The 288,358-nt window shown below is 36.9% G+C and overlaps 2 protein-coding genes and 1 pseudogene across 4 annotated transcripts; 2 read left to right on the top strand and 1 right to left on the bottom strand.

The window, feature by feature from the left end:
- Nucleotides 1–19,188: 19,188 nt before the first annotated feature.
- On the top strand, nt 19,189–20,358 carry PRPS1L1 (phosphoribosyl pyrophosphate synthetase 1 like 1). The gene is given in 5 exon segments (XM_022590055.2): nt 19,189–19,362; nt 19,364–19,494; nt 19,497–19,593; nt 19,595–19,857; nt 19,860–20,358. Coding segments are annotated over 5 exon segments (942 nt in total). The 5' UTR covers nt 19,189–19,216; the 3' UTR covers nt 20,165–20,358.
- Nucleotides 20,359–78,587: 58,229 nt separating this feature from the next.
- Nucleotides 78,588–219,738, top strand: SNX13 (sorting nexin 13). Of its 3 annotated transcripts, none has more exons than XM_022587589.3 (26): nt 78,588–79,261; nt 118,439–118,551; nt 122,659–122,761; nt 125,324–125,413; nt 126,468–126,589; nt 142,334–142,455; nt 142,545–142,646; nt 144,086–144,174; nt 148,505–148,588; nt 151,924–152,062; nt 152,469–152,557; nt 156,080–156,179; nt 157,057–157,250; nt 163,050–163,154; nt 163,768–163,900; nt 168,643–168,680; nt 172,840–172,909; nt 176,975–177,114; nt 186,586–186,693; nt 188,608–188,718; nt 201,199–201,360; nt 202,809–202,880; nt 205,456–205,601; nt 205,857–205,925; nt 207,835–207,947; nt 216,232–219,738. In XM_022587589.3, exons 1-26 carry the CDS (start codon nt 78,662–78,664, stop codon nt 216,477–216,479), a joined length of 3,462 nt encoding a protein of 1,153 aa, XP_022443297.2. In that variant the 5' UTR covers nt 78,588–78,661; the 3' UTR covers nt 216,480–219,738. The 3 variants fall into 3 exon arrangements, with proteins under 3 accessions (XP_022443297.2, XP_022443290.2, XP_089773819.1); XM_022587582.3 differs by having other exon boundaries at nt 78,647–79,261; nt 176,942–177,114; XM_089917693.1 differs by lacking the exon at nt 78,588–79,261 and adding an exon at nt 79,271–99,596 and having other exon boundaries at nt 176,942–177,114.
- On the bottom strand, nt 127,679–129,513 carry LOC115801719 (phosphoglycerate mutase 1-like; annotated as a pseudogene).
- Nucleotides 219,739–288,358: the final 68,620 nt, after the last annotated feature.

Below are 288,358 nucleotides of genomic sequence, written 5' to 3'. Positions count from 1 at the left end.
GGAAAAAGCATGTTGGTTTCAGAGACCTTCCTCTGATAAGTGAGTTAATAATGTTAGAATACACAGTGAGCACGGAGGAATGACAGAAGGTGGATTAGGCAGGGAAAAAAACACAAAAAGCTTCCTAGTTTTGCTTGATATGAAGGTCTTGTTTCCAGAAAATAAAAGTTTCATTTAAGGGAATTCTATGGTTATAACTGAGGTCCTAAGCTGAAGTTGCCAAATGAAAAATGTGGCACCCAGGCAAAAATGGTATGTTCATTCATCAACCATTTATTGAGTACTGTAATCCACCAGAAACTGTGCTTGGCACTGGGGATACAAAAGTGGGTAAGATACTCTCCTATTTGGGATTCTCTACTGTAATTGATATTGAGGTGGACTCTCCATCATCCATCCCAGCACTCCCGCTTGGTGTAATAGCGATGTAACTTTAAGGACTGGCCCCAGTAACTAGGCTGTAAAGATTTTTCAAGTCAAATATAATAATTCTATCTCCCTCTCAACTGATAGGTTCAGGAAACCAGATTTAAGCCGATCAGGATTTTAAAATGTCCTTCAGATTACTCTTGTCCATAGGTGGACTCATAATCCAATCCAGTCTCTTAAAAAGAGACTGATAGATGCATTGATTAATATTCCACTTTATTCCAGAAAGAATTTGAGGCAGCCTGCGAATATGCACACAAAATAGCAGAATAAAGATTAAACAGATGAAGAATTGAGAATAAGGGGAATAAAAGAATAATGGACAGCTACTAAAAGAAACAGATTTGATCCTTAACGTTCCTAGGAGAAAAAGCAAAGAAGAAAACATGAATAGTTATAAGAATTGCCAGTTCCATGAAAGAAAACAGTAACAACAATAATAATAACAGCTTACACTTTTTAAGTACTTACGTTCCAGGCACTGCTCTAAGCACTTACAATATATTAATTCATTTAATCTATAGAACAACTCTATAAAGTGGGTAAAATTTTTATCCCCACCTTTGAAATGAGAGAAAGTGAGGACCAAAGAAGTTAAATACATTATCAAAGGCTTAACTCTAATAAGTGACAGAGGTAAGAAAAAGTCAAAAACAAATGGAGGGCTCAGAGGAAGCACTGTATTTTATTTTATTTTATTTTATTTTTTTTGCGGTACACGGGCCTCTCACTGTTGTGGCCTCTCCCGTTGCAGAGCACAGGCTCCGGACGCGCAGGCTCAGCAGTCATGGCGGCATGTGGGATCTTCCCAGACCGGGACACGAACCCGTGTCCCCTGCATCAGCAGGCGGACTCTCAACCACTGCGCCACCAGGGAAGCCCAAGCACTGTATTTTTAATGCATTGTCAGAGAGAAATCTGTCTCATGGGTCCTTATAAAGGTAGATTTTTGAATTATAATAGTTAATATAATAACAATTATTTTGGTGGTGAAATAATGCAGAAAATTCCTTAGCAGACAAATAAGGTTTTTAAAAGTATAGGGAAAAGTCCTTGAAGATTAAGATTTAGAAGTAAAATATGGATACTCGGAAAGATCTTTGTATTCCCTCTCAGTGGTTATGATCCTTTTCTCTGCCAGATGAGTAAGGTTTCAAGTTTCAAAAATATAGGCTTAAGCTGATTGCAAAATGAATCTTTAATTGGGGTCTGGAAAACCTACTCTCCTAGCAACTATCTTTCAAAAAAAAATGTAATTCTAATTTGCTATTTGAGGTTTCCAGTAGAATGACTGTTTTGAGCAATAGTAATTTCTGTATTCTTTCTTATAATAAATCAAAAGGAAAAAACACCTTTAAAGCCTCAGATATTTTCACAACACAATCATCTTACATGTATTTCCCTTATCATCAACTTTTTGGATTGTTTTCCACCTGGACAATGATTCTGATATTAAAATCATGGATAAATCTCTGGTGATTTATTAGCAGGCATGTGGCCCAGACAGACATGGCCTTTTGGTAGTAACCCCTCTCTACACCTGAGTCACTTGGTTCCCCCCAGGCTGTCCTCTTCTCCTTTTCATTAAAAGCCATTATCGAGAAAGGATCTGAGAAACCCGCTTCCACTGAGGCTAAATACAGGTAAGGCTTAATACACATCTACTTTACTTACATTTTAATCCAGCAAAGAACCTGAAGGATCCAGTCACTGAATGTAGGAATTATCTGAAGCTAGGGAGATCCAGCCTCTTAAAGAATACTACAAGCTGAGAGAGGGGAATAAGGAAGCTCTCTTATTTTTGCGAAAGAATTTCAAAGTTACAAAAAAGAGAAAGTCAAACTTGCTTTTCAAGACCAGTGCAATTCAATGTCTTATCCACAGATCAGTACAGTTCTATGAACTCTTTGCTTTCAGTTTATGACAAGTATAGACTCCGAGAATGAAAATTTGAGAGAACTAATTTTAGAGCAGTTTGACAGAATTATTTTATGTCTATTGCAACATAGTTTTAAAAATTGGATTTGTACTTTTTAACATATTGTTTTTCTAGTAATTCATTTTCATTGTATTTTACAAAAGAATTGGTCTGCAGTGGATTGGATATTAGTTTAAGAATCACTATACTATAATATAAATAATTTTGTATTAATGGTATATTCTGTCATATTTTGTTCTAACACAAACAAATGGTACCAGGTGACAGAGGTTTTAAAATACTTTATGGAAGAAGTCTTTTATCCATTGATTTAACTCTTGTATGTGTGAATTAGGAAAAGATTTCCACTATTTGTATAACCAAATGTATATCTAGGAATCAATATCTGAGAAACACTCTAATTAGGTAATAAAATACTAGATAGAAGATAAAGCAATTTTCCAGAAGTTATTAGAGAGTAACCAAGGAAGAGATCTCTAGGTACAGGGGCTGTTACATTTTTGGCAAATGGCTGATAATGGAGGAAAGATTAATAGAATCATAAAAAAATTAGAAATCATAGAATCCTATTTCTTGTCGATAAATGAGCTCAGAATAAGGAAGAGATTGTTGGAACTAAAAAGATGAACTGGTGGGTGAGAACTGCAGTTCCCATTATATACACAGTTTACATGTATAAATATATCCTTGTTGCTATTTTATAATATCCAGAATCACATAATATTAGAGCAAAAAGAAGCTACCACTATCATATAATACAGCTTCGAATTTACATCTAAGACAACCAAAGACTTAAGAGGTTAAGTGAACATGCCTGAAATTGCCCAGTACTTAAAGAAGGAAGATCAGGAAGAATAGAATTCAAGTATTCTGCCTCCCATTTCAGTAATTTCATGTGGTACCATGTTGGGAGAGACTTTTAAGTAAGCTACCATATTAATTCCTTAGGAAAAGTCTTCTACTTGGAACCTAAAGTAGTATATTTCACAAGAATGAAGCTTTGTTTTTCTTATGTAAATCAATGAAAATATAAGATTTATTTAACAAACTAAATGATTAACCATAATGGTAGGACCAGAGGAATTTTGCCAAGTAGAGACAATGTATCTGGGTGAATGATACAATTTATAAAAATTAGAGAAATTCAGGGTTAGAATAAACCTTAACTAATCTGTATACACTGACTGGAACAACCTAGCCTACCCACAGGAAGAATGGCAATCAATCCAAACCCAAAATTTCTATGTCTTTCGACTTGTAAACTGTGCTGACTTATAAAAACATATTACTTCCTTAGTACTTCTATAATCCAGGTACCAATCTACCGCTTTATTTAAATGCCTCATAATAAACACTGTGAAGAAGGTATTATTATTAATCTCATTTTAGAGATGGCATAATTGAAGAGAAGTCAAGTAAGTTGTACATGTAAACATTGCTCATATGAGATCAGACTTCGATATGCTTATATACCCCTCATTCATATCTATTATACCATATTGTGATCTAGTAAGTCGTCAAGGTGACATCATAGGCAGCCATAAGGGCCCTGGAGTCAGACAAGCCTGGGTTCGAATCCAGCCTTTACTGCATACTAACTGTGTGACTTTGGGAAAGTTACTTAACCTCCCCGTGCTTGCCATTTCTTTCCTATAAAATGGAAGTGGGGCTATGGTGAAGAATTCTAAGTATTCAGCTTATAGTAAGTACTCAATAAATGCTAACTACTATTACCAAGGGCCAAGGAGTCAACTCAAGCTAAAGTAGGCCTCTTGGTTATCCTGGGCACAGCAAAATCAACTTACTAACTCTACTATCCCTAATCTCCCTGTCTGTAAGCCCTCTATCTGGTGGGAGGAAGGCAATCCAGCTTCTGTAGTATTTCTCAAAGAAGTCGTATATTTCTCCTGCTGAGGTAAACAGGCTCAGGCACCTTCCCATGCCAGAACTTGCTTGGAGCTATCAGCCTTCCAGGGGTTATTAGTATAACTTTTTAAACAGAAAAAGGGAAATATTTGAAGATGGTAATGAAATTGTAAAATTGTAAACCAAATCAATAGTCACTATAAGAAACTCTGAATATCATACTTCTAAAAAAGAAATGTATTGTTTAAAGCAGTGGTTCTCAAAAGTAGCTGGACATTAGTCTGAAAAGATCTCAGAGTTTGGGTTAAAGTTAAGGTGACACAGAATTACATCAGGATCTCTGGGGATGGAACTGAGTTATCAGGTTTTTTTGGGGGGGGGTAATCTCCCCAGAGGATTCTAATGTGCAACCAAGGTTGAGAATCTCTGATTTAATGCTACCAAGTAAAAAAAATTTCTTAAGGTTGAGTCTGGAAATCTGTATTTTCAGAAAACAACCCAGATAATGCTGATGACTGACCATATTGGGAATCACTGGCTTAGGACACGTTAACGTCCCAATAAAATAGCTGAGAGCCTTTATTTATAGTTACAAAGTCTAAAGAAACATTGCCAGTGGAGCTTTCAGACAAAAAATAGTTGGTAATAGTTTGGATTCCAGATCACAAAATTGGAAACAGATTCTTAAGATCTCATTATTTACTAACCAATAGACAACATAGGTTAGTAAATAATATTTAAAGTTGGAGGTTTAAGGTGAAATTTAAATATCTATTTCCTGCTTCCATTATACTTAAACCATAACCTTTAACACTGAGCCAACATAATTTGTCTTATCCTACCAGGAATTATTTCCATAGGCAAACTGTATGAAACTCAGCCGTTTTAATACAGAAGAGACAGCACAAAAATCACTGCTATGTAGCAACCAAGCAAAAACAGTGCTGATTTATGAAACTTCACAGACTCAGAAATAGAAACAAAGCACTAAATATTCATGAAATCCCATACAGTGCCTGCACATAAGTTACATCTCAGTGATCTGTAACTTAGTTATAGGCAAAAAATAATAATCTGAGCACATTCAAACATATGGAACCTTTCAAGTGTTAAGTTTCACTAAATTTTGGTCTTATTTTATTTTGAGTCATAAATAAACTATGAACATGCTGTAAATGGTTGGCCATAATCTAAACCTCCCAAAGAAAAGTAAACAAAGATTTCATCAGAAAAACAAGAGAGCAACTATGGAAAGAAGGATTTAATGAAAATCTTCTCTGATTGCAGTGTTTTTAGAAAGTGGTAGAAGCTCTTTAAAGACACAAAGACACAACTGAAAGAAGCAAGTAAAATTCTGTCATTCAACAAGGCAACATCATAAACCTATCATGCAAACATAATTAAAGTAAGAAAACAATCTGTGTCATGTACTCTTTGAATTAATCATAAATTCAAGATATAATCTGATAGTTAATACAATAATCAAGGAAATCTTAAATTTCAATGAGTTACCTTGCCAATTTTGGTTCCAGTTTCATAATGTAATTATCCCAATTTTATTTAACTATACCAATGACAGATGCAAACTTCAAATACAAACAGTATGCCTATATTCCATGTTTAAAGTGGAAAAATCAAAAGCATACCACTGGTAAAATCTAACAATTCAACCCAAAATCTGTTTGTTTATTTATTTCAGATATATTATCTTTTTTAAAGAAATATAATTTAATTAATTGCTAAAAATTCATTCTTTTTATCCACTTTGCACCCTGTATTTTTCTTCTTCAGTGTGTGATAAACCATAATTAACCCCAAGTAGCTCTGGAACATAGTGCTGTTCTTTAACAACTGTTAACAAACAAACAAACAAACAAAAACTTCTTTAATTAGAAAAAATTTACAATCAAGATATACACTTCTGTGTGTGCGTGTGAAGGGAGGCTGTTTGTTTTCAAATGGGCTTAGTTTACCTGTGATACAAATAAATGCTCAGAGATAATGTACCACCTCCACTGAAATGCTTTTGTTCTTAAAAAAGCAAGTGGGATACTGCGATGCATAAATAGTAGTTAAGCATTAGGAATGTGAGGTGACACATCCAGAATAAAACTATAAATAAATAAAACATGGGTCAGACCCACGTGAGCACAAATTGTTTAGATTCAGAGATTCAAGAAAGAGATGTACAGAGCAGTAAAAAGGATCAAAGGATTTAAAAACAAAACCTATAATAAAAGTCTTGACAAAATGAGATTATTCAGCAAAGGAATTCTTTAATAATGGTTCTCAAGTATGTGAAGAGGATGGTATCAGCTGCTCTCCATCTTTACTGAGGAATGAATAAGTAAGAATAAGATTAATTCTCAGGAGAGCAGACTTAAGTGAGATATAAGAGAATATCTCAAATCAGTTATGTTTTAAAAAGAGCAAATCATTCAAAGGATCTGTGGGATTTCCTTCCCTGGAGATATGTATAAGTAAGGTATATATTCTTGTTCAAAATGTTTCAGTGATGTCTTGCTGGGAGGAATAGTCTACTATCACTGAAACTCAGGATAGGAAGATCATGTTTCCCAATCACCATTTATTGCTTTCAAATATTCTAAAAATGGAGACTTACTATATAGTTATAAGAATTACACATTGAAATATTTAAAAGATTTTATGATCTATAGTTAAAATATGCTTAATCCCTGTTAGATAAACTACGGAAAATGAGAAACCATCCTCTTTTAGTTAACCAATAATTTTCTACATGGCCTTATGACTAAACTTTTTTTAAAGAGACCTTACTCTATCCTTATATCTGGAGAAAACTTGCTATCATCAGGACGCATTAAGCTGTCAGTGTCTTCCCAACTCTCACCTGACAGAGGAGTACTTGGGTAAAGGCTCACTCTAGTTCAAGAAGTCAGATGGAACCAAGCTCTCTATGTAACGAACAGGCATACCTTCAGCATGTGACCCTCTCATTACAGCTCTCTCTAATCCCATGGGAGAGATAATAATTTGCTGGCTCTACTACACTGTTATCACCCCTCCAGGAGGAAGATATATGGCAAGTGAAAGAAGAACCTGGAGCAGGTCTCCAGTAGACCAATCCTGCTATCATTTTTCAAAGTTTTCACTGCTTGTCTGTATTCTGTACACGTAAATAGCTAACATTTATAAAGTGTATATTTACATGTGACATACATATAACATATAAAGTACTGTTACTGATGGTTCATATTTGTTCTACTTATTTAATCCTCACAATCCTGAAAGGTTGGTACTATTATTGTCATCCTTTTAACAGATGAGGAAACCTTGGCAAAGACAAGTTAAGTAATTTGTCCAAAGCCACTGAGATATTAAGCTATTGAGCCAGGATTCAAATGCAAACAGTTTGGCACCAGAGTCTGTGTGCAAATCCATAACATCAAACATCCATCCCCTCTGCTGCTGGATTAAACATACAGAAAATAAGAAATCAGCTATTTCTATTCTACTCCTTATACTTGGAAACATCATTAGTCACTAATTTTCTAGGCACCAAACACAGCACAGAACTCTCCAAAGTTAGTGAAAATAAAATATTGCTTTAAATTATTTATACATAATTTTCAAAAAATAAAATAATATCTCATTGTCATAAATTCATTTATCCACTGGCAAAACCTCTTTTCTTATGTCTACAAAAGGAAGGAAACAGATTGACACTAATAAGCTGTTTCTTGTTTTTCACTGTAGTGTATTTGAAAAGAGAGCTCATGAATTGAATTGATAAGAAGTAAATTAACATATAAGGATATGAAGCAGAATGTATTTACACAAAAAGTAACTGTTGGTGAAGTAAACTGCTAAAGTCAACAACAATCACAAGTAATATTTTTAAAGACAAATTACTAGAAGGTCGTACACAGAATATACATTCATTATATATATTTAGTCTCTCTTATCATTGACCTTAAGTTTATCATAAATATAAGAATAACCTTGATTTCAAAGGTCCTAGCAGACATGGGAAAACCAGGTTGGAACTGTAAATACCATGGTGCAAGCACACTCTAGCTAATTCAAAAAATGAGCCCCGTCTCTGAATGTCCCACAGTGAGCTACTTCTGACAATTTCTCAGGTTTCCAGTTTCTACTTCTGCTAAATAGCCTGCAGGCTTGTCCAGTCCAGTCTCTTTATCAGCCACCATGGCACAATCTCTGCTACCACTAGCCTTCCTAACATGGCTTCTCCACAGGGACAAGTGTGCTCTGCCTGTTCCAACTGCTGCTCGCTGCCTGCACCATTCTGCCCTCAGGGAGGGAATACGAGCAAAGGCTCATCCTATATTCTGGATACAAGAGCTAAGACTAGCTCTAATTATCTTAGGTTTCAGTTTTATAGACTTCATGGGTCAAGGGTAATGCAAGTTAAGGCCCAGGGCCTGCCCAAGGTGAGGAGTCTCATAGGAGACTTTCTACTCATTAAATTGGGACCCCAAAGCTCTCTATCTTCAGAATAATGGTGAATCAGAAGTAAACCTGCCTCCATGGTCTATAGGAGGGTGGGATGGTTTGTTGGTGAGCACAGCAGACAGCAGAGAAAAACAGTGTAAGAAACAGGGGTAAAAGGGTTGGAAGGTGTGGACTCCTGAGAAGTTGTGACCTTAGGCTACCCTTACATAGTTCTGCAGCCTGAGGTTATATCACGTTGACAGTCCAGGGAAACTTAACGTAGTCGCAGACTAATAGCAACTCCATATAGGAGTCAGAAGCAAATTCTCTCTGGAAGAAAAACTTTCATTCTAGACTTCAAAGAATTTCCTCAAATAAGATTTCATATGCTATAATGGTACATATGCCATAATGGTACATAGCTAAGCATAAACAAGCACAAAAGAAAAAAGCCAGCATGAGCAAGAGAAATAGACAGCAGATACAGATTCCAAAAACTTCAGACATTGAAATTACCAAATGCATCTTATAAAACAGCCATTATACTACGTTTTTAAAAATAGTCTGAAATAAGAACAAGTTTGAAGATGCGTTCAGAGAGCAATGAACTCTAAAAACTGCCCCAGTAGAACTTTCAAAGGACTAAACAAAATGTCTTCAAATGAAAAATGCAATAATGAAAATTAAAAACTGTAGTTACACACACCTATTAGAATGGCCAAAATCCAGAACACTGACAACACCAAATGCTGGTGAGAATGTGGAGCAACAGGAACTTTCATACATTGCTGATAGGAATACAAAATGGTACAGCCACTCTGGAAAACAGTTTGGCGATTTTCTTACAAAACTAAATATACTCTTACTATACGATCCAGAAATCACACTCCTTGATATTTACCCAAAGGAGCTGAAAATTTATGCCCACACAAAAACCTCCACACGGATGTTTATAGCAGTCTTATTCATAATTGCCAAAACTTAGAAGCAACCAAGATATCCTTCAGTAGGTGAATAGATACATAAACTGTAGTACATCCAGACAATGGAATACTATTCAGTGCTAAAAATAAGTGAGCTATCAAACCATGAAAAGACATGAAGGAAACTTAAATGCATATTACTAAGTGAAAGAAGTCAATCTGAAAAGGCTACATATTGTATGATTCCAAAAATATGACATTCTGGAAAAGGCAAACTATGGAGCCAATAAAAATCAGTGGTTGCCAGAGGTGAGGGAGGGGAGGAGAGATGAGTAGGCAGAGCACAGAAGACTTTTATGGTAGTGAAAATATTCTGTATGATACTATAATGATGGATGTATATCATTATACATTTGTCCAAACCTATGGAATGTAGAACAGTATGAATGAACCCTAAGGTAAGCCATGAACTTTGGGTAATTATGATGTGTCAAGGTAGGTTCATCCTTGGTAAAAAGAAAAATGTACCATTCTGGTGAGCGATGTGGATAATAAGGGAGGCTATACCTGTGTGGGGCAGGGGGGTACATGGGAAATCTCTGTACCTTCCTCTCAATTTGTTGTAAAGTTGAACTGCTCTAAAAAAAAATAAAGTTGTTTAAAAAACCCTCAGTAGGGACTTCCCTGATGGCACAGTGGTTAAGAATCTGTCTGCCAATGCAGGGGACACGGGTTTGATCCCTGGTCCGGGAAGATCCCACATGCTGTGGAGCATCTAAGCCTGTGTGCCACAACTACTGAGCTTGTGCTCTAGAGCCCGCGAGCCACATCTACTGAGCCCACGTGCCACAACTACTGAAGCCTGTGTGCCTAGAGCCTGTGCTCCACAACAAAGAGAAGCCACCACAATGAGAAGCCTGCACACTGCAATGAAGAGTAGCCCCTGCTCACTATAACTAGAGAATGCTCGCGTGCAGAAACGAAGACCCAATGCAGCCAAAAAACAAAAAAACCAAAAAGGCAGTGGGGAGTTGTCTCCATTAGTCTTTAAATAAATAAATAAATAAATAACCCTCAATAAACTGGTCTTATAGCATAATAGACACATATGAAAAGAGAACGAGTAAGCTAGAAGATAGGTGCGAAGAAGAGAGGCAGAATACAACACACACACACACATTTTTTAAAGGAAACTGAAAGTGTGTGTATGTATACAGCACTTAACCACTCAAGAGTACATATTCTTCCCAGCACACATGGACTACTTACGAAAAGTGACCATAAAAAAAGTTTCAGCAAATTTCAAAGGGCTTAAATCACACAAAGTATGTTTTCTGTCTTCAGTACAATTAAACTAGAAACTAAAAGCAACACCAACAAGATATCTAGATGTTCCCTATACATCTGTTATTTAAGAAATAAACTAAATGGTCCCTGAAACAAAGAAATCATCATCAAAACTGGAAAATAGTTTTACCTGAATACCAACCGAAATACCATAAAAATATTACATATAAATCTTAAGTTAAAACAGTACTTAGAAGAAAAATGTATACCTTTGAATATTAATAAATAATAAGCTAAGCATATATCTCAAGAATTTTAAAAAAGAACAGCAAAATAAACACAAAGAAAGGATGAAAGGACATAATTAAAGATAATCTTAAAGTCAACAAAGTTTGAAATAAGCAGCCAGTGAGGGTGCATCAACAATTTCAACCATTAGTTATTTTGGAAAAGACTGATAAAATGAATAGGCTTCTGGTGAAACTGATCAAAAGAAAAAAATAGTTCCAAAAATCTAACCCAGAAATGACGAAGGGAATCATATTAAAGATGCTGCAGATACAAAAAACATAATAAAAGGATACTGTGGGAAGCACTGTCAGTAAAATTTGAAAATTTAGATAAAGTAGGAAATTTTGTAGAAAAATAAAACAACAAAACTGACAAAAAAATGGAAATCTGAATATAACCAATAATCTATAACCTAAATGTAACTGATAACCATTAGCAAAATCGAATAAGTAGTCAAATATCTTCTGGTCCAGTTCCACTTAATGTCATAATTTCTACAACTTTTCCATAGGATAGAAAAAGATGAAATGCTCTCCAACTCATACATAGCTAGTATAATCTTGTTTTCTTAACCTAATAAGTACAGACAAAGGATTATGGGCCAAATTCTCTCATAAAGATACATGAAAACATTCTAAATAAAATATTACCCAACTGAATCAAGTAATACATAAAAAGGACAATATATCATGATTAAATTGGGTTGATCCCATGAATGAGGTCTGTTTAGCATTAGAAAAGAAATCATTGTAATTTACCATATTAAGAGGATAACCAAGAAAAATCATATTATAATCATGAAAGATGCAGAAAAAAAGCACTTGACATAATCCAAGTCCCTTTCTTGATCAAAAAAAAAAAAAAAGAAGAAGAAACTTTCAACAAACTAATAATAGGAAACAGCCTTATAGAGTATATCCTGATAAAATACAACACACAAACATCATACATAATGGTAAAATATTAAAAGTTTTCCCTTTTCAGATTAGAAATAAGTGAAGAATGGCCACTGTCACCATTTCTAGTCAACCTGACATTAGAGGTCCTAACCAGCATCACAAGGCAAGAAGGGGGAAAAGTATAAGAAATAGATCAAAGAGCCATATTGTCATTTATTTCCAGATGATATATGGCTTATATAGAAACTTTTAAAATCCACAAATGACTTTTAAGAATGGACACAAAATTTAAACTATGAACTATATTACTGTGTAACAGAAAATACAATTTCCAGTAGATATCATTTAAGTCATATAAAAATGAAGTGCCTGGAAAAATGTAAAAATGTAGACCTGAGAAAAGATTTCTATGGAAAAATTACAGGAACTTATTGTCATTTTAAAGAGTAATTTAAAAGAGAAATAGCATGTCCATGGATTTGCAAACTTAATATTATAATGTCAATTTTCCCTAATTGATTTACAGATTTAATGTAATTCCAATCAAAATCCCAACAAAATTCTAAAATGTATGTGGGAGTACATGGGAACAAAAATAGCCAAAATACCCTTGAGGAAGAACAATATGTAGTCCATAGGGGTCTACTCATTCTATCATATATTTAAATAGAGAAATTCTTTTGTTTTTACTTATTTTGTTTTGTTTCGTTTTGTTTATAAACTGATATACAGACCTTCCTCAACTTACGATGTGGTTACATCCCTATAAACCCACTGTAAGTTGAAAATATCATTAAGTCAAAGATGCATTTAATGACCTAACCTACCAAGCATCACAGCTTAGCCTAGCCTACTTTAAATGTGCTCAGAACACTTACATTAGTCTATGGGCAAAATTATTTAACACAAAGTCTCTCATGTAATTTACTGAATATTGTACTGAAAGTGAAAAATTGAACAGCTGTATCGGTAGAAATTTGTTGTAAGTGCATATCTCATGGCTGACAGGGAGCTGCAGCTGCTGCCCCTGCCCAGCATCACGAGAGAGTACTGTACCACATATTGTTAGCCCAGGAAAAGATAAAAATTTGAAGTTCAGTTTCTAATTAATGCATATTGCTTTTGCACCATGGTAAAGTTGAAAAATTGTTAGTTGAACCAGCGTAAGTTGGAGAGTCTGTACAATGGTTTCCTCCCAAAAGGCAACATCAAATCAAGTCAGCAAGTATTCAACCTGTACAATACTTGGTATCATCATGGAGAGACAAGTGGTTTTCAGAGTTTGACAAAAAGATCCTTCTCAGTGATGAACACTGTAAGAGACTCAAGGAGGGAGGAGAAATGGGATAATAAATAGGAGAGCCTCTTAGTTTCAATCAATTCTTAGTGTGCTAATAGGTAGAAATTAATTTTTAGATGTTCACATATCTAATGGATTTTTAAAACTCCCCAAATAACAAGAATTCACATCTTACACATATTTGTCAAAGTATTTCTGTAACATAATACAGGTATTTTAAGTTGAAGGATATATGTGTACTGTTCATAAAGAATTATGTGATATTCGAAAGCACTATTCATATGTAGAAAAGAACATGAAAGGATCGAGAAGCCAAATAAAATATGCAAAATTACAAGGGCTAGTGAAATGAGTAGAAGCAAAATAAATCAACTATTACCTTTTATTTTCCCAAAATAAATAAATGTTAATGATGCATACCAGTGGTTCTCAGAAGTGTGGACACCAGAATGGCAGCATCAGCATTACCTGGTGTCTTGTAAGAAACATGAAGTCTGAGTTTCCGCCCTGGACCTACTGATCAGTAACTCTGGGGATGAGGCTCAGGAATCTATATCTCACACTCCCTACTGGTGATCCTGCTGCCCTTGAATCTTACTATAATTTTTTTTTTTTTTTTGGCATGCAGGGATTGAGTCTACGCCCCCTGTAGTGGAGGTGCAGAGTCTTAACCACTGGACCACCAGGGAAGTCCCCTGCTGCCCTTGAAGTTGGAGAATCACTGAACCATTTCAAACCACGCTGCACTCTTTTTTTCTTATGTGAATGGACAACTGGGTTTAATGTTTATTATGAAGATTAAATAAATTATCATAATGGAAGAGAAAAAATAAAAAGTACTTAAAATAGGTTTAAATAGCATAAATGGAGCTTGCATTTTGTCAAAATGTAATTAACATGAGTATCTTTTTACTAATTTCATGAAACTAATATTCTACATGAGAAGGGAAAGATCCATACCTGCTTTAAAATACTTAAAAATATTTCACATAAATATTAGGGAGATATTTTCTTATTTGCAATTTACTAGTTATGGAACCTCTCCATACATTGCCTTATCTGTCATTACAATTATGTATTATTCAGCACACCTAACCTCATTATTATTCCAAGACTATTATTTCATACTAAGATTTTTAAGTTCATTAGAATTTTTTTTTTAATTCCAAAGTGTGTTTCAAAAATACCGTCATGAGTCTAACATAATACTCAAAATTAAAGTCGCATTTCTGAGTAACAAAATTTTGTCTTTTTCTCCTATTTGTTTCACTCATATTTATTTACCTAATCACCATCTTCACATCTATTGTATAAAATGACAGATTTCCAACTAAAAACTCAGTAAATAAACACGGTAGTCAACTTAAATTGTAAACAATCACAAAACAAACTTTAAAGCATTTCTACCAATGTAAAGCTCTGTGGGAAACTGTCTTCTCAAAGTATTATAGATGATTATTATGAACAAAATAAATGAGGTAAGGTAATGTTACAATAATGATCTGGAACTCTGAGTCAAATGAGGAGGATTAAAGGCACAAAGAAATTCTTCCTAATAAACAAGCAGATAACAGCTGGAAAGAAAAACATGTTCCTTTTGGAAATTAACTGCCATACATTCTCAAACTACACAAAGCTGCCATAAAGGACATCTAAATCTGTCCTTGTTTGTAACATGTGTTGTGACAAGATTTGACAGTTTATCAAAGACCTGTAATTGTCACCTAAACATCTAGCATTTTGTCAACTGCAAGCGTGTTTAGTGAAAGCATTTATTTTACTTATAATACAACAACTATTTTTCTCCACTTTCTGAAAGAACCGACTGACTTTCTTTTCTCCTTAGTTGATCAAGCTACATCAGGGCTCTCTTTGAATTATTTATGTTGGAATCGTGAAGGGTAAAAGAATAATCGGTAAAGCAAGAAACTATTCCCAAGGTAATAGACATATTCTGGGTATTGACTCAAAAGACCTTCAAAATACAACCATTCTCACAGATCTGTAGAGATGACATTTAAATATGCTTGCCTTGGGAAGGAGAAAGATAAGGCATTTTCTCTGTACCACAATTTTTGTTTCCAGAGTAATTTATTAACAACATCTTAAATAGAGAGAATGTGTTGTTCAATGGGCATCATTCCTACCTATAACCTTTGTCAGAAACAGTCAATGATAAGATAGATGTCTTTCTCAACCTACAGAGGCTAAAACAAACAGGAGCTAAATCCCCTTACAATAGACCCATGTAACAGAAATATCAGAGTAATAAAGATATTTCCATGACACTGCTAATCATTCATTTCTTTCTGGAAATAATTCTTAAAAGCAAAAGAATTTTCCAGTCTCAGCTTTGGAGTTTTGTTCCTTGTTGTAGTTGTTCGACAAAAGAGTAAAATTTTGTGCAACAATTTCTACATAACGTTTTGATTTTTTCCTTCATTCTGATAAACCTCAAAGAAAAGGCCTAGACATGGTACAGTGAGAAAAGCCCTATTTGGAAATTCAGGGATTCTGCGTTCTAATCCATATTCTACCTCTAATTAGCTGTTAGATCCCAGGCAACTTGCTTTGTTTCTCTGGGCCTCGGTTCCCTGTCTGTGAATTAGGATGCTAGACCGGGTGGTTTCTAAGGTCATTTCCATCTTTAACATTTTATGATTCTAGACAAATCCCTGAAACTGTGAGGTGTTGCAACAGCCAGAGCATGGATCAAAAATGGCAGCAACACAAAAATTTCTCCTGCTTAACACCTCAAGGAAAACGAAAGCAACTATCGGTTTTTAAAGTTTACATTAGCGTTCACTCCAATTTAGTAATAATAAGTCGATTTAAAAACCTGTTTTGTTTTTCTTTAAAAACTGAAAAATGTGTGACACATTTAGAACACTAAGAATCATTTTAATTGAAGCTGCAAGTACTTTTTAGTGTTGCTAAATTAAGACAGAATTTTCTTTAGAAATCACTGTATGTAGTCTTGGCTGAAGATGAGAATTATATAGTATAGGTGGGTCTGTTGATTTTATAATAGGAAAGAACATGAATGAAGAGTTGTGGACTGAAATGAGCCTGCATATACGGTCAACCATGAAGAGTTTGAACTGAAGAGAAAAGCATGTTGATGTCTCCAGAGATGTGGTTGGATCAGCAGCAGGACATTTTGATTTAGCCTTTTTGACATAGCTGTTTTTATGTTTTATAATAAGCACATTTCATATATAAAAACACTGTTTTCTAGCAATGTGTTTCACAGAAATTGCCAAATCTTATCCATTTCTGTTGCCTCCCCCCATTCCTTACCTCATTCCTGATCTTATCCTATCCATGAACCAAACCCAGCAGGGAAGCTCAAAAGTGGGGTGTGAAGATACATTCAACAAATTATTTAGTAATTTCAAAATATTATAAAATGATGATTTGGTTTTAGGCTAAATAAAAATATCCCAGAACCAAATGTTAAACACACAATTAGTAGGATAAAACTTTATGATCTCTATCTGATGTTTCCACTATTTTTATGACACAGTTTATTGTTGAAATTCCTGGTATGTATGAGCTCTTCCACTTCTTAGCCCTTACTCCAACCCCCAATGCATTTGGAAACTGTGTACTTAAAATTTCCTAAAAAAGACATATATATTTTGTTAGTCTTTTTTAAATTATAAAAGTAATGAAAGTTCAATACTACATTAATAGATGTCAATAAATTGTGACATATTCATCCCCAAGTACAACCAACCTACTCCCCTCTGCAAAGGTAATCATAATAAAAAGGACTTCCTTAATGATTTGATGCTTTGACTATTACTTAATTTTAAACACATAAATATCATACTATGCATATTTTTGTGAATGATTTTTTTACATTTAAAAATATCTTGGATCACCTCACACTGGTCAGAATGGCCATCATCAAAAAATCTACAAACAATAAATGCTGGAGAGGGTGTGGAGAAAAGGGAACCCTCTTACACTGTTGGTGGGAATATAGCTTGATACAGCCACTATGGAGAACAGTATGGAGGTTCCTTAGAAAACTAAAAATAGAACTACCATATGACCCAGCAATCCCACTACTGGGCATATACCCAAGAACCATAATTCAAAAAGAAACATGCACCCCAATGTCCACTGCAGCACTATTTACAGTAGCCAGGTCATGGAAGCAACCTAAGTGTCCATCAACAGAGGAATGGATAAAGAAGATGTGGTACATATATACAATGGAATATTACTCAGTCATAAAAAGGAATGAAATTGTGTCATTTGCAGAGACGTGGATGGACCTAGAGACTGTCATACAGAGTGAAGTAAGTCAGAAAGAGAAAAACAAATATCGTATATTAACGCATATATGTGGAATCTAGACAAATGGTATAGATGATCTTATTTGCAAAGCAGAAATAGAGACACAGATGTAGAGAACAAACCTATGGACGCCAAGGGGGAAGGGGGAGGAGGTGGAATGAATTGGGAGATTGAGATTGACATATATACACTACTATGTATAAAATAGGTAACTAATGAGAACCTACTGTACAGCAAAGGGAGGTCTACCCAGTACTCTCTGGTGACCTAAATGGTAAAGAAATCCAAAAAAGAGGGGATATATGTATATGATTCACTTTGCTGTACAGCAGAAATTGACACAGCAGTGTAAAGCAACTATACTCCAATAAAAAAATAAATAAAATTTTTAAATGAAAAGAAGTAAATAAAATATTTTGGAGACACTTCCATATGACTTCTTCCATATGACTACTGTGGTCTCTTTAATGGCTGCCTGTGTATGTACAATACATTATCTGATAATTTAGCTATTGACAGACATTTTTGGTTTCCATATTTTGCTTTTATAAGCAATTCTAGAGAGGTTACTATTTGTCATTCATCATCTTATACCCTGTAAATGGGGCAACACCTGACACAGAACACCTCGGGAAATATTGACTAAATGGATTAATACAGCAAAAAATACTGTTATCAATATACTTTGTGAATCTTTCTATTGAGTAGATTCCTAGAAGACACATTGAGCCGTATGTTATGTACTCAATTTCCCTTGCAAAATCTACACACTTACACTTTCCATTAGACTAGAAGGAGTTATCTATTTTATAATTTTGGCTTACCTGGTATGTGAAAATGAATGTCAATTTCTTGATTTGTAGCATTTTTTCATACGTTTGCTCCTACTTATCTTTTTCTCACCCAGTTGGAAGAACTCTGGGCACGTTTTCCACATTTCCTCCAGTCCAGAACTTTCCTTTCAAAGCTACGTGTTTTGCCTTGTAGAAATTTTACATTTTTACGTATTCAGATTTAAGCTGCCCTTGGAAACTAATACAAGCACTAATAGAGGAGGAAAAAAAAATCCATGAACTGAAAAAAGATTTGGTTTTTTTTTTTTTTTTTTTTTTGCGGTACGCGTGCCTCTCACTGTTGTGGCCTCTTCCGCCGCAGAGCACAGGTTGCGGACGCGCAGGCTCAGCGGCCATGGCTCACGGGCTCAGCCGCTCCGCGGCATGTGGGATCTTCCCGGACCGAGGCACGAACCCGTGTCCCCTACATCGGCAGGCGGACTCTCAACCACTGCACTACTAGGGAAGCCCAAGATTTGATTCTTTAGTTTAGAAGCGTGAACTGGGTGCCAAGAAGGAATTTTTTTTTTGAAGACCCAGAAGGCAGTTTAGACCGGCGCACATCCGGAAGAGACCGGAACAGCTGAGTAACAACCGGAGCTCTCGCACCTGTCTAGGAGCTGGAATAGTCTGTGGTCTGACCTCTGTTCCTTTCTCAACTGCCGGGGTGATCACCGGGCATAGAGAGCCTAGGGCAGTTGACCAAAATGCCAAATATCAAAATCTTCAGCGGCAGCTCCCGCCAGGACTTATCCCAGAAAACTGCCGACCGATTGGGCCAGGAGCTGGGCAAGGTGGTGACTAAGAAATTCAGCAACCAGGAGAACTGCGTGGAAATAGGCGAGAGTGTGAGGGGATGTCCACATATTGCAGAGTGCTTGTGGCGAAATCAACGACAATCGAATGGAGCTTTTGTTCATGATTAATGCCTGCAAGATTGCTCCAACCAGCCGAGTTACTGCAGTCATCCCGTGCTTCCCCTGTGCCCGCAGGATAAGGAGGATAAGAGCCGAGCCGCAATCTCCGCCAAACTTGTTGTAAATACGCTGTCTATAGCAGGTGCAGATCATATCATCACGATGGACAAACGCTTCTCAAATTCAGGGCTTTTTTGATATCCCAGTAGACAATTTGTATGCAGATCCAGCTGTCCTGAAGTGGATAAAGGAGAATATCTCTGAGTGGAGGAACGGCACGATTGTCTCTCCAGATGCTGGTGGAGCTAAGAGAGTGACCTCCGTTGCAGAAAGACTGAATGTGGACTTTGCCTTGATTCACAAAGAACCGAAGAAGGCCAATGAAGTGGACCGAATGGTACTAGTGGGATATGTGAAGGATTGTGTGGCTATCCTGTGGATGACATGGCTGACCCTTGTGATACAATCTGCCATGCAGCTGACAAACTTTTCTCAGCTGGAGCCACCAGAGTTTATGTGATCTTGACTCACGGAATCTTTTCTGGCCCGGCCATTACTCACATCAACAGTGCAGGCTTTGAAGCAGTAGTAGTCACCAATACCATACCTTAGGAGGATAAGGTGAAGCATTGCTCCAAAATACAGGTGATCAACATCTCCATGATCCTTGCCGAAGCCATCAGAAGAACTCACAATGGGGAATCTGTCTCCTACCTGTTCAGCCATGTCCCATTGTGATAGAATAACGTTGGGGTTGTTGTATTTTAAATAAAATAAGATAAAATAAAAATATACCCTGACCGTTGGTTTCCCTTGGTGTTTGATGAAAAGTTCGGCAGAAGACCCTGTTTGTTCCAGCGTGGCTTTCTACATCCCACATCATGTATATTAGATGCTTATTGTAGATTGGAGAAAGACAGATTAAGAATAATTGCTGGAATATCCTATCTGGGTTGTCTCATCCTGGTTTCTTTGATGATTTTGTGAGCCTTGCAGCTGTAACTACAGTTCACCTGCTGACTTCAGACTTTGAAGGTGTTGTGTGGAGTTGTATGAAATTAATTGGGGAAACTTAGACTACTTTATATGTGAATGCTTCAGGGTTCACTTTGTTCAGAACAACTAAAAATGCAACCAACCCAATCCACCACCACCACATCTCAATCCCACCAACCCCCTCTTATTCCCTGTATTCCCCTCCCCTCTTCCCCATTTGTCACAAGTTCTCCAAGATCCATGCTAAATTAATCAAGAGTCCTGTGCAACCCAAACCTAGTTCACGTGGTTGCTGAGCCATCTGCAAGGCAAGAGCAGCAGCTTTCAGCTTGAACAGCCATTGGGTAGGATTATGAGAAAAGGCTGCAAAGTGTAGCAAATGCTTCACGAGAGGAAGAAGATAAATCTGTCACCATCTGTTTGGAGATTACATGTTTTGGATTCTCCAGTGTACCTGTTCTTTTTGATTTAGTTTTACTTCTAACCATCTTGACATTTTCCTGGTCAAACATCCTGTTGGATCCAAATTATCAGCGTACCAGTCTTCTGGAAAGCAAATCCACTTCCTGCTATATAGTCTCTAAAATTTTCATCAGATGTTTTTGCTGTAGCTTAATCTTAGCCTGCTACCGCCATGGTAGTAGATTTTAGGTGGTGTTGTAGTACCTTTTGATTAAGCATTTCATTTTAATCTTTCTTCCTTGCCTCTCAGATGACTTCAGATTTATATTTTAAAACTTACGTTATTGTCTCTTGTAGGGAAAACCAATAAAAAGTCTGCATGTATGTGAGAAAAAGTCCACATTAAGATATATCCTGAAATTTCTGATTTCCAAGAAAATTCAGACAGGCCCTAAAAGTTTCTGAAAGGTAAAGTGTAAGATAGTTCTAAAGAAATAATATTCAGTTGCTGTCAGAATTCTCATTTGATCTCTCAGGTAATAAGCAAAATGGAACAATATTTTTGCAGTTCTAAAGGAATATTCCTTTTAACTTAAATTTGTGTGCTTAGCCAAACTATTATTTAAGTTTGAGGACAAAATTAAGGCATTTTTATATATTAAAAGACTCAGAAATTTTACCACCATGAATGCTTCCTGAAAGTATCACTTGAGGATACTGAAAACAACAAGTATGTACAACTAGGAGGAACACATGGAATGAAAGAGATAATGGTGAGCAAAGAAAGAAGTGAAACTGATAAAATTTTTTGTGAAATTATTATGAATATTATCACAATTATTAAGATAAAATTCACATAAAAATTGAGCCACAATGTAAAGCAAATTATTTTAAAATCTGTAATAAAATAGTTTAAAATATTTTTAATTTAAAATAGTTTTTTTTCCTAAGTATCTTCATATACATGTTCATCAATCAGATAACAGTGATGCTTATAATGGGCTTCTTAATGTCAGTTGTCATTTATCAATATCTAGCTCCTTGATGATCTTAACTTTCTGCTTTCTTGACTATATCCTGGAAAGCACTTCCAGCCTCCTTAAAACTTCCACTTTAAGCACCATTATAACATTATAACCTTGTTTATATGAAGCATATCCAATGTTACTTTTACACATACAAGCAGTCATTTTGGACAAACTGTTCTCAGAATACAAAATAGATGAAAGAGGCCATACCATAGTAAATACCACATACTGCAGAATATATTCACCCCATGGTTAGCAAAGTAGCAGTTTCCATAGCTGAAAGCGATAGTGTGCTTATGCTTATTGACCAAAAACTGTTTTAAACACTGAACAGTATTCCATACCAGCTCATATATATGATAAAACTGGCATATCATGTCATTGGATAAATAATGCACTGATCAGTCAATGATGCTGGATAACTGACTACTAATTGGGGCAGCATTTTTTTTTTGTTTTTTGTTTTTGTCTTTAAATGATGCACAAAAATAAATTCCAGAAGGAATGGTTATAAGGAACAAAACTGTAAAACACTGGAAGAAAATGTGGAATAACTTTTGTACTCTTGTAATAGAGAATTTTAAAAAATTTATATAAGATGAGATTGAGGCATGACTTCTAGGATTCTACAGGCAGGAAATAGGCTGATAGAGCTACTCAGTTGCAGACTTGTGCTACTCTTTGTGAAAAATAAAGAATGACTCTAAGGGCAGAGATGACAAGAGTGGTACAGAGGTCAGAAGGTTCATTGAGCGAGGGCTAGAGGCTGACTGAGCCTCTGCTGTGAACCCAGAGGCTGATGGAGCCACTGTCGCAGGCCCAGAGGCTGGAGCTGTGGACCCAGCAAGTGGAGCATCAAGCCACAGAGAATTACTCCCAGTCCTTAAAACCTAAAGAAATTTGCCCTGCTGGATTTCATACTTTCTTGGGATGTGCAACCCCTTTGTTCCTTTAAATTTCTCTATTTGGGAATGAGAGTGTATATCCCATGCCTGTCCCACCATTGTATTTTAGAAGCAGATAACTGCTTCACCAGTCCCCATATGGAGAAAAGTTTTGTTCCAGGATGGTTTATACTCAGAGTTTCACTCGTCTCTGATTCAGATAATTTAATAATGAGATTTATGACTTTTGAGTTGATATTTTGATGAGATTTTGAACTTAGGGTTGAGACTTTGGTGGAATGTTGGGATGCGGTAAATGTGCTTTGTATGGATGTGGGACAGATGTGAACTTGGCAGGGGCTAGAGAGCAGACTGTAGTGAGTTGAATAGAGGCCCGCCTCACGAAAGACATATCCATGTCATAGCCACCTGATCCTTATTTGGATAAGGTGTCCTTATTGAGATAAAGGGTCTTTGTAGGTGTAATTAGGTTTAGGTTTTCCAGATGAGATCATCCTGGATTTAGGGTGGGCCTTAAAAACAATGACAGGTGTCCCTATAAGTGAAAAGCAGAGGGAGATTTGAGAGAGAGACACAGAGGAGAAAGTGACATGAAGATGGAGGCAGATATTGGAGTGATGCATCTACAAGCCAAGGATTGTCAAGGATTACAGCAGCCACCAGGGGCTAAGGGAGAGGCATCGAACAAATTCTCCCTCAGAACCTCCAGAAAGGGCCAGGTCTACTGACACCTTCCTTGATTTCAGGCTTTTGTCCTACAGAACTACGACAGAATAAATTTCTGTCATTTTAAGCCATCCAGTTTGTGATAATTTGTTACTGGAGCTGTAGGAAACTAATACAGTGTTTATACCAGGAAATGGAGTGCTGCTGTAACAAGTACCTAAAAATGTGGAAGTGGCTTTGGAATTAAGTATTGGGAATAGGCTTGGAAGACGTTTATTTTAATGTATTTTTTATTTTTAGAAAGTTAAACAGAAGATAGATTTCAAACTTATGTTGTGTTTGGATGGTCTATACAAACTTCAAGGTGAAGATGGCATCATTCTCTATGACATTCTGGATTTGCTGCAGGTGTTCTTCTATCTAAATGGAGCATTTTGCAGTGCAGCTTGGGGTGCAATCATTAGTTACTTTATGAGAAAATTGATTTCTGTGGGTAACATAGTAACACGGTGCAGCTCAGCATCCATGAATTTAGAGAATATAACGTGGTAATCTATGGAATGCTTATTGAGCGAGGCAGAAAATTCTAATCTTGGTAAGCCACTGGATCTATCGCCTTTCCCTTTAAACATGATAAAATGACTTTCAAAATAACATTCTTCAAATTTATGAGGTGGTATGTCTCCTACACTATAAAATACATTTAAATTATGATGTTAAGTCATCATTTTATGCTAGAACGGGACTGTCTTTGGACTTAGCACTGCCTATGATTTTTGGCTAGGTTCCTGAAAGGCTTAGAAGAATTTTGAGGTGCATGATAATAAAAGTCTAGATGACTTTGAAGAGACTGTTGGTAGAAATAGAGACATGAAAGGAGATTCTAGGCAAAGCTCAGAAGGATGTGAAGAGGATGATGTAACTCACAGATCCAATCTACCAGCTCAGCAGAAGGCAGGAATGGAAATAGTTATCCAGGAAGGATTGGTGAGGTACCCTCTTATCTCATTGTGGGGACCCCATGACGGCACAAAATCAAAGGGTACAGAGACAGGAGAAAATAAATGAGTGCTGTCATTGGGAGCTATTATTCAACATACTACACTGCATCTTTTCCCTTCTCTGTTTATCTTTTTTTGGATCCCCTATTAGATGGGTATTTTATTTTCTGGATGTATCTTCCCTATCTTATAACTTCCTCATATTTTTCATCATTTTATTCTTTGTCACTGGGTTGGTGGTTAATTCTTTAATTTGATCCTCCAGTTAATTCAGTCTTCAGTTAATTCTATTAGTAATTAATTTTATTATTCATCCCATCTATTGAATTTCCTTTCAATATCAAGCAACCCTACTTTTAATTTTCGCATACTCCTTTTGTTTTTGACAGCTTCCTCTCTTTTTTTATGGTTGATATCATTGACATTATTTTTCATTTTATGGAATACAATATCTCGATTCTCTTTGTAGATTTTAATTATATTTAACTTTTAATTCTACTTCCCAGTATTAGCTGTTTTATTGAGCACATACAGTAGTGGAGAGAAAGAAGTATAGCAGGGGGCCTTTCCTTTGTGATGGATATTTTGACTTCTGGCTGCAAAGATTTCCTAGCTATTGGGGTGACCATAACTTACTTTGGATACTGCACTTTTCAAGCCTAAAAGCCCACATGAAGTTATCCCCTCTCGCTTTTAAGAACCGAACTCACAAATTGTCTCTTGAGGCAAAATTCTGAAGTCTACTGGTCTAAAAGTTGGAGACAGTCACAACCATTCCACTGCTCTTTAATGTTTTAATTTAATTCAATAAATTGCTCATAGACCCTTCCCTTTCTCAATACCCAATAACCCTTTGAGAGTTTTTCTAGAAATTTGCTACACAACTTCCTTTTGGGGGATTATTTTATCTCTATGAACGTCCAGCTCTTCAGTTCTATTGGGAAAGAGCCGGCAATTGGTTTGTTGGCAATTGGTTTCCATATACTTTATATTAACTGGGAATTGTTTACTTTTCTGGTCTTCTGATGGTTTCCCTTCAGACTAAGTAAATATTTATTTGTTTTTATTGACCTCCCTCATTCTCCTTGATCTTTCTAAAAACCATTACAAAATTTATAACTATTTTCTTATCAAGGTGCCTTCTTCACTTGACTTTTTTTTGTTTTTTTTTGTTTTTTGCGGTACGCGGGCCTCTCACTGTTGTGGCCTCTCCCGCTGTGGAGCACAGGCTCTGGACGCGCAGGCTCAGCGGCCGTGGCCCACAGGCCCAGCCGCCCCGTGGCATGTGGGACCCTCCTGGACCGGGGCAGGAACCCGTGTCCCCTGCATCGGCAGGCGGACTCTCAACCACTGTGCCACCAGGGAAGCCCCTTCACTTGACTTTTTATAACACTATAGTACAGGGACTTTCCTCCCAACTCTTGGCTCTTGTCAGACTTCTTCCCCTCCATCCCGCTGATACAGCTCGTTTCAGCCGCTGTGGGCAAATCAGAAGGGTTGAGGCCTCTTCATACACTAATGTCTAAGGTAAGCACTTGCTTACCCTAATATCATCCTTCAGATTCCCTCTGTACTTCTGCCAGACTTATTCCTAAAATATTACTTTCATAACTTTAATCCCATAATCAAGTTTCTATTTTTTTTCATTATATACAGAAAAATCCACCCTTCGTTTTCATGTGTAGCCATCAAAATCTGGTCCACTACTCCCAATGTAAACTTTCCACTTCATTCGTATTGATCTATTCATTGCCCCAGAAAATACCTGCAAATCTCTGCCGTAATTCCTCTATACAATTCAACTCACCTCCAGTAGCCTCGCTATTATCCTCCACGCGACTAAATCTTACCTTTCTTCAAGGCCTATTTCTTTTACAAACATCTCAATATCTGATCTCTTTCTCTCTCCCGTAAATTCCTATTGTGTGCGGCATTCTCTACAATGTTGCCTTCTCTTGTGAGATTAACTTAGGTCATCATTAAGGACTGGGAATATTTCATATATTCTTTGTGCCTTTATGACGCTTCCTATAATGTTTAATACTAAGCAGTCAGATATTATGCTTCAGTTGATTTTTCAAAATTGATATAAATCTTACCTAATGGTGGGTAAGCCTAAAAATGTCTAAGTAAGTGTCTTAAATACCAACCTAAAGATTTTTATTTATTTAAAAAGCAATAGGGAACTATTGTAGCTTTTTCGATATGTTTTCTGTAGATGACTGTTGCAGTGAAAATAGTACTTTCTGAAAAGAATGTCTCAGCATTGTGCAAACTGAACTGGACTAGAACGCCTATGCAACTGGGAGACCAAATGAGTCCAGGTGGGTTCCATTTTGAGAAATTAGGCCAACGTAATATTTTTTTAGATTTATAGTAAACAAAGAAGCCCTCATTTTCCTAATCCCTAATGCACACGTGGGTTGTTTACTGGAATTCATTCTGAGTATAATTTCTAAACGTAACACTGACAGTATCTCTTATCAGATGACATGATTAATGATGTTTTCTTCAGAGTGGCTTCAGTTAGTGTTTAGTAAGATGCTTCCCAAATCCTAATTCTATTTCAAAGATACAGTCAAATGATTAGACTTATGAGCACCCTGCAAGAATCAGAAAAGATAAGGCAGTGATCGGTTTTAAATAATACATTTTACCCAAATTTAATTATTTTGCAACCAGTGACTCTATTCTCTGTTTTTATACTTGTCATTGTTTCCTTCTTTTCTAGGAAAACCATTACTTTCTTTACCCTGATTTCACTGCAGATGCTATGCAATGACTGGCATAACTCATTGCTGAGAGCAAAGAAAGAGCTAGGATCCTCTGTTTTACAAAATTAAAGAGTTTGGTTATCAGCTAGGCAATGAATCTGCTTCACAGATTTAAAACTGTGCTTTTGGGGCTTCCCTGGTGGCGCAGTGGTTGGGGGTCCGCCTGCCGATGCGGAGGACACGGGTTTGTGCCCCGGTCCAGGAAGATCCCACATGCCGCGGAGCGGCTGGGCCCGTGAGCCATGGCCACTGGGCCTGCGTGTCCGGGGCCTGTGCTCCGCGGCGGGAGAGGCCACAACGGTGAGAGGCCCGCGTACCGCAAAACAAACAAAAACTCTTCCTTCTCTTTGCTTGCCATTTGGCTTGTTCACTTAACAGCTCTACCACTTAAGAGAGGATTAAAAGGACACCGGCCCTGGGAAGGTCTCCAGGAATGACATACCATGCAGGGGACCAGCAAGGGCGAAGACTTTGAGGTGGGAGCCTGCACGTATTAGAGCAACAGAAAGAAGACCAGTCTGGCTGGAGTAGCACGGGCAAGAGGGAAAGCAGAATGAGATTAAGTCAGTAAGTTGGGCAGAGCCAGATAAAGTAGGTAAGTTATCACCTGCTCTGAATTTCTCTGATCACCAGTCACCATCAAATTGATCTATTGTTTGCCCCTGGCCTGTAAGTACTCAAATCTTTACTGGGAAGATTATGTCTTAAATTATTACTGCTGAATAATGCAATGTTTGTCTTTCACAGGGGCTTTCTGAATGCAAAAGCAACTCAAGTATTCCTAAACTTGCCAGATGATAAAATTCCTGACTTCCCACTTTTAACCTCCTGAATCTCCAGGGAGGCCTGGAAAACAATATTTTCAAACAATCTAGATGATTCTTATGATGATGCAAGCTTAGGAAATACTAAGTCCTCAAAGTGAAATTAATAGAGAGAATTTTGAGTGTGGAAGGCAATTTTGAGCAGTAGCCTCCCAAATTACATACTACTTTATTAATACTTGTGGCAGTTCTAGGCAATACATGGTACATGAGTTGCCATTTTCCTCTCCCATGACCATGGCCTTCATCTCTAATGGATCCCAAGGCTCCTTCCTGCTGACTCGAGACATAACTTCAGATTTCTTCTCCATGCAGGGATCCAGGCAGCCCTACCAATTGATAAGAACTGACATAGAAGATGAAACTTACATGACATCCCTTTTGTAGGGTTATTTCTAGACCAGGGAGACTTCTCAGGTGATTTTTACTTTGAGCAATATTGAATTATTACATAGAAAAAGGTATTTTTTGGGGAGAGTGATCTGTAGGGATAATTTTGTTTTATTGGCTCAGAAATATATATTGATATAGACTTCATAGCTTCAGTATCTGAAAAAAAATGGATTTTGACATTTCTTTCATAACAGTTTATGTATACAGACATATTTCTGGAGCACGGGGCAGTGAAAATAAAAATTAGCTTTAGAATTAGATAGACCTGAATTTCCATTCCTGGGTGTACTGCTTACCAGCTATGTTACCACCCAGTTAGTATATGTCTTTGAATCTCTGATTCCTCATCTCCATAATGGAGACAAAATATCTCACACAATTGTTGTGATTCAAGATGAACATGTGTGAAACAGCTAGAACAGTTTTGGTCACATGGTGTGTACATGAAATAAAGCCTAGATTTCCTCCTTTCCTTCGCTTGAAACAGAAATCTCCCTCTATTAATAGACTCGCTTAGGAGACTGTTTCCTGTGTTCCTCTATTTGGTAACAGAATTTGGATAGTATAATGTGGAAATTTTAAGAAATACTCTAAAATGTTATTTATTCAAAGTTTGATAGCTCACATGTATTCAAACAAGCAAAATCCTCAATTAACCCTTTTTTGTGTTTAGGTGTATACCCTAGACTTGTAAGGAAACCATGGAATAACAGTCCCTCAGAATTAAATGGGACCCTCAACATATTTAGTAAAACATACTGAATTCCTACAGGCAAATGATGAAAAAATAAGCTCAAATTGGTGCCTCATTTACAAAAATGTAGCCCTGGAGCTAATAAAGAATTGTCTAGAAATACTTTCAGTGTTTTCAGGAAAGAGTAATGACTGTGAGGTCTATGCAATCTCCAATTATTGAAGTAATATTAAATTGTGTTCATTATACTACCATAAGTCAGGAAAGTTAAGCTAACCTAAGAAAAATAAATAGAAGAGTTTATGTTCCGAAAAATTTCTGCATAGCTTAAGTAATCAGAAATCTAAATGAATCAGAATACAATCTCTGAACATGATAGTTATTCAAAATTTTACTGAAGTTGAATGTAAATACCTTTCAAGTTTTTCCAACTTCTCTGCTTCCTTTGCCCCTCAAGCATGTATACTTCTTCAAAACATAGATCACTAGGTTAAAATATTAAGAAGTTAAATTATTGACTCTTACTACCTGTATTATTGCGTCAGTTCCTAGGGTCAACCCTTATTTTGTCTCCCACCTCTCCTTCCTCAGCTACTCTCACAGGGATTTGCTAGTTTCTGAACTAATCCTAAAAACTCAGGATCAACAGCTTTGAATCTGTAACCTGGTGTAGGCCTAGAATTGATCACAGTGATGCAACAGGCACCCACAGTTGTTGGCCTTCCACATGTCCTCTGTTTTCCTTTTACCATCAACATAGCTCAGCCCAAGGTCTGCTATATGAGGACCAACCCTCAGGCCTTGGCACTCCTTGGGTTGGCAAACTCTGACATTCTTCCTGTGTTAGCCATTAGATCAGGATTTTCCTTTCATTATCTCTCCTCTCCATATTCTATCAGCTCTGTGCCCTGGTTCTTATTTGGACTAGGGCCCTATACTGCACCCCAGGTGATGTCAAGGCCCTAGAAGTGTGCTGGCTCTAGTGTCTGCATCCTTTCCTGAGGAGAAGGCTGGAATGATTTTTCCCACACCTGCTGCATTATCACATCTGGTCAACTCTCTTGCACCATCGCCTAGATTTCCCATCACTGTGCTCTGCCTATCACATCAACTCTTATGATTCTGGCAGTTGCCAGTATCATGCCTAAGCATGTCTCTTGGATTCCATGCTTTTGAAGCCCCCTCCTAACCCCACTGAGGCTACTCTCCCACTTTCCATACCCTTACCTCTGCCCCAGTGAATAAGCAGCTTGCCACCTAGTCGTGGCCTTGAACTGCTCCTTGATGATGTCCCCATGTGCTTTTTTTTTTTTTTGCGGTACGCGGACCTGTCACAGTTGTGGCCTCTCCCGTTGCGGAGCACAGGCTCCGGACGCGCAGGCTCACGGGCCCAGCCGCTCCGCGGCATGTGGGATCTTCCCGGACCGGGGCACGAACCCACATCCCCTGCATCGGCAGGCGGAGTCTCAACCACTGCACCACCAAGGAAGCCCTCCCCATGTGCTTTTTAACAAGGCCCACCTAAGTTGCATCTACTTGTTCCCCTGCCACTAATCTTTACCTATATCTTTACCTTCATAATGCTGACATATTAGTCTTCAAAGACATCTTTCTAATGTCATCATTCTGATGTTCAGAAGCTCTATTGCCTGTCGCATTTAACAAATTCTTCTTTTGGCTTTTAGGAACCTCCCAGGATCCCTCCAAATTTCTCGGTAATTCCCGAGAGTCAGCTATGACCTGCTCACTGGCCAAGTCCTTTGCTTATGCTGTTGGTCCCACATAGACTGCCCTCCTTTTTTCCTTTCTGCGTGCCTCGGTCCTAGTCATTGCTCAAAGACAAGCTCAAGAAGAAATCCCAGCACAAAGTCTTTCCTGATCCCTCCAGCTTTTTACATTAACCCAGTTTTCAACAATTTAGCACTTAATTCTTTCCTGTTTGCTTCATATATTTCATTAGTCCTGATTTTCCTAAGAAGTTTGGAAGGATTCTGTAAGAAATGACAATTGTATCCCCTACAGTGTTTAGGACAGTAATAGGAGGCATGAAATAGACTGATAAAACAAGTTCATTTGGTTTAAAAAGTACCCTTATGCAAATCTTTCATTTCCATTGAAAACACACTGGTCGCTAAGCTGAGTATTGATTTGGTTATCTCTGATATAGTGATTCAATTATGTGATGCTTTCCTCTGTCTAAGCCATCTAAGTATCAGAGAAAACATAAGGTGACTCTGCCTGTGTAAAGAAGAAACAGGTGTTATAATTGTGGAAACCTGTCTGGAAAGGTAACTGGGATGGTATCTGACTCAGCTGAGTTGAAAGGCCTGGGAATAACTGTTCCCTAATTGTCTCACTCGGAGAGAACTCCTAGGATATTTATTTGAAACAGGGCAAAGGACTGAGGAAAGGTGGAGGAGGATGAACTATGCTCCCAGGAAGAAAGAGAGAGAAAGAAAAAGAGAGGAGAAGGGGTGGAGAAGAATGATTATAAATATAAAGATTACTCTTCTATGAACCAGTTAACAGTTTAACCAGAAAAGACACGGTAGGAGACCCACGCCTAGTGACACTGACCTGGCTTATAAACAGTGGGGTGCTGGTAAAGGTTTAACAACCAGCTCTCTGGAAAACGAAAGTCCTGACTGGTACTGATTGCATGTTTTCATGGAATAAATACTCCTACTGCCAAATTCAAGCTACCAATCTGCCCGCACTGAACACAAAATTGGGAAGAATGTGCGTAATCAGGTCCAGTGGGCAGGAAGGAGCTGGCTCCAGCACACCCTTGCATATAAGTTTAGGACAGTCACTATGAGAACTTTCTGAAATTAACTTGAGGGCTTGTAAGTTCTCTCGTATTATTCAGTCTCCTGAGGTGGCAGGGAGTGAACCCCTTATTGAAAAGGGCCTAAATGCTTTTATTAAAATAAGACCAGTGAAATAGTATTCTGAAAAGACTAAGTTCTAATGTTCAAATAATCTTTGGAGGCAAGCAACCCAATGCTGCAGAATATATAGAAACACTTCCCATCAATTTTTCTGTTCTTAAAATAACCTGTTTCATAACTGATAATATTCTTTCATATAGCAATCTTGAGCAGACCTTTAAAGTTTACTGTGAGCCTCGTTGGCCCTAACCATTGTTTTCAGGGAAGGCCTAAAAGGACCAAGGTCTTGGTCCCTACCTCAGTATCATAAAAAATCTTTTCTTTTGATAGAGGCTCTAGCAGATTCTTATGAGAAGAATTTGTTGTGGTTTTTTTTTCTCAGTAGTAACCTGTCTTAGTTCGGACTGTTATAACAACATACTATAGACTGGGTGGCTTAAACAGCAAACATTTATTTTTCACAGTTCTGGAGGCTGGAAAGTCCAAGATCAAGGAGCTGGCCTATTTGATGTCTGATGAGAGCATGCTTTCTGCTTTGCAGCCTTCTTGCTGCATCCTCATGACATGGAGAGAGATTTTGTGTCTCCTCTTCTTTTTATAAGGACATTGATCCCATCATGAGGGTCCCACCCTCATGTCCTAATCTAAGCCTAATTGCCTCCCAAAGGCCCATCACACTGGGGATTAGGACTTCAACATATTAGTCTGGGAGGGACAGACATTCAATCCATAGCACAGTCATTTTCATATAATCAGTAAAAACAGAGGATGAAGGGCTGTGGCCAGGACTGAGGGTAGGAGGAAGGGTAAACTAGAGCAGAAAGCCTGATGGAGAGATCAGCTTAACTGAAAAAAAAATATTTTCTTCCACTTGGGCCAATGGGGGCAATAACCTAGCTATAGTAGCTGTAGAAATGTAAAGGTAAGAAACCGTTTACGAATTAGTTGACCAAAACGTAAGTAATCTGATCTAGCTAAAAAGTGACAAAAATAAATTGGTATTAGAGCGATCTGTACAAAATAAGTTTGGGCAACTTTGATTTATTTAAATGAATAAAAACAAAATGTTAATTTATGGACATAATTCGGTAGGCTAATTAGTCACGCAGCACAGCATTGCCCTTTGACAGTTTATTCCCATCAGCAGAATTAATCACAGCAGAGCAGATGTAGTGGGGACAGTCCAAGGTTAAAACAAATGATACAAAATAATGAACTGGAGTACAAGATGATAACCTGGAGAAAGTAGTGATTTATTATTCTGCCAGAGCCGTCTGTGGATTGTGTAACCACTTTATGCAAGCCTGTCTCCCTTTTAACCAGATATCTCTGATTGTAGTGATCTTCTCTGCATTCATTTTATCTGCCTGTGTAATGGTAATGTAACTGTGATAAGAGCCAGTTAGTTTTGCACCATTGAGAAGAACAACGAAATGTGACTTAAGAAAACAAAGATAAAATTAACTGTCTAAATGAGACTACAAGGCAATCTCATCTTTACTATTTTCTTATAGGGTTAGAGCGCCATATGTTCAGCATCATAAACTGGAGGACAACTGTAAGGATACTTGAGTTGGTTCAAAGACATGCTGTACTGAACACGATTCTTCCAGAGTTACATTAACCAGTAATTTAATGCTAACTTTCCACAGGACTTGAGATCTATATCTACGGATTGCATTACCGACAAACACAAACGTCAGGGTAGCACTATGGGGAACCAAATCCCTTTTAAACTCTTTTTGGGATTTTGGTTATGAAATAAAATGAGCAAGAGAGTCTTCAGTTAAATATCATCTGGCTTGATTATACCATCACCATTGTTTCCTTGTTGCTTCAGTATATCCGGGAAATTTTCAGTGTGTCTATTGCAGAAATGTTGCTAAAAGGAAAAACTTTTGGAGTTAAACTTTTGCATGTCTTTTGTGTTTATTCACTTATGATTCTGGTAAGAAATAGATGCAAAACAAATAATGGCTCAGTAATACAAACCTGTTGTATTCTTCAGATCTCATTTATTTATCATAAAAATAACAAATTTCAGTCTTGATAAAGGTTGTATTTTTGAGGGTTAGAAAAATTGTTAATGAAAAAGTGCATTTCTTAAGCCAAGAAACTGGCACACATAGATCAATGGAACAGACCAGAGAGCCCAGAAATAAACCCACACTTTTATGGTCAATTAATCTACAATGAAGGAGGCAAGAATATACAATGGAGAAAGGACAGTCTCTTCAATAAACAGTGTTGGGAAAACTGGACAGCCACACGCAAAAGAATTAAACTAGACTACTTCTTTCATCACACACACAAATTAACCCAAAATTGGTTAAGGACAGAAGTAAGACCTGAACCCATAAAACTCTTAGAAGAAAATGTAGGTGGTAAGCTCCTTGACATCAGTCTTGGCAATGATTTTTTTGAATCTGACTCCTAAAGCAAAGGGAACAAAAGCAAAAATAAACAAGTGGGACTACATCAAACTAAAAAGCTTCTGCACAGCAAAGGAAATCATCAATGAAATGAAAAGGCAACCTACGGAATGGAAGAAAACATTCGCAAATTGTATATCTGATAAGGGGTTAATATTCAAAATATATAAAGAACTCATACACCTCAATATAAAAAATTTTTTTATTAAAAAATTGGCAGGGGCTTCCCTGGTGGCACAGTGGTTGAGAGTCCTCCTGCCGATGCAGGGGACACGGGTTCGTACCCCGGTCGGGAAGATCCCACATGCCGTGGAGCGGCTGGGCCCGTGGGCCAATGCCACTGAACCTGCACGTCCGGAGCCTGTGCTCCGCAACGGGAGAGGCCACAACAGTGAGAGGCCCACATATCGCAAAAAATAATAATAAAAAAAAGGCAGAGGATCTGAACGCACATTTTTCCAGAGAGGACATACAGATATCCAATAGGTGCATGAAAAAATGCTCAATATTGCTAATCATCAGGGAAATGCAAATCAAAACCACATTGAGATGTCACCTCACACCTGTTAGAGTGACTATTAGCAAAAAGACAAGAACTAAGAAGTGTTGGCAAGGATGTGGAGAAAAGAGAACCCTTGTGCACTGTTGGTGGGAATGTAAATTGGTGCATCCACTAAGGAAAACAGTATGAAAGTCATTCAAAAAATTAGAAATGGAACTACCGTATGATCCAGCAGTTCCACTCTGGGTATTTATCTGAAGAAAATGAAAACATAAATTCAAAAATATATATGTACTCCATGTTCATTGCAGCATTATTTACAAAAGCCAAGCTATGGAAACAACCTAAGTGTCCATCAGTGGATAAAGAAAATGGTACACACACACACTGGAATACTATTCAGCCTTAAAAAAGAATGAAATTTTACCACTTCCGAAAACATGAATAGACCTTGAGGACATTATGCTAAGTGAAATAAATCAGACAGAAAGACAAATACTGTATGATATCACTTATATGTGGAATCTATAAAACAAAACAAACAAACAAACAAATAAAACAAAAACCCCAAGCTGATAGATACAGAGAACAGATTGGTGGGTATCAGAGGTGGGCAAAATGGGTGAAGGGAATCAAAGGTACAAACTTCAAGTTATAAAATAAATGTCATGAAGATTAATGTACAGCATGGTGACTATACTTAATAATATTGTATCACATATTTGAAAATTGAGTGAATCTAAAAAACCCTCCTTACAAAAAAAAGAAAAAAAATTGCAACTATGTATGGTGGTGAATGGTAACTAGACTTATTGTGATCATCTCACAAAATATACAAATATCGAATCATTGTGTTGTGCTCCTGAAACTAATCTAATATGTCAATTATATCTTGATTTAATAATACATTAAAAATAAACTGGCACTAAAAAAGTTTTAAATGATCGAATTATTTAACTTTATAAAGAATCTGTATGGCTAAACAACAATGAAAAGCAAACAGTCTTGAATATATGCACAACATATATGAGAAAGGATCTACAGCTTTAGTATGCAAAGAGAAATAAAAAATCAGAGAAAAGATGATCACCTCAGAGAAAAATGAACAAAAACAGGAATGAATAATTCACAGAAGGAAAAAAAGGGCAAAATAAACTGAGAATGGGGTGGAATTCAAGCTTCCTAGTAATGCAAGAAATAAAATTAAAATAAAACAGTTTTTTTTACTTCCAAATAGAAAAAACTAATAATTAAATACTCAGTATTAGCTGGAATAGGCAAAGGTATTAATACTTACATTGTTGGCAAAAGTATAAGTTTGTAAATTTTTTTGAGGGCAGTTTGGGTATGTTTATGCTTTTTGATTCAATAATTCCAGTAGTAGGAATTTATCCTAAGAAAGTAACCACAGCTGCGCTAAAAAATTTTGCTAAGAGGACGGTCTTGTTAGTGTTGCTTAAAGTAGTGAAAACTTAACAACAATCTTAAAATATATCTATTGAGAAAATATTTATTAAATAAGTTATAGTGCCTCCATTCAAGGACTCTCTGCAACAATTACAGCCATGGTTCCCAAACTTGTCTGCAATTCAGAGCTATCCGAAGATATTTTAAAAATTCCAAAGCCTGGGTCACTTTTTAAAAATCATAATTTCTGAGAATGAGACACAGGCATCATTATTTTTTTAAGCTCCCAAATTGCAATGTGCAATGTTGTTTGGAAACTATTGCATTAAGGTGATATCAAAAAAAATTATTGCCATGAAGAATGTTTATAATATATTGCTTTGTCAAAAAAAATCAACATGCAAAATAGTGTTATTGAGGGTATAGCAGTATTCTTAAACTGGTGTTCTATGTGCAAGGTGGATCATCTTACTGAAGGGACAGTTTCAAGCCTTTGATGACATACTCCACTTTTACCAAATCTGACTAGGCAGCCAGTCTGCGAGCTGGCCAGAAGCTCAGGGTGGCTTGGCATCAAAATCTCTGACCGAGCAGAAATAAGATGGGTCAATCAGAATCCTGCTCTGAGGAAATTGCAGTTGTGAATTTTGAAGGAATCAGGCAGTGAGATTGAAGCTGAAAGGATGTACAAAGAAAGGTCTTGAGGCAGAGAAGGGACCAAGAGAAAACTAAAGTAATAAAGAAGCAGACAGCATTAGTTAGCAAAAGCTGTGAAGAAGTCAAAGAGAGACTGATGGGTGAGCAAGAGACTGGAGGGAGAGACAAGTTTGAAAAGATGTGCAAAATAAGGAAAGACCAACAGAGTATCTGAAATGTGGCATTAGTGCAGGTCCACAAACCCTTGCTTGGATTGTTGGAATTTCCTCTTTCTGAGTAACCATCTTAAAAACAACTGTTTTAATATTAATCACTTGTCAGTACATTTAGGCAAATGTTTTAGTGTTAAAGACCTAGTACACCAATGATGTTCAGCCCAAGGTTCAGTATCTTTGGGGATATTTGAAGGCGCTCTGTATGGAACACAAGTGTTGACAGTAAGTGTTAAGAAAATCAATTTCCAGATCGTTTTTTAAAATAAATTTTTTCTTAAAAGTGAGAATGTGGCTATGGTCAAAATATCATGTCTACTTTCCTTCTCTAGCTTCACTTTCCCTAATGCCTTTTTCCACTTTACAAAAAAAAAAAAAGCATACCTCTTGCCCATTCTGAATTTATGAAGGTTGCATTTCCCCAGATTGTATAAAGATTATGGGGTGCCAAACAAAGGACAGTTCAAAATTTTGGTGTCTGTGAAGCCTCCTTTAATCAAGACACTGTTTGGGCCTCTGTGACATTTTTAAAAAAAATGATTACAAGAAGGAGGTAGTGAAATATATATATATATATATATATATATTTTTTTTTTTTTTACTTCCTATGATTATCTCAAGCTTGGGTGATAAAACAATGGTGGAGGTAAGTTAATGGGTTTCAGAGTTTTTTAGCATATACTCAGACTCATAGGATATATATTTTCATTAACATTTCTTAAAATATTATTGCTATTGTAAATTTATATTTGTCTTTTCTTTGGGTGGGTCTCCTGTTCACCATCACATTTCAACCACTTCTCTATTTATTTTTTCATTCCTGCCACATACTTACTCAATTTAGACTAACTTAGAGGAGATGTGCTGTGGATTCTATCATAAATAATGCACTTAGAAACAATAATGAAAAAACTTTATGTAAGCCGTACACTTATAACTGAACATTTAGTTAATTTCCACTAGAACTTCTCTCATTTTAGAAATAGGGCATCCTTACCTATGGATATGACCTTTATTGCAGAAAAAAAACTGCATCAATTTAATTAGAAATGTATTTCTGGGATTTCCCTGGTGGCACAGTGGTTAAGAATCTGCCTGCCAATGCAGGGGACACAGGTTCGAGCCCTGGTCCGAGAAGATCCCACATGCTGCAGAGCAACTAAGGCCGTGCGCCACAACTACTGAGCCTGTGCTGTACAGCCCGTGAGCCACAACTACTGAGCTTGCGTGCCACAACTACTGAAGCCCACATGCCAGAGCCCGTGCTCTGTAACAAGAAAAGCCACCGCAGTGAGAAGCCAGCGCACCGCAACGAAGTCCCAACGCAATCAAAAATAAATAAATAAATAAATATTTTAAAAAGAAATGTATTTCTGATAAAATCTTACTTTAATGTTTAATAGTAAATTATGAAAAGTGCAATGCATTTAGCTATCTTTGATCAATCATTTAATACTAAATATAAATATAACTCAATCCAAAAGAACTTCTAACAGATGGTAATAGACAATAAGTAAATTTTCAAATGTCATTTTATATGTATATTTTGCTTCAGAGAGGTATAAAAATGTAATCAATAAATCTTTTCAGAACATAAATATTTCAAAAATAAAAATAGATTTTATATTAGGATAAATCAGTGAGGTAAATGTAATGGGAATATAAGAAGGAAAAGGAACAATGTATACTTTCTGACAAAATCATCTTGTTGATGTATTTTTCAAATGTACAGTTGTGGCACCAAATCACTATGATATTATATTCCATTAGCTATACTAAAGAGCTCCTAACAGTTTTAATTTAAAATGTTAATTTTTAATATTATGGACATGGCACATTTGGTAACTATTAAACCCATGATTTAAAATGTAAATATTGACTTAGAATGAACAATTGGGCATCTAAATTTTTCAAAACAGTTTTAGGAAATAATAAAACAAAAACAATTAAAGATTCATTTATGGGACACTATATTTAGTCTTTAATATTTTCATACCATTGTAAATGGGCTTATTGAAGACATGGGAAAACATTCAAAATATATTGCTTACTAAGTGACAGTCATAATATGATACACTGCACTTTTTAAAATCTAGAAAATGTTAAAAATTTAACACTATTGTCAATATTAGCAAATTATGACTATTATTTAAAAATGTTCATCTGATTATATACTAATATTAAATACTAAAATATTAATGGTATATCTGAGTGGTGGAATTATGAGTGATTTTTATTTTCATTTTGTTTATCTCTTTTTCTAGTTTATACATGAGCACATATTATTTACATTGTAACAAAAATTTATTTAAAATAAAACAGTAATGTGTATTCTTTGATCTGGACATCAACAGCTTTTCTAAGCAAAAACAATAACAACAAAAACAAAAATCCCTGCAGAATTAAACCTTTTAATAGTAATTCTGAAGGTTTAGCTCTGACAAATGCTAAAATAAAACCTTGCTTCTTAACCCTAAATTCAGCTGTCTTTATCCAGGATTCTCAGGATATTTATTCTGAACAAGGAGTGCAGAATCAGACCCCCTAATAGCAACGGTACTACATCACAAAAAATATGCTGCATAAGTCTTTGTAAAAAGGCCAATCAGCAGAAAACATATTCTATAAAGGCACCTCCTGCATAGTCCTGAATTATAACTTAACTGAAAAATATAGAAACTAAAGAACCCAGAAATAGTAGTCAACTTATATTCTACATTAAGTGTGAATTATTATTCTTCAAGGAGTTCTGAGGCTGTTCAGCGTGTATTAAATCTTGAACAAGTTACAGGATTTTGGAACTGAAAAGTAATTAGTTTGTAAAACTGGCTTAAGCATTTCCATCTGCACACATATAATTTTGATTAATTTTCTTTCTAGTTATGTGGTGAGGCATAGCAATGTATTTTGACATTGAGCTCTTATCCACATTTAGAGGACTGAAAGGTCATTATCCTTTCACTCTCTGTAAAGATATTTCTTGATAATAATAGACTGTACAAAAATAGTACCAGGTGATACTTGGCTCCCAGTCAGATGGAGCTCTGCTTTGTCTACAACAACAATTTTCAAAGGACTCAGTTCTACAAATACTTGACTGAACACTTTGGTTTTGTTAGTTTCATCTTGCATATTTTGGAAATACCCTGACTAGAGGCTATCCTGATAAGCCTATGTCAATATACATCTCTTTCCTCAACTCCACAATTTCTCCTTAACCTAAAATGTAGAAAACAAAGTTTTACAGGGAAAGTAAATAATTATAATAAGCAATGTTCTAATAAAATAAAATATTCTAATAAGGAAAGATGGAATTTTACTTAATCTAGCTCAGTGGGTTAATGAAATAGAACTTTGAATACCAAATGGGATATTAAGGCAAGACCATCATGTCTTGAACCTACATGTATTTCAAATGTACAGGTTATGACATTCTGTGGGTTATATCTAAGCACTTAAGGAAGAGAGCACTTGAATTTCATGTACAGGTAGGAGATATTACTCCCCTAGAAGTGGGACTTTGATTGAAATAGAAGCAGCTTAAAATAAACAGTGATGAACAATTCTAATGCCCTTTGATTTGAAATGAGGCCTCATAGAGAGGAGAAACTGTACTAAGTTTGAACTGCCCACCAAACAAATTCTCATCCGCAAAAAAATCTATTTTTCATTTTAATATGTGATTTATTTGCCTAAAGTATTGCTATTACTTATTCATACACAAAATTCTTCATAAAAGCAGATTTTTGTGCTAGATTTTGCTATCTCTTCTATGGTTCTCCATCATGCTCTCACCCTAAAATTATTCACACAGTACCCCCCAAAGCTTTCTTAGTTTATTTAGAGATCGACAGTGACTACTATAATTCCACAGTTACTTCTGATGAGGTGTTAGGAACAATAGACTTGAACACCAGAATTTGAACCCCAATGCTAATACTGACTGGATGCTTGACATTCGGCAAGTTACGTAAACATCCAAACATTTGTTTCATCATCATTTAAGAGGAAATGGTAATATCCACCTCACGTTGGTGCAAGGAGTAAATGAGGTAATGTAGGAAAAGATCTACCATTGTTTCTAATACATAATATTTCCTCAAGAAGTGTTCTGTTGCACTGTATCTTACTGTACCACCTATTAGGTTACATTTATTCAAAATTAGCCACGGGAGAATTTCTGCAGCACTAATGCTAAAATACCAGTACCTATATGAAAAGAATATTCTCATCAAAAGTCCATTGGATTCGGTCAGAAATATGTCTAGGACTTTCCTGGTGGTGCAGTGGTTAAGAATCTGTCTGCCAATTCAGAGGACATGGGTTTGAGTCCTGGTCCGGGAATATACCGCATGCCACGGAGCAACTAAGCCCGTGCACCACAACTACTGAGCCTGCGCTCTAGAGCCTATGAGCCACAACTACTGAGCCCGCATGCCACAACTACTGAAGCCCACATGCCTAGAGCCTGTGCTCCATAACAAGAGAAGCCACTGCAATGAGAAGCCCGTGCACCGCAACGAAGAGTAGCCCCTGCTTGCCGCAACTAGAGAAAGCCCACGTGCAGCAACGAAGACAAACACAGTCAAAAATAAATTAATTTTTAAAAATAGTGTGAGTTAATGTTTAAAAAAAAAGAGAAATATATCTATATTAAACTGAATTCCAGGCCGCAATTGGTTTGATCATGCTCTGTATTAACCTTCACATGCTCCAATGTACTTACCTTATTGGTGCATTTGTTTAATGGATGTCCTTAATAATTCTGTCAATGTCAATGCTATTTATTCTAAACTTTTTCATTGCCTTTGGACTTCAGTTAGCACAGAGTTGTTACATTAAAAATTAGAGTATAAAGCTTAAGAACTTAAGAGTTAAACAAATGTGGTTTGATTTGGCTAAAAGTCCAAAAGCAAACGGTGAAAAAGGAATCTGCAGCTATGGATAGATTTACTTCTAGTAAGATCGAATTATTGAAGGTTTACTGCAAGGGAAAATGTATTAATAAAAATCTTCCTGCAAATGTAGGATTAGCCACAAAGCAATTAATGAAAAGCTGTGTCACTCATTCACATGTGAAGAAAGTATTAAATAGTCATTTCAATGCTGTTGTGACCTTTGTTTCCCTGGGCAATGACAACTTTGGAAGCAATCAAAGCTTAGTCAATAATCACGTTAGTACTTGGGTCTAGTTGCCGTATAGAATTTTTCCTGGGATTCCAAATTCTCTTTTCCTTGTGGGGCTATTAAAAAAATATTAAAAGTACTAGTCAGTTATCCCATGAAATGCTACTCTGGAAACTTCCATGGATATGTTAAAAGGTCAAGTTAATTAGAATAAAAAGAAACAACTACTTGTTTTCTTCATCAACTTCTATCTGTTGTTTAGAAATCATAATTACAACATACATTCACTGATAAAAAGCACAGACATAACAGTAAACAAAAGGGAGATTTACAATCTATTTTCCTACTGGAAAGGTTCTAGCTCAATTCCCCTGTAACTGGAACACTGAGTAGACAAAAGCTCAGTGTAGTAAAATCTCTACTTATGCAATTCAGCATCACCATGGAAACATCTCCCCCTCAGTGAAATAATGAGATGGTAATGAAAACAGCTGCCACATAACGAACCTAGGCACAAGCAGAGGCCGAGTTCCTCATGCCAAAAAGTGAGTGACAGGAGGGTCGACTAGATGGGGGTGGGATGAGCAAGGAGTAAGAAGAAAGCCATCAGTGGGTATTGTGGGAAAGGGCAGGAATAACTGCATAAAATTCTAATATTGAAGCTCTCAGATTTTGAGTTTTGCAAATTTTGGTACCGAGTTTGTTGCATTCCCATTGCAGAGACAACGGGGCATACAACTTGAGTTTTGATTATCTGAGTTCAACCTAACGTTTTACACATTTAACACTTCAAACTCAAATATGTAGCTTGACCGTTCAGGGTTCTATATTTTACTGGGTCCTAAGGAACATGTGTAAAATGGGAACAACATCAGGATACCAGGAAGACAGTTGCATTTTGGGGGCATGAAAGGATATGATGTCATCACTTAGAGCACTCCCAAGTGAATAGAAATTACACTTGCCTCCTCTGAGGTAATCTGGGCCCACAGATATCAAGATTATGAACAGAAATAGGTTGGAACTAATTATATACATATGTATATGAATCACTTTCTGTACACCTGAAACTAACACAGCATTGTAAATCAATTATACTTCAATAAAAAATTAAAAATAATTTAAAAAAAAATTTTTTTTAAAAGAATATCCTGTTGAGAAGTACGCAGAGCCGCCTAGTGGTTAAAATGCACTGTTCTGGAATCAGAAAGGAAATGATTTGAACTCTGGCTCTTTCATATACTAACTGTGACCAGGAGCAAATGTCTCTAATTCTAGATTTCTTCACCTGTAAGATGAGGTCAATAATAGTACCTGTCACTATGTGGTTGTGAAAATTAAATGAGGTAATGCTTGTAGAACACCAATCACAATGAATGTTCAATAAATATTAGCTATTATTTGTTTTATTACAAGTAAATGGGCTGACAGATTATCAGCGCTTTGGGGAGAATGTATATCAACACATTACATTTTTAAAAGGATTTTCATACAGTATTAAAAGACCAACTGAGATTGGGTGGCCTACATTTGGAATGGCCCCATTCTATACACTTAGGCAATATTTTGTAACCATGCTTTGCAGGGTGGATATAACAGGAAAGAAAAAAAAAAGAGAGAAATCATACAATTGATACAGAGTTGAAAATTTGCAGGAAGGGTTGGCCAAAGAAGCTTTAAAGTGCTGGTGAGAGATCTGCATGCACTGTGAGGTACATTGTCTAAAGAGAAGCAAGAGTCATGGTCAGATAAAGGTGAAGACGTTAAGAGAATGCAGATGTCCTTGAAGTTGAAGGCAGGTACAGAGGAAGCGAGAATGAGCCGTCTAAATAGTGAGGAAACAAAGTGGTTGGTGAGCATGGAGAGCAGTGACTCATGAGAGTTCCCTGTCCATGGGGAGTGTGCCTTTGAAGGCAGGTAGGGCTGGTTGAGAGTCCAAAATACAGTCAGCAAAACCCACATCACAAGGTCAACATTCCAGCTGCACCTGACCAGCCCAGCTTATGTGTACTGCCTGTCTCCTACTCCGCTGGAATTTGACTGCCTTTCTCAGATGGTTCAGGGTACTTCTTGACCACCCAGTATCGAACTCTATTCTCTCTCCCATTATTGGGTCCCCATGAGTAAGGGGTGTCCTCTCTTGGGATCCTGCCCAAGCCATTGCTCTGCCTCCAGGTGCTGGTCAAACCCTTCCTTTCAGATCCCCGTGTAGCCTGGGATTGTTCTTGATTAATAGCATTTCCACCCATGAGCCTTTCTGCTTTCCCCTGCCTCAGCCTGGCTGCTGAAGTGCTCCTAGCTGCTTCAAGAGATCACCGTCAGTGGCTGGTGTAATGTCTCCTCCCTCTGCCTGGCCTTGGTTGAGGTAGAAGAAAGAATGCTAAAGCTTTCACCCTTACCTACATCAATCAGAAAAACTCTGCTGGTGACAGATGGACGATGAGAGACACTCACCATTAGATAACGTATCACTTTGGTAGTTAGCTGTATTTAGTAGATTTAAAATGTGCAGTCATTACTCACATGTACAGAAATGATGGGGAGCATCTCGTATTTTTGCCATTTCAATGTCTTTAAAATTCAATGTCCTTGAGGCAGGTAGTAAAAAAAAAAAAAAAAAGTTTCCCTTCTCTTCCTCCTCCTATTCAGTCTCCCCTTCTCTCCCCTAAGTGAACTAAGTTCGCTGGGGACTTACGTATCAGCCTTGTGTATCTATGTGTTGAGGGTGAGGAGAGGGAATTGCTGGTCCAAAGCTGTGGGCTGGTTAGCTGTCCCTTGTCCCACCTGGCCTTCAGGCATCATGACCTGACATGTGCTGTGGTCTGGCTGCCCTTACTGGGCCTTTGGGTATTGCGAGCTGGTGTTTGCGGCTGATATCTGAGATATGGTGCTGATATGGTGCCTGGTCACAAGATCTCATGCATTTGGAGTTTTTCTCATCCTAATTTCAGGCCTTTTCCGGTCCTCCAGGTTTCTCAGCTCTACTATATACCTCTGTTCTATAGCTCTTCTGTTTTCCTCTCCCACGCTGGAATGTGTGTTCCCCTCAGAGACCTCCAGTCTCTGCTGCCCAGACCCCTCCTCCAGCCACAGACGGACATCAAAGTCCTAGAGCACTGAGGTTCCTGCAGAGCTTCTCGAAAGGGCCTGCGTTCTTCTTCACTCTTTTCCTTGAATTCCTTCTAAACCTATTTGGGTTTTCTAGGTAAGGTAGGATCTAAATTTTTGTCATGCGCCTCTCATCTTCTTCTGGACAGCTAGCTGAAATTTTATCATTTTTCATAGTGGTGAGAAAAATGACCTAACATTAAATAGTAAATTCCTTCCATTTTAGGATTTGCAGTATAAATCAGATTTTCAAACCATAAATTGTCACTCATAAATAGGTTATAAAATAAATGTATTTTTCTTAAAAATTAAATAGAATCAAACTGAATAGAAAATACTACTCTATCACATAATAAGAGTAACTATTGTTTTGTAAAACTCCTGGTTTACTTCTGTGTGTGTTTGTGTGTGTTGTATATTGGATACATATTTAGTTCTGTGAGTTACTATCAAAAAAAAAATTGACACACTCTGGTATAAACTAGTTTCAGCTCTCCAGACTCTGACTTTTGGGAACCTAAAATATTTGTCTCCTTCTAATTGTTTGGCTCTAGCAAATCAAATTGCTTTACTCTACTATTTGTCTTTGCTATAAATTTTCAGAAATAAGTATTAGTGCTTTATTCCAGATTCGATCACATCTTCCTCTGAGACAATGAATAGCACTGGGTAAGATGCTTTTGACAAGAAGAAAAGTAAGAAACCTGGGACTAAAATCTTCATGTATTTTCCTATTAAATGGTCTCAGAATACGTACCAACAATGAACTCCCCAAATAGGTGAAAATAGAAGGATTTACACAGTTCTGTATAAAAGAGACCATGATCCTTTTATGCAATAACTATATCTAACATTTGCTGAACATCTAACATGTGCCAGAGATGGGAACACAGAGATAGATGAGAAATTTCTGCTCACATCCTACCTGGGTAGACAGACATAAATAATTAACAATTCAGTAAATGCTAGTAATGTAATTCAGTGCAAAGAGCTAAAGGTCCATAGAGAAAGAATGTCAAATTTCAGAATGGCTACTCCATTTAAACTCTGAAGATAAATAAATGTTTCCCAGGCAAAGAATGGAAGGAAGGGTACTCCAGGCAGGAGGAATAGCAAACATGGGAAAAGTCCCGAATGCACAGTGCATGTTCAGAGTGACTGGACAGAAGGTACAAGGCACGAATGTAATGAGATGAGGCTGAACACATAGCTTGAGGAAAGACTGAAAAATGGGAGGTTCATCACCCAGTCCTGGCAATCGTATGCATGATTAATTTTACTGTTATGCGCCATGCTTAGAAATTTGTACTTTTGTAGGCAGATGGAAGCCAGGAAGTTTTAAACAAATGTGTGATGCTTCAATGTATTTTATAAAGATAAGTTCTGTGGAGAAATACTGCAATGTGAAAAAGAAAATTGGTAGAATCAAAAAGAACAAGGTGGGGCTCCCCTGGTGGTGCAGTTGTTAAGAATCCGCCTGCCAATGCGGGAGACATGGGTTCAAGCCCTGGTCCGGGAAGATCCCACATGCCACAGAGCAACTAAGCCCGTGCACCACAACTACTGAGCCTGTGCCCTAGAGCCTTCGAGCCACAGCTACTGAAGCCCGCGAGCCTAGAGCCCGTGCTCCGCAACAACAAAAGCCACTGCAATGAGAAGCCCGTGCACAGCAACGAAGACCCAACACAGCCATAAATAAATAAATAAATAAATAAAAGAACAAGGTGACCAAACTGCAGGTAGGGATTAAGGGAGCCAAGAGCATTCCCAATTCTCCCAGCTTAGGTAAATGTGTAGATGGTGATAGCGGTACCTGAGATGCAGCCAATAAGAGAAGGAGCTAACTTGAGAAACATGGGATCATAAGTGCAGTTGGGCATAAAAATAGAACTAGGGGAGGAAACTATAATCAACAGTATAAGGGAATTTAGTGAGCTTCCAGGGAGGGAGGACTGACAAGAGAATGTGTGTCAATCATAAAGACATTCCTTCTCATGTGTTTGATGAGATATTTTGGCTGTATCAGAATGAGGCAGAATGCACCTCTCACCTTCTGCGGTGGCCCATACTGTCTGTGGAGTGTGTTTTTCCCAAGGCCGTTCTTGCCTTTTGAGATGGACCTCATTCTGTCTATGGAATGTGTATCCCTCCTTATCCACTTCCTAAGTATCACTTTGTCTCTCACTGAATTCTTTCTGCAATGAGACTTAAAGAACCTGAGCTTCATTAAGTCCTGAGACTAGTTAGACCAATTCCCGCTCAGCATCAACACTGTGTGGACACCTCCTATACCATTCCTTTGCGACAACTTTTCTGGCACTAACACCTGGTCGGGCAACTACCTTGGAAGGGATAGCATCTAAAATCGCCAGCTTTAATGACCACAGTAGATGGAATATATAAGGTTTGCATCCATGTAAAGCTGACAGAGAAGATTCTTCTCAACATTTCTGCTGACTGGCTCAATAGAGTTATGGTCCTTCCCTCAGACGTCACCTACTGCCTAATCGCCGTGGACCTACTCCATGCCTTTCTGTTGGGCAGCAGGGCACCTTGTGTCCCGAAGGTGCAGAGCCTCTTTGTGTTAGATGAAAACAGCTACCCTCTGCAACAGGATTTCTCCCTCCTGGAGAAAAAGCCCTCATATGATCTTTGTGAGAAGACCCAAATTTGACTGAAAACTTCAACAATAAGAGAAAAGTCTAAGATTACAAGAGCAATGTAGTTAGTCAATAGGTTTATGAACGCTTAGATCCTTGTATCTTGGAGGCTTTATTTTTCCCAGTTTATAAACCAAGATCCACCGCTCAGAACCTTGAATATCAGGCTGTTTGCTGACTGAGTGCCACACATGTTTCTTCATCTAGTGCAATTCATTTTAAACTCTAAGGCTTTATTTATCTATCTTTCTCAACTCGATAGCAAACGATTCTGATTCAACTCAGTATATACATGATTACCTCTTTACGAAAAGAAACACTGTATTGCCCCCAAATTATAGGTCTGTGAGTTTAACAGATTTTTCTCCTCAACCATGAACTGATTTCTTTCTTGATTAAAAAACAAGTCTGTGGTTCTCAGACTTTACTAGGAACTAGAGTTAAGGCACAGGAAGCAACTGCAAGAGGAGCTGAAGAGGCTGTTATAAAGTAGCTTCACTAAACCTCCCAAACTCCCTAGGAAAATGTGGCCATTATGGAATTGGTTGCGTACCAAATTCCTAGCAGGGTTTTTACAGTTCCTTCTTTATAAGAAGTAAATACTATTTAAACTTTTTATAATACTTACAAGTCTAACTTCGTAGTATAACATTGGCCCAAATGGACAAGTATGTTATATTAAACCATAACATTTCTAAATAATTTTTATCAAAACAATATCACTTTTCCTTGTGATTATTAATGGGAATCCTGGTTTTTAACTGAGTACATGGTCACCCAGAACAAAGACTACATTTCTTAGCTGCCCAGGTAGCTAGGTATGGGTACTAAATATGTTCTATTAAATGGGATAGAAGTGGAAGTGATGAGCGCAACTTTGTAGATGTAATTAAGTGAAGGATTCTGCGACAAGATCATCCTGGATTTAGGGTGGGCCCTGAGTCCAATGACAGTGTCCTTATAAGAGAAAGGCAGAGGGACATTTGAGACCCAGAGACACACAGGGGAGATGGCAATGTGAAGAGAGAGCAGAGCTTGGAGCTATGCAGCCCCAAGCCAAGGAACACCTGGAACCATCAGAAGCTTGAAAAGGCAAGGAAGGATTCCCCAGTAGGAACTTTGGAAGGAGAACAGCCCTGTTCACACCTTGATTTCAAATTTCTGGCCTCCAAAACTGTAAGAGAATATGTCTTTTGTTTTAAATCACCACTTTTCTAGCAATTTATTTCACCAGCCTTAGGAAACTAATACAAATGGTAGGCATTCTTCTTTTCCTTCCCCTTTCCTGCTGACTGGTAATAAAAGCTGCAACCCCCAAAGCAACATGGTACCATGAAGGAGCCTTGGAAATGGAAGGAGAGCACAGCAGAGTAAACTTGCAGCCATGGTTCATTGTTGCAACTGACCAAGTCTCGAATTCTTAAAATGGATAAGAAATATCTTCCTTAAAGCACTGCTGCTTTGAGTTTTCTTGTTACTCACATTTCAACCTAATGCTGACCACAACCTCTTATATGATGCTTATTTTGTGTGGTCATCTTCCTGAGAGCCAACCTGATATGGGATTCATCTCTATATTCATTTTAGATGTTGATATTTGCACCTTACATAGTATGGCCACTCAAGTATTTGTTGAATGGATGGATGGATTTGATTTTAAATCTTCCTGTCAGTTTACAGAAGGTTAAGTTTCTGAACTTAATCAAAATGCAATAAGTCCCAAATTTTAACAATAAAGTCTACTCTAAAAGGAAGTCAAGGGAAATTAAAAGGAAGTCAAGGGAAATTAGGAGATTGTAGCCATTTATGAGGGAATGTAAGAGAGAGAGGTACAACTTATTTTTAAGTTCCCGTAGTTTTTTAGTTTCTACTCCCCTCTTCTTCCTGTTCTTGCCCAAATGAAAGGTCCTTTTCTCACAATAATGTGTCTGTGTGTTGTTAAGAAATGTTTTAAACCTTCATGTAAAACACAATAGAAATTTCTAGAGGCCTAAATAATGACCCATAGAAAAAGAACTAGAAAGTGAAATCCAACAGTCTTCTACCAAAATCACAATCTAAGAATGAAGCTAGGGACATCAAATTATAAAGTATGTGGGGAGAACTTTTATAGGGATATATCTTCACTTCTCCAAAGCCAACATCTTCCATTGATGAGGGTGGGAAGTGGGAGGGGTAAATTTAAGAAAACTTCATATCTGACTAGCTGTTAGTGACAGTGACACAACTTGTCACTGGCCTCAGAGCGAAAGAACAAGGAGAGTGATTCACATTTCTTCTTCTTTTAAGTTATAATTGACAATCCCAATGTTTCCAATAATCAGGAAATAGTCCTGATTTGTAAATTTACTTGTGTCTATACAGGTAGTTGGAGTAGAGCAACGACAATAAGCTTGCCAATAATGACATTCAAATTTGGTGTTAACACAAGTCTAATGCATGTGATTTTCAGATTCCTATTGTCCAAATGTTCAGAGTGATCGCTTTTCATTTCACTTCCCTGCATTTAAATATCACTTTGGTTCTCAATGTGCCATAGTCAGGTGTGCACATTAAAATAAAATTGACTCCATATATTTAAACTCAGTATTCAATGTCACTTGTAGTAATGGATTCAATAAAAGAATTGATGACTAGTATCCCTATGTCTTACTCTTATGTATGCATGCATTCATTCAATATTTATATATATAAGGTACTCTTCCTGATTCCAGGATTACAAGGTTAAAACAAATACGAATTTGTCTTTCAAAAAGTTTATACTTCTCATGGATGAATGAAGTGGAGATTAATAGTTGTCCCCTATATCATCCTCTCTTTCTCTTCTAGTAATATAACCTCTATTTTTTTTTAATTAGGCATGTGGCCATGTGGAATAAAGGCTGCCTTTTCAGCTGACCTGGTTGCTAGATGTGGACATGTGATTCAATCCTGGTATGGGTATGTGGAAATGAGACTGACATTCCAGTTTCAGGTATGGAAGGGTATTGGTGGGAAATAGACCTGGAAGGGTAGCTGGGAGCCAGACAGTGTATGGGCTTGAATACCACCCTAAAAAGTTTAGGCTTTGCTCAACAGGCAATGGGGAGTCAACAAAAGCTTTTGTATATGATCAGTACTCTTCTTTGGAAATATTATTGAGAGGTCATATAATTATGGACCATATTCAGCCCTTGATAGCGAGAATACCTGGTGATGCTAGGATAGTCCTTTCCAAACTTTTTCACATAAGGGTATACATAGAAGTAATATCTGTAGAGCACCCTGGGTTAAATGGATGAGGCTGCATACGCTGAGGGCAGCTGCCTCCATACAGAGCTGCTCCAGGCCCCACCTGGGAGCCCTGACACCTTCAAGGAGCAATATGACAGCATACTTATTATCTATTCCCTTTGTGCTATTGCAGTTAGGAAGCTCTGCCACAGGGATGTTTTATTTAGACATATTTATGTGAATGATTTAGAAATGGAACCTGAGTGACATAAAGGATTACATTCTATTATTAGGGTCAGTGTCTTTGATTTCTATATAAACCCTGAAGAGTGTCATTCAATAAGATGGGAGTGCAAATGATGATGATATTTCAATGCATATATATCTCTCCATCCACAGAGATTATAACTATATGTGCATATATATATATCTATATACGCACATACATAGAGACATATACATATATAAAGGAGAAATGCAGAAACCCAATTTTACCAAATATAATTTTATATTCATTTTTATAAACAATTAGACACATTTTGGAAATTGTTCATTTTCTCACTTCAGTGACTAATATTCTCACCCCCTACGCCCATGCCATATGGCTTTTTCCTATGTTCCTTTTACTTGTGGGAGAGTATGGAGACAGCGCTTGGCCCAGGGGAGCTAAAGGCATGCAACTTCATAAATAAGAACTCTTTGTGAGGTTGTCACATTGACCAGTCTCTTTGAGATTCTAGTTGATACACTTTATTAATTTAAAAAAGGATTAGTAAAAATAAGAATAACTAATATGCACGGAATGTCTGGTGCCAGTTACTGTGTACAAACATAATCTTACTTTATGCTCGAGACAATGCTGTCAAGTAGGTACTGTTACTATCCCCACTTTAAAGGAAATCTAATTTTAGGACAATTTAAATCCTTATCCGTTCTTCTCTTGCTGGGACTAAAAAATGAAAGGACTACGAACTGTAGCAAGTTATTTGGGTGGCAAATGCCTGGAGGTATTCTGCATAACCCATTGTTAGGGTCCTTATGAATGTATAAAACAAAACAAAACACCTCACATGCAGTGGCTTAGGGAAAACAGTTTTTAATCGGGCAGTCTGAGTATTTTGGTCTTTGATGACCCAAATAAACTCTAGCTTTAGCTATTTCCATCAATGAGATGCAAAGAGAAACACAGATATGAGTCATCTTCCTTTTTATGGTGTATTTTTCCTTCACCTAAATTAATATCATTTAAAAAATCTCAGAAAATTCAGTGTCTCGGACATCCTTTATATTTCTGAAAATTAGTGTATCCATGAAAAAATTATTCATCCTAAATTCTCTTCTGCGTGATACAAACACAACGTTGACACAGAATGATTGCCATGATTTGAGGATAATATTCCTCAAAAAAAATTAGTGAAAACGTTCATCTTTATTCTTTTTTGTTTCATCGCATCAACTTAATGAAACCAAGAATGGCAAGATACACGCAAAGCCTGCATCTCAAGCCATGATTTTATTCCTAAAATCAAATCTATTTTTAACAGCTACTGAGAGCCAGGGACTAATTTTTACACAAAATTATGCATACATGAAAAACTGTGAATGAATCTACTGCTTGTTAAAGAACATAAGTAAGTGATGGAGTAAACTGCCACCTAGAGTTGAATTTTAATTCAGTTCAAAATACAATATAAAAATGATTCTAACAATCTGAGATTGTATAATGCCTTAATATTTACGCGTACACAGCAGTCCTTTACTTCCAAAACTTAATGTCTCTGTATATTTGGAAGCTATTCTGAAAAATGTAGTATTTTTATGAGGAAAATATAAGTCTACTAGAAGTAAAACATGTTGATTTTTATTGGCTATAGTTATAAAAAATGAGTCTTTGGGAAAATATACTTAATGTATTAACATATGTATGTGCTCCAAAAAAGTCAAATTATTTAGGATGCCTTATGTCATAAATTCCTAGAACAAAAATATATTCAGCCCAACTCTTTCATTCAAAACGTATTTGATGTCTTTGCTTCACTTACAGCCACAATGGGGGGGTCAAAGGCTTCTACTGTACATCAGGATCCCTGTCAAAATCTGAGTGAACTATTCAGATTTATATATGACAGTTATCTGTTCTAAGGTCTGAAAAGCTGAATTTTCACCTCCTTAACTAGGTTGTTCTAAAATCATACCCTTCTCAGAAACCCTGAAATTAATACAGTAGCTATAATACAACCCAGCCAGCTTAATAAATGGTGAACAGCTCATTCTCATTCTAAATTTGCACCTACCCACAAGTGTGAAAAGGATTCCTAGGTCTTAACCACTCATATGCAGCATGGATCAAGCTGTAATTCTGTGTGTGTGTCATACTGTGAGTATGGATTTTCTGGGGCAGGCAGAGAATGTCTATGACATGAGGGTTTAGAAGTAAGGCGTGTAGCTGTGCGCCTGCACAATTCTATGACTGTATGTTTATCACCAAACTACCTTTACTTTTCAAACCTGGCCATGTACCTGATTTATCTTTAAGTCTCTTAAAGATAAATTTTTATTTTATTTTCCCCACCCACTTTCCCAGCCCAGATATATTATCCTCATTCTTTTCCATAAAGCTCTCTTTCAACAATCCTTTCCCCCTCATTTCCATTATTCTCTTTGTGACCTCCGTGGCCCAATCCCCTGAGGGTGTATTTGTGCTTGATCCTGTCTATTTTTCATAACTTTCTTCCATCTCCTCTGAGTTCTCCGTAGGTGTCCTTGCATCTCTTACATCTTCCCCTAGGAAGTTCTTGCCTTTGCTGCTTCTACAATCAGCCAGAAAGGAGGTTTCCTCCTCACTCCCTAGCAATTTCTGTATTGTTAAATTTTATTTTATTTCTCAGTATTTGATATTTCCACTTTATTCTTTTGGTTCAACTTGCCTAGAAGTCTCTCCGCACTTTCTCTTTTCTTTCTTCTCCCCCTTCCATTAAGCCTTTTCTGTCTGTTGTAGAAGATATCAATCCTCAATCTTCACTGCCCTCTAGGTTTCTAGCCCTGTGTCCAACCATAACATTAGTGTCTGGCTATTTATGTTGAAATATCTTACAACATGAATTGAACGCTCCCTGTGTGAAAGGCATTATTCTCTGTGCTTTGCAATATTTATTACTTCTTGTTTTAAAAAGCCTCCATGAACTAGGTTTTATTACTGTCCCCAATTAGCAGATAAGGAAACTTATGCATGAAAAATTTAAGTAATTGGCCCAAAGGAACACAGGTAGTAAGTAGTAAAGCTGGAATTTGAACATCACAAGGTTAGGCTCCAGAGTCCATAGACTAGTCACTAGGCTCCACTGCTTCCATGCCTCAGCACTTCTCTTAACTTTTCTTCCTAATTAGTTCTACTGCGCACTAGTGTTGAATCTCAAAAGATGTCAGATAACCTAGATTTAGGTTGCTTTGAGAAGAGGCTGGGAAACTCACCTCACCTCAGACTATTGCAATAAAAATGCACCAAGGGTTCAGGCAGCACTACTGTAAATAGAGAAATGGTAGGAAGGATTTAGAATCAGACAGACGGGGATTTGATTCTAGGATCTACCACCAGTGTGACTTCGCGTGGTTGTTTGACTTTTCTAGTTCCTCTTCTGTGGAATGGAAATAGGTATCTGTCTCTAGCCTATGTTATGGTTTGAATACAAAGTTAACGCTCTCTCTTTTTCCTTCCCCTTTCTACTCCCAATCGTGTCTCTTCCAATCCAATACTGTGCTTTTGCTGGCTGCTATCTGAACTGATAAACGGCTGGAGGCCCAGACCCTGTCTTTTCCCTCTCTAATCTTCCCTAATTGTTCACTCTTGTAATTTTTGACTCTTGTCAACATCTGCTAAATGAAAGGCTACTTTTTAAATAAAACTTGCTAGGGCTTCCCTGGTGGCGCAGTGGTTGGGAGTCCACCTGCCGATGCAGGGGACACGGGTTCGTGCCCCGGCCGGGAGGATCCCACATGCCGCGGAGCGGCTGGGCCCGTGGGCCATGGCCGCTGGACCTGCGCGTCCGGAGCCTGTGCTCCGCGACGGGAGAGGCCGCAGCGGTGAGAGGCCCGCATACTGCAAAAACAAAAACAAGAACGAAAACAAAAAAACTTGCTAGAAGTAATAAGTAAACCCCTAGAGAGCAAAGGATATTTTCTATAGGAAATAAGTGATAAATGGGAAAACTGCATGTCAATGCAGAGTGATTGGAAGAATTTCCATAGTTCTCATAAAATCATATCATCGAGACACCTATTCAGTCTACATAATGGGAAAGTTAGGCAAATCTACACATGTATTTTAACATGTATCAATTAGTATACACGGTATATAAATATATGATATGAGTCATATTTTTAAGGAGATATTAGATGAGATAATTCAAATCAAATTGTTACTGACTCTTTCAAGTCGGGGCCTAACAAGGGTCCACCTGCCCGATGTCGCTGGAGCCAATAGAATGAGACCGAGCTCAGTTCAGAAGCAAAGGGAAATTATTCTTTGATCAGAGAATGGAGACGTGTGAGCTCCAGCCCTAGAGCACACGCTCTCCCAACAGGCCATGGGTGGAGCTACTTTATAGGGTCTCACAGCGAGGGAGGAGAGGGAGAAGGGTTCTCCTGGGTCCCCGGCACTGTGCTAATCCCTCCAGATTGCAATGCCGGGTGCAGTGTCACTGTGCACGGCCCGCCGCCTGCGTCTTCAATCGAGGTGTCGTGGGCAGCTCTTCTGCAGGTGGCCTGCAGAGCTGAGGTGTCAGGTGCAGCGGTTCTGCGCCAGGACCTCTAATACTTTGCGGTAGGTGCAAGGTCTCTGCACACGGCCCCCTATTGGTAAGTGAAACCAGACTTTGCACAAAAGAAGAGGATAGACCTTATCACCTAGATCCCATCTTATTTTTCCAGGACCCCAGTGGGCTTCGCTGGTAACAAAATGCGAGGCGCAGAGTAAGTGCTCAGTAAATATGAGCTATTGTTTTCATTACCGTCCTATGAATCTATCATTTGACTCTTCAAAACCTGACTAATGTTCTATGCAAGTAAAAACAATAGGACATGCCCACTTGAGAAGCAGACACAACTCTGCTCTCATAGCTGTATCTTTTCAGATTGGTGTAATAGACTATACAACTCACACACCACCAGTTGTAATTTATTTGTGTTTTGATCTATATTAGGTTTTTTAAAAATGCTATAGAATGAATAGGGCTCTCAGAGTATATCCTGTAATGGGGAACTTTACCCAATATCAATATTGCTTAATAAATATGTATCTCAGATTGTTTGTGTACATCAATATATTTGAGAACAATGAAAATACACTATAGAAGTGTGCATGGGGACTTCCCTGGCTGTCCAGTGGTTAAAACTCTGCGCTTCCAATGTAGGGGGTGCAGGTTCAATCCCTGGTCGGGAAACTAAGATCCCACATGCCACGTGGTGCAGCCAAAGAAGAAAAGTGCATGTTCTAGGTGCTTAGAACCAAAAATATTTTTCTAGGGGATTATTTTCGTGTGCATTATTGCCTAACATCATATCCTAGTCCGGGCAAAGAAGAAACCTGGGGGTTTGTCAGGTCAGTAAAATGGACCTATGGCAAAGTTTCTGGTTCTGTCTGAATTCTAGGAAGTGGCATCAAATATGGGCAGAAAATTCAGGAGCAGTTGTGCACAAAAAAGTGCATACTCACAATTGTTCCTGAGGAAAAGAATCAGAAATCTCTTATGATCTTGAGAGCTCTTGAATTGGAAAATAGATGGAGCAACTAAGTATGATCAACGAAAGTGATCAGTGAAAAGATGAATTCAAATTAACTTTTCCATATAGGTTGCCTTCTAAAATAACTATTTTTATTAATCCAGGTCACAAATACAAAAGTTTTGCCCCAAGTATGGTAATACCTTAAAGGTATTGTTCTGCCCATGAGATCAATAGTGAAACTGTGGGTAGCATGAAAAGATATAAAGAAACAGACTTCAGAGCCACATGAGTACTCAGGAATAATGCTGAAGCCATGAGCTATCAAGGTTACTGAGTGGCCCTGGCCACATTAGTAAACTCTCCGGGCCTGCATTTCCTCATCTGTAAGACAGAGATAGTAATAAACCTATGGCATAAGGTTGTCTAGAGAATTTTAAAAGATAATACATGGAAAAGCACTTTGAACAGTTCCAGAACACAGAATTTGCTTATTAGATATTAGTTATCCTCATCCTCATTCTCATTCTCATAAACATCACCATCATTTGTACTTAAATTTAAAAATGGACCATCTGTGTACATATTCCCTGGAAGCCCCTACCAATGATGGTCACTTTGTAAATGTTCCCATCTTAAAATTTTTCACATCTGCTGTAACGCGTTTCAACTTTGTCATGGAATCATCATACCTTTTCTATTTTCTTTAGCCTGAGGTCATGGAAGTAGAAAGGCATGGCAGTAGAAAGTCCTTTAGTGTCAGTGGAAGGGAAGCAACAATTATTTTCTTCTTTACATTTATTCCAGTCTAAAGATTTAAAAATCATGCTGCCTTTTATCAAGACATCTCCCAAGGAAATTGTACTAGTTCTTCATGTGTGAGAAGTGCTTGGTATTTTCAAAGCAACTTCCAATATTAATTAAACAACATCCTTATGAAGCAGGTCAGTAAGTACCTTTATCTTTCAGAGTAGGTAAACAGGATATAGTGAGGTAAAGTAGTGATTTGCCTTAGGTCATGAACTAGCTCATCATTTGAATTGACTTCCTGTGTCAGTTAACTGGTCTGTGATTCAACCTGATAGGCCAAGCTACAAGAAACAAAATATCAAAATGCTAATTTGCATATTGTTATACTTTGTGAGTCATCGGTGTATCCTGTTCCGTGCCTCATGAATCTGAGCGTTGCATCTCTTATTCTCATTACCTGAGGTGACCTTCTTTCCCTAGTCTCCTTATTTTTCTAGCTAATTTCTACTCATGTTTTGTAACTTAACTTGTATATAACCTCCTCTAAGAAGGCTTCCCTAACTTACTGTCTGATTTAGAGTCTCCTATTCGTTGTTCATATAGCACTCTGGATCCCACACTGTATCTCTATTATGGTACTAACTATACTCTACTGTAACAATGGGCTTTCTGAGGGGAAAAATAATTATTCTGTCTTTATATTCTCAAGCACAATACCTAGCAGATGGTATTTGCTCAACAAATATTTTTGAATGAAGAATGTATAAATGATATGTGTATTAGTCAGGATAGGAGAGGATATGCCATAATAACAAACTCAGCCTAAGTTTATTCCTCACTTAGTAGAAATGTCCAGTGCAGATCAGAAGGAGGATCTGCCCCAATGACTCAGGGATACAGACTGACAAAACTCCACCACCTTGTGGTGCTGCATTGTCTGAAGCAGGTAGACTTCTAGGTTGCCAAGACAAGAGAATAAAATGCTGGAAGGTTACACCCTGGAAATTAAACTCACCTGTGATAGTAATTTCCACTGTAACACTATTGGCCAGAAGTACTCACATAGTACCTAAGGTACACAGACAGTGTCTTTCTTTCCTTGGCGTGTCCCCTTAAATCCCTAGTCTGTGTGCATTCAATGACCAGCACCCATGGGTTCTTCTTCAGCGGCCTGCCTCTGAGCTACTGGAACTCCTTTGCACAGAGAGCCAGAAGTGCTTGGCTTTCACAAGGACATACACCCCCAGTGGCTGTTTATGAATGACTGTCTTGTGCAGGAATACAAGCTCAACTCTCTTTCCTCAGCTTAGGACAACTCAGAGGTATCACTTACCCTCTAGAATTCTCCTGTGGGATCATGCTAAAGCCTGCCCTCTATGGGACTTTTGCCTTAGCTTATACTATTGTTTGACTTTATTTCATTCCTTGTTTTGCTTCCCTCACTTCCTTATCAGTCTCTCTGGAGGATATTTTCTTAATCCATCTTTAAAAAAAAATCTATTTATTTATTTATTGGCTGAATTGGGTCTTCGTTGCTGCGTGCGGGCTTTCTCTAGATGCAGCGAGCGGGGGCTATTCTTCGTTGCGGTGTGTGGGCTTCTCATTGCGGTGGCTTCTCCTGTTGCAGAGCACAGGCTCTAGGCACACAGGCTTCAGTAGTTGCAGCATGTGGGCTCAGTAGTTGTGGCTCGCAGGCTCTAGAGAGCAGGCTCAGTAGTTGTGGCGCACGGGCTCACACATTCTTGTCTTAGAGGCTGCATCTAGGGAGCTCAAGATATGAGAATGCCACCTAACAAAAAGGTGGGCAGAGAAGTGTAATGCATGATGTTTCCAGAAAGAACTGATATAGGTGAGCATTGTAATGTCTACCATAGCATAATGAAAAGCAATTTGGTGATTAAACTAGGGGTCAAATGACTTGGGTTTAGCCAACCAACTCTATCAACAAGGACTGGACATGGAGAAGGAAGACAGGATTTCATGGAGGAAGGGTCACTGAGAAAAGTGACTTCTCCATTGGGTAAGATGCTGAGGAAGCCAGGCCAGTAGTTCAAATTGCAAAGTTGAAAGAACCCCTGGGCTTGGTTCTAACAGGAGCCATTATTTGAGGTGAGCAAATTGTGCAGTAATAATAGGAATCATCGGCAATACAAGGAGTCCATGACACATCAAGGTAATAAGCAGTACTTACAGGGAAATGTAAATACTGGAAGAAGTCAGTTTGATGGTTCTGGGTTATTATTTCATAGCTGGTCCTCAGTCAGTGACTTATAGTATGGGAATTTGGGGAACAGGATGTGACATTTTTTGTAGGAAGATGGTGGTAAATTCTATGCAGGGTCTATGGCTATTAGAGAAGCAGGCTAGAGGCTCCAGTCTTAGTGGAATGCCAGGTTGGAAAGCAAAGGCAGAACCCCAGGTATTTGAAGTGAGCAGCACTGTGAGCGGTAGAAGCAGCCTGCACTTGGAGACACATCTGCCCCAGTGCATGGACACTCTAAGATAGTGGTCCTGCAGTTGCAGGATTCACCATTGACCCCTCTGCCTGATTTTCCCTGTTCTTGTGAGGATAGGCTCACCCTCCCGTTGACTAGAGATTCCATCAGAAATAAAGGCTATGAGGTCAAATATTTTCTCTTAATGCATCTGGATTATGAGTCATAGTTAGAAAAGTTTTCCATATAACAGAGTTTTAAATAAATTTCCCTTGTTTTTCTCTAGTATGTATATGATTTAATATTTTACATTTAGCTATCTGGTGAGTTTTCCTTTTTGTATGGGTGAGGTATGCATATAAATTTATCTTTCTAAAATTCTATCTAATATTCTCATACAACTTTTTAAAGTCCATCATTTCTCCTAGAGATTTAAACTGCCACCTTTGTCATTTACTAAATTCCATATGTAGTTGGAGCTATTTCTGGACACGGTATTCCGTTGTTCCATTGGTCTCTCTATTCATGCATCTACTCCCCACATTTTCAACTATAGAGGCTTTATAGTATGTTTTGTATCACATAGGGCTAGTCCTCCCTCAGATTGTCTATATTTAGAGTTTCCCTAGCTATCCTTGCATGTTTATTTTTCCATATGAACTTTAGAATCACCCATTTTCATCAAACAAACTTCAGGGAATTTTTACTGGGACAACATTAAATTCACATATTAACGTGGAGAGAATTTATATCTTTATAATGCTGAGTTTTCCTGTTGAAAAACAAGGGATGTCTTTCCATCTCTCTAGGTCTACTTTCTGAGCCGAAGAATATTTTAAAGTTTTCCTGAAACACTTTTTGTTAAGATTATATCTAATTATTTATATTTTGGATGTTATTATAAATATTTTTTCTTTAGTTATATATTTTAAGTGGTTACTTTTCTATCTGTGAAAGCTATTGATTTTATATGCTAATTTAACACCTGCTCCCTTATTAAAAGTTTTTTTTTTCTTATTTGTGTTACTCTTAGCATTGATTCTCTTCTGTGTTCTAGGTGTACAAATACGTTATATGTCATTAGATATAGTTTTGCTCTTTCTTTCTTGATTCTTAAGCTTCTGCTTATTCTCTCTTGTATGATTGAAACTGGCACCTGTGATCCAAGTTTAACGGTAGTGGAGCTAATAGGCATCCTTGCTTTGTTTCTGACTTTGGTGGTAATGCTTCTAGTGGTTTTCTGTATATTCAGCATGTTATGGAAAGGTGTACCAATTAGAGCTTTTTAAACATATCTAGGGGAAATTCCACGGAGGTCCAGTGGTGAGAACTCCCCTCTCTCACTGCCCGAGGGCATGAGTTGGGGAACTAAGATCCCGCAAGCAGTGCTGCACGGTCAAAAATAAAAATAAAAAATAAACTTCATACATATTGATGTTTAAAAATAAACATATCTAGGACTGTGTATGGATTGGGGCCTAAGCATCTGTTTTATAAAAAGCTTTGAAAGTGATTTTAATATAGTACGAACTCTAACTTGAGTACCTTGAGTATATGTTCCCTAAGGATATATGATATCAGTTAAGTAAATTAATCAAACATTTGAATCACTCTTTGTGTAGAACCCGTGAGAACAAAGACTAAGCCTGTCTTTCCTTCCAGGAGCTCAATTTAGCAGAAGAGAAAGACCTACAAACTAATGATTGCATATAATATAATTATTACATTGTAGAAAGTGTTTCGTTACTTGTATCTTTGCAGAAAGTTGGCTTTACCGAAATACTTACTCTTAAATTTTACAAAATTGTGTCCTATAATACTATCTGTTAATCTCTGCTTTTAAAAATTATTCAAAATTGGCCTTCATCAGTAGTCACTAACTGAAAATGTTATGATGGTGTCCTACAGAAATTCTAAATTTCCTATCTTATTTCCCCCTCCCCCCTCGTGTTATTTTCAAATTGTAGATGAATTGATTATGACAAACAGTCTACCTCATTTGTCAGTTCCTGGTGTTTTCATAATTATTTTATCATCAAAGACCACTCAGTTGTCTATTAAACAAAATTATGTAAATAATTGTTTTTGAAAGCAAAGGAATTCTCTTATATTTGTTAATAGATTTATACTAACATGTTAAATATTGTGTACTGATCCCAAATCAACTCTGAGACCCATATTTTCCCTCTCAGTGCCTTTTGACTTCATTCTTTTAAAATTTCTCAACCACTTTCAAATTTGGGGAGAGTAGAAAAGATGGTCCTAATGCTTGGGGTGGGGGATAGAAGTGGAACTTTTGGAAAAAGGAGATGAAATTTTAAACTTAAAATTTTAAACAAAATTTTAAACTTAAAATTAGACATGGTGAAGTAAACTTTGGGCCTCCTATGTACTTTGGCTTGAATTGTTGCAACATTTGTATGTCTTTCTCCTCCCTTGCAGGTTCTCTCTCTATCTCTTGGGTCAGAGGTGCTTTCAGTTTGAGAGTTACTCGTGAATTAGAAAAGGTAAAGAAGTCAGGGTATGGTATAAAAGAGAAGGCACCAGGATGGCTACTTAGGACTAATTCTAGATGCTGTATTTCAGGAGATACTTAATGATTTTTTTTCTAGCTTCCTGATCCCTGTTTATTAAAGTGAGGGACCTAGGGCAGAGGCTCTTTTCAGAAACAAAGGTTATTCATTTGGCTAGGCTGTTATCTTACGGGAACAAGCTTGCAAATGAGAAATAGGAAAAAGAAGAAACCCAGTAGAGAACAATCCCCCAGGCCTCTACTAGGAGTCCCGTCTGCTATGAAAGGTGCTTCATTACTTGTCCTTCTTCTAGAAATGTCAATATTAGTGGCATCAGCGATTGGTTTTTGCTATTTAGTATTATCAGCTTTTTATATGTAGGAGGAAAACTTATGCAGATATCTAAGTAACTTGTAGGAAGTAGAAAATGGTGCTTAATCATTACTCTTCTGAAATATAACATTAACTTCTTAAATGTTTGAAACACTGTTCATAATTTCTTTTTTGATAGTTTCTGTACACTTCACGGGGTAAGTGTATTAAGCATATCGATAAACTGTGCATATCACCTGCTTGTAGTTTTCACCCAGATAGTAGGAAAATATCCTAACTCGTAGTCAGTGCTGTGTGTAGGCCAGTGTGTATTGTTTTTTTGTTTTTCTGGGGTTTTTTTGCAGTACGCGGGCCTCCCACTGCTGTGGCCTCTCCCGTTGCGGAGCACAGGCTCCGCACGCGCAGGTTCAGTGGCCATGGCTCACGGGCCCAACCGCTCCGCGGCATGTGGGATCTTCCCGGACCGGGGCACGAACCCTGCATCGGCAGGCGGACTCTCAACCACTGCGCCACCAGGGAAGCCCTGTGTATTGTTTTTTATACTCCTCAATATCTATAAAGTCTTTATTGTGAGGAATTGCCACATGGTTCTGTTGATTATTTATTTTGCCTCTTTAGACTCTATTTGCAGGTTACATAGAATAATGACTTAAATAGGTGTCAAGCTCAGTTTACAGGATATTTTTAGTTTGGGGCAAGTTACCACTTTTGATGTCAGTGTAAGGCATCTTATGGAAGAAATGAATAATATCGATAAGTAGATAATGAAGAATAAGGAACTACATATTTCTTCTCCCAAACCAATTTTTTGCATGTAAGTTTTTCTTCTTAGAGTTGAACACCTAGAGCCATGTTAACTTGCACTTCTATTATGATGAACTATCATGAAAATCTGAGTTCTGTAGTCAGAAACATCCAGGGGTCAATTTCTTACTCTTATTGTACCAAGCCTTATTAAAGGATGGTAAAATATTGTTTCTGTTTGGTGATCAAGGCCTTCATAGTATTCTGTGTCATGCTTATCTATCAATCTATTTGTACATGTTTGGATTAACATTATAGCCAATAGCATGAGAAGTACTTATGAAGACAATTATAGACTCCAAGGCAGTTATAAACTCTAGCCTTAAAGGTTGGACTAACCCAACTACCCATTAAATAGGTATAACCTACTGTAACCTTAGAACTAAGTTTAGAATTCTTTTTCTGTGCATTGATTAATCATTCTCAACTTAATAGTTTATGTGATTTAAAGAAGCAACACTAAATTTCAACTAAGAGTAAAGTTTAAATGTAGTCATTTTTTTCTTAAAATGGTCCATTTAACTTGATAGCTTTAGCTCTTAAGCTCTCATTACTAGACTAGATATCTTAGTCTAGTTGTATTCGTATAAGCCTTAAACATTGTTTATTCACTTCTGTCTTGACGGGATATTTATAATGCTGTCTATTGGCTTTGATGACAAAGCGTTTTTATTTTTTAGAAATTTAAATGTATCACATTTTAATTTTCAAACCAAATTTATTTTCAAAGACATTTTGACTATATTACTTTATTGTGTCTGTTATATTTTAAATACGATTTAAATAATTTCTTTTTAGTGCAATAGGTACAATCAACCAATACTCTTACAGAGGCTAACAAAATACTGCTTCAGTTAGGTGAGCGGTACCTGCACAGCCTTCTATGTCATGCTTATCCAAGCAATAAATTACTTTTCTTAGACAAAAATCATCCTCGGAAATTGCTTTAGCTTTTGCTGAAGTGAAGGGATTGAATGCCTAGTACTGGGAACACTTTATTTTGCTTTTTATCGAATACAGTTATTTTCCACTTGAGAACTAACATCACAAGACAACAAGATGGGTTTCTTACCTTTTACTGTTTTCTTATTCATATTGAACCCAGTTTTAATTTGCCCCAATAAAGATATTTCCTGCCCTATAACTTAATCTCCTTAACCTCTTAACCTAGAAAATAATCTTAAAACAACTGATATGTATTTATCCAATTTGGATTTAATGCCTGATATTACTTCCTTGAAAGTTATTTCTAAAGGTGGATAAATGTCATTTTTAAAGCTTTGATAGAATATAGATACTGGCTTCTTATCAGATGTTCATCTTCCTTGAAGTTTCGTAAAAGTCAAATGAATAACAAGTGTCTCCCACTTTAGTCTCTCTTGAGCACTATGCTCACAATATCACACATATACAAATAGGCTAGTATGTGAAGAATGTAACAACAAGGAAGGAATTAAGTGAAAATTAAGTGCCTTTGGGATTTAAGACTCTTAGGAGGCCTTAAAATCTAGGTTAAAAACATCAGACAAAGACAAACTCAAATTCATACTCAGGTGAATGTAATCACCTCTAGGTTGGTGTAGTATATATGCTGAGCAAGTTTTGACACAGAAAGATATAGGCTTAGTTTATTTCAATTCACATTAACTTAAGTAAGCTTTTGTGGGTTTATAGATCTTTTTGTGAATCTGAGGATTCTATTCTATCTATGAACCCTATTCTCAGGGGGGGAAATGCACTTACACACAAACACACAAAACCTTGCATACAATTTCAGGCAGTTTACAGACTTGCTGAAGTCTGTCCATTAACTGCATAGGGATTTGTATTAGTCAGGGCTCTATAATTGCAAGTGATAGAAAACCAGCTCATATTATCTTAAGGCAAAGATAAAGGTATTGGGCCATGTAGCTGGGAAGATATTGAAATAACTCAAAGAAATGGCTATAGGAAGCAATGCCTATAGGGTGAACTGGATCTGGGAACTCAGGATCACCAGGACATACTCTATCTGCACTCCTTGAAGTGCAGATATTTCTGCTTGTCTCTACTTCTCTTGGCATGTTAATCTCATTTTCTCCTGTTGCAGGAATGCCTTCTTCATGTGGCTGAGAACATACCTGCCAGCAGATCCAGCTTGGCAACCCCAGGAAGAACAGCGCTCCTGAGCAGCCAGGTATCAAAACCAGAGAAGGACTTTATCATTCAAGTCATAACCAATCAAATGTGAGACTGGAGGAGAGGGGAGTAAGCTGGCAACTGATTAATAAACTGAGGCTGTGTGAAGGGGGTCAGAGTGTAAGTGCTAGACAGTAGTGAGCTTGTACACTGGCTCTCTGGAAAACATGCATGCATATATTAAAAGATGCATATAAACTTATTGCACGTTTTATTGATATAAAGAATGAGCGGCACACAACTTATTAAAAATGATACAGTGTTCAAGACTTTTATTATTTGAATATAGCCAGTTGATTCTCGTTTGATGCTTCTGCTGATTTTTGCTGTTCTTGTATCCTGGCTAAACTGTGGTGGCAATTGACAAGTGTTTGACGAACAAGAATATTGGCTGATTTTCTTTTTCATTAACTAGTAAAATGCCAGAACTTCACTCATTTGTCAGTTGTGTGAACGATTTCTTTGCTGAATTGGATAATAATTTTTGAATAGTGGAAGGATAGTTCCTCAATTTTTTTGTGTGTTATTCACAATGTAATAGCTAGTCACGACACTTTTAAAGTTTAATATGCATTATTAACATGTTCTCAAGCACTTCCTTAACTCTAGAAAATCAGCAAAACAATAATTCGTCTTGACTTGTAATAATTGCCAATTTCCATGGTGTAAATACTCCCACCACAGCCTATTTTAAGCTACTAATAGGACATCAGTAAACAAAGAGTTGGGAAGAAATGAGAACTAGCACACTATTCTGTAGTATTTTCATCATACTCTAAGCATAAATAACCTCAAAACACAGATAATAATAAAAAGTAGTAAAATAATTAGGAAGTGAAGATTTTTGAGTACTTATTATGTTTGTTTTATAGATAATGTATTTAATTATAAGTTTATATACTTTAATTTTTAATAATTACTGTATCTAAAAATTAACTAGTAAAATTCTAAGAATTTTAACAATTCCCCGAGTTCATGAGTCAGTCTGAACCAGCTCCAGAACACCACTAGTGATGGTTTGCATGATTACTATGAAGAAATGGCAGTTAAGAAATAATAACTTGGGCTTCCCTGGTGGTGCAGTGGTTGAGAGTCCGCCTGCCGATGCAGGGGACACGGGTTCGTGCCCCGCTCTGGGAAGATCCCACATGCCGCAGAGTGGCTGGGCCCGTGAGCCATGGCCACTGAGCCTGGGCGTCCGGAGCCTGTGCTCCACAACGGGAGAGGCCACAGCAGTGGGAGGCCCGCATAGCACAAAAAAAAAAAAAAAAGAAAGAAATAATAACTTGAAGTTATCGTAAAATAGAGAGCCGACATGTAACATCAAGATTCTGCCATGGCATCTCTAAATCTCTAGATTTATCTAAAACAGTATACTAAGTAAATATAGCTAGGTGGGTATCCAGCATTAGATACATTCAAATTTCAATGGCTTTACTTTATAGTTTGACAAGTTTTAGATTATTCACTATTTGGGATTTTTCAAATCCATTTTCTCTTTTTATTAGTGCAAGTGATTGACAGGTTATTTTATCACATTTGCAAAAAGTGTAAATTCCATAAGCTTTATATTTTACTTAAAAAAGGAAGCAAAAGCAGAATCTCTGAAAGCCTTTTCTGCTCCTTCACTGATGTGTGTGATTAAAATCTGACTTCTATTTCTTCACATTATAAACTCTTATCAGAATCTCACACTCTTAATAATTTTCTAAAATACTAGACAAAGTGGGACAATGAACGCTAGGAAAATGCTGTTTATCTCAGATATAATGCTGTCTTTTAGTGAGTATGCTTTGGCCAAGAAATAGGAATAAAGGAAAATAACAGTGAGAAACACTTTCGATATTTTACTATACTTTTATGTATTTAGCATTGACTATAGAGGTGTCTACTTGTTGGCTTTCTGGTGACTCAAACCCTCATGTGCTTTAATCAGTAAAAGAAGTGGATAAATGAGAATAATTACTAAATAAATTAAGTTCGAAACTGGATAGTAATTGTGTCATTTAGTAATTATTTTGTCCTTGATGTTGTATATAGACTTGTTGCTTTTAAATGTTGCACAGTTGTAAAACCTTATTGGTTTCCTCAGTGTACATTTAACATTTTAGTGTCTTTATTTCTAAAGATAAGCAAAGCGAAAAAACCCCATACAATTATGTGAAATATACCAAACGTGTTTCTGAGGAATTGGTTAAAAAGAAAAGGGATAATGAATGAGACTAATACATAGGGAAAGATTATCTGCAGCTTAGGAGAAAAATCACCAGAAATGACTGAAAATAAATTTACATTAGTAGTCTGTGATGTCAAAAATGGGAGGCTTTGCAAACCACCTGGACTTAACTTCTCATAAATGTCGATGTGCTTCAGCAAAATAGGCCTGCTGATGAAGTTACAACCTCTACTTTGTGGTTTGCTCTTTCTGGTGTTTACAAATCACAGGGTCATCTCTCTCTGCTCTAATGGGGCTCAGAGGCAGCTTATGACCATGGTCATGAAGGATACTTTAGGGACTAGGGACTGGCCTAAGGAGAAAGAGGAAGAGTTGATTAATGATGGAGTCGTCAATGTCAGAAGCAGGTGAGGAGAGGGAGATGTAATTCGTCTGGAAAAACACAAAACCATAAGCCTCTGAGGGAGAAAAGTGAAGGAGAACAGACCCGACACAGCTAAAGTCTGGCACCTCACTTGGAAAGGAAGGCAGAATGAAAGAAACAGACCATATACCCTTGGCTTATAGTACAGGTATGGCATAGGCAGAGGTCAATAGGCCTGAGGCAGACATATGAAAATCATATTGCTGTTAATGATAAAGAGGCCTCGAGCGCGCTCTGTAAGATAATAATGAACGTGGAATGCATGGTAATCAATAAGAAAAATTCAATAAATATGTGAGATTAGCATTTTACAACCAGGAGAGGTAAAGCGTGTTTACATTAGAGAAGAACTATGGTTAGATTTGACAAATTAACAGAAGAAATCGGGTAAAATGCTATTGGGCTCATACCCTTGTCTCTTCTTATATGAGAGGGAGGAAAAAGTGAGTAAACTGGAAAAACAAGTCATCGTTAGATAAATGATAGTTTATTCCAAGAGATCCTCAAGAGACCTGGACTGTAAAAAGCAGGAAATGCTTGGGAAAAGAGACAGGTTTTTATTGGCCATTCGAAGGGTATCCTAGATCTGAGGCTGAGCTTGGCGGAGGTATCGTGGGAAAAAACGAGATAAGTTTCAAGTCAGAAAGTTGAAATAGATTTGCTGTTTATTAGCAGAAGACTCAGGCAAATTAAATAACCTTCTGAGCCATAATTTCCTCATTTTAGAAATGGGGCTAACACTGCTTACCATGAGGTTTAAAGATAAGGTACGGAATGCACCTGGCACAGAGGAGGTGTTTAAAAACATTAGTTCCCTTGTTCCCAGGTGAACTGTTCAGTGTGGGAGACTTTGGCTGCATACTTGGGCAGTGGCTATTAGAACTCTCGGGGAAGGCTCTCAGGATTTTCAGAGCAACTGGTCCTTGATTCTGGTTCATGCCTGTCTATTACTCACTCTTTTTTCTATTCCATTAACTTCCCTGGTTTTCTTTTCTGAGAAGACTGGATGGAACAGGGTCTTCAGTTCATCCGCCTCTCCCAGAAATCTCTGGGAGCCGTCTCTGTGTGCCCATGTGTGTGTGTTGGTGTATGTGCGTGTGCGCGCACGCCTGTGTGTGTGTTTGTCTGTCTAATATGTAACACCCAGGCCGTAACTTTTAAAATGGTTCTCCTTAAAAAAAATTTGGAACTGGGCTTCCTGGTGGCGCAGTGGTTGAGAGTCCGCCTGCCGATGCAGGGGACACAGGTTCGTGCCCCGGTCCGGGAAGATCCCACGTGCCGCGGAGCAGCTGGGCCCGTGAGCCATGGCCGCTGAGCCTGTGCGTCCGGAGCCTGTGGTCCGCAACGGGAGAGGCCACGGCAGTGAGAGGCCCGCGTACCGCAAAAAAAAAAAAAAAAAAAGTGGAACTATTGAGGATCTACTTAAGTAATATCACTTAAAACAGTCCCCTCATTTGCAGGGGGTGGGAAGGGTGCGAGGAGGGGGGCATTTCTCAGGTTAGACACTTCCTACTGTCAGTAAGTAGAGTGAGAGAGGGTTTTAACACCGTAACAACAACCCAAGATAATAAAAGAATTTGTCACTTGTGCAAAGTCCGAAGATTTTCTTTTTGGATCTGGTGGGCAGATTCTCCTGTGTGGTTCCTTCCAACTCAAGTCTCTATTATCTAGCGTAGCATCCAAGGTCACCTTGGAAGGTGGAAAGAGAAGAAGATTGCTACATTCCATTGAGCTAGTTACTGGACCCCACCTAGACAGGCAGGATTTGTAATCTCCCTCAATGCCCAGGAGGAAAATGAAGTGACTAGGCCAAGGCAACATCATCATGCCACAGAATGATTTAGAGAGATATAGTGAAATATTCCCTCTTTCCCAAAAGCCAGTGGCTCATAGATTAACAATTTACTTCTAAAGACAAAAAATGCAATTTGGAAGATGGAAACTCAATTACATTTTTCACAGCATAGAGTTTCAGTGTAACCAAAATTTCTGGCATAAACATAAAGTATAAACTTGATGAATTACCGAGAGATACAGCTTCAAACAAAACAAAAGTCCTTGTTTAAGAAATCAGTTTTTCACAGAGTACTACAATACAATTAAGATGGTGATAATATAGAATTTAATTTCAAGTTAAGACAATTACATTTAAAAAATAATTCTGTAATTCTTACCTTAAGCTGAGGATAGCCAGAATGGATGTATATTTTTTTAATGCAGTTTTAAGCATGAAAGTAAATATACCAAAGTAATATTTTGTTCAAATTTGCTTGCCTGTGATATTTCCCCTTTCAGTTTCCTGCCCTAAATAGTGCAAACAGTAATACATAAAGATGAAGAGGAAGATGCCTTGTATTTTAATTATATGATCATAAGATTTGAAAGGAAAGTCAGATCTCATCTATTTCTTATTCTCCTCCCCCTTTGAGACTAAATTATATCAGACAAAAATGCGAAGATGATAATCTCTTTGTACCTTTTAACCATTAGAGATTGAGTGATAACAGGTGTTTCAATAAGAATTCCATAACCCTGTGATCTTTAAAAATTGAATAGTTAGCTCATTTAAGGTTTAGTGAATAAAGTAATGTGTAAACAAATGAGCAAATTCCATGATTCTATTAAAGGATACTCTGGTAAATAGCCAATCATATGCTTTTACCCAGAAGGCAGACATTTCACTTACAGAAACAAGTTAAAAAAAGGGGGGATTCCTTCATTCATCCTTCTGCCACTCCTACTGATAAAAACAAACATCTTCCATTCAAAGCAGAACATTTAGCTCTCAGTTAGCAACAGAAAGTACACTTCCCCAGCAACAGGAAAACCCAAAAAGGACATCTATTTTTAAAGATAAGATGTGAAACCCTCAGCATTTTGCTGATTAAGTGAACATGATAAATCTTATCTATCCAAAATAGGTGAATGTCCTATAGATTTCAAGAATAGTGTGATTTTAGGTGCTTTTTATTTGATTATTTGCTTTGTTTTTTATACACCAGAACTCTTCCTGACATTTCTGCTGATTTCTCTGTTCATGGATATTTGCAGACATGGCTGTTCCAAGGTAGGAGGTGTCTCATTTTAAGTGGAAAGGTGGTAATTCAAGGAGTTCATTACTACAAACAGTTCACAGCAGCCTCTGCTTGGTAGCAAGGTTTATGAAAAAGGTGATGATGAATATGCTTGTTGAAGGAAAGTGATAGGAAAACTTGCTATCATAAGTACCACAGTTTTAAAATTGAAAGAAACCTTAGAGAGCATTTGATCTTGAGCCGCAGTGCATTGCCCAATGCTTCAAGCAACAACTGACTGTATTCATGTACACAGTATATTCATGTTAATCTAATTATATGTTTCAAGCTCTTAACTTTACAGAAAAAGACAGTGAAGCTCAAAAAATGATGAATTTCCACTTTCAAGGTTTAATCCTATTTAATAGCAAACACAGGACCACAATGCAAATCTTCTCAGGCTTCTACTCTTCTCATTCCATGGCCAATATTATGGGGCATGTGTCTAATACCTCTTCCATTCAATTGTATGTACATCTATTACAGTTATTTTTGTTTTTCTTAATTTGTTTTAATTTTTTAAAGGTTTTTTTTTATGTAGACCATTTTTAAAGTCCTTATTGAATTTGTTACAATATTGCTTCTGTTTTATGTTTTGTTTTTTTGTCCGCGAGGCATGTGGGATCTTAGCTCCCCAACCAGGGATCGAACTCGCACCCCCTGCATTGGAAGTCGAAGTCTTAACCACAGGACCTCCAGGGAAGTGCCTATTACGGTTATTTTTAAATTTAAAAATTTTATTGAAAACAGAAAGATTACCATATATGCAAGGGTGAAGGCAGGTCTCATTAACTTTATGCCAATTAATGTAATATGTAACCATTTAAAAACACTGGTAACTCAGAACAATCTTTTTTTTTTTTACCTTAGTTATTAAGCTAGTAAAGTAGGAAGCAATATAATAGCAGTCTTTGATTTCACCCTTACTCTGTAAAAATGGAACTAGCTGAGGTAAGCCTTAAATAAGTGGACATACTAGGTTCTGTCTGTGAGTACTGATTCCTCTTCTCATTTCCTCCTTTGGCTGAAGGCAGAAACAGAAGGTCAAAGGCCAGTCACTATTCTTATGATTCACAGAAGAAAGTGGGGACAGGATCACTGAAAAATTTTAGTTTTTAAAGTTAACTGATTTAATATACTTGAAAACACAATATATACACACATATAATTCTGAAATATATAACTATACAGTGTATATATATACATACATGTATGTATATATTAATTTTTTCATTAAATATTTTCTCTACTACTAGTTGTGCAACTAGGACAAAAAATGTAACTCTCCGGCTTCCCTGGTGGCACAGTGGTTGAGAGTCCGCCTGCTGAGGCAGGGGACACGGGTTCGTGCCCCGGTCCGGGAAGATCCCACATGCCGCGGAGTGGCTGGGCCCGTGAGCCATGGCCGCTGAGCCTGCGCGTCCAGAGCCTGTGCTCCGCAATGGGAGAGGCCACAACAGTGAGAGGACCGCGTACCGCAAAAAAAAAAAAAAAAATTTAACTCTCTGGGGCCCAATTTCTTCATTTGTAAAATGGGAATAATAACAGTTCCTATATTCTCGGGTTGTTGTGAAGCACTTAGAACAGAGCCTGGCACATGGTAAGAATTTAATATCAGGTATTATAGAGGATTATATGTCTAATATATCTAATATTATATATGTATATAATATAGATGTATATATATTTATGATATCTCTATATCCAAGTGTGGTTTCTTCTATAAAATCATTAGTTGTTTGGGTCTGTGCATAAAAATGTAAAAGTAATTTCACTATGCGTTTTTCTTTATGTTTTAGGGCTGTGAAACTATTCTGTATGATGTGACATTATGCGTTTGTCAGAAATCAGCACAAAGAGTGAAACTTAAGGTATGCGAAATTAAAAATTCAAATTATTTAGGAGGTTGGGGGAATCTCAAGAAAGAAAGTAGACTGCAACAAGAGAATCTAACTATATCACCAATATAAGAAATGACCTCACTGAAGAGGGTGGGAGGAAAGGTACTGAACTAAGCAACTTTGGAAATGACTGAAGTTTGTAAGACTAAAGATAAAAGAAACTGCACCTAGAGACTGTACTCTAATTGATTTCACAAGGGGTTATGGGCTAACAATTCTGATACAGCTATACATGCATACTGGAATTGAACAAGTAAATAAATGGATGGCTGATAGTAGGAATCAGGTTTCTCACTGCTGGAGTGAAAATTTACAGATAAGTCAAGGAAGGAGGCTAGAATGATCCTTCTGGTAATGCGTTAGAGTTGTAGACATCACTATGAATTTGTGTTTAGTTTAATATAGGTACAGATGGTTCCATACAGAAATATATATAGATAGGTGTATATATATAGGTTAGTGTACATGCATATATTTCCTTGTTTTCTTAACTGCAAGGGCTGAAAAGAAAGGGCACCACCAGTAGCAAAGAACACATCTAGTTTTTAGATGTGTTCCTAGTTTCTAGAAACCAAGAACAGATCTTGATTTCTAATATCATTCTCCAGTAAAGGAACCAAAGTTCCTTAGAGAAACGGCTGATTCTAGGACAGAGGTATGACAAGCCTGAAGTATCTTGTAGTATGAGAAATTAAGGAAGTACTCAAAAACAAAAACAAAAAACCATCCCACATTGATGGGATTATATTAAAAGGACATAGGACAACTGAAAGAGCTCCCAGTGGCCAAAGCTGAGGCAATTTGAACAACCAAATAAAACAGTATTGGGTTTAACCCAAAGTATAAAATAAATATCTATGAGTACATACGCATATAAAGAAATGATTGAATCAATAAAAAATGGAGAAGAGACAAGTCACCTATGCAAAATAATTTGAAATAATTTATGTAGATCTATACTCAAAGAGGAGGAGGTGACTGAGGTCAGCTTCAAGATCTTGTTGATAGCATGTATCCTTGATAGGTGATCCTGGGAATGTTACTAAACTCACGTCCTGGAGGGTAATAAGATCTACTGTGATGGTCTTTTTCAATTGTTCAATATATGCGAAATGCTTCCCACAGCACCTGGCCCATATATTGAAAAATAGTATTCAAAATTGAGAATTAACTGTTTGAAAAGTGCTGATTTTTATGGTGTAAAAATACTTGTTTTAAAAACTATTGACTGGGGCTGTCAGTGATCTAGTAAAATCTCTGAAATACACTACAGACTCTACATATTTGTAATATGGTCCTTTCTATTGAGATCTTGGTACCATTGTGGACTTGTGAATATTATTATTTTATGGCTGCATCTGCTGTTAGCAAAACTTCACCTTATTACTGCTTCTCTCTTAGTCTTGAGTTGCCTCAGTATTTCCTCAAAAAATACTGTGTAAGAAAAAAGCACCTGCGGAGCTATTTGAAGCTAGACTTCAGAACACTCTTTTTTTTTTTTTTTTTTTTTTTTTTTTATAAATGGAATCATGCATCACATGTGAACTTCTATGTCTGGCTTCCTTTACTTAGCATCGGGTTTTCACAGGTCACCGTGAGTTGGAGATATTTTTAAATTTATTTATTTATGGCTGTGTTGGGTCTTCGTTTCTGTGCAAGGGCTTTCTCTAGTTGTGGCAAGCGGAGGCCACTCTTCATCGCGGTGCGCGGGCCTCTCACTATCGCGGCCTCTCTTGTTGCGGAGCACAGGCTCCAGACGCGCAGGCTCAGCAATTGTGGCTCACGGGCCCAGTTGCTCCACAGCATGTGGGATCTTCCCAGACCAGGGCTCGAACCTGTGTCCCCTGCATTGGCAGGCAGATTCTCAACCACCGCACCACCAGGGAAGCCCCAGAACACTCTTAAATGCCTTGTAATTTCTGCTTTACTGTTGTCATACTAAAGCTGTAAGAATCAGGATATCCTGCTGCTGTCTGTTCTTAGAATGTGTCTTCTCTGTTGCCAATGCATTATTTTAATACTGATTCACTGGCTGTGATATTGGACCTTGTTAATGAATGTATGGTACTATTTAATGCTCAGTACGGGTGGTAGGTGACACTGATGACATTGCATTATGAAGAAACTGGAGTTAATAATATGTTTTAAGAAACCAAAAGATTAAATGTGACAACTGTTTGATAGATGCAATTTGCTTGGGAGATTGATGCTATACTTTTACAGTTTCTCAAAAAGGATTATAGTCAACATGTGACAACCTGAATATGTAGATGAATTTTTTTTCTTTGCTTTAAAATTAAAAAATTAGGCAAATTGGATATTCGGAATTGTCGCTCGGAGGTTTGGAAATCACTGGCAGTGGCCTGTTTAAAAGCATCACACACTTGATTTTTGCCTCTGACCTCTTTTTGTCATCCTTTCCTGTGTTAGACTGGACACTGCTTGTTGAGGAATCAAACCTTTTGCAATAACAACCACAGATGTATCCTTATCATGTGTTTCTTAAGATGGATGGTTTTGTTTTGTTTCAAATTTCTGATTAATAGCCAAAGAAGGTGGCATCTCAGGTCAGCCTGTCCCAGGTTTCCTCTGTAACAACTGATAGGATGTTTTTAAGACCACGTGGTATGAAACTGTAATCTGTGCCAAATTAGATGCTTACTCTTTTTTTTTGAAGCTAGCTGCTTCTATAACCATTCTCTTTCCCAACTTCCATAAATCTCTGAAATGACATACCTTATTTACTTTGTTGCTTCCCTTGCTAGCAAATTAACTTTGACTCATGCCAATGTATATATACATAAGAAAGCTTTTCTTTTTTTTTGCGGTACGTGGGTCTCTCACTGTTGTGGCCTCTCCCGTTGCGGAGCACAGGCTCCGGACGCGCAGGCTCAGCGGCCATGGCTCACGGGCCCAGCCGCTCCGCGGCATGTGGGATCTTCCCGGACCGGGGCACCGTGTCCCCTGCATCGGCAGGGGGACTCTCAACCACTGCGCCACCACGGAAGCCCAAGAAAGCTTTTCTTCTAAACATATTTTATCTTTATTATCCCCCCATCCCATTATCACCATTGAAAATATCAGCAGTAATATAAGCTTAAGGGAAAGGCTCAGCTTACTATTCTGTCATAAACTTCTCTCTGGCATTCTAGTGACAGTAAAAGTAATTCCCCCATTAATTGCAAGATAAGAACACACAATGGTCAATTGAAAAAAAAAATTCTTTCAACACAAAGGATTTTGTTTTCATTTTTAATTAGGCCTTTTCCTTGGGAGTCTTTTAGGAGGACACTGGGGGAGGGGCAACATTTTAAAAGGATGGTCAGAATAGGCTTCCTTGAAAAAGGTGGTATTTGAGCAAAGATGGAACAGAAGTGAGAGATCTAGCCATGCAGGTACCTGGTGGAAAGATCCTTCCAGATAAATATTCAGCGCAAAGGCCCCAGTGCTAGAGGATGCCTTGCTGTTATAGGAGCAGTGCTTAGCAGAAATGAGGTCAGAGAGGTGGATGTGGGGTGGGACTGGGGAGGCTAGATAACATAAGGTTTTTTAGGTCACAGAAAGAACTCTGGCTGAGAAAACTTGGAGCTAATGATTTTGGCTTGCTCCTAGGTCTACGGACAAACTTCTAAATGTTAAAAGCATAGCCATGTCATATTACAGGTTGGTACAAACCTCAAGTTGTGCCTACACTTAATTTATCACCTTTAAAATAAGTGAAAATGCCTTCCTTCTGGAATGGGAAAAACATGTGAAAAGAAAATTAAATACTCAGGCCAGACACCTAAATTACAGTTTTAATTTACTAGTTGGTATCTTAAATATTAATGAGCCTCCTCTGTTTTCTTATTTATAGGTTGGAACAGTTATCTTTTTCCAGGTTCCTTGTTGTCTCTAGTATCTCTTTGTTTCCTTAATATCTTAGGCCAGAGAGTATTTTCCAATCTTATTTTCTATTCATGGCTATTCTTTCAATCCCTGTAACACATTTTATTCTGTTACAGAGGTCAGAATTTTGCTGGCCCAGTAATATGAAAATTATGTATTAGATGTAGATTAAAACAACAGCAAAATTACTTTGCCTCACTTAGTTGAATTGAGTAAAATCAGGATTTATCTTGAATTTCTACCTGGCTACCTAAATGAATCATTCTCTTTCCTTGATAAGGACACAACAGAGGTAACACAAAGTTTCTAATGCCTTAATGTTTTGAGAATATAAGAGTAATGTATTAGGTAAATTTCATTTTACACAACAGTACTATTGTTAAGGGAAGGGGGGACTCAGGTTAAGGGGAAGGAACTTCTTTCCCAAATGCCTCTGTAACCCCTTAAAAGAGGTGTATGGATTCTGCGTGTCAAATTTGAAAATTTACTTGTCAATTTCCTTGGAAACTGGTTTCTAACATACAACAGGGTAACTCACTTTGACAGCAGGTTCAGGTAAATTACTTTCATTACAATTCAGGTAGAAGTGACTGCCTTCAGTTTCACACACTGTAACTCGCCTAGTGGCAGGTTCAGAACGGTGTCAGTAACAGGGGCTTCTACGCACCCTGCGTTCCAGAGTTCAGTCCCATTTAAGTTAGGACTATTGACAATGACACGTGCTGAAATTTGTTCACCATGATACACACACACACACACACAAACACACACGCACACACTGTATCAAGAAGCCAGTGAAGTTGTACAGACCGCAGTTAAAAAGTAAAATTGGCTTTACATTTTTTAGAGGTCTCTTAGGAAGAGCAAAACCAAGCCCTTATTGTTATACAGGTGCTGGCCAAACACCGAATCAGCGACACTCTGCTACGACCGGGGTAAAGCTGATATGCCTGTATCACTTCTACTACCTGTCGCGCACCCCAGAAGAGAACTCGCTGAGGACTGGTAAGGACAAAGGAAAGTTTCTGTCAAAGTTCAGAAGGAAAGAGGGGCTGAGGAGGGAGCACTTTCAGCTCATATTTAAGCGCCAGACAGTGGAGAAAGCCGAACATCCCCCTCCTGCTCTTGGGTCGCCGCGGGGCCGGAGATATGCGAGAGGGAAGTTTTTCTAGTGGACATCTGCCGCCTTGTCCCCGAGACGCGCGAGGTCCGCAGCGCCATCTATGGAAGCCTCGGCCTCTGCCCATCTCGCTGTACCCCAGGGCCGACCGACCCCGGCGCGCGGCGGAGGATCAGCGGCCGCCGCGGACGCGCGCGCGAACTCCCGGGCCGGCATCGCGCTGGGGCCTCTTTGCCCTCCCAGCGGTCCCAAGTCGGCCTCTGCGCCCTGCCCCAGGGCCCTTTCAGCTGGCGCCGATTGGGTCTCCGGCCACCCGCCTCCACTTCCCCTCGCGCCGGCGCTATGGCGACGGTCACGAGACGCCGGCTGCCCCTGCGCCCGCCAATGGGAGCGCACGTCGCGGGGAGACGCGGACGTCGCTCTTCCAAGATGGCGGCGCGTCCGTCGAGAGCTGCCGGGCCGGGGGGAAGCCAGCGAAGCCGAGTAAAGCCACCGCCCGGGAGAGGACTGAAGGAGCTGTTGCCGCCGTTGGCGGCGGCTCAGGCAGTTTTCGCTGCTGTTACGGCTGTTGCCATGCGGCGAGGCTAGGGAGGAGCTCCCTTCCCCGGGGTGTAATAATGTTAACAGAGGTAAGCGGCGACGGCGGCCAGTGTTTACCTGTGAAATGGGGAAGGGGCCGGCGCCTGCCGGTCGGATAACATTATTTCCGCCGCCTGCGGGCTCGACCCTTGGTAGCGGGCCCCGGGGCCCGAGCAGAGCGGGGATCCTACAAGTGCCCCCTGAAGAGGAGCTGTGCTGACTCAACAGTCCCGCCACCTCCGGCTGCCTGTGCCTCTTCTTTCGCAGTTGCCACTTGCTCGTCGCCCCTGGCACTGGTCTCCCTCCTGCCGTCGCTGCCTCCTAACTCGCCGCTCCCTTCGTGGCGTCCCCTTACACGCTGGTCTGTGGCAGTGTCGGTCTCTCCGCGTTGCTGCTGGTTCCTGTTCCCCTACGGTTTTCCCGAGGTCTCTCTCTTCGCGGGCCCCTGGCCTCCAGGGCCCTCCACCTCCAAGCTCGGTCAGCATCCTGGGTTTGTCACTCGGCCAGACCGGTTTGTTTCCCACCCCCTACCTTGACTGCTTCGTGAAGAGGACCTCTTTTTCTCAGGGGGATACTTAGATAGCCCAGTTACATCACCTCCCTCTCCCACACCCTGTCACCTTTAGCTTAAATCGTAGGAATCTGAAAGTTGAGTTTAGCATCTATCCTCTTGATTTGCTTAAGACTTCCTTGGTACTCTCAGTGGAACAGTTTTTTCCCTTGATTCTGAAATGGAAGTAGGGCAACTATGACTAGCCAATCAATTTCCCTTTTCTAGTGCTTGATGACCATTGCAAAAAGCAGACTTTTTGAAGAAGTAGAGTTTGCCTTTACTAGCAGTACTTTAAGGGGAAGAACGAAATTGTTGTAAGTAGGTACTTGACCTAAGTTAACAGTTATGTACTGTGGTATATGTTAGTGTGGGTGTCATTGAAGATAAATTCTGAAGCTTGTGGATTTGAGGAAATATCTTAGAAGCTATACTCACTTTAAGTCCTGTGAAGCTTCCAATGTCAGCTGTCACGGACTAGTTTGGGCATCTTTGTGGGCTGAACTAAGGATAGCAAACAATTTTAATGGGCAATGAGAAGTATTCTTACTTGGGCTAACGAGACATAAAAATGTTTGTAGATGAGTGGCTTTTGTTGTGTGAAAATGTGATAATAAAGGACTTGCCTTTCCAGCCTTATTAACTCTGAGGAACTTCATACTTTGGTATTTGTACTTAATAATCTGCACACAGCCTGGTGTAGGAGGGCCTGGTAAATACTTATTGGTTGATTTTTAACTCATGAACTACTTATTTCTAGTAGTTTGTAGTTCACTTTATATTTCTGAATTCTACAGATTATTTTTTTCATTCCTGTAGTTAATTTTATTCCCATGGTTAATTTTATTCACAGAGATTATGGTATATCATAAGCTCTGTTGTCATTAGCAGTATTAGGTTAAAAAAAAAAAGGCAAGTAGCAGAAGTTCTATTTTTACCTTTAGTGTGATATTTTGTTGGGAATAATTAGCCTTATAATAAATTTTCAGTGATGTTGCTAATGTACAGTATTTTATGAGATAATCTTTTGGTTAAATTTGGCTTAGGTTAGCAGCGTTTGAAGAGTTGTACTGCTTTCACATGAACTCAGTGCTTGCTAGTAAAATGAGAGTCTTGATTTGGAAAGGCTGAACTTTCTAAGCTTCTGTATTTTATTTTATTTTATTTTTTGGCTGTGCCACGTGGCTTGTGGGATGTCAATTCCCTGACCAGGGATTGAACCCGGGCCACGGCAGTGAAAGCCGTGGAATCCTAACCGCTAGGCCACCAGGGAACTCCCTGAAGCTTATGTATTTTAAAATAATTTCATCTTTCAGTGAAATATTTTAAACAGTAAGTCAGTGATAGTAGTTAGATGCGCTTTATTGCTCTGTGTGTGTGTGTGCACGCGTGTGTGTGCGCGTGTGCGCAGCTTTTAAGTGGAAGAGCCGGGATTCCAACCTGGGCAGTCTCTGCTGAGTTTATCGTTAACCACTACACTGGATTACCTCTCCAAAGTAAGGCCCACATTAAATGGTACTTGGATCTCATCTGTGGTTGTGAGTAGTCATTTTATAGATGAGAAAACTGAAGCCCAGAGACTTATCCAAGGCCAAACAATTATTAGAAGCAAAGGTAAAACTAGAATCCCATCTCCTGACTCTCAGTATAGAACTCTGACCATTTTCCTCTCTATGAATAGTTTTCGGCTCTCTTGAGAGATTTTATTTTATTTATTTATTTTAATTTATCTTTTATTTATTTATTTTTGGCTGCATTGGGTCTTCGTTGCCGCGCGCAGGCTTTCTCTAGTTGCGGAGAGTGGGGGCTACTCTTTGTTGCGGTGCGCAGGCTTCTCATTGTGGCTTCTGTTGCGGAGCACGGGCTCTAGAGTGCAGGCTCAGTAGTTGTGGCACATGGGCTCAGTAGTTGTGGTTTGCGAGCTCTAGAGCGCAGGCTCAGTAGTTGCGGCGCACGGGCTTAGTTGCTCTGTGGCATGTGGGATCTTCCTGGACCAGGGCTTGAACCCGTGGCCCCTTGCATTGGCAGGCGATTCTTAACCACTGCGCCACCAGGGAAGCCCCACCCACTCTTTTTTTTAAATAGGAGTGAACTTCCACATATCAGACTTAGGGTATAGGATGCTTACCTCAGAACTTGTTTCAATTAATCTGAATTTTCACAACATTCAAATATAATGAAATATTTATTAGTGAATTTTCATTACACACACTTTAAAAAGCTACTGGGGTTATTATTTCTGAGCATGTATTATTACAGAGAACTAAAGTTAATAGAAGATGTAGGAAAATATGCTGAATTTGCACCACTACTGTGGCATACTCTAGAGATTGTGCATAAAAACCAGTTACCAGCCTGTTGACACTTGTGCTTTTAAAAATAGTGAATAAAAATCGTACTTATTTAAACTTAGTAGTTGTTTGGGTTGTGTGTAAATGTGGAGCATTAGTAAATGTTACATAAAAATTGTAGTTGTGCTAAGTTATTTCCATCTAGATTTATTGATTTTTTAATATATTAACACTCATTCTTGATTTTGTGGTTAACAAATATGGTACAGATGGGTAAGGCATAAACTGCTGCACTTTTAGAGGTCCCAGGATAATAATTAAGGGAGTACAATTTTGTAGTTCAAATAAGTTTGGAAGATTTGCCTAACGGAACTTAAAAAGGACTTCTTATAGCTTTTGATAGGTGATTTGCTGTCAAAGAATGTGTTAGAACTTGTGTCAGATTGCTTAGAGACTGTGATGGTTAATTTTATGTGTCAACTTGATTGGCCTTGGGGTGCCACATTAAACATTATTTCTGGGTACCACCGTGATGGTGCAGCTGGATGAGGATGAGATTAGGATTTGAATTGGTGGACTTGTTAAAGTAGATTGCTCTCCCCAGTGTGGGTGGGCACCATCCAATCTCTTGAGGGCCTGAGTAGAACAATAGGAAGAAAGAATTTTCCCTTTTTTCTGCATCACTGTTTGAGCTGGGACATTTCATTTCATCTTCTCCTGCCCTTGGACTGGGATTTATACCATCAGATCCCCAGATTCTCAGGCCTTTGGATTGAATTACACCACTGGCTTTCCTGGCTCTCCAGCTTGCAGACAGCAGATGGTGGGACTTCTCAGCTTCCATAATCTTGTGAGCCAGTCCCTCATAATAAATCTCCTTAAAAAAATTTCCTATTCGTTCTGTTTCTCTGGATAACCCTGACGAATACAGATACTTACAGAGTTTCTTGTATTTCACTTTGGGAAATCCTGAGATGTGATGAGTTGTGCATTAAGGGAGAGTCTTTGGACTTTCAGAGCTCTTTTTAAAGACACACACACACACTCTTGCCCATAGTAAGTGCTTAAGAAAAAATTATGACTTGATTTTGTTGGTTAATACATTAGTTAAGAGAAATACTCTTGGGGTGGGTTACTCCTTAAATGACATGAGCTATTTCTTTAATTATTAGTTAATGACATTATAAAGGCTACTAACCAGAACAAGAAGCATAGGCCCATTGCTATTCAAAGGATGTTAAGAGGTGGGAAAGAGATTTTATAAGGGAAGTAGAAGGACATTACTGTCTAGAATGAGGCTGGCTTGCCAGTCTACATCTTTTGACAAGCCAAGTTGAGTATTGCCAACCATTTCTCAAGAATTCTAAAGGGCCTTTGTTTTATTTTCCCCCCACTGATTCCAGACTTTCAGAGAGCTTATAAATAAACTATATTTGTTTAGTATTTATTTTCATTATATTTCCTTATTCTAGCACGCATATACCGTTTTTTCATCACTTCTGATTATTAACTAGCTAGCTGGTTGACAGAATTGCAAACAAAAGCAAATGTGTGATTTTTTAGTTAAACTCTACAACTTTATATTAGATAAATGTAGGTCTTCCATTTGGCATTTCAGAATATTAAAATAGAGGTTTTAGATTTCCATAACCATCCTTGGGAGTCCTAGGTAGGGAGATACTAGTGTTCAGATGGATTGTTCCAAAGTTTGTTGACCAGTGTTTCATAGAAATTGATAAAAGTTTCTTAACTAGTCCACTGTGTTTAAAAGTTTTGCCTTAATTGCTACAAGTTTTTAAAATTACTTTTATTTATTTGAGGAAATACGGAATTAAAGTACAGATGTTTGTAGTTTTAAAGGTACAAGGCATTGGTTTGTGAATCATAAGGCCACTGCAAAGTGTATGGGTTTACATTTCTGTGTGTAGTAACTACCAGCACATGTATACACTTTTACAGATTATAAAGGGTGCTTTATCTCTTAATTTAATCACGTTGTTAGATGTGCTCATGCTTATGTTTAGTGTCATTTCTAGTTTAACTGTGGAATAAAGAGTATTGTCTAGAGTAAAGAGAGAAAAAAAGGGGTATGCGAGGATGTTTGAAGTAGATCGTTTTAGGTGGATCAGGTAAGCTCTGTTAGCTGAGTAATAATGGAAAAGGAGGGAGCATGAGCTTCTGGAAGAGGAAGAAAACAGGTTCTATCATCGTTAAGAGTTTCCAATGCTGGCTACTCACTAATTAGCCATTTGGTGGCAAAACTAAGTGACTTTATGGCATTCCTGAGTGAGGTTCTCAGGGTATGGTTTTTTAAATTGTGTTTTGAAATTCTGCGGTTTCACAGACCATCAAGTGCTCCCTCAGTTGATGGAACTCTAACATTGACTTTCTGAGTCGAGTTTAATTTTCATATTACAATGCCTTATATATTTGTGAGGAGAGGGAACTTTGAATTAAAGCAAGTGGACAGCTCTGTTTTATCATGTTAAAAAATGGTTGAAACTTGAGTAATAGGTTGAAGTCATGGTGATGCATACTTTGTCTGTCAGCTACCACAATAGTGAGGTTACACGAATATGACCTATATGTTAGGCATTTCTAAGGATGAGTCTTAACTTCACCACTTATTTATGATGTGACATTGGGGAAGTTGTTTGAACTTTCTGACCCTTAGTTTCCTTCTTTGTGAAATTGGGATAATAATAGCACCTTCCTAGCTACTCTCACATTGTTATGAAGATCAAATAAAATGATAGAGAGTAAAATTCTTTGTAAACTGTCAATCATTATACAAATATTAGTGGTTAATACATCAGTTTTGTTCTCTATATGTCTTGCACTAATATGAATTCAGGTTATAGGCTCCATAGCTTTATGGCTCACTAGCTTTTCAGTGGATCCCAGGAGAAAGAGGGTGTCCCCTGGCCATTGGTGCAGTTACAGAGAGGCAGGGACTAGATTAAAAGAAGGGAAAGGAAAAAAAATAGACTGAGAGCATGTCTTGCCGAGTAATAATAAGGATAGCTTCTTGTGTGGTTGGTAAATTGATTCCAGAGAATTTCTGAAAGGGCAGTTTCAAAAAATATTTTGCAAAAGGTTACTTATTTGAGGGTTAGTAGTCATTTGTGTATACACAGTGTGAAATATTCGTGGGAAAAGAAATCCTTTATTTTTAGTCAACCCTGGTAAATTATTAAAATCCTGGTAGATTCTTAAGAAATAAATTAATAAGTTCTTAATTCTTAATTGTTTAATACAATTTTTATAAGGCTTTGGTTGTAACTTGTACTAATGGAGATTAATTTTTGTGGATCACTTTGTTCACCAAACATAAATACCCCTACTCTGTGGTAGGCACATGCTAAGTTCTGGTGCTGCAGTTGTGTCTGACCTGAAACCTGCCCTCAGAAAATTCACTATCAGAGCTAACTGGTGCCACTTTGGCCATCATTCAGCTGAAGCTTTGAGGTCTTTTGTCAGAATAAAACAAATTACGTAATTAAAAGGTGAAAAATTAAGAGGAATAAAAGGTTGGAGAATGTAATTAAAAGGTAATTACTTGCATTTGCTTTAGTTAACTCCAGGTAAAACTACCAGTTTGGATGACATGGCTGCTCTAAAATGAGCTGCTTCTTACAACTGAAGAGTCAGCCCATTTCTACTGTCTCTATTCGCTCCAAGCTAATTCACAGTGAGAAGTGGAAAAAAACCCACAAGAGAACAGAGGAGCAAAAAAAAAAAAAAAAAAGTGAATTTGTCTTTTGTTTTGTTTTTATGAAAAGACTCTTTATATCTCCTTAAGAGGTCTACCAGATTTTACTGAAAGACGTAGCTGAATTCCATTACCTTGGTAAAAGTAGTACTTGGTCCCTACCCCGTATGTGACATATTCGTGTAAACTCCTGAATGTGCGGCTTACCATTGTATTCCCAGTGCCTGGAAGAGAGAGACTCACGCTTAGTCCTCACTAAATATCTGTCAATAAAAGAATGTTGAATATTCCCTCCAGCAAAATGAAAGTAAAATTGAAAAATCACTAAGACAAAAATCGTCTTTGATAAACTTAAACTATCACATTAATTACCCTTCAAGGATTGGTTATTATCTCTGTCCATTAGGCTTTTTAAAATAGTACACTGTGGTTGAATACTGTTTGGGATCACAAAACACGCACACAAAAGTTAGACCAAAAAAAAAAAAAAAGGTGAACATTAAGCATTTAGTTAGAATGTAATTCTGTTTTAATTTTTCCTACAGAGAAGAATCTGATTAGATTGATGTTATTTTCATGTAACAAATCATAAATGCAAGAACAACTTGGATTTTATTTTGTGTTTCTTACTACTTACTTTTTATGATTTCATTTGTATTCCTGAACTAGATAAACCTAAAGCTTTGTTTATAATAGTACAGTAATGCAGATTTTTGTGGTGCTTTGTTGAGTGTTTCGTGTTTGTATGACCTTTAATGTTGTCTCGAAGTTGCAAGTAAGAGTAAAAATTTAGTCGTGAATTTCAAAAAGTTGGAAATTTGGGGGGTACCTTTTCTAGGAGGGCAGCTGCTACCACGATCTCTTACCTAAAATACCTCTCAATGTCACTCTTAGAGCATTGTTAGATCATTTCACCCATCTATAATTCCACTGTATATTCAGAAATAATATGTACCAGAAAAGTTCAATAAAATAATTCTGCAGCTGGTTTAATGATCTTTCAGTTAGTGCCAGAGGCTCATATACAATCAACTGGAATAATTCACCATTGTTAGATTACTGCACTGTTTTCTCCAATTTCCTGAGGGACCTTTTAATTCTGATGCAGCTGTGAAATTCCTATGGTGAATCCCGTTTTGCTTTTGACCTTAGCCCTGCATTATTGGAGAGTCCTTGAATGTTACTCTATTTAAACCTGAATTGGTTTTGCTCTTGGAACCCTGGAGCTATCTTTAGCCTGGCTGTGGTTTGGCAGGTGAGCGAGTCTGTGATTCTTTGTATTGTGACATCTTTTATTTTCAGGCCAGAGTTGTGTGACAACAGGATATGTATGGAGAATGGCTCTTGGATTCACGATCATTTGAGGCTTGGAAGTTATAAAACTGAAGTTGTACAGTTTTAATGGAAGAGTTAAGTCTGAAATAAAATTTCACCTCAGTTTAGTTATTACATAGATTTTGGGAAATAATGGTCTGATTTTAAGATACTATGATATTATGTATTATCTAATGTTTCTCCAAGTCGTAATATTGTACTTTAGAATTTGTTCTTGATTTCTCTTCCTGAGATTATTTGAGGTGGCATTTTTTCTTCCTTAGAACTTTCCTCAGGGTGTTTAATCAGATCACAACTGTTAGTATAACTAGCTACTTTAATGTCCAGTGTTAATTACTAACGTCATATGCTTTTTCTTGAGTACTACCTAAGTGCTCAACACTCAAACCGTTGCAATAGTCTAATCCTGGTAAGAGTTAGCAGAATAAGAGGAAGTGGTCTAGAGGGAGGTTGGCGACAACTTGAAAGGTGGAACACAACAAAGGTACAGAAAAAGAAACTGAAATAATGGACTTTACAAATAGTGGGTGTGTTGATTATATAAAAATTTTAGAAAAATCAATTAGACTTAAGAATATTTTATAATTTATAAAAGCTCTACCAGTTAATGTCTGATAGCTCAGAATATTCAATCAAATAATGGGCACTAATGCAAAATTTATAGAACTCCAGAAGTTAGTGAGATTGCCTTTGTACTGGGACTCAGAGTGTTAATCATCTCTCTCTCTCTCTTCTCTCTCTCTCCCCCCAACCCTGCCACATATATGTCTTCTAATCACAAATTGGACATTCTTAGTTTCTGAAGAAGAGTGTATGCTTTTGGTTAAGACTGGCCGTTGGTGTCAGATTATTTGGATTTGAATCTGTTTTGTCACTTCAGAGTATTTTGACCTTAGAAAGTTATTAACCTTTTTGAGCCTCAGTTTTTTCATCTGTGTAACTTTTAAATTAATGATACCCTATAGGGTTGTTCTAAGTATTAAGTGAAATAACATGTTAAGTACTGCACACAGTATTTCCCACAATAAAACTCAAGAAATAACTAGATTTTAATTATTGTTTCCTCAGAAGTAAATAACAAGTGGTTTATTTTTTATAACTTAGAATGTGTTTGAAGTTGTTTTTTGTATTTTGTCTTTGTTTTATTGAGGAAGTTTTAAAATGTAAAATTAAACAAAATAATCCCCTTTGATGCAGATGATCTAATTCTTCCCTTTCTCAGTTTTTATTAACTTTCTAAATTATGTATTGCACTAAGAGCTAGATCTAGACTAAATATCAGGAGGAAATCAAGAGAGGTGACACTTGTATACTGTGGTCATAACTAGAACTTTTGACTGAACAATAATTTCTTCTGCCCACTAAAGCTTTTACAGTAGATGAAGTGAAAGGGAAAAGTTGTAGTGTAATCTCACATTATGCTTTAAAAAGATGCCAGTGTTGTGTAGTTTTCTGCTACGGGAAGTACTAAGGTTCTTGTCAATTTGATAAAGTTTTATGTAAAGTAGCTCGGAATTTATTTAAGCTTTTCTCTTGAATTGTTCCTTTCTTTGGGAATAGAAAGATGAGGAATGTTAAAATCCTTTGTTTAAAAAAATTATGTAGTTAGCTTGATTGTTATTAGTATACTGTGTAGTAGGTTAAGAAAAAGACTTAGGGCTAAGTTATTACAAATAAGATTTGTACTTATACATCTAAATATGGGTATTAAGAATGTAAATTCAGTTCCTTTATTCAGGAGCTGCTTATCTGCATTCATGTAATAGTACAATACATTGTTATATTCAAAGAGTGGAGTGTTGGGCTTCCCTGGTGGCGCAGTGGTTGAGAGTCCGCCTGCTGATGCAGGGGACGCGGGTTCGTGACCCGGTCCGGGAAGATCCCACATGCTGCGGAGCGGCTGGGCCTATGAGCCATGGCCGCTGAGCCTGCGCGTCCGGAGCCTGTGCTCCGCGACGGGATAGGCCACAAGAGTGAGAGGCCCGCGTACCGCAAAAAAAAAAAAAAAAAAAAAGAGTGGAGTGTTCATGTGATAATAACATTTTAGTTAGCTGAAGATTATACCATCAAGGTCCTTTGTGGGTGAATCTGTGTCTGTCTCTATTTTCCTTACTATACTTATTTTTTCCCCCTTGTTGCTGTTGCTTTGTGGATGTGTTGATTTTTTCCCTCACCTCTTTTATTATTCTCCTCTATGTCTGTAGGCGTGCTTGCTTTCTCAGTTTTTTCCCCTAACCTTCACCCTTTCCTTCCCCCACTTCCAGCAAATTAAAGAGGCCACAATAATTTAACTTTTATTTTTTAAGTTATACTGCACTTAATGGGTTTAAAAATACTTTCCATTGCTTAAAAATTTAAAAGGCGAATGTATACAACAATTTATGTATATTTTTAAATAATACAGTTCAGTATAATTTCGTTTTGTGATTGTATACCTCTTGTCTGAATTTATCTTGATTAAAAAGCCTCATAATCTCTGAGTTAACAGAGAACAATGTTGAGCTTTATTTTTTATTGTGAATTAAGAGCATCTTATAGTACTTTCAGGGTCATTGTTTTGATGTGTACAGCCTTCAGGAACATGAAGGAAATTTGTTTGAACCTGTACCAAGTCTAGAATATACCAGATTCTTAAGGGGTACCAAGGACTAAGATATTAGTGTCAGTTTAGTTACTTCAGGTTTTTCTGATAAATTGAATTTTTTTTTTTTTTTTTTTTTGTGGTACGCGGGCCTCTCACTGTTGTGGCCTCTCCCGTTGCGGAGCACGCGCAGGCTCAGCGGCCATGGCTCATGGGCCCAGCCGCTCCGTGGCATATGGGATCTTCCCGGACCGGGGCACGAACCCACGTCCCCTGCGAACCCACGTCCCCTGCATTGGCAGGTGGACTCTCAACCACTGCACCACCAGGGAAGCCCAATAAATTGAATTTTTAAATCTTAATAAATCACTTTTATTTGATTCCTTAGATATATGTGCAGAATTTTGCCCATCCCCTCCATATCCTTTTTTTAAAAAAGTCTACTTGAGAGTCGGTGTAGAATAATGGTTCAGGACATGCTTGAATTTTATTTTATTTATTTTTTTATTTTTCGGTATGCGGGCCTCTCACTGTTGCGGCCTCTCCTGTTGCGGAGCACAGGCTCTGGACGCGCAGGCTCAGCAGCCGTGGCTCACGGGCCCAGCCGCTCCGCGGCATGTGGGATCTTCCCAGACCGGGGCACAAACCCGCATCCCCTGCATTGACAGGCGGACTCTCAACCACTGCGCCACCAGGGAAGCCCTATTTTTTTTTATTTTAAAAATTTATTTATTTATTTTTGTCTGCGTTGGGTCTTTGTTGCTGTGCATGGGCTTTCTCTAGTTGTGGCAAGTGGGGGCTGCTCTTCGTTGCGGTGCGCGGGTTTCTCATTGTGGTGGCTTCTCTTGTTGCAGAGCACGGGCTCTAGGCGCGTGGGCTTCAGTAGCTGTGGCACTTGGGCTCAGTAGTTGTGGCTCGCAGACTCTAGAGCTCAGGCTCAGTAGTTGTGGCGCATGGGCTTAGTTGCTCCATGGCATGTGGGATCTTCCCGGATCAGGGCTTGAATCCATGTCCCCTGCAATGGCAGGTGGACTCTTAATCACTGTGCCACCAGGGAAGCCCTGTGCTTAAATTTTAAATCAAGTTCAGTTCATGGTCCACTTCTGTGACTTCGCTGTTTCCTCATCTATAGAATAGAGTTAGTAATATAACTTATGTCATAGGGTTGTGAGAATTAGAAATCTATATAAACTGGTTAGCAAAGCACTAAACAGTTAAAATACATCATGGCTCCTACTGTTTCAGAGGATGCTCCTTTTCATAAGAAGAAAGGGAGAGGTAGGAGATTGGTGACAGTTCAGTGCTAGGCTGTGCTTTGAACATTTAACTCTGTTTACTGTAGTTTCCCCTTGTATTATATATTATGGGGAAAAGCAGAAGTTGAATTGTCAATATTGGGACTATTATTCTTGTATTGTTACAGTCTTATATGAATGAGGCGAAGGGGGGCCACTTATGAATATGGCCTGTTTTATCTTGCATTGCACTATTTAACTGCCGTAGTAAAAGTTTTGTGTACTGTGGTAGAGAACACTTTGGTAAATTACAGTCTTCTAATGTATCAACTAAATTCATTCTTTCTGATTCACTTTTGTAAAAGGAGCTTAAGGTGAATTGCTGTGTGACTGAGTTTATTTTTCAGTATGAGGTAATGATAGAGAATGACCTTGGTGTTTGAAGTTTTTTTTTTTAAATTATTTTTGGCTGCATTGGGTCTTCCTTGTTGCACGTGGGCTTTCTGTAGTTGCATAGATTGGGGACTACTCTTAGCTGTGGTGCGTGGGCTTCTCATTACGGCGGCTTCTCTTGTTGCAGAGCGCGGGCTCTAGGCGCACGGGCTTCAGTAGCTGTGGCACGTGGGCTCAGTAGTTGTGGCTCGTGGGCTGAGCGCAGGTTCAGTAGTTGTGGCGCACAGGCTTAGTTGCTCCGTGGCATGTGAGTTCTTCCTGGACCAGGGCTCGAACCCGTGTCCCCTGCATTGGCAGGCAGATTCTTAACCACTGCGCCACCAGGGAAGCCCCTGAAGATCTTTATGTACTTACTGTAATGTGGCTCAAATAGAGTGGGTAGGCTGTAGACAAATTATTGGGTTAGAAATGCCAAGTGCAATACTGTATTATTTCAAAATAATACATTTTATTTTAGTAGTGTTAAAGTGACAGAATCTAAAGAGAACAAGATATTTATGGAACAGGAGGAGAATTATTGAGAAACCTGGGCATTCAACATTTTAATTTCCTTTTGATGTTTTCTTTCTGGCCTTGAAAAATATAGTGGAATAAAGCTCCCTTCCTCACTAAAATATTCCCGTAGTAGTTTCAAGAAATGTAATGAATTAGAACTCTGTTATTCAGAAAGAGAGCTTTTTAAAGGAATGATTTAAGTGTAATTTAAAAAATCATTTTTTGTTGTTAAATGTCTTAGAAGAAATACAAGTTTTAGTGTGTTTAATTATTTCTAAGAATATGATTAAAATTACTAGCAACATAATTTTCATCCGTTTCAAAATTCTCACAAACTGTTGGTGGAAATCTAGTTTTTCTTTTCTTTATCCATATACATTGACCTAGGTACAGGAATAGCATAACCTGTATTATCCCTCACAGGCATGTGGGATCTTCCTGGACCAGGGCTCGAACCCGTGTCCCCTGCATTGGCAGGCGGACTCTTAACCACTGCACCACCAGGGAAGTCCCTCCTCCTCTTTCTCATCCTCTTTCTCCTCTTCACTGTTGTGGATGATTATCTTGTGCATTAGGATGCTGTGTGTAGGATGCACACAGCAAAATCCTTAGCCTCTGTGATACCCACCCCCCATTTTGATAACCTGCTCCATACATTGCTAAATGTTTCCTGGGGAAATAATTGCCCTTGGCTGAGAACCACTGCAGTAAAGATAGTGCCTTTTCTGCACTTTATCTTTTTAGATACTTATTTCTAGAATTGTTTTTATCTCGAATCTGTTTTGTTCCATTGATCTGTGTGTCTGGACTTTAGCCTCTTTTGCTTATTTATTTTACTTCTCTTTGCTGTTTAGTAAGTAGTAATTTAAAAAACAGCTTTATTGACATGTAATTTATATACCATTCATGAATACAGTTCAGTGGCTCTTAGTATGTTCACAGAGTTGTGCATCTGTTGCCACAGTAAGTTGTAGAACTCATTACCCTCAAACAGAAAAACCCTTTACCCTTTAGCTGTCACTCCCAAATCTTCCCTGCTTTGAACCCCAGGCTATCATCACTAGTCTGTCTCTATGGATTTGCCTGTTACAGACACTTTACATAAATGGAATCATACAGTGTGTGGTCTTTGTGACTGGCTTCTTGCACTTAACATGTTTTCAAGTTTCATATATATTGTAACATGCATCAGTATTTCAAATTTCTTTTTATTGCCTAGTAATCCATTGTATAGAAACACCACATTTTGTGTATTCTTTCATTTATCTATGGATATCGGGTTATTTTCACTTTTGGGCTATTATCAATAATGCTGCTATGAACACTTGTGTACACGTTTTTGTATGGACATGTTTTCATTTCTCTAGGGTATATACTAAGAATGGAACTGCTGAATCATATGGTAACTCTATGTTTAACCTTTTGAGGAACTGTAAATTGTTTTCAGAAGTACTGCACTATTTTTATTCCCACCAGCAATATAGGAGGCTTCTAATTTCTCTGCATCCTCAAGAATATTTGTTATAATCTGTCTTTTTGATTATAGCCATCTGGTGGGTGAGAAGTGATATCTTGTAGTGTATTTGATTTGCATTTCCCTAATGTCTAATAATGTTGAACATTTTTTCATATGCTTTTTATGACCACTTATATTATCTTCTTTGGAGAAATGTGTACTCAAATCTTGTGCTCATTTTAAAATTAGATTATTTCTTAGTCAGTTTTTATTTATTTATTTAATTTGTTTTTATATACTTTTGGCTGTGTTGGGTCTTTGTTGCTGCGCGCAGGCTTTCTCTCTTTACAGAGAGCGGGGGCTACTCTTCATTGTGGTTCGCGGGTTTCTCATCGTGGTGGCTTCTTTTGTTGCGGAGCATGGGCTCTAGGAGCATGGGCTCTAGGCGCGTGGGCTTCTGTAATTGCAGCACACGGGCTCAGTAGTTGTGGTGCGCGGGCTCAGTAGTTGTGACGCACAGGCTTAGCTGCTCTGCAGCATGTGGGATCCTCCCATACCAGGGATCGAACCTGTGTTCCCTGCGTTGGCAGGCGGACTCCCAGCTACTGCGCCACCAGGGAAGTCCTTCTTAGTTTTAACAGTTCTTTGTATATTCCAGGTAGAAGTTCATTATTAGGTATATGATTTACAAATATTTTTTCTCATTCTGTGGGTTGGCTTTTCATTTTCTTGAGGGTATCATTTGCAGCACAGCATTTAAAAATTTTGACATAGTCCAATTTATTTTTCTTTTGTTGACTGTGCTTTTTGTGTCAAAAATATTTAAATTTCGTAATATATTTTCTGTAATTAGCTTCAGGAAATGGTATCAAGGATCACATAAACAAGACAAACTAAATACATAAAAATAGAGCTGAAATTAAGCCATTATAGTTTTCCCCAACTTGAATTTTGAAAAAATAATTTTTTTCTTAAATTTTATTATCATATTTAGATATGTGTGTGTGTGTTGATAGAAGACTTTACTGAGAATTTGAGGGTGGTGAGGCATTTGGTTTACATTGTAGCAGTGCTAGGTAATTAAAAACCACTCTGCTCTGTAGTGGAGTAGCTAGCTACAGTAACCTAAAATTTTGCAGTGTTCCAATCCTCAGTTGCCATGCTTTGAGTGTTTTCATGGTTAACCGCACCCCCTAGAGGAGGAGGAATCCTCCAAAAGCAGAGACTGTTTATTTCTAGTCCTGCCCTCTCTCTCTGTCTGTAATAATCTGTTTACCTTCTCCTGAATTCCTGGCTCTATTATTTCATGATTATTGGTGTGCTTATCCATTATTTTTTCTCCCGGCACATTCTGAGTCTCTGGGTCTTGACTTTGCAGATCCCTAACTAGGCCGGCTTATTCTTTCAGCAACACTACATGTCCAGGAATCACAGCTCAGTCATGATATTCTTGAGGATCATCTCTGATTATGGTCCCGCTGCCTCTTCATAGTCACTTGCAGCAATGTGTCTGCTCTCATCATCTCCACCTTCTTTTATATTTATTAACGTTTTAAAAATTTTATTTACTACTTAATTAAACTTTGACAATATACAAATACATATCTGTTTTTTAAGATTTTCCAGTTCATTTTAAAGGTTATGTGTTTTAAGCTATTCCCTCGTTATTACCATAATTTGACCAATTGTTTTGTCTCACTTTCTCAAACAAGATGTTTCATGTTTTTCACTTGCTGGAGTACAGATTTTATGACAGCCTTTATGATCTTTGCTTGATAGAAATAAACATCCATAATAGTGTATTCACTTAAACATTTTAAATGACTGTTAATTGAATGTAAATAAAATGAGTTAAGGATATGCTGTGTCTTTTGTAGGAAAAGTGGTATGTGTAATCTAAAAAGAATAAAGTATTATTTGCAATATATATTTTTTAAAAAGTTCATGCTGCTTGAAGAGTAAACCAGTGCAGAAGTATATTTAGTAAGAAGTGAAAGTATTTGCTTTTTCTGTTTTAAAAGCAGTCTGGGTACATACTTCTATACCTTTCTTTATATTTAATACACATGAGAGAAAATTTTCATTAAGTTAAAAAAATTACTCTTAAAAGTGGTGCTATAAATTATCTTTTCCCACTTTTATAAGTTTCTCAAGTGTTTATCTAATTTTTCCAGTAGTGTTTATTGTTACACTTTATACTCCTGTCTTCTCCCCTTCCCTCTGCCATATAGATAGGTGCTCACTGAATTGATTTGACACAGAAACAAAGGGCAAGTGAAATTGAAGTATTAAGATGCCAATTAATGATAAGAAAGGAAGGTAATCTGGTGAAGATTATCACTAGGAAAAAATATTGATGTGTATATCACATTGATTTAGATGATTACTGAGAAGATCTGTGGATTCGATATATACTTATTCAGAGTATACTGGATGTGCCAGATGTTATACTTGTCAACAGGAATACATCAATGAATAAAGCATATACATTTTATGATCTCATGAGACTTAGGTATATGGTATATACAGGAAAATAAATAGACAGTGCCAACGTAATGTGATAAATGAAGATATTGGCAAGGGAGTGGTTGAAATGGTGAACTGTGGAGTCCAGTCTAGATAGGGAAGTGAATGCAGAAGTGGGCTAAGTAAGGAGAAAGTAGAATTAAGTGTCTGCAATTCTGAATGATAACGAAAAATAGATGCAGTAGGTTTAACTAATTTAGAAGTGGAAGATTGTGATCAGAGAGTAAGATAGTTAATTTTCACATTTCCCATTCAGAGAAGACAGGGTGATGAAGTCTGGAGTGTGGTCTTAAAGTGGCTAAAATGGACTTGCAGTGAATGTCGGTGGAGGTGAAATGCTTATGATATTAAAAGTAGAGTGTTGGGAGTTCCCTGTTGTTCTCGTGGTTAGGATTGGGCGCTTTCACTGCTGTGGCCCGGGTTCAATTCCTTGTTGGGGAACTGAGATCCCACAAGCTGCACGGCGTGGCCAAAAAAAAGAAAGAAAAAGAATGTTGGGTGGATGCATGTTGAAATAATTCAAGGTTATGTAGTACTTAGGACAGAAGCATGTCAAGAGTTTTGAGTGGATGATTAGGAGTGCCTTGGGGAGCAGTGGTTTGCACCTGTGACTGCATTTTGGAATCACCTGGGGAACTTTATAAACTACTAATGCTCTTACCCTAACTTTGCTGCACATTGGAAATTCTAATGGCTAGCTCCCATCCTCAGCTATTCAGATTTAATTTGTATGGGGTGTAACCTGGGCAGTGGGGCTTTAAAATGCCCCTGGAAATTCTAATGTGCAGCAATTGCACAGTGGCAGGGTTTTGGTTTTTTTGTTTTTTGTTTTTTTATGGGAAACTGGCTGGGAGTTACGGTTAGGAACATGGCCCTGCATCATGAAGTTGGAGTACATGATAAATGAAAGAATAAGCAACCTTTGAGAGTGAGGCAGGAGAAGCAGCTTTTACTTAAAGCAAACAGTGAAATTGTTGGTGATATAGATCCGTTTATTTTTACCCTGGAGCAGAGTAAACCTAGAGGGAGGTTTTGGGAGGAAGGTAAGCAGTGGGAGGTTGGATAAAGGGGGAAAAAACAAGAACAGTACAGTGGTTAGAGTCCAGGAGAGGACTGATAACTGTAATAAATTTATCTTTTGGTAGTGACCAAAGATAACAGGGCATAGTGGGTTCATAATGAATCTGGAAAATACATTCCACAGTCCCATGGTGGATGAAAGTTGGGAATTGGGTGAGTGGCTCTCAGGAGTCAGTTTAAGACCTGGGGTTGAACTTAATAGGAAGTCCTAGCTTTGTATTCTTCTCTTTGTTAAGGGGTTTGGATTGGTTGCCTAAGATCCATGGAGAGGCCCAGAGTTTCATGCTGCTGTTCCACAGGCTCCTAGGTGAGTGGTTACGGGCCTGGTCTCTTTTGTCCTGACACTGGCAGGAGGAGGCTCTGGAGTGTCAAGGCTTGGTTAGGTCTGCAGAGCATAGCTCTTCTCACTCCAGCGTGCTTGCTTGTGTGAGTTTGACACTTTGCTGTACCTAACAATGGCAAAGCCTTTGCTATTTCTTTACTTTTGCACTTGATGCTTTTCAGGAACAATTTTAATTGCCCAATTCCAGATTTTTTTCAACATTGAAGAAATGGTATAGACTTAGAAACAGTGAAAAGGGACCTTGTATATTATTTACGCAAACTTCCCTTATTTATACATTAGAATTTTATGCATAGAGAATTGAAGTCAGTTTCACAAAGAAACCGTTCACCCTAGATTAAAGTATAAACTATATATGAGACTAGAAATTTATAATTGTTACACTGATTCAGATTTGTTGTCAGAATAAATTGGTTTACTGCAACTCATTTGATTAATTTGACATGTAACTTGATTTTTTTGCATTGTTAAACTTGGAAGATGAGAACATCAGATATCACTGTCAGTGGAGTGCAGAAAATTTATATTTCTTTTAAATTAAAGAAAGCGTTTTAAAGTATAATACTTGCAGAGTTCAAGAGCTACCCTAGTTATGCAAATGAACTGTGGAATTACTTTTGAATGATGAGTTCATTCAAAAACATTATCAAAAATTTTTAATAGATTTTTGGTCAGAATAGGGTAAGTAGTAAATTTGGTAATAGCCTGATGTAGAAATAAGAAAATTGTATGCTTAGTGGAAAATATACTTTTGCATAATTACAGTATATCATGTCAACAAGTAATTTAAACCCATATGCCCTTACTGAGCAAAATATATGTCCATGATTAAAGCTTTTGTACTTTTTTTTTTTTTTGGTGGTACACGGGCCTCTCACTGTTGTGGCCTCTCCCGCTGTGGAGCACAGGCTCTGGACGCGCAGGCTCAGTGGCCATGGCTCACGGGCCAGCTGCTCCGCGGCATGTGGGATCTTCCCGGACCGGGGCACGAACCCGTGTCCCCTGCATCGGCAGGCGGACTCTCAACCACTGTGCCATCAGGGAAGCCCAAAGCTTTTGTACTTTTTAAAATTAGATGATTTTGTATACAGTGACTTTATTTCACATGTGTTTGAATTATGAAAGTAAAAGTAACTTTTTGAGGTTGTGACACCAAGCATATGATACCTATGATGGGTCATAGGGATTTAGGTTACATCAAAAGGATGCTCTTAACGCTGGGTTGTGACATGTATTTTTTTATATGTATCTTTTGTATTCATAGTTTTCAGATGTGCTTATTAGCAAGATGAAAACTGAGGAGCAATTATGCTAAATGGTGCTTGATTTCCTTTTCTCTTTTTGGATTGCATTAATTGATTTACCTATGTTTAGGTGGGTATGAATGGCTCTCATTTTTCTAGAAGTCAGTTGATATTTATTAAAAAACTCTGCACAGCTAGTCAGTTGTCTCAGTCATTTGTGGGGACATTTCATAGTTTAGTTTTGCCAATACAGATTTAGACTATTCATAGGAATGTTAATAAGATTTTTCTTTGGCTGTGGCAGCTGACATCATTTGGCTTAAATTTTCTAGGCCAAAATTATTTCTGCTATACTGTATGGTGGTAAATTCTGATAACTCAGCTTAACATTTATTATGTTAGAGTATATATCCAAAGCTGCTTCCTGAGGAAAATTTTGGCTTGCTTATGTGGCTTTAGTCTGCTAACTTGTAGAAGTAGCGTCGTGAGAACACTAGTTAGGCTCTTTAATTTTTATGGTTTACCTTATTTTTAGGTGTATATAGATTAACTCTAAATCGGAATATAGACTACCCACATTCAGTGACTGCAGATTATATGATTCTCAGCACCTCTCAAAGCCTGAAAGAATTGATATTAGGGGAAAATGCCTGAGAGTTATTTAATCCAGTCTTTCTTTTAGATTCTCAAATTTCATCTATTTATTTGTTTATTTATAATTGTGGTTAGATTCTCTAATTTGTATCCTTGGATATAGCTTGACTACTAGAAAATTACAATCTTAGAACACATTAGTTTTACTTCTTGCAGAGTTGCCTTCATTGACGTGCCTTTTAATGTTTATGTCCACTTTCTTTAAAGTCATTAGGAGAAGCAATTTTGTTAAACTTTCTAATGACTTTCGTGTAAAACTTGCTGAGAACATTAACCAGTACTTCATGCTTTGTTTTTCAGATATATTCCTATATGATACAATTCTTTAAAAATTCAGAGCTGCAGATATAGAGCATCAGTTAATGAGAGGAAGCTTGGATATCATCTGTTCCCAACGCGTTTACAGATGAAGAAATTGAGGCTCAGAGAGGTCAGCTATAAGTGGCTGGCCTACAACCTGGGTGTAGAAATTGTGTCTTCTAACAACTGACCCAGTTTTTTTTTAAGTTTTCAAAACATTGAGGTGAAATTGAAATTAACATAACATAAAGTTACCGTTTTATAAGTGAACAATTTATTGGCATTTAGTACAATCACAAAGTTGTGTAGCCACCACCTCTATATAGTTTCAGAACATTTTAATCACCCCGAATTACACTTGCTCCCCATTTTATTCTCGTCCCAGCCGTTGACAGCCACCTTTCTGCATTCTGTCTGTATGAATTTATCTTTTCTGGGTATTTCATATAAATGGAATCATACAGTATTTGACCATTTGTGCCTAGCTTCTTTCACTTAGCATAATGTGCTATCCGTGTTGTAGCATATATCAGTACTGCCTCATTCCTTTTTATGATTGTATAATAAATACTCTATTGTAAGTAGAGACCACAATTTGTTTATCCATTCATTCATTAGTGGACATTTGGGCTATTTTTATCTTTTGGCTATTGTGAATAGTGCTGCTGTGAACATGTATGTATATGTATTTGAGTTTTTAGGCTTTTTGGATATATACCTAGGAGTGAAATTTCTTGGTCATATGGTAATTGTATGTTTCAATTTTTGATTAACTGTCAAACCATTTTACACAGTGGCTGTACCATTTTACATAACCCCAGTTTTGTTTATTTGTTTCCCTTCTACTCTCCTATGTAAGATCATGGTGACTTGAAAAAGAAAATGAGCCAAAGATCAGTTTTTTGTTGTTGTTGTTTTTTTAGGATATCAACTCTTATTTAGTACATTTTATACAGTAGATTTTTCAAACGGGTTTGTTTATCTTTGTTCCAGTGGTTTATTTGTTTATTGAATATGATTTTGCTTTGTTCATGTCATTCAAACTGAAGTGAAGTTGTGCTCCTTCATTTCTTTTCTCTCACTATATTTATGTTCATAGAACCCAGAGAACGGTTTTAGAGGTCTAAGTAAATGTAAATCTCCCTACTGTGCAAGATAAAATGAAAATAATGAAAAAGAAAAAATAGGGGAAAACAGTAACACAAATAGTCTTGGGAACCTTCAAGAAGTTATTTATAGGTTTTAACTGACTTTAGTGCAGGTCACATTTCTTTGTCTTCTACTTTTGCCAAGGGTTTGGGAATTGTTTTTTGAGTCACTTTACATTTGGGGGCCATCCTATCACTGTAACATCTTTATGAAAATAGTGCCTTGTGTTATACTTGATAAATGGATACTGTAGAAAATTTAAAGTAAATCGTTTAAGATAGGTTAAATAGTCATCAGATATCTGAGGTTTTTTAGATAAGGCTAATTTTGATTTAGTTTGGACTAAATAATGACCTTCTGACATTATTGAAGTCTGCCTATTTCTTTCAATATTTCATTTTTTAATTTTTTTATCATAAAATGACCCTCACTAAATTATGTTTGCCAAGAAAGAAAAAAATGTTAAGAAGCTAATGTCAGCTCTGGAAGATCTAATTGAGTTTTTCTGTTAACAGAGAAAACAGAGTATAAACTTACATCTTTAGTACTGAGGAAAGAATCTGAAGGTCATTATTTTTATTTCTTTAGTTTTAGAAGATAGAGACCTACTAAAAGGTACATAGAATGCATTTAGCTTTTTGAAAAGTGTTAGGTATGGTAGACTTTTTTTTTTTTAAGGATGTAAGGCACAGAGGAATTCTGGAATAATCCCTTAGTCGACAAGAATTTTATTATAAGGTAGTGGTGAAATCAGTGAAAGAAGAGCCTTATTAGATAGCCAGACTTCACAATACAACAGAAACGGCTGCCTTGCATGGTTTCAGATAGATTGAGATGTAGACTGGAGTTACGGATACAACACATATCTGGCCACCATAAGGTCATGTACAATATATATAATACAGATCTAGCTACGTGGGTAACCTGTGACACTCCTAGCATTAGGCTTTTGTAAGTGCCTGTGCTGGTGCTGTGCCATCCTGACTGACTCTGTTTACTGCCTCACTGCTGCTTTTATTCCCATCACCATCAACTGACAGCCCCAAGAGAAGACTTTATTGGCCAGATCAGAGTCACCATTTACTCTGGGTTACCTATATTATTTGATAGAGCTATTTTGTCAGGCTGTCTAACAGACCAGTAAACCAGCCTTAGAAATCCACCCTTGTAACTGTGGCCCAGTGTGGTGGGAGTCATTCTTATAATTCAGAGCATGGTGATCTGTACTTAAGGAGTCCCTCAGAAGATGGTTTAAACCATAGTAGGTAGGCATTTTTAAGAAGTCCAAGAAGGGAGGCAGTGTAGTAGATGAATACTTTGTCCTGAACGGCAGTTTCGTATTTTCACATAGATACTACATTTTTCTTCGGGTACTGCTTTTTGGATTTCTGGTAGCCTTAGTGATGATCTCAATAGAAAAATAATTTATTACATATAATCCAGTTAAGCGTTTTAGGAAAGAGCCCTTTTATACTCCAAGTTTACATTCTTCTTGCAGTTACAGAAATTTACGAAAGACTTCCAGAGTTGCTCTGAGTATATCTTTGAATTTGTTGTATATACACATACACACACCCCTCATACTATCATCTCAAGTTAATTTTTAAGCCATTTAAGTATATATAAGAAGTCTATAATCCACTTCCTTTTAGAAGTGAGTAAACAAAGGTTGAGAGACATTTTGATTGCTCAGGTTCACATGATCTTTGAGCAGAGCTAGGAGTAGAAACCAGCTAGGATTAGAATTCTTAACTACTTTTTTTTTTTGCGGTACGCGGTCCTCTCACTGTTGTAGCCTCTACCGTTGCGGAGCACAGGCTCTGGACGCGCAGGCTCAGCGGCCATGGCTCACGGGCCCAGCCGCTCCGTGGCATGTGGGATCTTCCCGGACCGGGGCACGAACCTGTGTCCCTTGCATCGGCAGGCGGACTCTCAACCACTGTGCCACCAGGGAAGCCCGTGTCATTTTTTTTAGATGACTGTGTAGTAATCAATTCTGATTCTATGTATTAGTAGTCCTGAGGATTCCCTTGAAAATAACTTGTGTCACTATATCCATTTGCTTGCTGTCTGTCTTCACTTGAGATCTGTATGTATCTTTGCTCGGAACATGTCCCATACTGAACTTCACTTCTTCATCCACAAAGCAAAACAACAAACTTACCATCCCCCAGCCTTCTTTCTTGTATCTTGTTTGGAGTGACTAGTTGTTCAGCCAGATACTACTCAAGCTTAAAGAGCTGTGATGATGGCTCTTTGTCATGCCCCATGCAATTTATTGATCTATTGGTCGGTCATCTCGATATCTCTCCACTATGCAGACATGTGTTCATCCCTACTACTTCTGACCTGTTTCTGGCTTTTAGATAGTATGACTGTAATTGCTTTTCATAGGTTTTCCTGCCTATTTCAAATCTTGCACATAATTGATAGAATGGTTTAACTTGAACATTCCATAAGCTTCTCACAATCTACCTTTTAAAAACAACCTTCAGTGCCTTCCCCATGGGACCCTCTTTCTTGCTTCAATGCCCACTCCTGTTGTCTTCTCTTTATCAGTTGCCCTCTTCTTCACCTGGCTGAGTCCTGTTATCCTCTGAAATTAATCTTAGGTGTTACCTTTTTCAGGATGCTTCCTCTGATTTGCCGCCCCTCCTCCCCTTCGGGCTGGGTCAGATTACCTGCTCCTTCTTTTTAGAGCCTTGTAATAGCTGATGCATGTCTATCATTTTTCTTACTGTATTGTTGTATAATTTTATATGTAATTCTGTTCTTCCACAAGATTGTGAGCTTCTTGAGGCCCAGAACAATCCTTTATTGCAGAGCCTGGCTATAGGGGGCACAAGCTAGACTTTAATAAATGTTTGACCAATGAATGAAAGAAGTTTCTAGTTTAGAAAAAGCAGATATTCATAAATAATTACTATAGAACTTTAAATAGTGCAGTGGAGGCAGAGAATGCAAGGACTGAACATTCTATCTGGGAAGAGGGAGAGGTGCCTATGAGGGAAGACTCGCTTTATGGAGGGTATAAATTTGATCTGGTTCTTGAAGGGAACTTGATAGAGATTTTGCTAGAGAGGAAAGGTGATCCATCCTAGAGAACAAAAGCAAGAGAACAGGTCCTACTCAAGAAAAAGCCAGGTATTTCAGACTCTTTTTTTCAAAAGTCATTTTGGCAGTGAGGAGGATGTAACAGAGGAGAGGCAGGAATTGTAGTCTTGCAGGCTGTAATGAAGGTCTTGTATAAGGCTTTGGTGGTGAGGGGGGCCCCAAAAGATATTTAAGATGTAAAATATAACTAACTAGTTGGATGTGGGAGTTCTAAGAGGACAGACAGTTCAAGGTAACTCTTACGACTTCTCTTTTCAGTGATTGGATAGGCAGTGATGCCTCCTTTTAATTAATTAATTTTTGAATACATCTCTATTGTAGTATACTTGCTTCACAATACTGTATTAGCTTCTGTTGTACAACAAAGTGCATCAGCCATCTGCATACATATATCCCCATATCCCCTCCCTCTTGAGCCTCCCTCCCACCCTCCATATCCCAGCCCTCTAGGTGGTCACAAAGCACCAAGCTGATCTCCCTGTGCTATGTGGCTGCTTCCCATTAGCTATCTATCTTACATTTGGTAGTGTATATATGTCGATGCTACTCTTAGCAGCTTCCGCCTGCCCATCCTGTGTCCTCAAGTCCATTCTCTATGTCGACGTCTCCTCCTTTTAATTTAAATGAGGGAATATAGGAAATTGGGGTATGGAATGAATTTAATTTTAGACATGATGAGTTTGAGGTACCCATGAGAAATTCAGGCAGAAGCGTTCAGTATGCTGTTGAATATAAGTGTTAGAAATTCAGGAGGTATATCTGGGCTGGAGGCACAGTTTTGGAAGTCATGGTACGTATGAGGTAGTTAAAAGTGGTAGATTAGAAAACAAAATTACTCAGGGATTGCATATATAGTAAGACTGTAGGAGAGTGAAAACAGAATCCTGGGCGTTGCAGGCTTTCTTCTGCTTAAAGATAATCTGGTATACTTGCAAAGCAGTAGAAAATTTTTTGATCTCTTTAATTTCCTTTTATTCTTTCCCACTTTAACAGATTTCAGAAATTTCCCCTTTGCAGCCCCTATTTGTTCCTTCCATTCTTTACTCCACTGGATTCTTCTTGAGGCTATTAGTTTATTCCTCTTTGAAGTGTCTGTTGTCAGACTAAACTAGGGAAAAGGAAACGCTTAATGTGAATTCACATCCCTTCATGAAATGGGGATATGTATTTCTAACTTTACTTCCACTAAGAAATAGGTTGTCTGCCATTTTTTAAACATATTACTTTCTTGGTTTATCTTTTGTTTTTTCCCTTCTGATAGTAACATAGATACAGATAAATATTTTGCTTCTTTCATTAAAACAACTGTAAAGTTACGGTGATAAATCACATCTTGGACTCACATCTGGTACACCTTATAGCAAATTTTGGGACTGTGGCACTACCGAGGAGTTTGTGGCTCATTTTCATGGGGATTGTTGCCACTCAGCTTCATTCCATTATTGCCTTGCAGGGAGGTGATTCCACTGATGCCAGATTTTTCTGTTTTTCAAGAAAAGTCAGAAATCCTGATTTTTATGTGATTTTTAAAAAATGTTTATTGAATTAAAAAAATACTATGCTGGCAGTTTTTGATCCCTTTCTCAAACCTTAAATTCTTTGTAACAAAGACCAACCATCATCACCTACTGAGATGTTTGAGGTGTGTTTGGTTCTATTGCATACTAGGGTAAGAGAGGAAACTTGACTTGGAAGCCTCAGAAGACTGTAGTGGAAAAGGAGACAGGCTCAATCTCTTGATTTGGACGATTGAGTAATAAAGGGTCATGAAATCAGATGGGCTGACTCCCATCCCATCTGCAGTAAGTATTCTGGTAATGAATCCTCCCTATCTTCAGTTCCTTATTTGCTGACGTTTTGATCCTGGGCACCATGATCAGTGACTTGAAACTGGAGTGTTTAGTTAGGGAGGATATTTTTCTATTATTTTATCATGCATATTTAAGTACAAAATTAAACACATACACCCACCCCCATCCCCACACCCAGCTTTGGTGTTTTGCCACCAGAATGTAACCCACGTGAATAATAATGTTTCTGTCACTTGGTGGGTTTCAAGTTCTGAACACCTGATTTACTCACTGTACTCAAAGTATAATTTGTTAGGGCTTACTGTATTTATTTTTGTTGAGTCAAAGAATTTTTATAGAAAATATCCTCATTCCATAGGAAAATCAGGGAGATATGTTGGAACTGACCTTTGGATTTTCTATTTGTTCTCCATGGGAGGGAAAAGTAATGATTCCTGCAAGTGGAACTTACATAGTTTTGAGTGCACATGTTCCCTTTTAGGAACAGCTTTCCCTTGTAATTAAATTCCATTTGTTTAAAAATTAGATCTCACAAGTAAAAATTATATTTAAAAAACTGTGCCACAAAATGTTAGAATGTTAGACCACACTAGAGTAGATTATGAGAGGAATTCATACACTAGGTATCCTGAATAAAGACAGTGTGATTTTCTTTGGGAGGAGGGGAGTCTAGGTGGAGGTAGTTGAAGTATGTGCTAATGTATTATGTCAACTAAAATTCTGATCCTCAATTTTCCTTAATTACATTATACATATTTTGTGTATGTTTATTGTTTCTCTTAAGGTTTTCTGTATCAGAGATGTTGACCTCTTGTTTCCTGTCCTAAGATAAGAGATTATGAAATCTATGAAATGAATCTAGTTAATTTATTTTTTAAAGGACACATTTTTAAAAAAAATTTATTTTATTAAAAAAAATTTTTGCCTGCATTGGGTCTTCGTTGCTGCACGCGGGCTTTCTCTAGTTGCAGAGAGCGGGGGCTACTCTTTGTTGCGGTGTGTGGGCTTCTCATTGCGGTGGCTTCTCTTGTTGCGGAGCAGGGGCTCTAGGTTTGTGGGCTTCAGTAGTTGTGGCACACGGACTCCGTAGTTGTGGCTCGTGGGCTCTAGAGCATAGGCTCAGTAGTTGTGGTGCACCGGCTTAGTTGCTCCATGGCATGTGGGATCTTCCTGGACCAGGGCTCGAACCCGTGTCCCCTGCATTGGCAGGTGGATTCTTAACCACTGTGCCACCAGGGAAGCCCCTAAATAGTTAATTTTAACATTATGTAAAAATAGGTTTCTTTACATTTTTATAAAGTTGAATGAATTTTGAGCAGTTTGACGATTGAGTTTCATACTTTTGTGCATTGATAATGACTATGTATCAGTTTATTATAATTCATGACTGGTGCTGTCTTGTTACCATTCTCTCCTGTTGTAAAATCATCTTGTATTTGTGATTATATGTAGTTTTTTTAAAGACTTTTTTAAAAGAGCAGTTTTAGATTTATAACAAAATTAAAAGGAAAGTACAAAGTACAGAGAAGGTTCTAATTTTAATGAAGTCCAGCTTATCAATTATTTTTTTCATGGATTATGTCTGGTGTTATATCTAAAAATGCATCACCATACCCAAAGTTGTCTAGGTTTTCTCCTAAGTTTTCTTCTGGAGTTTTATGTTTTACATTTAGGTCTGTGTCCATTTTGAGTTAATTTTTGTGAAAGGTATAAGATCTGTGTCTTAGATTAATTTTTTTCTTTGTGGATGTCTGTGACAGCACCATTTGTTGAAAAGATTGTATTTGGTTATGTGTAGTTTTTGGAAACTTCAATAGTGCATTTGTCTCTCACAACTTACTTTGTTGCCATTTATAAATGGAATCTTTAAATATATTTACACATAAAAGTATAAATAGCCTTGAGCATTGGGCTTAGACGCTTAGTAAACAAATGATATTCTCTGTCCTACTTTTGCATGAAAGATTACTTCCCCTGTGGCACACTCTTATGTAGCGTTAGCAGTTGTGAATCTTTGTTCACTTGGAATTTTTATTTTTGGAAATTACCAAAACTTTAGTAAATCAAGTGAGTAATTAATTTCGGGTAATACCATTTTGATGGAAAGAAGTGGGTAACTGAAAAGAAAAGAGATTGATTTTTCTTGTTCAACTGCAAAACTGCCTTTGGAAACCAATTTTAAAGGAATGTCAATACTGTTTAAGCTCTGGAGGATTTATCTTTTTTGTATTCCCAAACACTTCGTAACTTTTTATTATGGCACTTACCACATTTGTGTTATCATTACATGTGTATTTTACCTTTTTAGTTTATGAACGTTTTGAGGGCAGAAACTGCCTGATTCATCTTTGTATAACTAAAGTCCAATACATGGTTATCTAATTATTATAGGATCAGCGTAACCCCTCCAAATAATTATTTTGAAAGGCAGTAATTCTTATATAAAATAAATACATAACCCACACATAAAATAGGATATTAAAAGTCATTACTCACAGTAGTTCCATATTTAAAAGAATCTTTTTCTTAATTGAATAGCCAAGTTTATATTGCTCTACTGTCAACTAATCACAGGAAATTTTTAATCCCAGTTTAATCTCTTGGCTGTGAACATGTAGCATGTTTGTGCACTGTTTATTTCCTGCATTGGTTCCTTAAGAAATGCAAGTACATTTACTATGTAAGTGAATTTTGTGATTATTGTGTGTGTTTTAAAAAATGTTTTTAGTGAAAAATTTTGAACATTACAAGTAGGATTAGTATAATGAACTTCCTCTGTCACGCCCAGCTTAGACATTTACCAGCTCATGGCTAATTATATTTTGTCTATATCCTTTTTCACTTTTCCTCTACTGTCCACTTGCAGAATTATTTTGAAGCATATTTGAGATACATGATTTCATCTTTAAATATTTCATCATGCATCTCTAAAACATAAGGGTTCTTTTTGCTGTAACATAATAGCTGGCACCATTCATTATTTAAGCTAAAAGTTAAGCAGTAACTTGTTAATGTCATTAAATATTCAGAAGATATTTAGAATTACCCAGTTTCTCTTCCTTCTTTCTCTCCTCATTCTTCTTCTTTTTCCACTGTATTTTTGTTAAAATCAAGTTGAATAAGTTCTACATATTGCAGTTTTAACCCACAGGTTCTCCTCAACCTTCCTCTTCCCTCTTTCTCTTTTTTTTTTCCCTTTGCCCTTTATTTGTTGAAGGAATTGGGTCTTTTGCCCTTTAGTGTTTCTCACAGTCTGAATTTTGCTAAGTTCATCTCCCTGATGTATTGTAACATTTTCTCAGTCTCCTGCTTTTCCTCAGTCAGATTCAGGTTCGAGTCCCCCAACCCCACCTCCACAAAACTTTTTGATAGATGGCGGTGTGTATTTTTATTTCAAGAGGCATGTAATGTCTGGTTCATATTCTCTCTTTCATCCTCTCTCTCTCTCCCCTCCTCTCTCCATCCCTTCCTCGCACGTGTTAGACTGGTAGATCCCTAACTATGTTAGGGATTGCAATATGGCAATATTCTGTCATTTCTTCTTCTTATATGGATTTTTTCCTTAAAGAGAAACTGATTTTTCATCAACTCTCTGCCTGATTCATCTTTGTATAACTGATAAATGCCTAATTCTCTACCACTTTTCAAAAAGAGCTGGTTCTTTAGAACCCTTCAAAGGTGATCAATGAAATTTAAAAATCTTTCTATGATTTCATGAACTCAAATATTTGAAATGCTCCAATACATTGCAGTTGTTAGTGTTACTGATTCCATCTTTAGCCAGGTGAAGCCTCTTCAGGTTGTCTGCTGAGTTTTGACATATTCTTAGTAATCTTTGGTAGCTTTTTGGTATGGCAAAGTGTTCCAGGCCCATCTTAAACTCAGTTCCTGCTCCAGACTTGGAATCAGCCATTCCTCCAATAGCCCTAGTTCGTTTTACTGGAACTATCAACACTATTTTTTACCGAAGCAATGATTCATAGTAAAATTACTATATTGCTTTCTCTGTGTGGTTATTCCAACATTGTTAGTATATTGAGTTAGATTTTTAAATTTCACTTTGCTTTTGAAATTTAGAGATTGCTTTTGAAATTCTTTTTATATGTAAAATATTTATACTGGTACAAAGTCAGATTTACAGAGCAAGGTATTTTCAGTGTCCAATTCTTATCCCTGTCCCCTCTACCCCATTTTCTCCATTCCTTAAAGATCGTCATTTAAAAAAATTTCTGTATATTCTTATATTTAAAAAAAATAAGCAAATGTTTATAAATTTATAACTCTCACCCTCCCTTTCTTAGATGAATGATAGCTATACATGCTTTCCTCTACTGGTATGTAATTGAATTAAAAAAATAATCAGGGTAAGTATGCTGATACAAAAAAATTTGTTCAAAATGCCCAGGATTGGTATTTTTTTTCTGATATCTTGATGGATTCTTTTAGTTCACATAATTAGAAATTTAGCTGTTTTATTCTTTAGTAGCTTTAAAAATTTTGCTTTAATCAGTTATTTTTAAGGGAATACTTTCCCTTTTTGTATGTTATCTATATATACATGTATACATACATGTATACATACAAATTCCTAAACAGTTTGTTTAGGAATGAGACTGATGTATATGTAAATTAAAAATAGACATATGTCAAATGGAAACATAATGAAAATAATCTATTTTATTTCTTTTTTTTTAAACATCTTTATTGGAGTATAATTGCTTTACAATGGTGTGTTAGTTTCTGCTTTATAACAAAGTGAATCAGCTATACATATACATATATCCCCATATCCCCTCCCTCTTGCGTCTCCCTCCCATCCTCCCTATCCCCTCCCTCTAGGTTAAACGTTTGTTTTAAAAAGTCTTTACTATGATTTTTTGCAGTTTTTTTCATTATTATTATTTTAATTTTAGTTTATTTTTTATTTATTTTTGGCTGGGCTGGGTCTTCGTTGCTGTGCGCGGGCTTTTAGTTGTGGAGAGCAGGGGCTACTCTGTTGCGGTGCGCGGGCTTCTCATTGCGGTGGCTTCTCTTGCTGCGGAGCACTGGCTCTAGGTGTGCGGGCTTCAGTAGTTGCATCATACGGGCTTGGTAGTTGTGGCTCATGGGCTCTAGAGCGCAGGCTCAGTAGTTGTGGCAGTTGGGCTTAGTTGCTCTGCGGCACGTGGGATCTTCCGAGACCAGGGATCGAACCTGTGTCCCCTGCATTGGCAGGCAGATTCTTATCCACTGTGTCACCAGGGAAGTCCTGCAGTTATTTATTATTAAGGCACAAAAACATTATGTATAACTATAAAAATACAGCTTCTAAAAAGCACCTTTGATTAATTTATTTCAGCTTTGTGTATCTACTGGACCTTTAATTGGAAATTCAGGAAACCTTGTTAACATGGTTTTGAAGTTGGAGGCGTTGAGTCTACTAGAAGCCTGTCAGGACTGTTCTTTGCTATACTGCTCCATCCACATTTTAAATACTTGTATTATTCTTTATAAGGGAAAGCACTCAGTAAATACAGTCCTTTGTTTTTTCAGTACTGTAATTTCTTTTAGACTCTAATTCCAGTGATCCCCAATGTATGGGCTGTGGGCTGGGGAGGGGTTGTGCAGCCTAACTTAGTTTGTATCCTGAAAAAACAAGTGCATATGAATGTACCTGCTGTTGTTTCAGACTGTATAGTTATTTTGTAATTGATGGTATCTAGTTTAAAAAACACTGAAATAATTGTAGCTTTTTTTGTTTCCTTGTATTTTCTTCATCATTGGATGCTCGGGGTCCTAATTATGTAGTAGTGTATGATCTTTTATAACTACTGCTCTAATATAATATTGAAGGGTTTGTTAAAGTAGTTACCTACATATGTGTACGTAATTAATTCTTGAAAAAATATAAAAGTTGAACAATAGATTTCTGTTTTAAGGGAGAGGGTTCTGTTACCAAAGAACTAAAAATACATGGGGCTGGTGTATATGTGTGTATATAACCTAATTATTCTGGGCACCCCTAGTTGGGAGAGAGAGGATAATCTCCACAGGTAGCCAGTGGCCATTATCTTTGCCAGCTGGGCAGTTAGCCATCTTGGAGACAAGACCCTCTATCCCTCCTGGCTCAACAGCTGGATTGAAAATGTGCACCATATCATGCTAGTCTTTAATCATCCTCACAAGGATATACTAGGTATCTTAAATACACGTGAGTGGAAGAGGATCTTTACTTCCGTGTCCCAGGAGTATGAAAAGAGGGGTTTTGGGACCAACTTAGCTAAATGTACTAATGATCCCTGTGTGGCTGCCTCTTCGTGGCTGCCTCCCTGAAAGGGAAGTTGTGATGTAGGCTGATGTAGGTTATGTTGAGACAGTCAAAAGTATGTTATTTCTGTACATCAGTCCTATGGGAGAAAAAGGACCAAGCTCTTGGGAGATTTTTTTTTTTTTGGAGGTTGGGGGCTTGGTGAGGGTTGTGCTGGTAGGAATGTATAACTCTGCCTAAAGTCCTAAGGTGGGAGTGAGGGGCAGGACTTCAATTTAGCGTTCTTTTCTTTTTCCCTTTCCCTTCCCCTTTTCCTTTTCTTGCCCTTTCCCCTTTTCTCTCTTTTCTCCCCTACCTTCTCTTTCCATTCCCTCCCTTATTTAATTTCTCTAGTTAGTAAATTAATTAATTAGTTCTGTATTTAGTGAGCAGCTTCTTTGTAGCAGGCCTTGGTTAAATTATTATGTAATGTTGAATGAGCCAAAGTTCTGTGTCAGGAGCACATTCTACTGAAATTACTTGGAGAAGAACTTCCAATTTATTATAGGTGGAATAAGGTGGAAGGAAAACAATCTATAGTTTCAATAAAGCGACTCTTCTTATGGGTACTTGTTTTTGTTGTTGAATTCTTTTATATAATTTCTGTGATCCAGGTTGGCACTGAAGTAATATCAGCTTTAAGATTCTCAGCCCTATCTGGCTGCCGTATGCCATGTAATGTGTTGAGACATATCAGGTGAATATAACTGAGAGTGGCTGACTCACTCTAGTAAGACTCTTATGAGAGTCCAAGGTCCGTTCTCTGGGAGCTCTGACAGTCTGTTCTTCATGTGATCTATTAATATATAAAATAGGTGTTTGCACTTAGCCCCACTCTCCACACGTAGCCGGGAGAGTCTATGCCTAGCTCTGCATCCAAGTTGCTTAATCAAGTCTGCTTTAGATAGACTTGACTTGAGGGATGGTCTCACAGCTCAGCTTCTTCATTGCGCTAGTGTGAGTTCTGGATCAAAGAGTGGTTAGTGATTTTGCAGTGGTTACATAGAACATTAGTGGCAAACTGGAACCTGTAATTTCTGATTCTGTGTTTTTAGTACTGTATTCTGCTACCTTTCCTATCATATTGGGGTGTCCAAAAAGTGCCTTCGGTTTTTTAAGTAAAAAGGCACATTTTTCATTTTCACCAAGAACTTTATTGAACAGCATATTCACCCTTTTGTTCCACTATGTTCTGCCATTTTCCAGGCAACTTCATAATTCCGTCTTCCCAAAACTTTTTATCTTTTTGAGCAAAGAACTGTTCCAGGTGCCTTTTACAGTCTTCCAGAGAATTGAAATTTTTTCCATTAAGAGAATTTTGTAAAGATCTAAATAAATGGAAATCTGAAGGGGCAGATGAATCAGAACTTCCCAGCCAAGCCCTAACAGTTTTTGCCTGGTCATCAGAGAAACATGCAGTCTTGCGTTTATCCTCATGGAAGTTTATGCGTTTTCTGTTGACTAATTCTGGATGCTTTTCGTCAAATGGTGCTTTCAGGTGGTCTAACTGGGAGCAGTAGTTGTTGGAATTAATCGTTTGGTTTTCTGGAAGGAGCTCATAATAGAGGACTCCCTTCCACTCCCTCCATATACACAACATCGTCTTCTTTGGATGAAGATCCGGCCTTTAGTGTGGTTGTTGGTGGTTCATTTCGCTTGCCCCACGATCTGTTCTGTTCCACATTATTGTACAGTATCCACTTTTCATCGCCCGTCACAATTTGTTTTAAAAACGGAACGTTTTCATTACGTTCAAGTAGAGAATCACATACAGAAATACGGTTAGAAGTTTTCTTTCACTTAACTTATGTGGCACCCAAACATCAAAGCAATTAACGTAACCAAGCTGGTGCAAATGATTTTCAGCGCTTGATTTGGGTATGTTGAGTGTGCCGGCTATCTCCCACATGGTATAATGTTGATTGTTCTCAATTAATGTCTTGATCACTGTCCACTTCAACTAGTCTACCCAACCATGGAGCCTTGTCCAGCGAGAAATCTCCAGCACGAAACTGTGCAAACCACTTTTGACCCAGTCAGTCAGTCACAGCACTTTCTCCATACACTGCACAAATCTTTATTTGCGTTTCAGTTGTGTTTTTACCTTTCTTGAAATAATAAAACATAATATGCCGGAAATGTTGCTTTTTTTCTTCCATCTTCAGTATTAAAATGGCTACACAAAAATTCACCAATTTTTGTAAGTATTTTTTTAAAATGCATGCTGATAGGACAGCTGTCACATACAATCTAACAAAATTGTTTCAAATGAAGTTAAAGACAGCTAAGTGCTACTGGAGCCGTCTTACGGAAAAAACTGAACAAACCTTTTGGCCAGCCCAATAAAAGTCTGTGATGAGGATGAAATAAGATAAATGGTAGTATGAATTGATAGGCATAAAATACCACAATGTAAATTATTTCCATTTGCTTTCTACTATCAGGAGGCATTTAAGATTTTTTACATTGTCACGTCTCGATTTTAAGCATCTTGGCAGCAGGAGTCATTTTTTATGTCTGTGTGTCCCTCTGCTCAAGGCCAAACTGATACATATAAGAACCAGGGCATGCTAATAAAATTGATACCCTTTGAAACTGAAATTATTTTCATTATTTATAGATAAACTGATTGTCTAATAAAAATTATACTTTATGTACTTGATACTCAAACCAGGAATTTATAACATTCATTACAAGTAGTGTTCTGACTAATTTCTTGAGAGGCATATTAAGCTGATGAATATTTAAATAAAAGAAAGCACTCATTTATGATTTTAACATTTTTTTCTTATTGTGAGTTTTAATTTCAGGCAGTTGTCAGCTGACAAATTTTAAGGTTCATTAAGGAGTCAGGATTTGAATAGGATCAAATCCCACTCTCATACTGTGTGACCTTGGGCCATTTTTTAAAAAACTTCTCTGTATTTTAGTTTCTATGTTGTTAAACTAGGGATAATAATAACGATTAAGCTAAAATCGACCACTAGACCATGGGCTTATTTACTCCCCAAAAAACCACGTAATGTAGGTGAGGAAATGAAGGCGTGGAGTGGTTACACAGCTAATAAATAGTAAACGTGAGATTTGCACTCAGATAGTTAAACTCCAGGGTTCATATTTTTTGAGCACTATGCTGTATTACCTTCTTGATTACTTCATAAGTTGTTCTGAGGAGTAAATGAGATAGGTATGTAGAATACTTGGTACAATATTGATTTTCAGAGGTTTTGGGTTCTGGAATTGTAAGGTTTTGTGGACCTAGAGGCTAATTTAGGAGAATTATAAATATATAATTGTCGTTAGTTCTGAACAGTTTTGGTAGCTTATTAGAAATAAAAGTATCACAGACCCCACCCCAGATATAATGGATCAGAATCTGCATTTTAAGAACCTGCATTTAAGATTCTTAAAGTCTGAGAAGTACTGCAGTAGATGATCACGAAGATTTCTTCCATCTCACAGTTGGTGTGTCGGTGATTTTAGGGAACCAGACACATGAATATTTCAGTGTTGATTGTTGTGTTTGGAGAAGAAAATAGTAACATATCAAGTATTATTTTAATGTAAATCACTGTGAAGTGGATTTATTTATATTTTTTGGCTTCCGTTCTGAATTTGTAAAAAGTTTCTGATGTAGTGCAAAATTTTTGTAAATTTTATCATCCTGTATCGTCTTAGGAAATAATTAGAACTCAAAAATTTTAAATGGTTTTAGATCAAATGTTCTTCTTAATCTCACCAGTTAAGATTATAATATTAGCCAAATATGTAAATGGGAACACTAAATATAACATGAAACTTTCTCAATTTTGGACAATTCTCTATTCTGATATTTCATTGAATAGTTTAACATTTGAAGTTAAATATTATGAGATTAACCACAAAACAAATGAGCACCTGACTTGCTTGATTAGAAATGTTTAATTTTATTAGTCCCTGGAATATAGAAATTCCTCTCAAACTTAATTAAGGAAAGGTTCTTCTCCATAGATTTTTTTGTTTTTTCATGTGACGGTAATGTCTGTTTTGTTCACTGTTAAATCACTAGCATCTGGCACGTAGCTCTTCCCAAATATTTGTTGAATGAATAAGAGTTTGTTTTTTGATGATTTTTGCTGCCATTTTCAAATGAGTAAGAAGAGACTTGTAAGATTCTGAAAATTTGAGCTTTTAGACAATTGAGCATCTCCCCGTGTTAAATAATTGAGTTCATAATCTTTGCCACATTATATAATTGTGATTCTTTTTTGAAAGTTTATTATTATTTTTTTTTGCGGTACGCGGGCCTCTCTCTGTTGTGGCCTCTCCCGTTGCGGAGCACAGGCTCCAGATGCGCAGGCTCAGCGACCATGGCTCACGGGCCCAGCCGCTCCGCGGCATGTGAGATCTTCCCGCACTGGGGCACGAACCCGTGTCTCCTGCATCGGCAGGCGGACTCTCAACCACTGCACCACCAGGGAAGCCCTGAAAATTTAATTTTTAAATTTCTTTAATTGATATAGTCATACAGTTGGAGCCATAACACATTTATACAGTTTAGAGCAAACACCTGGTTAAAAAATATAGAACATTTGAGTATTGAGTATTTGAGACGCCCCCTGTGTATTGTCCTCCAGTTGCATGCTCCCTTCTTTCCTTTATCTCCAGAGATAGCCATTTTGCTTGGTTTCATTGTTCAAACCTCTGAATAGATCCTTAAACAGTAAGTTGTTTAGCTATGAAAAATGGTGAGCAAGCATAAATATAACTTTGTAAAGAAAGAGTAATATTGCTAATATTAGGTCAAGTATCATTGAAGAAGGTAGGCTGGATAAAGTATCTGGGTCATAGTCTGGTCTGAGCTTTCCTGAGAGTTTGTAAGAACTCTTTTCAGGAAAGTCAGTGGAAAAGGTTTTGAATGAATCTTGGGAAATCACATCTGTTTTTTATAGTTGGCCATCTGGCAGTACTATAGTGTGGATCAGGTCCCGGATGTTCAGCAGAACTATTGTCAGAGGGACTGAAATGTTCTGTACTTTATTCTAAACCGCCATGGTCTACTTTCAGCTCTTGGAAAGAAGTCAGGGGAGACCACTTCATAGGTGGAATAGTATCCCCAGCTGATTCAAGGAGGAGATCATGAAGGCAGGGTAGAAACATCAGTAGGCATTCTGTCCTCTGGTTAAAAAGATGTGGCCAGGATGAGGAAAAAAGGTAATAAAAATACAAATGAACAAGAGTTGTGAAGGCCTTATATAGAAGAAATTTAAAAAAACCCTTCACTGAGGGACATAGAAGATATGAATAAATGGAAAAATATTATTTGGGGGTAGGAAGACTATTATAAATTTTCCATATATCTTATCTAAGATTTCTGTTCATGTGTCACTTAATCATTGAAAGCTTCTTAGATCAACCACATGCAATTGTTTTATTTTTTTCTATAGCATTTATCCCCATCTGATATATATTTACTTATTTATATGTCTTTTTTCCTCTTCTGGAATGTAAACTTACGAAGGTATGTAAATTCATGAGGGTGTGCTTGTTGTTCTTCCCTTACTAAAATGTAGATTTATGAGGGTATACTTTATTCCTTGTGATATCCCAAGCACTTTGAACTTACAGCACATAGGAAGCAGTCAATGACTGGTGAATGAATGAATGAATGAATGAATAAATAAGTAAAACTGTGCTTTCTCTCATAGTCCTTAGCACTTATTGTCTATTCCATAGTTTTTTTGTCATTAATTTTGTTCAGTTTAGCATCTTATAATGCTTTCTATTATTTTCTTTTGGTTCAGTGTCTAATTGTTTCATTCCTGTAAGACATTCTTCTCTGGGCTTCTTGATGGCAGGAGTGGGACAAATGCATCCTTTGTATACCTCACAGTACAAGGCAAATGGATATAGGAACTTGTTGAACTGAATACATTTATTTATTTCATAATGACTTAAATTGCTAAAATCCAGTTTGCCTTCAACAAAAGGAGTATTTTTAATAGATAATACAGTATAATTCTAAGCGAAATAGGGAAACAGGATGGAGAATTTTTAGAGATGTTTTGTTGAACTCGTGGTAAATTTTGGTAATGGGAAGTTGGAAGTTGTGCAGTTATAATTTTACAAATTTCTGCAAATAATTTGAGTAAATAAAAATATAATTTTTAGTGAGACATGGATTTTTTACCTTGAAATTTTAATTTTTAGAAAGTCTCATGCTGTAGTTTTAAGATGAAATATAAACAAGTACAATCTGTTGTCTACTTAAGCTTTCATAAATGCTTTTGCATATATAAATGTATAAATGTTTTTATTATAAATACTTTTCATGTCATTCAACAATTTATGTAATTTGTTCATTTATATTGCCAATAGATTGTTTTTTAAAATCGTTGCTGATATGCTATAAATTTGTTTCTACATATAGATTTTGTATATTGTTTCTGGGAGATAAATTTCCAAGAATGTACTTAACACTTTCAAAAGTAAATATTTTTAAAATTACTGAAACAATACCATGAATGCTTAAAAGGAGAAACATAAACTATGTAAAAGTTTTGTTGGTTCTTTTCTAGTTCCTATGGAAAATTATTTATTAATTAAAAAGATTTTTTTCCTGCTTTATTTCAGACCAGTCTGTCCATATGGGGATGGGGAAGCCTTGGCATTGTCCTTTCTCTAATAACGTTTGGACCCTTTGTAATATTTTATTTGGCATTTTATATCCTCTGCTTTGTGGGTGGGTAAGTATTCTCAATGATAATTTTATAATTCATGTCATGTTCAGTTGTTCAAAATGGAAACAAATGACTATGAGACCTCAATAAGAAAAAAAAATGATCATGAGAAATGGCAGTATGATTTATTTGTGAATGCTATTTTTGCAAATTGTTTTTACCAGAGTTAAAAATAGTAAAATTAAGATAACTATAGAAATAAAAACGATGATGGTTATGATTTGTACCAGCAATATGGGTCATCATCTTCAAAAATAAATATCAATTTCTGATGATATAAACTTTTTTGTGTAACTTGAAAAGTTTTTTAAGATTTTTTTATTCCTTTTGGTGTTATTTCCCCTTTAAGGTTGAAATTTCCTTATCTATTATAATAATAAGATAAATAAGTTAAATTGAGATGACACATCAAGTTTTACAGACTAGAAGATACTGACTGTTTCATTGATTAGACTTCAGACACTAATGTTAATTATTATGTTAATGTTAATTATTGTGTTAATTATTTCCCTTAGTGAATGCTGTCATTTTGTTCTAGAAAATTCCAACAAACACCTGATTTTGCCATTTTTCTCTTCATGGTTATTTGGTTTACAGTGTTTATGCTTTACCTTGAGTTGATAAAACTTTACAGGAGAGGTTTCAGTCATGATTTAGTATAGCTTCCTATGTAGAATGTTTGGTATCAGATATGAATTATATGTAAGAAAATGTATAAACAAGAGAGATGCTTGCTACTTAGGTACTCTGAACAAGGTAGTTTAGCTGAAATGAGCATTTTGTTGTTAATGTGTGTATGTATATATATGTGTATTTGTATATGTATAATACATTTATGTAATTATTTGTGCAGTGAATACCTATGAGTTCTTTCAGAAAAATCTTTTGAGACCCCAAATATTTGGAGGAATTGTTTGAGCCTATAGGTTTAGAGGACTTAGCTGAATTGAATAGCATATATAAACTGTGGCCTGAGAGAGACTGAAGGGATGGCTTCTGAATATATATACCACCTGTCACATTTTTCAGGTTATGAGTTTGAAAATCATGTGTAACCATTTTATAGGGAGGTCACCCACTGATTGTTGGACAAGTGAGAATTAATTTAACTGGGAAGCTACATCGAGGACTATTCATAAAACTGTATTTTATATTAGATTTAATATTTTCCTTATAATTGCTTGGATATGGTATTGTATACTGAGACAATTAAGAAATAAGCCATAGGAATCAGATAAATGGAGTTCTGAATATCTTTATTGATTATAAAGATGATTGAAGACTTACAGATCTGCAGCCATTTGGGCTTCCTAAATTACATTCTTTAGTCACAAATCAAGGCCAGAGCTGCATGCTTGCACCACTCCCCCACAAGGTCATGGCTGCTTTTATTGATTGGAAGGGAAATTGAGATGTTTCTCTCACAAAGGAAAGATTTCTTTTATTTCACTAATTGAATAAGCCTTTGGCAAAAGTGAGGAAGGATTTCAGAATATTTTACAATACTTCAGAAAGGGAAGAAATTGCAGCGTTATAGATGAAGGTAGAGGGGTGAGAATCCTTTCTCTTAGACTCAACTGCTCCATATAAAATTTGGGAAAGGGAAAAGGGTCACGAGTCCATTCATTTCGAAGTCCCAGGAACCTTTGTTGTTCCCTTTTTGAGTCTGCTAATTTATTAAGGAATAATTTCAAGAAAGTTTTTGGATATTTGTAAAGTTCTGTGAATTTTTTTAGATAAGTTGGGATATTGGTAGGTGTGGGAGGGCCACTATAAACTCTTTAGATAATATTAAGTCACATGGAAGGATCTGAAATTCCAAGTTCATGTTATGTCATAAATTGATTTGATATTCTGTTCCAGACTACTGATGTCAGGAAATATAGTGCCACAGTAAGGGGACTTCAATTTATATACTAACAAGCATCCAGAATCTTCTCAGAGGATTAGTTAATTAAGCATTCCCAGGTTACTCAGTTACAGTCAGTGAGTATCACAATTGCTGAGTCAAAAATCTTTCTAATTTTGGCTCTAATTATGAAGAATGATTGTCTTTTCTTTAATGTAGCTTTATTTATATAGTTTAGTGCCTTATGAATTTTAAGAGCAAAAATAGGCTTTTATATATCAATCTTAAATAAAGTAGTTACATTACATATAACTAAAAATCATTTCTTAGTTTTAGTGTTTTTTTGTTTTTGTTGTGTAAGTTTTAAAGATTTGTTTTTGTTCTTTTTCCTAGTTAAAATGCAAGTCAGAGAGGAATTAATACATTTTCTTATGGAAACTATCTTTTTTTTTTTTGGCTAGTAAAACTTAAGTTTTTGAGTTCTGCAGTTTACCTGTATACAGTGTTGATAATGTATATGTTTTGCTTATAGTCAATGGTAATCCCTTATTTTCTAAAATAAAGAAACCCTTTGGAAAGAAAACCACTCAGAAGTTTTTGGTTTTTGTGTTTTTGAATTTTGGTGGGTTTTTTTTTTCTGGTTATTTTGGGATACCTTCAGTACTGATATGAGTTATTTAATGGCATTCCCGTTATGTTTGTTTGGTTATGCAATCATTTGTAGCACCTGTTTTTACTTAAACCTCAAGGCTGAAGCTATTAATTAGGTTCTTTCTAAGATCATACTATTCCTTAGCTTACCTTCCTACTGTCACACTGTGGGCAAAGGTGAACGTTTTATCAGTTTATTTTATGATAATGTTTTTAGAAATGCATTGTTAACTTAATATCAGCATTTTATTGTGTCTAAATATGCTTACAGCTAGGTAAAACTGAAATACAAGGCCAACCTGATTCTTAGTAATAATGTCAGATACAACACAGATATGTGAAATTTACTGATAATTCTGAGGCCAGCCTTTTAAAAAAGAAACAAACAGAATTGATGACATGAGTTGATTTGACTTTATCTGTTTCTCCAACCTCCTCCTTGCTTATGTGGTGCCTGTACTGAAGAGTGGTGAAATGGCAGATAGCCACAAAAAGCAGAGGACCTTGAGAATCTTCCTTTCAATAGCTAAGGCTGACTGTTTAATTTTTTACTGTTCCTTTCTTGTCACTGCACCCTTCCTTCCTTCCTTCTGTCCGTCCGTCCATGTTGGGTCTTCGTTGCTGCACATGGGCTTTCTCTAGTTGTGGCGAGCGGGGACTACTCTTCGTTGCAGTGCGTGGGCTTCTCATTGCAGTAGCTTCTTTTGTTGCGGAGCACGGGCTCTAGGGCACACGGGCTTCAGTAGCTGTGTCACGCGGGCTCAGTAGTTGTGGCACACGAGCTTAGTTGCTCCGCGGCATGTGGGATCTTCCTGGACCAGGGATCGAACCTGTGTCCCCTGCATTGACAGACGGATTCTTAACCACTGCGCCACCAGGGAAGTCCCCAACTACACTCTTTCAATCATTGTAAGATTAGTGTAAAATCATTATAAAATTAAAATTTAATATTCTTTTATGGATTTCCTATCTACTTAGTAGTGCTTAGATTTATTTGGGAAACTTTAAATGTAGGAAATACTGATAGCATTTAGTCAATACAGAGTATTCTAAACCAGTATTTTATCTTACCTTGACTCCATAATTGTTTTAAAAATAATCAACTTTTGGGGATATATTTATATATTTTTTAAATTCCAGTCTTATTTTAAACAAATCGTAAATTGGATCTTTTTTTTTCCTGTATAGCCTTTGTTTATTCTGTATTCATAGTGGCAAGTTATATCTCTCTTTAGTTAGTTAACAGAATTATAGAAATGTGGGTATAGCTATAGATGTACATCTCATTTGTCTTTGGTTATTAGCTTGCCTACTTATTTAATGAAGGTTTATTTTTCTAAAGTTTGAAAATGTTGCCTGAGATTCTTTATGAAATATATTGGATGAAAAGTCGTAAAGGCATTATTGTATAAATTCACAAAATGTTTATAGTTGTTTTAAACTTGAGAACTTAACAAAATCTGTCAATTCCTTGTGCCTCGTCAAAGTCACAAACTGACTTTTTAGTGAATGGTAAGCCATCAATTAAATCTGAAAAATATATTTGGTAATAAATAGATGTGTTAAATTGTAGTGAAGTTTTGTTTTTGTATCTATAATTAAATTTCTTTCAGGGGTTTTGTGGTTACTCTCCTCTTTGGAAAAACAAACTCAGAGAAGGACCTAGAGCAGTGTGAACACTCATTTCTTCCTCCAACATCAACTGGGATTCCTAAGGTAAGAAGAGTAAAGGAATGTGAAACCTTAAAGTCCTGCTGTATGCAGTGATGATATGTGATCATCTTTATATGGCTTGGCAGATTTTCCTATAATTCACTAATGCTCACTATAAATTTATGAGAGTCTATCTGATCAGGCTTAGAAAATGCATGTTAGATGTTAAAGGTGAGAATGCAAATTTGAGGAAAAGATAGAAATTTGGGGTCTTTTCCTGCTGTCTTAACTTAGAATTTCAGTGCATGATGTGTATGACTTGTGGAAATGTCAATGAATATACTGTTTTGAATGAAATAAATGCATCGGAACCAGAGGGAAGAAAATGGGCACTTTCTCTTTAACTCACTTGAAAAATAGAGCTTGCGATTAGGCTGTGCAGTTTCTATAATTTTAATAATTCAAGTCCAATTTTATATTATCTTTCATATTCTTTTGTTTTCAATATCATACTCTAAATAAAATTGGAATTGCGTACTAGAAGTAGGCTTCAGATTCTCATTGCCTTCAATTATTACTGTGGGATTAGGATGTTTTTTCTTGTATGAAGAGAGGCAAATGGTCTGGAGTTGATGCCAGTAACTGAATTTTACAGTTATTAACTTATCCATTATGTGCTAATAAGACTTTCATATTGATAAATAAATACATTTTTTTCTAATACTTACTGTAACTTTTAAAGTAATCTCTGAAACTTACTTCTGTCTCCCTTTAAAACTCCCTTTAGTGTGTATTCTTTGAGTTTGCTCACAGATCTTTCTGAGGAAATGAACCTTTTTTTTTTTTTTAATTGAGGTATAGTTGACTTACAATGTTGTGTTAATTTCTGCTGTACAGCAAAGTGACTCAGTTATACACATACGTACATTCTTTTTTTAAATATTCTTTTCCATTATGGTTTATCCCAGGAGATTGGACATAGTTCCCTGTGCTCTTCAGTAGGACCTTGTTGCTTATCCATTCTAAGTGTAATAGTTTGCATCTACTAACCCAAAACTCCCAGTCCACCCACCTCCCTCCTCCGCTCCCTCTTGGCAACCACAAATCTGTTCTCTCTGTCTGTGATTTTGTTTCTGTTTTAGAGATAGGTTCATTTGTGCTATATTTTAGATTGCACATATAAGTGATACCATATACTTTTTGTCTTTCTCTTTCTGATTTACTTCATTTATATAATAAGAAAATCTCTAGTTGCATCCATGTTGCTGCAAATGGCATAATTTCATTCTTTTTGATGGCTGAGGAGTATTCCATTGTATATATGTACCACATCTTTATCCATTCATCTGTTGATGGACATTTAGGTTGTTTCCATGTCTTGGCTATTGTGAATAGTGCTGCAGTGAACGTAGGGGTGCGTGTATGTTTTTGAATTGTAGTTTTGCTAGGTATATGCCCACGATTGGGATTGCTGGATCATATGGTAACTCTATTTTTAGTTTTCTGAGGAGCCTCCATACTGTTTTCCATAGTGGCTACACCAACTTTCATTCCTATCAACAGTGTAGGAGGGTTCCATTTTCTCCATGCCCTCTCCAGCATTTGTTATTTGTAGACTTTTTAATAATGGCCATTCTGACTGCTGTAAGGTGGGTGGTACCTCATTGTAGTTTTGATTTGCATTTCTCTAATAATTAGTGATGAGCATCTTTTCATGTGCCTACTGGCCATCTGTGTGTCTTCTTTGGAGAAATCTCTATTAAGATCTTCTGCCCATTTTTCTATTGGGTTGTTTGCTTTTTTGCCTTTTCTTTTTGAATCATTTCCTAGCCATCCATATTTTCCACTCACTTGAGTGGTACATAGAGAGGATGCAAAATATTTTAAGAATTAAGATCCTAAACAGTAATAAATCATAGTCAAGACTGGTTAAGTCTTTATAATCTGTTTTTTAGTATATGGTATAAAAATGGTGATTTTGATTGCTATTTCTAAAATGATTCCTAAGTATATTTTATGAAAAAATCTTAGAGGTTGCATGTGATAACTCGAGGCATATGTTTTTTATATGTGTGTGTGCTTTGGTTTGTATTTTTAATTGAAGAGTGTCTTACTACTTTTCACCCGATTTCCAGGTCACTGGTCTTTCTGAAGACTACAGAGAAATATTCATTTTCTTTAGTTGCTAAAAACCATCCCTAAGTAAAATTAATTTAAAATATATTCATTTGGCAGCTGGTATACTGTTTTGGGCTGGGAGGGAGAAGGAGGAAATAGGGGTGTGTTTAATAAAGACAATTATTTGACTCACCTGAAACACTAACTTATGATTTTAAAGTTTCATTGAAATATGGCAATATTATATCTGATATTTTCAATTTCTCACATTCTAAATAATGTTTGCTGATAATTGTTTTTGGTGATGACACAAGATTTTTTTTCTAGATGTCTAGTTTTGTTAATTTGAGAAATAGTGTTTGCTTTATACCTGAGTCTCAAGAAATAAGGTTATTTATTAAATTGAAGATAATGACAGGGAAGTTACAATGAATATTTATTTAGAAGTAAACTACAGAGACTTTAAATCAAGAAATTATGTAATAGAATGTTATGGTTTCCTTTCAGTGCTTAGAAGAAATGAAACGGGAAGCCAGGACTATAAAGATCGATAGAAGATTGACAGGTGCCAATATAATTGATGAACCTCTCCAGCAAGTGAGTTTCAGTATGTGGTATTTGAATTCCATATGTTGTGTGCTAGGTGCATTTCTTTTGAAAATACTAAAGAAGAATTTTTGCTATTTGTGTAATATGCTGGAAATTCATTATAATGCTGTCCTTGGAGTCTGTACATAAAGATGCTGCCTTACTTATGAACTTATTTATAATAAGGTGTTTGCTTAATACGATATTAAAGCCTTTTGGTTGAATTTACATTTAGGAAAAAAAAGGTTTTACTGACATCTGATAATGTTTCTAATTATTTTATAGTTAAAATGTTACTTTTCAGCTAATGAACAAGCTTAGTGGTTTGATAAATCAGATGTTTTTCCTACTAGTTTAATTACTTTTTTAAATGGATATTTATGGTTTCATTCAAAAATATTTTAAAAATTAGAATTATTCTCCTCCAAAATATTTTTCATCGATTCTTGATTTTGTGATTATTACAAATAATGTATACTTTAAAATGTAATACTATTTTTTAGATGAACCCATATTTACTTTGTCCGATTTGCAAAAACATAATACATTAAACTGTATTATTTGCTATTTATTGGCTAACAGTGCTGTTGGCAGCATCACCGGTATTAGAATTAAGTGAATTGTCATTTTTATAATTTGATGCAATGAATCTGATGATATTCTCAAAAGAAAACATATTTCCAAGATTATTAGCGTCCCTTGACATTATTTTGCATCTCATTCCATCAAACTGATTAAAACTTCATTATGTTATAGCATTGGAAATTTATTTTTTCTGCAGGCTTCATCTTTACCTGAAATTGGGTGGGGCTTTGCCATAGATAATTCTTTAATTTTTAAAAAAATTTGGGCAGTGGATGAATTGAGCTACCAAAATAATTGAAAAATTTTTGAAATGTGTTTTAGTATATTGATGCTTTTTTAATGAAGGCAGTTATTTACCGCTACAATTTAGTATGTAGCAAGTAAATATAAATCGCAAATAATCCTTTCAGGTTTTACTTTGCCACTGTTACTTTTTAAATCCTAAAAAATTGTATTTTTTTCCATATTTTTGTTTTAGGTTATCCAATTTTCCTTGAGGGATTATGTCCAGTATTGGTATTATACACTAAGTGATGATGAATCTTTTCTTCTTGAAATTAGGCAGACTCTTCAGAATGCACTCATTCAGTTTGCTACTAGGTAAGGTCACTGCATTGTATTTATGCAGAAAAATTTAAATATTGTTTGTATCAATAGGGAAAATAACTTTCAAATGGAAGGAGAAAATTGATTTATTACATGGTAAGTAGAACAGTAGATTATTATTGTGGGATAACTCTTAGATTATAGAACTAGAGTCATAAAAACCTTTGTTCCTTTACATTTACAGAATGTTTATCTTGACTAATCCCTGTTCTCTTAGTCTGTACGTCCGTTTCTTCCTCAGGGTCCAGTTGTCCAATCATGTGACTGTTCAAAGTCTTTCATCCCACTTACCGATAATACTTTTTTCCCCTCTTACCCAGATACTCTTGTTCTGTTTTATTTTGTTTTTAGTTGCATCACTCCCTTATTATACTGTTCTGGAAATAGGATTTAGTACAGTTATGCTCAAAATGAGCACTGGGCCAAGTGGCAGTGCCAAACAACTGGAACATGATTCGGAAATCTGACACAGTGAAAGACATGCTTGGACATGATCAAGAGGCAATTTATGGCCATAAAACAATAAGGCAGGGGAGGGGTTCTGAAACATACAACAGGGTGAAGTCCTATACCTTAGGAGTCAGGGAGCTTATCTCATATTGGTGTAAGGAATAGTTTGTTTTCTGTTAACCACCACTAAAATCCCCGGAAGGTTTTTGTTGTTGGTATTTTTAATATTAATATTTATATATAAATAATATATGAAATATATATAATATGTACAAATATAGACACAACATATATGTATTATATATATATATTTTGTAAAAGTAAATGCAACACTTAAACATTCAGGATTGATCCTAATCTTCTGGAGCAAGTTCCTCTGGTGTAATGGAGGAAATGTTTGTTTGAATCACCATGCAGGTTACATTCATCTTCTACTGGAATAGCTAGAGCTTCCCAGACAGTCACATGACTATAAAATAGTACAAGATTAGCTTTTGGGAACACAAATAAGCTCTCTTGTTCCTCCTCATTGGTGACATCTTAGCATGGTTCTTGCCTATCTTCTACTCAAGCAGGGCCTTAGTAATAAACAAAGCACTAGCAAAAAGTCCCAGAGTTACTTCCTGTCCACCCTCTTGAATAAGTCTTCCCTTGGCTTGGACTGAGGACCCTTTGCCCCATAGGTGCTGTTCTGACTAGATTGTGTGAAGGAAATGGGAGCAGGAGACAAAATGGCTAAAAGAAAATTGGGAGCCACTGATCCCCATCTGGAGCTACAACTTAAGATGCCCACAGACATGTGCAGGGAAGAGGTGCAGAGGAATGGGGTGGGAGGGGGGTGTCCTTGGGAAAGTAGGCTGCTTGCTTGCCTTCACTTCTTGGCCTTGCCCTGGGTAGCCATAGCCTCCATGACTTCACACATGGGCTCTTCATTTCCCAGGAACTCCATGGGCTTCTTGTCCAGTTCATAGACAGTGGGACTACCAGTGGGCAGGTGCAGCTCCACAGTAGCCTCTTCAGAGAGACCTTCCAGAGGGTTGACAGTGCCCTGAAGGCTATTGCCGTGGGCTGTATTCAGTACCCCCATCCCCTCCTCCATCTGGGGAACTATTTTTTCATTCCAAAAGGGCAGAGCTCTGGCAATAGTGTCCTTCAGACTCTCACAGGAGGGTAGCTGATCTTCAGTGAGGTCTGCATACCTCAGTCTTTATTGATGTTGCTGTAGAAGGATGGTTGAGCTTCATAAGAGGTGATAGGACATAATAGCATGTCCAGATCTTTACTTGGGTTTCATCATGCTTGGCAGCAGTTTCTGCTTTATTGAAGTCAAGTCCTCACTACTGGCGGCCACACTTGGTCATTGGCATCCAGTGCTGTCCAGAAGATCCAAATGGCTTTCTTCTGCACCGTGGTGAAGCAGATGTCAAACTCCTAGCCAGCATCTTGTAGCACCTGCATGTGGTGCTTCACCTCCTCACGCCTCCTGGGCTCATGTTGGCTTTGCTCCAGCCACTGAAGCTGTTCTACAGCTTTTCCTGTGTGGGATCAGCACCACCTTGTAGGTGGCCATGGCGGCGGTTCCCGGTGCAGCGTAGACTGGGGCTCACTGAGATGCCAAGGTCATGACCCCAGATATTCTGTTTTATTCAAACGCTCTGAAAATAGTTCAGCATAACTGCTCACTTTTGGCACATACCTAGCGGGGTCATCTTAGAGGAAGAAGAAACCAAAGGAGCATAAGTCAGTGGAGAATACGTATTCAGTTTATTTGTTTACTTTCAGAAGAGAAGTGTATTTTAATGAGTTTCCTTTAAGAAACTTTTCTGAGGTATACAAAAATTCTCACTTTACAAACACCCCTTACATACTGCCTCCCATATGACAAAATATTTTGGTCTATATCCTTGTATTTAAACTGCTTGATTTTGCGGAGGGCATTTCATATGCAGAAATTATTTATTTTTGAAAGAAAGGATTCTATCTTTGGGCGAATTTGCAATCTTTTTTTTTTCTTAAATAAAAGTTTGCTACCCAGTACACAGAGTGATTTTCCTATGAGCCTGTGGCCTCAAGGCAGGAGGCTGCATTGCTATGCCAGGAGTACACTGTCTAATCTGAAGGTATTATTCTCCAACCAACCCCTCTTCTTCCCTAATTAGGTTCTTGAAATATACTTTTGTACTTCTGAGAGTCTTGGAGAATAGAGCTTTGCCCTAGGGCTGTTACTTTGTTTCCATCTCTGTTCACATAGATATTTCTAGCTCATGCTGCCCTGTCAAGACTTTTTCTTCTATAATTCAGTTGATCTTAAGCTTTAGAGTGTGAGGTGAGTTCCTCAGCCTGAGATCACTGAGGAGGCCTACAGTAAGTTTCATGGTTTGAATTTTAACCTTACTTAGGTAGATTTGAGCTCCTTCTCCCTTATGATTAACAGCAAACATTGTAAAGTAGCCAGCCATAATTAGGAGTGTAGACTTAACTGTGGAACACAGAAAATATAATAAAGTATAATCAAAGAAGTCAGAAATTGGATTTTATCTCCTTATTTCATATATGTAACATTATTGTGTTAGGTATTTTTTAAGATCATTCTTTTGAATCGGTCATTCACTGCTTTTTATGGTAACACCATCCTAATGATGTTTTTCTCCCTTTGGAAGAGTGGGAATAAGAAGAGTTCATTATTCTTGTGTCAGCTTAAGAGTATATGAAAATATAAAAAATTTTAGACCTAGAAAGAACTTTGAACTAGTAATTGGAAGACTTGAGTTTGTATCCTGCTCTACCATTTAGCCGCAGTACTGTGAGCAAGTATTAAAAAATTTTTTGGATCTTGGTTTTTCTCACATGTGAAATAAGCCTAATAATAAATACCTGCCCAGTACTGCATTCCTCACAGGGTTATTGTCACGATCAAATTCATCTATTCATTCAACTAATATTTTGTGTCTACTTTGTACCAGCCAGGTGCTGCGGATACAGCAATGAATAAAGCAAAATCCCTGCTCAGTGGAATGTAATGAAAATAGTCCTTGTGAAAATGTTTCCAAAGTTGTGAAGGAATTTAGAAGTTTTAAGTTTTTATGCCGTCCAACATCCATAATTTCACAGACAAGGAAGCTAAATTCCAGAAAGATTAAGCGATTAGTGTAGGATTATCTGTTGAGTTGGGGGCAGAGCGAGAATTAGAATCAGATTGTTCTTAATAGTATTCTTTCCTCCACTTGCTACCAGATATATTATGATCTAGATTATTCATCTTAGTTTCTCCCACCTTTCTTTCGTATCATTGCAATGCTTTCCCTGTTTTTGATCTTATAACCACCTTTTCTTTAAACTTCCTGTCGTAAGTTTTTTTTTCCCCCTTCTCTAATATTCTGTGCTTTCAAGCTAAGTATTTGGGTGATTACAGGAAGAGCCAGGTTTCTTCCATACTAGACTGATATGAATTTATATCTTTGCTTGTTCATTGGTCTTAAGTTTTTGGGCAAATTAATCAGCCTCTCTTGAGCTTTAGTTTCCTTATTTGTAAAGAGCTGATAATAAGCTACTTTTGAGGCTGCTTTCAGGTTAAAAAACAGTATGATGTAAAACCTGTAGCATACAGTAAAGCTCAGTTATTGTTTGTGCCTTTTCTGTGAATGACTTTATTTTTGTCCTTCATTGGCTTTTTCTGTTACTACTAAAATGTATGTCTTCACAGAGGCTCCTTGACTATTTCCAATGTGAATATCAAGAAAATTAAGCCTGGTTATAATCTCTCAAATACTTTAAAAATTCTTATTCTTGTCTGCTGTGCACTGTGAAGCATAAGTTATCACTTCTCTCCTTCAAATTACAATCTTGCATAGGGCTCTTAACCAACAGCCCATGAAGCCCTGAAGATGTATGCAAAATTGTCTGTTATTTTTCCTATTGAGTGATTCCATAGATTTTATTTTCAAAAAGGGCCTATGAACCCAGAAAAGATTTAGAACCACCAAATTCTAGTGTTCATATTTATTCATCAGCTTGGGGAAACAATTACAGAACATCAACATAAAACAAAATACTCATTTTGAGATATAACAGGAAGAAAAGGATATACTTAGAGTGTGAAGTTCTGGTTTTGAGCTTTAGCTCTATTATTTATTAAGCTCTATGGCCTTGAATGGGTAAAAACCATAAATTCTTTGAGTCTAGTGATAACCTATGTCTGCTTATCAGGTTGTTGTTAGGGTTAAATGACATCGAATGTGAGAGAGTACTTTGTAATGATAACACCTCATACTAACATTAGTACCTGTTATTCTAGTAACAGTTTAGGGAAGGAAACCTTCCCATAGCACTTGAGTTCTCTGTGGAGCCTGGGCATAAATTAGGCTGGAGCTTTAGCAGATGAATCTGTGATAACCCATGTATTTTTATTCTCTCTTCAAATAAGATAGTATGATATAGGATAGAAAGCCCTGGGAGATTTGTATTATAATTCTACCTGTACCATTAAGTTACAATGTACTTAAAATAACATTTCTTAACAACTCTGTACAGCAGTGATGCAGAACTTGTAGCACACTCTGAGTTGTGAGGGGCAAAGGAGATGATGTGCATGAAATATTTCATAAAGTATTTGTCAACCAATAAATGACTTTTTGAGCCAGTTATTTGACTTTCTGTGCCTAAATCTCTGCATCAGTAAAATGGGGTAATTTTCTCATAGGATTGTTGTAATGATTATATGGGGGAAAAATGCATGTAAAACATCATAGGATCTGGCACATAGTATGTGTTCAGTGAATGTTAACTTCTTTGTTATTATTGTTGTTTTTGTTATTTGTTACATTCCTAGGATATATACACAGATTCTTTGACCTTGTCTTCTTAGCTCTATTTTTTTTTTTTGAGGGGGAAGGGAAAGGGAGACAAAATTAAAGCACATGAAATGGAGAGAAATAAAGTGGTGATTTGTGTGGCATTTAGAGGATTTCATCTAGAGATAGAATGGACCAGAGTCACTGATGAAGACCTCATGTGGATTGAGGCCAAAACTGGACTTCAAGAATGGGTGTATTGAGATGGAGAGGGAGGGATAAAGGACATGTTAGGCAAAAGGAATAATCTGAGCACAGTTCTCAGAAGGGGGATAAGGTTAGTATATGAGGAGGTACAAGTGAACAAGGAACCTTGTTGTTCTCAAAAGTGAAATGTGGTTACTAACTCTACACATGTTTCCCTGAACCCTAGGGTTAGTGGAAAGGAGATATATTCTAATGCTACTGTGTTCCTTCCTGAAGGGTTTTCCCATGGTGTAAGGACATAGGAAATGTAGGTTCTGAGATTCAGTGGTTCTGATGCTGATGGTATCACTGTTCCTGGAATGACAGGGGGTTTTGCTACTGAACTCAGGTCCCACTGCTCGCTGCTTGAGAGACAAATTTTGGTTGGAAAGGAAAGCTTGTTTTATTCAGGAAGCTGGCAACCCGGGGAGAAGGTGGACTCATGTCCAGAAGTCAACTCCCCATTGCTGATCAGGGGGCAAGAGCTTTTAAAAGGGAGTTTCAGGGGTGTATAGGCAGAGGGAGGGGGCTTTGTGCAGAGCAGCTTAGTAAGCTCTGATAGTCATCTTGAAATTGGTCATGAGGTGGTCTGATTAGCATCATCATGATTGCTTTAAGTACAGTGAATCTTCAGTTCCAGGGTCAGTTTGTTCCCATTTCCTTGAGGTCAGTTCTTAGAATTGTGTAAGATGGAGCAGCTTATGTCAGGGCTACAGTCTGGTCATCAAGTAGTTAACTTTTTCCACCTGGTGGGGGTTTTAATATCTGTAAAACAGCTCAGAGGATATGGCTCAATATTATCTGTAGCCCTTGAGGAGGAACTAAAGGTCCTTGACTTTAAGGACTGAACTATTATTATTTTGTCCTGTTTGACTATTTTCCTTTGTTTCTGTATTTTCTCATTTCTTTGATTAAATTTATTCTTTGCCTGAAGTTTTTCTACAGACAAGAGGCAGGTGGAAGACATGGTGGTGGTGGTGGGATCTGTCTAGGGAAGGTCCCAAGGGTCCTGCTTGATTTTAGTTTGTTTTCCATTTTTCTCACTCCCTTTTGCCATAGAAATGTAAATCGTATGTTCCTAGACTTGTCCAAAAGGCAAGTACAATAATGGGCAGTAATGGACATTTGCAAGAGTGAAGTTTTATACTATTGTCATTTTATATTCTTTGCCATTTGAAAACTTAGCTCAAAAGAGATGTTAATCAGAAAGATGCAGAAAGAATTAGGAACCATCTAAATATTTAAAAGGGGAGAAAAAGTTAAAGCTTTTATATCTATAGAATAGACCAGGGGTGGTTAACTGTATATTTTTATAATTCATATATTGTACAGTTCACCCACTTAAAGTCATTGGCTTTCAGTATATTCACAGAGTTGTGCAGCCTTCATCACAGTCAATTTAAGAAGTTTTAAAAAAAAATAAATTTATTTAATTAATTAATTTATTTTTGACTGTGTTGGGTCTTCGTTGCTGCGCACAGGCTTTATCTAGTTGCGGTGAGCCGGGGCTACTCTTCCTTGCAGTGTGCAGGCTTCTCATAGCAGTGGCTTCTCTTGCTGCAGAGCATGGGCTCTAGGCATGGCGGGCTTCAGTAGTTGCAGCACGTGGGCTCAGTAGTTGTGGCTTGTGGGCTCTAGAGCACAGGCTCAGTAGTTGCGGCTCATGGACTTAGTTGCTCCGTGCCATGTGGGATCTTCCTGGACCAGGGATCGAGCCCGTGTCCCCTGCATTGGCAGGTGGATCCTCAACCACTGCACCACCAAGGAAGCCCTAAGAACATTTTAATGACCCCACAAGGGGACCTGATATCCGCTATCAGTCTCTCCCCATATCCCCCACAAAGCTTCTAGCTCTGGGCAGTCAATTATATACTTTTTCTCTCTATGCATTTGGACATTTTACATGAATGAAATAATACAATATGTGGTCTTTAGTGACTGGCTTCTTTCACTTAGCGTAATGTTTTCAAGGTTCATCCTTGTTGTAGCATATATTATTACTTATTGCTTCTTATTGCTGAATAATTTTCCATTGTATGGATACACCACAGTTTGTTTATCCATTCATCAGTTGGCAGACAGTAGGGTTGCTTCTATCTTTTGGATTTTATAAAGAATGCTACTATGAGCACTCATGTACATGTTTTTGTGTGGACTTAATGTTCTCATTTCTTTTAGATGTGCACCTAGGAGTAGAGTTTCTGGTCATATGGTAACTTAGTTTAACCTTTAGAGGAACTGCAAACTTTTAAAAAGTGGCTACACATTACCACCAACAATGTATGAGGGTTCCAGTTTCTCCACATCCTTTCCTGTACTTGTTATTGTCTGTCTTTTTGATTATATCCATCCTAGTGGGTGTGAAGCGGTATTTCATGATGGTTTTGATTTGCATTTCCTTGATAGCTAACGATGTCGAACATCTTTTCATGTGCAAATTAGTCATTTGTATATAGAGAATGTCTGTCAGATCTTTTCCCTATTTTAAAATTAGGCTATTTGTCATTTTATTATTGAGTGTACTGTACTGCTGCCTGGTTTTGTAAGTACAGTTTTATTGGACAGTTGTACTCATTTGTTTGCATTTTGTCGATGGCTGCTTTTGCGCTACAGTGACAGAGTTGACTGAGATGATGTGGCCTGCAAAACCTAAAACAGTTGCTAATTGGCTGTTTTAGAGAAAGAGTTTGCTGACCCCTGGAATACATAGATTTGCATACATTAAAATATTATGTAGTATTAACGAAGTAGGAAATACATTAGAATAAAAAGCACACAAAGTAGTGTACACTATATGATTTTAGCTGTGTAAAAAATTGTAAGTATGTGAGCATAGCAAAGAGACTAAAAGAAAAACACTAAAATATTAACAGTGATCTCTGGATTGTGGATTTAAGGCTAATTTATAGCTGATACAGAAAATCTAAAGAAGGAAATTACATTTTACAAAACGGGCATGTATTATTCTTATAGCCCAAGACAGAAACATTTGTTGCTCAGCAATAAAAATATCTAGGATGACTTTGCAACTAAATTCCTTTTCCTGTTTCTCTGTTTTTTATATTCTTGCGAACACATAAATAAAAGAAACTTTTTCAGCTGTAGATGACATGTTTTGTATAGGTAGCCACTGAATCTTTATTTCCTTGGGAAGTTATCTTGAAACTAATGCTTAAGTATAGTGTTTTGTACATGATAAGGTAGTGAATACTCAATAAATTATTGTTAATCGAGTTTCCATTTATGACTTCCTTGGTAATTTTTCTCCACAAAATTTAATATATATTTCACTGTTGGGTCTAGGAATTTTTCATTTATCAGGTAAATTTTACTGAAAACCTTATTTATTAAAATACTTAATAGCATGAATTTAATATTTAATACTTAACATTATACTTAAGAAGATTCACACTTAGCCCCAGGTTATTTTTTTTCTTTTCCTGTAGCTTGATTAAGGCTTCCAGCTCTGTGTTCTTTATACTCAACCCTAAAATAGAGTGTGCTTCATGTGTGTTCCTCTATCTAAGTTTTTCTTTATATTTGAAGATCCAAGTTCTTTAAAAGTTATGCATCCTTGACCTCTTTGAAGCATTGAGGCACAGGATGTAGAACTGGATGGATTTCTTAGGTGGAGTTATAGTTCACTAAATACCATTTCCTTTACTATGGTTATATAAAACTGCATGCCTAAATTTTTCTCCATTTCTACCAATTTGTTTATAACATTTATGAGTCAGAAGGTTGTTAAGGTATAGCAGAGAAAACACCAGATTGAAAGTTAGGAACCCTGTTTTTGTTTTTGTTTTTTTTTTTTTAAACAAAGCCTTGATCTCAATAACTATATAATCTAGAATAAGTAATTTAAGTTTTGGCTCTGTAATTATAGGGGTTTGTGGTAATTATTTCAGATCTCTTTCAGTTCTAAAAGACTGAGATTCCCTGGTATGGTTGGTACTAATCTTGATTTGTTTGTTTTCACTCATACTTCCTCTTCAAAACACTCACTCACATTCTCTATCATACCCCACATTTTGAATACCATTTGGGGAGTTATTTTTTATAGTGTGTGGCTAATTAGATTTAATTTACTTTGGGATTAAAGTACTCCTCTAGTCTGTTGTTTTACTGATAGTAGATCTTAGAGTGGGGTGATGATAAACTTTATTTAAACCTTTTATTGTATTTCTGCATGGTCAGAAAGGATACAAGACTTAAACGTGAAAGATATTTACTAGACCAGTCTTTTCTCTGTAGTTAAAAGTCTTGTATCAGTGAAACTTTAAAAATTTTTATTTGATTATCCAAACTAGTACTATTCTGTACTGAATACTGAAAACAATAAATTTGTAGTTTTATAAGTCGACTACTTTAAGTTTTGTGAAGTGTAAATACTCCCACCATGGTTGATTTTAAGCTGTCAGTACAAAGTCACTGAATGTGGAGTTAGGAGAGAGATGTGCACATTTGGCTCTCCCACTCAGCATACAACAGTGCAGCCAAGGGAAGGGAGCAGACAGGTTAGCAGCCATGAAGTAATGAAAGTTGTTACCTCGTGTGGTTGCTAATTTAGCTCCCATGAAAGAGTAATTCTCCATATATTTTTAAGAATTATGGTATAGAGTAATAGTAAATTTAATGTAAGTTCAGTTTCATTATTTTATACTCAGTCCTTATAACTACCTCCTTAAAGTAGATTTTAAAAGGGAAACAAAGGTGCTCTAGGGAGGTGGTTATGGTAACGTGAAGTATTTATAATATGAGCAAATTGAGACTGGAAGAAGGGGAAATCTTTTAATGGATTTAGGAGCAAGTTTACAATTCTCTGCTTTTAAAATATTGCTCAAATTCAATTTTAGGCTGAAGCTTTTGACGCTAACAACGTACTCCCTCAAGGACTCTTGAAGGATGGAAACATGTAAAGGTTTATGTATTTTAAAGAGTATATCCTTTATAATAGTGAAGTCTGAGGGGGAAGTTACTGTCTGATTCCGTGACTCAAGGAAGGAATTTTTTCTTTCACAGATAGGACACCCACTTTCAGCAAAAGACGTCTGAGTCAGTGATCTAAAAATCCTCTAGTGGAATAAAACTTCTCAAAATGTCTTCAAAGATGCTTGTCAAAATCTACCCAGAAAAACTAGGAATCATTAGTATAGGAATTTTACTATACTGATGATTTTTTTTAAATGTCTGAATTTTGTAATTAGAAGGTAAAAGACCTCATATAGGAGATTAATACATATTATTGTAATTTTATGCAGTTGGTTATTATATCACCTTTATTGATTAATACACATTTAAAAAGTCTTTATATATGCATGTGTGTGTGTGTATATATATACACACACATACATATACGTACATACATACTATGCAGATACAGTGTCATTCTTTTTTTATTTAATTAGTTAATTAATTAATTTATTTATTGGCCGCACCACACGGCACGTGGGATCTTTAGCTCCCCAACCAGGGATCGAACGCATGCCCCCTGCATTGGAAGTGCAGAGTCTTAACCACTGGGACCGCCAGGGAGGTCCCTACTGTGTCATTCTCACTGTTTTAAAATAAGGTCTTAGTAGTCATTTCTGTGAAAAAATAATACAGCATCAGGAATGTAACATTTGTTATAGGATTGTTTCTGTGGGAAAATCAGTTTTTATTTTTATCGTTTTGACATAAAGGACCTTTTCCAGGGCAGTATTCTGCCCAGTGTGTGAAGATTGCCTCTATTGCCAAATGGTCACCCACTTCTTTAGTTCGGCAGGTCTACATGATGACTCTTGCATAGGCCATGCTCATATCCCTCTTTTGTCTGTTCCTATATCCTTCTTTACCCCATTTAAATACTAGTCATTCATCAAAATATGTTTGTAGTGTGGCCTCTTTAATTAATCCTTTTTGACTTATGACATAGCACTTAACTAACTTCTACTTATTTCTGTGTGTGGGTATCATCAAAAAAAATTGTAAGCTATTTTTGGAATGGTACCAATTCTGTACTACTGTAATAGAAATTCTCTTTAGTTAACCAGTTATTCTCCATTCCCTTTGTAAGACATACTGACTCATGCCCTTAGCATTAAAGCTAGGCTAATAGGCTACATTCTAGTACTTCTGTCCACTTCTGTCCCTACCTTTTGACTTTTAAACTTATCAGAAGTTAGTTGTCGATTCCTGGGCACAGAAAATCTGATATAATTGTTTTGTGGTATGAGCTGAGCATGGATGCTTTAGAGGAGGAAGACAATCGAGTGTGTTAAAAAAGGAAGTTGTATTTGTTTCTGAACCTGTGTACCCTGCTTATACTTTTTATTATAATCATATAATTTAATTTACTTCTACATAGATTAAAGAATATGAGTATGACAGGGTAGTTCCTATGAAAAAGAGGTCACTTGCTTTGGAATTTACTCAGCTAGTTGCTAAATAGATCACAGTAGGATTAGGTGTGTAAAAGACAACTATAAAATGTTGGTGAAAAGCCTTGAAAGACACTTATTCTGCATTTGGATTTGTTCACAGATGTCGTTAGTTGTTAATGCCATTTAAAAGAAACTGGAAACCATAACTTCCTCAATGTGAGAATGGTTTATTCAAGACAAAGGCCACATTAATAACACTTAGCAAAACATTAATCAAAAGGTCTTATCTTAGTCTTACACTGAAAGATTTATATGATTTAAGTTAAAATGAAATACATTCATGATTCCTTCTTTTGATCAAATATTTCGATTTACTTACCAGTTACCACTTTTCTATGTTGTGTTCCTGCACGCGCACGCGCGTGTGTGTGTGTGTGTGTGTGTGTTGGGATGGGTATGTAGTTAATCATAGGTTCTTAAAGCTGTAAGTGTCCCTAGAGAAAAACCATGGGCGGTGACGTGACTTGCTGAATTTCACAGCTAATGAAATGGTGTATCTTTTACTTGAATCAAGGACATGTATTCAGTCCAGTTCAGTCTTAGTTGATTTTGATGTGTTTTTTGTGTTACTGATGATGAGCTGTATACTGCTTAGAATAGATGGCCCCAGTGAAGCAATTTATGTAATCTCAGTCTCAGCCCACATATTTGGGACATTCATTGCCTTTTTTTGGCATTAGCATTAAGTAGCTTTGGGGTTTAGAGACGCAAAAAGAGCTTCTCAATATATGTCCTATTTCAGAACTTTAAGGAGTAAAGAAGCAGTTGCTGTATGTGGTTCATGTGGCCATTCTCCAAGCACCTATTAACAGTGCTCTGACCCTGAAAGAGAAATCAATAAATCAGTATGTATCAAGTGCCTCCAGTGTTTAACATATTATTTAGCCATTGGGGAACACCAGTAGTGAATAAAACATAGTGGAATAAAACAGACAAAATCCCTGACTTCCTGAGATTTTTCTCTCAGCAGTTGAATTATTTAACTGCAGGTTGTAAGTGCTATAAAAAGTGAAAAATGTGCTGTTATGAGAATATGTAACCAGAGATCCAGACCTAGTCTGAAGGAATAAAGCAAAGGGTGAGGGTCAACGAAGAGTGCCGTGTGGAATTGACATTTTAGGTGAACTCTAAAGTATAAGTGAGAATTGTCAAAGGAATGTGGGGGAGCGAAGGTAAATTTATGGAGAGTGGACAGGGTGAGCAAACTTGGCAGAGGGAATAGTCTGTCCAGAGGCATTGAGGTAAACACAGAACAGAAAAGGAAGGACAGTGGAACAAATGATGAGGAAGTAAGCAGGGTCCCAGCTATGTATGATCGGAGAGTCACTAAAGGGTTTTTACGGCTCTTGTTTTGTATTATCATATTTGTATTTTTAAAAAGATCAGTCTGGCTGCTGTATGGAAAATAGAATGGAGGGTAGACTAGAGTGGACGTGGGAGATCAATTAAAAGGCCCGGAATAAGATGATGGTGTTAGAGATGAAGATAAGGCATGCCAAATGTATCAGAGAGCTACACTCGGTAGTTTGACTTTTCCTTTTGTTCTTTAAATAAGACTTCATTGCTTATTTGCATTCCTAATTAACCATCGTAATTCTTACAAGCATTCTGTCAAGATATATAAGCTTCAGGGGCCTAATATAAATTGTATATTCTCAGGGTAGGGTTGAATATATCCCTTACTCTCTTGGTCATATAGGAAGTATGCTCTCATTTTTAAATTCAGGAAGTGAAAGCCTCTAAGTAATAATAAAATGAAAGTGTAGATAATAGGATTCATTGTGTAATAATCCAGGTGTTTTTACTAGGAGTCATGTGGGGGAATATTTTAAACAAAGTGAAAAAGAGCCTTAACTGTAGGCATGATTTAAGAATAAATAATATTAAGAGCTCTAATATAAAACTACCTGTGGATCAATAGAAGGAAGTGTGGCTTTCAAATTTTAAGACAAATACTACTAGAAATTGTTAGTAGATATTTTCCTAATTATGTAAATGAGAAGTCATGTACTACTGTTGTTCTTATCTTCCTAACCTAGAACAGTTCCTTTGAGTTGAGATTTATAATAGATTTGCATGTATTCAGGGTAAATGAGTCAAGCAGAGGGAAAATGATGACCTTGGATAGAGAATATGAAATACTGTGTTCCCTGTTTTCCCCACCCTCAATATATTTGCATATTGAAAGTAGAAATCTGTATTTAATACTTAAAATAATTTTCATGTATTTGCATTACTTGTTAACTTTCAGTCATTTTAAATGTCATTACATCCTCCATAATGAATTGAGATAGGTTTTAAAATGCCTTCTAAAATTAATAAATTTTGTTTTGTTTGAAAATTTCAGTAAATTCTATAAATAGCACTGTACCATGAAACAGAACATATGTAATTTGAAAGATTATGTATTCTGCTTTCTTCTAAATTTGGTAAATTTTGTTCTTATAAAATTTTCAGGTTTGGATGATTTTGTACAAATATTCATGTAAAGAGTTTTGAAAGATGCTTACACAGATTGTGCTTTTCTTTTTAAAATAAGGGCAAAAAGAGACTCTAGAGACCTCTAGGTTTAAGTTTTTATTTTAGGTTTTATGTTGAGACTGAATATTGTTACCAAGTTTAGTGTATGCTTATATACATGGCTCTTACATTCTGAGTAATGGTAACTCCTCAGATCCCAGAGCTCAGGTTACATTTATTTTTGTTAAATTGTTTGTATTCATGTACTTATAATTTACTCTTTCTTTCCATGTATATAACAAAATCATAATTGTGCATTAGAAATTATGAGTGTTAATAATTTATGTTTTTGTTTGAAAATAGCCATCTGTTATATTCCTCAATGCCATTACCACATTTAAAAGTTTTTTCTCAAAAGACAGTAATCAAGTCAACTTATTCACTAGCTTCTTTATTATACAGGTATGGTGAATTAGCATAATGAATTATGGTAACTTTTTTTTGCTCCCCCATTGTCTAGCATCTTCATGAGTAGCCTCTTTATCTTCTGTTCATTTGGTATGTTCCTAAAGGGGTGAATTAATTTTAGTGCTAACTTAAGGAAAATAGCATTGAATAACATGTTTGTTTAAAAATATCACTTAATCCAAGGAGATGTATAATCTGGGTTTATCTGTTATATTTGTTATCTGTTTCACTGGTTTACTAAATTAGTGATGTTTGTTGAGGTCTGTTGCTTTAGAGATAAGAGTACTAGGTAACTTAATAAACTCAGTAATCACCTTTTTCATGGGTAAGTGTGGTATTTTACATTACTCTTTAAACCATTTCCATGTGACTATAGTTATTTCAAATAGTTAAGTTTTTAAGTGTTTGTATATGCAAACAGAAACCAGTCAGGCTCATACCAAAGATATTTGGTTCAAAACTTGGACCGTATAACTAAAAGAAAGAATGTGGAGAATTCAGAAAGGGTTCAGAAGGAACCAAGAAATATCTCAACTGCTCTTTTAAAAGCAAGCAAAAACATTCTGAATTCCTAATATATTGTTATGTCTGGGATGAGAAATTGCATAATATACCTGTTGTTTTTTCTCTTATTTATTTTAAGCATTTAGATAGTACTTTTAAGCTTTGGCACATAAAATACTTCAAAGAATATTGTTCGAGGGTTTAAGTAGATTTGATAAACTGGGTCTCTTGAAAGGGAATGCTAAGGTGTAATAATGGTTAAATGAGTAAAATCTCAGTATAAATAAATTCAGTCTCTTTTGATAATCATGTCTTTCAGTAGTCATTAAATAAACTTATTTTTTGATTAAAAAAAGCATTTATATAATGCTTTTATGTCATGTGTTTTTTGTAAGGTCAAAAGAAATAGACTGGCAACCTTATTTTACTACACGCATTGTAGATGATTTTGGCACACACCTACGAGTATTCAGAAAGGCTCAACAGAAGATAACAGAGAAAGATGATCAAGTAAAAGGTAATATCTTTATCCCCTTTGAAAATTCGGATTTTTAAATGTTTTTCTTTATTATTCTGTATGTCTTGAATTGTTCCTTCTTTGTCCAGGTACAGCAGAAGATCTTGTAGATACCTTCTTTGAAGTTGAAGTTGAAATGGAGAAGGACGTTTGCCGTGACCTAGTGTGCACATCTCCCAAAGATGAAGAAGGTTTTCTTTTCAGTTTAACTTTTTTGAGAACAGTAACTGTTCACATTGATTGGAGACAAGTTAGCAGAATCAGTGAACAAATATAAGTGTAAAATCTAAGAGTCACATTGGTTGGAGACAAGTTAGCAGAATCAGTGAACAAATATAAGTGTAAAAATCTAAGAGTGAAATTATTCTTACAGGACAGGCAGCATAGTAAAGACACTGCTACTATTCACTTTATTGTATTTTTTAACTCTTAAAAATAGTTTCCAGATTCTTTTTTCTTTTTTAAGGGTCATCTTTAAAATTTAAAGATGGCAATTAAAGAGTACCTCTTTCGTCATCTTTTAAAATACAGCAAACTGAAACATTATATAATTATAAATTTACTTTTTTTGATCTATAGTAATTTATCTTCCCCTTGAATTTATTATTTCTATTTCAAGAGTACACCTGTTACCCTGAATATTTCCTAAGGGAATGATTATAATATTTCAAATGAAATTTATAGGGTTGGATGTACTTTTCTTTTTGAGAGGTTAGACCCGATAAGCTTTAGCTGAGGATGTTGTCTTTTCCTAGTTTTACAACGACTAGGAGTCTGTGCTACTTGGCACATTTTTCTGATTAGCTGTTTATTGCATTGGCCAAAAAGTTCGTTCTGACCCAATAATTATATTCCCGGGAAGTGTCAGCATATGAACAATTCAGAAACGCATTTCTAGTTGTGGAAATTGTTTTCTTAGATTTTTAAAAATGTGCTCAGCTTTTTTATTTCTTTGCCTTCCTTCCCGCTTTTTCCCTTTTTCCTTCTTTCCTTTTTATATTTATTGTGCAATTCAGTTCTTAACTGCTACTTCATTAGCACTAATATGAAAGAACTAAATGTAAGAAATAGATATAATAATGTACAGTCCTTTTATGTAAATCAAGCCCTCCTCAATCAGTAAAATATTGGGTTGGCCAAAATGTTCGCTCGGGTTTTTCCATAATGTTACAGAAAAACCCAAACGAACATTTTGGCCAACCCAATAGAAGCGCATACTCTTCTTGTTATTACCTGCCAAGACAGTGGAAGTTCTTTCCTGAAAAAATAGTTACAAGTGTATTTTTAAATGTGCAAATAACTTTTAAGTATGCAAAGATGTGTGGTAGAAGTGTAGAATACATGGTACAACTAAAACTTTTTGGGGAAAACACTTTTGTAATTGAAGTTTCTCAACAATTCAAAATGTGGGTTAGAATTGGGCAGAATAAAAAATATGTATTCGTTTGATTAATGAATAGTTGCTGTTTGGAGAACAATAAAGAAATTTTTAGTGAATACTGATTACTAAGGTAATAAGCTGGTATAATCAGGCAACTGCTTATTTCTACCTTTATTTGTGTTTTATATCAAGAGTAGGTGGAGACTTCATATTTTCTAATGTTGTTATAGCTACTTCTTTTATTTCTAGGATTCCTAAGGGATTTGTGTGAGGTCTTATTATATTTATTGCTACCTCCTGGAGATTTCCAGAACAAGATCATGCGATACTTTGTCAGGGTAAGCCTAAGCTCATACAAAATACATGGCTGTAAAGAAACTTAGAGTAGTAATTATTAAAATTTTTGTCCCAGGACCCTGTTACACTCTTAAAAATTATCAAGGACCCCAAAGAGCTTCTGTTTATGTGGGCTTTATCTATCAATATTTATTGTATTGTAAATTAAAACTAAGAAATTTTGCAACACAAATACACAAGCCCACATTCCATTAATGGTATCATCACACCATCATGTTCCTTTTTGAAAATATCACTGTATGCTTGTCTCCCCCTACACCCCAGAGGTTCCTGGACAACACCTTGAAAACTGCCTGAGTTAGAGTTAGATACTTGGATTTTGGGTTATAACAAAGATATGTTTTAAATTTTCTTTAATATAGCTTCACCTATAAATTTACTTAAATTAGACTGACTAAAGTAACACTTCTGGATAGAAACTTTCAAAAAAACCTGGGTAGCTAAGATTCTACTTCTTGTCATTGGAAAATAAGTTAAGTCAGATGAGAACAGTAGTCTTGGACTCATTTATTCCCTGGGTATAAACCTTTGGAGTAAAATTCTTTGTACACATGTAAAGGAATAACATTTTGGCTTTGGCTACTGGTTGTGATTGAGAAGTGCTAGCTAATGCTAACATTAGCCCTTACCCTGGCTGAATGGGTAAAATTGAAATTTCTAATTTTTCTAAAAATGAAAGCTTATGATCTCTTTAGTCTACCATTCTGCAGAACAGATACACCGATTCCTAAGGTGTCTGTTGTTATTTAATGCTTGTTTGTTATTATTTAAGCAGTATCAATTTCCTAATAGCTCTCTAACTTGAGTTCAGTGTACTTCTCAGGTAGGGTAATGGTACTGTGAAGTGAGAAGAAAATGCTTGATTTTGATGGGAAGAGTCTGATAGATTATATATAGTGAAGACCAATCATTTGGGCTAGTCATTACCAAGGGAAGTAAATATCTGGCATGCCTATCACTAGATTCACACCTACCACTGAAGGAAGATACTGCTAATCAGTCATCATACTCATTCATGCTGATTATTTGGCAGCAGAGTCTTTGCCTGGTACTCCAGATAGCCACTGCTAGGCAGTATCTCAGCAGCATTTCACATGGCTGAAATGAAACTCTTGAAACTTTGTCTTTTCTTGGGTTCCACGTCATTACTGTCTTCTCTTTTTCTCCTCCTTCGGTCTCTTTTTTAGTCACCTCTATATGCTTTAATTCCTCTTCTTAACTTTTAAATATCCAAGTTGTTCAGTTCTTAGCCCTCTTCTTGCTCATCCATTCCTATGGCTTTAAACACCAGCCAAATGCTAATAAAAATTTATGTCTATAGGCCAGATTCCCTTCTGAGCTCTAGGCCCCTCTGACAGCTGCCCACTAAAATCACTATTTGATAGATTCACAGCCCTTTTAAACTTTAAATGCCCAAGATGGAAATCTTATTCTTGCCTCCAAATCCTGTCTACCTTTTATAAGTCTTTTCTTCATCCCAGTAATAACTATCCAGGAAATGTTTTAAATCTCAAGTCCTTTTAAAAGGCTTACAGTAAGACTGTGCATGATGTGGCTTTGTTTACCTCTCTGGCCTTCATGCCATGCCGTCACTATGTTCCAGCTACATTGGCTTCTCCAGAAGTGCCATTTCTCCCCAGCATAGGACTGTCTCGTACTCTTTTTCATCTGCTTAGAATGATTCTCCTTCTTCTCTTGGCTAAGTTGTATTTGTCCCACATATCTCACTTCCTCAGAAAGGCCTCCAATCTAAAAGCCCCCTCATAATTCCCATTAGTGTAGGTAAGTACTGTTTTCCTTCATAACATTTACCATATTTTAAAATGACAATTTGGTTGTTGCTTTTACTTGCTTGATGCCTCTTTCCCCCAGTAGAATCCTAAGTCCTATAAAGACAGGGACCATATTTTGTATTTGTCATGATTATGTACTTAGTGGTTATCACAGTACCTGCCACATAGCACATACCCAATCAGAGAATTGGGTTTAATGCCAAAGGAAACCTATTTGTCCTTCTTGCTGGCTGTGGTGGACATGCTGTTGCTGCTCCTTAAAGATTAAATTGACTTTTAGGAGACAGGAATGAAGATGAGTCTTGTTACATGGGGTTATAGTTTAAAATAAGTAGGACTGTTTAAAGAGCAAATATGTTTTGCCATAGATTGTTCTTTTAGACCAATATTTTATTTATTTTTGCTTGAGTCTAATTGAGTTGAGTATAATTGTTAGAGCACTGCAATCAGTTTGTTTTTCTTTTAACTTGATAGTTCTTTATCAGTTTTCTTTTGTTGATAATTAAATCTAGGTTTCCCCAAAAGACATTTTGTTCAGATTAAATAACAGTTTAGAGAGTTCTTAGTTCTTTCCTTTATATGATGGATCCTTTGTATGGATTGTACAGATCACAGTATTTGACTGAGATAATTGCTGTTTAATTGCTACTCCTTTCTTCCATTACCGTGTTTTATTGATTTAGAGATTCATGGCCTCAATGACTCTATCTTTTGAGCCTTCATATTTGGCAGCTGGTGCTTGTCTTAAAGTATATGAAAATTATCTGGAAATTGCTACATATTTTGGAATATTTAGAGCTCTCACTAGAACCTGTAGAGGAATTGTTGAGTCATATGATTACATCTTGACTAACCAAACCCTTTCATGAGGCAGATTAGGAGATCAGTGTAGTTTTCTGAGCTATATTGACTGTTTGCATTAACTAATAAGAAGCACTAGATTTATTCAAAAATTTTGTCCACATGTTTTTTTCTCTCACTTTGAAAAGAAACTTTCAAAAAATACTTGTTTGTGAATTTTCTTCTTACAAAGTACATTTTAAAATGTGAGCTTCTGTGGTCAGAGACATAATTTGAAGGAAGGGATTCTATAAATAAATATAATCTTTAAGAAGTTAGAGTTAAAGCTAACCTTGAAAGAATAAGCAATTTCTTCTACTTTGAGACTGTACGGTGTCTCAAAAGAGATTTCAGAAAGTTACTGGAGGCTCCATTAGTGCCTTTTGGAAATACGAATTCATCGTGGGGGAAACGTTGTCAAAAGACTTGTACAACTTACAAAAGTAGAATTTAAATAACGTATTTCTTTAAAGGAAAATAAAGTGAAGGCTACCTTCTATGAACTTACACCAGAAAATGGCACAGATAAATTAGAGATCTGGAAAGGAATAAGTAAATAAATTGGTCCTTTACTTAGAAAAGTGAAACATCCTGTTAAACTTGTAGCTATTTAGCCTCTCCAGTATTCCTAAGAAATGATATTTCATAAATTTAGATTTCACAGGCATAAAGGACTGAAGAGTAATAACAGGTAAAAATATTGTCTTAGTAGAATCAGCATTACATTCTTAGTTTCTTCATTTCCATCATTTAATATTTATAAAATTCCAGCCATGTTTAATACAATGACCTTGAGAAGAAGAGGCTAAATATTTTTGAAGATAGATAAATCAATAGATTAACTAATCTCACTCATATACAAAAAGTTCCTGAAGAGCTGTAGTGTATGAGAGAAGTAGAAGACACAAAATTACATAGAGAATGGTATGTGATAAATGGCTTAAATACAGGGCATTAGTGTATTTTAAACGTATAAGTGAAAAAGTGTTCAGCTGGAATGATAGGGTTTATTTAATTGGAAAATTAATTCTGTATTCAGTCCTTGAAGGAGAGGCAGAACCTTAATAGGTAGGAGCATAAACAGCTGCAAAGAATGGGAAGATATATTCTAAAGAATGTTGAGTAACTGTTTTAACATATTTTATTTTTATTATCTTCTATTAGGTAAATTTCAAACTCAGACAGGTATAGAGAATAATACAATAGACATTTATGTACCAACAACCCAGATTTAACCACTGTTAATATTTTGCTGTAGTTGCTCTGTCCCTCCCTTGAAGGCAATCACTATTCTAAGATTGGTATCTTTTCCTTTTCTTTTTTGTTTTTATACTTTTAATGTAGATGTAGGAATCCATAAACACTTTTAGTGCCATGTTTTGCCTTTTAAAAATAAGTATAAATGCTAACATATTAGAAGTATCCTTTTGCTTTTTTTCACTCAACTCTACTTATCATTGTGGCCATGTATCCAAGTTGATATAGGTGGCTTCATCTCATTTAAATGAGGTGTACTAGCTCACCTTTTTGTAAAATCATGTCATTTATCAAGTTTTACTTTTACATGTGCCTTACCTTTCTTAAGTAACAGCATTGTGTTAGGAAATTTACTTTGTGCCTTTGATTTGAGAAGTATATTAGATTAAGTTGGTTTTTGTGTTTTAAAATTTTTGTCCAGGAAATCCTTGCACGAGGAATTCTTCTTCCATTAATAAATCAACTCAGTGATCCTGATTATATTAATCAATATATCATATGGATGGTATGTACTTTGTAAAATTACAACTCTTGTTTTTAAAACAGTTTTTTAAAATGTACAAATATGATTTGGAGGTCAGGATGATTAAGCAATAATTTATTCAAGAAATTAAGTAAAAATACATCTAAAGATAATCTTTATATTTTCAGTATTTCTATTTGCTTATGTGTTGAATGTACCAGCCAAATTCTCTGTAAGAAAGTTTGTTGATAAGGTAATCTTCCTTACAATTTTGGTGCTGTTTCTACTTATTTAAATTTAAAAAAGGATATTTTATTGTCTTTGTGTATATAGATGATGAGTATTTTTAAAAACTATTTGATTTTAAATACAGCTGTGTTCTGAACTACTTAAATAGTATGTACTTTACATTTTATTCTAAATTTGTTTCTGTAAGTTGCTTAGTATGTGTATAAGATAACTCAGTTTTCTTATTCGTCAGATATATCAAAGGGTTAGTGGTTATTAAGTTTACTAGCTCTGATTTTTTTTTTTTCTGGTTATATATGCTTTCAATAAATTCATGGCTGAGGAAGAGTATAAATGGGCTATTACTGGGAATACTTTGATAGGTACTTCTAGGTCTTTGATTCATTTTTTTTGAATCTGAAATTTCTTCCCCACAGTGTCTTCTGTTAACTCAGTCTAGCTTTCCTAGGAAGGAACTACTTGATTGTTCTTTGTTTAACCATATCCATTATCAGACTTGCCATTTTTTATTGTTGTTCCTGTTGCAGTATTTCTCTCTCCCATCAGATGGTGGGTTACCTGCAGGCAGAAATTATCTTACTATCTTTGTGTTCCTAGAGCCTTTCATGGAGGTCACAGAACTTGATTTTTCCTTTCCTTTGTCAGCTTCTTCAGAGTCCTGCTAGGCTCTACTAAGAGCTTTAAAAATATGCATATCCGCTTAATTAAAATTTTAAACAATACATGTCCTTTGCTTAGGAATTCTCCTCCTGAAATTTATTCTAAAGTGCTAATAAGCAAGTTTGCAACAATCCGATTTAAGGTCATTAATGACAGTGTTGCTAGTAATACTAAAAAATTGAAAGCAATTTAATTGTCCCACATAGAGGGATAATTTAGGCATATTGATAGAATAAAATACTATGCCGCCATTATTATGGTAGTGTATCTTTATGAATATGAAAAGATATGCATATTTTTATGTGAAAAGCATAATTAAAAATGATGTATGTATAGATATCTAATCTTTTAAAAAAATATATAAGTAATATATTTATGAATGACTGTGATTCTGATGAGATGTATACTGACTGAAATGTTAATAGAGAGGTAGGATCCTGAAAGTTTTAATTTTTCTCTTTTGTTTATATTTTTCACTTTACTCACAAGGAGTATTGGTTATGTAACAAAATGATTTTTTAAGAAGTAGGAAACACAGGTCAAATTTAAAAACATTTAAGTAATAAAGCAAGAGTAAATGACATTAAAAAATTTTTTTTGTAACACAAAAATGGATATTGTATACTTACCTTAAATCATCAGGGTACAGTACTGTATAATCTTACCTATAGTACAGAAAAGGATGCATGCTTACCAGAATGTTATAGTTATCTCTCACTCATGAGGTTAGGAATTATTTTTATTCCTATTTATATTTTTCTTCAGTTTTCAATTTTTCTTTTGCTAAGCTTATATTAAGTATATAATTAGTTATATGGGAAAAATGTTTTGGGGGGATTTAACACATACTCAAAAAAGAATTCAGACCATCAAATTTTTACTTGTTCTCCCCACAGTTGGGCTGGTACTATTATTGTGTATGATGGGTGGGTCTTTTTTTATTTAATGAACAGGAATTGATCACTATTGTACTTAGCTATAAAATATCAGAAAATATATTTAAAAGAGAACAATATATCAATAAAGGATCTTTAGCCTACTTTGTTGTCTGGTTTGCACACTTTTGGCATTATTTGTGTGGAAAACCCTTTACATGTGTAGGTATTATAAAGATTAAAATTGGCTCAGTTCTTACTCTTTCACCCAGTTAAATTTCATATTAATGATATCTAATTGTATAGTTTATTTCTATTTGAAAGGAAAAGTTTAGAGCAGTGTAGTAGTAACATACATCTTCTCTATATAAAATGTTCGTGTTACCCAACAATAGTTTAAAATTTTTAAGTCATTTCTAAAAACAGTGTGGACGGATTTGCATTATTCATCTCGAAATATATATTTTATTTCTTTTTAAGACAAACTAGTTAATGTTAAGTCCTATCTCTGACTGTGGAATAGAGTACCTAATTGGTTCATATTGTTACCACCCCCCCACAGAGCAGATAAGTGAACAGCTACTTAACTTGTTTCTTAATGTATTCTTAGAAAAATCAGGTCTTTAAAAACCTACTTCTTGTTGTATTATTGAAGTAAAATTTATACCAAGTGAGAGAAACTGCCAAGTAGTCCTACAAAGTTGTGTTATAATTTTGTACTTCCACTCGCACTGTTTGAGAGTTTGGTCTCTCCACATTCTGATAGACATTTGGCATTGTCATTTTGTTATGGTTAACTTGCACATCCTTGATGACTAATGATTTTGAGCATTTTTTCATGTTTTTATTGGCCTTTTTTTTTTTTTCCGTAGCTCCGGACTTACACAAATCCCCAGTGCTTTGACTCCTGTTTAGAATGGACAGTATCCCAAGTTGACTACCTTTTCATAGCTCCCCTTACTGTTTCACTTAGCTTAAATTTTGTTGGCAGTCATACATTCCTTCACAACATCCTCAACTACCTTCCTGTCTCTCTCACTTTATTATTTGCTTGGTGAAACCACACTGGTTAAATCCAACTTAACCTTCTACTCCATTCCTATTCTTAAATAGCAAGTGACTGGAGAAAAAAGATGAAGTAACAGTTATTTATGTGATGTTATTTATGTGATTCTGTTAAATTTATGTCAGAGAATGCCACTCTTCTGTTTAAAACTCTCCAGTAACTATTCCATTCAGAGTGAAAGCCAAAATATTTACTAAACCCTACCATATTTGCCCTCCATTACCACTGATCTCCATTACTCTTCTACACTTCTTCAGTTTAGCTCTAGCCATCATGGCTTCCTTGCTATTATCAGACATTCTGAGCATGCTCTTTACTTTGTAGTGTGCTATATATCTTACTTACTTTCTTAATAGTCTGTGACCCACAGGAATTTAAGTACCAAGAGTACAGAGATTTTCATTTTGTTTTGTTATAAACAGTGGGGATATAGAGGAAAGTTGTGCCTGGCCCATGGTAGGCACTCAAGATTCTGTTTTCACCTAAGCGAGTCTCCCTCCCATCTGTATTTTAAACTTTATTTTCAGATCCGTGATTCTAACTGCAACTATGAGGCCTTTATGAACATTATTAAATTGAGTGACAATATTGGAGAGCTAGAAGCAGTCCGAGATAAAGCAGCAGAAGAATTACAATATCTTCGATCTCTAGATACAGCTGGTGATGGTAAGTATTGATAATTTATTTAAGCATAAGAATGTTTTACTTCTTTAATGATTACTGTGTCTTCAAACAAAACTTTAATTTACCTAAATGTCATTTGATGCTATTAGTTGTTTTCACCTTAAGTAAATCTGACTTTTATTATGCTAATATGTGCTGAGACTAAAGCACGATAATTTTCTGAATATGAGACTCTTATTATTGCAGTTATCTCTGAAGTAAAGATAATTGGCATGGTTTAATTTTAATTAAATAATTTCACTGTAAAATTTCCAGTTATTTCTTTTATTAAATAAAATAATTGCTCTATTCATTGGTTATTATGTTAAATTATAGTAAATGTATGTTTAAAGTATTTCACAAGTAACACTGCCACTTTCTACCTCATAATCAATTTGTTTGTTTTTAGATATCAACACCATCAAAAATCAAATAAATAGCTTATTATTTGTAAAGAAAGTATGTGACTCAAGAATACAACGGTTGCAGTCAGGCAAGGTAAGTAAAGTACTTTTGAATTAATATTTAGTTATAAATACTTTATATTCCTTAAAACGTCTAGCAAATGACAAAAGGTAGAATATTAACCAGTGTAGCACTCTACAAAAGAACTAAGAATTTAGAAAAAAGTTTATCTTACACAATGTAGTGTAAGTATTTGTTAAAACAAACTAAAGAGATTAAAATGCTGCATGAAACATACTGAAGTAATTAAAGATTTTATTTCTTGATTTATATATTTATCTACTCATGTATTACTTATTCAAAATTCAACATTTATTATATTTTGTACACTGGGCACCTTTTTTTAGATGGACCTAACAGAAATCTCTCTCATGGAGCTTACATTTCCATAACATCTTACAGAAAAACCCGGACGAAGTTTTTGGCCAACCCAGTAGTTGTAGAATCAGAAAATTAACCAATATATAAATTGATGTATTATGTAAAAAATGTAAAAAATAAGTAAATGTGAAAAAAACCAGTAAAGCAAAGTAGGGTGATAGAGAATGTCTGGGAGTGTTTTAGATATATGCTGAGAGATTTGGTGACATTTGAGCAGAGAGAGATGTGAATAAGGAGAGGGTCCTGTGAATTTTTTTTTTTTTTTTAAAGGAATCTTGCAGGCAAAGGTGAGAGCATGCAAAGGCCCTGGAATAGGAAAGTGCCTGGTGAGTTAGAGGAAGTCATTGTGTCTGGTATGGAATGCATGAGAAGGATTGTAGTAGGAGGAATGAAATTAGAGAGGAACCTTGGGGTTTACTGCCATAGTAAGATTTTAAAAAATTCTAATTGTGATAGGAATCCATTGGAGATTTGCCCTGGCAAGTGACATGATGTGACTTATGAGTTAAAATGATTACTTGGACTCTGTGATGAATAGATTGTGGTGGAGTGGTGGGGACAAGAATGGAAACAGATCACTTACAAGACTGTTGCATTAGTTCAATAAGAGATGTCTGTGGAGGTTCATGTGCGAAGTAATTAGAGACTAGATATAGTGCTAACAGGATTTGCTAATGGTTTAAATACAGGGTGAGAGAGGAAAAAAGGACTCAAGGATGATTCCAGAGTATTTTGGCTTGAGCAACTGTATGAATAGTGTTGTTGTTTACTAAAATGGATACAGCTGAGGGAGGAGGAAGTCTGGAAGAGAGAATCAAGTTTTGAATGTTTTAGTTTGAGATCCCAGTTTGACATTCAAGTACACATGCTAATTCGTAAACTCGAGTTCAAGGGAATGTTTAGTGATGGAACAAACTTTGAGAATCCTCAGGATTATCAGATGTTTATTTCAAGTTAAGAGACTGGATGAGGTTACCTAAAGGAATGAGTTTAAGTAAGAAGATATCAAGGACTTAGTCCTGAGGCCCTGCAGTTACTTAGCGTTTAAGACAAAGTGAAACATCTAGCCAAAGAAACAGAGTGACTGGTGAGATTGAAGGAAAACCTGGGAGTGTGATATCCTAGAAGCCAAGTGTAGAAAATGTTTAAAGAAGTGAGAGATCAGGTATATCAAAGGCGACTAATAAGTTGAGTAAGATGAAGATTTAGAATTGACTATTGGGTTTGCCAGCAGGGGGATTATTGGTGATCTGATGATAGCATTTTGGTGGAATAGTGGAGAGAAACCCTGACTGGAGTCAGTCCAGGAGAAAATGGGAAGAGGTGAATTAGAAACTGTGATTATTGGAAGAGTTTCATTGTAAGGGAGAAGCAGAGATTTGGGGCTTTAAAACGTAACAAAAACATTTTTTACTACCTTTAGTTTTTAGTGTAGTCACCTTTTTCACGCTGGTTTTCTATTGGAAATTTATTTGTGACTCTCTGGTCTTGTAATTTTGCAGTGTACTTAAATTCCTTGAGAAATGGAAGACTTATTTTTAAAAATCTTGAGTTTAGTTTGCTAGTTTAATTATAACTTACATTACTTGAGGCCCACATTTGTTATTTATATGTGTGTGCGGGTGTATGTCTGTCTGTCTTTGTTTCAGTTAACTATATTTTAAAGTGAGTTTATACATGCATGTAAATTCAGAATAGAAGAATAATATGGTTTCACTTGTTCTTACTGTTTCTTTATCTAGTTACCTTACCTAGATCTTAAGAGTTAATGATCCATACGCATCATTATTTAAAGTCTGTTTGTCTAAACACTTTCCGATGTTGAATCCTTTTGAAATTTTGAAACCTTGTTTGGAAGCTTGTCAATTCTATTTTGAATATCAAGCTTTACCTTTTTTAATAGCTCAAGTCATAGTGTTTTCCTTTGGAAGAAAACTCACACTCTTCGCAGAGATGTAGTTTTTTAACCATGCTACTTATCTTAAAGTCTTAGGAGGTGCTTTATTCTTTTTATCAGAAATAAAGTGATAGTGAATACTCTTTTCCATTCCCTATCTATAGAGGTGCTGCTGGACAGGAAAAAGAGGTGATAAAATCTGAGGAAGGAAGACTTAGGAGAAATCATGCGCTGGGACTAGATTGCTTTACCCCAGACATTTTAAGTTGGTAATCTGTTATTATTAAGTACTTATATGAAGGAGAGATACTAATTACAGAGAAAGCTTTTTTCTCCTTTTTTCAAAACATCTTCCTTTTCCTATGCCTAATTTAGTAACTGCTCCTGAATAAGGCAGCCTATCTAACTTTCAGAAAACCTATCTTTTTTTAAAAATAGAGGATTGTGAGGTATGGATTTGGGAACGCAGAGAAGCTGGTGAAAATCATTCCTCGAAACACTATGGCTCTTTGTGGAAGGGGCAGCAGGTTTTGAGGACACTGACTCATTCTAACCAGCTTTGTCACCCCAGGCAACGTTTCCGATCCTCAACTTTCTTATCTGTTGAGTGGGATTGGTAATATTTATCCAATAGGATTGCTGTGGAGATTAATGAATTAATGTGTATAATGCACCTAGCACAATGCTGGACATGTAGATTGTCTAAATTTGAACCTGTTAACAAATTTTTTTTTCACCCTATGTAGGTAGTTACCTGCTCTCTTGCTTTGAAGTATATGTAATTTACTGTTTAGGTAGACTGAAAAGAAATACACTTTCTATAAAGATTATAGAATTTTTACTCTGTTAGGAGCAGATTAACTCGGGAATATTTTCTGTTTTCCCAGTAGATAGACTTCAATCTGTACTTGAAAATATTGGGATTTGTTTATTCTTGAACATATTAAGGTGATCCAAATATCCCCTTTAGCTCCTAAAATGTTCATTTTTGTTTGGAATATATAGAGATAGAGAATCCATGAAAATACATTTAGATTTATTTTTTTATTAGAAGAAATGAGTGCTTATCATACTTTTAATGTATATTTACTAAGCAGCTCTTAAAATAACTCTAGGAAATTCAGTGAGCTGATACTTTTTATTGGGCACCCACATGTACAAGAAGAGAAACCTTTATTTTTATTCCATTTTAACTGAAATTTTTACATCTGTGTAAAGATCTTTAACCTAGTGAGTGAATAGATGAAGTATTAATTTACATTAACTTTTATTTGTAGGAAATAAATACTGTGAAACTGGCAGCAAACTTTGGGAAACTTTGCACAGTCCCCCTGGACAGCATTCTTGTAGACAATGTTGCACTACAATTTTTTATGGGTAGGTAAATCCATTTTATAAAAATAATATAACCCTTGAAATTTTTAATAATTGTAAATATTGTTAAATTTTAAATACCTGGTATTAGGTGTGGCATATATATCTCTCTTCCACCCCTCATTCTCTGAAATACTTCCTTTTCTTTGGAAACCAGAGATTTATTTTGTTGTCGAGGAAATAAATGCTTATTTTAACTCCAATGTGCATTTGCTAATCTGCTTTTAAATAAACCCCAGGAGATTCTACTATGAATTTAAATTTAAGTTATTTGAGAAAGAATACTTTATCAGGAATACTTGGTGTGTATAACCTGTGTATATCATTTTGGTGCATGAATGGGAGAGGGCTTTGTTTTTATGCCATTTTAATATATAAATATTTATTAATTTTATTAATATTACATCAAAATTGCTTTTATCTGGGGGACATTTCCAGCAAAACTCCCTGATTCTTCATTTCACGATCAAAAACAAATGCATGGCTTATTGAAGAGCCCAAACATTATTTTTAATATTTATGATAATAGTAATATTGTGATTAATAATCTTTGTTGAGAATGGAAGCTGAATGTTGGTGAAGTAGTTTATTTCTGATGAAGGCTTCTCTGGCAGTTTTATCCCCTAGAGATATTTTAGTGAAAAATCACATTTAAAAAAAAAAATATGTGCTTCCATTTGTTTTTTCTGCATAACTGGTCTTCTCAGCCTAACCAGTTTATGATATAACTATTTTTTTTTTAACCTCAAGCATTTTCTAAACATGTTCAAAATGTGGAGTTTTAAGTATTTGAAACTTTAATCCTTCTTAACTTGTCATACAGCTGTATGCACCCCAAAATGTGTGACTTTAATATCTATGTTGTTACGGATTTTGGTAGATTACATGCAGCAAACTGGAGGTCAGGCACATCTCTTCTTTTGGATGACAGTGGAAGGATACCGGGTTACAGCCCAACAACAGCTAGAAGTTTTATCAAGTCGTCAGAAAGATGGAAGACATCAAACCAACCAAACCAAAGGTCTTTTAAGAGCAGCTGCTGTTGGAATTTATGAACAGTATTTATCAGAAAAGGTGAGAATATATTTTGATTACTTTTTTCTTATCTTCTCTGGCAGTATCATTGATAATGATTTTTGTAGTACTTGTAAATATCCATTATTCATGCTGCTATGCACAACTGCCTTACATTGCCTTATTTAATCCTGGTAATATATTATTGTGTATTATTCTCATTTTATAGGTGAAGAAACTGATTCAGTTAGAAAATTGAATTAACTTGTCCAGGGTCATGCAGATACAAAGTGACAGTTAAAATTCAAGGTCACACACACTGTAGATAATAGGTAGAAAGTAAAAGGATGGAAAAAGGTAAACCATGCAAACAGTAACTAAAATAGAGCTGGAGTGGCTACACCAATATTAGTAATAGATTTTAAGACAAAAAATTGTTACTAGAGAAACGAGGAACATTTTATAATTCTAAAAGGGTCAGTTGATGAGGATGATAAAACAACAAAGCCCCCACATAAATGAAGCACAAACTGACAGAATTGAGGGAGAAGTAGACAATTCAGCAATAATAGTTGGAGACTTCAATACTCACTCTCAAAAACTGATAAAACAATTATACAGAAAATGACCAAGGATATACAAGAATTGAATAGCCCTATAAACCCATTAGAACTCTCCACATTCTCAGTGGCTTAACTCAACAAAGGTTTATTTCTCTCTCATGCCACAGTCCAACGAAAGTCAGTGAGGCAGGGTGAGGAGTGGAGAGCGAGAAGCAGTGAATAATAGGGTGACCCAGGCTTCCAGACTCCTTTATTCTTAAAGTACATTTACTTTAAAGTGACTTCCGGGGCTTCCCTGGTGGCGCAGTGGTTAAGAATCCTCCTGCCAATGCAGGGGACACGGGTTCGAGCCCTGGTCCAGGACGATCCCACACGCCTCAAAGCAACTAAGCCCGTGCGCAACAACTACTGAGCCTGAGCTCTAGAGCCCGTGAGCCACAACTACTGAAGCCCGCGCGCCTAGAGCCCCTGCTCCGCGACAACAGAAGCCACCGCAATGAAAAGCCCGCGTACCACAAAGAAGAGTAGCCCCCACTCGCCACAACTAGAGAAAGCCCGCATGCAGCAACGAAGACCCAATGCAGCCAAAAAGAGAAAAAAAAGAAAACACGGTACATCAAAATTTATGGGATGCAATTAAAGAAGTGCTTACAGGGAAATGTGTAGCCTTAAGTGCCTAATTAGAAAGAAGAAAGATCTCAAATCAACCATGTACGTTTTCATCTTAAAAATCTAGAAAAAGAAAAGCAAGACAAACCCAAGCAAACAGAAGGAAGGAAATAAAATAGTAAAGATCAAAATGGAAATCAGTGAAATAGAAAACAGAAAAAACAATAGTGAAAAATCAGTACGACCAAAAGTTGGGAAAAGAGCAACAAAATTGACAGACCTTTAGCTAGATTGGCCCAGAAAAAAGATACAGATCACGAAAATCATGAATGAAAGAGGAGGCATCACTGCCAACTCTATAGAAATTAAAGGGCCTATAAGGAAATATTACAAACAACTTTATGACAACAAATTTGACAACTTAGATGAAATGGACAAATTCCTGGGGAGACACTAATTGCCAAACTGACTTAAGAAGAAACAGAAAATATAGTAAATAAATTTAATTAATAATTAAAAATCATCTTTCAAAGGAAAGCCCAGGCCTAGCTGGTTTCACTAGGTATGAATTCTGTCATACATTTCAAGAAGAAATAATATTAATACTTCACAAACTCTTCCAGAAAATAGAGAAAAAATAAACATTTCCCAACTCATTTTATGAGTTGTGTCATTCTCATATCAAAGTCAGACAAAGACATCATTTAGAAAACTACAGACTAATATCCCTCATGAATATGGACACAAAAATCCTCAAGATTCAAGGTTACTCACACTCCAGTACTTTTAATGGCTATGCTATAATAACCTTTTAATTTATACTTAACACAAAAATTGTATTTGAATTTTAAGTATGAATGTTACTTGGAAACTGCTTATTTGTGCATTTGCTTACATTTTTGCCTTATGAAATATACCCTACTTAAAAGAGTACACAGTTTTAAGAATAATAGTAGAGCAAACACCTTTATACCCCATCCAGCTTTAGAAATAGAACATTCATTATAGTTTTAAAGATCTCTATATATTCTTTACCTGTCCTTGCTTCCTGATGAAGCCCATTTTCTGTAATTATTCACTTGCTTTCCCATACAGTTTTTTTATACCTGTATGTTCTGAACAATATTATTGCTTCAGCTTTCTGAGATTTTGACATTACCAAAATGTCAGGAGAAAACTTTAGACATTTGCCTTCCAGATGGCTATCATTGTTGCCAGTCACAGTAAAGATGCCAACAATGGCCTGCGGTAAATCATATTTTCAAAGAATGGGACAAGAATAATGTCCTCTCATTTGAAAACGTATCAAGAATGAGTATGGTAAATAAATGAACGTAAACAGAAATTTATATGCTTTCTCTAAAACTATTGAATGATTTTTGGAGGGACTAAAATAAACCTTGAAATGGATGGACTGAACTGAGTTTTTTATGTGTAGGCTGTAACAAAAACTCATATAATGAAAAAAATGACTCACTTTTTGGAACTAAGGCTATTGAGAACTCAAATATCACCAAAAGGGAACAGCTAGTTTAAAGAGGATTTTCTTACTTTCTTTACTAAAACTATAATTTATTTGGAATGCACCTTTACCACATTTAAATGATGTGTGTTTTAAAACCATTTTCCTTGAAAAGGAGAGGTTTAACTTATGACATTCATTATGCTTCGAAGTACTTAAAAATGGGCATTTTAGACATGGGTAGCCTGTATGATGAATTCATAGATGCAAAGGACCTGATAGACAAACAGCTGGTCTATGAAACAAATCTGGAGATACAAATCCCTACATGTCTAAAAACCTGCTGTTTTTAGTGAGTAAAATCCCATTATTCTTTGCCTAAATGGTTTTATTGAAGGGATATTTAACTTGATGTCATGACATTGCACTGGTTAGAGAAATAAGTGTGATATATAGCCTTAAGAGCAGAGCTGAAAGTCATAGTGAATTTTATTTTATAGTTGATTGTACTTAGTTATACCACTGCGTAAAATAATATCCTGAAGGCTGCAGGCAGATCAGAGAAGTATCATTTAAAAGGGCAACACAAAAATACCCTACAAGATCATGGAATAAAAAGAAAAGTAATTGTTTACTTTTTATTAAATATAGATATATCTATTTAATTAGTCCTATTATAGGTATAATCTTTTAAAAAGTCTTACATTTTTATATTTTAAGAAGATACAATATAGCGCCTACAATATTTAAATTTAAAAGTAAAAAGTTTAAAATATGTTAAGTTGCTGTATCAGAGTACAGAAACATTAAGTATATTGTTTAATATTCTCAGACATTATTTTTTTGATTAGTCCAATTAATTACTAATTGCCACTGTTAACTAGTCCTTTTGTTTTCTTTAAATAACTACATTTGTGTAACAGAAAAGTAAAGAATACAGATTAATAGATAATTTTGGAAAAACACCCATTTTTGTATTTTTATGTTAAAGAAGTAACATATGTATAAGTATTTCTTCCATATTACTTTTTTTGGAAGGTGGGCTCTCTGAAAGTTTTGGTCACCCTCTTCCAAGGATGAGGCTTAATCCAACTCTGTATTCCAGAGATTATAGAAAAAATTAAACTAGATAAATAGATAATGTTATTATTTTCAAATTTTTCTCTTATTTCCTAGAAACTGAGTTTTACTGAGCTTAGAGGGCAAATGAAAGGACAAAACTAACTTAAATCTTGTTCCTCTCTGATCTTTGTCACATAGTTGAAGTTGTTTAGTTCTCCTGTTCTTAGTTCGGGGGAAACAAAAAAACACCACACTCATGGGCTTCCCTGGTGGCGCAGTGGTTGAGAGTCCGCCTGCTGATGCAGCGGACACGGGTTCGTGCCCCGGTCCGGGAAGATCCCACATGCCACGGAGCGGCTGGGCCCATGAGCCATAGCCGCTGAGCCTGCGCATCCGGAGCCTGTGCTCCGCGACGGGAGAGGCCACAGCAGTGAGGGGCCCACGTACCACACACACAAAAAAACAAAACACCACACTCGTACACAAACAAATAGTAGGTAAGTATCCTTCTCTTCCTTCTCCAAAAAAACCCCACACAAGCCAAAAAACAACCACCACACAAACCTACTTGGGTTTACTACCAGGAGTGTTGAATTAACAAGGGAGCATTAGAAGTTGTGTAGCCGTTTGCCTCCTGTTTACTTACTTGAAAGAAAACTAAAAAAAAAAATTTTGTTCGAGTGTAGTTGATATACAGTGTTGTGTTAATTTCTGCTATACAGCAAAGTGATTCAGTTATACATATACACATTCTTTTTCATATTCTTTTCCATTATGGTTTAGCACAGGATATTGAATATGGTTCCTTGTGGTATACAGTAGGACTTTGTTGTTTATCATTCTATATATAATAGCTTGCATCTGCTAATGCCAAACTTCCAATCTATCCCTCCCCCACCCCCCCTCCCCTTTGGCAATAACAAGTCTGTTCACTATGTCTGTGAGTCTGTTTCTGTTTTGTTGATAAGTTCATTTGTGTCATATTTTAGCTTCTGCATATAAGTGATATCATACGGTGTTTGTCTTTCTCTTTCTGACTTAACTTCACTTAGTACGATAGTCTCTAGATTTATCCACATTGCTGCAAATGGCATATTTCATTCTTTTTTGTGGCCAAGTTGTATTCCATTGTATATATTTATCACATCTTTATCAATTCATCTGTCGTTGGACATTGAGGTTGTTTCCATGTCTTAGCTATTGTGCATAGTGCTGCTTTGAACATGGGGTGCATGTATCTTTTAAAATTATAGTTTTGTCTGTATATATACCCAGGTTACTTACTTACTTTTACTTTTTCTTCTTTTCTTGATATATCTTCTTTTCTGTTCCTTAGATAGTCTATTAGCATAGAGAAATCACTTGAACAATGCATTCTTTTGGTACTTTCTCTAAAAGTTACCAACCTTGTTGCTCATTTATTCTCTAGAGCCTTCAGAACTAAAAATACAAAAGTTGACATGCCAAAGATGACCATATTTCTAGCTTCTCAGCGTTATTTTCTTTCAGTAATTTTTCACATTGAACATGATATTTTATATTTCTGTGTAGTATCTGTCACATTATGAACCTTGAGATGGAAATTGTTGGAACAAATTAACTTCAGATTTTTTCCATCCTGTATCATGTGGGAACTTTGCTGCAGTATTATAAAACCAAATTAAGATAAGCATAGCCTCTTTTAAATGCCATTCAAAAGGATTGTTTCTAACGTTAAATGATAAATAACAAATGGATTATTCTTTTGGTATTCTATTAAATACACATCTAGGACTACTGAGTGCTCAACACTAACTCCTAATGACAGAGTTTCCTATGTGCTAGACACATATGCCTTACGTAAATCTCTTTTCATTCTCATAACCATATGTGGTATTTACCACCATTTTGCAGATTAAGTGAAGCCTAGTGAGAGGTAAGTTGCTCGGCAAAAGTCAAGATTTAAATCCATGTTTGTCGAACGGTCGACTGTGTAGTACCTGATGACAAGAAGGTTCTAGCTCTTATTTCAGCCTTTAATCATCAGGGTGTCATTTACAAACCAAGGATTTTCTGGCATTTACTTTCAATTATATGATTCCATTATTCTCCTACTATTAAGGCTTAACTTGTATTTAGAAATTCCAAAGATCAATAAATACTACTGTTATTTTTCTCTGTCAGGCATCTCCAAGAGTTACTGTTGATGATTATTTGGTAGCAAAATTAGCAGATACTTTGAATCATGAAGATCCAACACCTGAAATCTTTGATGACATTCAAAGGAAGGTATTATGTACAACATTTATCATTATATCTTTCTCGAAAACAATGTATATTTCTATATGCATGTAATTTGTTTATAAAAGGTTATTGAAGCATTAAGAAAGTACAGTGGTAACTAAAAAGATGAGTTATGGTAATAATATCAGTACTTCACAGTTACAAAAAAGGTAGGCCAGTTTTTCTTTGTTTATTTAATTGACAAATGAGGAAAATCCTTAGCTGGGTTGTTTAATTTGAATCTGACTGAAGGGCCAGATACAGATTCTAAAATTTTATGAATTGATGATGTATAAATAACATGATTCATTTATTTGAATATGTGTTTTGAGCCTTTATGTGTACTTGTTTCTTAGAGAGTACTACTTTCTGGAACATTTTATGTAACCTGCTGTCGTGTGACTTGTGTTGCAGTAGGACCTGTTTCAGTACAATTTGGGTGCTGGAAGGACCAGAAAAAAATTATTGCTTGTGACATAGTCTTATTACTGACATCTTGTTAATATGGAACCTGTAATTTATTACAGTAAGACCTCTAGCTAGCTTTTGTTGAAATCTTATTAGTGGAAATCACTGCATTATCTGCATTAATGATTGAATATCTTGATTTTTCAATAAGGTATATGAATTGATGCTACGAGATGAAAGATTTTATCCTTCCTTCAGGCAGAATGCACTTTATGTGCGCATGTTAGCTGAGCTGGATATGTTAAAAGATCCTAGTTTCAGAGGATCAGATGATGGTGATGGAGGTAAGGTGGCACACATTGTACATTTATGTGTATATGTATATTCCTGTATATATTCTGCTTACCAAAAAAAGTCCTTTCAAATAAGATAAAAAATGTTCTTGAAAACCAAATATAAATTGTAGTATATTTAAAAATCTGTAATTAAATGGCAAAGTTTACTTACTATACTAAATTAAAATGTTAAAATTTAATAATAAATTTGAATGTAACTGTTGAAAATAGAATTCTTAAAGAAGCATGTTTTATTGAGTTGTGTCACCCCAGTGTTTTTATGGTAGTTTCCCTTTTTTTTATAAGTAATAATAGTCATGACTAGCAATAGGATTATTGAGAAGATTAAATGAAATAACAAGTGATGAATCTGAGAATGTACCATAAACTATAAAACATAAAAATACAGTTTTTTCCCTCTTTAATTGTACCCTTTTCCAAATCCTGCCCAGTATAAGCTGGGAGAAGCTATAAGAGTCATTTATTCCAATCGTTCAGTTTTTGTCTATCTACATGTTACAGTAAAGAAAGCAGACTTTGTCATAATACTTAGATTTTAATCCTTTTCTTATTGCCTGTGTGATGTTGGCCAAACAATTTCTTTAAGCCTCTTTCTCAGCTGTAAATCTGGAATAATATTCTTCTCATAATAATATCTTACCTCAGAGTTGTCATATTTTAATGGAATTCTGTATATAAAAATGAAATATAAACTAAAATGCAAATATCACTTTTTATTAGTAGTAAATAATTTGTTATTTAAGAATAGTGGGAGAGGCAGCACTTAGAGTACAGTTTGCAGATTTTAGACCTGATGACCATTTTACTTGTGATTCAATTCAGAAGTACTTATTAAACTCTAATTAAATATCTAGTATTTGATAAACTTTCCAGCAAATAAGCAATGTAAATACAAAGTAAATGGGAAAGATTGGACTAAGGAATTATTTTAAGAGAGTGCTTTAATTATGCTTATTTACTTATGAATAGATTTTATGGACAGGACCACTTGAAGTTGGAGATATAATAGATGTGTTAGATAGTGAGCACTGCTTTGAAAAATACCTCTATTATGGAAGCTTTCCAGCCTCCCCTCTTCTCTACCTATCCTCCCCACTCCCTAGTCTATATTAGTGAGATTTTACTGTTTTTTTTTAAATTTTTTTTTCTATATATTTTTTTAACATCTTTGTTAGAGTATAATTGCTTTACAATGGTGTGTTAATTTCTGCTTTATAACAAAGTGAATCAGCTATACATATACATATATCCCCATATGCCCTCCCTCTTGCATCTCCCTCCCACCCTCCCTATCCCAACCCTCTAGGTGGACACAAAGCACCGAGCTGATTTTCCTGCGCTATGTGGCTGCTTCCCACTGGCTATCTGTTTTACATTTGGTAGTGTATATATGTCCATGCCACTCTCTCACTTCGTCCCAGCTTCCCTTTCCCCTACCCTGTGTCCTCAAGTCCATTCTCTACGTCTGCGTCTTTATTCCTGTCCTACTCCTAGGTTCTTCAGAACAATTTTTTTTTTTTTAGATTCCATATATATGTGTTAGCATACGGTATTTGTTTTTTTCTTTCTGACTTACTTCACTCTGTGTGACAGACTCTAGTCCATCCACCTCACTACAAATAGCTCAATTTCGTTTCTTTTTATGGCTGAGTAATATTCCATTGTATATATGTGCCATATCTTCTTTATCCATTCATCTGTCGATGGACAATTAGGTTGCCTCCATGTCCTGGCTATTGTAAATAGAGCTGCAATGAACATTGTGGTACATGACTCTTTTTGAATTATGGTTTTCTCAGGGTATATGCCCAGTACTGGGATTACTGGGTCGTATGGTAGTTCTATTTTTAGTTTTTTAAGGAACCTCCATACTGTTCTCCATAGTGGCTGTATCAATTTACATTCCCACGAACAGTGCAAGAGGGTTCCCATTTCTCCACACCCTCTCCAGCAAGATTTTACTTTTTAAATAATCTAAGAAATCTAGTTACAGAAGTTTCCATGTTGTAATAACTTTTATATTGATTGTTGATCTAATATCTTGGTTATTTGTAAAATTGGGATAATATTTTATTAACTGGATTTGATTGCATAATTGAGGAAGTGTTTTTTTTTTTAAGAGCACTTCTGTGGGAGATGAATAGTAAAATTCAGTGTACCTCAAGTATGTTATATAGTATATCTATTTACTGTCTCTTGAAAAATCTTTTGCATAGCTGCTATGAAATTTGCAGTAGGAACTCTACTTCCAGAAAGGACTATTTAAAATGTTTTTATTGTTTATTTTGATTTTGTCTACTTTAGAACTTTCCTTAGTATTGTGAAGCAGATTTGCTTTCTGACCCAGAATGAAAGAGGATAAATTGAATCATAATCAGCTAATATATGAGTGTCTAAATATTATATAATGATGACAGTAACAATATATTCTCTGGGAGTAAGTTTTGATCCTATAGTATAAGAACTTCAAAATCTTCTAAATTGACTTTTAGCTTCCATTTATATTTGTCTTGTATGCAACTAATGGAAGCAAATTATTTATGTTGTCTCAAACTTCTCAAAACCTCATACTTATTTAAAATACAGAGTAGCTTAAAAGTTTTTTTTCTGCAACTAGTTTTGATCTGAAGTAAATGTACTTCTATTATATATCAGTCATTGAGTAGTCCCTCACATCGGAATCATTGATTGTAGTTTGGAATTAGTGTATATATATATCTCTTTCGTCTTTCTAGGACATTGCTTTTTAACATTCTGTGTCCTAATTGATGAGCTTTTATATATTTTATAACTGAGAAATTGCCTAACCCTTTTTTGAAATGATTTGAAAAAAGTACGTGGAATGATGGGTATAATATGAAACATTATTATTAAAAATGGCAGTTAGGTATATTATCTTTGTCAGTGTTTAGGTTTTAGGCACTTGTGACAACTTTTTCAAATAGTGATGCTTATAATTTTCTTGTCTTTATAAGATTGTTTAATTAAAAATAGGCCTTTCTTAAATCTTCTGGTTATAAATTCATTGTCTGACTTTTCAAGTTAAGCTTCCTGGCACTTTGTGTATTTTTTAAAGTCCTGAAGTTTTGGCTACTTTTTAGACATTTTGAAATAATTACCTAATCTAGTGTTTAATGTGTAGCTGATTTTAAGAAAATGCAGCCTAAACTGAGCACAGAATTAGTGGGCCAAATCTTACCACGTGTAATAGTATTTGCTGGTGGTTTTTCTTTGCTGTGGAAGAAATTTCATTCCTATTTAACTAGACTTCTGTAGGTAGGTAGGTGGGTTGCTGGATGGCGTGCTAACCCATGCTCTCTGTCCTCCTCTCCTCCCCTTTCTTCCTTTTCTTTTTCTTTGTTCGTAATTGCCTTCTTTAGTTAGTTCAGCTTTAAATTATTTTAAGAGTAGATATTTTTTCCTACATACTTTCACAGCCTTTTAAAAATATTTAAATTGTGCTGTTTTAAATTTTAATTTCAGTCACGTTTTTCTCATCATGTCAAACAATAGTTTCTTTTGTTTTCTAATATTAATAACCAGTTATTAAAGTTTTGATTAAATGTGGACCTAGATTGGCTTTAGACTCTATTTCTGGATCTTATTATTGATCAAGAAAGTAAACTATGCCTTGTTTTGCTCCTAGTTTCTCTTTTAATTTGACATGTCTTTGGTGGGAAGACTTAAGAGGTGGGCAGACCACAGAAGGAGGTAGGAGGCATATAATTGAATAAGGAGGTTAGAGAACTGTTTGTTTACTCATTTTAATTTTCACCTTGCTGTTAACCAAGGGGTAATCCTAGGTGGGATTTCCTATTTTTGTGACCAAAGTCTTGAGGAACCGAGAAATGTTCTTGGGCATTTAGAGTTGTTGAAGTTGGAAAGCAACACCAACTGCCTATTTCAAGAGTAATAGAAATTTCCTTTGAAGACCCATCTAGAGATCCAAATTATAAATAATCTCTTAAGGGCTACAAGCCATACATTAACTTTAAACTGTTTATGAATATTGCTTTACCATATGTTCATTTGTGTTTTTAACAGAGGGATATCTTAATTGGTAACCTAATTTGCTCAGATATAGACTAAAATTCTGAGGGAAAGATGTTAATTTTAATAATTCACTTACTCTCTAACGTTAATTTTTAAAAATAATTTTAGTTGCTTTTTAATTAAATGACATTACACATGGGATTTTATGTATCTTTTGTTCTATTAATTGTATATTCATTTAAGAATCTAGATTTTGAATATTTTTGATCCAGATCAACCAAGAATAAGTAGACTTTATAGATATATTAAAAGTCAATCTATTTATCCTTCATATTAAAGAATAATTTTATTTGTAATATTAATCCAGTGGGACAGAAATAGCAAAATACCTCTGACATTTCCTAGTGGACTTCACTCTGCAGTGTTTACCTCATATCTACATTGTATTAGACAACTTAATATGATACTGTGAGAATAAAATATATAATAATTGCTTTCCTGTACATAAATACCTTTTTTTTGCGGGGGGGAGCAACTTAGGTACATAACTATTTTCACTGAAATATCTGGCTTGGAAAACAATGGGAATAGGTGTTTGGGAATAGTGTACCACAATTTACTGTTCTGTTATATCTTGGCTTGTGTGACTTTTGTTCTTGGTGTTTGAACCTTAGATAGATACAGCACTGTTTCAAAAGTTTTTTACTGTATACTAAGTTGAATTTCCCTTCTCACAGAATCTTTTAATGGGTCTCCTACAGGAAGCATAAATTTGGTAAGTACTGTTATGAGTACTTTAATTAATAAGTTGGCCTGAAAACAGTATGAAAGACTGAGCCTTAACATATGTAAATAAGTGATGTATTAGAAGTCCCCAAGTCATCCTTTGCAAGAAGTTGTTATGCTTTTAAAGAAATATTAAATTCACAAATAAGGGATCTGTTAATTAGAACTTAAAAATGACATGAAATTTTTTTTCATTTTAAAAAATGTGCTTAAGCCACGCCTGAATGATTTAGTTGCAGGTGATAAAAAATGATTTTATTATTTTCAACCCCAGTATTTAATATTTGAAAATGACTCTGATCAGTGCTATGATGGGCAGTAAATTTGTGGCATATAAATGTTTACACTGGAATTAGTTTTTTCTTCTTGTATTTAGAAAAGAAATATAAAATTAGTTGGGATATCTGAAAACTTAAAAGATATTTCTTTAAAGTCTACACTATAAAAGATTCAAGTTATTGTAAAAAAACCCTTTTTTTAAGCTTAGAGGGTTTTATAAGAATTAAGCAACTGTATTCTATGATTACAGGTTTAAGAATGACATGTTTTTAGCATATAAACTGTCATTGACATTTCATATATTCAAGGTGAAGTGTGAAACAATGAACATTTCAGTTCTTTTATATATCCATCCTTGCCATTGAATACCTTATTTCATAAAATGCTGCTGGAAAGAAATATTAGTGTTCTATGAAAGTTTCAGTCCAGAATTTGTGGGGGATGGGCGGAGATTGTTTGCTTTGTTTTTCCTTCTACCTACAACACATTTTCTTTCAAACTTTTTGGGATAGCTAAAAAGTTTAGAGGTCCATTGTCTTATGTTCCTCACTACTACATTTATTTCTAAAATTACTTTATTGTATAAATGTTCTATTATTGTGCAAAGTATAACCTTTAACAAAACACTAAAGCAAATCAGCCATAGCGTTACGTCATATATTTAGTAACATTTTAAATGTTTTCCTAAATTATTTGGTATCATTACCATTTACTTCTCATATTCCACAGAGTTATAATGAAAAGGAATAGGTCCTAGAGAATGAAGAGTGTTAGCAATATAATGCCCATTATATAGAAAGTTTCCAAATGTGATGAAACTTTTCCTTGGTTTGAAATTTTTTAATATTCACATTTGAAGTGCTTGTACAAGTGTTTGAACACCAGTAAAAAGTATTTTTTTTCTTCATTCCCTATTGGGAATAAATGCTTTTTCAAGTAAAAGAGATCCCTTTGATCACATAGTGATATAAACCGGAACAGTGTGGATTGAAAGAGGTCACACTTGAGGTCAGTGACTTACAGTTTTTTGGTTTTCACATCTGTTAAATCTAAGCTTTTAAGTAGCTAGACTGTTTTCAATTCTTTTTTTTAATACATAGATTTTAATGAACAGCTGCATTTTAAAAAATAGTTTAAGATTATAAAGAATTGTTTTAAAAACCATCAGATATTTTTCATGTTTGATGAAGATAACATTTATTAATTGTATTAAAATTATAAACTAGATCATAATAGTTTATTCCAGTATACTAAGCAAAGAAAATATTTAATGTGGTGGTTACTCATTTTGTGATTGAAGCTGACACATAAATTATAAACATTTTTAGAAGTGCCATTGTAGTTGTGTTTGCTCAATTGATTATCATAGTAAATTAGAATTTTTGGTTTTTATCTTAGCATAGTGTTAAAAAAAAAACACCACTTTTTTTTTTTTTTCTTTTGGCAAGGAATTCAAGAATCTTAACCCAAGAATTACTTTACAAACTGATTTTATTTCAGGACAGCATTAATGCACTTGTTTTGAAATCAGTTTTCTATGACTAATCAATACTTATAGTTCTAAATCACAATGTAGTTCTGTAGTTATTATTTCACCAGTTGTAACTTTATGTAGTCTTGTTGATAGTTACATATGCATTGTAACTGTGACTAATGGTTAAGAGATATCTCATTGGATTTTTTTAATCATATTTAATGAAAATAATATTACTTGCATATTTTAAATGTGCTAAAAAGACATTTATATATTATACAGAGTTTTTCAACAACTTCTGGGTTGCATAGTATATAAGATGCTAACATGTTTAAAGTAATAAGTAAGCGGCATTTAGCTTTTTAAATGTTACCCGCAAGGGAAGGTTACCAATAATAATTATGGTTTTTTTTTAAAAAGGTGATTGTTTTATATTCTCGGTGCTAGCTTGTAATTAGAAGATTACAGTAGATAACAATCTTAAATTTTGTAGAATATTCCATTTCCTCTGGGGCTTCTATCTTTCATGTAAAAATAATACTAAAACAAAAGTTGTGCTGTTTCTGTCAAAATGTTTTATTGTAGGTCAGGTGAGCACTTAAAAAAATAAGTGCATTCTATTTCTTTTCAAAGTATTTTCATTCACTTTTTATCCTGATAGAATTGTAGAACAGGTATTACACCATTATAACATTGGGAAAACTGAGAAACAGGAAAGACTAGTTGATATGGCTAAAGTCTCTTAAGGTATCAGTGGTGAAGCCTGGACTAGACCTAATTTAATTGAATGGTTCTCCCACTTGATTTGTGGTTAATCTGTATGGAATTATCAAATTTTGCTTCTCCTGATGATCAGTCTTTAGTAGATAGAATTTTGGCTTTCTTCTTAGACTGTAATTGCTTAATTTGAATGGCTTTATGTCATATGCATGGCTTCATTTAAGTCATTTAGATGACTCTTAGTAATAACTGGTAATATCACATTAATACTCCAAAGTTCATTCAATCCTATGGTTTTCTAAGTGTAAAATATGTCTGAATCATATAATGTCTGTGTGTTATAGGTCCCCAAGACCACTCCTATGTTTATTGATTTACTAAGAGGACTCACAGGTCCCGGCATAGTCATACTCATGGCTAGAATTTATTACAGCAAAGGGATATAAAGCAAAATCAAGAAAGGGAAAAGGTGCATGGGGCAAAGTGCAGAGAAAACCAGGCACAAGTTTCCAAGAATCCTCTTCCATGGAAGTCACATAGGACAGACTTATTTTCACCAGCAGTGAATATGACAACATGTGTGAAATGTTGCCACCAGGAAGGCTCATCTGATACTAAGTGCCCAGGGTTTTTATTGGAGGTGGATCACACAGACACCCTCTGCCTAGCATATACTAAAATGACTCCCAGAAGGAAAGCAGGTATTCAGCATAAACCACATTGTTTGTGCAGATAGTTACGTAGAGTGAGCCACTCTTAGCAGTTAGGGAATGGAGGGAACCTTTTCTAAATCTGACTTCCCAGATATTGTCCAAGGGCCAACCTTGAAAGCAGTCCTTTCTAACGAGAGCAACTTCAAGTCTGTTGTGTTAATTCTTTTCCATACAGTCTGCCTTCATTATATGCGTTGTGTTCCCTTCTTTGTATGTGTGGGTTACGGATATGTAGCAAAAAAGTTTTAAGTTTAGAGCTAAAGTCCATAGTTACAAAAGATTTATTCTGAATCGATCAGTAATACTTTTTGTTTATGGAATAATTTTTGAAAATTATTTAAAATATCTTAAACTGTGGATTCACTTCATTTGGTAAGTAATCATAATAATGGCTAACATTTTTTATGTTAGGCAGTTTTCTAAATGTTTTACATGTCTTTTCCTTTAGTCCTCACATAACCCTTTGATGTAGGTACGATGGTTCTCATTTTATAGATAAGGAATCTAAATTAACTAAAACTATTTCTAAGTTAACAAAAGTGTTAAGTTAAAGAATACAAAGTTGGCTCTAGTATATTTCAGCATTAAAATTGAAATTTAAGAAAATTGATTTAAGAATATGTCTGCTTATTTTTATCCACATTTTTTTTTGCCATGTATTGAATATATATAATTGAGAAGAAGCAAATTATAGTATGTGGACAGGTAATGAAGGAAGAAATAATCTCATGTATTAAGGTGATTACTAAATTACTTTGTTTTATAGTTTCTTAATCTTAGGTTCTCTCTCTCCTATTAGTATAAATAAAGAGGATTATTGTTTGGGGGGAAAGATACAAATAATATAAAGCTTACGTAGGGCAAAGATGAGTAATGTTGTATATGATGTAGAATTCTTTAACATTTTTTTTCCTGTAAAATTTAACAATTTTGTGTTCTGATTCCCCTCCTCCATCACCCAGTCTTTAGATGACCTTTCAAATGTATCTTCTGATGACTCAGTACAACTTCATGCTTACATTTCAGACACTGGTAAGAGACTTCGTGGTTTAATTATTACTTAAAAACTATTGACTATTATTACTCCTACATTATTTTCCACATTTATTTTTATAAATCATTTTTCTGTTCTGTAGTCATGTTTTCAAATTACTTTTTTTCTGTAACATGTTCTTCATTAAATTCTATGATGTTTATTACATGGGTGTTTCCTTTAAGGTTGTCACTGTTATCATTTGAAAAAGGTTAAATTTTAAGCATTTTGTCATGGCTAATAAACTTTGAAACCAATCTTCTTTTTCTTTGAGTCTAGCTGATAATTGTCTGCATAATTCTTATTTAATTGTCTTGGGGCAGATTTTAGTTTAATATTTGTTTTCATACATGCAAAGTCAGATTAGATATCTGGATAAATGAAGCTTTTTGGTATAGGAGTTTATAGAAGTTCAACAAATGCTTAGATGAGGTGAGATTCATGACTGAATCAGCATATGTGCAAAGTGGCTAGTGAACTGAGGAAAAAAATCAATTTCCATCATTGTTATTGGGTTATTAGATAATGCCAATGCCGATTTTCTTATTTGGCTTCTCAGTATTCCTACAATATAGGAGTGTGTTTGTCAGATTACATACTGAAGTATAAACGTACAGATAAATACTTGAGTTCAATTTCGTACTTATAATTTAGATAATTTGGAAAGAGATTTAATAGTACAAGTGTAGTTTTAAAAAGATCATTTGCATCTATTTTTTTAAGATCTTGTTTTCTTTTCACTGGAGCTGGAGTCTAATTTTCCATTGTGTTTTCTGCCAGATTTCTGTAATAAGTTATCTATAATTGCTCTTTCAGTTTTTCCTTTATCTTTTACAAATAGTTGGTGCATACGTTGTTGTCAATAAAACCAGAGGGTCTAGTTGCGTTTCTTTCTAGCTTTTGATACATTTGTCTCACTTTTTCCTTCCTTAAAATTTTAAAATTCTTTTAAAAAACTATCTTCTTTGTTGAGTTGTCTTCAAAATATGAAAGAAAGCCTTTGTTAAAGTGCAACATTTAGAATTTGTCCTTTTCTTTCTTTCTTCAAGTCCTTAAACTTTTGTGTGTAGAAGAAGATACTAATGTCCATATTTCTTATGTGGATCTTTCTCTTCTCTGAGGGTTCTAGTTTTCTAGCTGCTTTGTCCATTCATTCAACAAGTATTTATTAGCTTCTTAAAAGATACGGAAGCATAATACTAAGCATTTTTAATAAATTGTAATTTCTGTCAGACAAATTTATGTATAAACACTAAAGGGGCAGCATAGTATAGTGGTTAAGAGCACAGCTTTTTGTCCAAATTGCTTGGGTTCAAACTCCAGCTCTTCCACCTAATAGTTGGGTGAACTTGGATGAGTTCCTTAACATCTCTGTATCTCAATTTCCCCATCTGTAAAATGGGATATTAATGATAATAATAATACTTGCCTCATAGGATTGTTATGGGACTAATTAACTGTATTCATAATTACATGGTGGGCATTATATATTAGTGTTTGTTCAATAAAGATTTCTTTTATGAGTTGGGCTTCAGAGTCTCTTTGAGTCTGGATCCCATGTCCATAACATCTGTATGACGGGAAGTAGAACTTAAGAGTCCAATGCAGTGCTATTTAAGGAGTGATCCATAGACTACAGTGTACTGGCTTCTTCACTGAGAAATCTTGTTTTAAAAAATATTGGCTACGTTAGGCAATGTGTTTAGTGATGAGATTTATTTATATTCTGATCCTAGTTCCTTGTCTGGTTATGGATTAGGAACAAAGAGGTTGCACATCACCTGTTATGAGTAGTAACATTGTCCTAATGCAAACAAAACCTGTTATTTCCACTGTAATATCTCACCATCATCTCAAAATATATGTAACCTCATTATCTTTTAAAATCAAATTACCTTCCTGTCTTAGTGCTTCTTTTATAATAGCCCCATTATTCTTCCTATTGTGCATGCATCCTAGTTATGATCTCCCTTGCCTATCAGTTTGTGACAAATCTGATCATTCTTTTTTAGAATGCTTTCTTACATTCCTTTCTTCTTTCCTTTTCTATTTCTTGCTATTCTCCTTGTTCTTATTAACTCCTAATTGGTTATGGTTTGCTGCCTAATTGGCCCCTGCTTCCTATTATCCTTTCCCAAACATATCTTGAACACAACAGGTGAATCCATTCCCTTGTTGCCTTGCTAACTCTGTTGAGTGATGGTGGTTCTCTTGGGTGATGAAAAATTGCTGTACACTTTGTTCCACATAGGTCTCCGAATGAAGGATATTTGAAAGAGGTGAATAGTGAATATTAGAGTTAAAGCCTTTGACAGCAAGATGACCCAGGTCTATCCCTAGTCTTCTATTTTGTCAAGTCAGGAACACTGATATTAGATGGTAAGGGAATGAAGGACAAGTTTGAATAGAAAGTGCAAATCTTAGAAAAATTTTAATGAAAGGCTGGGAGAGGTTCCTGTCCAACTACGTTTGCCAGTATAGATTTGTAGCTATTATATTATTAAAATAATTTACTAAGAAGCTGCACAGACCCTTCTTTGCCTAATTATATACAAAATACAAATATTTAGTCAGCTCCAAAGCTTGGCCACTTTTTTTTTTTGTAATTATGGATCAGTATAATCTATTATTAGAAGAGCAGTTTATACTTCTGGTCAACATGGTAGTCTAAACTGCTGTGGGAAATCTTGCTTCCCACACATCTAAGGGCTGAAAACAACAGAATAAAAATAGCTAAAAGGGGAAATCTACAGGTGTAATAGACCATGAGGAAAAGCAAATTTAGGGAAATGAAGAGGAGTTGAAGCCAAGGAGCTTATAGGAGCGTGAAGACTGCTGTCTTGATTTTGACAGCATTTTCATGCCCTCAAGTTTAGAAGAGGCAGGATGGGCTAAGGCAAGGAGAAGCTGGAACACAGTCATTTGCATAAAGCCCAGAGTCACAGAGGTGGCTTGATGTGAAAGAGGAACCAGAACTTAGCCTACTGTCAAAGGAAAGAACAAAGAATGTCAAGCTTGTGGTTGGGAATGGTATCTATCACCCATATGAAATTGAAAGCCTGTCTTGTATCGCGATATTGGTGTGTCTAGATTCAGCCATCCTGAAGTGGTTGTGTACCACAGGGTTTCCTAGCCCAAGAGTATGTTAAAAATATTTGTAGAGATAAAACGAGGCAAGAATACCACACTATAAAAAAAGAACCATATGAAATTATAGAAGTAAAAAAAATTACTTATTGAAATTAAGGTGAGTGGCTGAATTAAGAAATAGAACAGGTACAAATGAGTGGAGACTGATAAACTTTTAGAGACCTGAAGAGATGATCTAGAATAGAATACAACACAGAGGGAAAAAATGGAACATGAGAAAGACAAAATGATTCAAAATATGTCTTTTTACTTAAGATTAGTACAGAATAGGAATAGGTTTTGATCTTTGAGACTACCTGACTTGGATGGTTTGTGTCAATTAAGTAGGAAAATAACTATTTAGAACAGTCTTCAGAATAAATTACACTTGTAAATTGTTGAATATTTTAAACAAGAAAGAGATTTGCCAAAAGAGAAGATAGGTCTTATCCTATAGCTTTTGCTTGCTGTTCAGTTAAAAAGCTATCAAGTTAGAGCTGAATAGTGAAGGCTAGTACAGAGGTTATTATTTTGTTTCTGTTGTTTTTCTTCTATTAAATTTAAGAGACTCTAATACTATAGTATGAGGTGGTACTGTGTTATCGTAACTGATAATAAATAAAAGCTCATTGGGAAGAGAGTCCAAAGTAGACATCACTGTGTGGTTGGCAGTATCATCATAAACTTGTAGGTCATTTTGTAATGTAGCCATCATATATAACGCATTATGGATGTGAGTACAGAGGATGGGAGTCTATTTTATCCTTTGGTGACATCCTTTTGTCTCAGTCTGTCATTTCAAATTCTTCTTCATTTCATGTTGTCCTTTTTGTTTGTTTTTGTTCTTCATCTTCCTCCTTTCTGTGTCTTTTGTTCCTTTTCATTTTGTTTTAAATGACTAGTATATGCTGACTATGACCCATATGCTGTGGCAGGCGTTTGTAATGATCATGGCAAGACATATGCATTATATGCCATCACTGTACACCGGCGCAGTCTAAACAGTGAGGAGATGTGGAAAACCTACCGTCGTTATAGTGACTTCCATGACTTCCACATGAGGATCACTGAACAGGTAATGAGGTTTTTAAAGTTTGTGTACTTTACATTGTTTCTTGATTCCATGTTTGATTCTAAATAGCTCTGAGGGATGCTAAGGTATTGACCAAAGCTAAGTAAATAAGGTAAGAATTTTTTTATAAGCAACATGAATGTTATAATGATTTTGCACATTTAACCAATAAATCAAATTTTAACCAGTCTTAACCATTGTGGACTAGTGATGAAGTATCGGTGGTATACCTTGGAAAATTAGAGTAAGTGTATATTTCTGATATTAAGAGTGTGTGTATGTGCTGTGCTTTGCAGAGGTATTTGGGTTTGGTTTAAAGTAGGGATGGGGATCACTGGACATTTGGTGGTTTTATTTTTGGCAGTATAATTTAAAGCTATGGTTACTTAAAATGGCGTCCTTTTCCAAGTGTTAACAGTTAAATCCTTGATCCATTAAGTTATGAAGAACCAAAATCTAAATTAAGTTTAACATTAACCAAATAATGTTTTTAATTCTTACCAAGTATAACCCTCTTGTTTCATAGAAGTATGAGGACTCTTAAACATAATGAATGTAAACAAACTATTTCTCTGTTTTATTTTATTTTTATTTTATTTTTTGCGGTACGTGGGCCTCTCACTGTTGTGGCCTCTCCCGTTGCGGAGCACAGGCTCTGGATGCGCAGGCTCAGCGGCCATGGCTCACGGGCCTAGCCGCTCCGCGGCATGTGGGAACTTCCTGGACCGGGGCACGAACCCATGTCCCCTGCATTGGCAGGCGGACTCTCAACCACTGCGCCACCAGGGAAGCCCTCTCTGTTTTATTTTTTATTAAATATTCTTTTCTTTTTAACTTAGAACAAAATAACTTATCACAGGATAAATTGGAATAGGTGTTCTGTGACATTTATTTTAAGTCATGAGAATCTTTCTTTCAGGGTTTTAAAATAAACAATTATTATTAAGCCAATAAAATAATAATAATTAATGGTGACATTTGATTGGGTGGACTAAAGCTTTGAAATGACAGTTTACTACTTAAGTAATCAGAAAGTATATATATATATATATATATATATGTATATTTTGTTGTTGTTGTTGTTGTTTTTATACGTGGGCCTCTCACTGTTGTGACCTCTGCTGTTGCAGAGCACAGGCTCCGGATGTGCAGGCTCAGTGGCCATGGCTCATGGGCCCAGCCGCTCCGCGGCATGTGGGATCTTCCCAGACTGGGGCACGAACCCATGTCCCCTGCATCGGCAGGCAAACTCTCAACCACTGCGCCACCAGGGAAGCCCCAGAAAGTATATTTTTCAGTTAGGGTAGTGGAAAATATATGGTTGCCACCATGATAATCTCATTAAAGTACTTCGTGAATAGAGGGAGATAAACTATTAATAGTTCAAAAGTGTTTAGAGACCAGGTTAAGCCTGGTCTCTAAACACTTTTGAGCCCATATTAACAGGACTGTTTTTATATATTCATAAGGAAATTAATAATTTTGGACATAACTGTTCTGTTGTTCTTGTTGAATAGATCTTTTCTTCATGTTTAGCTTGATTTGTTTGTAGAGGTGAAAGAATTTTTCTGCCCCACGTTGAAGAAATAATTGCTTTATTTACTTTTTATATTATTACCTGTTTCATATTGTTTTAAAATCACATAGCTCGGAGCTTCTGGGTTGGCAAACACGGGGTATGCTCAGACAGGGCATCGATGCTCCATGCCCTTTTCCATATCTTGCCTTATTCATCTTGTCCATCTGGCTGTTTTTGAGTTATATCCTTTTACGACAAACCAGCAATCTAAAAACGTCTTCTGACCCCTGGCCTGGCTTAGAACATCACCAGTGCTACTGATGTCCTACATTCCTCCCAGATCACATGCCAGCCTGCCACTGCTTCTCAGAGCTCAATTTAAGTAACCAAGAGGCTCATCTCCTGAGTCTGAGAACTTCCATTGCTCCACTGTCTTGTATTCCAGATTTTCCTACCCATCTTGCCCATGAAACCATGAGCTCCCTGAGGCAAGGATCTCATCTCTCTTGTACTCCATTCTGTCACCTGCACCAAAAACAGCCTGGAACAGACCGTGTGGCTGACAGGTCTTCGTCCTCTGGCTGGGTGTCAGGCCTGTGCCTATGAGGTGGGAGAGACGAGTTCAGGACATTGGTCCACCAAGAACTCCTGGCTCCATGTAATACCAAATGGTGAAAGCTCTCCCAGAGATCTCCATCTCAACGCTAAGACCCTGCTCCACTCAACGACCAGCAAGCTATAGTGCTGGACACCCTATGCCAAACAACTAACAAGACAGGAGCACAACCCCTCCCATTAGTAGAGAGGCTGCCTAAAATCATAATAAGGTCACAGAGACCCCAAAACACACCACCAGACACGGTCCTGCCCACCAGAAAGACAAGATCCAGCCTCATGCACCAGAACAGAGTCACCAGTACCCTCACCAGGAAGCCTACACAACCCACCAAACCAGCCTTACCCACTGGGGGCAGAAACCAAAAACAACGAGAACTATGAACCTGCATTGTGCGAAAAGGAGACCCCAAACACAGTAAATTAAGCAAAATGAGCAGACAGAGAAACACACAGCAGATGAAGGAGCAAATAAAAACCCACCAGACCAAACAAATGAAGAGGAAATAGGCAGTCTACCTGAAAAAAAATTCAGAGTAATGATAGTAAAGATGATCCAAAAACTTGGAAATAGAATGGAGAAAATACAAGAAACGTTTAACAAGGACCTAGAAGAACTAAAGGTCAAACAAACAATGACGAACAACACAATAAAAGAAATTAAAAATTCTCTACAAGGAATCAATAGGAGAATAACTGAGGGAGAAGAACGGATAAGTGACCTGGAAGATAAAATAGTGGAAAAAACTACCACAGAGCAGAATACAGAACAAAGAATGAAAAGAACTGAGGACAGTCTCAGAGACCTCTGGGACAACATTAAAGGCACCAACATTCGAATTACAGGGATCCCAGAAGAAGAAGAGAAATGAAAGGGACTGAGAAAATATTTGAATACATTATAGTTGAAAACTTCCCTAATATGGGAAAGGAAATAGTCAATCAAGTCCAGGAAGCGCAGAGGCCTATACAGGATAAACCCAAGGAGAAACACGCCAAGACACATATTAATCAAACTATCAAAAATTAAATACAAAGAAAAAATATTAAAAGCAGCAAGGGGGCTTCCCTGGTGGTGCAGTGGTTGGGAGTCCGCCTGCCGGTGCAGGGGACATGGGTTTGTGCCCCAGTCCGGGAGGATCCCACATGCCGCAGAGCGGCTGGGCCCGTGAGCCGTGGCTGCTGGGCCTGCGCGTCCAGAGCCTGTGCTCCACAGCGGGAGGGGCCGCAGCAGTGAGAGGCCTGTGTACCACAAAAGAAAAAAGAGCAACAGGGGAAAAATAACATACAAGGAAATCCCCATGAGGTTAACAGCTGACCTTCCAGCAGAAAGTCTGCAAGCCAGAAGGGAGAGGCAGGACATATTTAAAGTGATGAAAGGAAAAAACCTACAACGTTTACTCTACCCAGCAAGGATTCATTCAGATTCAATGGAGAAATTAAAACCTTTACAGACAAGCAAAAGCTAAGAGAATTCAGCACCACCAAATCAGCTTTACAACAAATGCTAAAGGAACTTCTCTAGGCAGAAAACACAGACAAGGAAAAGACCTACAATAACTAACCCAAAGCAATTAAGAAAATGGTAATAGGAACATATATGTTGATAACTACCTTAAATGTAAATGGATTAAATGCTCCAACCAAAAGACATAGACTGGCTGAATGGGTACCAAAACAAGACCTGGTATATATGCTGTCTACGGGAGACCGACAAGAAAGAAATCATAAACTTTAGATCAGAAATAAATGAGAAAGAAATGAAGGAAACAGTAGGAAAGATCAGTAAAACTAAAAGCTGGTTCTTTGAGAAGAGAAACAAAATTGATAAACCGTTAGCCAGAGTCATCAAGAAAAAAGCGAGAAGACTCAAATCAGTAGAATTAGAAATGGAAAAGGAGAAGTAACAACTGACACTGCAGAAATACAAAAGATCATGAGAGATTACTACAAGCAACTCTATGCCAATAAAATGGACAACCTGGAAGAAACGGACAAATTCTTAGAAATGCACAACCTGCCAAGACTGAATCAGAAAGAAATAGAAAACATGAACAGACCAATCACAAGCACTGAAATTGAAACTGTGATTAAAAATCTTTCCACAAACAAAAGCCCAGGACCAGATGGCTTCACAGGCGAATTCTATCAAACATTTAGAGATGAGCTAACACCTATCCTTCTCAAACTCTTCCAAAATATAGCAGAGGGATGAACACTCCCAAATTCATTCTACGAGGCCACCATCACCTTGATACCAAAACCAGGGAAGGATGTCACAAAGAAAGAAAACTACAGGCCAATATCACTGGGGAACATAGATGCAAAAATCCTCAACAAAATACTAGCAAACAGAATCCAACAGCACATTAAAAGGACCATACAACATGACCAAGTGGGGTTTATCCAGGAATGCAAGGATTCTTCAATATATGCAAATCAATTAATGTGATAAACCATATTAACAAATTGAAGGAGAAAAACCATATGATCATCTCAGTAGATGCAGAGAAAGCTTTTGACAAAATTCAACACCCATTTATGATAAAAACCCTGCAGAAAGTAGGCATAGAGGGAACTTTCCTCAACATAATAAAGGCCATATATGACAAACCCATAGCCCTCATCATCCTCAATGGTGAAAAACTGAAAGCATTTACACTAAGATCAGGAAGAAGGCAAGGTTGGCCATTCTCACCACTGTTAATTCACCATAGTTTGGGAAGTTTTAGCCACAGCAGTCAGAGAAGAAAAGGAAATAAAAGGAATCCAAATCGGAAAAGAAGAAGTAAAGCTGTCACTGTTTGCAGATGACATGATACTGTACATAGAGAATGCTAAAGACGCTACCAGAAAACTACTAGAGCTAATCAATGAATTTTGTAAAGTTGCAGGATACAAAACTAATGCACAGGAATCTCTGGCATTCCTATACACTAATGATGAAAAATCTGAAAGTAAAATCAAGAAAACACTCCCGTTTACCATTGCAACAAAAAGAATAAAATATGTAGGAATAAACCTACCTAAGGAGACAAAAGACCTGTATGTAGAAAATTATAAGACACTGATGAAAGAAATTAAAGATGATACAGATAGATGGAGAGATATACCATGTTCTTGGATTGGAAGAATCAGCATTGTGAAAATGACTCTACTACCCAAAGCAATCTACAAATTCAATGCAATCCCTATCAAACTACCACTGGCATTTTTTACAGAACTAGAACAAAAACTTTCACAATTTGTATGGAAACATAAAAGACCCCGAATAGCCAAAACAATCTTGAGAACGAAAAATGGAGCTGGAGGAGTCAGACTCCTGGACTTCAGACTATACTACAAAGCTACAGTAATCAAGACAGTATGGTACTGGCACATAAACAGAAAGGTAGATCAATGGAACAGGTTAGAAAGCCCAGAGATAAACCCACACACATATGGTCACCTTATCTTTGATAAAGGAGGCAGGAATGTACAGTGGAGAAAGGACAGCCTCTTCAATAAGTGGTGCTGGGAAAACTGAACAGGTACATGTAAAAGTATGAGATTAGAACACTCCCTAACACCATACACAAAAATAAGCTCAAAATGGATTAAAGACCTAAATGTAAGGCCAGAAACCATCAAACACTTAGAGGAAAACATAGGCAGAACACTGTATGACATAAATCACAGCAAGATCCTTTTTGACCCACCTCCTAGAGAAATGGAAATAAAAACAAAAGTAAAAAAGTGGGACCTAATGAAACTTCAAAGCTTTTGCACAGCAAAGGAAACCATAAACAAGACCAAAAGACAACCCTCAGAATGGGAGAAAATATTTGCAAATGAAGCAATTGACAAAGGATTAATCTCCAAAATTTACAACCAGCTCATGCAGCTCAATATCAAGAAAACAAATAACCCAATCCAAAAATGGGGAGAAGACCTAAACAGACATTTCTCCAAAGAAGATATACAGACTGCCAGCAAACACATGAAAGAATGCTCAACATCATTAATGATTAGAGAAATGCAAATCAAAACTACAATGAGATATCATCTCACACCAGTCAGAATGGCCATCATCAAAAAATCTAGAAACAATAAATGCTGGAGAGGGTGTGGAGAAAAGGGAACACTCTTGCACTGCTGATGGGAATGTGAATTGGTACAGCCACTATGGAGAACAGTATGGCGGTTCCTTTACAAACTACAAATAGAACTACCATATGACCCAGCAATCCCACTACTGGGCATATCCCCTGAGAAAACCGTAATTCAAAAATAATCATGTACCATAATGTTCATTGCAGCATTATTTACAATAGCCAGGACATGGAAGCAACCTCAGTGTCCATCAACAGATGAATGGATAAAGAAGATGTGACACATATATACAATGGAATATTACTCAGCCATAAAAAGAAATGAAATTGAATTATTTGTAGTGAGGTGGATAGACCTAGAGTCTGTCTTACAGAGTCAAGTAAGTCAGAAAGAGAAAAGCAAATACCATATGCTTACACATATATATGGAATCTAAAAAAAAAAAAAAAAAAAAAATTGGTCATGAAGAACCTAGGGGCCGGACGGGAATAAAGACACAGACCTACTAGAGAATGTACTTAAGGACACGGGGAGGGGGAAGGGAAAGCTGGGACAAAATGAGAGAGTGGCATGTACATATATACACTACCAAATGTAAAACTGATAGCTAGTTGGAAGAAGCCGCATAGCACAAGGAGGTCAGCTTGGTGCTTTGTGACCATCTAGAGGGGTGGGATAGGGAGGATGGGAGGGAGATGCAAAAGGGAAGAGATATGGGGATATATGTATATGTATAGCTGATTCACTTTGTTATAAAGCAGAAACTAACACACCATTTTAAAGCAATTATAGTCCAATAAAGATGTTAAGAAAGTAAAATTAAATTAAGATATACAGTGTAAAAAACATCACATAGCTCATATATCTCTTTTTTTATTTACTTGCAAATTTATGGGAATTTGGTATAATACGAAATTTTCTTTCTGTGAATACTTGTAATTTTTTTCTGTTCCAGACAGATAATTTTAAGAGGAATTTGATTAATTTAGACTCTAACAAAATAACTGTTACATTTAATTTTTTATTAATAAGTTTTAATGTTTTAAAGTTTTGGAAATAAATTGTCATTTTGCTGAGTACTGTTATATTGCCTTGGTGTATTAGTTTGCTAGGGCTGCCATAACAAAATAACATAGACTGAGTAGCTTAAACAGCAGAAATTAATTTTTCCGTAGTTCCGGGAGCTAGAAGTCCAAGATCAAGGTGTTGGCAAGTTTGGTTTCTCTTGAGGCATGTCTCCTTGTCTTTCAGATGGCCTCCTTCTTGATGTGGCCTCACATGACTTTTTCTTTGTGTGCTCGCATCCTTTGTGTCTCTTTGTATGTCCAAATTCCCTCTTATAAGGGCTTTGATTTGATTTAACTACCTCTCTAAAGGTCCTGTCTCCAAATACAGCCACATTCTGGAGTATTGGGGGTTAAGGTTTCAACATACGATTTTTGAGGGAATAAAACATACTGGTAATGCCTGAATAAACTATGCATTCTATAAAATTGAGTCAGTAGTTTAAGATACCATGGATAAGTCCTATTCTAGGAAACTAAATATCTTTTAGGACACCTTGAAAACTGTAAATGTACTTCTATAAGGTGTCATTTAAAAAAAAATTAATTCATAAAACCAGGTACTCTATATTGTACATTCATTCATTGTTGACCCATTGTAATATTTCGTGAACCACCAAACTTGTGACTATTACTACAGCATAACATTTGCCCTGTAAATCAGGTGTCCCCATCCCCCAGGCCGCAGATCACTATTGGTCTGCGACCGGGCTGCACAGCAGGAGGTGAGCAGAGGGCAAGGGAGTGAAGTTTCATCTGCCACTCCCCATCGCTTGCATTACCGCCTGAACTGTACCCCTATCCACCCCGCCCTGGTCTGTGGAAAAATTGTCTTCTGTGAAACTGGTCCCTGCTGCCAAAAAGGTTGGGGACCGCTGCTGTAAATGACCTCCCACTCGCCCCCCTTTTTTTTTTGCCTTGGCTAGGACGAAAGAACTGCTTTTAAGTTTCATGCATTAACATGTAATGAACTTGTTCTCATTATAGCTCCAAGCGACCATCTGATTGCCATTCCATTTAATAATTTATCAGAATCTTCCAGTTTAGGGATGAAAATTATCCTATACCTTTTCATTTCCTCTTTTCTTTAATCTCTGCACCAGGAATGAGTTTTCTTTACAGAAGCATTGTTGTTGTTTTTAAACAAAGAATGGTTTTAGAAAGTTTGTTGCACTTCTGAATGTGTATCACAAAGGAGAAGCAATGAGGCTGCTCATTCAAGTTTTAGATACTAGGTATTGCTGGCCAAGCACAATTCTTCGCTCAGTGACTTTGCTCTTCCACTTTGTTAGCAGCTAGTATGGTTAAAATCTGTGCTTCATCAAGGCACAGTAGATTCCTACATATCTGGACTTTTGAAGGTGGAGTCTGTAAATGCTAGATTTCAAGTATGTACACTTAGTTTTTTTTGTTTGTGGCTTTACAAAGATAAGATACATACTTGATAGCTTTTAATTTGTTTTTTTCTTAGTTATCTATGAGCTTATTTTTCATGCAGTTTCATGTAGGAGAAGTATGTGTTGTACTGTTTGTATATAGAGAGTTATGATATAGCTGTAATCTATATTTTGAAATTTGCTTTTTCTTCCTTTAATAATTAGCTATTACAGTGATTAACTGATTTGAAGTCATCTATATAAAATATTTCTTTGAGTTTTTTTTACCAAACCAGGAACTCATATCTTTGATTATTAAAAATTTACTGGCTAATACTTTATTCACAAGTTAAAGCGTTGTTAAACAAGATATTTTTGTATGTTTATTATTAATTTTAATAATATTAAAGACACATAATTTACAAATAATAATAGAGTATTCAGTACTGTATCATAAGTTCTTTTTAGCCAATTGAATAGCAAAATATTTTTTAAAACCTTTTGTTATGAAAATTTTGAACAATCTTAAAATCAGAGAGAGTATAAAATGAAACTCCATGTGGATATCACCCATCTTCATCAGCAATCCATGTTTGTCATTCTTAGAAAATAACTTCTTTATAATAAATAACATTCGAACTGTGGTTTGGACATATTTGGACAGTATTTTATATTTTCTGGTTTTGGCTTAATATATTGCAGAATATGTTCTAGATGCTTTTGATATGTAGAGAAATTGTCAGTTGGAAAATACTTTTCTGTTTTTGAAAAAAAAAATTAAGATTACTGAATGTATTTTGTTTTCTAGTTTGAAAATCTGTCAAGCATATTAAAGCTTCCTGGTAAAAAGACTTTTAATAATATGGATAGAGATTTTTTAGAAAAGAGAAAAAAGGATCTAAATGCATATTTACAGGTAAGTTCATTATTATTACCTATAGATTTTCATTTCATTGTAGCATAGAAATATAGCTGATTTCTTTATTAGAGAATGTTTGTACTATAATAGTGGGATAGCAGCCACTTTTGAGGTGCTGAGATGTGACATGCAATCTGCTCAGTAATTTATAAATATTATTTCTCTGTTTGTTTATTAACTTAGAAGTTTTCTGGACACTCAGTGCTAGGAATTTTGCTTCTTCAGGTTTGGATGAATATACACACACACCAGCAGGCACACATCCATTCTACACTACTGTAAAGTCTAGGAAGTCTAGGTATTTTACAGCAGACAGTTAAATGTTCCCAGTTCAGTAAATAGTTGCTCTTCATGATGTATCCAAAGCTAGTAGATTTTTTTTTCTTTTCCATATGGCTTATTACATGGTATTAAATATAGTCCCCTGTATAGATTTTTATTCTCAGATAAAGTGAATAGCTGCCTGCCATGGTCTGGAATGATTCTAAAGCTTCTAAAATTACAGGATAATTCAAGAGAGGAATAGGTCCAAGGGACTTTTCAGAAGTGTAGCATGCTAAGCATGTAGATTTCTCTTCTGGAATAATGGGATAATAAAACGTGTCTCATGGGTTATGTACTGCATAAGCCGTTGGGACTATCAGAAATAACTTTGTTTTAGACCTGGGTACCCAAATGCCAGATTTTAATAGTATCACTTTATGGTTTTTTATAGTAATGAATGATTTATAAACTTTTTTCATCTGTTAGCTCCCCGCTTCTCTCTTTAGAACAGGGGTCAGCAAATTCCAGCCAGCAGACCATATCCAGCCTGCCACCTGTTTTATTAAGAGTTTATTGTATTATTAGAACACAGCCACCCATTTAGTTTACTGCTGTCTATGACTGCTTTTACACTACTACAGCAGAGTTGAGTAGTTGCAGCAGACTCCATGCATCACAAAACCTAAAATAATTATTATATGAACCTTTACAGGAAAAATTTGCCGACCATGTCTTCGTATTATATTTAGTGAAACTTAGCTAGTACTGTACTTGATATTTTGTTTGGAAGGTTTCTCTCTCTTAAACATTTATAGGTTTAATTGGGTTTGTTTATAACCATAATTGTAATTCCATGGCATTATAATTTACTGAAAGGGTAGGAAAAACATATACATCTGCTATTATCCACCTTTGTCTTCTGGCTTAAGGCTAAATATCTGAAATCATTTATATGACTCTTGTCAAACATTTTGATTTTTCTAAATGTATTAACTTGAGTTGCATTAAAATCTGTATCAGTTATTTATAAAATTTAGAACATAAGCACGTTTCTTCCAAATCTGGGGCCATAAATATGTATTTTAATTGTGGCTATACTGTCTACTTCTTAGGTAATGATCTCAATATGTCAAAACATCTTTAATTGAAGAGATTAAGGTAGAATGTTAGACTGTATCATTAACAGTGTAAAAGCAATACTTTGTTTTGGGCCTTCTAATACTTAAAAAAATTTGAATTATTTTATGTACTTTCTATTAATGTTAACTTTAAAATTAGAATGTGAAAAACATAACAGTTTACTGATGTGGGTCATCTTAGTATAAGCTATAAAACCTGAAAATGGAATAGTAAATAACATTTGAGGGAATTCCCTGGCCGTCTAGTGGTTACGACTCCGTGATTCCACTGCAGGGGGTGTGGGTTCGATTCCTAGTTAGGGAACTAAGATCCCACATGCCGCGTGGCACAGCCAAAATAGATAGATAGATAGGCAGGTAGATAGGTAGATAGAAAAATGTGTTAAAACTTTTTAAAAAAATAACATTTTTACTATACATTCTTAACTTTCTAGCAGATGAAATTATAAATAATAGTTAATTTTCAGTACCCTATCAATATAAGATACCTGTTTTCTTTTCCTGTTAGTTACTGTTAACTCCTGAAATGATGAAAGCATCCCCAGCTTTGGCTCACTATGTGTATGATTTCCTTGAGAACAAAGCCTACAGTAAAGGGAAAGGGGATTTTGCTCGTAAGGTAAGCAGACCATTGCATTGGTTTTCTTTATAGGTCTGTTTTCATACTTTGTTTTTAATAAAAGAAGATAAATTTGTATTTGTGTGTATGTTTTAAAACTAGAAAACTTTATTAAATGCTGCTTGGCATGTTTATCTTCTATGCTTTATTAAGCCTACTATTGAAGTGTATCTAATAAATATAAACTCCTGTCTTTACATATTGATTAAAATGTAGCAAAAGCTTGCAAGAAAAAAAAGCTTTTGAAATGATACAGTAAGGAGAGTTGGCCTAAGACAGGTCACAAGCTTTCGTTAGCTTGATTAGGAGCTACTTCTTATTGGGAGGAAATGTCTTTTATTTGGAGTAAGGATAAGAAAAATGTTAAATAGGATATGTTCCTGAAAGTATTTGTGCCTTTTGAGTGAAATATGTATTGTTTAAAATTCTGGGGACACAAGACCTATTAAGATGCTAGCTTAAGGCAATAAATGATTTACTGCTCAAATTGGGCAAGATAGCTCACTGGGTGAGAACACAAACATTGGAATCAGGCAACCTTTGGTTCAAATTTCTGTTCTGACACTTATTAGCTGTGTCCTGCAAAGTGTTACTTAACCTTCTGGGCTTTTAATTTTCAAAGATTGAAGGTGTTAATCCTCAGTGTAGAGCATGTATGGATCAAATGAGATAATCTATGTATTACAGTGCCTGTCTGAATAATTGTTGGCTCTTAGAAGTAGTAACAGTAGTAGCAGGAGCTGTAGCAGCAGTTGGGAAAGCTGGAAGTGGGAATTCTGTGGATTATTTTTGCAACTTCTTAAAAGTCTGAAATTATTTCAAAATGAAAATTAAAAGTAAAAGACTTCCCCACCACTCGTTCTTCTAAAAAGGCTAACTTGCTTAAAAAAGATTAAGGAATTGGTACAAAATAAGATTAACTGTAAGCATAAGAACTTCATGTGATTTCTCAAGGAAACTACGGTTTAACATCCAAGTGAATGTTAACATTTCTAAGTGGAATGTTTTATTTTAATAAGAAATTCCAGGTTATGTACCTTATAATGGTAGGAAAAAAATATGGTGGCATTATCTTTGTGTTTCGTGATTGAAGTGATTGAGTTTAAATTCCAGCTCTAAATGGCTTTATTGTCAATAGAGATGCATTTCAGTATTCCATCTTTTTTATGTTTACCTTATCTTCTCTCAAGGTTGTATCAATTTTAAGATAAAGTAATAAATTGATAAGAGATTTTGAGATAAAAGAAGCATTATATTAAATGTAGACAATGTCTTTTTTACCAACCAGCAGTTGTGCATGTATATATGTAATGGGTAGGCCAAAAAGTTCATTTGTTTTTTCCGTAAGATGGCTCTAGTAGTGCTTAGTTGTCTTTAACTTCATTCAAAACAACTTTGTTAGATTGTATTGTGACAACTGTCATATCAGCGTGCATTAAAAAAAAAACATCAAAATTGGTAAATTTTTGTGTAGCCATTTTAATATTAAATATGGAAGAAAAATAGCAGCACTTTTTGCATATTATGCTTTATTATTTCAAGAAAGGTAAAAACACAACTGAAACGCAAATAAAGACTTGTGCAGTGTATGGAGAAAGTGCTGTGACTAAATGGGTCAAAAGTGGTTTGCGAAGTTTCGTTCTGGAGATTTGTCGCTGGACGATGCTCCACAGTCGGGTCGGTTAGAGCAATTGAAGTTGATAGCTATCAAACTGAGACATTAATTGAGAGCATTCGACGTTGTACCATGTGGGAGATAGCTGACACACTCAGAGTATCTAAATCAAGCACTGAAAATCATTTGCACCAGCTTGGTTATGTTAACTGCTTTGATGTTTGGGTTCCACATAAGTTAAGAGAAAGAAACCCTCTTGACCATATTTCCATGTGTGATTCTCTACTTGAACGCAACGAAAATGTTCCGTTTTTAAAACAAATTGTGATGGGCGATGAAAAGTGGATACTGTACAATAATGTGGAACAGAACAGATCGTGGGGCAAGCGAAATGAACCACCACCAATCAACTAAAGGCCGGTTTTCATCCAAAGAAGGTGATGTTGTGTATATGGAGGGATTGGAAGGGAGTCCTCTATTAGGAGCTCCTTCCAGAAAACCAAACGATTAATTCCAACAAGTACTGCTCCCAGTTAGACCACCTGAAAGCAACATTTGGCAAAACGCATCCAGAATTAGTCAACAGGAAATGCATAATCTTCCATGAGGATAACGCAAGACCGCATGTTTCTTTGATGACCAGGCAAAAACTGTTACGGTTTGGCTGGGAAATTCTGATTCATCTGCCCCTTCAGCTTTCCATTTATTTAGATCATTACAAAATTCTCTTAATGGAAAAAATTTCAATTCCTTGGAAGACTGTAAAGGTCACCTGGAACAGTTCTTTGCTCAAAAAGATAAAAAATTTTGGGAGGATGGAATTATGAAGTTGCCTGAAAAATGGCAAAAGGTAGTGGAACAAAAGGGTAATAAGTACGTTGTTCAATAAAGTTCTCGGTGAAAATGAAAAATACGGCTTTTATTTTTACTTAGAAACTGAAGGAACTTTTTGGCCAACCCAATATATACATACACACACACACATATACACATTAGAGTCTAAAAATTAGAGTCTAAAAATCCTTCTCAATCATTTCTGGAAATCCACAGTAACATACATTTTTCATAAATCATATTGGTAATTACCAAGTTCATCTTGACCTCTTAGATTGTCAGAATAATTTTCATGCATATCAAGAATTAGGAGTTTTCAGCTACATTTCCTTTTTGGCTAAATTGTAGTTTAATATTTTCCTTAATTATATTTCATTGGAAATGAAATAGCTATTAGAGAAAATCACCTGTAAACATTTTATTAGTAGCTACTCAGGTTGAGAAATAATACTTTATAACACATTAACTTGGCCACACAATTTGTCTAGCTTTGCAAAATTTATGGGCCAATTCCTAGAAGAAGTAATTGACAAGCAGTCTTCCTCCATGTACACAGTATCTTTCTATCCAGTTTTGTATCATGGTGTGATGGCAGTTTTAAGCTGTGGATAGGGACCTAAATTTAAGTTAAAATTCCTTTGTTCGTGTTTTTACCAATACAAATAACTCAACTGAGGTGATAATTGAATGAATAGACAACATCTATGTATGTCAGGCTAAGTGTACACTTTTGCTGGCAATCCATAATTTACTCTTCTGCCTGGTAATTTTGCAATTTTCTTTCTTTTTTTTTTTGCTTTAAACATCTAAGACGAATCCTGATTCTGGAAACATTATCATATTGTGATGGGCTGCTTTTATGCGTCTAAATTCTGCTGCTTTCAGGGTTGAGCGTCATAATCACGTATGGAGGTTTTTCCATGCTCCTTGGTTCCCCCACTCCCCACCCCCAACACAGATGATTAAGCTTTGCCCTCAGGAATTGGAGGGAAAAAAACATGGAAGAAAGAAAAGGAAAGAAAAAGAAATGGATTCTGTAGGTCTGGGACTGGTGCACAGGCAACTCTTTTCAGTTATCTAATTCATGATATAGATTTAAGTTCTCTTATTTTGAAAGAGTGTCAGTGGTAGTTAGCCCTGTGCCTAGATAGGATTTGAGGTTGTATTCATTTAACCAACTTAAGGTTATGTTAGTTGAACCCATGTTTCTACTGCGAAGTGTAAGATACATAAAATTCTAAAATATTTTTGACGATGTTCAGTTTTTAATGTAGGTTAAGATTAAAGTGAAATTCTTGCCATTTATGCTTCTGAAATTCTACCTCATACAAAATGTATATTTTAAGTGTGGTATTCTCATGTTTACCTCTCTTAAAAATTCTACTTGTGTTCTTATGACTTAGAGTTACTACAGTTAAAAAAAACACTTGGCAGTAATGTCAGTGTTGGAAATAATGTCCTGATTGATTTGAACACACTGTTCTGGTTAACTCAGAACTACTGTATATAGAATTAGAATTACACACACACATATATATAATTTTACACCCATATATATATATATAATTGTACACATAAGTGTGTGCACACACAAGAGAGTTAACTTCATCTTTTTTACCCTTTGTAATCTCTATCTCTCTTCACCAGTGGTAGTGGTTTTCAAGCCCTTCTTCTTCCTTTCTGTCCTTTGGTTCTTCTTTAAATTTGTTGTACTGTGATAGTGTCCCTCCTAAAGGTTGTATATTCCAGCAAGCATATCTATAAGACTGTTGGCTCTCCTTAACCCAAGGAATTAATAAAACTTTTACAGTTATCTTGAAGTAAACTCTTTGTTGTTATTGTTTATTACAGTACCTATTTCACCTTTTCTAATTTTTCTTGTTGGAAACCATGAAAGCATATTAAAGAATTTTATCTTCTTGATATCATCTGTTAACATTGTGTTCCTTAAGCAGTGGGGTTCCATTTTTTTGCTCTTACTGATTTTATTTTTTTTCTTTTTGCATACAACATAACTCATTTCTGTGGTAGTTTTTATGAGATTCAGTACTTTCTGGAAAATAGTCTTACAGTTTTGTTTGACTTTGGTTATTGTGTCCCCTTTTTCTTTTCTCCCCTCCCTCCCTCCCTTCCTTTTTCTCTCTTTCTTTCATTTGTTTTGTTTGTTTTAGTCTGTTAAAAATCTCAGAGAGATCCATATGCATCTACTTTGGTTTCTTTAGATGGCTCTCTTAATTGAAATTATCTGACACTTGTATAGTCAGAAGGTCAATTTTATTTTATTTTTTAGCATCTTTATTGGAGTATACCTGCTTTACAATGGTGTGTTAGTTTCTGCTTTATAACAAAGTGAATCAGCTATACATATACATATTGTCCAATATCTCTTCCCTCTTGCGTCTCCCTCCCTCCCACCCTCCCTATCCCACCCCTCTAGGTGGTCACAAAGCACCAAGCTGATCTCCCTGTGCTATGCGGCTGCTTCCCACTAACTATCTATTTTACGTTTGGTAGTGTATATATGTCCATGCCATGATCTCACTTTGTCACAGCTTACCCTTCCCCCTCCCCGTATCCTCAAGTCCATTCTCTAGTAGGTCTGTGTCTTTATTCCTGTCTTGCCCCTAGGTTCTTCATGACCTATTTTTTTCTTTCTTTCTTAGATTCTATATATATGTGTTAGCATACGGTATTTGTTTTTCTCTTTCTGACTTACTTCACTCTGTATGACAGACTCTAGGTTTATCCACCTCACTACAAATAACTCAATTTCATTTCTTTTTATGGCTGAGTAATATTCCATTCTATATATGTGCCATATCTTCTTTATCCATTCATCTGTCGATGGACAATTAGGTTGCCTCCATGTCCTGGCTATTGTAAATAGAGCTGCAATGAACATTGTGGTACATGACTCTTTTTGAATTATGGTTTTCTCAGGGTATATGCCCAGTAGTGGAATTGCTGGGTTGTACGGTAGTTCTATTGTTAGTCTTTGAAGGAACCCCCATACTGTTCTCCATAGTGGCTGTATCAATTTACATTCCCACCAATAGTGCAAGAGGGTTCCCTTTTCTCCACACCCTCTCCAGCATTTATTGTTTGTAGAATTTTTGATGATGGCCATTCTGACCAGTGTGAGTTGATATCTCATTGTAGTTTTGATTTGCATTTCTCTAATCATTAATGATGTTGAGCATTCTTTCATGTGTTTGTTGGCAATCTGTATATCTTCTTTGGGGAAATGTCTATTTAGGTCCTCTGCCCATTTTTGGATTGGGTTATTTGTTTTTTTGATATTGAGCTGCATGAGCTGGTTGTAAATTTTGGAGATTAATCCTTTGTCAGTTGCTTCATTTGCAAATATTTTCTCCCATTCTGTGGGTTGTCTTTTCGTCTTGTTTATGGTTTCCTTTGCTGTGCAAAAGCTTTTAAATTTCATGAGGTCCCATTTGTTTATTTTTGTTTTTATTTCCATTTCTCTAAGAGGTGGGTCAAAAAGGATCTTGCTGTGATTTATGTCATAGAGTGTTCTGCCTGTGTTTTCCTCTAAGAGTTTGATGGTTTCTGGCCTTACATTTAGGTCTTTAATCCATTTTGAGCTTATTTTTGTGTATGGTGTTAGGGAGTGTTCTAATTTCATACTTTTACATGTACCTGTTCAGTTTTCCCAGCACCACTTATTGAAGAGGCTGTCCTTTCTCCACTGTATATCCTTGCCTGCTTTATCAAACATAAAGTGACCATATGTGCGTGGGTTTATCTCTGGGCTTTCTATCCTATTCCATTGATCTATATTTCTGGTTTTTTTGTGCCAGTACCATACTGTCTTGATTACTGTAGCTTTGTAGTATAGTCTGAAGTCCAGGAGCCTGATTCCTCCAGCTCCATTTTTTGTTCTCAAGATTGCTTTGGCTATTAGGGGTCTTTTGTGTTTCCATACAAATTGTGAAATTTTTTGTTCTAGTTCTGAGGAAAATGCCAATGGTAGTTTGATAGGGATTGTGTTGAATCTGTAGATTGCTTTGGGCAGTAGAGTCATATTCACAGTGTTGATTCTTGTAATCCAAGAACATGGTGTATCTCTCCATCTATTTCTGTCATCTTTAATTACTTTCATCAGTGTCGTATAATTTTGTGCATACAAGTCTTTTTTCTCCTTAGGTAGTTTACCTCTAGGTATTTTATTCTGTTTGTTGCAATGGTAAATGGGAGTGTTTTCTTAATTTCACTTTCAGATTTTTCATCATTAGTGTATAGGAATACAAGAGATTTCTGTGCATTAGTTTTGTATCCTGCTACTTCACCAGATTCATTGATTAGCTCTAGTAGTTTTCTGTTAGCATCTTCAGGATTCTCTATGTATGGTATCATGTCATCTGCAAACAGTGACAGCTTTACTTCTTTGCTGATTTGGATTCCTTTTATTTCTTTTTCTTCTCTGATTGCTGTGGCTAGAACTTCCAAAACTATGTTGAATAATAGTGGTGAGAGTGGGCAACCTTGTATTTTTCCTGATCTTAGTGGAAATGGTTTCAATTTTTCACGATTGAGGATGGTGTTGGCTGTGCGTTTGTCATATATAGCCTTTATTATGTTGAGAAAGATTCCCTCTGTGCCTACTTTCTGCAGGGTTTTTATCATAAATGGGTGTTGAATTTTCTCAAAAGCTTTCTCTGCATCTATTGAGATGATCATATGGTTTTTCTCCTTCAATTTGTTGTTATGGTGTATCACATTGATAGATTTGCGTATACTGAAGAATCCTTGTATTCCTGGGATAAACCCCACTTGATCATGGTGTATGATCCTTTTAATGTACTGTTGGATTCTGTTTGCTAGTATTTTGTTGAGGAGTTTTGCATCTATGTTCACCAGTGATACTGGTCTGTAGTTTTCTTTCTTTCTGACATCCTTGTCATGTTTTGGTATCAGGCTCATGGTGGCCTCGTAGAATGAGTTTGGGAGTGTTCCTCCCTCTGCTATATTTTGGAAGAGTTTGAGAAGGATAGGTGTTAGCTCTTCTCTAAATGTTTGATGGAATTCGCCTGTGAACCCATCTGGTAATGGGGATTTGTTTGTTGGAAGATTTATAATCACAGTTTCAATTTCAGTGCTTGTGATTGATCTGTTCATATTTTATACTTCTTCCTGGTTCAGTCTCGGAGTGTTGCGTATTTCTAAGAATTTGTCCATTTCTTCCAGTTTGTCCATTTTATTGACATAGAGTTGCTTGTAGTAATCTCTCATGATCCTTTGTATTTCTGCAGTGTCAGTTGTTACTTCTCCTTTTTTCATTTCTAATTCTATTGATTTGAGTCTTCTCCCTTTTCTTAATGATGAGTCTGGCTAATGGTTTATCAATTTTCTTTACCTTCTCAAAGAACCAGGTTTTAGTTTTATTGATCTTTGCTATTGTTTCCTTCATTTCTTCTTCATTTATTTCTGATCTGATCTTTATGATTTCTTTCCTTCTGCTAACTTTAGGGTTATTTTGTTCTTTCTCTAATTGCTTTAGGTGTAAGGTTAGGTTGCTTATTAGAGATGTTTCTTGTTTCTTAAGGTAGGATTGTATTGCTATAAACTTCTCTCTTAGAACTGCTTTTGCTGCATCCCAAAGGTTTTGGGTCATCGTGTTTTCATTGTCATTTGTTTCTAGGTATTTTTTGATTTCCTCTTTGATTTCTTCAGTGATCTCTTGGTTATTTAGTAGGGTATTGTTTAGCCTCCATGTGTTTGTATTTTTTTTTACAGATTTTTTCCTGTAATTGATATCTAGTCTCATAGCATTGTGGTCGGAAAAGATGCTTGATATGATTTCAATTGTCTTACATTTACCAAGGCTTGATTTGTTACCCAAGATATGATCTACCCTGGAGAATGTTCCATGAGCACTTGAGAAGAATGTGTATTCTGTTGCTTTTGGATGGAATGTCCTATAAATATCAATTAAGTACATCTTGTTTAATGTATCATTTAAAGCTTGTGTTTCCTTATTTATTTTTATTTTGGATGATCTGTCCATTGGTGAAAGTGGGGTGTTAAAGTCCCCAATATGATTGTGTTACTGTTGATTTCCCATTTTATGACTGTTAGTATTTGCCTTATGTATTGAGGTGCTCCTATGTTGGGTGCATAAATATTTACAGTTGTTATATCTTCTTCTTGGATCGATCCCTTGAGCTTTATGTAGTGTCCTTCTTTGTCTCTTATAATAGTCTTTATTTTAAAGTCTATTTTATCTGATATGAGAATTGCTCCTACAGCTTTCTTTTGATTTCCATTTGCGTGAAATATCTTTTTCCATCCCCTAACTTTCAGTCTGTATGTGTCCCTAGGTCTGAAGTGGGGCTCTTGTAGACAGCACATATATGGGTCTTGTTTTTTTATCCATTCAGCCAGTCTATGTCTTTTGGTGGGAGCATTTAATCCATTTACATTTAAGGTAATTTTCGATATGTATGTTCCTATTACCATTTTCTTAATTGTTTTGGGTTTGTTATTGTAGGTCTTTTCCTTCTCTTGTGTTTCCTGCCTAGAGAAGTTCCTTTAGCATTTGTTGTAAAACTGGTTTGGTGGTGCTGAATTTTCTTAGCTTTTGCTTGTCTATAAAGCTTTTAATTTCTCCATGAAATCTGAATGAGATCCTTGCTGGGTAGAGTAATCTTGGTTGTAGGTTTTTCTCCTTCATCACTTTAAACATGTCCTGCCAGTCCCTTCTGGCTTGCAGAGTTTCTGCTGAAAGATCAGCTGTTAACCTTACGGGGATTCCCTTGTGTGTTATTTGTTGTTTTTCTCTTGCTACTTTTAATATTTTTTCTTTGTATTTAATTTTTGATAGTTTGATTAATATGTGTCTTTGTGTGTTTCTCCTTGGATTTATCCTGTATGGGACTCTCTGTGCTTCCTGGACTTGATTAACTATTTCCTTTCCCATATTAGGGACGTTTTCAACTATAATCTCTTCAAATATTTTCTCAGTCCCTTTCTTTTTCTCTTCTTCTTCTGGGACCCCTATAATTAGAATGTTGGTGCATTTAATATTGTCCCAGAGGTCTCTGAGACTGTCCTCAGTTCTTTTCATTCTTTTTTCTTTATTCTGCTCTGCACTAGTTATTTCCACTATTTTATCTTTCAGGTCACTTATCCATTCTTCTGCCTCAGTTATTCTGCTATTGATCCCTTCTAGAGAATTTTAAATTTCATTTGTTGTGTTGTTTGTCATTGTTTGTTTGCTCTTTAGTTCTTCTAGGTCCTTGTAAAGCGTTTCTTCTATTTCGTCTCTTCTCTTTCCAAGATTTTGTATCATCTTTACTATCATTATTCTGATTTTTTTTTCAGGTAGACCGCCTATTTCCTCTTCATTTGTTAAGTCTGGTGGGTTTTTGCCTTGCTCCTTCTTCTGCTGTGTGTTTCTCTGTCTTCTCATTTTGCTTATCTTACTGTGTTTGGGGTCTCCTTTTCGCAGGCTGCAGGTTCGTAGTTCCCGTTGTTTTTGGTGTCTGTCCCTAGTGGCTAAAGTTGGTTCAGTGGGCTTTGTAAGCTTCCTGGTGGAGGGGACTAGTGCCTGTGTTCTGGTGGATGAGGCTGGATCTTGTTTTTCTGGTGGGCAGGTGCACGTCTGGTGGTGTGTTCGGGGTGTTTGTGGCCTTATTCTGATTTTAGGCAGCCTCTCTGCTAATGGATGGGGTTGTTTTCCTGTCTTGCTAGTTGTTTGGCATCGGGTGTCCAGCACTGTAGATTGCTGGTCGTTGAGTGAAGCTGGGTCTTGGCGTTAAGATGGAGATCTCTGGGAGATTTTTGCCATTTCTTATTACGTGAAGCTGGGAGGTCTCTTGTGAATTAGTGTCTTGAAGTTGGCTCTCCCACCTCAGAGGCACAGCCCTGATGCCTGGCTGGAGCACCAAGAGCCTTTCATTCACACAGGTGAGAATAAAAGGGAGAAAAAAATAGAAAGAAAGATAAAATAAATTTATTAAAATAAAAAGGAAAAGATAATTATTAAGAAAGCAATTTTTAAAAGTAAAAAAAAAAAACCAACAACGGTCAGACAGAACCCTAGGACAGATGGTAAAAGTGAAGCTATACAGACAAAATCACACTCCGAAGCATACACATACACACTCACAAAAAGAGAAAAAGGGAAAAAAAATATATATATATATATATCTTTGCTCCCAAAGTCCACCTCCTCAATTTGGGATGATTCGTTGTCTATTCAGGTATTCCACAGATGCAGGGTACATCAAGTTGATTGTGGAGATTTAATCCGCTGCTCCTCAGGCTGCTGGGAGAGATTTCCCTTTCTCTTCTTTGTTCACCTAGCTTCCGGGGTTCATCTTTGGATTTGGACCCACCTCTGCATGTAGGTCGCCTGAGGGCGTCTCTTCTTCGCTCAGACAGGACAGGGTTAAAGGAGCAGCTGATTCGGGGGCTCTGGCTCACTCAGGCTGGGGGGAGGGAGGGGTACCTAGTGCGGGGCGAGCCTGCGGCAGCGAGGCCATCATGACGTTGCACCAGCCTGTGGCGCGCCGTGTGTTCTCCTGGGGAAGTTGTCCCTGGATCCTGGGACCCTGGCAGTGGCGGGCTCTACAGGCTCCTGGGAAGGGAGGTGTGGATAGTGACCTGTGCTTGCACACAGGCTTTTTGGTGGCTGTAGCAGCAGCTTTAGCATCTCATGCCTGTCTCTGGGGTCCGTGCTGATAGCCACGGCTCGCGCCCGTCTCTGGAGCTCTGTTAAGCGGTGTTCTGAATCCCCTTTCCTCGTTCACCGGGAAACAAAAAGGCAAGAAAAAGTCTCTTGCCTCTTCGGCAGCTCCAGACCTTTTCTCAGGCTCCCTCCCGGCTAGCTGTGGCACACTAGCCCCTTTAGGCTGTGTTCACGCAGCAACCCCAGTCCTCTCCCTGGGATCTGACCTCCGAATCCCGAGCCTCAGCTCCCAGCCTCCGCCCGTCCTGGCGGGTGAGCAGAAAAGTCTCTTGGGCTGGTGAGTGCTGGTCAGCACCGATTCTCTGTGCGGGAATCTCTCCGCTTTGCCGTCCACACCCCTGTTGCTGCGCTCTCCTTCGTGGCTCCGAAGCTTCCCCCGTCACCCGCCACCCGCAGTCTCTGCCCGTGGAGGGGCTTCCTAGTGTGTGGAAACCTTTCCTCCTTCACAGCTCCCTCCCAGTGGTGCGGGTCCAGTCCCTATTCTTTTTTTGTTTTTTCTGTTGCCCTACCCAGGTACGTGGGGAGTTTCTTGCCTTTTGGGAGGTCTGAGGTCTTCTGCCAGTGTTCAGTAGGTGTTCTGTAGGAGTTGTTCCACATGTAGTTCGTTGTATTTCTGATGTATTTGTGGGGAGGAAGGTGATCTCCACGTCTTACTCTCCCGCCATCTTGAAGTTCCTCTGAGAATGTCAATTTTAAAGCTTCCTGTCCCTCTGAGATCATTTCTTTTTATATCTCTTGTCATATTTTCTTTATGGTTTTTCTATTCTCCCTTAATAAAGTATGGCTTACGTGTCTGATTTGCAGCTTCTTTTCTTCCTAATGGATTCCAGATTCCTTCCATATATTGTAATTGAGCATGTAACATATCCTAAAAATTATTTTTTTAAAAAATAAATCTTGTTAGTTATTTGAGCTGTTTATCTGCTTGTTTGCTTTTTAATATCACCTCAAAATATCTATGTCATTGTTGCCTTGAATTTGTGCCAGAAGTATGTTGTACCTGTTTATACTTGCATCAATTTCTAGTTTGGAAACATTTTCATTTTTTCAGAGTTTTTCTTAATAAGAAGGCAACCCAAGGTTTATATTCATTTCTACCAATAACCATATCACTCAAAAATTTTATTCATATATTTATGTCTGAAAATAGATTTTAAAGACACACTGAAGACAACAGTTTTATCCTTTTAAAATGCAATGAGATAATATAGACTGGAAAATTATTACATCTTTCATGTGTTGCATTCTGTATTTTCCCATGCTTCTCAGTTGAATAAAAAATCTTTTACAGTGAAGTCATGATATATCTTTTCCCCTTTAGATGGACACTTTTGTAAATCCGCTTCGAAATTCTATGAGGAATGTTTCAAATGCAGTTAAATCCCTTCCTGATAGCTTCGCAGAGGGAATGACTAAAATGTCAGACAACATGGGCAAAATGTCAGAGAGATTAGGTCAAGACATAAGGCAATCATTTTTCAAGGTAAGATGTTTTCAGTAATGCCTAAAGGAAACTATTTTTAGGTCAACTAAGATTTACTGAGCTCTTGCTTAGATTTACCTTATTTTACTTTATAAGTCCAAAGCCCTATAGACACATAGTCTCATAAAGAATTAAAAAACTAAAGAGAATTAATTCTTATCGAAAATGGATACTGTAAAATCCAGTCACTCCTCAGTTTCTACTACAGTAGAATTTTAAAATCCATTTAAAGCACATATTTAAAATTAGTAAAGTTAACATTCTTTGTACTCTTTTATTCCATTTAGCCATGTTTATTCTATAGTGTCATTAAAATTTATAACAAAACAGGTATGTGCTGTTGTGTGAATTAGTTTTACTAGTATTCATCAGCAAACATAAAGCCTAATTTCTCCTGAGTCACACGATCAAGATTCACGAGATCAAAGAGAGGAAAAGTCTTTCAACACCATCTCTGCAGCCCTATCTTACCGTGTATATACCTGTGAGAGGCATAGAAGAGTTTCCTGGGAAGCTTATTCATTTCGCTAGCAGAATAGGTGGTTGACCAAGTAGTTTTTTGCTTCCTAATTTACATTTTAAAAATAATTTTGACCTAGTTGTTTAAGGTTATAATCAAGACTATAAAAGAAATCATGTAACTATTAGAATGTTTCAATGAAGAGGAAATATATATAAACACTGATAGAATTTCTTTATTGTAAGAGGCAACTCCTGAAATATAGTGTGTGTAAATCATACTTTCTATTGATTCTCATACCTTTTCTGATGTTTCATCCTAATTTCTAATCATGGGGAAGTACACTAACACTGAAGTGAGGGTTGTCTTGTGCTGCTTCTGCTGATAGCTACCCATATGACTTCCTACAAGAGTCACTGAACTTTTCCAGGCTTCTTTTTCCTCACCAGTAATGTGAAGGGGTTATAACAGGTGATCTTGATGGTCCTTCCTGTGCTGAGAAATGGTTATCAACTAGCACTGGTCTTTCTGTCCTTTTCCCCCATAACTTACATTATATAACAGTCAGTTAATTAGTTCCTTTAAGCCTCTTAGCATACTGTCAGGCTCTTTATGGTAAAGAAAAAAGATTGGAGTTCTGTTCCCCTACTGTGCTACTAACTTTTGGTCTTTAAATCATTTAATCTTACTTAGCTTTAAATTCTAAAAAGTATGGGAGTTTGAGTAATATCTCCATCCACCTCAAAATGAATCCTTTTTTAAAGGAAAGAAAATCTGTTGGTAATGAAATAATTACCCTTTTATATTGGGTTTCTAACTGTAGATTGTCAATACTTTGTTAATGCTATATAAATTTTGTTTATATATTGTCCCCAAAATCAAATCAAATGCTGTTCATTATATTTGATACTACTAATTTTGGTTTATTGTATTCTTTCATTTTCTGCTTTAGTGTGTTTACTTTGTTTTCTGTTTTTTTAAATATTAGGTTCCTCCTTTAATTCCAAAGACTGATTCAGATCCTGAACATTGTCGAGTTTCAGCTCAACTTGATGATACTGTGAGTTAATTTTATTTTGGTAGCATTCAGTTGAAATTCACATCATACTTGGCAGATCTTTTTAACTTTTTAATATAGTATAATATGTATATCTGTCATTAATGTACATATATTGTAAACATTGTTTGATGAATTCTTACAAACTGAACATATCCATGTAATCAGCACTATAAACAAGAAACAGAACATTACCAGTACCCCAGAAAGCCCCTAATGCTCTCTTCCTGTCACTATCCTCTCCCCTGCCAAGGATAAACATTATCCTGACTTCTACCCTGCATTTATACTTTATATAAATGAAACTGTGAGGTATGTACTCCTTTAAGTCTGGCATTTTTTGCTCAACATTGTGATAATCTTCCATGTTTGTTTCGTGTGATTGTGGTTTCTTCATTTTTGTGGCCTTACAGTCCAATTTTGTAATTATAGTACAATTACATTTTGTAAATATAGTACAATATGTTTGCTATATTACGAACTGTACTCCTCTGAACATTCTGGTACTTGTCTTTTGATTAAATAAATAAGTACATATTTCTTTCTATACCCAGGAATGGAATTGCTTGGTCAGAGGTTATGCAAAAATTCAATTTTAATAGATACTGTCAAATAATTTGCCGAAGTGTGTGTACCGCTTCCGCTGCCATCAGCAATGCATGAGAATCAGTGGCTCACAGCCTGCCAAAACTCAATATGTTATGCCTTTTTAATTTTAGCCATTCTCTTTGTTGTATCTCATGCGGATTTCCATTTCTCTGATGACTGTTAAAATGTTGAACCTCTTTTCATAAGTTTATTGGCCATTTGGGTGTCCTGTCTTACATGTCTGTCTCTTTCCCCCATTTTTTTTCTGTTGGCTTGGTTGTCTTTGATTAGTAAGAGTGCGTTGTATAATCTGAATATTGTTTCTTTGTCAGATATAAGTATTTGTGTATTGTGAATATCTTCTACTTTGTGTGCTTTTATGCTCTGTGTACAATCTGTGCCTACTGCAAGGTCACAAAGATGTTCTCCTATGATTTTCTTTAAAAATTGTTTTTGTTGGGCTTCACTGGTGGCGCAGTGGTTGAGAGTCTGCCTGCCGGTGCAGGGGACACGGGTTCGTGCCCCGGAGTGGCTAGGCCCATGAGCCATGGCTGCTGAGCCTGCACGTCCGGAGCCTGTGCTCCACAACGGGAGAGGCCACAACAGTGAGAGGCCCGTGTACCGCAAAAAAAAAAAAGTTGTTTTTGTTTACCGTGCCAAAACTTAGATTTGCCATTCATCTAGGATCAATTGTTGTGTATGGAATGAGGTAGGGGTCCAGTTGACCTAAGCACCATTTACTGAGAAGACCCTCTTTTCCCAGTGTATGTTTTTTCCTTGTCACAAATCTTTTTATTTTATATATTTGGGTCTGGGCTTTATATTCTATTCTATTAGGCAGAGTTATTTTAAAGTTATAATTATCTCTCTTCAGTTTCTCATTGAATTTCTTTATAATAAACTGTCTTAAAGATAATATTTTTGTTTTTTCAAGAATATTTTAGAATGTTTATTATGCATTGTACTGTTGTAATATCCATAACATTATACTTTTTGTTAAGGGTTTTTACAATTTAACTGTTTATTAGAATTGTCATGTGGCATCAGACTCATGACTATACTTGAACAGAGAATAGAGCAGTAGTAATTTTTACCTCCAGAGTGGTTAAGCTATTGAAAAATATGTGAAAGAGAAGGTATGCTAAGAAAATGTTTACAACACAGTGAAAAATGTATGACTCATGCTGTTTTCTCATGAAAAAATTTAAGTATTTAAATTACAACATTGATGAGGAAATAATTGGAAGGAGTAGCTTAGTGATGAAAGAATTACAAAATTACTGGCAATTATGGCAGTTTTGTTGCATATCTAAACCTGCACCCTATTATATATTGATATATTTCGACATCAAAGCATTCTAGTTGTCTTTCTTTACTTTTTATATCATTAATTGAATATTCCCATGATGAAAGTGTACAAATTTTTACTTCTTAAAAATAAAAAGAAAAGTCTACTAATCTAGTTGCCTTTTGTAATGTTAGCTGGATTTTATTTCAGCTTCTTTTTCATGAAAATACCTATATACATACAACGCAGTAACCGAGCAAAACAGATTGCTCTGTGTAGATTGTATTTTGTTCTATTAAATAAAGAGAAATGTTGAGAATATTTTGTTCATTTGAAAAAGATGCCCCAGAGAATAGGCAAAGGGGCTAGCCTTTGCCTTATAAACTAATACAGACTCTACTGCAAGATCCCAAATCATATTTTCCTAAGACCATCATGAATCCAGTTTGAGAAGTTTTTTTCACTACAGCCTTGGAATTTACTCATCATTGTAGAGTTGTAAAATTCTGTATTCTGTCAAAATGGCTGTTAAAAGTATTTTTTCTAAATTAGAATGAAATGTTGGTTACAAAGACTATAGTAGAACTTGTTCTCCAACCTGTAAGTAGTAACAGTCATTTGGTAAAAGCAGCAAAATTAGCCATTCATAGTAGATAGGTAACTCAAATAAACGTATCCTTATTTCTTCCCATATTTTGTCAGGTGGATGACAATATTCCACTTAGGGTAATGCTGCTTCTCATGGATGAAGTATTCGACTTAAAAGAGAGAAATCAGTGGTTGCGAAGGAATATCAAAAACCTACTTCAACAGCTTATTAGAGCCACATATGGTGATACTATTAATAGGTACCACTTTTTTTTCTTAAACTACTTAGAGCTGATCTTACTTAGCTTTTGAAGTTTTACTTCTGGAAGTAGATTGCTCAACCTTTTGTAGGTGAATTTCCTTCTCTGGGTCTTTGAAGATCATTAAAGCAGACTGTTGCTCTCAGAGATAATCTTCATACAAATTAAGTTGCTTACTTCATGAAAGTAATGTTTCTTTATTTTATTCACCTTCTAAAATCTTGACCGTACTCATTTGAATTTCTTTACTTTCAGAAAAATAGTTGACCATGTTGACTGGATGACCTCACCTGAGCAAGTAGCCGACTTAGTGAAACGTTTCAGGTATGTCTTAAGACACAGTCACTTCTTTTAGATAGTACAGAGTTGAGCATTGTTATCACTAACTTTCATTGCATTCCTTCTCTTCCTGGCCTTAAAGTTGGTTTTAGTCATCACTGATGAGCAAAAAGACTTGCAAGAATTATAAACATTTGTCCCATGGACCTATTCATCTTTGTTTTTTTAAAACCAGAATAGAAAAAAGTGTAAATGAAAAATCTTTAAGATGTTAGGCTATATTTTATCATAGTAATGTGGCTTTAAAATAATTGAAATATTAATGTAGACATGGCATGGTCATATAATCAGGTTACCTAGTTTCCAGGATTAATTTTTCTCAGTTGTATTTGCTAACCTTGATTTGATTGATTGATTGATTGATTGATTGATTGGCTGGCTGGCTGGCTGCATGGGGTCTTCATTGCTGCATGCTGGCTTTCTCTAGTTGCCGCGAGCGGGGACTACTCTTCATTGTGGTGCGTAGGCTTCTCATTGCAGTGGCTTCTCTTGTTACGGAGCATGGGCTCTAGGTGGGCAGGCTTCAGTAGTTGCGGCACGTGGGCTCAGTAGTTGCAGCACATGGGCTTAGTTGCTCCATGGCATGTGGGATCTTCCCAGACCAGGGACCGAACCCATATCCCCTGCATTGGCAGGTGGATTCTTAACCACTGCACCACCAGGGAAGTCCCTGCTAACCTTGATTTTAAATGAAGAATTTTAGAAATATGTATGTCCATGGTCTAAATTTTTATTAACTATTTGAACCTCTGAAAAAGTTCAGATTAATAGTAGTGATACTCCAATTCATATGTTTATTCTACGAAAATATTCTGAACCCCTTCTCTGTGTCTAGCCCTCTTACCAGGAACTGAGAGGTAAGGTTCAGTCCCTTCAAGTAAAGCATGCCATGGCAGACAAATAAACAACTTTTCTAAAAGCGAGAGATAAGCAAGGCATAAACATTCATGGCATCACGTACTTTGAAGTAACAGAAAGAAGGGAACTACGAACACTGGTTACTTGGCACTGTCTAACTACTTTATGTACACTTTCTGATTTTATCCTATTTTATGAGATAGGGATTTTTGTCTCCGTTTTGTTACAAGGAAATTGAGGGTTTGAGAAGTTAAGCAGCTTGCCCAAAGCCTCATGTGCTGGACAGTGGGGAAACAGGACTCTCTAATCTGAAGCTAAATTTCTCCTCACAATACCATACTGTTTCTAAAAGCTGTACCACCTGCCCTGGCACCTTCATTCTGTTTCAGGGTGGGTAAATATTGTTCTTCTGGAGCACTGATTCTCAACCTTGCCTGCATACTGGAGTCACTTGGAGAGCTTTAAAAAGTACTAATGCTTAGGTCCCATCTGCAAACAGCCTGATTTAATTAATCTGGTGGAGGCCCTGGTCCTTAAGCTCTTTTAAAGCTCCCAGGTGTTTTCTAATATGCAGTCAGAGTTAAGAAGGACTACTCTGGGCAGTCTCTTTCTCTCAGACCAAATTCCCAGATGGAAGCTTAGTTACCGTGCTCAATTCCTACCTTTGGCCTGAGAACTAGGGAACAGGAATCAAGCACACTGTGAAAGTAAAGGAGAATGGATTAAATATGTGAAAGAAACATTGTAATCAATACAGCTCTAAGGTGTGGGTGCAGAATTTGTTTTATATTGGCTTAGTTTTAAGTTGTTCCAGGGCATACTTCTGTTATTTTGTCTTGTATATATCCTTTTACACCTAAAATTGAACCCTGTATGTAGTTACTGTTTGTTGAATATCACACCTATATAAAATTGCAGAAGTGTTTCCTTTTTCTGTTTACATTTGTGTTTTCCCTAGAAAATTGGAATAATTTTACCAACTTGTATCATTAGAAAATGAAAATGTTTACAAAATTTATTTAATCTTCTTAAATAGAGATGCCTTTTGGCCAAATGGCATTTTAGCAGAGACTGTTCCATGCAGAGATAAAGCTATTCGAATGAGAACAAGAGTTGCAGGAAAAACTAAATTACTTTCAATTATGCCAGGTAAGTGAACATTTTTAGTATAAATCTTATTAATTTGTACTTCTTCTGAATTTAAGGCATTGAGCATGCTAAGTATAGCTGCCTTTTGACTATAATAACTATCATTTGATGGCTTATCATATACTAGGCACTGTGCTAGGCATTTCTCATATATCTTTAACTAACCCTCAGAACATTATGAAGCCTAGGTATTGTTAACATCACAGCTTTATATGTGAGGAAACAGAAGCTCAAAGGGGTTAAGTGAGTCACCCAAGGTTTATAGCTAGTAAGTGAGTGTTGGGACTCTGACTCAGCTCTGAGTTCCCCGAAAGCCATTGCTTTCAACCACTTGAAGAAAAAGTGTTGCTTTTAACCACTTCACTTTGCTGCCTTGAAACATTTTGAGAATGAAGTTGATGATAAATTCTGTGACAGATGAAAGGGCTGATAAAAGTATATGAAGTATGAGGTTTTCAGGAAGAATATTTGTTCTACTTAAGAGAACAAACACATTTTTTCAAAGAATCCCTTTGAAACAGCTGATTGGCCCATTCTTAATCTTTACTAAAACGTGATCCTAAAGAAAGTGTACATAGTGGCATTCTGTTGGTCTAATTTGAGTTACTTTAGAACACTGCTGTCTCACTAATTTAGATTCACTTTGTCCGTTTTGTCTTCTCTCAATAAGAGCAGTTTTGTGTAGTTGGGTGGTTGTTTGATCTCTTCTTTGGTTATAAATATCTTTGAAAATACCTAGATATCTCTTCTCCACATTTTAATTGTGGATGTAGAGAATAGAAAAATATTTAAGTTCTCAATATCTATTTCTTTTCATATAATTTTACTTTTAATTTAAACTATATTTTCATCATAGATTTTAATCAACTTTGTCTTCTAACAAGTTGGAAATTTGCCACATAGCTATTTATTCTGCCCTATAGACTATACTGTTGCATTTGGAGATAAAAAGCAAGTGACAGAAATAACATTTTAGAAAAATAAAAAGAAACAATAATGTAGGATATTAATATACTGTTAGAATAAACCAGATGGTGCTATAGACTGACTCAGTTATGTAAATGGAAGAAATCTTAATGCATTTATACAGTAAATATTTATTGAGAGCCTTTCATGAGCCAGACACTATTCTTTACACTTATCGTTGCCTTCTTGGAGTTTACATTCTACTAGGGAGACACAGAAAACAGATGAAAGAAATAGATAAAGCACAGTATGTTGGATAGTGGTAAGTGCTGAGGAGACAGATAGTGCAGGAAAAGGGAGGTGTCAGTTGAATTGCAGTTGCAGATAGGGTAGCCATTGGGGGCCTCCCTGAGATGATGACACTTATGTGAAGACTTAAAGGAAGTGAGGATAGATGTAAAAGTATATATTTTTATATATACATAATCCCTCACCTGTTTTTTAGTAAATTTAAAAACTATTTGCTTTAAATTATATTGTACCCTGGTTAGAAATATACATTTTGGAAGTTGCATGTTTCTTTCGAGAGCAATAAAGTATTGCTTTTGAGGCCCCTGCTATAGGGTCCTGACTATGAATAATTAAGAATAATAGGAGATTGGTTCAAGATGGCGGAGTAGAAGGACATGCTCTCACTCCCTCTTGTGAGAGCATCAGAGTCCCAACTAACTGCTGAACAGTCATCAACAGGAAGACACTGGAACTCACCAAAAAAGATACCCCACATCCACAGACAAAGGAGAAGCCATAATGAGATGGTAGGAGGGGCGCAATCACAATAAGATCAAATCCCATAACTGCTGGGTGGGTGACTCACATACTGGAGGACACTTATACCACAGAAGTCCACGCATTGGAGTGAAGGTTCTGAGCCCCGCGTCAGGCTTCCCAACCTGGGGGTCTGGCGACAGGAGGAGGAATTCCTAGAGAATCAGACTTCGAAGACTGACGGGATTTGATTACAGGACCTCAACAGGACTGGGGGAAACAGAGACTCCACACACAAAGTAGTGTGCGCATTGGGACCCAGGGGAAGGAGCAGTGACCCCGTAGAAGACTGAACCAGACCTACCTGCTAGTGTTGGAGGGTCTCCTGCAGAGGTGGGGGGTGGCTGTGGCTCACCGTGAGGACAAGGACACTGGAAGCAGAAGTTTTGGGAAGTACTCCTTGGCGTGAGCCCTTCCAGAGTCCGCCATTAGCCCCACCAAAGAGCCCAGGTAGGCTCCAGTGTAGGGTCGCCTTAGGCCAAACAATCAACAGGGAGGGAACGCAGCCCCACCCATCAGCAGACAAGCAGATTAAAGTTTTACTGAGCTCTTCGCACCAGAGGAAAAGCCAGCTCTTTTGCTCTGGTGGGCAAGTCCCTCCCAACAGGAACTTGTACAAGCCTCTTATATAGCCTCATCCACCAGAGGGCAGACAGTAGAAGCAAGAAGAACTACAATCCTGCAGCCTGTGGAACAAAAACCACGTTCACAGAAAGACAGACAAGATGAAAAGGCAGAGGACTGTGTACCAGATGAAGGAACAAGATAAAACCCCAGAAAAATAATTAAATGAAGTGGAGATAGGCAACCTTCCTAAACAAGAATTCACAATAATGGTAGTGAAGATGATCCAGGACCTCAGAAAAAGAATGGAGGCCAAGATCGAGAAGATGCAAGAAATGTTTAACAAAGACCTAGAAGAATTAAAGAACAAACATACAGGGATGAACAATACAATAACTGAAATGAAAAATACACTGGAAGGAATTAATAGCAGAATAACTGAGGCAGAAGAACGGATAGGTGACCTGGAAGACAGAATGGTGGAATTCGCTGCTGCAGAACAGAGTAAAGAAAAAAGAATGAAAAGAAATGAAGACAGCTTAAGAGACCTCTGGGACAACATTAAACGCAACAACATTCACATTACAGGGGTCCCAGAAGGAGAAGAGAGAGAGAAAGGACCCGAGAAAATATTTGAAGAGATTATAGTCGAAAACTTCCCTAACATGGGAAGGGAAATAGCCACCGAAGTCCAGGAAGCTCAGAGAGCAAAAATTAAAGACAAAGAAAAATTACTGAAAGCAGCAAGGGAAAAACGACAAATGACATACAAGGGAACTCCCATAAGGTTAACAGCTGATTTCTCAGCAGAAACTCTACAAGCCAGAAGGGAGTGGCATGACATATTTAAAGTGATGAAACGGAAGAACACACAACCAACATTACTCTACCCGGCAAAGAACTCATTCAGATTTGATGGAGAAATCAAAATCTTTACAGACAAGCAAAAACTAAGAGAATTTAGCACCAGCAAACCAGCTCTACGACAAATGCTAAAGGAACTTCTCTAAATGGGAAACACAAGTGAAGAAAAGAACCTATAAAAACAGACCCAAAACAGTTAAGAAAATGGTAATAGGAACATACATATCGATAACTACCTTAAATGTGAATGGATTAAATGCTCCAACCAAAAGACACAGGCTCACTGAATGGATACAAAAATAAGCCCCATATATGTGCTGTCTACAGGAGACCCACTTCAGACCTAGGGACACATCTAGACTGAAAGTGAGGGGATAGGAAAAGATCTTCCATGCAAATGGAAATCAAAAGAAAGTTGGCATAGCAATACTCATATCAGATAAAATAGACTTTAAAATAAAGAATGTTACAAGAGACAAGGAAGGACACTACATAATGATCAGGGGATCAATCCAAGAAGAGGATATAACAATTATAAATATATATGTACCCAACATAAGAGGACCTCAATACATAAGGCAACTGCTAACAGCTATAAAAGAGGAAATTGACAGTAACACAATAATAGTGCAGGAGTTTAACACCTCACTTACGCCATTGGAAAGATCATCCAAACAGAAAATTAATAAGGAAGCACAAGCTTTAACCTACACAATAGACCAGATAGATTTAATTGATATTTATAGGACATTTCATCCAAAAACAGCAGATTACACTTTCTTCTCAAGTGTGCACGGAACATTCTCCAGGATCACATCTTGGGTCACAAATCAAGCCTCAGTAAATTTAAGGAAATTGAAATCATATCAAGCATCTTTTCTGATCACAACGCTATGAGATTAGATATCAATTAAGGGGAAAAAAACATAAAAAACACAAACATGGAGGCTAAACAATACGTTACTAAATAAGCAAGAGGTCACAGAGGAAATAAAAAAATACCTAGAAACAAATGACAGTGAAAACATTACGATCCAAAACCTGTGGGATGCAGCAAAAGCAGTTCTAAGAGGGAAGTCTATAGCAGTACAATCCTACCTCAAGAAACAGCAACCATCTCAAATAAACAATCTAACCTCACACCTAAAAGAACTAGAGAAAGAAGAACAAACAAAACACAAAGTTAGTAGAAGGAAAGAAATCATAAAGATCAGAGCAGAAATAAATAGAAACAAAGGAAACAATAGCAAAGATCAGTAAAACTAAAAGCTGGTTCTTTGAGAAGATAAAATTGATAAACCATTAGCCAGACTCATCAAGAAAAAGATGGAGAAGACTCATATCATTAAAATTAGAAATGAAAAAGGAGAAGTTACCACAGACACCACAGAAATACAAAGCATCCTAAGAGACTACTACAAGCAACTCTACGCCAATAAAATGGACAACCTGCAAGAAATGGACAAATTCTGAGAAAGGTATAACCTTCCAAGACTGAACCAGGAAGAAATAGAAAACATGAACAGACCAATCACAAAGTAATGAAATTTAAACTGTGATTAAAAATCTTCCAACTAACAGAAGTCCAGGACCAGATGGCTTCACAGTTGAATTCTATCAGACATTTAGAGGAGTTAACACCCATCCTTCTCAAACTCTTCCAAAAAATTGCAGAGGAAGGAACACTCCCAAACTCATTCTATGAGGCCACCATCACCCTGATACCAAAACCAGACAAAGATACTACAAAAAAAGAAAATTACAGACCAATATCACTGGTGAATATAGATGCAAAAATCCTCAACAAAATACTAGCAAGCAGAATCCAACAACATATTAAAAGGATCATACACCATGATCAAGTGGGATTTATCCCAGGGATGCAAGTATTCTTCAGTATACACAAATCAATCAGTATGATACACCATATTAACAAATTGAAGAAGAAAAACCATATGATCATCTCTAGATGCAGAAAAAACTTTTGACAAAATTCAACACCCATTTATGATAAAAACTCCCCAGAAAGTAGGCACAGAGGGAACCTACCTCAACATAATAAAGGCCATATACAACAAACCCACAGCAGACATCATTCTCAATCGTGAAAAACTGAAAGCATTTCCTCTAAGATTGGAACAAGACAAGGATGTGCACTGTTCACCACTATTATTCAACATAGTTTTGGAAGTCCTAGCCACGGCAATCAGAGAAGAAAAAGAAATAAAAGGAATCCAAATCAGAAAAGAAGAAGTAAAGCTGTCACTGTTTGCAGTTGACATGATACTACACATAGAGAATCCTAAAGATGCTACCAGAAAACTACTAGAACTAACCAATGAATTTGGTAAAGTTGCAGGATACAAAAGTAATGCACAGAAATCTCTTGCATTCCTATACACTGATGATGAAGAACCTGAAAGAGAAATTAAGGAAACACTCCCATTTACCATTGCAGCAAAAAGAATAAAATACCTCAGAATAAACCTAGCTAAGGAGACAAAAGACCTGTATGCAGAAAACTATAAGACACTGATGAAAGAAATTAAAGACGATACAAACAAATGGAGAGATATACCATGTCATTGGATTGGAAGAATCAATACTGTGAAAATGGCTATACTACCCAAAGCAATGTACAGATTCAGTGCAATCCCTATCAAATTACCAATGGCAGTTTTTACAGAACTAGAACAAAAAATCTTAAAATTTGTATGGGGACACAAAAGACCCCGAATAGCCAAAGCGGTCTTGAGGGAAAAAAACGGAGCTGGAGGAATCAGGCTCCTGGACTTCAGTCTATACTACAAAGCTACAGTAATCAAGGAAATATGGTACTGGCACAAAGACAGAAATATAGATCAATGGAACAGGATAGAAATCCCAGAGATAAACCCATTCACCAATGGTCAACTAATCTATGACAAAGGAGGCAAGGATATGCAATGGAGAAACGACAGTCTCTTCCATAAGTGGTGCTGAGAGAACTGGACAGCTGCACATAAAAAATGAAATTAGAACACTCCCTAACACCATACACAAAAATAAACTCAAAATGGATTAGAGACCTAAATGCAAGACCACTGTATGCACTATAAAATGCACTATAAAACTCTTAGAGGAAAACATAGGAAGAACACTCTTTGACATAAATCACAGCAGGATCTTTTTTGATCCACCTTCTAGAGTAATGGAAATAAAAACAAAAATAAACAAATGGGACCTAATGAAACTTCAAAGCTTTTGCATAGCAAAGGGAAACATAAACAAGACAAAAAGGCAACCCTCAGAATGGGAGAAAATATTTGCAAAGAAATCAATGGACAAAGGATTAATCTCCAAAATATATGAACAGCTCATGCAGCTCAATATTAAAATAACAAACCACACAATCCAAAAATGGGCAGAAGACCTAAATAGACATTTCTCCAAAGAAGACATACAGATGGCCAAGAAGCACATGCAAAGCTGCTCAACATCACTAATTATTAGAGAAATGCAAATCAAAAGTACAATGAGGTATCACCTCACACCAATCAGAATGGGCATCATCAGAAAATCTACAAGAAACAAATGCTGGAGAGGGTGTGGAGAAAAGGGAACGCTCTTGCACTCTTGGTAGGAACGTAAATTGATACAGTCACTATGGAGAACAGTATGGAGGTTCCTTAAAAAACTAAAAATAGAATTACCATATGACCCAGCAATCCCACTACTGGGCATATACCCTGAGAAAAACAATTCAAAAAGACACATGCACCCCAATGTTCATTGCAGCACTATTTACAATATCCAGGTTATGGAAGCAACCTAAATGCCCAGCGACAAACGAATGGGTAAAGAAGAGGTGGTACATATATACAATGGAATATTACTCAGCCATAAAAAGAAACGAAATTGGGTCATTTGTAGAGACATGGATGGATCTAGAGACTCTCATACAGAGTGAAGTAAGTCAGAAAGAGAAAAGCAAATATCGTATATTAACGCATACGTGTGGAACCTAGAAAAATGGTACAGATGAACTGGTTTGCAGGGCAGAAATAGAGACACAGATGCAGAGAGCAAATGTATGGACACCAAGGGGGGAAAGGAGCAGGGGGTGGTGGTGGTGGCGTGATGAATTGGGCTATTGGGATTGACATGTACACACTGATGTGTATAAAATGTATAACTAATAAGAACCTGCTGTATAGAAAAATAAAATTCAAGAATAAAAGAGAAAAAAAAAAAAGAATAATACTTGGTGCTTCCATATTTACGTGTCTCTAGTAACTTCATGTTGCCTATGAGTAAACTCCAAACTTGCTTACCCTGACAGTCACAGCACTGTCAGTTTTCCATTTTTTCCACCACTTTCTCTTACAGGAATCCTAAAATTCAACCAAACTTTACTACCCCATTTCTTGAGCCTGTCTTGTTTTTGTTTCCACTTAGTGCTCATTTGCTCATTCCTGTTCTTAAATCCTTCATCTGTTTGCACCTATGAAAATGCTGCCCAGGTAGCAAAATCTACTTCAGTTGTTACTTCCTTGAAGGGAACCTTTCCTTATTATCTCATGTTGCATTCCCTCCTTGTAAGCGTCTTTATGCTTTTAGTATTTTAATGGCACTGTTCCTGTGTTGCAAGTTTTTTGAAATCATAGATCAACTTTCACACATTTTCTTATAGTATTTCTGACTGCATTAAATGTAGTAATAGTATGTGTATAGTGTTTTAGAGTTTACAGATCACTTTTCACATTATCTCATCAAGGCTTTATAAATTCTTACAGTTATAATAATATTGGTTATTATAAATTCCCATTTTACAGATGAGGATGCAAACTCAGGGTGGGTAAGTTATCATATAGGTATTAAGGGACAAGATTACAACTCTAATTTGGGGTTTCCTGCTTTCTCCTGTGCTGTATTTGTCTCACAGTATCTATTGTGTAAGTGCATGCATGCTTGCAAACGTATATAAGTTTTAAGTCAGTTATTAAACTTATATTAAGGTCATTAACTGAATACTTGCTACTTATCAGTTACTTTGTACTTTACATACTTAGCATAGTTTAGGCCTTGGATTTCCTTTGAATAATGAATTGTGTTTATTTCCCCTCTCCCCCGCTTCATTTAGATGAACTGAAGCACATTATTGGGGCTGAGACAACACGGAAAGGTATTCTTCGTGTATTTGAAATGTTTCAGCACAACCAGTTAAATAGGAGGATGGTTTATGTCTTTTTGGAAGGCTTTTTGGAAAGCTTATTTCCACAGTATAAATTCCGTGAACTTTTCAACAGACTGCATTCACGGTCAAAGCAGATGCAGAAATATAAACAGAAACTTCATACTACTCAAGCGCCTTCTTTACAGAAAAGGTGACACTCCAATCTATGAAGCTGGTGTTCGTTTTGTCCAGGACTGATGGTATGGACGGATCTTCTGGGGCTTAACTCATATACTGTTGTGTCTGCACCAGTCTTTTAGTGTCTCAAAATAGATTATTAATACATCCATAAGACTGTGGTTCTTCTCATCCTTGTCTATAATCCAGCCACTACCAAGAGAGATTTCTGTGTCTTAAATGATTTGGTGCATATTTTTGCAACACTGAGAGGATACTGCCCCCATCTCAAGCAAGAATGACGTTGGTCTCTTCTGTTTCAAACTAATCAGCATTCTCCAGCAATGACAAAATGCCAGAGTGTAGATATGAGAGCTAAGGAAAGCACAGAACAAGAGTTCACAGATAAATTGGCTGATTTGTTTAACAGTGGGAAACTGTGCAATGTACTGTTTGGAGGGATTTGTTTTGCATAATGATTTTATAGGTCTTTTTCAGAATTTTGATATTGTGTAGATAGCCAGGTGAGTGATCTTTGGAACATCTGTTTCAGGTCTAGGGAAAGTGACAGAATGCCCTTAAAGTATGAAGTAACATTATATCCAAATTACAGTTTTGTGACATAAAGTAAAAACCTAGTATAAAATAAAACCAGTCAAAACAAAAATTTCATTGGATTTATTATTCATTGGTAGAAAACAGATTTTAATTGATTCTTATGTGTCTTAAGGGCTCTATTTTGCTCTTAACGGTACTCAGTCATAAGCTTTATTTTGGCATTCTGTGTGTAAAAAGAAGCATATGATGGCTCTTAGCTAAGTTACAAAATTATTACAGTTTTCTTTATCTTTAAGAGATTACTGATTATATAATAGGGGCTATAATTTGTTGAAAGAACTGCCAAATACTTCTAAAAATGTGGAAATTTAAAAAACAGTACTCTATTGAAAGTTACTATATGATGATTTTAAACTGTGTGATCTAGACATACGTTAGGTGATTGCAAAAATAGCAAATCAAAGGATTAAATGAGTTTATTAGTCGTATGTAAACATACAAATTCTTAACTCTATTATAGTGTACATATATGAAAATAAACAGAACTATAATATTTTTAAAAATAGGCTTTATTTATATTTTGCATAATGTAAAATTCTGCTAAATAAAGCAAGTTGGCAAAACCCCTCGGTGTATACATTTAAGTCCCTAAAATAATTTTATACCAACAGCAACGAAATACCTTTTCCAGTTTTGGAGCCTCTGCATTTCCTATAGTTTTCTCATTCTCCATTTGTCAATCTTGGAAGTCTTCATATGTTTTGTATGCAGGATTTCTGCATAGTTTTAAATACTTCCACTGACTAAGGGTTTGGGTGTCTCAGCGTTTTTTGTTTTAAAAATATTTAACACTAAAACCTTAAAATAGTGAAGCTATTTATCAGACCACTGAGCCAAGATGCTGGTATTAAAAGAACGTCCGGGTGCTTAAGATAAAGGGACAGAGTATTGGTATCCCAGTTGTTTGGGAGCTTTAAGATTGGAACAAGATGTTATTGTCTTGTCACTGAGATCCTACTTACAAAGTGAAGCCGAATAGAATAAAGCCTTCCTTTAAAGCTTTATAATAATAATCATATTTATTAATAATGCTGTTGTGCATACTTATAGTATGCATATTTTCAGCCTGTGTTGCATGTCTTCAGAATTACGTAAATGAAATCCCTTTCATTTAAACTTCCAAATGAGAAAAGATCCTTATTGACTCTGGTGGAAGATATAATATTTCTTCTCAATGTGTCTTCCTGCCCTGGTCTCTCCTCATGCCCCAGGCTTTGGAAGAAAAGATATGTGAAACATGTCTGTAGGAAGCATCAGCATGGCCGTAAGTGCAATGATTTTCAGATATACCCCTGCCCATTTCAAGTATATTTTTGCCATAAATAAATCTAAGAGTAAGAGCCTAGTGTGTACATGTGAAAAAGCATTTCTAGATAATGTGAGGAACGCTGGCCATCAACCAGGGAAAGAAAGGTCATGCAGGATTGTGAATTTTCATGGAGCCCTGCAAGAGAACTGCAATCATACCAAAAACTATTTGAGTAAATGGGTTTTTAAAATAATTTTTGTTTAAAAGAGTTTATATTTCAAAAGCAGAAATGTCAAATGGTAGTCTGTGTAAATGGTTATGCATCTTCTCCTTGCACATCTATGTTTTACATCAGAGAGAGCCGTGGTCATGCTAAAATTAGAGATACTTTTTGAATGACTTGGTCGAGCTGTGTGTAAAATATTTAACCCATAAGTCAAGTACAGTGTACTATGTTTAATAAAGTCATTACATTTAATGCATTTACTGCATATATGAATATATACATGAAGAGGCTTTATGTCTTCTGATATTTGATTTTTGAATGTGTTTTTAAGTCAGTGGTGCCTTTAGGCAAGAACCTTCTAAATTAATCATTCTTTGTTTGGGTTTTCTGACTTTTCAGGTAACAGACTTTAGAAACCATCACTACTAACTTATAGTTAATTCACCTAAAAATTGATTGTATGATTTATATATAAGGGTTAGATGGGCATTTCCTATGATTAGGGTTTTCTGATAGTTGCTGAAAACAATTGTGCCATTGACTAATGGATGCACTTGGTTAGCCTTAATTATTTTTCTTTTTAAATTTAAAACCTTGAATATTTCACTTCCTTCATTTTAAGTTTGTGCTTTGGTGTTTGGAAAAAAACAGTTAAGTGCTACCAGGAAAGTGTACCAATTTTTTAAAAAATTAAGAACAATATAAAATTTCACAATCTAAAATTTTAATTTGTGCAATATTTTCATTTAATGCATGTGTATTTGAGTAATTGTAAAATAAATGAATTTTTAATGTTTTGAGATCTAGTTTAAGCTGTCTTCTTAACCCAGCAACTTACATTCCGTTGTTGCTGCATCCTTTTATTTAAGGACTTGTTTTAAAAGTCTTTTTGTCACTCCTTGTAAAATTCTTTTGTTATTAGTAAATTTTGCTTATAGGAGCATGGCTCCTGTATTACAAGGGAAAAATATAAAGAGCACATTTTAGGATTATAAGTGTTAAAAGATAACTTGTGCATATCATTCATTGTACAGTAAGTGTCAACTGTGTGCCTAACTATTCTATCAATACTTCTTTAACAAAGAAGGAACAACAATCAGAATGTCAGTTATTTTTATTGAACTAAAAAGAAGATTAAAAATTTTATTTGGTTTGCGTTATGTTTTGTCCATTAGAAAATACTAATAAAGTATTAACAAACCTTTTTGTTGAATTTTATTTAGTAGTGATGTATTTTTATTACTTGAAGAAATGCTTGCTCACTTGTCTTATCTTTATTATCTGTGTGTATTTTCCTTTCATTTTAGAAATCAAGCAATTCAAGTTCCAGGTTGATAGATGAACTATTGAATGATTACTGACTTACAGCTAACTGAATTTAATTTTTCCTTTTATGGGGCAGCTAATTTACTACCACTTGTTAAAGAAACTTCATACTTCCCTACATGCAAAATTATAATTTTCTCATAGAGAGGAAGATCTATAAGTAATCCATTAACAATTTTTGTTTGATCTCATTTTAAATTCATAGCCTGCCTGCTATTTTAGAGGTTTCGTTTCTAAAGGCAATAGACTCAATACTCAGAAATGTAGCTCTGCCTAGTTGGCGATAGTCTTTGCAGGCTTCTTGGATCTATATCCAAAGACTTCTCAGACATCAGTGTGATTACTCCTCCCCTACCAGGGGCAGGCATAGTGTTTCTCAAAATGCATACTGTAAAATAGTGGTCCCTTTAAGATGTTCCTGAAGGAATAATTTTATACTTTTATGTAACTTATGTAAATCTACATGCTATTCAAAACCCTAAAATGTTCCTTCACAATTCAAATGATTGTATCAAAGGTTCTGAAAAGTTCTATAATGAATAACTCTGTTTAACTTTGTTTTCCTGACTTCCCAAACTTAGTTAACTACAGAATCTTTTGTCATAAATACCTATTAATAGCTTGAGGATAGTGTTCCCAAGGAACGTGGTTAAAAAAAAAAAAAAAATCTTAGTAGGGGAGAAAAAAAGGTGAGGAGGCATCTTTAGTTAAACTCTATATAGAAAAACCCATGAATTTGGGAGATGGTGTTTTGGGTTTTTTTTTTTTCCTGTTTTTTTAGCTTGTCATTCATATACGAAGTTCAGTGTTTGAAAGAAAAAGGACAGTTAGAAAAATTAACAGGAGATATTGGAGTTGAATTTGGCCCTGGATACCAGAATAATGAACTCAGTGAGGGATAACAGAGTTATGTCTCCTGAGAAGCAGGAAAAATACTTGCTACTTCTTAAAGATCCTTATCTTGCTGATGTGATCAAAATAGTAGTAACTAGGAAATGCAAAGAGGAGAGAGAAATGTAATATAGGTCAGATTTTAAAGTATGTGCCAGACATTAATCCATATATAATAGGGAGAGGCTATGTTTGATCTAGGAACAATGGCAGCAGCTAAGAACCTAGTACTTCACAAGAAAAACAATTAATAGAATGGAAATTATACTTAATGTCTGTTTCCCAATGCACAGTGTATGAGAATTGTATGAAATGTGACATTTTAAGTTGGCAAACATGAACTTTTACATATAATTGAGTGGAATAAAACAATAGGTCTAATTGTTGGAAAACTGCAAGACCACCCCCCTGGAGATTCACCAGGAGGCCTCTCAGGATTCGGCCTTTAGTCATACAGCAAAGATTTCTTACAGCAAAAGGATATAGAACAAGATGAAAGGGAAAGGGTGCATGGGGTGAAGTTTGAGGGAAACCAGGCACGAGATTCCAAAGTTCCTCTCCCAATGCAGTCTTGCAGGATACACTTAATTCCCCCCAGCAATGAGTTGTGACAGCACGTGTGAAACATGGCCAATCAAGGAAGCTAATTCAAGACTGCCTACAGTTTTTGTTTTTGGGGGTTTTTTTTGCTGTACGCGGGCCTCTCACTGTTGGCGGCCACTCCCATTGCGGAGCACAGGCTCCGGACACGCAGGCTCAGCGGCCATGGCTCACGGGCCCAGCCGCTCCGCGTCATGTGGGATCTTCCCGGACCGGGGCATGAACCCGTGTCCCCTGCATCGGCAGGCAGACTCTCAACCACTGCACCACCAGGGAAGCCCTGCCTACAGTTTTTATTGGGGGCAGGTCATGTAGGCACCCCCTGCTTGACACCAAAATTCTGGACTCCTGGAAGGAAAGCATGTGTTCCACATAAACCATATATTGTGTACAAACGGTTTATGCATACTGAGCCACTTCTGTCAGTTTTGGGAATGGTAGGAGTACTCCCAAAATCTAAGTTCTCAGATAGCTGAGAACAAAGGCCAACCTTATAAGCAGGCCTTTCAAAGGACAGCAGTCATACCTGCTATGTTAACTCTTTTCTACACAACTAAACCCCTTGATTCAAAGAAATGGCTAACAGAAAGCAATGAGTTGCACTGAAGATCTTTAAGATTTATCCTTGTGTAGAAGCCTCCACACCTGGAAGTGGAAACATGACAATTCAGATGCAGATGAAAGGGGAAAAGATAGTGATAATGTTATGAAAGTATGTTGCAATTCAAGAAGCTGGAGGAACATATTTGTGTATTTCCAATAAAGATTCCCGTAGCAACAGTTATACAGCACTTACTAATCAACTTTTTGAGGTGTAGATACTATTACCTTCTTCAGTTTATAGATGGGAAAACTCAAGCATACCAAAGTTTTAGAGCTGGTAAGTGATTAGGCTGAAATGTCAACACAGGTGATCTTACTCGAGTCTGTGCCACGGTTTCTCAACTGGCGTTATTGATATTTGGGGCTGCATATAATTCTTCGTTGTGGGAGCTGTACTGTGCATTAAAGATGTTCAGTAGCATTCTTGGGCTCTACCTACTACATAATGCCAGTAGCACTTCCCCCACCCCCAGCTATGACAACCAGAAATGTCTCCAGACGTTGCCAAATTATGTCTGGGGGCAAAGTTGCCGCCAACTGAGAACCACTGATCTGTGCTTTCACTTACAAAATAAAGTAGGAACTGAAGACTTAAGTTCTGGGTATTGTTTTTTCTCTACAAGCTAACACCTGACGAATCTGCGGCTAGTTTTTGCTTTTTTTTTCTGTTACAGAATTCTTTGTGGTTTTTTTTTAACATCTTTATTGAAGTATAATTCTTTACGATGGTGTGTTAGTTTCTGCTTTATAACAAAGTGAATCAGTTATACATATGTTCCCATATCTCTTCCCTCTTGCATCTCCCTCCCTCCCACCCTCCCTATCCCAGCCCTCTAGGTGGTCACAGGGAGAATGTAAATGGGATGCCTAGCCCTGCTTTAAGAGGAGGAGAAGGCTAGAGCTAGAGGCAGCAAAACCAAATATTTTAACTTGTCTTGATTTAAGTAGGCATCCCATAGTTGGGAAGAAGGGGAAGGGAAGAGAGGGACTTTGCAACTGAGATAAACAAGAAAAGCAGGGTTTTTCTTGATGTTTAAAGATGTGAGATGATTACATGAGAAAATTGCTGTTTTACTCCCATGACCAGGCTATTAACTCAGTAACGTTGATACTTGTGGGATATTTTACTTTCAACTCTTGTCCTTTTTATTTTGTGAGTCAGTCTTTCTAGAGCCTGAAAATTCTTTTGCAGTCTTCTTTATAAGTAAAAGCCTTTCCTAAAGTGCTCTTGTATCTACGTTTTCCTTTGACAAATGAAAGTTCCCCTGGGATGCCCAGGTGAACTGAGTTTGCCTCCAGGGGTGAACCTCATTCAACAATTAGAGCTTTCACCCTTGCTGACTGTTTCCTACTTTTCTTCCCTCTGGTTCTTTTTCTGAGTCTAGGTCAATCTGGTTCTGATTTTGATTAGTGCACAGATTTTTTATTTCTCTATTGGTGGAAGCAATGTTGGGAGGCTGATTTTTTTGTGGTCTGACCTTCTGATTCTCTCTCAAGCAGCCATTTGCTTTTTTTGTTTGCACATCTTGAGGATTCTTAAGAAAACGTACTGGCATTTCAGACATAGGTTTAGTCTGGCCAATAGCAGGTCTCGCCTTGGGATTAAGAAGTTCACGTTGCAGGCTACACCAGTAATGGTGTTTCTTCTGCCACAGGTAGAATCCTCCATGTTGTTTGTCTTATTTGCACAGCACAAAAAGCTAAAAAAGACATTAAAGAAAAAAGTTTTTGTGCCTGCTTGAAAGATGGTGGCTCCTTGCAATCCTTTGTGTTTCTGACCTCCCTCCTTCCAAAGCTGCTACAACACATCGGTGAGTTTTTTTCTTTATTTTTGATTCAGGGATAAAGTTGTAAAAGTAAGCCTGCTACTTGTGTGTGTGTGTGTGTGTGTGTGTGTGTGTGTGTGTGTGTGTGTGTGTAAGTGGGGGGGAACCTTTTCTGTCTTTGTAGAAGAGAAGTAATTAGCCTTTTACAAATGGTCTCTATGTAATTGTAATACTATATACTCCGGTGGCATTCATCCACTTAATTGTCTCAAGTTCTGGGAATTGAGTGAGCACAACAATTGATCATTTATATGCACTACTGAGGATATCTAATTCAGATATACAGATTAACCATCAAATAGAGAGTTCATACAAAAAGTTAAGGAAGATTGAAATTAGTTTTATGTGGTTTTAGAGTAAGAGTGGTTGAAATTAAGCATTTTTCTTGGTTTTTATAACAGTTTTATAAATGGGTCTGTATGTATGGTGGAATGGGACTGCAGGTTGAATGGAAAAGATTACTTCTGGTTTGTTACGAGCTTCATGACTCTGCAACCTGAAGAGTGCTGAGTAGCCTGATTTTTCTTTCTCATTTCTTTAAAAACAAAACTCCATGATGAGCCAGGTAAAAATATGAAAAAGAGCTTTGTGTTAAAAACAAACAAAACAAAATACACACGCATATATACTGAAGTAACAAGAAATCCATCAGTCACCTTCTCTAGAGTCCCCTCAGCTTGCTCAAAGTTGGATGAAATTCTTTTATCACATGAGTATGAAGTATTTTCTAAATGTATTTGTTGATAGACTTACATGCCTTTGCCTGTCTCCATAGATAATAAGTTAATTATAAAGTCTCTTAAAGTTAATGGAGCTCTTGCTTTGATTGCATAAATAAACTAATCCAGACTTAAATAAATTGAAAATGAAAGAACAAAATAATTTTCAGAGAGAAAGCAAAGAAGTCCAATGGGCAAGTTTGCTAGCACTTTAATGAAACTCAAATACTTGTTGAAGGAGGTGAGTGAAAAAAGTTAGCCATTCTTTAAATTAATGGCCTTGATTGCCTAGGATACAACATAAGAAACAAAAGTATACATATGTTGTATGTGTATAACAAGAAGAAATAAGAAAAGTGCTAGTCCTTGTTTTAATAATTAGGTATGTAAATGTAGAAAAATATGAGATAATATTACTAAACAAAGGGAATACTTGGACAAATTAGACAGTTTTAGTAATTTTGGTTTAAAATGACTGTTTTTGCTCTGGTGTGAAAAGTAACATTATTCTAAATTTCTAACTTATACAAAATTTGGATGAGTTTTCCAATGGAAAGCATAATTTGAATGCTATCAACTTCCTACATTGATGTAAGTTATGTTTGTCTCCACAAAATATTTAAGATTATGAAAACTGTGTCTGACTGAATTAGCAGTTTTAAACTGGGGGTGAGTTACCCCTCATGGACCATTTGGGAATATCTGGACATTTTTGACTGTCAGGGCTGGAGAAATTACTGTTAACATCTTAATGAGTAGGGCTAGGGATGCTGCTAAATATCCTATATATGGCACCCCACAACAAAGAATTATCTGGTCCAAATTGTCAATAGCACTGAGGTTGCAAAACCCTGAACTAAATGTAATTACTATAGAAAAAGGATATGTTCCTCTGATGCTACAGATCATAAGACAATGCTATGTAGATAGTTATTGCATTTACAATGCCTATGTAAAAAAAAACTGTCATATTGCTTTTGAAATTCACGTATGTTGTTAACATGTATCCATAATTCATCCTTTTTCTTGTTAATACTATTCCATAATATGGACATACTACAATTATTTTATCCACTCACCAGTTAAAGGACATTTGGTTATTTTAAGATTTTTGGTAATTATGAATAAAGCTGCTATAAATATTGTTGTATAATAAAGAATTTGGTTCCTGGGAGGTATACTCTAAATCCATGGAATTTTGTGAGCATTAGGATTGTCTTTGCTATTCATGAGCTCCTTCAATCATTTGAGTTTATGCTAAGGAGATGAGTTGACTTAGGATGGGGTTTGTCACCAGAAAGATCAACCATGTGATTAGAGGTTTGGGGCTTTGAGCCAGCTGACCTCTGGGGAGAGGAGGAGGACTGGAGATTGAATTCAGTCAATGGCCAGTGATTTCAATCATATCTGTCTGTGATGACCTCAATAAGAACTCTGGACATCAAAGTTCAGTAGAGCATCCTGGTTGGAGAGCACATTGCTGTGCCAGTAAGTGTGACCACCCACCCTGATTCCATGGGAAGGGAAGAGAGCATGGAAGCTCCATATTGTGGGACCTCCCAGACCTCACTCTTTGTGTCTTCTCACTTGACTGGTCGTAATTTTTATCCTTTATAGTAAAGCCGTAATCATAATTTGTTGCTTTTCTGAACTCTGTGAACTGTTCTAGTGAATTATCAAACCTGAGGGAATTGTGGTAACCCCTGGATTTGTAGCCAATTAATCAAAAGTACCAGTGGCCTGGGCACCCCCAAGTGTGGCTGGCATCAGGAGTAAGGGCAGTCGGGTTGGAGACTGTGCCTTTAAACCTGTGGAATGTGATGTTAACTGTTAGTGGCTAGCACCAAAATTGTACTGCAGTACACCAGCTGGTGTCAGAATAAGCACTCAGTACAAGTCTACGTGTAGACATATGCTTTCATTCTCTTGGGTAAATTCCCAGGAGAGGGATTGCTAGGCTATATGATAAGTATATATTTAATTTTATTAGAAACTGCCAAACTATTTTCTAAAGTAGTTGTAGCATTTTGCGCTTCCATTAGCAATTTATAAGAGTTTCAGTTTCTCTGTATTTTTGTCAGCATTTGGTATTATAAGGCTTTTATTTTTTAAGTGTGGTCATTTTAATATGTGTATGGTTGTCTCTTTTTGTGATTTAAATATGTATTTTCCCGATGACTAATATTTGGTGCATCTTTTCATATGCTTATTTGCCATCCTATCTCTTTGGTGAATTGTGTGTTCAAATCTAATGCTCATTTCTTTTTAATAGGGTTGTTTGGTTTCTTATTAATAAGTCCTAAGAATTCTTTTATATTCTGGAAACGTGTTCTTTAACAGATGTGTGTTTTGCAAAGGTTTTCTCCCAGTCTGTGCCTTATCTTTTAATTTCCTTAACAGTGTCTTACAGCTAACATGATTTTAAAATTTTGATGCAGTGCAGTTTATCAAATTTTCCTTTTTGTTTCTTCTGTCTTGTCTAAGAAAGCTTTCCTTACTTAATTCAATACCACAAAGATGTTCTCTTGTGTTTTCTTTCAGAAGTTTTATAGTTTTAGGTTTTACATTTAGGTCTTTGGTACATCTGAAATTAAGTTTTATATATGGTGTGAGGTATGAATTGAAGTTTTTTAGCATATCAGTGACCAATTATTCCTTCATCATTGTTGCAGAGAACATCCTGTCCCCCATTGAATTACCTTGGCACCTTTGTTGAATATAAATTGACCATACATGTGTGGTTCTATTTCTAGATTTCTGTTCCAAGGAGCTATATATATCTGTTTTATGTCAATACTGAATAGCTTTATAGTAAGTCTTGAAATTAAGTTGTATGAGTCCTTAAACTTGGTTTTAGTTTTCAAAATAGTTTTAGTTGTTTGGACTGCTTTGCTTCTCTGTACAAATTTTAGAATCAGCTTGTCTGTAAAACAAAACGAACAAAACCAAAAAACCCTCTTAGGGTTTTGATAGGGATTGTATTTAATCACTAGCTCAATTTGGTAGGAATTGACATCTTAATATTGAATCTTTCAGTCCATGAATTGGTATGACTTATAAGTGTTTTCTAGTTTCATTGAACAAGTTTTTTACATTTTTTAGATTTAACAGTGTTTCATTTTTTATGTTATTGAAAATGGTACTATAATTTAACTTCCCATTGTTCATTACTAGTATAGAGAAATACAGTGTTTTATATCGACCTTATATTCTGTGACCTTGCTAAACTTGCTTAAAGATTCTTTGAGATTTTGGGGAAAGGGAGAAAATAAAGGCCATTTTAAATCTTCATTTCCAATGTGTATGCCCCCTTTCCCCGTCTCCCTCCCTCACCCCCTCACTTCTGCTTTACTTCACTGACTAAGAATTCCAGTATAACACTGAATAGGAATGATGAGAGTGGATATCCCTTCCTTGTTCTCTCACCATTAAGTTTGGTGGTGAGCTGTAGGCTTTTTGTAAATACCCTTAACCAGACTCAGGAGATTCCTTTTATTCCTATTTGCTAACAGTTTTGATCACAAATGGATGTTGAAGGGTTTCAAATGCTTGGTCTGCCTCATTTTCAGTGATCACATGGTTATTCTTGTTTAGTCTGTTGACATGGCGAATTGCATTGATGATTTTCCAATGTTGAATACTCCTTGTCTTCCTGAGATTAATCCCAATTGCTCATAATTTATTCTCCTTTTTATAAATTGTTGGATTTGAACCACTATTATTACATTTGTTTTTATGCCTGTGATCATGAAGGGTATTAGTCATTAGTTTTCTTGTAATGTCTGGTTTTGGTAACTGGGTAATGGTTTCATAAAATGAGTTGGGAGGTATTCTCTCTTTTTCTATATTCTGAAAGAATGTATATAAAATTGGTATTATTTCTTCCTAATTGTTAGAGTTCACCTGTGAGGCCAGAAGGGCCTAGAGTTTTGTGGGAATTTTTTTTTTTTTTTGGTGGAAAATATTAAACTAAGAATTCAGTGTCTTTCATAGAAGAATTATTCAGGTTATTTGTTTCCTTTAGAGAAAACTTTGGTGGTTGATGTCTTTCAAGGAATTTGTCCATTTCATTTAAGTCAGGGTTTCTCAACCAAAGTGATGTTTGGGCAGGATGATTCTTTGTTGTGGGAGGGTGTCCTGTGCATGATGGGATGTTTAGCAGCATCCCAGGCCTCTACTCACTAGATGCCAGGAGCAAGTCCCCCACTTGTGTCTTCACATATTTTTGCCAAGTGTCTGCTCTTGGTTGGGAACCACAGACTTATGATAACAAGTTCATTGGCATAAAGTTTCTCATAGTATTCCCCTCTGATCTTTTAATGTATTGTAAGATCTGTGGGATCTCTTTTTTATTTATAACATTGGTAATTTGTATCTTTTCCTTCTCTCCATCCTCTTTCTGCTCTACCTCCTCTCTCTTTCTTTCATCAGATTGGCTAGAGAGTTTAATTAATTTTATTAATCTTTGCAAAGAACTACTTTTGGTTTCATTGACTTTCTGCTTTTAGTTTTATTTCTGCCCTTTACTATTTCTGTTCTTCTGCTTGATTTAGGTTGAATTTGCTGTTCTTTTTCTAGTTCTTTAAGGTGGAAGCTTAGATTATTAATTTGAAAACTTCGTTTCATAATATGTTCATTTAATACTATAAATTTCCCTCTAAGTATGATTTAGTTGCATCCCATAAATTTGGGTTTGTTTTTTATTCTTTTTCATGCAATTAAAAAGATATTTCATTTCTATTTGACTCCTTCTTTGACCCATGGGTTATTTAGAAGTGTGTTTAATTTCTAAACATTTTGGGATTTTTCCATATGTCTGCTATTGATTTCTAGTTTATTTGTGTTTTGGTTAGAGAACATACTTTATATACTTGCCATTCTTTTAACTTTGTTGAGGTTTGTTTTGTGGCCCAGAATATGATCTATCTTGGTGAATCTTTCGTGTGCACTTGAAAAGAATGTATATTCTGTTGTAATTGGGTGGAGTGTTCAGTGATTGTTGGTTAGGTCAAGTTGTTTGGTTGTAGTGTTCAGGCCTATATCTTTACCTCTTTTTTCCTGCTTTATCTTTCAGTTACTGAAAGAGGAGTGTTGGTATTGAAGTCTCCAATTGCAGTTGTGATTCTATGTTTCCTTTTGGTTCTCTCAGGTTTTGCTTCATGTTTTTGAGGCTTTGTTCATACATATGTAAGATTTTTATGTCTATATAATGAATTGACCCATTTATCATTGCTTAATGTTCCTCTTTATCCCTGCTCATATCTTTTATTCTGATGTCTACTTTGTCTAATATTAATAAAGGCCTTTAAAAAATACTTCAGGCTAGATTTAGCCTATGAGCTAAATCCTTAATCCTTGTTGACCCCTGTGTTAGAAAGTTTCTTGTTGATAAGACATAGTTGACTGTTTTTGTTGTTATTGTTGGTTTTTTATGTATTTTTATCTTTGCCTTTTAATTTGAGTATTTAAACCATTTTTATTTGCTTTAATTATTAAATGGTTGAATTTATCATCTTGCTGGTTGTTTTTATTTTTTCACGTTTGTTCTTTATTCCCTCTTTCCTCTTCTTTTGCATTCTTTTTTATGAATCCATTTTATATTCTATTGTGGCTTTTAGCTTTATCTCTTAAAAATATTAATGGTTTCTCTAAGGTTTAAAATGGATAACTGTAACTTATCATAGCTGTAGCTGCCTTAAAATAATATTAAACTGCTTTATGTGTGGTGTAAAAATTATACAACAGTATATTTTGAATTCCTCCTGCCTTCACTGTTGTTGTACATTTTGTTTTTAGCTATATTATAAGCCCTACAGTAAACTGTTAATTATTTTATGTTAGTCAAATATCTCTTAAAGTAATTAAAAAGAAAAAGTATATTTATGTTCATTTTTACCATTTACGGTACTTTTCATTTCTTTGTGCAAATCCAAGTTTCCATTTGGTCATAATACTCCTGCCTGAAAATTTTTAATTAACATTGCTGTGGTACACATCTACTGCCATTGAGTTGTCTACAAAAGTCTTTATTTCACCTTAATTTTTGAACAATATTTTCACTGTGCATAGAATTCTGGGTTGACTATGCTTTTTTTCACCCAGAATTTTAAATATGCTACTATGTGACTGTTGAAAGATCAGTGGTTGCCAGGAGTTTTGGAGGAGGGAAAGGAGAGATAAATAGGTGAAGTAGAGGGGATTTTAGGGTAGGGAAATTATTTTTTATAAATCAAATGGTGATACATGTCATTAGGCATGTGTCAGAACCCACAGAACAACAATTAAGAGTAAACCTTAGTATAAACCATGAACTATAGTTAATGTAGTCCATCGTTTACATTGTTATGATTGTACATTAATAATGTACATTACATAACATTTAACTACATTAATTATTATATTACAATAAGCAATTGTAACAAATGTACAACACTAGTGTGAGATGTTAATAATAGGGAAAACTGTGTGCAGAGTTGGAGGGTAAGGCTGAGGAGGGGCTGGGTATATGGAACTCTACGTACTGTCTCTCACTTCTGTAAATCTAAAACTACTAACAAAAATAAAGTCTATTAATAATTTTTTTAAATGTCACTGTTGTCAGTCTTGCATGTTTTGGGATGAGAAGTCTGATGTCATTCTTTTTTTGTTGTTTCTTTATATACAATTGCATCCTTTTAAAAAAATGCTAACTGTCTTCAGGATTATTTTCTTTATCTTTGCTTTACAGCAGTTTGACTATGATGTGTCTAGATTTGTATGTGGACATGCATGTGTCTATGTGCATAACACATTTCTGGGATTTGTTTCCATTCCTTGGTCTCTTTGTGTTCAGTCCAGGAGAGAGGATTTGATTGATTCATCCAATCAGCATCCAGTTTAGGGCATTCCTATTGGGTGGAGATTTCAGGACAGCCCACCTCAGAAGTTAGCCTTGGGTCAGGAGCCATTCTTTGTCCAGTCATCTATGGCAGGGCTTTGTAGTATAGAGCATGAATGCCTATAGCTGATTGTCTCAGCAGGCATCAGAGGCAAGGAGATTTCTGATAGATGTCATAGGCATGGCCAGCCAGCATCCCAAGCATGGCAAACTCCTGTCCAATACAGGTTACCAGGGAGGGCAAAGTAGGAAAAGCAAAATCATTTTTTGGGAGAGGGAAATAAGATAATTTTCATACTCCTGTCCTAAATCCCAGAAATATTGTAGAGAAGCTCATCCATCCTCTGGGTGTCCATATCTTCATAGGAGACAGTTACTTACATTTTACCTAGAATTTATATGAGGTAGAATTAGGATAGAGTTACCTCTGAGGAGCCAGAGGATGGTTTAAGTGATACATACAATCATGTAGTTAGTAGAAGACTAGACACCAGGTCTGGGTTCCTATTACAATAGCATCATACATCCCACCAAAGCTACGCTTGTCTGAAGTCAGTACATAGAAAACAGCTTTTAAGGAATTCACTAATTAATCCCCTCTGCTGAAGGGTAATTGAGGGGAAAGATACTCCTTTATTAGCTGTAGTGAGACCTTGTTCCTTCCTGCCTACTGTTCCTACTTGTACTTGCCTTGTGATATTTCACAGAGTGAGGCAGTATGCAGTGAGGGAAAACAGAGAGAAAGGACGTTGGGATAAGATTCTCAGTAATAGTTCTATAACCCACTGACTCTGTAACCCTGGTCACTGACAAAATCGTTCTGGGGCTGGGGCCAGCTTGAGCCCCAGCTGTGCTCATTCTCGAATCAGATGCTTTCAGGCATGTGTAATTGACTTAAGGACAGTCCTTAAGAACCTACTGGAAGAGAATGTGTCCCAAGTGAAGAGGGAGGCTGGATTAGAAGCGTGGTCAAATAACATTGCCCATTACCCATTGATCAGAAAGGGCATCTCAAAGACGGAACTTTCCAAATCTCTGCAAAACCTTGGAGTCACAGACAATTATCTGGGACTCATGTAACTGAGAGCATAGCTCAGAAATGGCGCTGAGATGAATTCCCCTAACTTCAGCAGGACCACTTTGTTGCGCTGGGGGCTCTAAAGATCAGAGCACTTCTCGGGCACCTGTGAACCACTGGCAAGCACAGCCCTGATGGACGCAAGGCCCAGCAGAGCTCTGGGCCCTGGCTCTTCCTGTGTGCATTCCTTTAGGAGTTATTTTCCTATTAGCCTAAATCATTTGTTTTCCTTTCGAGACTTTTCACCTGTTAGGAACTAGGTTTTCTAGATGATGTCCACACATTCTTTTGCAGAGCCATTTCTATTTCTTGAATTATTGCTGAGCTTACAGATTACTTGGGGGGGATTTCTTATGTGGATAGAACAGCATCAAATAATAAATAGTAAAGAAATGAGTGATTCTGTTCTCCATTTCATCTGCAGCTGGTACTTAGAGCCACCCTGTCATGCTGGTGCGTGAAGGGTACAATGATACAGCCTTTAACTTATGGAGTCATTTATTTCTGTTGAGTTGTCATGGAAATAAGTTTACCATGAAGCAGTTCACAAACTATTAAAAAAATAACTGGCTATTTTTACATTACATCCTCTTACTGTGTACTTCAGAGTGGCCCTTCAGAGTTGTTTCACAAGACTGCTCTTTATCGATAGCTATGGCTTACGTTTTCCTGAAGAATAATCCTAACTAACATTTAGTGAGTGCTTGACATTTGAAGTGCTTTACACATTTTGCCTTGTGTAATCCTTGAAAAATCTCCATGAGGTAAGTATTATTATTGTTATTATTATTATCCCCATTCTGTATAGCTGCAGAGACTCAGTTACAGGGACAAGGCACGTACTCTGTGCAAGGTCATATATTTAAGACTTGGTTAAGCCAAGAATTCCAAGTTGCTCTTAATCACTATTCCATCTTGCTTCTGAGTAGTGAGGTGAATGCCACTGGGTGGAAAGTTAAGCTTGAAAACAGGACTGGATCATGAATCACAGTGGGGACAAATGGCCAGGACAAGAAAACCCATGGCCCATGAGGTCTGAGCCTATGAGGTTGACTGGTTCATGGATCTGGGAGGCCAAGTGAATATCTGATATTTAAAGAGAATATCTTCTAGAAACCTGGGCTGCGCACGGGAAATGTAACACATCATTAATGCTGCATATCAATTAGTGGGCCTATTTCTGTGAAGTGACAGTCATGGTTGCAGACCATTTCCTTTGAATTACCGATTCTTGCTCCCCTCCAATGATTTGAAAGGAAATAAAACTGTTGTTCTACACCCATAGGATTATATATTCAGAATGCCAGTTTCAAGAAGAAATAACATTTCCAAAGTTGTTTCATGTCGGTGTTGCTTTTAATCTCAAAGCAGAAGGCCTACATAAGTTTGTCCTGGGACTCAGACTTACGTAAAGGACTGGGAACAGGCTGGCCAGGGCTCCCTTGGCATGAAGGACTGAGAAGCCTTCTGAGACGGAAGAAAGTTCTTAGAACCTCTTCTAAGGGTAAAGGGTTCAAGGGAAAAGTAGGATGTCTATCACTCATTTAGATGGCCCTCAAGTCCTATTTCCACTTTGAGTCTGAACGTAAAGGCTATAATGAAAGACCAGGTCAAAAATTAATCAACCCATGATCCTGAGGGCATGAAATGTCAGGAACTTGGGTGTCAGCACCAAGAGGCAACCTCTCAGTGTGGAGCTCATTGGTTTGCAATCTGGACACAGATGTGACCATGAGGGCCTCTGCAGCCATGGTGGTACCTTCTACAGACATTAATTAGCAGCTGAGTGGGCAAGGAAGAAAAGGCTGAGTGCTGGAGGGTAGCCAGGAAGACCAGGCCAAGGGACACATGAGATGCCTCCTAGAACAATTTGAGGAAAAATTGAAGCATGTGCAGCTCCCCCAGCAAGGGTGAGTGGAGCCAGAGAGCCAATCACTAGTGGCTATATTGCAACGCAGTGTTTACTTGCAGGCTGTGCTGGCAAAGCTCTTTGGGAATAGAGCTGTGTGGCTGTTCTCTAGAAGTGTTGCGCTTTGGGTCTCCTACTTACAATTCATGAATCATCAGGGGCCTGTGAGAGATGCTTTGGACCACGACAGACCAATCAGTGCTCTTGTGATGTAAGCTTGAAACTTTCTAAAGTCTCTCTAATAAAAAGTTCAGGCTTAAGAATAAATAATCCTCAGACTATTGGAATATTATAACAAAGGGACAGTTATACTGTTCAGCTAGTGCTTCAAGAGACACATCTAAAAGACACATCTTTAGTGGCACATATATACAATGGAATATTACTCAGCCATAAAAAGAAACGAAATTGAGCTATTTGTAATGAGGTGGATGGACCTAGAGTCTGTCATACAGAGTGAAGTAAGTCAGAAAGAGAAAGACAAATACCGTATGCTAACACATATATATGGAATCTAAGAAAAAAAATATATCATGAAGAACCTAGGGGTAAGACAGGAATAAAGATGCAGACCTACTGGAGAACGGACTTGAGGATATGGGGAGGGGGAAGGGTGAGCTGTGAGAGGGCGAGAGAGAGTCATGGACATATACACACTAACAAACGTAAGGTAGATAGCTAGTGGGAAGCAGCCGCATAGCACAGGGATATCAGCTCGGTGCTTTGTGACCGCCTGGAGGGGTGGGATAGGGAGGGTGGGAGGGAGGGAGACGCAAGAGGGAAGAGATATGGGAACATGTATATGTATAGCTGATTCACTTTGTTATAAAGCAGAAACTAACACACCATTGTAAAGCAATTATACCCCAATAAAGATGTTAAAAAAAATAAAAAAAAAAAAGACACATCTTTAAATTCATACACAGTGCTGAATAGTCAAGCACTTGAGATTGCTGGTGAACAAAGCCTACTACTCTCTTGTAAAATCTTTCAGCAACAGGTGTTATTTCTTTCTCTCTTCAGGACATCAAAGGGTCAAAGAAGCATGAAATTTTCCTTAATGCAGCTTAGCTGCTTATCATATACAAAGAAATGAAATTGTGATGGAATTGTGAACAAATGCCCTTTGGTACCTGTTTTTGCCATCTTGGTTTGTTTTTCTTCCCACAGCATTTTACACCTCCTAAATTTGTGACTGACCCCCTTCCTCCCAGCTGTTCAGGCCTAAAGAGGGCACACACATTCATTCAGGGTTATTGGAGCTTAACACAGGGCAGGGGTTGAACCAAGAACATTGGCTCCATCACATGCAGGTCTTGTGACCCAGCTCTCCCACTGCCTTGTCCCACTATTCGTGGGTAACTTTAGACTTGGGGTATGATATGGAGTCTGTAAAGTTCAAAAACTGTCAGAAAGTCTATGCCATTCAAACAGGCTTTCTAGGGGATTAAAGGGACTTTGGGTCACAGAGTGGCCCATGCAGGAGCTTTGTGATATGAAAAGTGATTTTAGGTAAAGTAGGCCCTGTGGCATTCTCACCATATTCTTGAGTCAAGCTGCCATTTTGTTGTGGTTTTGGGGGAATATGGGCAGATCCTGGAAGCCAACAGCAGACACACACACCAAATTAAGAGTCTGGAAATTTGAAATGTTTGAGTTTGATCCTGCACTTTGACACAATGCCAAGGACATGCAAATGGATGGAGGTGGTTCTTTTTCTTCTGGGCCACAGACAATGTGAATCTAATCCCAATCCTCGTGGCTGCTATTGTCCAAAGGTACCTGTAGAGTTGAGTGGACAGAATGATATGAATTAGAAAATCTCATCGGGGGAATGGCACAATATCTTTATCAACAGGGCCAGTGTTTCCCTAGATCTGTTTGCTTCTGAAGCCATCACTATAAACCCACTGTTTGTTAGTTCTGTAACTTCCCCAGGACCATGAGGGATGCTGGCAGTAATATGGTACATTAAATAGGCCATAAATTTATCTCCAGGACTGAAATAATAATATTTGAGTACAAAGGCAATGGCTTCTGGCTGCCCTGTAAATCAAAAACATTGTCCCCAAAAGAACAGAATAAATCCACAAATAATACAAAATACATAAGAGAATTCAACTTATGATAAACAGGGCATCTCACACCAGTGGGGCAAAGAAGGCAATTTAATAATGGGTGTTGTGGGATTTCCCTGGTGGTGCAGTGGTTAAGAATCTGCCTGCCAATGCAGGGGACATGGGTTCGAGCCCTGGTCCGGGAAGATCCCACATGCCGAGGAGCAATTAAGCCCGTGCGCCACAACTACTGAGCCTGCGCTCTAGAGCCCACGAGCCACAACTACTGAAGCCCACGTGCCTGGAGCCCGTGCTCCGCAACAAGAGAAGCCACCGCAATGTGAAGCCCGCACACCACAACGAAGAGTAGCCCCTGTTCGCCAGAACTAGAGAAAGCCCGCTTGCAGCAGTGAAGATCCTACGCAGCCACAAATAAATAAATAAATAAATTTAAAAAAATAATGGGTGTTGTGAAAATAGCTTGTTCATAGCTCCCCTGTGTATCATGATAAACTTAAAATACATTAAAAGTCCCATATTTAAAAAGAAAGCTTAGGGCTTCCCTGGTGGCGCAGTGGTTGAGAGTCCGTCTGCCGATGCAGGGGACACGGGTTCGTGCCCCGGTCGGGGAAGATCCCACATGCCGCGGAGCGGCTGGGCCCGTGAGCCTTGGCCGCTGCGCCTGGGCGTCCGGAGCCTGTGCTCCGCAACGGGAGAGGCCACGACAGTGAGAGGCCCTCGTACCGCAAAAAAAAAAAAAAAACCAAAAAGCAAACCTTAAAAGCACCAAGAAAATATTGGGAGAATTTCTTTGTATCCTTGAAGTGAGGAAGGTCTTTCTTGTGATGACTCAAAATCCAAAAGCTGTAAAAGGAAAGATTAACTCAAGTATATAAAGTAAAAATAAATTTTCATGGCAAATTATGCTATAACCATATCAAAAATCAAATGATAAACTGGAAAGAAAATTGTAACAACCAAAGGCTAAATTCCCAGTACATAAGATCTTTGAAAAATGAATTTGAAAAAGATTTATTCTACGCATAAAGGCAGAACACTATACACATTCTGCATCTGACTTTTACTTAAGTAGTAGCTGCTTCGTACTTTTCCCGTCTGTATTTCATTGTTTGGGGAATATGTAATTCTTTACCCAGTCCCCTATTAATGGACATATGGGTTTGTTTTCTACTCTTTTGCTTTAAATCATTTTTTAAGAAAAAGAATTGTAATGTTCAAGAGCTTAGACTGTGAAGCCAGATTGCCTGTGGGTTCCGATTTTGGCTGTTATCAATTTCAAGCTGCTTGACCTTGACCTTGGACCTCTCTGTTTCCTCATCTATGTAATGAGTTTGATGATAATAATATCAACAAGATGAGACTTTTGTGAGGATTCAATGTGATAATATCTAGGTAAAGGACTTAGAATTGTACCTGGCCCATGACAATTGCTATGGGAGTCTTAGTTATTGTCACTATGTGCCAAACAATATACATTTTACTGGCTTTAAATAATCAACGTCTGATTTCATAATGTTTAAGACTCTCAGTAAAAGAGAACTTAACGGGGAGATGCTGTTTTCTAAGGGCAAAAAGTGGGATCCAGCGATGAGGAAATAACTCTCTTACTTGCTGCTTCTTGCTTTTTAGTGAAGAGCTGCTTAGAAAGGCAGCATGACAGGCAGGAGGCCTGGATGTCAGTAAATGTGGAGAGCACCTCTGGAATCTGCACTTGAATAAGCGTCAGACAAGAATTTGAGAAAGTACTGCTAACCGTCCCCTGGCTGTGTATTTGAATTGTAAGCATAGTGACTTAGAGAAATTGGTCAGGTTCAAGTTTCTTAAAAGTTAAGCCAGTGTTTAACTATAAAACATACTAAACCAGTCCAGAAGAGAAAATGCTGAGTTCATTGAGGCAGTATCCTTTTGTAACTGCCTTCAGATAGGCTGCTTGTTAGTGTTTTGTATTCTAATTTATATTGTAAGTCCTTGAGGTCCATGAATTTGATTTCCAGTTTCTTCAATGTCCTCCAAGTCCAGGACATATTCTCTTCAGTCATTCTTATTAATATTTTCATACTGTTTAGAGCTGCTAAAGAAAGAAGGAAGTTCTAATGCTGCTTCAAGATTTCTTGCCACCCTGTAAGAGCAAGACTTGGTGGCATGCAAGAAAGACCACAGGCTTCATATTCAGTCAAATCTCAGCTCATCAATTACTAAGGTGAGAAATGTTAGGAAAGTTACTAAACCTTCCTGAAAATCAGTTGGCTCATTTATAACATCGGGATGATAATATTTAATGCCTACAGTTATTCCAATGAGATAATATTTGTAAAGAGTATGCCACACAGCAGGTGCTCAGTGAATAGTAGGTATTATTTGATTAAAGCTGATTTTTCCAGGTGATTCTATTCTGGTTGTCTGATGCCCCCTCCTGGACAGTCCAGAACTTAGATTAAGCAAGGGTCAGCTCACTTGCTTCAAGTTAAAAGTCATGTGGTTTCCAGAGGCAGTGTTTCAGAAAGAGTCTGAAATCAAAGCCAGATAGCCAGTCCAACTAAGAAGACCATGCAGGAGAAAGGCACTGGGGTGGGAACAAGAGAAACCAGATAAGGGTGGAAGGCAGAGCCCAGAGTTTTCTGAATAGTAATATTAAATATGATAACTACTTTCTGCACATATTTACATGTCTAGAATTTACATACATAATCTCAGTTAATCGTCACCAAAATTCTATAGGACAGAGGGATAACTAAATCTTCAGGGCTTTGGATTAGGCAACAGTACCAAAAACATAAGAAACCAAAGGCAAAAATAGATAAATTGAGCTTCATCCAAATTAAGTGTTTTGCACTGTCAAGAAAGTGAAAAGACAACCCACGAGGAGAAAATATTTGCAAATCATATATCTGATAAGAGACTTGTATACAGAATGTAAAGAACTGTTACAACTCACTGAAAAAAAGACAATTACCCAAATAAAAAATGGGCAGAGGATCTGAATAGACATCGTTCTGAAGAAGGCACACAAATAGCCAATAGCATGTGAAAAGATGCTCAACATCATTAGTCGTTAGGGAAATGCAAATCAAAACCACAAGGAGAGGGGCTTCCCTGGTGGCGCAGCGGTTGAGAGTCCTCCTGCCGATGCAGGGGACACGGGTTCGTGCCCCGGTCCGGGAAGATCCCACATGCCGCGGATCGGCTGGGCCCGTGAGCCATGGCCACTGAGCCTGTGCGTCCGGAGCCTGTGCGTCCGGAGCCTGTGCTCCGCAACGGGAGAGGCCACAGCAGTGAGAGGCCCGCGTACCACACACACACACACACACACACACACACACACACACACAGAAACCCACAAGGAGATACCACTTCATATTCAGTTGTTAAATAGCTTTAATAAAAAATACAGACAACAAAATATGGAGACACTAGAACTCTCATACAGTGCTCGTGAGAATGTAAAATATGCAGCCACTTTGGAAGACAGTTTGGCAGTTGCTCAAAATGTTAAACATAGAGTTACCATACGACCCAGTAATTCCACTCCTAGGTATAGTCTCAAGAGAAATGAAAATGAATGTCCACACAAAATCTTGTACATGAATGTTCATAGCAGCATTATTCGTAATAGCCCAAAGTAGGAAGCAACGTAAATGTCCATCAGCTGACGAACAGATAAACAAAATGTGGCATATTCGTACAATGGAATATTATCCAGCAATAACAAGGAATAAATATTGGTATGTGCTACAACATGGATAAACCTTGAAAACATACAAAATGAAGGAAAGTAGTCACAGAAGGCCACATAATGCATGATTCCATTGTTATGAAATGCCCCAAATAGGGAAATCTATAGAGACAGAAAGTAGATTAGTGGTGACCAGGGACTGGGGGAAGAAAGGGAGTTGTAGGATGACTGCTAATGGGTATGGAGTTCCTTTTCAGGGTGATGAAAATGTTCTGGAATTAGTGGTGATGGTTGCGCAACTCTGTGAATATACTAAAATCACTGAATTGTACACTTTAAATGTGTGATTATATGTGCAAATTATATATTAGTAAAGCTGATAATAAATGAAAATTCAAAAAATCTTATGCTGTAGGTATTATTTCTATTGAATAGATAAAGTAACTGTTCCTTCCCAAAGGCCAAATGAACTAGTGATGGAGCCAGAATTCAAAAGCAGTCTGTCAAATCCAAAGCCTGGATTCTTGACCAGAATGTTCCAATGCTATAAGGCTTTCCTGAGCTAGAGAGAGAACCTGAGGTAGCTTTTACAAGGCACTTGTGGTCTTAGACCTGCTAGGGAGGGAGCTATTTCTCAATGGTCAGGCCTGGCTTCTAAGATTATTCTGACATGACTCTGGTTCACCACTTCATTGAGGAGTCATCTCAGGATGCTGGAGTTATTCATTGGTTGCTAAGACTTTGGCGAGATGGACTGATGTGTGGGACATATAAAGTTCTGTTCCATGGCAGAGAACATTCACTGGGAAAAGCTGAGTCCAAATGCTCTGGAATTTTCATGTGTTTCAGTATCATCTGATAATCTTGTTGAAAATACAGATATCCAGACCTCACCCCAGACACAGAGTCAAAAACTGAACATCGTTGCCTGGTGCTGTCAGCTGGGTGGGATAAGGGCAGAGAATCTGATGATAATTGACAGGTTCCTGCAAATAGGCATTGCTAACTAAGAAGCTCCCAGGAAATTATTACATTTCTGGCCCTGGAGGTGCTCAGAGAGCTACTGTGTTCAAGAAGCTGACCCCTACCTGTTGTCTCAGGAGGAGACCAGGAGGCCTTGCCTCAAGTTGGAAACCACAGCAGTGGCCCAAGGAACGAAACTTTCATTTGGGGGCATCCAATACATGGTTTGACTATACTGACAAAAGTAATGTGTCTTCCTTTGAAAGCTAGTCAAATAATCAAGAGAAATATGAAATTTTAATTAGAATTCATCTCAAGTCTTTCCACCAGAGGAAAACATTATTTCATACTTTGATGAACACAATCCCAGATATGATATGACTCTGAGCCTATGTACATGTGGAGAGATTCCTATACAAGTTTACATAAATTGGTAATGCAATCCATACAGGATACCGTGTAAACTTGATATCAATATCTTCAAGATCCCCATGTTTTAGGGAGAAAATACATCATTTTTAATGAAAAAAACCAACAACGAAGGTTTGATTTTCCACAGTTTCATAACAGTCACCATTATATAGGAAGCATAAAAGCAATTCGAATCTTAAAGTACATATCCCAAATAAACAGATCCCCAAATTTTCATTGATATTTATGTCACTACCCTTTCTTCCCTTCTTTGTTGCAAAGCTAATAAAAAATAGATTAAGATAAACAGTTAAGGGCTTCCCTGGTGGTGCAGTGGTTGAGAGTCTGCCTGCCGATGCAGGGGACACGGGTTCGTGCCCCGGTCGGGAAAAAAAAAAAAAGATAAACAGTTAATATTTACCATAATTTTTTAGCAGTGCAGAGAATAGCATGGTTGTCAAAAATTTTACGAGTGCTTTCTAGATGCATGAATGTGTAAAAGTCCTTAGAAATGAAGATCATGGTATTTGAGAGTATAAATTTTAAGTTAATTTTTTATACATAGGACAGAATACCAGGGTTTTTGTTTTTTTTTTGTCATTCTGAGTTACTCTGCAATTCTAAATTTCTACTGGTGCAAGAATTAACTTACAAGCTATCCTATAAACCTCGTACTTTGTAATAAACACACACTAAAAATGTCCCCATAAACGTTCACTGACAGAAATTCTAGAATTTTTTGAAGCCAAACTTTATGTCCCAATAATCATTTTCCTTATCTTCAGGGAATTCAACAGAATACTTTCTGCTTTTACACTGGGGGATGCACATGAGACTGGAATTCTTGACTCTAATCAAGAACAAGGGGTAAATTAATCTAGAAAAGAAATTTGGTGGAAGGAATTTTGTTTTGCAACATGGTGTTTTTTATTTCCCATGACATGAGAGCTGGTCCTAAAAACATGAGTTGTTTCTCAAGAGAAATGCTCAACTTGATCTGCAGAAATAATGAGAAAGAGCAAATCCTTTTTATTCACAGATAAATGAACTATTAGTAAGGTTTAAGGAAACCTCTGGAACAAACTGACTGAAATCTCTTATGGTAAACCATAGCACATTTAAATATAAAAATATGTATTTGACACTTTTTTCTCCACACATGACTGCCTTTTCCCACTGTTGGTATGAATCCATTATCTTTTTTTAGAGGTATATTCCTCCTTCTAGAAAGTATTAAAATTCTCTTGGGATATCCATAAATAAGCAAAAGAAAATTAATTTTTTTAATTTCAAGGGATTTTTGCACACATATAACTTTTCTGCTTGTTACCACCTCCATCCTTATAACTGGACAGCTTGACAAAAGTGAAAATTAAACTTTCTCAATAAAGCATAAAAATACCAATCACTTATTAAACCTTTTCCTTTTTATGTGTCCCAAGGGACCATGTGGTCTCACAGAGTCTGCTAATCCAGAGCATACAGGATCCACTTTTTTTTTCTATCTGAACCTGATGGCAATGCCTGGGGAGAAATAAAAACAGTTCCTGGTTTTTGACAGGTTAATGTTAGAGTTTGACTCTGTGTTTGATCATTTGCTTTTAGCAATTTTAGTTACTGACTAACCAGTTATCACATGGTGGTAGTGACAGAGCCACGAAACCAAAGAGAAAATATTAAAAAGAAAAGTATCCATTGGCATTAACAGTACTGGGCATGTTCTACTTTCCTTCCAAAAAACAGTGTTTGAATGAACTTAACATGTATACACTGCTATATTTAAAACTGATAACCAATAAGCACCTACTGTATGGCACAGGGAACTCTGCTTAATATTCAGTAATAACCCAAATGGGCAAAGAATTTGAAAAAGAATAGATACATGTAAATGTATAACTGAATCACTTTGCTGTGCACCTGAAATTAACATTGTTAATCAACTATATACTCCAATATAAAATAAAAATTATTTTTAAATCCTTAAAAAAAAAATCGAACGAACTTGAGGCCCTTTTCATAATGGCACACACATGTGGACACCCCAATTGGGCAGAAAGTCCTGCCTACACAGAAAAGATTCTTGAGGTTTTCCTTTGAATGTCGCACCTCTGTGCCGCCCAACACCAAACCTTGGGCTGAGAACTCGCAGCTTGGTTGCTGTTCGTACAGATGTGAATGTTGGCACAACTGAACTGGAAGCCCAAATAGGGGTAGTTTATGAATGCCACTTGCTTAGAGAGAGATTCTTATCTTTCAAGAAAATGCCAGGCTAGGTTTATATGGTACTGGAAGCAAGGCAAAGGCTTCTGCATGGGCCACTGAGTTGCATTCAAAAGGAGTAGGGAGCACAAATCCTGGTTCATATTGCCCCACTGGGATTTCACTTCCATTTTTAGATCATGGCCAAAGGCAGTGAAATCACTTAAGGAAGTGTGGGACACTACTGAGAGAACCAGAAAATGTTTGGCGACAGCATGGGAGACTGAAGCTGTGTGCGTGGGATTCCCCACTTTGCACTGGTATGTGCCGCAATGGCAAGAACATCGGAGCTGCAGAAGCCTAACTGGGAGCCCTGGTAGGAATTACAAAGGGAAGAGATGCTGGAGTCTGAGAAGTACTAGGCCTCTGTGCACATGATACCTCCTGCAGTGCCTACCATTAGATAACAGACGTCACAGCCCTCTTATGCAGATTTATTGAAATGGAAGCAGAGGCCACCTAACAAACTACACTGTCCGTTCAAAAAATAGAGTGTAGCTGAATATGGAAAACATAGCCTATCTATTAAATAGACTGCAGTCTTAGCTCTCACTGGCTAGCCTTGTGATCAGAAAATTTAAGCTCTTTGTGTCTCATTTCCCCTATAAGAAATTAATATAAAAATAGATGAGAATGCAATTTCAAACTACAAATACATTATTATCGTTAAAGCTGTGACTGCTCTGTGAACCTGAGAGAGTAGAATCTTTGATAGCCTTCAGTGTTATTCCACAGTATAATTTATTATTAAATCTTCATATGAAATGGCAAGATGGGATCTTGAATTGGACCCTGAATGGAAGAACCTTTAAACCACGAGCATTAAAACTTGATTTACTGAACCCCATTCCGAAGGATGAGAGTCAAAAAGATGCTTTATACACTGATATAAACGGGCAGAGCTGAGGAACTGCTTTGTGATAAAGCCTGTCTGTAGGATCCTGGTGCACATTATTGTTGGATATGGTTAAGACAAAGCATGACTCCATCCTGAAGCTTTCTAAGTGAAAACAGTAGGGACTAAAAGAGCAGGACTGATCTTTGGCTCCTGGCAATAACAGAGTGGTTAATTGAAGACAAACTCTCTCACTGAGCACATCTAGGAATGCTAGACAAAAGAAACAAACGTTGGTTTTAAGACATTAGATCACTACAGAGGCAATCAGAAATTGAGGCATCAAGAGCCCAGGGAGAAGAGAAGCTCCCTGAGGTGTGTACCTTGCCCCTCAAAACATAGTGCATTTGTGACAGTAAACCAAGAAGCTTAGAAGTCAGATAGCTGCTGCTAAGAGGCTAGAAAACGGAGTAGAGCTTTGAGCTATCTCACAAGGGTGCAGAGATGAAAATGAAGATTTCAGCATCCACCAAAAAGTAGGAACACTGGAAACACCCACACTTCCAGTAAGGATATCAAAAGGAACTATATACCCAGGAGTAAGGGTATTTAGAAAAATACCAGCCTTTATAAAGAGTGAAACCCAGCTTTGAAACAGTTAAAGCCCAGATTGGACCAAGATGATCTACCAATACTATGTCTATCTCCATGTCCTCCCTTCCAAAAAATAAAATAAATCCTCTCTGGAGGAATAAAACGTCAACCAGAGGCTCAAATTATCTCTAGAATTTATCATTCCATTCATTCATTTTATTGTGCAAGAAAGTATAAATGACTAAAAACAGAAAGGAAAAATATATTAGAAATCAATAGGTGATTCAATTGGAGTTTTCCAACACAGATTTTAAAATAACTGTAAGTATTATTTCAATAAAATAGAGAAGAGAGGGTATTTCATCAAAAACTTTTATTTTTATAAAAGGTTTATACAAAATAAAATGGAAATTCAAGTATTGAAAAATAATTTTATAGCTGAGTTTAACAAGGCATCTCAGGATTAATGAACAGAAACATAAAGTAGGAGAAAACATACAGATGAAGAGGACAAAGATAGAAGGTACATGACACACTGAAAAAGTCTAAGATACGTACACTTAATAGTAGTCTCCAAAATAGAGAACAAAATGGGACAAAAGCAATATTTGGAAAGACACTGACTGAGAATTCTGTGAAACAGATAAAAGATATCAAGCTACACATTAAAAAAGCTCTATTAACCTCAAGTAGGATAAATATAAAGACATCACACCTCAGCACATCCTAGTAAAACTGTTAAATACCAAAGAATAAGAGAAAATATTAAGAGAAGCCAAAAGAAAAAATATATTACCTTCACAGAAGAAACGATAAGCTGGCTTCTCCACAGAAATGGTAAAAAACAGAAGACAAGGTAATAACACCTTTAAAGTCCTAAAAGAAGTAGATGCCCACCTAGACTAATATATTCAATGAATAGATCTTTCAAAAATGAAGGCAAAGTGAATGTATTCACAAATAAAGAGGATTTGCCAGTACCACTAGACTTACACTAAAAGAAAAATTTAAAGTGAGTTTTCAGAAAGAGGGAAAATGATCCTAGGTGAAAAGATGGAAGTGCAAAAAGGATTGTAGAATAACGGAAAGGGTAAATAGATGGGTAAATTTAAATAACTATTTACAGCATTTAGGAATAATGTTTTAGGGGCTTAAAACTGGAAGAATGCAAATATCTGATAATTACAGCACAGAAGACAGGAAAGTGAATAATGGAGTCGCGGTGTTGTAAGATTCCTGAAATGTCTGGGAACTGATAAAGGTAATAAGTCAGTGATGCATGCTATAGTCTCTAATAACAAATAAGGGCAGATTAAAATAATATATAACTAACAAGCTAACAGAGGGGGAAAATGAACGGATAAAAATAGTTGACTAATACAAAAGAAGGCAAACAAGGGAAGGAAAAAGTAACATAAAACAAATGGACCAAATAGAATAAAAAAGGTGAGATGTTAGACTCAAACCTGAATACACATATTGTATTAAATATAAATGCAATTCAATAAAAAGTCAAGGATTATCAGGCTAGATTTCAAAATAAAACACTACATTCAAGAAATACACCTTATGTATGGAGAAAAAAAAAGAATGAAAATAAATGGATGAAAGGATGTGCATGCAAATTGTAACCAAGAAAAAAAAAGCTGTTGTAGCTATACTTATATCAGATAAGCTTATCTCCTGAAGCTTCTTTTACTTTTCTTTTAGTAAAGGTGTTTCTTGAGATAGAGAGGGACACCTCCTAATGATAAAAGGATCAATACACCAGGAAGTTGTATACTTTTTATTTGTATGCATCTAATAATATAGCCTCAGCTTAAAAGTATATATAACCAACTTGACAGGACAAATGACAAAAGTAGACAAATCCACAGATATCGTAGGGGACTGTAATACATCTCGCTCAGTAACTAACAGAACAAGTGTACAAAATAAACCCATAATGTCGCAGGATATTTGAAAAACAAAATGATCAAATTTGACCAAACAACTTATGGTCATAGTTTTAGATGTGGTAATGGAGCATTGATTGTATTTCTAAAATGTATTTATCAGTTAGAGAAGTATTTAAAAATGAAAAAAGAAAAAGGCCTTGAGGACCATAACCTTTGAAAAGTAATGGGGAACAGAGTGTGGATTGGAGAAGGAAATGGAAGCTCAAATAGAAAAGCTGTCTGGTCTGAATGTCTGTCCCCGCCAGTGTTAGTGGAGCAACACTGAAAAACAATGGGTAATACAAAGAAATAATCTCAAAATAGAATTTTCACAACTTAGGTTGCTTATTATGTTTCAAAAAAAATGTTTTTAATTTTTTAAAATTGAAGCATTGTTGATTTACAGTGTTGTGTTAATTACTGCTCTACAGCAAAGTGACTCAGTTATACATATGTATATACATTCTTTTTCATATTCTTTTCTGTTATGGTTGATCACAGGCTATTGAATATAGTTCCCTGTGCTATACAGTAGGACCTGGTTGGTTTATCCATCCTATATGTACAAGTTTGCATCTGCTAGTCCCAAACTCCCAACCCATCCCTCCCCACATCCCCTTCCCCCTGGCAACCACAAGTCTGTTTCTGTTTCATAGATAAGTTCATTTGTGTCATATTTTAGATTCCACATGTATGGTATCTTGTGGTATTTGTCTTTCTCTTTCTGATTTACTTCGCTTAGGATGATCATCTCTAGGTCCATCCATGTTGCTGCAAATGGCATTATGTCATTCTTTTTTATGGCTGAATAATATTCCATTATATACATGTACTGCATCTTCTTTATCCATTCATCTGTTGATGGACATTGAGGCTGTTTCCATGTCTTGGCTATTGTAAATAGTGCTGCTATGAACATAGGGTGCCTGTATCTTTTTAAATTATAGTTTTGTCCAGATGCCTGCCCAGGAGTGGGATTGCTGGATCATCTGGCAACTCTATTTTTAGTTTTTTAAGGAGCCTCCATACTGTTTTCCATAATGGCTGTACCAATTTACATTTCTACCAACAGTGCAGGAGGGTTCCCTTTTCTCCACACCCTCTCTATATGTTTCAAAAAATTTTTAAAGTATGACAATGATGTGAAATATTTAAAAAGCAATCTTAGCAGTAAAACTCAATGATATCCCAGCATTTTGTGTGTATCTGCTAATTTAATAATATTTTGTTGTAAATCTGTAAAAGAAGGAGTCTCCTATCTCTTCTGTTACAATGCACTATTGCTTTGGCATTTTGCAATAATTTCACTTTTTCAGTGAAACTTTTTTTCAACCACATATGTAAATGGAAAATGCTACAAATAAATAGTTTAGATTCTTTCTAAAGAAATAAGTATAAAAGTCTTAATGGATCCAATTCTTTTTCAGTTACCCTAGTAAAATTATGCTTTACTCCTAAAGTCAATTTTTCACTTAATTAATTCTTCTTGAAAATATTAGCTAATATGTTCCATTTTTTTAAAAAAATGGATAAATCACAGAAAATGGTATTATAAAGGACATATAGATGTTTAAATGTCATCATCAAATGTTTTAAAGAGCTTTTAATTGGGAGTGCATTTTCAAATCAATAGTTTAAACTAATCATTTTCTAATTGCAAAAACAGAAGATCCAGGAATTCTGTGGCCAAGCTAACTTTAAAATTGTGTAAAACTCTCTATTAACTCCCATTAAACTTTCTTTTACTTTAATAATCTCACTTCCTTCCAGCTTAAGAAAGATTTCATTTAAGTTTTAAAATATATTTTAGAGGAATTCATGTAATTTCACAACATTTTCATTCTTTTCCTTAATTTTTCATTTGATAGAATAAAAAATCAACAATAGTATTCAACAGTAGTATCAAACATGAAACCAACAAGCTCAAATAATTTTCTTTGGAGGATCAACTTATTTCCTTTGGTAGGATAAGATATACAAACTCTTCTTCATATCTTTGAGTATTTTACAAAATATCATTTAAGGGGTTACTCTTAATTTTATGAATAAAACTAATATCATCTACTGATTTGTTGAGTTTCTCACTACAATTCTTAGCAATTAATGGTCAAGGCATAATATTAAGAGTTGGTAAAACACTTGGTTCTACTTTTTAAAAGCTGCTGTAAACCTATGTGGCTAAACAATGAGGTGCAACTTTACCTTTTGTATAAGTAACATTGGGGAAGGTAATACTTTCCCTGTTATTAATTGTAAAGGTTTTGTACATTGACAGCTTTTCTATATTATTAGTAATCAAAAAGTCATTTCTTATATTACTTTTTCTCCTTAAAACTGCTGTATAAGTCCTCATTATTACACAGAAGTCTTGCTCATTTGACTGCTATTAATTGCACAGCTGACTTTTGCCATTTTTCACCATGTTATTGGTTATTCTTAAAACAGTATTATTCATTAATGGAAGACAATACATTATTTCACTTAGATTTGTTTTCCTCCTTCACATTAAGAAGGCTATCATACACCCAGTAGGATCACCTTTTCTGCAACATTGGGTGCCTTATTCCATCCGTGATCATTTGTGCTATTTGATGATCCTTCTGATTAGAAGATTTTTTAAAACTTTCAGTGGCAATATTTACAGTTTTCAAACTTCTCTTTATATTCTTACAAAGATTGATAACTTTTTTGCCAACTTTATTAATGTGTTTCTTATAAAATGTTCAGTTCATCTTGTCAGGTTCATTTCTTCAGATTAAACAAAAAATACAGAAAAAAGCACAGCTATTTTTGCAGAGCTGAGAGCTGGTTTATTCCAATATGGACATAGCAGTTGTTAAATAATGAAATATTCCCATTCCAGTTGGTAAATAACCTCTGTTCCGAGTCTCAGAGTTTTTAAAGCAGTGTGTTCAGATATACTTTGTGTTTACATATGGAACAGAAATAGAATCTGGGCTCAGATGTTTGTGAGCAGGTATAATGTATTTTTTTCTTATCCACATGACTGTCCGGAGAAATATTTGAATATTTGGAGGAATGTGGGACAACTTTTTTGTAGTGCTGGACTGTCTAGCATCCCTGGTCCCACACTAAATAGCAACAGTCTTTCTCAGACATCGGGACAATCAAAAAACGTGTCTAGGGCTTCCCTGGTGGCACAGTGGTTGAGAGTCTGCCTGCCGATGCAGAGGACATGGGTTCATGCCCTGGTCCGGGAAGATCCCACATGCCGCAGAGTGGCTGGGCCCGTGAGCCATGGCCGCTGAGCCTGCGCATCCAGAACCTGTGCTCCGCAACGGGAGAGGCCACAACAGTGAGAGGCCCACGTACCGCAAAAAAACAAAACAAACAAACAAACAAAAAACGTGTCTACAAGTTTCCAAAGTTTTCCATGAAGGGCACTGTCCCTGTTGAGAAATATTGGATTAATTTATATTATAAATACTAGTATATCCCCTGCTTTGGCCCATCAAGAAGACTTGAGTCAAAACATGTAGCTTTAGTTGTTCCCTTTGAAAAGCCAGAAAAGAATAATCTGTTTTATTTCCATATAAACAGAGAATGTGAGCCAAATGAGACCATAACTGCAGGGTAGGGGACAGGCAAGAGGACTTAGCAATAAGGACATTATTTGAAATAAGAAACTTTGTGAGCATATGTGATTTTTCCATAATCATAACAATAATAAAAGAGGTATAATTTATTGAAGAATTACTTTGTGCCAGGCTCTGTGATTATTATTTTACATTTTTGAATTTTATTTGATCCTAACGACAGCCTAATCAAGAGTAGGTATTGCTGTCCACTTTAGAGGAAAGGTATTTTCTCAGGAAATCGGCCTGCTGTGTGCTCTCAGCCTGATGGCTGGCTTCCAAGCAGGGAGGCTCTCTGAGGATGGGAGTTTGGGGCTGGTTGATTCTTCCCAGGATGTATACAGTGTGAATGGCTGAGAGAACAGCCATCATCTATGGTGATTTTCTGCCCCACTATAACTTAGGACCTTGATTTTTCAAAGATTTTATGTGCAGTTTCTACTTTATATAAGCCTCTTCCTCTCAATTTCCGAAATTGAGCCAACCATGTATTATTTTTTAGCAGTTTGTCATGCCACTCCTTGAATTCTTGGACTGATTACCAGAGTTTTGTTTTTATGTAGGAGTAATTAGCTCTTTCAGTATCTGATTATTTCTGAAAATAGAAATTGCTATCTGGAGATAAATGGTTTCTAGCAGAAACTTGGAGCATCAACATGTTGGAGAGAAAGAAGCCATTTAGTCCAAATATTTGTTGGTGAAAACAATGTCTTTGTTAATCTCTATCACTTGGAAATGAAATGTTGATTCTTCCCCGAGATTCAGATCTGTTGATATGTTATTGATGGTGATATTTAGACTCAAAAATATGTAATATGTGGCAAAAAGAGCATGTTATTTAGACTTCAGGCAAATTTTTCTAATTGTGTAATGGCTTTAATAACTAAAGAAGTACTGTTAGTGCCTCAGTAAAAGAAGTTTTGGTAAGGATAACCAGGCCCGTTTTAAATGAGATGTTTCAAGTATAGAAATCTTAAGCTGTTTTTAAGTTATCTCTAACCTTACCTCTCCTATGACAAGAGGTGTTTATATTAAAAACAAACAAACAAACAACAAACGTTAGTCACTTTATTACTTCTTATCAATGTTCTCAGGAAAATAGAAGTTAATGAGGAGAGAAAGTGCAGTTGATACACGTACTCACAAATTTGTCTTCTGAACTATTGGAAAAGATTAAGAAGCTCTGACACCATAGTGTCTCCTGGTGATGAAATCTCTCACTATCAGCCCAGTTCAGACTAATATTTAATGAATAAAGACAAGATGGTCAGGGTGTGGGTTCCAAAGGCTAATATAATTTCAAAGGTCAGAGCCTATCTCTGGGGTGGGTAGGGTGGTGAGCCGTCAGGAACCCTGGGAATAATTAGTTGAAATACATGTGTGTGCAAGACTGGAGAAGTGTCTTGAGTAGTTAAAGAGCATTCCAAGAATTGGGAACACATATACAAAAGCTTTGTGTGGAGTGTGTGGCACAGCCTGACCACAGGGACAAGCAACCCAAGGCTGTAAACGGGTAGTGTTGGCACCTTCCTGTGGCCTCTTCTGGGATCTGGTCCCAAACAAATACTGCTTTGGTTCCCAGACTGTCCCCTAAATTATTAGATATACGTAAACCTTCAATATAAAGCTGACAGATCCAACTTGCTTGTACATTTTTTAATTTAGGGGGCAAATTAGATGCCAAGGTTGAAATTTTATAAGATGATTGGAAGTATGTGATCTATTTTTAAATATCTGGGGGTATTTTAGCCCAAACTTGGTAGAAAACAGAGGCAGCAGAAGCTTTCATCTTTGAATACAAGTTGTCCGTCGGTATTCGTGGGGGGACTGGTTCTAGGACCCCAGTAGATACCCGACTCTGCAGATGCTCAAGTCCCTTCTATAAAATAGCATAGCGCACTTGGCCTGGCGCATCCTCCCCACCAACGCCCCTCCCCGGGTCCCGCATCCCCAGCAATGTGAGAAGACTGTACTTTATTTGGGAGTGCAATCCCAGAGAAGAAGGAGAGAGGAAAATAGAAAATGAGGCAGAGGAAGAGAGGGGAGGGAGTGCCAGGAAGTGCATTGCAGAGCTGGCCACATTTCATTTTAGGAAAGAATTTATCTGATAAGCCCCATTTCCCATTGGTCAAAGATTTACCTCACAGGATATTAACTCTTCACAAGATATTAACTCCATATTTCCAGGGTGTACTTGCTTGATCTTTAAGAAGGTCCTTGGCTTCTCCTGCTTTAGCAGCAATGGCGAAGTTGGGGGAGGAGGGAAGAGGCATGGGCTATGGGCCTGAGGCACTTCAGATAGATAATGAAAAGTAACTGAAAACAATTTGGTGTAACATTACAGAAGTGTATTAACTCAGGTAAGAGAAAGTCCAGAAGTTGGTGGATTCAGCAGTTGAAACATGTTTAAGCGTTCTGCTTCCAAATAGGCTACCATCTGCCCAGATTTCTTCCTTCCTTCCTTCCTCTTTTTTTTTTTTTGAGAAATAGTCATATGTCATATATTCCAACATGCTAAAATTTTCCTATTTCTCTTTATACATCAGCCTTGTCACCCTAAGATTAAAAAATCAACTGTTTTGTCAGCTGTTTCACAATTTCATAAGTTGCCAATTTCTCAGATTAAAAAATTAGTTGGGTTCTCATTTATTTCTTCCTTACATTTTCCGCTCAAATAAATTCACATTTTACCTTCCTTTATTTGCCTTACCTCCTCTTCCTGTATCATATTTTGCACATTTAAGATGCTCTGTTGCACATTGTGAAAATGACTATACTATCCAAAGCAATCTACAGACTTAATGCAATCTCTATCAAACTACCACTGGCATTTTTCACAGAACTAGAACAAAAATTTCACAATTTGTATGGAAACACAAAAGACCCCAAATAGCCAAAGCAATCATGGGAAAGAAAAACGGAGCTGGAGGAATCAGGCTCCCTGATTTCAGACTATACTACAAAGCTACAGTAATCAAGAGAGTATGGTACTGGCACAAAAACAGAAATATAGATCAATAGGACAGAATAGAAAGCCCAGAGATAAACCCACGCACATATGGTCACCTTATCTTTGATAAAGGAGGCAAGAATATACAATGGAGAAAAGACAACCTCTTCAATAAGTGGTGCTGGGAAAACTGGACAGCTACATGTAAAAGAATGAAATTAGAACACTCCTTAACACCATACACAAAAATAAACTCAAAATGGATTAAAGACCTAAATGTAGGCCAGACACTATCAAACTCTTAGAGGAAAACATAGGCAGAACACTCTATGACATAAATCACAGCAAGATCCTTTTTGACCCACCTCCTAGAGAAATGGAAATAAAAACAAAAATGAACAAATGGGACCTAATGAAACTTAAAAGCTTTTGCACAACAAGGGAAACCATAAACAAGACCAAAAGACAACCCTCAGAATGGGAGAAAATATTTGCAAATGAAGCAACTGACAAAGGATTAATCTCCAAAACTTACAACCAGCTCATGCAGCTCAATATTAAAAAAAACAAACAACCCAATCCAAAAATGGGCAGAAGACCTAAATAGACATTTCTCCAAAGAAGATATACAGATTGCCAACAAACACATGAAAGAATGCTCAACATCATTAATCATTAGAGAAATGCAAATCAAAACTACAATGCGATATCATCTCACACTGGTCAGAATGGCCTTCATCAAAAAATCTACAAACAATAAATGCTGGAGTGGGTGTGGAGAAAAGGGAACCCTCAAACACTGTTGGTGGGAATGTAAATTGATACAGCCACTATGGAGAACAGTATGGAGGTTCCTTGAAAAACTAAAAACAGAGCTACCATACGACCCAGCAATCCCACTACTGGTCATATACCCTGAGAAAACCATAATTCAAACAGAGTCATGTACCACAATGTTCATTGCAGCTCTATTTACAATAGCCAGGACATGGAAGCAACCTAAGTGTCCATTAACAGATGAATGGATAAAGAAGATGTGGCACATATATACAATGGAATATTACTCAGCCATAAAAAGAAACAAAATTGAGTTATTTGTAGTGAGGTGGATGGACATAGAGTCTGTCATACAGAGTGAAGTAAGTCAGAAAGAAAAACAAATACCATATGCTAACGCATATATATGGAATCTAAAAAAAAAGATCATGAAGAACCTAGGGGCAAGATGGGAATAATAAAGATGCAGACCTACTAGAAAGCGGACTTGAGGACATGGGGAGGGGGAAGGGTAAGCTGGGACGAAGTGAGAAAGTGGTAGTGTATATATGGACATATATACACTACCAAATGTAAAATAGATAGCTAGTGGGAAGCTGTTGCATAGCACAGAGAGATCAGCTTGGTGTTTTGTGACTAGCTAGAAGGGTGGGATAGGGAGGGTGGTAGGGAGGGAGACGCAAGAGGGAAGAGATATGGGAACATATGTATATGTATAACTGATTCACTTTGTTATAAAGCAGAAACTAACATCCCATTGTAAAGCAATTATACTCCAATAAAAATGTTAAGAAAAAAAAGATGCTTTGTTGCAAACAATGGTAAAATTGTGGCTAACTTAAGTAAAACTTGAATTTATTAAAACTCTATCTAGGCTGACAGAGTCTATGGGGAAGCTGGAAAAACAACTTGGGCAAAAACCATGACAGGTAAATCACAGCCAGAATTCTGACACAGGATGGTCTACCTAGGATATCACTGCTGGTAACTTTGCCACCTTGTACCTGTCCCCAGACAACTGGCCCCACTGTTCCTGCCACGTCCCTCCCCATGACGAACCGCCTCACGCATCCATTGGGTAATGATGTCTGGTCATTACTCTTTGCTGAAAATCATAAAAAGTCAATAATACTTGCATTTCAGAAGTAGAGACCTTTTTAATTGAATTGATTTTTTTCAGTCCCTGTTGTTTATAAAGACCTGGTTTTTCAAACAATGAATCTTAAACATTATCCAATAGGAAACTTAATTATTATGTAAGCTGTTTCCCTGTTGGGGTTTCACTACAAACGACTGATGTTTTTTCCCCATTGGTTTTACTTCAGTTTTAATCAAATATAATCAGATAATTTGAATTTTCTGCCAGAGTATTTGGCATGTTTGTTGGCAACTAAATGAATACATTTATTGAGTGTGCATAGCTTAAAATTTTCTGGTGATAGTGTTTATTGATTTGCTCTTTTGTAGTTAAATCAAATAAGCTAACATTTCTAGGTACCCAAGCAGAGAGAACATGACTTAAATATTTATTAGACTGGATTTGTTATTTTGTGAAATTGTGCTGGTGGACACACTGAACCATGCAAGATGAGATATGAAATGTAATAAACCTCACGTATTAGCCACAGAGCAAAATATACTTTTATCTAAGCTTTCCAGACTTTTTAGCACCACCTGAGGAGGAAAAGGCCTGAGTAATGCTGGCTTATATTACCCGTACAAGTGTGATTACAGCTAGAAAAAAATGGATTCTTTTCAGCCAGAGGGGTTTTTCTCCAAGGAACCTCAAAACTGTGACTACATTTTGCAGATGTTTTCAATGTATTTAGTTAAAGAAAAACAGTAGAAGTCAATCAAAAAATGTAATTTTGGAAATGGAATCTATAAGACTTACATGAACAAAACGTTGAACTGACTTTTTAATCCTTAACACAGCATTTAAGATGTTATGTTGAACTAGGCAAAATGTTTCATAAATACCTCCATTGAGACTGGGTAAGGGGCTTTCAAAAGGAAGAAACCAGAACACAGAGGGCCATAGAGAATTGCTTGTATTCATAAAGTTAATTAACAGAGTCAATGACTAGACTATTTTGTTTTTCATAATGTATAAGGAAACAATCCCCATCAGACCCTTTGCTGTAACCACAGAGTGGCATAAGATGGGCTGTTCATGGATTTGATTCTGCTAAAATTGCATATAAGAAATTCTATCTACATAAACCTAGAAACATAGTCTTTTTTTTCCCTAACCAACGAAAAAGACCAGGGCTCAAAGAGTAGTATATTGACATCGGATGTCACTTATACAGGAAATATTTGGAAATGGTATCACAGCATGACTGGTGACCTTGTTTTAGGGCAAACTGGCAGGAGATTGTCCTCTTTCTACCTGGACGGCAGCACTGGAGGAACAAAATGGGGCCACGTGAGAGAGCTTTCATCACTCTTTTTGAGCATAGCCTTCTGGAAAGGCTGTTTAGCTCCTGGAGATACTTCAAAAGAGCCTGAGGAAGCCTGTGGAATGCAGGTTTCCTCCACAAACTTTAAAGGGCTTTGGGAACTACCTGATTTCTCAGGCCAGGATGTATTCTGCACTCGGCAGCAATGAAACTTGCTGAATCAGATCCATTACAGACCCACCGGAGTCTGTGGCTCTTGATCTTGTAAAGATCGGGCACTCCCTTTCAAATGTCTGACATTGTAATCCTAGTTGAGAGGTACAGATTGGGGGTGACCTGTGATTTTCAGGTTTCCTTTTGATCTTCCAGCCCCCCTCATTTGCTGCCCGGCCACATGTGCACTGCTGCACAGCAACTGTCCCCGCACATTCCCTAGAGAGCTGCCCACCTGCTCTCTGAGAGCCACCCCTTTGAAGTGATGAGCTTCATTTCACAGGGCGCCCCCATTCCCCCTCCAGACCCTCCCCCAACCCCTGCTTGTCCCCTTAAATACACACACACACACACACACACACACACACACACACACACACACACACACACACACACACACACACACACACACCAGACTGGGCTCCTAGTTCAAACCAGAGGCGCTGATGTGATCTCTTTACATCTTGACTTCCCATGGTCTTTAATGATTTTATAACCAATAAGAACGATACCATTAAGCAAACATTATTCAGTGCCATTATTAAATTGGGCCTCTTTCTGCATGTAACAAACAACTGCCACATTATAATCCAGCACAGATGTATCTTGGCACTTTTCCTTTAAGTTTTATGTTATAAGAACACAGTTGTAAAGTTCATGTGGACTCACCCATAATTTTCAAGTTATTTTAATCATTTATCAAATGGCCAGCAGTGTACCTATTATTCTGAGTGTATCTCTTTAACACAATGGTCAACAACAATTATTTGATCTATGTATTATTCATTAGCAATTATTTAAAAGCAAAACAAACAAAATCTTGATTTCTCCGCTTCTTGGTGACAACTGGAAAGTAAGATCAACTTCTTAAAAAAGATGCATCTCCTTAATTTAATCAATATCATTACAGAATCCAGAGCCTAGAATAATGCTAAAGATCTTTTTATCTTGGAGTTTTCAACACTATATATATTTAAAAATTTTTATTGGAGTATAGTTGATTTACAATGTTGTGTTAGTTTCAGGTGTACAGGAAAGTGAATCAGTTATACATATACATATAGCCACTCTTTTTTTTTTTTTAGATTCTTTTCCTATATAGGCCGTTACAGAGTATTGAGTAGAGTTCCCTGTGCTATACAGCAGGTTCTTATTAGTTATATATTTTATATACAGTAATGTGTATATGTCAATCCCAATCTCCCAATTTATCCCTCAACCCCCTGTATCTCCTGGTAACCATAAGTTTGTTTTCCACATCCATGACTCTACTTCTGTTTTGTAAATAAGTTCATTTGTACCCCTTTTTTTTTTTAGATTCCACATATAAGCGATATCATATCATATTTTTCTTTCTGTGTCTGACTTACTTCACTCAGTATGACAATCTCTAAGTCCCTGGTGGTCCAGTGGTTAGGATTTGGTGCTCTCTCAACACTACATTTTAAAGGATGTTGCAATCCAGGGGATTAATGGGATGGAGTCTTGCTTTGTTTTGTTAGCCTGGGACAGGTTTCTTAAGCTTTAGGAGCCTCAAGTTCCTCATCTATAAAGTGAGGGTAATAATTACTCCCTCACAGGATTTGATGACAATAGTGCTGTAAAAGTACTGGCACCTGCTTCAAAAGCAGGATCCCTGAAACTGTGTGTGTGGGAGAATGGAAGGTGCTGACCGTGCCGACTTCCTCTTCCTGGGGAATTGAGTGAGAGTCTATGACTCAGGTCTTTTCTCCAGTTCCTTCTGGTGCGACACATCCTCCAGGTCCCCTCTGCCTTCTCTCAGGTTGACTTCTTACTTAACGAGCCCTACCTACCTCACCTAGCAATTCCAGTTCTTGAGGCACCGGTTTTTAAAAGATATCATTTGCCACCTCCCCAGGGCAAATTTATAATATTTTTTCCCACCAGCCATTGTAATCAAGCTCACACATTCATGTTTGGAACACCCCCAGTTTCACAATGAAAATGTTTTAAGAAATGATCAATGATTACATTTTAATGGAATTGTACCGACATTGAAGACTTTTCACAAATTTCTTTAATTCAATGTAATTACTTGGTCAAAATTTTTATATAGCACGCTTAAAACCCTTTTCGATTTTTCTTACTCTGTTTTTATTGAATTATTTTACAGGATCAGTTCTCATCTGTGGAAAGTTTACAAGGTTTATGGTGTTTTCCAGTAAATTATCAGAAAGAGAAAACTGTCAGAAGAATTTTATGACGTGGTAGCTCTGTTGCTCAAGCCTAAATATGTCAAAACCAAATCCCATTGACTATGTTGTTTTCTTGTGTATGTGCCAGCTACAAGTGGCCTTTTACCTACTGCAGTTGGTTTAAGTGTAAACAATGCTGTTCTTAGGCAATGAGGACTTCTGGTCAGATCCCAGTGGTTTCTTGAGGAAAACCCAAAGTCAAACCTTTGTTGCAAATCTTTTTCTGCGACACTCATACACTTACCTTAGGCCTCACCTCTATAAATAACAGTTGGTCCAAACTGAAAATGTTGGGAGTGAACTGGTGAGGATGCGTGGGAAATGGGATGGAGAGACGAGTGGAATAATCTGGGGGTCAATTTTCCTGTCTTCAAGTTTCACATTAAGGCATTACCGTATTTTTACAGAGATTGAAGAGATTGCCATTCTCCTAGCTTGGTTGCTTATCAGCTATTTTATCTCAGATTCTGTTTCACAACAACATCTGTAAAATGGAGGTACTCATATTTCCCCTCTCACCTTGATGAAGGTGCTAAATTATACTGTGCCTATCTATAGACAAGCAACAGGGATACTCCAAAGACCTAAAGAAATAAATGTAAGGCACTCTGTCACTGCTGTAGCTACAGAGCAGTACGCTGTTATTGTATGTTTTCTGTATCTACTCCATCGTACAGTTTTTACTTTGGTGGCCGGGGGAGTAGCACTTGCGGAGCGAATGTGAGATTTGACCTTTGAGATGATGGTATATGGTGACTGTTTCAAGTCATTGTTTATTTAAAAACCGGATTCAGTTTTATTTTGCCGGTAGCAAATAAGTCATTATTAATATCAATTCATGTTGACAATTACTTTCAATTCTGGGTAAAAGGACTGCTAGAAGCACACATCTTCAGATCCACAACCACTAGCCCATGGTAGGTGAGCAGACTGGAGATCAGCCTTGTGCCTAGGCGGGCTCCCCTTGCTCTGGAATGCCTAGCAATACCCAAGGTTATGGCAGGGGATCCTGAAGTGAGTGGTTGCAGGAGAAGAAAGGTATTCATCCTGAGTAGTAAGAGATTCAGAAGACACAGGTTTGTTCTAATAAGAAGGTTCTGGTTTGGGAGTGGAGGGTAGAACTGACAATAACATGGCAACCGTCATTTGGGGTCTCTTCCAGCCCAGCCCACAAAATCGATTTCACGGGAAGAGGCTTTGAGCAGAGCAGAAAGAGAGGGGTTCACAGAAAGTCTCACCAAGCCATTAGGGACTTGAGATGCCTATGTTTTGGGAACTGTGTAAATAGAAGAAGAAATCTTGTAGCCTTGCTTTGGTGGATTGGCAACTCTGGTGCCAGCAGTTCTGGCAGTGACAGAGCACAGAACAAGTGGCATCCGTGTCATCTGAGACTCCCCTGGGACTCCATCATTATGTAGTGGGGTGTATGTGTGTGTGTCTGTGTGTGTGTGTGGGGGGAGGGTATATGGGAGGAAGCACTTAAAATTGTCTATTTGTCCTAGGATCACAGGTGGAGAGAGAGACAGGGACACCATTTTCCACTGTTATTGGGACCCTCTCCTTTGTCCTTGACCAGTGCAGTAGTTTGCTTAATAATTTAAAAATAAATTGGGGAGGGTGAGGTACAGTGATGTGACTGTAATCAAGCCTGTGAGCTGCACACTTAACAACGGTTAAGATGGTAAATTTTATGTTATGTGTATTTTACCACAATAAAATTAAAAATAATTGGGGCGGGGGATACAGGTGAATTTTCCTTTTAAGGAAAAAAAGAGATAATTTAATAAATGGAACAATGTGGGACAAAGGATAGCCTCAAAGGGACTTCTGCCAGCCAGGCTGAATAATAATCCACTCCGGCTGGGTCATTAGCTCTCCTATCTGGTCATTAATCCCTGTACCTTGAATAAAGACAAGTGCCAACTGCAATCCTTCAATCTACTTTCCAATAGGATATCCGAATTACACTCACTGCACTGAACTTTTCCAGACCAGATGTTCGAAGACTTCTCAGTCCTCTGGATAAAAACTGTCCTTTATCTTCTTGATTTATGACAGCCTTTCATTTGATGATCAAACGGAGCCACTAATAATTCTGTTAGAGATGTCTTAGACGGTCCTTAGAAGAATATTTATATCCCGCAGGCTCTCGGCCTTCAGTCCTCTTTCACTCTGTCAGCAGCACAGGTCTTAGCGCACCGTGTATGCACTTTCTTCCACATCGGGGTACTATTTAAATTATTGTTCTTTTCCTTTAGTGCTTTTAAGATCAGGCCTCTGTTGGGTGATGCTTGAAATGGCAGTCACTTGGGGTGAAACGCCTCTGGTACCGTACGAAGCCACTCATGTAACTTGACTCTGTCAAGCCCTGCGATTCTCCTACGGTCACACTCACTGTGCTATATTAAGAAAGGCTTTGTTTTATCTACTCAACCCCGTCAGGGGGGTTGGGAAATGTAAGTCTCATGTGGTGAGAAAGAAAACAAGCACGTGTTATTTTAAAACCTGTATTTTCTTTTAGAAAAAAGAAAATGAGAGGAACATCTTTTCTTTAGAATGAGAAAAATTGCTAGAGGACTCAATAATAAGATTGAAGTGGCTGGAGCATTCAGAGAAATACACATTTGGACATGTAACTTGCTATTCCTGCTTGATTTCCCTCCTGGCTATAAGAATAGCACATCACAAAGCAACTGAGAGGTCTAGTGGTTTTAGTTTTCTTAGACAGTAAATCACATAGCCCATGAAGAGGTTGACTGGAAAACACGTGCTTTGATCTTGGATAAGGCCACAGACAGTGAGTGTTTATTCTTAGCTATAAGAAAAAGAGGTGGTTACAGTACTGGGTAAGCATAAAGAAGAGAATCTGCAGTTTTGAAGGCATAAAGGAGACTTACACTCTCCTCAGAAAAGCGTTCTTATTCATTGTCAAGTGCCTGAAATAATGGTATTACTTTTTCTTTTATATAGTTTAAGATCTTATGTACACATGTCTCTGGAAGGAGGTAAGCTACTTTTTCTAAGTGTGGGACTAGCTGTTTTAAAGTTACCTAGGATACTTGTTAAAATAAAGATTTGGTACCAAAGCCCTCTGAATCAGAAGTTTGGGATTCTACGTTTTAACAAGCTCCCAGGTGATTTTTTTTCCCAACAAGATCACTGTTAACTACTTCAATCCATTAGTAGTCATTTTGTCATAACTGGGCTGCTGTAACTGGGCAAATGTTCGGTGGGGAAGAGATCTAGAGGGCGCTCAGGAGGGGGCGGGGGGAAGATGGGACAACACTCAAGGGAGGAAAAAAGGGAGGGAAAAACTTACCTGGTATAGTCTGGTAGGAGAGATACTCAAATTATTTCGTAGTTGACCCTTGGAATTTGACATTTGGAAGGATCCTGATGGTGTTTCAGAACATGCAGTTCACGGGAATCAAAGAAGAAAATAAAAATTCAAACCATAGACAAACTGGAAGGAATGGAGCAGACATCCTACTCCACAGTGGAGGAATGATAGCTTGGAACTCTTAGAAATAACATAAGAAATCACGAAGTGAAAGATGACTAAAAACTTCATAGAAACATGACAATTTAACATCCCCAAACAGAAGAACATGAATGCAAATGACAAAAAGTTCAAAATATAGACACACATTTACCAAAAATATAACTGAAAAATTATGAAAGGAGTCTAATACGTATTTTATGTATTATATATGCATATATGTATATATATATGACATACATAAGTATATATGTATATATATTATAGGCCAGGAATTTGCACATATTTATCTGAGTCCTTACAATTGCCCTACAAGGCCCCTATTTTTGTGTGTGTGTGTGTGTGTGTGTGTGTGTGTGTGTGTTACGCGGGCCTCTCACTGTCGTGGCCTCTCCCGTTGTGGAGCACAGGCTCCGGACGTGCAGGCTCAGTGGCTATGGCTCATGGGCCCAGCCGCTCCACGGCATGTGGGATCTTCCCGGACCGGGGCACGAACCTGTGTCCCCTGCAGCGGCAGGCGGCCTCTCAACCACTGCGCCACCAGGAAAGCCCCACAAGGCCCCTATTTTTATGGCCAGATTGGAAAAATTAAAACTTCAGGACCAGAAAGTTGAAGTACCTTGCTTGCTTGATATGATAGTCAGATGGGTGTGTCTGACTGTAGAGTCTACGTTCTTACCACCAAGCACAGAGGTTCCACACCATGTACAGACCATCAGCTGCTCACTTGATCCATGTTATCTTCTCTTTCCTAAGAACACAGCTGGACTGCATTTCCCAGAACCTCTGTGCCGAGTCGGCCGTATGACTGAGTGTATTGAATGGATTGATGGTGGAAAGAAGTGTTCCATATGCAGGCCTGACCTAAAAAAAATTATCCTATGAATACTCATCTTTTTCTTTTCCCTTTTCTGGCTGACTGGAATGGAGATATACTGCAAAGCAACTTGGGAGCCTAGAGCTGAAGATGGCATAGCCTCTATGGCCTGGGGTCCCAGGCATTGTATAGAAGGTGTCCTGCATAAGCAGAGAACAGATTCCTCATGTACTTGAACCATGACACATGTAGACCTATTGCTTATAAGGATTATTCTCTCATAGCAAATGTTCCCGTGAAGAAATCATATAACGCCTCTAAAACTCCAGGGACGAATGACCAAATGATATGTAAAAAAGTAGTTTATATAATAGGAAACATACCCGATAAGTAAATGCACAGAGCCATATTCTACCTAGAGAATAGTTAAAGAATTATAAATTAAAATGTGAAATGTGCTGACAAGACGGTGGGGACCAACATACATCACACAACACTGAGGCATCATATGTTGGTGCAATCATTTTTGGAGGGAAATCAAGGAATATTTATTTAAAAGCATTGTAACATTCATCCTTTTAAAATTGAAACCTAGTACTAGATAGTAATCCTAAATGATTATTTGAGATAAACGTCACCAGTATAAAACTGTGTTTATGATAGCAAACACACTAAACAACCTAAAATATAAAGACCAGTGTATTAATCAGGGTTCTGCAGAGAAACAGAATCAAGTTGCGTGTATGTGTGTGTGTGTGTGTACATATACATGTACATATACATATATATGGGGGAGAGATATTGATTGATTTTAGGAAATTGGCTCTTGTGACTTTGGAAGCTTGGCAAGTCCAAAATCTGCAGGGTAGTCCATCAGTCAAGAGACCGAGGGAAGACTCACAATTTGAGTCCAAAGATAGTCTGCTGGCAGAATGCCCTCCTTTTGTGGGGAAGTTAGGTTTTTTTCTATTAAGACCTTCAACTGATTAGACGAGGCCCACCCGCATATGGAAAGTAATTTGCTTTGCTCAAAGTCTACTGATTTAAATGTTAATCTTATCTAAAAAATACCTGATGAATTGGGCGATTGGGATTGACATGTATACACTGATGTGTATAAAATTGATGACTAATAAGAACCTGCTGTATAAAAAATAAATAGAATAAAATTCAAAAAAATAAAATAAAATAAAAAATATCTTCACAGAAACACCTAGACTAATACTTGACCAAATATCTGGGTACTGTGGCTACAAGTTGATACTTAACATTAATCATCACAACTAGTATAGTTACATACCTAAAAACTGAGAAATGTTTTATCAATTTGTGGGCATCAGTTTAGTGAACTATCATAGTTATTCAAAATTATGAATATGAAGACGATATAGAAACAGGGAAAATATCATTTTCTCATCATGGAAGCTTCTTGATGCCGTGACTGCCAAGCTGTGTGTGTGTGATGCTCCTTATCTCAAGAAAGCCACAGCCCGGTGAGACAGGAGTCCTGGGTGTGTGTGGTGGGATGGGCAGGCTGCGCTGGTGGGAGGTGGGGATTAGTGACAGATGAAGCTGAGGGAGTGGGTGAAGATCAGCCCACGAGAGGCTGGAAGATGAATGTGTTACTGTGGCATTTGAGTTTTGCCCTGTAGCCATGGGGAGCCTCTGGAGTGTTTTAAAGAGAACAGCTTTGCCTTTATAGGACATGATTTTGGTATCAAAATAGGGATTGGTATATAGTGAGTCCTAAGGCCAAGAGACTAATTAACTGGGCCTGGTGAGAAATGACCTGAGCCTGAATTAAAGTGGTAGCAATGGAAATAAAAAGAGGGAAGAGATTCCAGGGAAATATACAAGAGGCAACGTCAATGGAATTTGATGACATTGGGTATACAGACGAAGGGAGAAGAAAAACATGAGAAAAAACTCCCAGATTTCTGGTTGGCTGCTTCCCAACAAAGATACATAACAGAGGAGGAAAAGCAATTTTGGGGGAGAGGAAAATGAGATTGTGAGCCCACTTTTGAATATGCTTCACTTTGCTTCATGTGGTTTTGGGGCAAGTGCAGTGAGGGTCCAGTTAGAAAACAGAAACCAAACCAATTTATCTTAGTGGAAAGAAATTAATAAAGGGATTACTTAAGAAAAAGCTAACAAGGGACACTTAGGTGACACAGGGCTAGCAATGGCAGGGAACAGCTTCCATCCTAGGGTTGAGGGAACAAAGGGAAGAAATTGGAGACTTTAGACCAAGGAAGAGATGCTATATGTAGTCGAGACAGATGGCTGAGAAATGATCGTGAGGCTGGACCAGGAGAAGTGAAAAGAATCAGGTGCTTTTGGGTGCTGCTGGGATGAGAGGCCATTGTTGCTGGGGAGATGCTGACAGGAGAGCAAGGGGACAGGAAGGAGTGATGCCCTTCTTCCTTCTCCAGCCTTGCTGTCTTCCTCCAACTCCCCCTATTTGCAGAGTGTAACCTGTTGGGGGAGGGGAAATGTCATTTGCATAGTAAAAGTTCCAGCGTCATAGAGTACAGTTTGAAGATGGAAAAAAAAAAACACCTTAATTTAGAAAACTTAATATTAGAAACCAGAAAGGCTGAAAAATCAGTGATCTCCATCATTCCTAACTTTTGAGTTTCCATCTCAAACGTTAGGAAAATCACCAAATTAAAGAAAGGAGAAGAAAACAATTTTAAAGACAAGAGCACTAATTAATGACAATGAAAATCAATGTATCAGAGAGAAAATCAATAAAGCCAAAAGTTGTTTTTAAAAAAAACTAGCAAAATTGACAAACTCTTAGTAAGATTGATCGTGAATAAATTAGAGAAGGCAAAATTCACCAACCTATTGGCTGAAGAGAGGATATTACTACACAGACATTAAAGAGAGAGAGGATATTAAGAACAACTTGACTCAATGCATTTGAAATCCTTTGAAACTAAAAAACGAAAGGAAATGCTTCTTTGTTGTTCCAACCCTGGAGGCCCAAACCTGCTAAATCAAGGCTGCTCTGGCACTGCAGAAGAAATCCTCCGATCTTAGAAAATCTAGGGCGTCAGCACCTTTGGTTCTTCGGAGATGAGCAAATGCTCATCCACAGGACTATGAAGATATTCACTGCGGTTTGTTCATACAATGACCAAACTTGCCACACAGAAGGTCATGGATGAATCTCACTCACATAATGTCAAGCAAAGAAGCCCAATACAAAAGAGTGCACTAAATTTCAAAGGAAGGTGAAACTGACTGATGATGGTGGAAACCAGAATTGTGGTTGCCTTTGGAGAAGAACAAGTGACTGGAATGAGGCACGAAAGAGGCTTCCGGGCAGCTAGATTACGTGTGGTCATGGGGTATGTTTGATTTGAGAAAATTCATCAAGCGCTATTTGTATCATTTATGTACTTTTCTATATGCGTGTTAGACTTTAATGAAAACTATAGTTGAAAAATTCAGTTGGGACAGAGACTGAGGGAGGGATTCTATCAATATCTTGCTTTAGTCTCATTTCTCTTCCACTCTTACTTGACCCTGTGTTGTCTTCTAATTTGCTTCCATCCTTCCGTCTCAATCAGGTCGGCAACCTCTTCAATCAGGAAGGACTTGAGGTCTGGTTTGTAATTGCTGGAGATGTTGAAATACAGAAATACCTTTTGGGTTTTATTAGGAAGACATCAACAGCTGGATTTCATCTGTACTGGCTGTTTGCATTGATCACTGTTACTTTGCAAAGCTGTCAACAAGATCCCTACAGGAAGAGGGGCTCTTTCCCAGTGCCACTGCGCTCAACTGAGGTCTTGGGAAAAATTGCTGGTTCAGAATGCTGGGAAGATGGAAATTTTATAAATCTCTCTAGCTTTCGACAAGAAAAAAGATACCTCTGGGCTGGGCATCACCCAGAAGTCCTTTCAGCTGCGGTTGTTTTCTAGTCTATTGCTAACAAATATGCCCCTGACAAGAGCCCTGACAGCCAAGGCTATCTACTTGCTGCTGCCCTGGGATTTTTGCTGTTTAACTTTTTCATGGCTACTTCTAGGGGTTACTTACATAGTAATAGCTTGAATGAATTGATTTAAAAAGTATACGTTACAGAGTAGTCATATAAAAATATAAAAAAAAAACACCCATTAACATTCATAAGAGACACACATTAATACTTTTTAAAACATCCCCCAGTATTATTAAATTTGGTCAGTTTGGAGAAAAAAATCATGCAAGCAGTTAGATAATTTGTCATAGAAGCTAAAATGGTAGATCACTGAATTTTTAAAAAAAATTTTAATTTTGTGAACTGGTTTCATGTAGACAGTTTGTACACACATGTCTTTCATATATTTGCAAACACTTAGATTAACAACAGTCTTTTCATCACTTGATCGAAAGTTTGGATACATTCTGGCTCAGTCCTCTAAAATGCTGCAAATGGGTGTGGGATTGAGAATTGGGTTGCAGGAGATGGACACAGCACCAGAGAGCTGGAGCGAATCCAGTCACAGGCCAGGAGATCTGACTACTGACTTGATGCTCTGGGGTACCAGCTCTTTATTGGTTTTCAAGCACTAAGAAATATTTTCAGCAGATGACAATGGAAAGAGAACCCTAGACAGGCCACCTCATGGTTTCTTGCTTTCGTTTTTTAAAATATTCTAAAGCTTTGATACTTGCCCCTGGACAATTGCCAAGTATTTTGGAGAAGCTCTTAGTGCTTCATCTGTAGTGTGATGGCTGTGATTTTAAGGTGGACAGTAAAGCTGTCATGATAATTATTTAAATTAAAAAAATTTTTTTGAGTTTATTTTAGAAAGTTTCTGACAGACCAAAACCATAAAGAATAAAGTAATATAAACTCATGTGCCTATGACCCAGATTAAGGAAAACAGTATTATTAATGTTCTTGAAATAGTCCTGTGGGTGCTACTCCTTTTTCTCATAACCCTCCTCTATCCTCCAAGAGTATCCATTTCTTCAATCAGATGCTTATCACTGCATGAACTTCTTAATACTTTACATATATATCTAAAACTTAATCTTTCAGTATATATACATTATACCATCTACTATGTATAACCCTTACTACTTAATTCTTTAATACTATATATGTTATATAGTGTAAATATATATACTATATATGTGTTAGTGTATGCATATAAATATGTGAATACTGTATAATATATGTATAACTCTGTAAGTGATATGTGTTGTGTGTAGAGTATTGATTTTCAATTTAAAATTTTTATATAAATGATCTCATACTGTATATATATATTCTTCTGTTATTTGCTTTTTCGTCATGTTTATGTTGATGAAATACAGATTTATTCATTTTCACTGCTGTATAATACTCCATTACATTAATACATTATATTAAGCAATTTTCCTGTTCAGGAGTATTTGTTTATATTAACTAGTAAGAGAAATATTTGCTGAAAAAAAGAGAAACCATAATACAATTTTTGGGTTTCTTTTTGTTTAGGTCAATAGCTGTCATTTTCTAATCAGTATACATTGAAAAACGTCAAGCTTTTTTCTTCAGCAAACAATGTTCTTGGGACCTGGATTGAGAGTAAATTTCCAGTGCTGTTCCTTATTTAATTTTTTTTTTTTTTTGTGGTGTGTGGGCCTCTCACTGTTGTGGCCTCTCCCGTTGTGGAGCACAGGCTCCGGACGTGCAGGCTCAGCGGCCATGGCTCACGGGACCAGCCACTCTGTGGCATGTGGGATCTTCCCAGACCTGGGCACGAACCCGTGTCCCCTGCATCGGCAGGTGGACTCTCATCCACTGCGCCATATTTAAAAAATTTTAATGACCTCATTTTCACTTGCATCTCCTTCATGGTTGGCAATATTATGCCAAAGTTCATTCTCTCTCTCTGTCTCTCTCTTAATTGAAATACAATTCTCAAACCATAAAAGTCACTCTTTAGAGCATAAAATTCAATGGTTTTTAGTATATTTACAAAATTATACAACCATCACCACTGTTTAATTCTGTAACATTTCATCACCCCAGAGGGAAATCCCACATCCATCGGTAGTCACTTCTATTCCACCCTACCCCCAGCCCTTGTTTACTTTCTGTTTCTACAGATTTGGCTAATCTGGAAATTTCATTTAAATGGAGTGCAATATATGGCCTTTTAAAATAAATTCTTTCTTTCATTTAGCTCAATTCTTCATCTATGTTGTAGCATATAGAAACACTTCATTACTTTTTAATGGATGAGTACTATTCCATTGTATGGATATATCATACGATAGTTAGCTATTCATCAGTTGATGGACTTTTGGGTTGTTTTCACCTTTTGGCTACTATAAATAATGCTGCTATGAACACTTGTGTACAAGTGTTTGTGTGAACGCATGTTTTCAACTATCTTGGGTATACACCTAGGGAATGGAATTACTGGGCTCAAATTTTGAGGAACTGCCATACTTTTTTCTAAGGTGTTTGTACCATTTTACATTCTCATCAGCAACATAAGGTTTACAGTTCTCCACATCTTTGTCAACACTTGTTACTGTCTTCTTAAAAACTATTATTATAGCCATTCTAGTGGGTGTGAAGTAGTATTTCATTGTGGTTTTGTTTTTAATTTCCCTCATGACAAGTAATGATGTTGGGTATCTTATTGTGTATTTATTGGTCATTTGTATATCTTCTTGGATGTATCTCTGTTCAAAACCTTTGCCCATTTTAAAATTGGGCTGTTTGTCTTTTAATTGTTGAGTTCTAGGGGTGCTTTAATTATGCCAGACATTAGATCCTTATCAGATATATGATTTGTGATTATTTTCTCACATTCTCTGGGTTGTCTTCTCACTTTCTTGATAGTGTCCTTTTGAAGCACTAATCTTTTTAATTTTGATGAAGTCAATGTATGTATTTTTTTCTTTATGCATTTTGTGCTTTGATATCATATCCTTGAAATCATTGCCTAATTCAAGGTCACAAAGATTTGTACCTATGTTTTCTTCTAAGAATTTTATAGTTCTAGCTCTTACATTTAGGTCTTACATTTTGATCCATTTTAAGTTAATTTTTGTACATGGTATGAAATAGGGTCCAATTTCATTCTTTTTTTTAAAAAAATTTATTTTTGGTTGTGTTTGGGTCTTCGTTGCTGTGCACGGGCTTTCTCCAGTTGAGGTGAGCAGGGGCTACTCTTCATCGTGGTGCACGGGCTTCTCATTGTGGTGGCTTCTCTTGTTGTGGAGCATGGGCTCTAGGTGCGTGGGCTTCAGTAGTTGTGGCATGTGGGTTCAGTAGTTGAAGCACACGGGCTCTAGGGCGTGCAGGCTTCAGCAGTTGTGGTATGTGGGCTCAGTAGTTGAGGCTCGCGGACTCTAGAGCACAGGCTCAGTAGTTGTGGTGCATGGGCTTAGTTGCTCCGCAGCATGTGGGATCTTCCTGGACCAGGGATCAAACCTGTGTTCCCTGCATTGGCCGGTGGGTTCTTAACCACTGCGCCACCAGGGAAGTCCCCAAATTAATTGTTTTGTATGTGGATAACAGTTGTCTCAGCATCATTTGTTGAAAACACTTGTCTTCCCTCATTGAATTATCTTGGCACCCTTGTCAAAATCAGTTGACCGTAAGTGTATAAGTTTATTTTCAAATTCTCAATTCTCTTCCATTACTCGATGTTTATCCTTATGTCAATAACAGTTTTGATTCCTGTAGTTCTGTAGTACATTTTAAAATCAAGAAGTGAGACCTCCAACTTTGTTCTTCTTTTTCAAGATTGCTTTGGCTCTTCTCGATCCCTTGCATGTCTCTATGGATTTTAGGAATAGCTTGTCAATTCCTGCAAAAAATGCAGCTAAAATTTTTATAGGAATTGTGTTGAATTCGTAGACCAATTTGTGAAGTGTTACCATCTTAAGAAGTTTGGAAGATCTTAACAATGTCTTCCAGTCCATGAACTTGGGATAATTTTCTATTTAGTAAGGTCTTCAATTTCCAGTAATATTTTCTAGTTTTCAGTGAACAAGCCTAGCAATTCTTTTGTTGAATTTATTCCTAAATTGTTAAATTTTATTGTTTTTGATTCTATTATAAATGGAGTAGTTTCCTTAATTTAAGGTTTGGATTGTTCATTGCTGGAGAACACATTCTATTTTGACCAGATATGACCTTTACATATGATAGAAATAGCCCTCAGAAATTCACTCTCAAATGTGGCTTAACAGAAAACGTGATTGTTGTGACATGAAGAATTTAGAGGGAACCTTAAAGCCACGTAGGTAATTTTTGGTAACTGTTCAAAATTTGAACTCATACTTCTGAAATTGAATTTACTCTTTTTAGAGGAGGTCTAGCATATGTATTCATCCTTGTAGTAAGTTGTCAGTGACATAATCGTGGCTAGTGCACATTAAGAGAGACACACAAAAGCTTTCATTTCTAAAAGCATTTGGAAACTGTCTTATTCTTTAGACTTCAGTCACTGTAACTCAGAAGTTTGATTAGTAACTTTCCTTTTGTTCACATAGTCAGAATGTTATAAGGTTTAAATTGTCCTGTAAAATGTACTTGTGTAAAATGTTTTTTACCTCTCCTCTGAGGATAGGTTCATGTCTCAGGGATACTTATGTGTATCTCATGAATTTTTACAGTCTCCAAAAGTGCCCATAAAGTGCATTAGATCACCAAAAAGGGTTTCAGTAACGCAACTTATCCTGTCATTAACCAAATGATACTCTTTCAATTCTCTTCATTTCCAGCGTTGAAGCAAGAGAATGTGTAGCTATTTATTAAGCCAGGATCACTCTGTCAATTTCTGAGACGACAAAAGGTAACTTTTGCTAAGATTTTTCCCTAAGACATGGCCACGGACAAAACCAAAGTCTTCAGTTTTACCTAGGTGGGCACAGTTGCCCAGCCTGCCCTCAACGTCCCACACAAAGGCTACAACTGTTACGCAGCACTGCCCTCTTGTGGGCAAACTCAAAAAATGACCGGCTTGAAAAAGTACCCTCAGGGCCACTGCTGCTGTCTGTTTATAACAAAACTGTATAGTCTAACAGGTACCTAAATTTTGTGACCCACCTGTTTTTACCACACATTGCCGTCACAGGTTCACAAAGCCCCCGATATTAAGTTTTTATCTTAAAAGAACAAGAACATTTTCGGTGTTCTCATAATCACGACCTGCCTCCCCATCCCCCCAGTAATTTAATGTTTCTTAGATTTCTAAAACCTCAAGGTGTTTCGCCAATTGAGTGTAGTTAAACAAGGTGTGGTGTTACTCAGTAAGGAATGCTTCATGACAGCAGGAAATGGACTAGATGCATGAAAGCAGGAAAATCGATGTAGATTTCAGTTTATTGTCAGAGTCGCTCCCACTCCTTTTTCTGTGGGCGAGAAACCAGAGGACCAGAGAAACTCGGGAATTATTAACGCACACGATTTGGAGTCCTTTTCTCTGTGTCTTGGTTCAGCCCTGTTATTGCTATAGGACAAGACAGGATGTAACTCCTTAAAGGCAGCAGCCACTTATGTAGCATTTCCATCAAACAGATAGACTGGGATTGTGATGAACATTTGAACATGGAGAGTTTCTCAACCATCGAAGTTGACTCTCATTTTTATTTATTTATTTATTTATTTGCGGTACGCGGGCCTCTCACTGTTGTGGCCTCTCCCGTTGCGGAGCACAGGCTCCGGACGCGCAGGCTCAGCGGCCATGGCTCACGGGCCCAGCCGCTCTGCGTCATGTGGGATCTTCCCGGACCTGGGCACGAACCCGTGTCCCCTGCATCGGCAGGCGGACTCTCAACCACTGCAACACCAGGGAAGCCCGACTCTCATTTTTAATCTCTATTCCCTGAGCCTTATCCTTCTTCCCCCTGAAAACGTTGATTTTTAAAAGAATGAAGATGTAAGAAGGCAAGAAAGTTAAGCAAGGAAATAGTGAGAGGGTATTCTGCAGTGGTTTGAGCCTTACTCAAGAGGAAAGGGGGTATTGAAACTATGGAATGGAGAGGAGTGCTTCTCCCTCTTGCTTTCCTGTTCTGTCTCTTGCCATCCCCTACACCCTACCCTGTCTGTTTTGGGGTTTTTTTTTTTTTAAGATTGTTTTTTGATGTGGACAATTTTTAAAATCTTTACTGAATTTGTGACACTATTGCTTCTGTTTTATGTTTTGTTTTTGTAGCCCCGGGACATGTGGGATCTTAGCTCCCGACCAGGGGTTGACTCCGTACCCCCTGCATTGGAAGATGAAGTTTTAACCACTAGACCACCAGGGGAGGCCCTCCCCTGTCTGTTTTTAAGTTGCTGACTGAAGTGTGCTTTAAAAATTACCAATTGACCTAATTATATCATCTTTCCCCCAGATTGACCATATTTGTTTGTTTTACCCCATTTCCCCACTCTATCTCCCAATGCTTAGGTCTGGTCAAAAGGCCAGACTTCACAAGCCCTGGTTGAAAAGTGTGTATGGCCGAATCGGAAACTGGAGGTTGGTTCAATGATGTACTATGAGGAGTTAAGGTGTTAATGCCCAGTTCTCTCCTGAGCTTCCTTTTACTTATTTATTCACTCAGTGCCGTGTATTAAGAATCATTTCTAGGGCTGCTTCTCAGGGTCATGTGGGTTGCCCACTGTACAGCCTTACTCGGCAACCCCGTATAAAACACTATCGTTGCTCTCACAGAGCTTACAGTCTAGTGGGAGCAGATCATATCTGATGGCCCATTTGGATGTCTCAGTCACCTGCAGTGTGACACAAGTCTAGACTCATCAGGCTCACCCAGAAATCCAAGCTGTGGACTTGTGAGTCATCCCAGGCATCTCTGTTCTCCCCCCATCCTTCAGCTACTCCATCCTGTTGCCTCTGTCTGTGAGCCTCACCACTGTGCATAGACGTGTACAGTGTGTGTACTGTGCAAGGTCACCTGGGCGACGGGGTGAATATGTCTGAAAGCCACGACCCAGCCCTGCACCTGGCACAAGTCCGTCTCGGGTGGGAGGAAGGGCAATCTTTCTTTTCACAAAGGGGCTCTTTTTCAGTGTTGTGTTGCTCAAAGAAGATCTTTTCCTCTAATTCCTCTGCCCACAGAGGGTGCCTTGGTGACTTTTTCTGATTGGTACAAAAGTTTCTTGGAGAGTCGTGGCCAACTTTCCACTAGGTTAGTTCAATTACATCCTACCAATCCATCTTCACACGCAGCTGGTCAGGATGATTCTTATAAAACTCAAAACTTGCTATGGTGTGCCCTGCCTAAAATCCTTTTGCATCCCATTGTTTTCAGAAAAAATTTCTTTGAAAGCCTGTAAGATAATTCCTAATATGGTGCCATCTCCATTGTCTTCAGAGCTCCATTTTTATACCCTGCTGTTGAGTTCTATGGATCTCTTCTCAGTCCCTCAATGCTCCATGTTATCTTTGCCTCTGTTATGGACTGATGTTTGTTTCCCCCCTGCCCCAAATTCATATTTTGAAGCCCTATCCACCCTCAATGTGATGGTATTAGGAGGTGGGACCTTTGGGAGGTAATTAGATTTAGGTAAGGTCATGAGGGTTGAACCCATATGATGGACCTGTACCTTCATCTTGGACTTACTATCCTCCAGAACTGTGAGAAAAAAATGTTTATTGTTTAAGTTACCCAGACTGTGGGTGATATATTTGTTATAGCAGCTCAAGCAGACTAAAACAGTTCCTTTCAGATGCTTTTCCCTGCACTGGGGAGAGTCATACACCTTTTTCACTTAACTCACTTCTCATCTTTCAAGATCTTGTCCACGTGTGACATTGTGCCTAGCATTCATGATCCTTGTAATGTAGCTGACTTTCTGGGTCCTCCTTGGAACATCATGGGAGCTCAAGAAATATGTATTAAATAAATACACTGAATCTATGTTTAAAATGTCAGAAAAAAATCTCCTCCTACTTCTTTGGAGTTCCTTCTAGAAAGAGATGGTCATGCCAAGGATGGTCGTTCCAGTGGAAAATCTTGTGGTACAAATAACCAATCAAATGAAAGACACTTGGTGGGTATGTGTTGGCGGATGGAGAATCCCCGGTAGAAAGGCCAAGCTTAGGCTTAGATCGCCAGTAGGTAGGGACATACAAACAAATAGACAAAAACTGGGGGGAAATGGATGTTTTAGAGAAGGGATTGCATTATCTTGTTAACATTCTGAACTTTGTTGAAACTCCTTTTACTTACTTCGGGGTTTAGATCTTTAAAAAAATATGCTATTACATATGGTAGGTGGTGGTGAGCATCAGGCCTCAGGCTCAGGACTTCTGAAGATCTTCATCCAGCCCTGGGAGGGTGTTGGATAAAAATCTTGGTCAGAGTTTAACTTTCTGGCTTCCAGTAAATCTTCTGTCAGTTTCTGAGCTCATATGGCAGGGCAGAATTTCATGATTCTGGAATGAAACTGGAAGGGGTGGGAGCTTGAAAGGACAGGCAGTGCATATCCTTATATTGATGCAGAACATTTGCTTCAAACACTAGGTTTGGAGACAAAGACCCAGTGGAAAGGAAGCAAAGGGCCTTCCCAGCTGGTCATCTCTTTTCAGCTCCTCTGCTGCACCCACACTCTTCCCACACACCCCTTGGGCAACAGGCTGCCCTTCCTCACTTACAGTCTTCATTCCAGAGAGCTCTAGAGACACATTCTAACCTGACTTTACCTTTGTAAAGAATTTAATGGGTAACCCTACGGTAAGATTTATTAAGTCCCAGGAATCTCTAAGGATGGCCTTCATCAAAAAGATTTCTGTATGTTGGGGGAAAAAAAGGCCTGAATTAAGACAAGTAGTGAGAGGTGAGATCAGAAAAAAATAACAGGGAGAGTTAACAGACTCAATCATGACATAAATCGAAGATGGGAATGTTTAACTTAGAGAACAGAGGAAGAATTTAACAATGCGGACAGAAAGAAAACGTGGACCGACAGCTTGTTAAGCTAAATTTTCCGCTGTTTGTGAACTCGAATATCTTCATCTTCCCTTTAACTGATAGAGATTTCTCTCTGGTGAGATCATTTCAGTGACTAAGAAAGCCTTCCTCCACTGGCCTTATCCAGGATGAGGGCCCCCCCGGGACACGCATCATTGTTTGCACTGCTTTGCTTTGAGTGATGCAAGACCCAGGCGGCAACCTGCAACAGTGCTGGCCTCCCCAAACGCTTCAGGCCTTGTTCTAGACAATATTTCTTTTTAGGCTAAGGGGTGGCAGGCTGCCCACATCGCTTTATTCCCAGGACCAAATGAAACCTTCCTTAAGTGTTACTACATGTTAATAAACACAGTCAGTGAAATCCACTTAAAAAGAATGACCTGTTTATGAAAGAAACCTTTTGAAAGACAGCATATTTTTCCCGGTGGGCCAAAGCTTAGGCAGAAAAACAAAGAGCTCTTTCAAAGGCTTAAAGCATGATGGAGGGTGGATTCTGACTTTCTAACTACAAAAATAATGATACTTTTAGCTCCAAACTGCCTCGCTCCAGGGAGCTGTAAATCTTTACAGGGACAGGTTGAGCCTTTCCAGCTTTCTTCCTCGCATGCTATTGGAACTTGTTAAGTGGGAGTGATGTTAGCCTGAATTTATACACCAAGAAACTGAGGCAACAGAACTTGAAGTGATGTGTTCAGTGCCACCAAGTAGCTTGCAGGTCATGTCAAGAATAGAATGAGCATTGACACATACCCACGACTCTATATAAAACAGATAACTAATGAGGACCTGCTGTGTAGCACAGGGAACTCTACTCAATACTCTATAATGACCTATATGGGAAAAGAAACTAAAAAAGAGTGGATATATGTATATGTATAACTGAGTCACTTTGCTGTACACCTGAAACTAACACAACACTGTAAATCAACTATACTCCAATAAAAATTAATTAAAAACGAATAGAATGAGCAGAGACAATGTATCTGTGACACATGAACATCTCCTGACATCACGACGAGCTGCCTTCTATTTCTCTCAGTATCTTCTTCTGTTCCCTTCCCTCTTGTCTTCCATGTTATGTTTCATTGATTCTTAACTCTTGCCAATGAGCTGGGCCCAGCCAGAGTGATGGCTCTTCCATCAGGAAGCCTGTGTTGGTCCAGGAGGTGAAGGACCTACCGCTTGTATTAACAAGCTTGTACAGCTCATCGTTATTCTTATGAACAATAAAATAGTATCAGCAAAACTGATCTGAAAGACAACAACATTCTCTAATCCTTAATACTTTGTATTTCTAGAAATACTACCTTAACGTATAAAATTTTACATTTTAAAAATCTCTAGTGTTTGATTGGCATTTTTCTAAAGAAATTGTGCCTAAATCGTTTTTTTTTTTTTTTTGGCGGTACGCGGGCCTCTCACTGTTGTGGCCTCTCCCGTTGCGGAGCACAGGCTCCGGACGCGCAGGCTCAGCGGCCATGGCTCACGGGCCCAGCCGCTCCGCGGCATGTGGGATCCTCCAGGACCGGGGCACGAACCCGCGTCCCCCGCATCGGCAGGCGGACTCTCAACCACTGCGCCACCAGGGAAGCCCCCTAAATCGTTTTTAATTTCCCCCATGACGAGTCTCCTACCTATCAAATGTACATTCATTTACTCATTTTTAATGTTTTTATTTGACAATTATTTATTCCAAACTTATTTTGGCACACTGCTGGGCTTTGTAATGAATGTTGTAGAGCAGATCAAAAATACATCTTGCTTTGGTTTTTCTTAAAAAGCGCATTTAAGGAATGGGAGTTGGTGTCTAGTTAGTTAGTTAGTTTTCTGCAATTTAAGAATTGCTGGTTAGCTTAATAGACACAAGTGTCATTTTGAAAGAACATCATTGATGTATTGTCTAATGCTATTTTGAAGTATATTAATATCCTTTCTCTTGTGAATGCCTCCATAGGAAATCTTCCTCAATTCAATCACTTGCCTTGGGAAAACAACGTTTCTAGAGATGCTTAAGAATAAGAAAGGAAGATTGCTCAGCTGTGACATGATAATAGGACCAAAAGAAACTTAAGAGACAGTATAATGTAAAAGCTAAAGCTTTCTATTTGAGTGTATTTTAAAAAGGTTTTGTAAACAAATAAAAAGCAAATCAGAAAGTTTTTTAGTATTTACACAAAAACTTGTATGCAAACATTCATAGCAGCATTATTTTTCCTAGGGAAAAGGTAGAAACAACCTACATGTATAGTAATGGATGAATGGATAAACAAATGTGGTATATCCATACAGTGGAATGTTATTTAGCCATAAAAGAAAATGAAGTACTGATACATGTTACAGCATGGGTGAACCTTGAAAATATTATGCTGAGTGAAAGAAGGCAGACATAAAAGACCACATATTGTATGATTTTACTTATATGAAATGTCCAGAACAGGTAAATCAATAGAGACAGAAAGTAAATTCTTGGTTGACAGGGAATGGCAGAAGTGACTGCTAATGGGTAAGGGATTTCTTTTGGGGTGGTGAAAAGATTCAAGAATCAGACAGTGGAGATGGTTGTACAACCTTGTGCGTATACTGCAAAAGTCACTGAATTGTACACTTTAAAAGGGTAGACTTTTATGGCATATGAGTTATATTTCAATAATAATAATAATAATAGCAGCAATAATAAAAAGAGCAAAACCAAACAGCAAAAACAACAAGCATGAAAATAGAAAGATGAGAGGTTAGGTGAGGGGGCTCGATGGCCTCCTGTGCTGGGGGGGACCCTTGCCCAACCCGTGGAGAAGGGGATCTGCTTTGAGTGACAGCTCAGCTCTGCATGAGGGAGCATTGTAGGATCCAAGTGGACTACAGCAGAGGGTTTGTTCTTATGAGAGAGCACCTGGGGCTGCTCAGCAACACCTGCCTGCAAATCTCACCTGTCTCTTCCGAAAGGGACCATCCCTATTTATTCTTCAATACTTTGCTCAGTTCGTCCAACAACCATTTACCTCCTTTGAAAGATCAGGACACTTGAAAGTGACCACCTCTGAACTACAAACAAACGAGATGAACTAAATGAAATGCGTGGGACTGTAGACACCCAGAGAAGATAGAAGTAGTGTGGAAAGGAAAGTGTCGGCTGTGAGAGGGACTTAATATAACCTGCTTGATAGCCTCTCCTACCCCGAGGCTTTAGAGGGATGACACCTCTCCCTCGGTTGTGACTGTCTAGTTGACATTTGCTGATTGACTGCATCTCTTGATGCAGGGTTGCTTCTGAAGTCAATGTACTGGGTGCTATGAGCCACACTGCCTGCTAAGGAGACTCGGCTTTTCTTCTTCTTGCCAACTGTTGTAGTTCTTCCAAGACCATCACTCCTTTGACCTTGGCCTTCACTCTCAGTACCTTTGTAGCATAATGGTGCAGTGGAAAGAGATGCGATCAGAAATCAGAAACATTGATCGTAAAGCGACCCCTTATTATCTGTGAGACAGAGCTTGGAGCCTCCCAACCACAGTGTTGAATGAGTTACAAGTAGTTTTTCAAATTAATGATCTCTCCCACCCTTGGGGTCACTCAGGGCCCTGGTGGTTGAAGCCCCGAGGAAGAGCCGCTTTGACTGTCAGCAGGCTTGTCCACCTCGAGGGCAGACCTAACAGAGTCTACAGTGTTCCAGGTGCACGGTATCTCAGGAGGTGAGCATTGTCAGCTATGTCATCATTCATGGCTCCTTTGTCACACTCTGTACCGCCAATAGGACTTCTTCAGCAGTCGGGGACAGGCAGGACCACGCCCATCATGGACAAGTGGCCCATGGTCTGTGGCAGAGGGGTGGTTCATGTTCCAGATGCCCAAATATGTACAGAGCTCAGCCCAAGGTGTGGGTGGTCAGGAGGATGTGGGGCTAGAACGGGCGTTCTGAGGGCAGTGGTCCACCTGCCTGTTTCTAATTACTCTCTCCATATCTATGATACTTCTGTCCCATTTTGGCTGATGGGTCATTTTAATAGGATTCATGCTCACTGACTCTTCTAACAATGCCTGCACCTCTGCAGATTAGAGCTTTATCTTTATCGGGAAATACTTGATGTAAAAAACTTGTTTTGTCTTGAAAGTCAACTTGCATTATTTTGGAGAATTTGATATTGCTGTGTCAATGAGAGAAAGGAAGAACTGTACCAAAGTGATCAATTTCTGTGTGTCCCCTGATGTGGAGAAGGATGTGAGGAAATAGGAAGTTCTAGACTTTCTAAGCCTCAGTTTTCTCATTTGCAAAATAAATGTAATAGCTCGTAACTAGTTTAGGCTAAAGCTCAAGCATGACTCTCTTCTTGTCAAGCCTTAAATTAACTAGCAAGTTCTTTATATAAGACATGAATAAAAGGTTCAGAATTCTAAAAGATAGACATCAGGTAGAAGGGTTTTTATTTTAAACAAAGTCTTTAATACTCAAAAACATTAGTTAACATCAGACATTGCCCATACTGTTTCCTCAGCCTTCTGTTGGTGAAGTTTTCTCCACTTTGGTTCACATGTTGGAATAACGAATATCTTCCCTCCACCCACCAGTCTTGGGAGACAGACATGGAGAGTGTCATCCACGGTGCAGCTCCAGGTATGTGGCCTGTTCACTTCTTCTTCCCAGGGTAAGGTGACTGCCTCCTTCCTTTGTGCTTAAGTTGATGTACCATGATGGTATCTTCTTAGAAATGCTTTCCTTTCTCATGTGGGTCTCTGAGACATGAGCCTGGAAAAACTTTTATGACACAAGGCAAAGCAAAGACTGCAGTAATTGTGTACTTTCCACTCCTCCCTTTTTTTTTATATATATAAATTATCTCTTGTAAACGGAATGGCCCAAGCCTTGGAGTATTATGCATTCTGGTGATGTCAAGTGCATCGTTTTCCCTCTCGAGGGGGAGGATTGTCACATGGCAGATATATGCCTGCAAGGACATATACATATAAGAATTTTATGACAGACAATCTTACAGGTAAGAAAGTTATAGGGTTATTGTGAGGATCAAATGTAATTGTATGTGTGGGAGTACTTTGTATGCCCTGTGTATGTATGCTTTATCATTGTTGTTTTGGACAGAAGGTGACTGCCAAAATATTTCTTCTTCCCTTAAGACATTAAATTGGTCTGGGATAAAAATACCTGGGGGTGTGACTAGAGGTCAGGTAATAAAGGGGGATGGGCCAGAGTAGGGGGTGGGGCATGGGAGAGACATGCACTTCCCCCTGTGCATTGTAACTGAACCCAGAGGAGAGAGGTGGTTTTAGACCACAACAAGGAACATGTTTTTCTACCTAAAAATGGTTCTGTTTTTTGAGGACTACTTGAGCAGGATGGCAGCTTTAATGAGAAGTAATGTTATCACAGTGCAGCGTCAGTGGCTTTAGATCACCCATCTCAGACTTGTCTGAGTGCACAGCATGAGGAAAACCCGGTAGATTCAGTCCTGAATACCTACCATACCAGTGGTGCTTCATGCCAAGAATAATTCTAGAAATGACTTTCTAAACCACATTCCCTATGCTATTCTTTCTAGCCCACTGTGCTTTCATCAACTATAGAAACTTAGAGTAGTCTCAGGACAGATGGGGTTGGGAGCTGGGGAAAATGAGTTTCAGAGAAGCCAGATGAAAGTTTTCCAAAAGGAAGTATTCCAGGTGAAAGTCTTGGAATCATATACTGACAGACATCACCTTAAAACACACCAATACATCTTATTGCATAAAGGATTTATTCTAACTTACACATTCTTCAAAGGAGAGAATTCTTTTTATGTGTGGCTACTGTTCCAAATTAGCCAGGAGATAAATCTGTAATCATTATTTCATAAAGATAAAACTAACAATGATAATCCTAGCAACTGAATAAAGACTTACCTTCTTGAAGATTGAAATCATATCAAACATCTTTTCCAACCACAATGGTATGAAACTGGAAATCAATTACAAGAAGAAAACAGGAAAATTTTTTGGAAAATACGCAGAGATTAACCAACAGACTCCTGAACAACTAATGAATCAATGAAGAAATCAGAAGAGAAATAAAAATACCTTAAGACACATAAAAATGGAAATATAACATACCAAAACATATGGGATGCAGCAAAAACAGTTCTAAGAGAGAAGTTCACAGCAATAAATGGTAACCTCAAGAAATAAGAAAAATCTCAAATAAACAACCTAATTTAACACCTCAAGGAAGTAGGAAAAGAAGAATAAATGAAGCCCAAAGTTATCAGAATGAATGAAACAATGAAGATCAGAGCAGAAATAAATGAAATATTTACTAAAAAGACAATAGAAAAGATTAATAAAATCAAGAGACAGCTTTTTGAAAAGATAAATAAAACTGACAATCCTTTAACTAGACTCACCAAGAAAAAAAAGAGAGAACTCAAATAAATAAAATCAGAAATGAAAGAGGAGGCATTACAACTCATACCACAAAAATGCAAAGGATCATAAGAGACAACTATGAACAATTTTATGCCAACAAATTGGACAACCTATAATGGATAGATTCCTAGAAACATACAACTTTCCAAGACTGAATAATATAGAAATAGAAAATCTGAGTAGTAAAAATATTGCTATTAAAGAGACTGAATCAGTAATCAAAAACCTCCCAACAAACAAAAGTTTAGGACCAGACTGCTTTAGTGGTATATTCTACCAAACATTCAAAGGAGAAATAATACCAATCCTTCACAAGCTCTTTCAAAAAATGGCAGAGGAGGGAACATTTCCAAACTCATTTTACAAGCCCAGCATTACCTTCACATCAAAACCAGACAAGGACACTGCAGGAAAAATATTACAGGCCAATATCCCTGATGAACACAGATGCAAAAATCCTCAATAAAATATTAGCAAACCAGATTCAACAATATAGTAAAAGGATCATACATCATGATGAAGTGGGGTTTATTACAGGGATGTATGTTTCAACATCCACAATCAATCAATGTGATACACCACATTAGCAAAACAAAGGAGAAAAGTCACAATCATCTCAATAGAGGCAGAAAAAGCATTTGACACAATTTAACATCCATTTATGCTAAAAACTCAACAAAGTGGGAACCTACCCCAACATAATAAAGGCCATATATGACAAGCCTACAGCTAACATTATACTCGATGAAAAACTGAATGCTTTTCCTCTAAGATCAGGAAGAAGAAAAGAATGCCCACTCTCACCACTTTTATTCAGCATAGTACTGGAAGTTCTAGTCAGAGCAATTAGGCAAGAAAAAGAAATACAAGGCACTCAAATTACAAAGGAAGAAGTAAAACTGTCACTACTTACAGATGACATAATTCTATATATAGAAAACCCTAAAGAGTCCATAAAAAAACTGTTAGAACTAATGAATAAATTTGGTAATGTTGCAGGATACAAAATCAATATACAGAAATTGATGCACTTCTATACACTAATAATGAACTACCAGAAACAAATTATGAAAAAAATTCCATTTATAATTGCATCAAAAAATAACCAGGAATAAATTTAACCTGTACACTGAAACACCTGTACACTGAAAACTATACGACATTGATGAAATAAACTGAAGGAGACACAAACAAATGGAAAGAAACACCATTCTCATAGACTGAAACAATTAAAATGTTCATATTACGCAAGCGATCTATAGATTTAATACAATCCCTATCAAAATTCTGATGGCATTTTTCTCTGAAATAGAATAAACAATCCTAAAATTCGTATGAAATCACAAAAGACCCTGGATAGCCAAAGCAATCTTGAGAAAGAAGAACAAAGTTGGAGGCATCATGGTTCCCAATTTCAAACTATATTATAAAGCTATAGTAATCAAAACAGTATGGGATTGGCATGAAAAACAGACACATCGATCAACAGAACAGAACAGAGAGCCCAGAAATAACCCATGCATGTATGATTCATTAACTTATGACAAAGGGGCCAAGAATATACAATGGGGAAAGACAGTGTCTTCAATAAATGGTGTTGGAAAAACTGGACAGCCATATGCAAAAGAATGAAACTGGACCACTCTCTTATACCATACACAAAAATAAACTCAAAATGGATTAAACACTTGAATGTAAGACCTAAAACCATAAAACTCCTGAAAAAAAACTTAGGCAATCTTGTTGATGATTTTTTGGATTTGACACCAAAAGCAAAGGCAACAAAAACAAAAATAAAAAAGTGGGACTATGCGTAAAATGGAGGGAGTATTAATGTCACTCATAACACAAGGTAGAAGAAAAGTCATGCTTCTCTTATTTGTTTAAATCAAATTTAACTTATTTTCTTGTTCAGCAAGGTAGGTAGGGACTTCTCTGTCATTTGGAGTCTTCTTTACCTTGACCCCAGGGTCATATGAGTGATCCCAGGTACATTTTATTGTCCAGAGCATTTAAATAAGGCCCTGTGGTCTCCTGAGTTTATAGTATTCAATATTGGTATTTAAATTATCTTGACCTATTTGGTTCCATGAAGGTAAGTAGCTTTTTTAAAAAAAATTAGAGTATAGCTGATTTACGATGTTGTATTAGTTTCAGGTGTGCAGTAAATTTAACATATATCCACTCTTCTACATATACATATATCCACTCTTTTTAGATTCTTTTCCCATGTAGGCCATTACAGAGTATTGAGTAGATTTCCCTGTGCTATACAGTAGGTTCTTATTAGTTATCCATTTTATTACAGTAGTGTGTATATGTCAATCCCAATATGTATGGGATATGTACATATTATACATATGGGATATGTACAATATGTATATATGTATATGTCAATCCCAATCTCCCAATTTATCCCTCCCCTACTTATCCCCTGGTAACCATAAGTTTGTTTTCTATATCTGTGACTCTACTTCTGTTTTGTAAATAAGCTCAGTTGTACCTTTTTTTTAGATTCCACATATAAACAATATCATATGATATTTGTCTTTCTGTGTCTGACTTCACTCAGTATGACAATCTGTAAGTCCATCCATGTTGCTGCAAATGGCATTCTTTTGTTCTTCTTGATGGCTGAGTAATATTCCATTGTACATTTGTACCACATTTTCTTTATCTATTCCTCTGTTGATGGACATTTAAGTTGCTTAGCTTGTCTGCCTTTTGGTCAAGCCTTATCATGGGCTTTGCTGAGCTAAGACAAGGAGCCTTACTAAGGTATACTGTAGAGACCAGCAAAGCCCTCACCCCCTTCCCAACCTTGAGATAAAACCATCAAAGTCTTACACCTCCTTCAGACATGCCCACGTATTCTAGTCCAAGTCCGTTCTTTCATACCCTCTACCCCTCAGACTATCTGGTATAATTCTTCTGAGTGGGTTGAGTTTTCCATAAAGAAATATCCAAGGCCAGTAGGAGTGAGGTAGTGTGGTGGTGGGACATGGATTTCGGGATACCAGACAATGCTGCATGCATCCATGTAACACAAAACCTCTGAGATAAGGAAAGAAAAACCTTGACTACCCTCTTAGAATAAGAAAGAGAAGACTCACTCTGTAGTGAGAACAAAATAAGTTAGCCTGTCAGTTAACCTGTCATAATCATAAATGTCACATTGCTCCATATTCACCCGGAGCAGAAACTATATATGATGGAGGGACATAAACTAGGAGAGAAGAGGAACACATGGAGTCCCTGTTATACGCCAGGTGCTGGGACACCCAGGTGCTTTGCATTTCATTTAATCCTCATAATAGGCCCACCAAGGCACCATTATTCCCCGCTTCAGACAAGGAAGCAGAGGTCCGGAAAGATGAGGTATCTTCTTGTGATCGACATCGCTGACTTCTAATCTCCAACACTCGCCCACTTCTTTCTCTCACCTCTGTCTCCTTTGTAAAGACTGGAAATGCTAAAGAGTCACTTTCCCAGCCTCACTGATGGCCAGGGGTGGCCTGGGGACACAGTGTTTGGCTATGAGACAAGTAGGAGGGTGATGGAAACTTCTGCGGGAGATTTTATCACCCTTTTCTTCCCATCTTGAGGATGTCTGTGTCTTCAGGCAACTCACACACCTGCAATGCCGAGCAGCTTTTCCTCCCAATGTCCCTAATGCTTTTCCCGTGATGTTCATTGGCTCATGGCATTTATTCTCTCTGGAGTGGCCTGTGCCCTATCCTCACCCTCAACCCATGTCCCAATCCTACTCAGACTTCTGGGCTCATCTCAACTATTACCTCTTTCCTTGAAACCTTTTTCTGGTCCTCCTGAATAAAGTGATTATTTCAGCTCCTATACTTCCACAACATATTATCTATATCTTCTTTCTGGTTCTCAATGCAATCTTTCACTGAAGTTCTGGTTGTGCATGTTTGCTCATCTCTGCTGTCCTATAAGGCCTTACTGGCAGGGCCTTTGTGTGTATTTCCCCCAGAAAGGCCTAGCATCATCCTGGAATGTAGTAGTGTTCAACCAATATTTTTTGAGTGATCAAAAGAGAATCTAAGGCCAGATTTAATATTGGGGGCCCCAAAGAAGAGGCCAGGAGAATCTTAGGCACCAGTCCTAACACAGTGAATGCTGTTCAAAGAATGCCAGGTATTGCCTCTCTCCAGTCTTGGCTTATATGAGATAATTTATTATCTTTTGCTTAAGCTACTGTTTGTTGGGTATTGTATGACTTAGAGATAAAAGCAATCTACTTTTTTTCCTGATGTACTTCTCAAGGTTGTTGAATTAAAGGCAGAGCTATTTGATTTTAAAATCCAGCACACCATACAAATAACACAATTAAATGCTTAAACCTTCAGCCAGTATTGAATGACCTATAAGCAAGCAGAGAATATCTGTGTTTTGAAAAAGGCTTGAGAATAAATTGACTAGGCGTTAAGATACTATTAGAGAAAGGGTGAAGCTCCCAGGTTAGCATCAAAGCTGAGCAGATCATGAGTGCAGTGAAAGGCTGGCAGGTGTGGCTTTATCTTGTTTCATCAGGAAAATGATTTCAATTTATTGAATTTATGGGGTCAGGGTAGTGTGGGCATCTGAGAACTGGCTGAGGTGACCACCATTTTCAACAAGGTTATCTTCCTGGGTTTGAGTGTTTTGTTTGTAAACCAGATAGAAGTGGAGAATCTCAATGTGTTCCAAGAGTCGCTGTGGCTGCCACGACATAGAAGGGTTGGGGAAAACTGCCAGTTAGTTCACACCTGCAGTAGCTTAGAATTCTCGCTGATTTACAGCTCTTGGGAGAGCCTTTGGAATCCTGTGGTTCCCAGTACAGTAGTTCTCTTCATCAAAATTCACTCTATCAAAGTGGATGGAAAGCAAGCTGGAAGAATGAACTCCCAGATTCATTGGGACAGATGGTGGAGAATCATGTGTGTGTTGAGAGGGAGGTAGAGTCCTTGGGACATTACAGCAAGGCTATAAAGTTGGGTGCTATGGACTGAATTGTGTTCCCCTAAAATTCGTATGTTGAAGACCCAACCCCCATGTGACTGTAGAGGAGACAGGGCCTTTAAAGAGGTAATGAAGCTCAAATGAGGCCATGAAGATGAGATCCTAATTCTATAGGATTGGCGACCTTATAAGAAGAGGGATAGAGAGAAATCTCTCTCTTCATGTGCACACTGAGGAAAGGCCATTTGAGGACGTGGTGAGTAGGTGGTCTTCTGCAAGCCAGGAACAGAGCCCTCACTAGAACCCAACCACGGCCAGCATCCTGATTTTGGATTTACAGCTTCCATACTGTCAGAAAAAAATTCTGCTGTTTAAGCCACCCAGTCTGCGGTACTTTATTATGGCAGCCCAAGCTGACTAATACATAGTCTTGTCATATGAGGACCGGTGAGGTGTTTTAAGTTGCAGGAATTCATGGGGTGA

This window comes from Delphinapterus leucas, chromosome 9 (genome assembly GCF_059928025.1).
Source record: "Delphinapterus leucas isolate spDelLeu-1000000601 "Yukka" chromosome 9, BTC_Dleu_Yukka2, whole genome shotgun sequence".
NCBI classification, from domain to species: Eukaryota; Metazoa; Chordata; class Mammalia; order Artiodactyla; family Monodontidae; genus Delphinapterus; species Delphinapterus leucas.
This window is presented reverse-complemented; position numbering and strand designations above follow the sequence as displayed.

What these genes read in the sequence shown, in the direction of transcription:
- SNX13 (XM_022587582.3), top strand. Translation starts at nt 78,662, where the DNA reads ATGCGAGAGGGAAGTTTTTCTAGTGGACATCTGCCGCCTTGTCCCCGA. An exon ending in ATCAGATGATGGTGATGGAG is followed by an intron (nt 163,901 to 168,642) that starts GTAAGGTGGCAC and finishes CCCTTCTCACAG; the next exon opens with AATCTTTTAATGGGTCTCCT. An exon ending in AAGGGGATTTTGCTCGTAAG is followed by an intron (nt 188,719 to 201,198) that starts GTAAGCAGACCA and finishes TTTCCCCTTTAG; the next exon opens with ATGGACACTTTTGTAAATCC.